At 38.1% G+C, this 287,130-nt stretch overlaps 18 protein-coding genes, 6 long non-coding RNA genes and 1 other non-coding gene across 42 annotated transcripts; 8 read left to right on the forward strand and 17 right to left on the reverse strand.

The window, feature by feature from the left end:
• Positions 1-15,109: 15,109 nt before the first annotated feature.
• LOC126606932 (uncharacterized) lies at positions 15,110-20,785 on the reverse strand. 7 transcript variants are annotated; one of them, XR_007617415.1, is made up of 8 exons: positions 20,666-20,785; positions 20,076-20,526; positions 19,254-19,551; positions 18,697-18,806; positions 17,052-17,107; positions 16,389-16,436; positions 15,777-15,868; positions 15,110-15,517 (listed from the first exon to the last, which is right to left on the reverse strand). It is a non-coding gene; the product is annotated as an uncharacterized LOC126606932 (long non-coding RNA). The 7 variants fall into 7 exon arrangements; XR_007617418.1 differs by adding an exon at positions 18,088-18,236 and having other exon boundaries at positions 16,389-17,107; XR_007617416.1 differs by adding an exon at positions 18,085-18,236 and having other exon boundaries at positions 16,389-17,107.
• Positions 20,786-25,843: 5,058 nt separating this feature from the next.
• Positions 25,844-26,923, reverse strand: LOC126606933 (uncharacterized). Its single transcript, XR_007617421.1, has 5 exons — positions 26,605-26,923; positions 26,429-26,518; positions 26,198-26,324; positions 26,025-26,084; positions 25,844-25,902 (listed from the first exon to the last, which is right to left on the reverse strand). It is a non-coding gene; the product is annotated as an uncharacterized LOC126606933 (long non-coding RNA).
• Positions 26,924-30,868: 3,945 nt separating this feature from the next.
• Positions 30,869-31,532, reverse strand: LOC126609133 (uncharacterized). The gene is made up of 2 exons (XM_050277135.1): positions 31,260-31,532; positions 30,869-31,150 (listed from the first exon to the last, which is right to left on the reverse strand). The coding sequence occupies exons 1-2, from the start codon at positions 31,530-31,532 to the stop codon at positions 30,869-30,871; spliced, it is 555 nt and encodes a 184-aa protein (XP_050133092.1).
• Positions 31,533-33,500: 1,968 nt separating this feature from the next.
• Positions 33,501-34,133, reverse strand: LOC126609134 (uncharacterized). The gene has a single exon (XM_050277136.1). It carries the CDS (start codon positions 34,131-34,133, stop codon positions 33,501-33,503), a length of 633 nt encoding a protein of 210 aa, XP_050133093.1.
• A 3,187-nt stretch (positions 34,134-37,320) lies between these two features.
• On the forward strand, positions 37,321-41,145 carry LOC126606915 (mitochondrial thiamine diphosphate carrier 2-like). The gene is made up of 8 exons (XM_050274314.1): positions 37,321-37,487; positions 37,667-37,831; positions 38,214-38,330; positions 38,489-38,600; positions 39,228-39,355; positions 39,695-39,847; positions 40,331-40,480; positions 40,664-41,145. Exons 2-8 carry the CDS (start codon positions 37,715-37,717, stop codon positions 40,880-40,882), a joined length of 996 nt encoding a protein of 331 aa, XP_050130271.1. The 5' UTR covers positions 37,321-37,487; positions 37,667-37,714; the 3' UTR covers positions 40,883-41,145.
• Positions 41,146-41,197: 52 nt separating this feature from the next.
• On the reverse strand, positions 41,198-42,536 carry LOC126606921 (uncharacterized). Its single transcript, XM_050274321.1, has 3 exons — positions 42,171-42,536; positions 41,919-42,058; positions 41,198-41,750 (listed from the first exon to the last, which is right to left on the reverse strand). Exons 1-3 carry the CDS (start codon positions 42,328-42,330, stop codon positions 41,463-41,465), a joined length of 588 nt encoding a protein of 195 aa, XP_050130278.1. The 5' UTR covers positions 42,331-42,536; the 3' UTR covers positions 41,198-41,462.
• A 1,232-nt stretch (positions 42,537-43,768) lies between these two features.
• LOC126606909 (uncharacterized) lies at positions 43,769-49,234 on the reverse strand. Its single transcript, XM_050274303.1, has 4 exons — positions 49,061-49,234; positions 48,805-48,857; positions 46,773-47,552; positions 43,769-46,029 (listed from the first exon to the last, which is right to left on the reverse strand). The coding sequence occupies exons 3-4, from the start codon at positions 47,550-47,552 to the stop codon at positions 44,272-44,274; spliced, it is 2,538 nt and encodes an 845-aa protein (XP_050130260.1). The 5' UTR covers positions 48,805-48,857; positions 49,061-49,234; the 3' UTR covers positions 43,769-44,271.
• Positions 49,235-65,078: 15,844 nt separating this feature from the next.
• On the forward strand, positions 65,079-73,285 carry LOC126606910 (cullin-1-like). 3 transcript variants are annotated; one of them, XM_050274304.1, is made up of 21 exons: positions 65,079-65,308; positions 65,427-65,496; positions 65,668-65,812; positions 65,917-66,016; positions 66,319-66,504; positions 66,773-66,820; positions 66,994-67,197; positions 67,294-67,371; positions 67,518-67,607; positions 69,671-69,751; positions 69,880-69,942; positions 70,574-70,609; positions 70,682-70,768; positions 70,854-71,003; positions 71,111-71,166; positions 71,294-71,414; positions 71,537-71,698; positions 71,803-71,946; positions 72,082-72,300; positions 72,396-72,563; positions 72,674-73,285. In XM_050274304.1, exons 3-21 carry the CDS (start codon positions 65,679-65,681, stop codon positions 72,773-72,775), a joined length of 2,229 nt encoding a protein of 742 aa, XP_050130261.1. In that variant the 5' UTR covers positions 65,079-65,308; positions 65,427-65,496; positions 65,668-65,678; the 3' UTR covers positions 72,776-73,285. The 3 variants fall into 3 exon arrangements, with proteins under 3 accessions (XP_050130261.1, XP_050130264.1, XP_050130263.1); XM_050274307.1 differs by lacking the exon at positions 67,518-67,607; XM_050274306.1 differs by lacking the exon at positions 65,427-65,496.
• Positions 73,286-103,723: 30,438 nt separating this feature from the next.
• Positions 103,724-195,597, forward strand: LOC126606541 (uncharacterized). Its single transcript, XR_007617239.1, has 2 exons — positions 103,724-103,868; positions 195,378-195,597. It is a non-coding gene; the product is annotated as an uncharacterized LOC126606541 (long non-coding RNA).
• On the reverse strand, positions 127,473-129,645 carry LOC126606539 (protein SRG1-like). The gene is made up of 4 exons (XM_050273935.1): positions 129,338-129,645; positions 128,848-129,095; positions 128,147-128,474; positions 127,473-127,955 (listed from the first exon to the last, which is right to left on the reverse strand). The coding sequence occupies exons 1-4, from the start codon at positions 129,593-129,595 to the stop codon at positions 127,692-127,694; spliced, it is 1,098 nt and encodes a 365-aa protein (XP_050129892.1). The 5' UTR covers positions 129,596-129,645; the 3' UTR covers positions 127,473-127,691.
• On the reverse strand, positions 136,200-146,735 carry LOC126606536 (cysteine-tryptophan domain-containing zinc finger protein 3-like). Of its 6 annotated transcripts, none has more exons than XM_050273924.1 (13): positions 146,193-146,735; positions 144,971-145,043; positions 144,749-144,873; positions 144,234-144,626; positions 142,849-144,140; positions 142,146-142,573; positions 140,173-142,055; positions 139,899-140,056; positions 139,524-139,684; positions 139,018-139,115; positions 137,736-138,572; positions 137,557-137,642; positions 136,200-136,400 (listed from the first exon to the last, which is right to left on the reverse strand). In XM_050273924.1, exons 1-11 carry the CDS (start codon positions 146,292-146,294, stop codon positions 138,354-138,356), a joined length of 4,932 nt encoding a protein of 1,643 aa, XP_050129881.1. In that variant the 5' UTR covers positions 146,295-146,735; the 3' UTR covers positions 136,200-136,400; positions 137,557-137,642; positions 137,736-138,353. The 6 variants fall into 6 exon arrangements, with proteins under 6 accessions (XP_050129881.1, XP_050129885.1, XP_050129883.1 ...); XM_050273928.1 differs by having other exon boundaries at positions 136,200-136,498; XM_050273926.1 differs by having other exon boundaries at positions 137,532-137,642.
• LOC126606538 (sucrose nonfermenting 4-like protein) lies at positions 159,878-166,781 on the forward strand. Of its 2 annotated transcripts, none has more exons than XM_050273934.1 (14): positions 159,878-160,063; positions 160,277-160,467; positions 160,609-160,696; positions 161,938-162,123; positions 162,533-162,667; positions 162,788-162,847; positions 163,258-163,347; positions 163,699-163,833; positions 164,521-164,665; positions 164,746-164,919; positions 165,205-165,268; positions 165,392-165,461; positions 165,777-165,891; positions 166,043-166,781. In XM_050273934.1, exons 2-14 carry the CDS (start codon positions 160,343-160,345, stop codon positions 166,132-166,134), a joined length of 1,479 nt encoding a protein of 492 aa, XP_050129891.1. In that variant the 5' UTR covers positions 159,878-160,063; positions 160,277-160,342; the 3' UTR covers positions 166,135-166,781. The 2 variants fall into 2 exon arrangements, with proteins under 2 accessions (XP_050129891.1, XP_050129890.1); XM_050273933.1 differs by having other exon boundaries at positions 159,879-160,063; positions 160,606-160,696.
• On the reverse strand, positions 167,359-178,562 carry LOC126606537 (protein ALWAYS EARLY 3). Of its 3 annotated transcripts, none has more exons than XM_050273932.1 (20): positions 178,278-178,562; positions 176,746-176,866; positions 176,027-176,125; positions 175,875-175,937; positions 175,239-175,316; positions 174,212-174,398; positions 173,334-173,596; positions 172,971-173,241; positions 172,479-172,553; positions 171,736-171,920; positions 171,562-171,618; positions 171,020-171,340; positions 170,750-170,928; positions 170,357-170,639; positions 169,715-169,957; positions 169,005-169,160; positions 168,718-168,861; positions 168,391-168,606; positions 167,976-168,257; positions 167,359-167,774 (listed from the first exon to the last, which is right to left on the reverse strand). In XM_050273932.1, the coding sequence occupies exons 2-20, from the start codon at positions 176,845-176,847 to the stop codon at positions 167,610-167,612; spliced, it is 3,369 nt and encodes a 1,122-aa protein (XP_050129889.1). In that variant the 5' UTR covers positions 176,848-176,866; positions 178,278-178,562; the 3' UTR covers positions 167,359-167,609. The 3 variants fall into 3 exon arrangements, with proteins under 3 accessions (XP_050129889.1, XP_050129886.1, XP_050129887.1); XM_050273929.1 differs by having other exon boundaries at positions 172,872-173,241; XM_050273930.1 differs by having other exon boundaries at positions 169,005-169,067; positions 172,872-173,241; positions 178,278-178,560.
• On the reverse strand, positions 182,728-184,204 carry LOC126606540 (uncharacterized). The gene is made up of 2 exons (XR_007617238.1): positions 184,088-184,204; positions 182,728-183,456 (listed from the first exon to the last, which is right to left on the reverse strand). It is a non-coding gene; the product is annotated as an uncharacterized LOC126606540 (long non-coding RNA).
• A 15,719-nt stretch (positions 195,598-211,316) lies between the features above and the next one.
• On the forward strand, positions 211,317-215,673 carry LOC126608393 (zinc finger CCCH domain-containing protein 34-like). The gene is made up of 7 exons (XM_050276269.1): positions 211,317-211,829; positions 211,990-212,132; positions 212,442-212,507; positions 212,711-212,830; positions 212,947-213,252; positions 213,327-213,644; positions 214,574-215,673. Exons 1-7 carry the CDS (start codon positions 211,742-211,744, stop codon positions 214,961-214,963), a joined length of 1,431 nt encoding a protein of 476 aa, XP_050132226.1. The 5' UTR covers positions 211,317-211,741; the 3' UTR covers positions 214,964-215,673.
• A 1,908-nt stretch (positions 215,674-217,581) lies between these two features.
• Positions 217,582-218,890, reverse strand: LOC126608654 (ethylene-responsive transcription factor ERF086-like). The gene has a single exon (XM_050276613.1). The coding sequence runs from the start codon at positions 218,791-218,793 to the stop codon at positions 217,783-217,785; it is 1,011 nt and encodes a 336-aa protein (XP_050132570.1). The 5' UTR covers positions 218,794-218,890; the 3' UTR covers positions 217,582-217,782.
• A 7,573-nt stretch (positions 218,891-226,463) lies between these two features.
• Positions 226,464-231,479, reverse strand: LOC126608090 (GTP-binding protein OBGC, chloroplastic). Its single transcript, XM_050275858.1, has 6 exons — positions 230,341-231,479; positions 229,514-229,787; positions 228,641-228,932; positions 228,010-228,160; positions 226,894-227,002; positions 226,464-226,738 (listed from the first exon to the last, which is right to left on the reverse strand). Exons 1-6 carry the CDS (start codon positions 231,381-231,383, stop codon positions 226,643-226,645), a joined length of 1,965 nt encoding a protein of 654 aa, XP_050131815.1. The 5' UTR covers positions 231,384-231,479; the 3' UTR covers positions 226,464-226,642.
• A 1,925-nt stretch (positions 231,480-233,404) lies between these two features.
• On the reverse strand, positions 233,405-234,419 carry LOC126608091 (uncharacterized). Its single transcript, XR_007617752.1, has 2 exons — positions 233,881-234,419; positions 233,405-233,776 (listed from the first exon to the last, which is right to left on the reverse strand). It is a non-coding gene; the product is annotated as an uncharacterized LOC126608091 (long non-coding RNA).
• A 3,933-nt stretch (positions 234,420-238,352) lies between these two features.
• Positions 238,353-240,863, reverse strand: LOC126606555 (probable receptor-like protein kinase At2g39360). The gene is made up of 7 exons (XM_050273954.1): positions 240,361-240,863; positions 239,927-240,141; positions 239,595-239,721; positions 239,422-239,493; positions 239,160-239,343; positions 238,945-239,077; positions 238,353-238,723 (listed from the first exon to the last, which is right to left on the reverse strand). Exons 1-7 carry the CDS (start codon positions 240,512-240,514, stop codon positions 238,478-238,480), a joined length of 1,131 nt encoding a protein of 376 aa, XP_050129911.1. The 5' UTR covers positions 240,515-240,863; the 3' UTR covers positions 238,353-238,477.
• Positions 240,864-246,316: 5,453 nt separating this feature from the next.
• LOC126606879 (probable serine/threonine-protein phosphatase 2A regulatory subunit B'' subunit TON2) lies at positions 246,317-259,266 on the forward strand. Its single transcript, XM_050274259.1, has 12 exons — positions 246,317-246,629; positions 247,325-247,416; positions 247,595-247,657; positions 247,752-247,850; positions 256,454-256,612; positions 256,700-256,771; positions 256,942-257,074; positions 257,222-257,286; positions 257,439-257,514; positions 257,878-257,979; positions 258,162-258,351; positions 258,788-259,266. The coding sequence occupies exons 1-12, from the start codon at positions 246,491-246,493 to the stop codon at positions 259,026-259,028; spliced, it is 1,431 nt and encodes a 476-aa protein (XP_050130216.1). The 5' UTR covers positions 246,317-246,490; the 3' UTR covers positions 259,029-259,266.
• Positions 253,449-271,052, reverse strand: LOC126606880 (uncharacterized). Its single transcript, XR_007617406.1, has 2 exons — positions 270,167-271,052; positions 253,449-254,018 (listed from the first exon to the last, which is right to left on the reverse strand). It is a non-coding gene; the product is annotated as an uncharacterized LOC126606880 (long non-coding RNA).
• LOC126609470 (small nucleolar RNA snoR104) lies at positions 258,551-258,674 on the forward strand. The gene has a single exon (XR_007618183.1). It is a non-coding gene; the product is annotated as a small nucleolar RNA snoR104 (small nucleolar RNA).
• LOC126606878 (anaphase-promoting complex subunit 7-like) lies at positions 259,725-275,279 on the forward strand. Its single transcript, XM_050274258.1, has 18 exons — positions 259,725-259,951; positions 260,055-260,123; positions 260,220-260,270; positions 260,558-260,692; positions 260,790-260,852; positions 261,407-261,522; positions 262,157-262,241; positions 262,435-262,494; positions 262,892-262,937; positions 263,777-263,850; positions 272,839-272,889; positions 273,192-273,392; positions 273,479-273,523; positions 273,641-273,734; positions 273,885-274,030; positions 274,112-274,341; positions 274,631-274,691; positions 274,822-275,279. The coding sequence occupies exons 1-18, from the start codon at positions 259,883-259,885 to the stop codon at positions 274,909-274,911; spliced, it is 1,686 nt and encodes a 561-aa protein (XP_050130215.1). The 5' UTR covers positions 259,725-259,882; the 3' UTR covers positions 274,912-275,279.
• Positions 275,280-275,454: 175 nt separating this feature from the next.
• Positions 275,455-280,731, reverse strand: LOC126606877 (acyl-CoA-binding domain-containing protein 6). Of its 2 annotated transcripts, none has more exons than XM_050274256.1 (17): positions 280,580-280,731; positions 280,360-280,444; positions 280,036-280,114; positions 279,791-279,943; positions 279,591-279,668; positions 279,353-279,457; positions 278,979-279,045; positions 278,828-278,889; positions 278,369-278,508; positions 278,073-278,199; positions 277,835-277,949; positions 277,595-277,683; positions 277,378-277,461; positions 276,939-277,289; positions 276,183-276,707; positions 276,021-276,080; positions 275,455-275,852 (listed from the first exon to the last, which is right to left on the reverse strand). In XM_050274256.1, exons 2-17 carry the CDS (start codon positions 280,395-280,397, stop codon positions 275,778-275,780), a joined length of 2,148 nt encoding a protein of 715 aa, XP_050130213.1. In that variant the 5' UTR covers positions 280,398-280,444; positions 280,580-280,731; the 3' UTR covers positions 275,455-275,777. The 2 variants fall into 2 exon arrangements, with proteins under 2 accessions (XP_050130213.1, XP_050130214.1); XM_050274257.1 differs by having other exon boundaries at positions 280,612-280,720.
• A 4,445-nt stretch (positions 280,732-285,176) lies between these two features.
• On the reverse strand, positions 285,177-285,901 carry LOC126608281 (monothiol glutaredoxin-S2-like). The gene has a single exon (XM_050276144.1). The coding sequence runs from the start codon at positions 285,714-285,716 to the stop codon at positions 285,408-285,410; it is 309 nt and encodes a 102-aa protein (XP_050132101.1). The 5' UTR covers positions 285,717-285,901; the 3' UTR covers positions 285,177-285,407.
• Positions 285,902-287,130: the final 1,229 nt, after the last annotated feature.

The raw sequence follows: 287,130 nt of genomic DNA on the forward strand, positions 1-287,130 counted from the left end.
CTTCTTCTTCTTTGCTGCGGCACTAGGTGTGGGTGAAGGTTTGAGTGATGAATTATATGAAAGAATGGTTGAAAGTATGAATAGTAGTGAATGGATCATCCTCAAGGCTGCGGCAAGGCTTAATATATATAGGGAAATAGAGTTAAAACCCTAATAGTTTTTTGGGACAGATTTGTACACCAAATCCTCAAAAAAAAAGGGTAATTAAATGTCAGAATCCAAGAGGAAAAGGGTAAGAAGGGTGCGGCAAGGAAAAGAAATGGTAAAGGTCTTTGCCTTGCACGGCAAGGGAAAAGGAAAGGGAAAGGTGGTGCGGCAACCTTCTTTGACTGGGATTGTCCTTCTACAACCATGTAATTAAGTGTCCTAATATATTTAGAGCTCCTCCTTGCAGCTGGAAATTAGGTGGTGAAGGATTAGGAAAGGATGTAGGACAAAATAAGGTAACTTGGTTCACATTCCTTCTTTATTGCTGGGCTCTTTGATTTCTTTTGTCTTGAATTTATTTCCTTCATTTCTTCAATACATTCCTAGCCTCTTTTGATCTTCAAATTCATCCATCCACCTTGCTCCATACATGTGCTATCCATTCCAAGCCCAAAAATGCTCCAAAATGCACTAAATTGCACTTTCTTGCTACTTTAGCCCTTTGGACCTACAAACACACAAAAATAGCTTAAAATACTAAAATAACTAGGAACTAACAACATAAATGCAAGAAAACAAGCTACCTAAGTTGCATAAATATGCTCCTATCAAATTCCCCCACACTTAGTTTTTGCTAGTCCTCGAGCAAAACAAAACAAACAAAACATAACCTAAACCTTCCAACATTCGCCTCAAGGATTTCCAATGAAACATGACACATTAAAAATCTCTACTCACTTAGATTTTAGCCATCCTTACCCTCGAGCACACACTTAATCATAGTCACCATTCACTAGCTCACATTTAATTAATTAAAACAACATTTTGAATGGAGTAACATGCCTTAGAGAATTCCCTCAATTCCTCACCGGATATACTCTCTATTTTCACATAGATTTTCTGACTATACTCCCTATACTAAGTATATGTGAGAAGATTGATGTAAACATGTAGACTAGTACTCACATATGTTTTAAACAAAGAAGGCAATTTCTGGAATTATTAATACATGTATATATTATCTCATGAACAGAATGCTACTACTTAGAAGCGAGAACCAGGGATTTCATATGCTCATACCAATTTCAAACTCCACAGATTGAACACACAACCATCAAGATTGAAGTCTAAGGGTTGTAACTAGGCTAGGGTATTGGCTAACAAAGAAAGGTTAAGGATAAACAAAGGTTCTTAAAGCGATAGTACGCAAAGTAATGAAATTGACACTTAGAATTCACTTTTGAATGCAAAAATCCACTTTAAACACAAAGGGAAGATTCACAAAACACTTAGGGCCAGATTCACACCTTTGGACCCTTTCTTCAACAACCAATACTTGTGAGTTCATTCTCACTTATTTAGAACTCTTTTCCTTTCTTTTTCTTTTCTATTTCACGATTTTTTTTTCTTTTTTTTTTCTTTTGGTTTTTTCTTCTTTCGTTGGAAATAACCTTCCCCCACACTTGTTTTCTACAATAATGTCGCTCAAAAGGAATTCCCTCTAAGTCATGCTCCACTATACTTTAAGAACAAGGGTATGGATAGTCTTATTCTAGGCTAGGTAGGGATAATATAGCTAACAAAGAAAATAGGCTAAATAAGGCTCAAAGGGGTTAAACCTATAAAACATATGCAAAGGATTACGGCTTTTTGGCTCTGGTGGTAACTACTAAACAACTTCATTTTGTTATATGTTATGCACTCAATTTTAAGCTTTGAATGAAACGGGCATGGGTTCTAGTATTTGGAACTATAATGATGAAAACGCATTCTAAGTAGCAACCAAAGAAATAATGAGATCATAACGACTTTATAAAACAAAAATCACAAATTAATAACTCTCCAAACAAAGTTTAGGCTCAAGTCTCTCATGGTTGTAGCGTTAGTTTGAGTTTCTTCCTTCAAGCATGTTACAAAAACTGATTTTTTTCTTTGTGATTACATGTGAATTCGTAAACGTCAACTATAACCAAGTATTAACCAAAAAACATATCAAACTTCCACCCATGTTTGTAACTTTCTTTAACAGTCATGTAATTAAAAACTAAATCCTCATCATTGTCTTGGAAGGTACCCTAAGACACAAACAAACACTCAAAAACGACTCTTTTTGGTTTTTTTTCAGAACTTTTTCGAATTTTTTGTCAAATTTTCGTATTTTTCTTTCAAAACACTTCAAGCACACTAAAAACACTTAAAACAGTGAAAAACAACTCTAGTGGTGCTAGGTGGTCATATCCCACGAAAATCAATGAAAAACACTTTGTTTACCCCCCCCTCCACACTTAAACCAAACAAACAAACAACAAACTAATCATGACAAACATGGCAAAATAAATGCAGTAAAGAGAAGGGTTTAGGAACGCAAATCTGGTTGTGGAGCGATTCCTAGGTCTTCCTTATTTGAATGCATGGGTTGCCTCCCAAGAAGCACTTGTTTTAACGTGTTCCAGCGGGACAATACCTTTCTTTAAGCTTCAGTGGAGCCCACGGCATGGAGTGGTATTTCCTCCACCACATGCTCCTTAAAAAGGTCGTATTAAGGCTTCAAACAGTGCCCGTTCACTTTGAATTCTTGGCCGGTCTTGAAACTTTGAATTTGGACTGCACCATAAGGAAAGACATTAGTAATAACAAAATGGCCAATCCATTTAGAATGTAACTTACCGGGAAACAACCGAAGGCGGGAATTGAAAAGTAACACTTTCTGCCCTATGGAGAATGTCTTGCTACGAATCATCTTGTCATGGAATGCCTTTGTCTTCTCTTTGTAAATGCGAGCATTCTCATAAGCCTCGTACCTAATCTCTTCAAGTTAATTCAATTGAAGCTTCCTATGAATTCCAGCCACATTTATGTCCATGTTGAATGTTTTGACAGCCCAATGCGCCTTGTGCTATAATTCCACGGGAAGAGGCACGGTTTGCCATAGATAAGCCGAAATGGGGACATTCCAATGAGTGTTTTGTAAGTCGTATGATATGCCCACAGTGCATCATCCAAACGCAAACTCCAATCTTTCCGAGTTGGTCCAACGGTCTTTTCCAAAATCTGCTTGATTGCTCTATTCGAAACCTCGGCTTAGCCACTTGTTTGGGGATGATAAGGCGTCGAAACCTTATGCGTGACATTATATTTCTTGAGCAGCGCCTCGATGGTTTGATTGCAAAAATGAGAACCTCCATCACTTATGAGCACTCGAGGCATCCCAAATCTGGAAAAGATGTTAGTTTTAACAAAATCTGCAACCACTTTGGAATCGTTATTACGAGTGGCTTTTGCTTCCACCCATTTCGACACATAATCAACCGCAAGCAAAATATAATTGAAACCATGTGAGGGAGGAAAATGACCTATGAAATCAATGCCCCAAACATCAAAAATTTTGACAGTGAGAATGGATGTTTGCGCTTTGACCTATGTTTCCTGTTCTTTGGCAACGATCACATGTTATGGAAAAAGTTCTAGCATCCTTAAATAGAGTAGGCCAATAAAATCCACATTCAAGAACCTTAAGTGTTGTCTTTTGGGTGCCAAAATGACCCCCACATGCATAAGTGTGACAGAAAGTTAAAATTGAATGAAATTCGGACTCATGCACACACCTACGTAGAATCTAATCAGGGCAATATTTCCACAAGTATGGGTCATCCCACACATAAAATCGTGCATCCTTTTTGCGTTTATCACGTTAGTGCTTGTTTAGGGTGCTTGAAACTTGTTTAGCAACTACACAATTCACCAAATCGGCATACCATGGCTCACTTACCTCAATGGACAGCAACTGCTCATCTGGAAATGTTTCTGGAATGGGTAAGGACTCATCGTCATGCACCAAACGGCTCAAGTGGTCAGCTACCAAGTTTTCGCTCCCTTTCTTATCCCTAATTTCTATATCGAACTCTTAGAGAAGAAGCATCCAGCGAATAAGCCTTGGTTTGGCTTCTTTCTTCAGAAGCAAATACTTCAAAGCTGCGTGATCAGAATAAACAATGACTTTAGTGACAAGTAAATAAGAATGAAACTTATCTAATGCAAACATAACAGCAATGAGTTCTTTTTCAGTGGTGAAGTAGTTCAATTGGGCATCATTCAAGGTCTGGGAGGCATAATAGATGACATGTGGCTGCTTACTCTTCCTTTGGCCTAAAACAACTCTAATTGCATAATATGAGGCATCACACATAAGCTCAAAAGGAAGGTTCCAATATGGTGGAGTTATGATAAGGGCCGAAGTGAGCAATTCCTTATGTTTGAAAGCTTTCTCACATCCCCGTTGAAGTCAAAGGGCACATCCTTTTGAAGGAGACGGCAAAGAGGTTGGGGTATTTTTGAAAAATCCTTGATGAACCGTCTATAGAATCCTGCATGTCCAAGAAAAGAACGAACCTCTCTCACCGAAGTGGGATAGGGTAAGTAGCGTACAAGATCTATTTTTGATTTATCAGCCTCAATTCCTTTTTCAAAAATTATGTGACCCAAAACTATGCTTTGTTTTACCATAAAATGACATTTTTCCCAATTTAAAACAAGGTTAGTTTCAATGCATCGTTTCAAGATTAAGGTGAGATTAGCCAAGAAATCATCAAACGAATCACCAAAAACACTAAAATCATCCATGAAGACTTCAATGATCTTTTCTACATAATCTAAAAAAATACTTACCATGCATCTTTGAAATGTGGCTGGTGCATTACATAAACCAAATGGCATTCAACGACAAGCAAACATACCAAATGGGCAAGTGAAAGTTGTCTTTTCTTAATCTTCCGGTGCTATGACAATCTGATTATAACCCGAATAACCATCAAGAAAACAATAAAATGCATGACCAGCTAACCTTTCAAGCATTTGATCAATGAACGGCAAAGGAAAGTGATCATTCCTTGTGGTGGTGTTGAGCTTCCTATAATCAATGCAAACTCTCCAACCGGTTTGGATACGGGTAGGCACAAGCTCATTCTTTTTGCTCTTCACCATAGTGACTCCGGATTTCTTTGGAACAACTTGGACCGGCGAAACCCAACGACTATCACAGATTTGATAGATCACTCCACAATCAAGTAGCTTGATAATCTCTTTTTTCATGACTTCCATCATTGGAAGGTTGAGTCGGCGTTGAGCCTTTCGAGATGGTTTAGCCTCATCCTCTAAAAGTATACGATGCATGCATGTGCTAGGGCTTATTCCCTTGATGTCGGCCTAGGTCCATCCAATGGCTGTTTTGTATTCCTTTAACACTCTCACCAACTTCTCTTCTTCTTGTACCGTGAGTGAGGAAGAGACTATGACATGCAAAGTCTTTTGGTCTCCCAAGAAAACATACTTCAAATGGCTTGGTAACGGTTTAAGTTCGAGGGAGGGTGCCTGAACTACTGAGGGTAGCAATTTATTAGTCGAAACTGAACTTGAAATTGGGATTAAAAGCTTACCATTTTGTTGTGGCAATGATTCTAAGGCAACCACCATCTCAACCACTTCTTCACTAGGGTGCATGACAAGGATGTCTTCATGTATGCCATGGGTGGGCACTGGTCCTGCTCCTTCGTTTTTGGGGCCCATTCCTTTCATAATGGTTATTTCAAAGGCATCGTAATTCAAATCTTCAAGGTATTGATGCGCCAATGAATCAATTACATCAATAGAAAAACAAGAATGATCATCACTAGGATACCTCATGGCTTCAGAAATATTGAAGTCAATAACATCGCCATCAAATTTCATTGTCAACGTCCCTTTGAACACATCGATCTTGGTGCGAGCTGTTTTCATGAATGGTCTTCCAAGTAGGATTGGCAATGGAGGAGAACGGTCCAAATCTTCCATTTCAAGCACATAGAAGTCAGCCGGAAAGATCAATTGATTAACCTACACCAAAACATCTTCCAAAACTCCTTTTGGATATGCATTAGAACGATCGACCAATTGGATAATAACACCATCATTTTTTAGCTCTCCTAAGTTCATAGATGAATAAACAGAATAGGGCGTGACATTAATGGATGCACCTAAGTCTAACATGGCATGTTCAAACCAAGTATTGCCAATAACACAAGGAATTGTAAAACTATCGGGATCTTTGCATTTAGGGGGCAGTTTTCATTGCAAGACGGCTGAAACATTTTCACTTACCCTTACCACCTCCTTGTTCAAAATCCTCTTCTTTGTTGTGCAAAGTTCTTTCAAGAATTTAGCATACTTCGAGACTTGTTTGATTGCATCCAGAAGCGGGATATTGACTTGTACCTTCCTAAACATCTCAAGGATGTCCTTGTCACTTTCTTCCTTCTTTGATTGCATAAATCTGCAAGGAAATGTACATTGGTTGGAATAGGGTTAGAAATAGTTGAATTCGAATCAACCTTACCCGAATTAGACGGATTAGGGGGTGTAGTGGCTGCGGTAAGGATTGCTCAATCCTTGTCGTGGCCTTGTCTTGTTCCTCCTCCTCAAATTGCAGTTTCGCGTCCTTCTTTTGGCTTGATTTGGATATTTGTGGCTTGGTTCCAACCTTTTTACCATTTCTCAAAGTGATGGCCTTTGGAGATTCAAATCTTCCCTTTGGGTTAACAACAGTTGAACTAGGCAATCTGTCTTGCTCTCTAAATTGGCCCATGAATTCCGCCATTTACCCCATATGCTTCTCCATTTCATCCACCTTTTTGGCTTGATTTTGCATTCCCTGCACCACAGTGGTTAATAATTGAACAATTTGATCATTATCCATGGACGAACCTAATTTTGGTTGGGCAGATTGTGGTTGGGGTTGTGTTGGTGCGTATGGCCTTGGAAACATCCCAGGGGGTGGTGGTCAAAATCCTCCTCGTTGTTGAGGTTGTTGAAACTCCCTCTGCTTCATATTTGGATGATCTCTCCAGCCCGGATTGTAAGTGTTAGAGTATGGATCATATTTGGACTGATTTTGGCCTTGAAACCCAATGACGTTGGCATTTTCCCATCCTCCATTCTCGATCAATTGAGGGCATTTTTCAGATTGGTGTCCTTGTATAGAGCACAAACCACAAATTGTATTTTCTTACACTTTGGGTCTTTCAATAACCTGTGACACAAGAAGAGTGAGATTAGCCAATTGAGATTGAATTTCAGATATTGTACTTACCTCATTCACATGTTGCTGCCGTAGGGGGTCTCTCTATCCAACGCCTTCATATTGTTGTGCATTCAAGGCTAAGTTGGCAATTAGGGTCTTGGCAGCAACGGGTGTTTTGTTAACTAAAGCTCTTCCCGCTGAGGTATTTAGCATTTGTCTTTCAATTGGAAGACGTCCTTTGTAGAAATATTGAAGGAGAAGCTCTTCTTTCATTTGATGTTAAGGACATAATGCAATGAGAGTCTTGAAACACTCATACTACGCCGGAAAGGATTCTCCTTGATTTTGTTGAATGCCACTAATCCTCTTCCTCAAAAGAATGACTCTTGACGTTGGAAAAAACTTCTCTAAGAATGCTCTCTTCATGCTTTCCCAAGAAGTGACGGTTCCAGGTGCCAATTCATACAACCAATCCTTAGCATTTTCCAAAAGAGAGAATGGAAAAGCTTTCATCTTCAATATGCTTCCATCGACGTTGACTGGGGTCATGCTTGAACAAATCACTTCGAATTCCTTCAAATGCTTGTTTGGATCTTCCATGGACAGCCCATGGTACTTTGGAATGTGATGCAACAAATTGGACTTCAACTCGAACTCTTTGGTCTTGCCTTGAGCTACCGTGGGATATTGAATGCATAAGGGCACGGCATTGTCCAATCCCAAAGTTGAAAGTTCCTTGATTGTTCGATTGTCCGCTGTCATGACTTGTGCTTCCTCTAATTCCTGAGTCGTGGCCTCTTCTTCCTCTTCTACTTTTTCTTTTTCAAGCTCGAGTTCAGGGTTAGGTGGGTTAGACTCTTGCTGATTCCTCTTCCTTCTCAAGTTCGTTCAAAATCGTCGTCAAAATCAAAGATATGCTCACAAACCGGTTAAGAACTTCAAGTCATAAACTAGTACCTAAAAACAAGAAAACAAAACAAAGTCAGAAACTAAAATAAAATACACAAAAAAGAAACAAAGAGGATTAGCAAAGTTGCTAATCCCCGGCAATGGCGCTAAAAATTTAATGTGATATAAACTAGTACTCAAATTAAACCTTCTTGTTGACAATTGTAGTAAAGATGTAAGTAAGGATCGTTCTAGGCCGGGGATTATGAGGGATTGCTAATCTACTTAAAACTAACTCAAAAACACAAAACTAGGCTTGAAAACACTTAACTAGACTCAAAGAACTTGAAACAAACTAAAGAGACTCAAAACAACACAAAATAAACAAACAGACTCAAACTAGGCACTAAAGGGTGATTTGGACGAAAATTGATTTTAACTTGACTCAAAACACTTAAAACACAAGTTTGGACAGATTCTTACTAATTTGACACAAAAAAGTAAAGGGGATTGGGTTTTTGACGAATTTAAAGTAAAGACAAGTAAGTTAAAGACTTAAACAAGTTTGCACGAAATTGGGGGGAAATATGGGTGATTGGCTAGCTAGAGGGTTCTTCTCAACACATGACACACTTGCATACAAATCGATTTTCAGTTGCTTTTCCAATAAACCATGAACCTCAACGCCCCAAATTAACCGTGAACAGCACTAATTAACCCTTAGATTTTCCTTAAGTCATTAAATTGGATGGATAACGCATCGGCAACCAAATTATTCTTCAATAGTTTCCTAAATGAACAACACAATAGAGATACAATCAAAGGTCATTAAGCTTTGTGAAAATCATAAACATTGACAAGGCATTCGTAACTATGAACAGCATGATACTCCTGCCAGGAATTTACTTAACACAATTGTGACTAGCAATCTCCACTACTTATGAATATAAGTTCATAAAAATTAGGTGAAACTCCCTTATATTCTAGCATCAAGTTCATGCATGCAAACTAAGTATGCATCCTTAATCAACAGACAAAAATAAGTTTTGAATCAACCAATTAAGAAAACTGCATTCACGATTTATGAAATCACAATTGGAAGTAATCAATTTATATTGCAAATATGTTCATGGCTTTGAATTTTACTCTAGGTAAAACGAGTTTAGCTCCTCATGTTCGGAAAACAAAGATAACTTAAATTAAACATTGGAAACCAAAGATGGATTACACCTAAAAACGTTCCAGCAATCCAAGCTTGAATAGCAAGCACGTCCAAGGGTTCTCCTTCTTCTTTGTGGCACAAGGTGTGGGTGAAGGTTTGAGTGATGAATTATATGAAAGAATGGCTGAAAGTATGAATAGTAGTGAATGGATCATCCTCAAGGCTACGGCAAGGCTTAACATATATAAGGAAAAAGAGTTAAAACCCTAATAATTTTTGCGGCAAGGCTTAATTTATTTCCTTCATTTCTTCAGCACATTCCTAGCCTCTTTTGATCATCAAATTCGTCTATCCACCTTGTTCCATACTTGTCTTATCCATTCTAAGCCCAAAATTGCTCCAAATTGCACTTTCTTGCTACTTTAGCCCTTTGGACCTACAAACACACGAAAATAGCTTAAAATACTAAAATAACTAGGAACTAACAACATAAATGCAAGAAAACAAGCTAACTAAGTCGCATAAATATGCTCATATCACGTGGTAGATGACCGAGTCTTTCAGAAACCCTTAGGCCATTGATCTTTGAGCTTATGTGGATAGGGTTCTCTTGACGTTACCTCAGGAGGTCTCGACAGTCGTGATAAACGGCTTTCGATCATTCCACTCCCTTTACTAGGAGGTGCCTCCCTTAACTTCTCTAATTTAGGTCGAAGTAGCTGGGTTAAGAGAAGTCTCATGTCAATCAACACATTGATGAGTAGCTCTTTTCTTATTACGAATATCCATGTTAAAGACCAATGACCCTCCATGTTGGGGGGTACCAAAGTGATGGTTGATGTCCACAAAGGTAATAGGCTCATGTGACTGAGTATGCCTAGCCTTTCTCGAAGAGCTTCTCATACTGCTCCTGGAGGATTTCATTCTTTATTGCTATCTTGTTGTTCTAAGCCTCCAGCTCCTCAACTTTAGCTTGAAGAGCGAACTTCTTTGATTCTTTCTTTCCCTGCCTCACAATATGCACAAGGGGAGTGTTGTTCTATGTGTTGTGACTTCCTTCACTCCCCATGTTGGAGAGGGATGCCTGATCGAATGAAAGTGTACGAACGATGGAAATCAGCTTGGCAAAGCTAAAGAAAGTAGGAATAAGTGTGCTTCCCACATACGGTACCAAATGTTGATGCACAAAATCAGTGAGGACTTTGGAACAACGTAAAGTGTCAAGTTTGTGACCTTTGCTCAGTTCCTCCGATCACCTAGTAAGGATAAGTATGCAAAGAGATAGAGAAAGGGAAGCAAACACAAGATGTATGTGGTTCACCTGGTTTGGCTACGTCCACGGAGTAGATGGGTTCTCATTAATATTGAAAGGTTTACACAATACATAGGTTCAAGCTCCTCATAAGTGAGTTCTAATGAGTAGTTTTGTACAAATGACATTAGGGATTCATTGGAGGAGAATGGTCTCATTTTATAGTTAAGGAGAGTCTTTAGCTTTATTCTGACATTGACACGTGTCGTGTTGTGATTGGTCTCTAACATGGACATGTGTCGCGCTGTGATTAGCCTCTGATGTTGACATATGTCATGTTGTGATTGGCCTCCTGATTGGAAGGAAACTCTTGTGGGTCCTTAACGGCATGACGTTGACCGGTGCTCAGTAGTTTCGGAATTGGTCAAGTATAGTACAAACAATCATAATATCCAATGCCAACCCTGCAAAATTTAGAGGCTCTAAGCTAGCCTTCGAAGTGGGGCCTTAGAGTTTGATGATCCCTGCCCATGACCCCCCCCTTTGTACATTGATGTGTATAAAACAAAATTACTAAATACATGAAAAAAAATCTATTTCTATATTACATCAAAAGAAGAAAGATGTACAAACATTACATATATATTACATGTCTCATGTTTTTAGACCAAATGTAATAATTAAGTTCGCATACTCTAATTTTTCAACCAATTCTTTTTTCAATTGCTTATGATTTTATTTTTTTGATATTTTAGAATTTGAATTGTAAAAATTTATACATACATACTATTGAGCTATTTTCACAAAGAAAATAAATAAACAGTCGTTAGAGAGAGAGAAAAAAAAAGGGTAAAGAGCTTAAAAAAAGGTCAAAATAAACAAAAGAAAAATAGCCCAAGTTCATTCTGAAAAGTGAGATTGGGCTGGCTCCTCTAAAGGTCTATACTTGTTTGCAATCAATTACATAAATGAGAATAAAAGATGATGGGATAAAATCACATTTTGAAACTTGAAGAAGTGGTTCGCTTCCAGAACAATCTCATAGTCCCACGTTTTCAAGTGGAGCAACGTAGTGGCTCTTCCAAACTGCTCCACTTCTTGAAATGGCAAGCAACTGCTCCATGTCTTCTCTCTATAAAAGGATGTGATCCAAACGCAGAGGGGTGACAGCAAAAGCATACAGAGGGGAGACAAAAAAACACTGCAAAAATTAAGAGACAACGGAGAAGAACAGACAGCAGAAATCTTGAGAGAGTTGGAGAGAAGTCAAAGAAGTGAAGTGCTATGGAAATTCAAGGAAACAAAGGCAAACAGAGAAGTGGATACACGGCAAAGGAAAGCAACAAAGCATTTAAAGGTATAAATCCATCCTTCTAAATCTTTCTTTGTTTGGTTTCTCTCAGTTTTGCAGGAAAAAAAAGAAGTAATTTGCTTCTGCAACCTTTCTCATTCCCCCGAAGCAAAAATGGAGGTGGTTGCCGTAAATTTATAAGTGGTCCAGACCACCCGATGGAGCTCGAGATGAAGCTCTATGGCCAGACGACCTAGCTCCTTGTCACTACCGTTAATCCAATGAATTTCTTCGGGGTAGTCTAAACTACCCCGTGAAGTTCCAATCAAATCCAAGAGCTCCGCTTCCCGCCGCTGTCGTCAATCCCATTAATTTCTTTGGTGTGATCTAAACCATCCTATGAAGTTCCAATCGAATCCAAGAGCTCCGCTCCCCACCACTGCCGTCAATCCCATGAATTTCTTCGAGGTGGTCTAAACCACCCAATGAAGTTCCAATCAAATCTAAGTGATCCATGCTCGCCATTGCCTCTGCCACCAACAACAGCTATGCAAGGACATTGCTCGAAGGTATGCAGCAAGTATACTTGACCAAATGACAAACGCAGCAAGAATATGGCTTCGAGATCAACCTCACTTGTAGAAGAAGGTGTTAATCTACTGTTCTCATGTACAAAATTAACATGGGATACAAGAGTTCCACCCAAAGCCTTTTGTGGCAAGAATTCAAAAGATAAGGAAAACAAATGGAGATTGCGAAGTCTGCAAAGGAAAGCTACAGTAGAGAAGAAGAGAAAGAAGTTTGTCTTCTAAACCATGCATATGGTCACTTAAAAAAATGGGTTGTTGTCTTCCATGCAAATTCAAAATAAATGGAAAGCTAAAATATGGTTTTCCTCTCCAAACACCACCACTTGAAGCCCTATTTAGGACTTAGAAAATTCGAAGTCTTCAAATAGAAGAAGAAAGAAGCTTGCTGCAAAACAAAACCTCTCTAAGTTAAGTGGGAATATTGCCCACGTGGAGAACAAAGAAAAGCCACGGCTCCCCATCTAAATTCACATGGGCTTTGTAAAGGTAGACTTTACGAATTAGAGCTGAGGACGAGCAACAAAAGGCAAGAGCCTAATAGCGTGATAGAGACATGTTTAGTCCAACCAATCCAAATAAAGGATTATGGAGATAACATCGACGACACCAAATCCGTGAATGTAAATTCCTCCAAATACCATGGATGTGAACCATCTCAAAGTACAAAACTTGATGGACTCACCACCTCAAATTGGTGAAACTCATGCCATGTATCAAATACCAAATGGCACAAAGCCGAAGAAAAGTCTCAAATGGCATGAAGCCATGTCAAAATTCAAATGGCACAAAGCCATGTCAAATCAAATGGCATAAAGCCGTTACAAATGGCACAAAGCCGCATATCGCTCAAATGGCTCAAAGTCCTATCCCGCATGAGCTAAAATTGCACAAGGCATCAAAAGCTCCAATGGCTCAAAGTCATCACCCGCACGAGCTGAAACTACACAAGGCATCAAACGCTCCAATGGCCCAAAGTCCTCGCCTGCAAAAGCCTAAACTGCACAAGGCATCAAATACTCTAATGGCTCAAAGTCCTCGCCTACACGAGCTAAAACAGCACAAGGCATCAACTGCTCAAATGGCTCAAAGTCCTCACCCACACAAGCTAAAATTGCACAAGGTATCAAAAGCTCCAAAGCTCAAAGTCCTCGCCCACACGAGCTAAAACTGCACAAGGCATCAAGCCCCAACAAATACATAAAGAGCTACGAGTGACTTGATCCCTCAACGAGGGTACGTAGGCAATATAAGGCTTGACCTAGGTGTAGTTGCAAAATCAAACACCCAAATCCCCAAGTTACGATTTATTCATATTAGAATCAAAGGGTTTTTCCTTTTAACGAATGATTGTAATTAATAGACGCATAGTCTAGAATGGGTCGAACTCAAATTATTAAAACCCTTTTTGGAAAAATGAATGAGGGTGAAATTATGTCGAGTGAATTATTTGTCTCACACACACACACACACACACACACATATATATATATATATATATATATACACACACATATATATATATAATATATATTTTTAACATACATACATATATATGTATACATACATAGATATATATACATATACATAGATATATATATATATATACATATATATACATATATATATATATGTTTTTTTTTTTAATTTGGGGTCCCTCCGAAGTGGGGGCCCTAGGCGGGTGCCTACTTCGCCTACCCTCAAGGGAGGCCTTGATAATATCTTGATAAAACTAACAATAATTCAAAATATTAAATCTTTCGATGAGGTTCAAGAAAGTTGAACTCGGAAATTTAAGTTCTTCAAACGAAAAGGGAAGATTCTTCCATGCTATGTAGTATTAAATGCTACAATAATAACGTATTTGCTTTCATTGGTACTCGTGTGTCGGATGCAATTTGGCATTCTAGGTTAGGTCATCCTTTCGAATCTATTTTAAAGTTTTTATTAGTAGCTAAGAATAAATTGCCAGTCTCTGGTGCTGTAATCTGTTATGTGTGTCATTGTGCCTTATGACAAGAGTTATAAGTTACCGTTTCTTTATCTAGTTTAGTGTCGTCTTTTTCATTGGAATTACATTTCTTTATCTAGTTAAGTGTCATCCGTTTCATTGGAATTAATTCACTCTAATGTATGGGCATCTCCATTTTATCTATTAATTGATTCAAATATTATGTTATTTTTATTGATGATTTCTCTTGTTATTCTTGGATTTTCCATTTACAATTGAAACCTGAAGTCTTTAATACATTTGTTTCATTTAAAAAGTTGGTGGAATAAATGTTCAGTCAAGAAATTAAATTTTATCAAACTTATGGTGGTGGGGAATATATCAATACTAATTTTTTTTTTTTAAATTCTGGATAATCATGACATACATCATTGTTTTACTTGTCCACATCATTTTGAACAAAATGGATACACTAAATGTAAACATAAACATTTGGTGGAGACTGGACTTACTCTTCTTGCTCATGCATCTATGCCTACATCGTTTTGGGTTGAGACTTTTCGTACGACTAATTATCTTATAAATAGGTTGCTTATACTAAGATTTTAAATCATGATTCTCCATATCACAAATTATTTTCGAAGTCTCCACAATATGATTTTCTCAAAAGTTTTTTGGTGTCCCTTTTCCCTATCGTTGTCCATACTAGAAAAAAAGCTCGCGCGTTGCTGCGGGAACCAACTGTTTCAGGCATAATCGGATGAATAAAACACATTTAAGTTGAATAAATTCAACACAATTATGAACAAATAGAGGATACATGAGTAAATGAAGTCGATAAGATAAGCAATTTTGCTTTTATGTACATTCAAGTGAGATAACATATAAACACATTGTACAATGAAACATCCACACTGGAATAGGGGATCCTTCAATGTTATGAAACATCCACGCTGATAGTAGAATCGGGGATCCTTCATTGTTATGAAACACATTGGAATTGAGGATCCTTGAATGTTATGAAACATCCACACCGATCTTAAAGCTACAAACGTAAGCACCGAACTCTGTAAAGGAATCATCTCTGATACAACATTTTCATATCTGCCTTCTCTCATCCCCTTCACATATATACTAAACCATTTTTTATGCACCACAAATTCGAGAAAGAATCAGCCCCCTAGCAATCTAACAAAGAGAGATTTATGTCAAAAGGAAAAAAGAAAAAGAGCTTTAAATGCGAGTTGTTTGGTGTGGTTTTCGTTTTCTCTTCTTTTACGGACTAAGCATACACCTATCCATCCATCTTCCCCTTGTGTATAAATCTATACACACACGTATCTATATACACACATATTTCAATATACACACGGACAACATTGAGTTCAATCCAAATCTATAGTTCTAACAATGTACTTAACACATCAGAAACATAAATCCAATGTACCTCCAACAGAGATTTGAACCATCTTTCGTGAGTCAGCATCGCTTTCCTTCGCCCTTTTTCACTTTTTAATCTCTGCAGATCCTAACTTTTATCTGGAAACATATAAAGACTACAAAATCACAACTCGCTCATTCTGGATCAACGTTTTACTCAAAAATCTCCATTTTAGACTTAGTATCGAGAAACAAAAAGTCTTATATGCAAAAGATAACTCATTCATCACAAAGCAACAATATATTTTGAGAAAGCTTAATAAAAACTTATATTAGCAAATCCGGTGATGAATGATGTGAAACTGAAGCTGTAATGAAAGCTTATTTTGAGAAAGAATGAAAAGCCGTCTCTCTACAACTCGAAACCAAAATTTAAGTGAATGGCCCAGTAACTAAGGTTATTGAACATGATTAACTATCCACAATATGACAACAATCCACAACCCTCAACCTTGTAACCTGAATCAGGCTGGTTTAACACATGCCAATAGAAAACCAAAATATCAGTGTTTGGGGAAGTTACCTTATTTGAAATACCACTAAAAACAGAGTATACTTTTAGGCAAATATTGTTTAAACACCCAAACATAATTCATGATATGTGCCAAAAAGAAAATACCTCTCGATTAGATTTCTTTCATTCATGAACTTTCTCCCTAACAAACTCCTGAGATAGAACCAAAAAAGAAAATAAGTCACAACTGATGCAAGTAGAGGGGAAGGAGGCAGAGAAAATTAGGAATTTATGGGTACACCACTATTGTTTTAGGTTCCCAACTTATAAGGATGCTAACTTCATCATATAGGACTACTGTTAAACGCATTTCTTTCCGAAATTAAATTAAGAAAAAAGTTCGACACTCACATGCCACAACATAATGTTACATAAAGTAATCTTACCATCACAACCAAATTGACACAAAACTTCTAACAGTCCTTTTGAAAGCGCAACTCAAGCGATTAATCAAATACTCATTTTCCGAAAAAGAAAAAACCCAACAAAAATATATAAAAAGTAAAAGTACCTAAGTTCCCAACAGTCCAATCCCTCAGAAAAATACAAACTTGCACATGTTTGAGTATAAGGACCATAAGGAAGAAGCAGGGGATGCAAATTTTTGAGAATGGGTCTAATAATACTCATCAAGTACAAATAATCAAAGTTAAAATGAGGTAATAAAGGCATAGAAAAAAGAAGAATATATTCTACAAATGAATGAAACAAAAGATGGTGACACTGGAATGGAAACACTTCAGGAGGCCAGAGGAAGAGGGACAATACTATAGCAAATAAATCGATAATACTTGTGCTCTCCTCTGTTCTTTCCCAAGTTGATCCTGCAAACAAAAGCACAGACAAAACTTAAAAAACGATGCCAATCGATGAAAGCTAAATTATCCCCATCCTGAATCTTTTATAAAACAAAGCAGTAAGAAAATTTCAACAATAAATATATCATACAAAAAACAAAACGATGAAATAAATTTCAACATAGGCTTGTTTCAGACATTAACATCTTACTTTGAAATTTCTCCCACGGAATGAGACTATAGTGTTCATTGACAGCCATTGTAGAGTAAACATTAGATGGACAACTCTTTGACTATGTCATTAAACAACTACAAAAGCTTACTTTCCATAAGCTTGTAACTTACAAATTCCAAACTACATTTATTATTTGTGTGTCCTCAGCTTTCATTCTATCATCACATTTACGATTGAAACATTAACCAAATCCAAATAAACAAACGCTCTCTCTCTCTTTGTGGCTTTCTTATTATAACACAAAAATATCTCTAATTAGAGCATGCCACACACCAACACATTGCTATTATAGAAGTATTTTTCTTAGTAGCAAGTATTATACTCTTATTTGGCCAAGAGGATATGAAATTGGTTGAGTATACTGTTCTAGCCATTTGGATCAATAAGCTCAAGTTTGTATTGTACAAAACCGGAAGTACTCAAACATGTGAAATCCAATCTTTCACTTTACAAATAAAATATGGGTAAATTAGCTCTGAAGAAACAGAAAGAAATAGAAGGCTTTAGAGTTGAGGTGCTGAAATATGGAGTTGAGGAAATGTTTTCTTCTTATTTTGAGGGAAGAAAAATGCAGCTCTGAATTTGGACCCATTTTCTTAACCGGTGGTTCCTATAACCCATAAATAATTTTAGTGTCATTCAAAATCACAAATACCCCAAATGAATTGAAAAACTGCAGAGATTAGTTTCATGAATACATAATGAAGCAGAAAGCCATAGTTAATCTATAAAGATGGTCTAGTTAATCTAAAAAGAGGCATACACATACTACCAATCCTCCAAATGTTCTCTGCACGATTTTCGGCTTTAAAACTAAGGTCGCAATTCAAGCCATGCCTGACATTGTCCCCATCAAGAATGTACAACAGCTTCCCCTGCGGTACAAACTCCCACTCAAAGCACACACCACAGTGCTCTTCCCTGAACAAACAAAATAAATTATACACAAGTAATGAGCAACTTTCTTTCAGCACATAGTCTAAGTTCATACTTAGCCTTTAGCATCGTTCAATCATATACCACCAGTATGTTATCCCACGTATGATTCTAATTTACATCTGTTCTTAAAAAAAAGTTATATACATAAATTTCAATACGTCTGCTTACAATTTTTAAAGGGATTAGTGGGGATAAGATTAGGGATACGCTTTAGACATCAACCCTTTCTTAATCCTTCAAGTGTAATCTAGTCCTTCATATTTAGCATGGCCTAAATGCTTAACAATCCGGGATAACTTGTATGGAAATGAACTGACAATAAAGGTGGGTTTTGTCTTTTGGGTGATCTCATGATGCAAGCATAAACTGGAGGATAGGTAGCTAAGATTATTTATGCTTCGTTCACATCTTAGTATCTATTTGTACAGTGCGAAGCTCTTACCTCAAAGTTTGCCTTATACGTGACAGCTTTCTCCATGTATGCACCATTGAAAGTAGAACCACTGAAATCAGATTCCCTCATATCCGCTCATGTTAAATTGGCTAGCTCTTCTGCATCAGTCAGTTTACATTGATGTGAAAATGCATATACTAATGACAAAATTAGTCTTGTTCTTTTCAAACCAAATACATTAGCTTTAGCAGGTCGTTCATTGTGGAGGGTAGCAGACAAATGCAACAAAGAAAAACTACAATTTGCGGAAGGAAAAAAAATAATAAAAACAAAAATTTTAAGGAAAAAAAAATTGGTTTTTTTTTTCTCATGTGAGGGACCATACCAGTATTTGATTCAACCAAGGGTTTTTCTCTAAGCTATAAGTTCGGACTTCCACTTTTCAACTGAGGATGAAATAACAGAGAAAACGCACAAAATAAAAGGCCTAATTCCAAATTATTTAAAGGAAAATAAAAAAACTAATTTGAATCAAACTGAAGAAAAAAAATTCAAATTAAGAAAATCCTAGTAAGTGGAAAAGGATAAGGTGAGTGATTATTTACCTTGAAAACTCACATAGTTTGGAATGGATCATCAACAATCTCTGGAGTCATCGAGTGGCAGCATTAGCTTCACATCCAACAGCAGGAAGTAGCTCTATATTCTTGTATAAAAGAATGTGCTCATCTGGGTTAGCAAGAGTGGGGCATTGAGTCTGCCAATCGAAAACCTTAACCTCCCACTCCCTGTAAGCTGCAGGTACAAAATTCTCGGGAAGTTTTATTGGGCACCCTTCCCTTGTAAAGTCTGCTCCATGGCCATCCCATTCACCGGACACATTCCTGGCAAATTCGAACCACACTCGAACACATAAAAGAGAAATTGAATTATAGCAGCACGTCAAATATATTAACTTAAAGATTCTAGACTTCAAATGGTTAACATAACAAATACAAATTTAACCATCATCTCTCTTATCCATTGCCTTTTATACTATAAATGAAACCGGATATTAAATAACTGACGTTTTAGATTGGCAGATTGCAATTTCTTTGGAAATTAGTCATAAAAGTTAATACATTTCATCACTCCATTTCTGACTTATCCTCTTATCAATTGTTGTGCACCCTAATCTAAAGAATGGAAATTTACCCGCCAAATATCAAACTGGATATCTAATAAGTGGAAATTTTCCATTGGATATCTAATAATTTCAATTACTCAATTTCTATACAACCCTAAATCCAAATACCGTATGTTGCTCCAAATATCAATTCAAAGATGCAAACTTTTTTACGCTACAACAACAACCATACAATTTTAATAAAACCCACAAAACCCAAGTAAATAAGCAGATTTTTGGTAAAAGTGCTTAAAATACTCACCGGAAGCAAAAGTGGAAATGGGATTGAAGCCATTGATGTGGTCCTCCTCCTGGAGCTGCAGCTTAACATCTGACACAACGGTGTTGCTGGAGGAAGAGGCAGCGCTCTGGACAATCCGACCTCTCTGGCGGCGGTTGTAAGGCAATTGGAATCTATAGGCCTCGGTTTATCCATTGATATTTTTTTTTTCATTGGATCTCCCATTTGGTCTCACTGTTGTTATATCCGTTTCTATTCTTCCTTGTCAATCAGGATCTGCACCCCTAAAAACCCACAAAGACAATAGAAATGGAACCCTTTGCATATCTTATGAAAATATCGTTGAGCCTTGAGGTGCCCTCGCAACCCTAAGGTATGGCGCAGTTGGAGTTTTTGACAACATGAGGAAATGTGTAACCCCCATAGGCCCAGCCACAATCAAAAAGTTTCTAAGATTGTTCCGCCTCTTCTCCTGTAAAAACATTGCGGATCTTTACTTCAGATTCTTACTTCTGATTTTCATCAGTTCTTCAAATCAATTAAAATTTAAACAAATCAAATATCATAAAGCATTGCAAAACATATTAAGACCGGAATGAATATTTGCATACCTTAAGCTTAAGGGCAGTGTAAGGAAGCATCAGTTTCTTCAAATCATCTTGAAGCTGATTCAGAGGACCAGGCAACTTGCGTCTGGAAAACACAAAGCCCCTTGGGATTTTATCCCACCGTTTTCGTTACCTAGGATCTATCTTGCAAAAGAACGGAGAAATAGATGGAGATCTCAACCATAGAATACAAGCTGGATGGATGAAGTGGAAGAGTGCATCCGACGTGTTGTGTAACCGCCGTATGCCACTGAAGCTCAAGGGAAAATTTTATAGGACGGCAATAAGGCCGGCGATGCTGTATGGCACAGAATGTTGGGCGGTGAAGCATCAACACGTACACAAAATGGGTGTAGCGGAGATGAGGATGCTTCGTTGGATGTGTGGGCACACGAGAAAGGATAAGATTAGGAATGAGGATATCCGGGGTAAAGTAGGAGTAGCCGAAATTGAAGGAAAGATGAGAGAAAATCGGTTACGGTGGTTTGGACATGTGCAAAGAATGCCTACTGACGCTCCGATTAGAAGATACGACTATAGGACAGAGGTTCACGGCCGAAGGGGTAGAGGAAGACCTAGGAAAACTTTGGAAGAGACCCTAAAAAAAGACTTAGAGTACTTGGATCTAACGAAGGACATGACACAGGACAGAACACAATGGCGTTCTAAGATTCATATAGCCGATCCCACTCAGTGACTTGGATTTTCCAAGTCTCCAACCGAGAAGTTTTCCTCACTCGGGAAATTAAGGGAACACTACCTCAACCTATATGCTCCACTCACAAAGCTTCAACATACAAGCTTCAACAAAAGAAAATTCAAAGAACTTAGCGAAGAAGGCTTTGGTGTATTTAACACAATACGTTGAAATGAAGGAAAGCTTATTTATTGATATCCCCGATAAGTTACAAATATGTACATATACTTGAGTCAAAATAAACAAACAAGAGGGAGCCTTCACAAAGGTTGCTTAGGAAAAGTCTCAGCAGTCGGTAGAGCCCCAGAAAGAGAAGGCACCGGAGGGGGATCATTCGGAGCCTCAATACTGGACAAAACCCTAGAAGGAGGAGGCATCAGAGGTTGATCATTTGGAGCTTCATTACGCGGTACAGCCCCAGAAGACGAATGCAATAAATGCCTTTGGAACAAACCCACAAATCTCTGATGATCAAGTAAAACCTGACCATCAGATTCCTTCATCTGGTCAAGCTTCCTCTTCATGTTTGTAGCATAGTCATGTGCGAGCCGGTGCAACTGTTTATTCTCATGCTTGAGCCCTCTAATCTCCTGTTTGAGACTCATCACTTCAGCCGCCAATGATTCAACTTGGCGGGTTCGAGCAAATAGGCGTTGGGCCATATTAGACACAGAACCTGCACACTGAACACTGAGAGCCAGAGAATCCTTAACAGCCAACTCATCAGACCGTTTGGAAAGTAGTCTGTTATCTTTGGGAGTGAGAAGGTTCCTGGCCACTACCACAGCGGTCATATCATTCTTCATCACGGAATCCCCAACGGTAAGAGGACCAGTAGGGGAGACGAAGGATGGGCGCCATATGTTGTCTGGAGAAGGCGGGGCTGCCTCTTCAACAAGGTTCAAGTCAAAACGACGGTCGGAGGGGCCAGACATTTTCAAAGGTGTTGAAGAGAGAAGAGGTCGGACAAATCAAGATCTTAGAAGTGCAAGAATGGAGCTTCTACTGGTGGATATTCAAGTGTGTTTTGGAACTTAATGTTAGCCCCTATAAAAATCTGCACTCGACGAAGCTTCAGAAATCGAAGAGGCGTCTGCTCAAAAATCGAAGAGGCGTTTGCTTTCTCAAAAGCTGGGCTGCTCAGAGACCACGAGGGTCGATCTCAGAAATCGAAGAGGCGTTTGCTTTCTCAAAAGCTGGGCTGCTCAAAGACCACGAAGGCCGATCTCAGAAATCGAAGAGGCTTGCTTTCTCAAAAGCTGGGCTGTTAAGAGACCATGAGAGCCGATCTCAGAAATCGAAGAGACACCTACTTTTCCAGCCTTGTCAGCACCTGTCACACGCACACTCAGCTTTGCGGAAATTATGGGCATTCTGTCGAAGATTTCTGGCGAAGTAGAAAGCACATGAATCGTACTGTTCAATCACCAACTTCCCATACGCAACAGTAACTCATGGGTACCACAGATAACTTTGCCAAAGTTCTCTGACAAAGTTGAGACACGTGAAGCTTGCAGCTCCCGCTACATCGCTCTGACCAAGAAGGGTAAAAGAATTGCAAAGAAACAACACTAACAAAGTTTAGACACATAAATTTTGAAGGTCTAGCTACCATATTATTACCCACAAGGGTAAAGGAACAGTACCACTGCTGGATAATTGGAAAGTCCCGGTGTGTCAACCTCTGTGCTTCGTGGCAAGGTAGACTAGCAAACATGCCAACCTTTACTCACATTCGAGAAAACACTCCTAACATGATTGCTTGCTCCAAAATCGAAGAGGCACCGCCTTCCGAATCTCGAGAGCCAGACTCCCAACATGATTACTTTCTCAAAAATCGAAGAGAGGGTAAAGGAACAGTACCACTGCTGGATAATTGGAAAGTCCCTGTGTGTCAACCTTTGTGCTTCGTGGCAAGGTAGACTAGCAAACATGCCCAACCTTTACTCACATTCGAGAAAACACTCCCAACAAGATTGCTTGCTCCAACATCGAAGAGGCACCACCCTCCGAATCTCGAGAGCCAGACTCCCAACATGATTACTTTCTCAAAAATCGAAGAGATGGTAAAGGAATAGTACCACTACTGGATAATTGGAAAGTCCCTGTGTGTCAACCTCTGTGCTTCGTGGCAAGGTAGACTAGCAAACATGCCCAACCTTTACTCACATTCGAGAAAACACTCCTAACAAGATTGCTTGCTCCAAAATCGAAGAGGCACCGCCCTCCGAATCTCGAGAGCCAGACTCCCAACATGATTACTTTCTCAAAAATCGAAGAGACACCGCTCTCCGAATCTCGAGAGCCAGATCCCCAGCAGGATTGCTTTCTCAAAAATCGAAGAGGCATCGTTCTCCGAATCTCGAGAGCCAGATCCCCGACAGGATTGCTTGTTCGAAAACCGAAGAGGCACCACTTTCCCAACTTCAAGAGCTGGATCTCCTTGGATAAAGCTTGTCTGTAATCTTCACACGCAACATCAGCTTTCCAGATACCACATACCACTTTTTCAAAGTGCTTTGACAGAGTTAAAACATGTGAAGCTGGCAGCTCCCACTACCGTGCTATGACCAAGCAGGGTAAAGGAATAGCATTATTACTTGATGTTAGGGAGACTCCTATATATGTCGACCTCCATCCCTAACGGACAGGCAGACCTGCAAAAATGTTCAACTCTTTCTCTTATCTGAGAGGGCACTCCCAACGAAGCCTTTCGAAATATTCAGCTTTCTTTCCCCCTGATAATACCTCTGTAAACAAGCTATACTAGAGCAAGAATATCTCATATCATCAAGGTTAAAAGCAAGAGTATCCCATATCATGTTTTTTCCCTGTCTTTTCCTTTGGCCTTGTTCTTACCTGCAAGACAAGGAGAAAAAGAGCAATCAGTCAGCACTTGGAATCAAGCTTCCAGCCAGGAACTGACTGCCTGGAACCCCTTACCTGATTACTTACCTGGCATTGCTCTCGAGTACTCATCTTCAACATCTTATGCTTCCAGGGAAGATACCGCATCTGCCTGAGGAACAGATAGGGCAAGTGAGAAGGATACAAGGAAGCATGTAGAGATAAGCGTAACAGCATACGTGCCAATACATCCACTACTCTGTCAAAAGCAAAAGTATCTCATATCAGCAGGGTCGAACGTACTCTAGATTTGATGGACTTGTTTTGACCCTCAAATTCTTCAGTCGGCCTTATACTCTGGAGGAAACCAGAAAACCCTCCAGCCCGGTTCAAGAATAAGCCTGTGGAAAGTTACTTCTTCAAAAGCAAAAGTATCCCATATCATCTCTTCTCATTTTTCTTCTCTTTATCCTTCATGCTGCCTGCAAGATAGGGAGAATGTGAACAATCAGCCGGAGCTCTGATTGCTTACCTTGTCTGTCACCTCTTTCAGCAGATCCCCTAGCCCGGCGACTTGGGGGACTTCTACTACATGGTTTGTATCGCGCTTGACCAAGCCTGAAACTACAAGCTTCAAGTGAAATTGATACATTACCTTGTGCATCTCCACCAGTTACAGATACCACCCCTGGATGGAGGAAGAGTACTTCCAGAGAAGATGTCACATCTACCTATGAGACAGATAAGGCAAGTCAAGACGATACCACACTCCGGTACTTAGAAGTTTCGTGGTTACGAGATCTTTCTCCCACAATATTTCCTAATGTCATTTGTACTAAATCATTCACTTGTACTCACTAAAGGAGAGCTTGAACCTATGTACTTGTGTAAACCCTTCACAATTAATGAGAACTCCTCTATTCCGTGGACGTAGCCAATCTGGGTGAACCACGTACATCTTGTGTTTGCTTTCCTATCTCTATCCATTTATATACTTATCCACACTAATGACCGGAGCAATCTAGCGAAGATCACAAAAAGTGACCGTTTTCACTACCTAGGATCTATCTTGCAAGAGAACGGAGAATTAGATGGAGATCTCAACCATAGAATACAAGCTGGATGGATGAAGTGTAAGAGTGCATCCGGCGTGTTGTGTGACCGTCGTAGGCCACTGAAGCTCAAGGGAAAATTTTATAGGACGGCAATAAGGCCAGCGATGTTGTATGGCACAGAATGTTGGGCGGTGAAGCATCAACACGTACACAAAATGGGTGTAGCGGAGATGAGGATGCTTCGTGGGATGTATGGGCACACGATAAAGGATAAGATTGGGAATGAGGATATCCGAGGTAAAGTAGGAGTAGCCAAAATTGAAGGAAATATGAGAGAAAATCGGTTCCGGTGGTTTGGACATGTGCACAGAAGGAGTAGGAGTACGGGACAGAGGTTCAGGGCCGAAGGGGTAGAGGAAGACCTAGGAAAACTTTGGAAGAGACCCTAAGAAAAGACTTGAGTACTTGGATCTAACGGAGGACATGACACAAAACCGAGCGCAATGGCGTTCTAGGATTCATATAGCCGACCCCACTTAGTGGGAAAAGGCTTTGTTGTTGTTGTTGTTGTTGTTGTTGTTGTTGATATGGTCCATATTAGCCTGCTTCTTCGTCGAAACCAACTTCACAAACACCTTCTTCTGTTTTCAAATTTTCAGAAACACAACAATCAACTACGTTTCCGAGATAATTAACAAAAAAAAAAACCTCTTTGATTCAGTTTTCTCAACAACCAAACAGAACCTAAAAATTTCAAGCTTACATTTTTTAAGTGAGCCATGATAGCGTTTGCAATTTCAGCTCCGTAACTTCGTGATTAATACTGCAAAAAATTAAAACAAAAAAAATTATACGCATTTAGAGTAAAGAGAGAGTGAATCTATGCTAGGGATTAGTCAGATAATTAAAACTAATTGAAAAATTAAACAAAATTACCTTTGGGCGTTTAGGGTTTTGGGGGAGCTCTGTCTCTGTGTGAGGTTTTAGACGTAGGAAGGTAATGACTGAACGCGCGAGGCAAATTAGGTTTGTTCATTAGGCGCATCCGAACCGTCTAATCATACTAAGGAAATCAAGATGCATCCAAAACACATACAGTCAAAATGGAATGCGCAGGGAGAAGCGGAAGAAGAAAAAGAAGATGGGGAGGGGTAGTCGATAGCTTACCCGACACTGGTCGTGGTGCGATTTCATCGTTGTGAGCTGTGAGAGATAATACGATGGTCACATCACGATTTTATCACCTGAAGGTCGACTCTTCCAAGTTGGAAAACAGAAAAATTAAAATTCAAGAACAATAAACTAACAGAAACAAATTACAGAAGAGGAAACAATCAAATTACCTCAACAAAAATCCATGATTAGGGAAGGTTTTTTTATTTGAGATGGAGGATGTTCGATCTGGGGATTTTAGGTGAGCAGATTGAAACTGAGGGAGAGAGAAAGAGAATGATGAAGAGAATGGGATCTGAGGGAGAGAGAAAGAGGGGAGGAAGAGAATGGTAAAGTGACGATCGCACCCTGCCTTTCCACGATCATCAACACGCGGGCATCATGATCAACGGCAGAGAGAGTCAGTGGTAGCCTCGTAAATAAAATGAAATTCGGCCCAAATGACTGTTCATTTGAATAGTGCCAATTTCAAAGCCATCTTTAGACTAAAGTAATAACTCTAACAAATTGCAATTTCGCTATAAAAAAATTGAGTCTTTTTAAAATACTCTTTAAATCACAAAGTTATCATAGTCTAGATCCGTCTATGAAAAAGTTATCACATTTTATGAAAATGTTTTCCATATCATGAATATATTTCTACTACTGCCTGCACTCCTCCAATTTCATCTACAAGTGACACCATAGATATAGGTCTTACCTTACTCTCTCCTAGCATAGTACAACCCACAGTTATCCCACAACGTTTTTCGATATACCGTCACACTCTACTTCACCACTTCAGCGAAATAATCCTCAACCACTAGTCTCATCACCAACCTTAATTATTTTCATCCTTGCCAACCCTATCTGCATCCCAGCCTACTATTTCCGCTTCACCTATATCATTACCCACCTCAATTTCAAACACAGTTTCCCCCATCTTCATCTACTGTAATGAAAAAGTTATGCTTTCATTTCATAAAGAGAATAAGATTACATCTTTGGTATATATATACTAGTGACTCACTTACTTGTGCTAACAACTAATTACATCTTTAACTAACTAATCATTTAGCCAATTACAAAAACTGTTATAACCACTTTGTAACAAACTCAACTTCCCTATAACAAACTCAATTGTTTACAATTTACACTTATTATCCCCCCCCCCTCAAACCTAACTAAGGTAACCAAAGAGAGAGTTTGGTACATATGTCTGCAACCTAATCCTGAGTGCAAACAAATAGAACAATCACTTGGTTTGTGAACACTTTTTCCTGATATAGTGGTAATCAATTTTCACTTGCTTAGTTCTTGCATGGAAAATTGGATTTCTAGGCAAGGAAATAGTAGAAATATTATCACACCAAAGTTGTGAGGGAAAAGGAAGAACAAGGCCAACATCAACCAAAAGCTTACAAATCCGTGTCAATTCTGCTGCAGTATTAGCAAGTCACCTATATTCAGCCTTGATGGAAGAACGAGCCATAATTGGTTGTTTCTTTGCACTCTAGCTTATAAGAGAGTCTTCCAAATAGACACAAAATCCACCAGTGGATCTTTGATCAATGCTACACCCTGCCCAATCTGCATCTGAGAAAACAGTGAGGGTGAGGGGCTTAGAACACTTAGGAAACCATAAACCAAAAGACAATGTGCCTTTGAGATATATGAGAATGCGCTTGACTGCCTGAAAATGAGACTGTCTTGGATTCTCCATGAACTGCCATACTAAATTCACTACAAATGATAAATCTGGCTTAGTCCCGGTTAAATAATGCAATCCACTAACCAATGACCTATATTCTTCAGGATTATCAAGCAGAGGAGACTCATGATCCAATTTGGTTGTACTAAGAGGTGTAACACAATGTTTGGAGCCTTCCATATAAGCTTTTGTGAGAAGGTCTAGGATGTAATTGTTCTGAGATATGAATATACCAAAGGATGATCTCTGGACTTCAATACCAAGAAAGTAATGAAGAGGGCCTAGATCCTTAACAGAAAATAAGACACTGACCTGAGAGATGATTTCTTAACAGAGTTGAGTATTGGGACCAGTGACAATGATGTCATCAACATACACCAATATGAAGACCAATGTTGGATCCTTCTTGACAAATAGAAAGTGATCATTTTGTGAACCTGAGAAACCAAGAGATTTTAAGGCAGTGGTGAACTTCTCATGCCAAGCCCTGGGGGCTTGCTTCAAACCATACAAGGACTTGTGTAAATGGCAAACATGATTAGGCTTAGTAGGATCTTCAAACCCAAGTGGTTGTATCATAAACACAGATTCAATTAAGTTGCCATGTAAAAAGGCATTACTCACATCAAGTTGATTGTGAAACCAATCAAACTTTGCAGCCAAAGTGAGAATAAGCCTAATAGTGACAGGCTTAGCAATTGGACTAAAGGTCTAAGTATAGTCCAAGCCTTGTTGCTGATGAAATCCTTTGGCAACAAGCCTGGCTTTGTACCTATCAATGGTACCATCAAGTTTGCATTTGATTCAAAGCACCTATTTTGCACCAACTAAATTTTGAGAAGAAGTGTTAGGGACCAGAGACCAAGTTCCAGTTTGAATGAGAGTATTAAATTATTTCTGCATTGTTTGTCTCCAATGAGGGTATTTGGACGCTTGAAGATAAGTGGATGGGGTATAATCGGGGGATATATCAAAATGGAGAAGATATTTGGTTGCTAGAAGAGCTTTAGGTTTAAAAATTGTAGACTTTGATCTGGTTTGCATAGCATGAGTGTTGAGAAATAATGAAGACTTAGCAATGGTACTAGGGATAGAGACAGGATTAGACTCTGGTATGGATGAGGATGTATGGATAGATGAGTGTGGGGGTAAAGATATAGGTGAAGGTGTAGAGGAAAAGGGATGAGATATAGTGGGAAAGGTTAGCAGTATGAATGGTATTATGATGCTGCAATGGATAAAAACTAAAACTGGACCTTGATTGTTGAAGAATATCTTTTTTAGCAAAGGGAAAAGTAGCTTCATAAAAAATCACATGTCTCGAAATGTATATTATACCAGTGAGAGGATCAAGACACTTGTAGCCTTTGTGGTTCAAACTATAACCTTAGAAGACACGTTCCTTGCTTTTGGGATCAAGTTTGGAAGTTGTGTAAAGCTTCAACCATGGGAAGCATATGCATCCAAATATTTTCAGAGATGTGTAATCTGGAGATCTATGAAATAATAATTCCCAATTAGATGATTTTATAGTTGTTGGCATCATGTTGATCAAATAGATTGTTGTGGCAAAAGCTTCAACCCGGTATGACTTAGGTACCTTGGATGCTGCTAAAAGAGTTCTAGCAGTTTCAACTAGATGCATATGCTTGCGCTCAGCACAACCATTATGTTCTAGTGTGTAAGGGCAGGTTAACTGATGTGAAATACCATGCAATTGAAGATAATTGATGAATTTGAGACTCAGAAATTCTCCACCAGAATTAGAGCTCAGAGTAACAATTTTGGAACTTAACAAATTTTCCACCAAAGCTTTGAATTGTACAAATGTATCAAAGACATCAGACTTGGATTTAATAGGAAAGAACCAAGTATATTTTGTATAGTCATCAACAAATATGATGTAATATCAATATCTATTGACAAAAGTGAATTGTGCAAGACCTCATACATCAGTGTGCAAAAGCTCAAGAAGCTTTCTTGATGTACAAGAAACAGAAGCAAAAGACAACTTTGAACATTTTCCTAAAGCACACAGATTTATTTAAAGAACTTAAAACTGGAATACAGGACTTAGATGCTAGCTTATTTAGTATTTTGAATGTAGGATGGCCTAATCGTTGATGCCAAGTATCCTATGAAGCTTAAGCATATGCTGCAAATGCCTGTTGATTTCTAGCAATAAGAGATGCATGAAATGGGTAGAATCCAGCTCTCGCATGACCTATACATAGCATTTTCTCTGAAGAAAGATCCTTCACAATGAAGTGAAAATGATACAAATGAATAGAACACCAATTATTAAGTATAAATTGGTTTGCAGAAATCAAATCTTGCTTAAGATGAGGAACATGCAAAACATTTTTTAGATCAAAGCAATGAGAAGCAGTATCAAGTTTAGATGAACCAGAGTTAAGTATAGGTAAACCTTTGCCATCTCCGATATACACTTGTTCAGGTCCATTGTATGCTTCAAGGTTTTGCAGATGATTGCAAGAGTTAGTCATGTAAGAACTAGCACCAGAATCAAGTAACCAAGTAGGAGTAATGGTTGCATTGTATGTAGTTTGAGAATTCTTGGTGCCAAAATGTGGATTCATGCGTTGAGGGCACTCTGTAGCTTCATGATCCATTTGGCGACAAATTTGGCAATAGGTCTTTCTGGTAGAATTGTTATATTGAGGACGAGAACCACGATTGTTTTGGTGATTACCTTGATTGCCTCAATTAAATCTTGGATTACCCTAAAAGCCTTGATAATTCCTCTGAGTATCACGGTTATTATAGTGCCCAAGGTTGGAAAAATTGCCGCGCTGTTGAGAACCATAGGAATTCAAGTTAGATCCACTCTGAGTAAAGAATGCATGTGAACCAAAATCACCAATCGGTGTGGGAAGAAGACCAACAAAAGAATTAAAGGTCTGAATTCGTGTCGACGAAAAGGCTTTCTTGCAAGTAGTTAACTTAAGCTCTTTGCTCAAAAGAAGACCATTAAGTTTATCAATAATGGTAGAACCAAGCCAAAACTGAATTGCATGATAAAAGATTCATACTCAGAGGGCAAACCACGTAAAATCACATAGATCAGCTCAGAGCATCAACAATTTCTTCAATTTGTTAAAGATAGATCGCAACCATAGAATCACCCTTCGTGATGTTACGAAGATAAGAACAAAGCTTGTGAATGTGTGATTGCGATGCAGTTGCGAGGCATGATTCCAATTTCGACCATAGCTCACGAGCCGAATTTACTCCAATAGTGTATGGAATAAGAGCATCTGAGAGTGTAGAACTAATCCAAATGAAAATGTTCTGATCATTCTTAAACCACGTAACATATTGAGGATTCAAAGTAGAAGTGTGATTACCAGACGAATCAAGAAGAAATTTCGGCAGAGCAGGCATCATGCCGTCAATGATACCGGTGAGATTGTACAGGTGAAAGATCAAAGCAAACAGAGCACTCCAGGTGAGATAGTTCGTTATTGTGAGCTTAATTGGAACCAGAGATCCAATATTCTAGATCGTAATCGACGAAATTGCTGAGGATGTTGAAGAATTAGGACAAGAAGTCATCGGAACAAGATGAATTGAAGAAGTATATTCAGAAGAAGTAGAACCATAAGTTGCCATGGCTGGATTTATAGGGTTTAAAGCTTCAAAAGTAAGCTGAGCGGGAAGCGGGAAAAAAGGATCGAAGGTTGTGAAACTCAGGCGAGAGATACCATAATGATAAAGTTATGCTTTCATTTCATAAAGAGAATAAGATTACATCTTTGGTATATATATACTAGTGACTCACTTACTTGTGCTAACAACTCATTACATCTTTAACTAACCAATCATTTAGCTAATTACAAAAACTTTTATAACCACTTTGTAACAAACTCAACTTCCCTAAAACAAACTCAATTGTTTACAATTTACCCTCATTATACTATCCTTTTAGGCTCCATTCAGACCCCTCCCTTTTCGAATATAGGGATTAATTCCCCTCACACAACTCAGGTGGCGCATCAACCTTCCCATACTATGATCACACGTGCCAAAGATGGGATTCCCAAGTATGCTTGTGTTGCTAATGTTCATGATAATTTTGTTGAACCTACATGTTTTAGTTAGGTAAATAAACATTCATCGTGGTGTCAGGCAATGGCTGAAGAATTTAATGCCCTACAACGGACAGGTACATGGACCCTTGTCTCGTCTCAACCTCATTTGAATAATCTTCCAAACAAATGGGTCTACAGGATTAAACGCATGTCTGATGATTCCATCGAATGCTTCAAAGCTTGACTGGTTGCAAATGGTTTCCATCAAACAAGATGGTATAGATTATAGGGAAACCTTTATTCCAATCATCACTCATTCTATTATTCAACTTTTTATTCTCTCAACTGCAATCCATTTTAATTGGCCTATTCACCAATTGGACGTTCAAAATGCATTTCTTCAGGGTCATTCGGCTGAAGAGGTCTATATGCGTCAACCATCAGGTTTTGTCGACCCATAATATCCCACACACATATGTAAACTTCGTTGTTCTCTCTATGGTCTCAAATAGCCAATCGTGCCTAGTTTCAATGTTTTTCTCATCACCTAGAAGATTTGGGTTTCATCGCATCGATCCACCGTAGATTATTCCTTTGTTTACCTTCTTTGACATCTTGGTGACATGAAATAACGTGGAGTTTATTGACATGAAATAATGCGGAGTTTATTGGTCTAGCACTCAAGCAGATTATCGTCAACTCGCTCACACATCTGCAGCATTGCCTTGGTTTCGAAACATATTATGTGACCTGCATATATATTTCTCTTGCACATCCATGATTGTGGTGGGATAATACAAGTGTCATTGCTGTAGCCTCAATTCCAGTTTATCAAGCTCGAATGAGTCATGTTTAAGTGGATTACCACTACATTCATGAAAAGGTCACTCGTAAAGAAATCGTCGTTCTATATGTGGCTTCAACTAATCAACAGCTTACTGATCTTCTTACAAGGGGCCTATCATTTTCATGTTTTGCCTCCTTAATTTCTAACTTTCCCATTCGCCTAAGGCCCGCTTAGCTTGCGAAGACGTGATAAGCCAAGTCAGATTACCCAATTTTAAACGTTGCTGCCTTCCCACTTTCCTCAACTGCAACACAGTTCGACTACAACTCAAACTCCTCATCAAATTAGGGTATGGTTTGGGGTTGAGGTGATTTTATAAAAAGATGGTATGAAAAAAAGCTGGGAAAGTTTTTGGTGTTTGGTAAACACCCCAAACCAGCTTTTTTTTCAAAGTTTCAGACGAAAAAATAGCTAAAAAGTGGAAGCTACAAAAAGCAACTTCAAAAAGTGGCTTATTTCAAAGTTTCTCCTGATTCTTCACACTTTCAAGAGAAAGAACAACGTCGCCACGTCCCAGTGACCCAACTCTAATTCGTTGATCAAGAATTGCAAATCAACGGCCTGATCGTCCATTTCTTCATCGCCGCATTTCTCCTCTTCTTCATTGCTTTCTCTGTCGCCATCTCTGCCTCTAGCTCTGTCATCAGAAATGGTGAATTTCTCAGCCTTAAACGTGAGGCTGGAGTGCACAATTTCAGAAACCCTAGTCCCGTAAGTTCCATTAAACCCTAATTTGGAGGTGGAGTGAGAGGAAGAGGAGAAAATGATGATTGGGGCGATCTGATTGGGGCCGAAGAGGGAGCGAGCATCGTCGTCATCGCTGGAGAAGAAATCGTCATCTAAGGTTCCGACGCGGGTGAGGTGAAGAAATGGGCGGTGTCGGAGGCAGAGAGAGATCGGAGATGGGGACTTGGCTGGAGATCTAGGAAAGCGGTGGTTGGTATTGCCGGCGCTAGCGAGGTCGAGGCAGGAGATGAGGGATTTTATAGAAGGGTCGCGGTCGACAAAGGAGGTGAGGAGGTGGGTTCTATTTTTTACGACCGTGCGAAATGAGAAGATAAGGAGGAAGGGGAAGACGAAGGTGAAAAGGTTGCCAGCGAACGACGTCATGGCTTGTCATAGCACATCTAGTATTATACCATTTTGGTCATTTCATACAATCACAGCTATTTTACATAAAAGTTTACCAAACACTATCATATTGCTTTTTTTTTTTTTTCAAAAGCACTTTTACAAAAAAAAATTACCAAACACTTTGCTGCTTTATTTCACAGCTATTTATTTCACAGCATAACAGAAGCAGCTTTTTTTCAAAGCACAGTAATACCAAACCAGTCCTAGGTCTATTAGTTCAAACTTCCTATTGTTATCACAAGTATTTATCCTTGTACTTATTGGAGATAGTTCTCCCTTGTGACTGAATCACTTATGTAACAGTTTATATTCAATACGTAGGCTCATTCATCGATTCATAAGTTGAGTTCATACATTCAAACACATTTCTTCTGCTGTGCATTGATATGTTTTATTGGTAACATGTTAAATAACCATCATACTCCCATCCCTCTCATGTTCCGTCTACTTGTTCCAAGCCATCCATTAATCTCTGAACTCCCTCCCACCATTTAATTGATTAGAAAAACATCCCTATAGCTGTAAATCTTTTAGAAAAGTACTTTAAAAACTCTTCATCTATTCACTAGTCAATCTTTCATTGATTTTCAATTGTGAAATATTTTGCACATTGTTAAGTCATTTGGATTTCTTATTTTTCTAAAGGGCATATTTTTGCACAAGTACCACCTGAACCTGCAAGCATGTGTGTTAAGAGCAAGTCCAGCAGGGGTGATGGCCCGATGGACCGGGGACCATTTAATTGCAATTGCCTCCCTCCCTTACTCCAGCCTATACGGGCGATTGGGCTCGGGGGAGGCCCAAGTGAGAGGGGAGGTGGGAATCCACAGCCCAAGAGCCTGAGACGAGTTGATGCAAGGCTAACGTCATGGTGACGTCGGCCACGTTATAAAATTAATAAAAAAATAAAAAATGTAAAAAATTAATAAAAAAAATCCGAACAAAATTAAAAAAAATTAAAAAAATTGATTTAATTTTTCTATAAATATGTTATCACTATCTTCCAACTTACACCACAATTTTATATTTTCTCAAATACTTTGGGTTGTAATTTCTTATTTAATTCCACGTGGTACAACGAGACCGATTAAAAATCCTATCCGAAATTACAAATAAAATTATTTTTATTATTTTTAAAAATAAAAAATACTAATATTTTATTGCCTATTGCCATAGCTATTCAGTTAAGGGAAATTACTGTTCATTAAAGGCAATTACTGTTCACTGGAGGCTATTCAATAGGAAGTTGCCCTAGGAGGTCTTGATACACTGGACTTGCTCTAATATCAACTGAATTTTCAATTTTTAACTTTTACCATTGGACTCTCTTAATTGTTGGAATTTACGACCTAAGTTATTTTATTTTTCTGTTAAAACATGTCATGTGCCCCTCACGTGGAGAGATATTTTTGTCAATTCACTCCCTAGGGCTCGTTGGAATCAATTTGTCCAAAGCCAAAAGGTTTTTTTTTTTTTTTTTTTTTTTATAGCGGCATTGGAGTCAAGTCATGAAGAGGAATGGAGAAGTTGATTTTGGAAAGGGTTGTTGAAGAATTGAAGTGAAAATTATGCAAAAATATAGTCTTTCATTTATATTGAGTTTTCAATTTTTTTTTGGTAGATCAGCAAGTGGGTGTGTGGTTCATCTTAATTTATTCAGATATTAATTTTTCAAACTCTTTATGAGGGAATTTCTGAATTGGGGCTATATAGCCCCCAATTTTAGAGCCCTACAAAGACATGTTTTAATAGCAAAATAGATGGAAAGTAATCTAGGTGGTAGATTCCAACAATTAAGAAAATTCATGTGGTAAAATATAAAAACTCAAAGTTCAAGTGATATTTATTGCACATGCTTACAAGTTCATATGGTACTTGCACAAAAAATAAATTATTGGATGTACAATATTTGTCTATAAAGTGACGTTATTAAAAATAAAACAACACATGAAAATCCCTCCCATTGACCCTTTGAACTCGTGATTTTTATTAGACTAATAAAACTAAAGTCATAAGATATCTATACTAATGAATAAAACACTCATTGTCAACTAAAAACTTATGAAATTACTAGTTTAATCCTCTAATTAAAACAGAACATGAATAAGAAATATGAGACATAAATGTAATTTCACAAAACCAAATTTTGTTGTTTTTTTTTCTTTTCAAAGTCTCATCTACATGTAATCCTAACATATCTCTAATTAAAAAAACAAAAAACCAAAAAAAGCTTCCCACTCCCACATTCTTTATCACTCTCTTCCTCTCTCCTTCTATTTCAAAAACAAAAGTAAAAAAATTTCTCACACACTTTGTGTGTGCCCATATGCTAGTACTATATAAATAGAAGACACGAGTGTTTTGAAATGCACCAACGACCGACCGAGTTAGCAAGAATTGAACCTAAATTGATGCCAATTTTAACACCTAGAACCTTAAAAGGAATTATGTAAGCAAGCAACAATGAGAGACTAAAAAGTAGGGAGACAAGTATTGTATCAAATTCACCTAAATGACTCTATCTCTAACATCTTATAGCATACTTATTGTAAGATTTTTTCTTTTCTTTATAAAAAAGAGAAATATTTAGTGGCTTTGTCACGGCAATCACTCTTTCAAATATCAAGAAAACTCACAGAGTCTTTTTAACTACTTCTAATTATCATCGTGTAATTCATCAACATCATTATATTAACTAAAACAAATTAATATTAACAAAACGTGGAACACATTCATGTCTTGGGCTATAGTGTCATGGCATGAGATTTGGGAAAAGGATCCTCACCGGATTCTTTTCCTAGAGATCCTAGTGATCTCATGATTTCACTCGTTCATCGTATATCGTACGATCAGTTTTCGTCAAGTACTATTCATACTTAATTTTAAATTTTGAAATGATTTCTGATCACACAATATACGATAAACGGATGAGATTACAGAATCCCTAATAACCCTAAGAAAATGATCCGACTAAGATGCTTTTCCATGAGATTTGGGTGATGATGTGACCTCATTCTACTTTACAGGACACAAAAGAAAAAGGAAAAAATTTAAAAAAAAATTATCTTCTATTCACAAAAAGGACCATTCCCACTATTGACGTACGGGAACATTTCCGTGAATTAAACAGCAGCGCTCCATTAACCCCGATTATCTAGGCTGCCCCACAATTAACGCCCCTTAAACGTTATTAAACGCCCCCCACCTCCTTCTTCTTCTTCTTCTTACAAGTCGCCGAAGCGGTCTTACTCAATCCAATAAGGCGGCAAAACCCCCCAATTCAATGGCGGCGCTTTCTCTCTCCTCCATTGTCCCACCTGCCCTCTCCAGGTCGGTTCCTCTCCCTCTCATTGCACTACCTTTCTGCTTTCTGCAAGTCGAATTTCCAGTATTTCACCGTTGGAGGAACCCTAATCGTCTGAACCCTTATCGGATTTTGCTAATCCGTTAATGTGATCGTCAATTTTTGATCTTTTGTTCTGAATTGAATTGAACGGCATCGTTTTCAGGTGATATATCTGCTTCAGCTTTGTTCGCGAGGGGGATTTCTTTTGGCAATGGAAGAGAAGGGGCAGCTCAAGCGAGCCGTCATTGATACAACGGCAGGTTTAATCGCCGGCGGAATATCGCGAACGGTTACTTCGCCGCTAGATGTTATTAAAATTAGATTCCAGGTTGGTGAAAGTTTTGAAATTTTTGCCTTTATCTTTATCTGTAATGGGGTTAGACTGCGAAATTTTATTGACATCGTGGTGAAGTTTGTAAGTTTTTGCAATTTCTGAGCTTTGCATTTTTTTCCAATGTAGAAAATTCATAACATTCTTACAGTACAGTACAAGTAATGATATGAATTGTTATTGTTTTCAAGTTTAATGGATTCCTACATGTATTGACTTGGTGTGAAATCGTGTTTGTTTTTGTTGTTGCGTAAATTTCGTGGGTTTTGAGAATGTTTATCGATTCGGTGTTTGGGTTTTATGCATGATGCTTATCTGCATATGCATCTTAAAGGCTGGTGGTGGAATGAAAAATCTTTGTATTTGTTTTGGTTGATAGGTTCAACTCGAGCCCACGACGTCATGGGCTTTGGTTCGAAGAAATTTGTCTGAACCATCAAAATATACTGGGATGTTTCAAGCAACAAGGGATATCTTCAGAGAGGAAGGCTTACGGGTACAGTGACACAATTTATGTTCACGGAGAATGTAAATTACTATTTAGTTTTTCTTGTGGCATTCTGTAGAAGCCATTTCTGGTGGTCTTTTATGGTTCAGTTTTGCAAGAACATTAAAATTTTCCCAAGATCTTATTATGAGAATTTCTTATGGCAGGGTTTTTGGCGTGGAAATGTCCCAGCTTTACTTATGGTTATGCCGTATACTGCGATACAATTTACGGTGTTACACAAGTTGAAAACATTTGCTGCTGGTTCTTCCAAAACAGGTACTTTGAGAATAGTCCTTATGTGCACTCTTTATTTCACTTGCGCGCTCATTTCAACAGGACTTGATACATTTAAGGGTATGACAACTCGGACCCTATATTTGTTTAAAACCCTTGGAAAATAGGCAAACACAGTTGGACACCTGCCTGCATCTGAAATCCATGTTTGTGTCCATGAAACATAGGTCTGAACTCTGAATTAAAAGTTGTATTATGTGGCTTCTTTTAAGTAAAGGTATAAATTGAATATGGTTTGATCTTCTGATTCTTCTTTCATTATTTGTAGCTCCAGTAGCTTTGGCGTAGGACATTTGACTTTGACTTCTTTATTTCTCTAAAATTCTCTTTCAAATTGGTTATCAAGACCTGAATTTGTGCTAAAGGAACTTGGGTTGTAAGCTGGATGTCAGATTGTAATGTCCATCTCTAATAAAAGTCTAGGTTTATTGCTCTGTTGTTTATTTGAATTTTGCAATGAGGATTTTGCTGATAGAGGTACCATGTTCAGTTTAAGTACTCTATATGTAATGTTTACGACTTTAGAGCTATGACCACTATGGATGTGTTTTTTTTTTTCTAATACCTCAAATTTCTTGTATGTCCTGATCATTGTTTGCTCTGATGCAGAGGATCACATTCATTTGAGCCCCTATTTGTCTTATGTCAGCGGAGCACTAGCGGGTTGTGCAGCTACTGTCGGCTCATATCCATTTGATCTTCTAAGAACCTTATTAGCTTCACAGGGCGAACCTAAGGTATAGGTACATGGGTTGACTTTTCGGTGTGGTGCGTGCGTGTGATTGTAAATTAACTTTCAAACTGTTCTGTGCCATGTATAGCTATACTAGTCTGAGGAGTAGGAATCAATGTTAGATCCATGTTATTCTTCATAAAATTCTTTAAAGTTACAAAAGTTATGCATCTGACAGCATAAGCTATCCTTTATGTAATCGGTAGCTTTGAAATGCTTAATATACTAATAAATTAATGTTGAATTTTATCAGGCCACCTTTAGAATTAGTTTCTGCATAAACACCAATTTGTGAAGAGTTCTTTGGCATAATAGAGCCTAATTGACATTGTTCTTCATTTAGGTGTATCCAAATATGAGGTCTGCGTTGGTTGAAATAGTTAAAAATCGTGGCTTTCGAGGGTTGTATGCTGGACTGTCGCCAACACTTGTTGAGATTATACCCTATGCAGGCTTGCAATTTGGTACCTATGACACGTTTAAGCGCTGGACCATGGTAAGCTTCTGGTTCTGCTCTATCATTTACTTTTTTTGTGTTTTTACCTAAATATTTGTATTTCTCTGTCTCATGATGGGATGATTTCCGTCAGTTTTGGAAATCAATATATAGTTGTTTTGGTTGAAAATATCTGTCATGTGGTCTCACAGGGAAATGAACCACATTGGCTAGTTTTGCAGGGGGCTTGTAGCTCAAGTAGTTTAGACCATTCACCCCTGCACTTGAGGTCCTAGGTTCAGTTTTCCCCTCCCCCACTCGCTTGTGTAAAAATAACCTGACATGTTTAGATATGTGAATTGAAATAATCAAAGAAAAGGGCCCACACCCAGCAAAGAGCAAGATCTTTTGTTGGAAGTGAATTGGATACAATTGTCCTTCCAATATATGTTTGTGTGTTGTAAGAAGGTTTTCTTGGATTGAGAAATGCAATTCATATCTGAAAAAAGTATGTGATCTCACATTTTATTGTGTCCATTTTAGGCGTGGAACTGGTACAGATCCTCTAATATAAACCCGCACGGTAGAGAAGATGGTCTCTCGAGCTTTCAGCTTTTCCTCTGTGGTATAGCAGCCGGGACATGTGCCAAACTTGTCTGTCATCCACTTGATGTGGTCAAGAAAAGATTCCAGGTAGATATTTAAACGTCCCGAGCTCCACTAGCATTACTGGAAATTTCAGTTCATCTGGACTCTAGTGTGTTATTTAACCATCTTTCCGCATGAATACAAGGGAAGAAAAATGTGAATGAAAATGCTTCCATGTCAATGCAATGATGGTTGGTCATACGAATCCTGTTTTCCCGCCCCTTGCAGGTTGAAGGACTACAGAGGCACCCAAGATATGGGAAACCAGTAGAGCACCGTGCTTATAGCAACATGTATGACGCCTTGCGAAGAATATTGCAGATGGAGGGCTGGGCTGGTCTCTATAAGGGAATAGTCCCATCAACCGTCAAAGCTGCACCTGCCGGTGCAGTGACATTTGTGGCATATGAATATACATCAGATTGGTTAGAGTCCAGATTGACTTGAATCTAACTGTTCCCTAATAGTTTCAAATATTATTTTTGCATGATGAGATTCTTTTGTCCTTGGAAACCTTAGAAAACCCTCGTCGAAGGAACCGAAAGGAGGGACCCTATTTTAGCCGCCCTTACAGGCCATAAGATTGTAACTAGACAGCAAAATGTTTGAAGATAGAAGTTGAGATTTAGAGCACCATAAATTTTTGTATCAGCATGTTTCAAATGAGATTATCGTCTCCTCTCTTGGAAAAAATCTGGTTACCGTATTTACATCCTCTACATATTTTTGTGGTCGAAGTACCGTTACGTTCGCACTCATATCTCGAAACAGAATGGACTTATAAATCCCATAACCACAACTAAACATGAATTTCTCCGACATGTTACAGATTCTCAGTTGTGTTGCAATCAAAATGCCTCAAACACTCGGTACAAAATTTCCGACATGTTACAGATTTCGGAAATGTATAAAATCTCCAAATCACAGGATTCACATTCAAACTTGTATGCGAGCCAACGTTATTCAACGAAAAATCCAATTAGTAGTGAAGGGGAGTATCGATAGAAGCTATCTATTTGTGCCTTCTTCAGCGATTGTTGTTCTGTTTGCCACTGCCATCCTCCGGAGGCAGTGCTACAAACTGCAAGATCCTCCGAACCTCAGCAACATCAACCCGGAACTTCTCAGCAATTTGGTCCGGCTCCATGCGGCCATTGTGATCCTCGGCCTTGCCCTGATGCAGCAGAATAATGTGGCGCAGCTGTGCCACATTCAGAGTTCCCGGCGGAGCAGGCCTCTCCTCATAACTCCCGGAATCTGGCTTCGTATCCCTCAGTTTAGGTAGAGGCCTCTTATACTTGTCCACCACATTTGCCTGTACAATGATCCCAAAATACACATTTACAACAGTACAATACAATGTCTTAAATTCAAACCGTGGCTAGCTAGTTTATTTGCTAAAAGTGCTTATGAGCGGAAGTGCTTTCTACGTTATTCCCAAACGGCGAAACGAAATGAAAAAACCAAACTTAAAAAAACTGACCTCGCCCATCTCAAATTTGCCTCCGGGCTTTGCTTTGATTCTACCCACCATTTGATTGAGCATGGCGTCGTAATTTGGATCTCGTTCTTCGAGCACATTTTCGACTGCTTCCGCGGCTCCTCCTGTTCCTGCACTGCCATCTGAAACCAACAAACCACATTCGAAACGACGCCGTAAATTAACTGAACTGAGCTGAGGAAAAATGTGCGAGAAAAGGCAATAGACAAAAGAAAGGCGGCAACTTTTATGTACCAGAATCAATAGCGCCGCCGGCCTTGGAGATCTCCGCCCGTTCGGGGGGAACCAGAGGAGGCCGCTTATCGACGACGACGGTCTTCGGTTTGGACGACGCCGTTTCGACGGTCGAAGAGGGTCGCGTTCTTCCAGCAGCTCGGCGCAGCGCCTGACCCATTGTGCCAGTCGTGCTTTCTATTTTCTAATTTTCCCCAAATCAACCAACAAATAAACTCCGTTAAATATGCAGATAGATTAAAATACAAAAAACCCTTTTCAATTTTTAGGGTTTGGTGGGAATATTGGAAGAGGAGGTGGGAGAGGAGGAACAAGAAGACGATGGGAGCACTACACAGTGGAGAGTGGCGCGTGTTGCTCTCGTGTCCTGTTGTCCTACACGAGATAGCAAATACCGATGGGGCCCATTTCCTTTACTTTTATTAATTTTAATTTATGAGAGTTTTTTTTTTTTTTTTGGTCAATTATGAGAGTTTTGTTTTAGAGTATACTGCCGATTTGCCCCCTGAACTATCACCCAACTTTCGATTTCCCCCCTGAACTTTTTAATTGGAAAATTAAGGACTTAAACTAATTTTTTTGGCCAATTTGCCCCCTGCTGTTAATTTTTCATTCATTCCATCCAAATTTTTGTTAAATGGAAGCATATGCACAACATGTGTGGGTAGTTCGGTCGCTTCATTCTTTAAAATAATTGAAAACCTTAGATTTCTAAAATATAAACCTATGCAAATATGTGTGATTCTATAGCTTTTGTATCTAAAGGTCTAGTGAAATGACACTTTTGTCCACAAATGAGAGTTACGTGGTTTGCACATGATAAGAGTTAACGTTAATTTGGATGAAATCTATGAAAAACTAACTGTAGGGGGGAAATTGGCCAAAAAAAATTAGTTTAAGTCCTTAATTTTCCAATTAAAAAGTTCAGGAGGGAAATTGAAAGTTGGGTGATAGTTCAGGGGGCAATTATGAGAGTTTTGTTTTATAAACACAAAGTGTGAGAGGAAATTTTTTATTTTTGTTTTTAAAATAGAAAGATAAAGAAAGAGAGAGAATGTGGGAGTAGGAAGTTTTTTTTTTTTTTTTTAACATGTAGGTGAGGTTTTGAAAAAAAAAAAATTGATTGTGTGAAATTACATTTCTGCCTTATATTTTTTATTTATGTTCTATTTTAATTAGAGGGTTGAACTGGTAATTTCATAGGATTTGATTGACAATGAGTGTTTTATTAATTAGTAGAGATTATCTGCTATGATAAGCATTAATTATAAGTTATAACTCTAAATTTTTTGTCGGAAAAATGATACAATACATAAAGTGTCATAATATAAGTGATTAATGACTTGTGCAGTTTAGGACGAGTACGTACATATACATAAATTCTTTCAGAAAACTTTAAATACTTAGTGGACGCTCTTTCTCTAGACTTTCAAATCATCAACATCGACCAAGATTGGATTGGATTGAATCGATCGTTTGGGCGGATTGGATTGAATCTTGAACACCCGTAGCTTTGATATCTAAATAGCAAGCAATCAAACTGTTCTAAGGAAACTTAAAGCTTAACTTACCTTTTGCTTTCGGCAGGCAACAAACAATGCTCAACACAAATCTCTTCAAATTTCGAAAATTTCAGATGTAAACCGATGAGAAACTGTCGACGCGAGTCTAAGAAATCGAACTACATTTGATCAGAACGCAACAACGGTCACCCTATAAGTTGGTCTTGCAACTCATAATTAAGGAAAGAAAAAAAAAACGACCACTTTTAAAGTAAATTGTACATACAAGAGAAAGTAAATGGTTTTATCAAATGCTGTTGAACTAAGACTGAAGGGGAGGAGGGTAACTTTTATCTCTCATCTTTGGTTTTCCGGGTATTTGCGCTGCTTTTGCTGATGTAATGGCCACAGGAAAGGACGCTGCTACTCCGAATTTCCAATGAAATTTGTATGTAACACCATGTACAATGCAGAAGAATGAAGAGACTTGCTGCCTTTGCTGTTTATCATGGGTTGGTTATAACCGCACGAGCCGGTCTCTGTTATATGCAGAAGCTCTTTGTTCAAGTTGTTTGTTAGATTTTCAGCACCTAACCGACTTACGAGACCATATCAAGTTCACTGTACCCGTCAGCGTTGTTATTGGGGATAGCACTCCTGGTTTCCTGCATACTGAAATCCGGGAGACTAGTATCAAAACTGTTGAGATCGCTCACCTTAGTACGAGCACGCCTGGATGGCCTTAATTTGGAGGTGTCTTGGGGAAATTCGTCCCTACTCTTCCGCTTCTGTTTTGTGTCTAAAAATCCATAAGCTAAAGATTCCAGTACCTTAGTGCTCAGTGGTCGGTTTCTTGTGCTCTGTCTCCGAGAGTTCATTGCAGGCTGCTGTTCAGAAGTTGCCCCACTTTCAGAGGGATTCACTGAATGGGAAGCAGCATCTGGTTCCTGGTGTGTTTGATCATCTTGTCTTTCTATCATTGTGAAAGGTTCATCAGTTTCAGCATCTAGAGGCGGGGGCATGTTCAAGTCAATCAACATAGGGCGCTGAGGATTCTCTTGGAATATTTCCACAGGCAAACTGTTGCCACAACGATTGCCTTCACCACTATCAACTGGGCTGGCTCCTCTAGGCGAAGTACTGGCGGATGATAACTTCTCTCCAGATGGTTCCACTTGAGAAGGAGTTTTCTCACCAAGTTCCGCATGGTCTCCAGACACATCTTGTTGTAACATGGGACCTTGCAAGAACTGGCTCCTGCTGGGGGTGATCTCTGTGCGACTACAAGCAGCTAACCGTCGACGTCTTTTTGAAACAGGGGCAAGATGATTTTCATTTTCAGAAACCATTTTCCGGCTTTTTTGGCACTTCATAGCTTTCCGGCGCTGCATGTCGTTGCATGTACCAATGTTCTCATTCTTGGGGAGATCTGCAGTCACAGTAGTCGAACCTTGACCAAAAGCTTGATGTTCCACCTCTGAAGTACCATATTTAAAATATTTGTCACCATTTCTACCCAAACGGATGGACTTCAAAACGTGGATCTCATCCCTCTGTGAACACAAGAAATTAGCAGAATTATATTTATCTGCTGAATCCTCAGAAGCATCCTCATCGTCATCTTCAGAATCACTTCTGGAGGCGGAGACATCCAATTCAAGTGGTAAGCTTCTCAGTTCCCTCACCTTGAATATTTTCCCATTAGACAGACTAGTATCCACAACCGTAAACTTCATGACATTTGTACTACTACGATTTGGAGTACGAGGCTGCAGATAACAGTGACGTTGCTGATTTGGGAAGTCTTGTTCGTCCAGCTTTGTTTCATCTGTCCACCCATTTTCTTTATTTGCTCCCATTTCAAGCTCAAGAAGCTCAGGGTCTGAAGCAACTTTATTCAGGACGTCACTTACCGAATCAAAGTAGTGGGATCCCTTCACCAGTTTCCTTCTTGAGAATTTCTTAATACCAGGGATAAGAAAGACCAATGAATTCCTGGAACCAGTGGAGAAACCCGGATAAGGCTGCTCAGAGTGCCACCCTCTTTCAAGCAAACGAGGCCAGACAGCTTCCCAAAAGAGATCGCTCGAGCGGGCTTTGCTTAGCCGGAAGCCCCCTGTTAGAAAGTTGACTATTTCTAGTGGCGTAAGGGTGGAGCATGCTTTGCCAGTTGGTATTTCTGGGCGAACGGGAGCAACCTGATTGGACTTTAAAGTCTCTGTGGCAATGCCTGTGAGATCTTTCTTTCCTGTACCAATTCCCACTGCCTTTACCAGTGCATTCAATCCAACTCTAGCCTTTAAAATGAATACATATTCTTCTAGTAAAATTTTTCCTTCCCCAAATGTCTTCGAGACCTGGAATTGGTCAAACAAATTAAAACATACCATATCCTGATACGAACAAATAAAGGGACAAACAATCATAGTAAAATCCAAGGTGTATCCCTTCTGTAAAACAACTGTTTATCTGCATTAACAGATTTCATTTTGAGTAGTCAACGTTATATGTTTCTGTTGTATAAAATCAGAAGGAAACAAGTGGCAGATAAAATGATGGATCCACATGCATTACATATTTGCACTTGCTTGTCTATCTTCATCAGAAAATAAACATTTGTCAGTATTTTCATATATAATTTGTCTATACAGTATCTGCATAAATCCATAATTTAAGCTAAAATACTACTAAATTTAATGAGTAGGAGGCGGTAATCTTTAGACATGGAACTAATTGCTAAAGTAATAAACACACAAATTCGATTTTACAAATCACTTCCACATGATTCAACTCTGCCAAAAAAAATAAACGGGTACACAAAAGGAAAGCAAAGTTACAGAAGGCATATAGGGACTTTGTGAGAACTATGTACAAAGAGTTAAACAATTAAAGGGATACTAATCTGTCTAAATTTTAGCAATCAAATAATAACTTGAAAAATGTTGGCAGAGAATCTACACAGAACCTGAATTAGAGTATTCAGGAAAGCAAATAACTAATTTAGCATACTTTTGTTTGTTTGTTTGCATATTGATGTGTGTACAGACAGGCTGATATAATTTTTATCCACATTATTGAAGTTTCGTAGAGATGTAATTACCTCAAGCAAAGAAGTTTGGCATTCTTCTGACACGTGAGGAAACAAACGAGAAAACAACTCATGTTGCCTTGGCCCAGTAAAAATTCTTTGCCCAAATATACATTTTCTGCTTCTCATTTTTTTGCATTCTTTCCATCTCTTGTATCTGTCAGACTTGTAAAATTTCCCATAGTAGAATGACAAAATATCACCCATTTGTTTGCTTCCGACAAACTTCTTCACCAGAACGAGGTTCCTCTCAAAGATATATAAACCAAGAAGAAAACTGGCTTCTTCCATGTCAATCCAATTGTCTCCTGCAGAACCAGGAACCGGACAGTACACTCCTCCAGGCTTTTGATGCATTTCAGCCTTCCTTTCTTGTTTCAATACTAGATTTTCTGACTCGCCAGATGTTTTCACATTATCGGACTTAGCATCCGTTGGATCAGCTTTGCACTTTACATTGTCACTTTCTGAATCAATCAAGGTCTCTCCGACATGTTCATATTTTTTGGTGTCCAATTCCTCGCTGATCCACATTACTGGTATAGGCAAACCCATTACTAAACCACAGGGACTACCGCCAGAAATTTCTGCATCAGTTGGGTTCTTTAAAAGCCGTATATAGTCAGAAACAGCTAGTAGACAGGGAATTTCAGCCTGGTACTCATCTCCAACTCTAGGACCTAGCTCAGGGTCACCAGAGACACCACATATATCAGAAGCTTCTGGAGAAAATGAATGCTCAGCTTCATCGTCATTGATATCCCCATGGCTATTTCCTTCAACTGAATCCATCTGTCATACAAGAAGGAGGGGGAGGGGGAACTGGTATTGTTAAATAGCCTTTCTGAGACAACAAAAGGATCAAGGTTCTTCCTTCTGTCCAACAGACAATTTAAAAGACATATACTTCATAAAAAATTTCGAAAATTATGAATGCTATATGCCAATTTGAAATCGTACATTGCTCCCCCGATCATATTTTTGATACCATTATAAGAACATGATAGCCAACTGAGAAAGATAGAAAATGAGGAATAGAACTGCATGCTAAAAAAATGCTTCTACTCTAACAAAATCCAGTCCAATTTTACATTTTCAAATACCCTTTCAAAATTTCAGACTAAATTTCTCATTTTGTTGAATCTGTTCAATGTTTCCAATCTAAAAGTTCATATTTACGGGATCGAAAGGAGCAACCAAGACACGACCGTTCGGTTATGAAGAAGTCCAAAACCAATTGAGCTGCTACTAATGCAGCAGGTTGGTCATAAACATGCCAAAGATAAAACATTTATTTTTATCCTAGCAGCAATACAGATTGAAGAACTCATGCAACTAGCAGCAATAAATCCTAGTTAATCATTAATTACAGAGAGAAAGAGAGAGGAATTTCCTCAGAACAAATTGATAAATACCAATTTCAAAATTTGAAGCAAACAAAATATTTTTTTTTTCTTGCATTTATTATATTAAAAAGTTTACTCATAAACCACAAATAATCATAAATATTTTTTTTTTTTTTTGTACCAATAATTTATTTTTTTAATAAAAAGGTACCAAAAAATAATAATAACCCAGCAATAATTTTTTCAAGCATAAACCAGAAGAAAGACAAGCAAACAGAGCGTTAAGTAGCAAGCCCGCAACAAAATAACCAATCCAGATCCCTTTTCGAACCCAGACTAAAATCGACGAAACTACAAAAAGGTATAAACTTTAAGATAATTATCTGAAAACCCATTAAGCACATTCATATCAAAACAACAAACAATCACGACCAAAACAAAAAAACACCAAAAAGTACTAAACTTTAATAAAAATAAATAATTACCCAACATAGAAAAAAACGACAGAAAGAACAGGAAAGCATTCCGGCAGGCAAAAACCACAGTCCCAGTGAAAATTCCAATACGATCCCATGAAATTCCACTTATTTACCAAACAATGACCCTCCAAAAACACAGAGAGAACTGCATTGAATCGTAAAACAAATAAAAACAGCAACCCAGAAAACGAAAGAATTGGTTTTTTAATATTTCCATACCTCCACGGAGAAGGAAACGATATTTGAAGCCGAACCCACGTGACAGAGCAAGCCTGAGAAAAATGGGTCTTGGAGTTTTAGCACCAATTTGCAAGCTTTGGATTAAAAATATATAAATAAAACAAAGCGTGAAGCGCACACACACTCTCTCACACAGAGAGCCTGTGCCTCTGAGTCTCTCTATTTTTAGAGAGAGAAAACTCACGCACGCTGTTGGACATGAAAACTAGAGAGAGAGAGAGAGAGAGGGTTGTACCTGGGTTTTATGGAAGCTAAGCTTTCATGACCACGAAGGCTGATTTCGAAGGAGGCCAAAACCAAAGAGAAAAATATTTGAGAAAGCAAAAGTCGTTGTGTACTTGGAGAGAGAAAATATTACGATTTTATAGAGAGAGATGGAGAGGTGGGAGAGAGAGGACCCGAGTGTTTTCTTTTGGTGTGTGAGAGAGAGAGAAGGGGAAGGGGGGGGGGGCTCTGGACCATATAAAGACGTACGAAAGCGATATCTCCACGCGCCACCATAGCGCGTGAGATACTAAATCCTGTAACATTTGACACGTGGCCCTTAAAGATTCCTGCTACAATAGACCGGACGAGATTTGTACACTATGGCCTGCGTTGGTGCAGAGAGATTTTTTAGGCCTCATTTGGTAGCCCGTATAAGAGATCGGATAGGATAGTTAATACAGTTCTGGGTGTTTGGTGCAATTTTGTACTAAATAGTACCCGTATTACTTATATTGGGTCCACACATTTATCCGGTGTATGCTCGTTTATTTATCCTTCCAAAAACCTTCGTATAATTAGTCGGTTCCATCCAGTCTTGCTCCATCGCTCACTCTCTTAGATCGTTCTACTAGGTCGCTGCCGTTGCCATCGCCAATCCTGGATTTTTCTTCCTTATTTTCTTCTCCTTCGTCTTCTCTCTCTCCTCAGACCCACTTCCAAAGCCATGGCTGAAAAAAGAACTAATTCTCAACAGGGTCTCTCTCAAAGAATCCCAAGTCGACTTGGTTAGAAAGAAAATCAAGATGTTGTATCTTCCTGTTCCTCTTTCACTCCACTGCCTTTGCCCTCCTCTTCAGTTCCTCGTCGTGGTACCCGCACAAGTTCGCATGTCGCCAGTCCTGGGAATTTTTTTGTTGTAGAACTTTTGTTCTGCGATTTGTAATTTGGGGATTTTTTTGTCAAAGTAATTTGGGAAATTTAGATTAGCATAGTTTTTGTTAACCATTTGTTGTCATAATGCTTTGTTAAAGGGTTGAAGGAAAGATTTCATAATGCTTTGGCAGAAGAAACCCAGGTGAAATAGGCTCCGGTAAAAGAGGTTCTGGAGCGGGTTCTGGGCATGGTGGAGTCGAGAAAGGACCGGACCTCGGTGTCGCTGGTGTGCAAGGGCATGGTGGAAGAACAGCCGAGTACCCGCTGCTAGAGGAGCTCCGGCTGAAGAGGATGAGAGCCTGGAGATGTTGGGTGTTTGTTCTGGTGGGTTCAAAGCTCTTTCGCTTGTCAGCTGTGATGGGTTCAGTACTGATGGAAATTGTTTTTCATAAAAATAATAACAATACGATTTATCCGGTATAATACCAAACACAGTATTAAATAGTCGGTCTTTAGTCTGATATTACACCAAACGCCCGACTAATTTAGTCAATACTATCCGGTGACTATTTATCCTATCCGACTGAAATAGTCAGTACAACACGAGCTGCCAAACGAGGCCTTAGTGTGTTTGGAGTACGAGGTCTCAACACGAAATTGAAATATCATGTCATTATACTACTTAGAGAAACTTAAAATAAAATAAAATTATTTAATTGTATGATGCAATGTGACGTTTTGTTTCGTGTTTCAGGTACATTGAAAATTTTCTAGTAGTTAAGAGGCGGGCCAATGGTGTGCTGCCACCTATGTGGAAGTTACGGAGGTTTATTACTAGTGGCTTGAACGACAAGTCGTAGTGATGTTATTACGAGCTAGATTGGCAAGCCATAGGTATCGTTGTATGGTGCGGTCCTACGCGCTCAGAGGCGCGTGTTAGTAAGTGAGGGTTGTTTTTGGGTGCATATATTTATAAAAGTTCTTTTATTTTCTGAAATAATCATTTGAAGGGATTTTCTTAAATATTTTTTGGGGTATTTCTCGATGAGGAAAGGCTAGACTTTCAGTTATCGTGGGGTTCGGTCGTCAACTGAGTCAAGCTATTATGGCTATCTCGGACATAAGCTCTTAAACACACTCAGTTCATAAATCCTAGCAAAAATGCTACACAATGTTGTCAATTAACAAAGGATAAGAGGTGATTAGCGGCTTAATAATATAAAGCATAACAAATCACTAACCGACAATGTAAATGGCTAGTTAGCGCCTAATAATATAACACATAACGCATCATTAATCGACAACGTAAACGGCAAAAACAGACTGTGTGAACGCAATAACTGACTATTTGGGCAAAGAACGTTATGTATGCGTCCAATTCTAGTCTCTTTTAACTTTTTTCTTTTTGTTTTTTATCTATTCACTTAAAATATGGAGGTTTTGTCGCGTATCATTTATGAAATTTGAATATGTAATCTGGTTTCTGGATTCGGTTTTATGACACTAAATAGTGCACTTCACGCGTTTACCGCCAAGATAAAATAAAAATGGTATATATGAGGTAATGTTTTCTTACTGGATAAGTGTTCTCTTTTGTGTTAGGTACATTCATCGCATTTCTAACAAACAATATCTCATATAATTTATGTTAAAATCTCACATCGGTAGCCAAATCATTTTCCATTTATGAAATTGAAGTTTTTCGGTGCAGAATGACAGTTGCCATTCGGTCAAATTAACAGTTAAGATAGATTTTACTCACTTTTAACTGCAGAAAAAAATGAAGGAAAATATATTCATGCTAACAGAAGTGATTTCTTTGTAAAGTTTTTACTTACCAAAATAATGATTTGGAGCTCTGTCTTAAATATTTTTTTTTTGAGGATTTTTTTCTCGTGAATACGGAAGGGCTCAACTTTCAATTGACGTGATGTTCGGTTTAGGGATAGGCAAATACCCATCGGTTATGAGTAACCGTGGTTATCTGCCCATTTAAATTTCACAATTACTGTTATGGGTAACCGTTTAAATAAATAAACGGTTATGGGTATAACCGTTTACCCGCGAAATTTAAATGGACGGTTATAAGTATTAACCGCGGTTATAAACGGGTAACCATTTACCCATTTATTTTATATATGTAAAATTAACACAAACCATGTTCCCTATCGAACAAAACTTAGATCAATGTTATTGACTATAGTGCATGATTTATATAGCTAATATAATATAACTTTTCTTAACCACTTTAAATTTCATGGTCCATTATATATATTATGTTAATATTTTACATTTCAAGTTAAATAACCCAAGAATACTGTCTATTAACAATTTTCGTAACCCAAGAATACTTAACAAATTTTATATTACCTTCATTGCTAACAATTAAAAATATTGTCTGTAAAATATTATTTCAATTTTTAGAATGGTATAAGGACTTAAAAAATTAAAATGCGGAAATGTATGATGAATGTACCTATAACGGTGTTTAATTGTTATAAAAAGAAAATTATGACAAATTTTTCTTTTTTAATTTTCAAGTTGTTAAAAAACACGTAGACGGGTGAAAAATGAGTAAATGGTAAAAAAGAAAGGATAAACGGGTTTAAAAATGATAAATGGGTAAACGGGTACTAAACGGTTACGGTTAAATGGGTACACGGTTATGGGTATGTTAACTGTTTATAAACGGTTATGGGTATGGGTATAACCGTTTAGACAATTACTTAACGGGTAAACGGTTATGCGGGTATGAGAATAAACGGTTATGACTAAATAACCGTAGTTACCCACCTGCCATAACCGTTGCCCATCCCTAGTTCGGTTATAAACTGAGAGACAAGCTATAAGTTTTTAAACATGGAGTTAGGTAAAGGGTTTTAATTTCAGCTTAGTTCATGAATCATACCACAAAATATTACACAGAGTTGTCAATTAACAAGGGAAATATTAGAGATGATTAGTGGACAAAGAATATAACACATAATGTACCACTAATCAACAACGTGAACGTAATAAATAGACTGTGCGAGCGTAATAACTGACTATCTGAGCAAGCAACGTTATGCAAACGTCTAATTTTGCTATATTTTAACTTTTTGTTTTTGTAAGATCCCACATCGCCCAGGAGAGTGATCCTTATATGTATATTCTCATTCCTACCTAGCAAGTAGCCTTTTGGGAGCTCACTGGTTTCGGGTTCCGTAGGAACTCCGAAGTTAAGCGAGTTTGCGCGAGAGTAATCTCAGGATGGGTGACCTACTGGGAAGTTCTCATCTGAGTTCTCAAAAACAAAACCGTGAGGGCGTGGTCGGGGCTCAAAGAAGACAATATCGTGCTACGGTGGAGTCGAGCCAAGGATGTGATGGGGGCCGGGGCAGGGATGTGACAGTTTTTGTTTTCTTATATGTTCACTTAAAATATAAAGGTTTTGTTGCGTATCATTTATGAAATTTGAATATGTAATCTGGTTTCTGGATTCGATTTTATGACACTGGATAGTGCAATTTATCGCTCATACAAGAAGTATAGATATATATATATATATATTTTTTTTTTTTTTAATGTATGAGGCATTGTTTTCTTACTAGATAGTTTGACATATTAGTTAGATTAATTCCGACTTCCACATTATGCATGGGGTTTTTTTTTTTAATCACAAATGGTTTCTAATGTACTGTGAAGTCATCAATTTGGTTTTTTAATCTTTCAAACTCATCAATTTCGTCCCACCCTTTATTAACTTTTTAATATTGTCATTGTCATCTAATTCTTTTAAGAATTCCTTTACACTATGGTTGGAAGGAAATAAACATAGAATTTTGACAAAAGTCAATTTTATAAATTGACATGCATTAATTCCTTAGTTTGGATTCATAAAAATAGAAATTTAAAATTTTTAAGTAAAAGTTTAAAAATAAGTGTCATTTCTAAATTTATATAAGTGAAAGTTTAAAAATAACAAATTTCGTATTCAAATTCCATTGTTTTTAGATTAGTCAAACAAGATTATTGACAAATTCTAAAAAATAAAATTCCATCATTTTAATTTTCATCATTTTAAAACTTTTTAGTATTTTTAAGTTTTTTTGGAATATTAATGTGCTGACATGTCATGTATTTGGGTCCTAGGCAACGGTATTTTGCCATGTGGATTGAGTTAAAAATTGTATATAAAATTGTTGGTTAAAAAGTAAATTAAAAAATCACCTGTCGTCTTCAGACTTCAGCAAACCCATTGTCGTCTCATCCACTCCGCCCACCATGGCCGTCGACCTCAAATCCCCACCAGTCCACCACCACCCACGGCGGCACAATTCAACTCATCTCTCTCTTCTTTTTTTGTCAATAACTCATCTCTCTCTCAATGATCAAAAGCTCTGAAATTTTTAGTCGGGGTATGGGTACTGGCACTGGGTAGGGCGATGTCGCCGATGAGAATTTGATCGGGAAAGACTCACTGCTCCATGACGACGACATTTTCAAGGTTAGCGCCGGAAGGGGGTGGTACTTGGGTGAATTATGTGAATTACTCGGGAGAGAAAGGGTGCAACGGTATGGAACGTGGTGGGTGGTAGTGGTGGGACTAGAGGTCGACGTCGACGGTGGGTGGAGTGGAGGGCTGCTGAAGTTTGAAGACGACAATTGAATTTTTTATTTACTAAATCTTGGTTTTTTTCCTTTTATTTTAAGGAAAACTAACCAAAAAGGCTTAAAAACATTAAGTTTTAACAAAAAACCATGTTACAAGTTTATTTAATGGTTAGTACAAAGTTTAATTTTAAATCAGCCCAATAAGAATGGCCCAAGCAATAACATTCCGCTTTTGCCCCTGACGGCAAGCTTTATCTCTCCCTCCCTATTTCGATCTCTCCGTCTAATATCTGCAAGCTGGATTTCGTCCTTAAGGTCCTGCCATGGCGTCTTTTGAACCTCTTCAATGCTCAGCTTCTACAAGCCTAGCCTCGACATACTCTCTTCCAGGAACTCTCTCCGGCATCTTCTGTACACGTGCGAGCACTCATTTCCGAACCCCGCCGCCACCATCCGCTTAGCAATCTCATGGAGGTTGTTGATGGTTCCAGAAGGAAGCGCATCGATCACGATGTCGTAGTCGTCGATCGGCTGAGCAGTAGGGATTTGGTGTTCCTCACCGTCCCCAATTACCTCATCCTCCTCTTCTTCTTCATCATCTCCCAAGTCAAATGACAACACGCCATTCTACTCGCCACGAAACACGCGATTGAGTTTTCGTGACTCGCCGCCGCGTTCGACCAAGGATCTGAACTCGTCCTCGAGCCGGAACATGGTCTGCCGCATAAGATAAAAGTTGTTTTCTAGGAATGATGACTTATGGTTTTTAGTTTGGTATTAGCATTTGTTGTTTGGACACAGGTACTGTTTGTGTGTGTTAGGTAGTGTATAATAACTTGAAGAAGGATAAAAATGGCTACTAGAAGTGGTTCGCTGGGAACTTGGCATCAGGCGGTGCTGCTAGTGCTTCATCTCTTCTTTTTGTACATTCTCGGGACTATGCAAGAACACGTTTGGCAAGTGATGCCAAGGCTGCCAAGAAGGGTGGTTGAAAGGCAGTTTAATGGTTTAGTTGTGTTGGAATTTTCGTGTATTGTGGGCTTTACTTTGGAATGTACGATTCTCTAAAACTTATGGTTTTAACTGGTGGCCTGCATGATAGCTTCTTTGCTAGCTTCTTGTTTTCTTGTTGGGATGGGGAGTTACGATTGGTGCTAGATTAGCTTCTTACCCCATTGACACAATGCGCCATGGATGATGATGACCTAAGGAGCAACAGTTAAATATAGTAGCTCTCTGGATGCATTTAAGCAAATTATAAAAAATGAGGGTGCTTAAGTCGCTGTTTAAACGGAACACTAGTACTATCACTGTTTCATAAACTAAACATTGACTATTTATCAAACGAACACAAGTACTATCACTGTTTCGTAAACTAAACACTGACTATTTCTGAAACGAAACACTAGTACTATCACTGTTTCGTAAACTAAACACTGACTATTTATCAAATGAACACTAGTACTATCACTGTTTCGTAAACTAAACACTGACTATTTATCAAACGAACACTAGTACTATCACTGTTTCGTAAACTAAGCACTGACTATTTCTTAAACGGAACACTAGTACTATCACTGTTTCGTACACTAAACACTGACTATTTATCAAACGAACACAAGTACTATTACTGTTTCGTAAACTAAACACTGACTATTTCTGAAACGGAACACTAGTACTATCACTGTTTCGTAAACTAAACACTGACTATTTCTTAAACGAAACACTAGTACTATCATTGTTTCGTAAACTAAACACTGACTATTTCTTAAACGGAACACAAGTACTATCACTGTTTCGTAAACTAAACGCTGACTATTTATCAAACGAACATAAGTACTATCACTGTTTCGTAAACTAAACACTGACTATTTCTGAAACGGAACACTAGTACTATCACTGTTTCGTAAACTAAACACTGACTATTTATCAAACGAACACTAGTACTATCACTGTTTCGTAAATTAAACACTGACTATTTCTTAAATGGAACATTGACTATTGATGATGAATGGCTAAGATCAAGCTTTTGACAGGCGATTTTCATCGAAACTGATCGTCATTGTTCATCGATCCATTGGAGTTTCGACTTGAAATATTCAAACAGTTTGATTCTTTCGTTTGGCTTAGAGTTCATCTGTATTATATTCCAAATTTGCATGCGATTCAATTTTTCAATTGTTCCTTTGGGTGGATCGAAGGGAAAAGGAAGAATCCAATTCCAAGAAAGAAGAGGCAAATTTAATTGCATGACTAAAATCATCTTTAGCTTGCTGTTTTCCATATGTAATAAATAAAGCAAATGGAGCATTGAATGGAAACAAAAAAAGTGCATAAGTTAAACTATAGTATCTACCCAACTTAATAGTAATGTAGTGTTGCATACTATCTCCTCTATTATTTTTAGAAAATAAAAGTCAGAAGATTTGAACACATTTTATGAATTAACAATTGCACTATGAGCAGATGGAACAAAACTGAAATCCCAGTAAATAAAATGCTGGTATTGATTATTTGATTACACTAAACCAACATTCAAATTGCAAATAAAACTATACATTTCATTGCATATGTGTTGTTCTAAATACTATTCATAAAACGTTTTTTCGAACAAAACACTCATAAATTGTTATACTGCAACATAACATCTCAAACGTTTGTACATAAATAATACCTAATCATTTAGCTAAGGGTGCATTATGAGTGACAAATATGTTAATTCCCGAAGCATCTTCCATGCTCTTTATACGTGTAAGCAAAAATTGCTCCTTTGATTGAAGTGGCGAACTACATTGCTTACAGGCAAACTAAAGACACCTTTTCGTTGTACTTTAGAATTTATTGTTTGTATCACGAACCTAAATTATTATAGAAATAGTATGTGTTCAGTTTAAGAAATAGTCAATATTCATTTTAATAAATAGTTAGTGTTCAATTTAAGAAATAGTGGTAGTACTGATGTTCAGTTCAAAAAATAGTCAGTGTTCAGTTTAAGAAATAGTTAGTGTTCCGTTTAAGAAATAGTGGCAGTACCATGTTCAGTTTAAGAAATAGTCGGTGTTCAGTTTAAGAAATAATGATAGTACCATCTTCAGTTTAAGAAATAATTGGTGTTTAGTTTAAGAAATAGTTAATATTTCATTTAAGAAATAGTCAGTGTTCTGTTTAAGAAATAGTATGTGTTTATTTAAGAAATAGTCAGTGTTTAATTTAAGAAATAGTTAATATTTCGTTTAAGAAATAGTGATAGTACCAGTGTTCATTTAAGAAATAGTCAGTATTTATTAAGAAATAGTTTGTGTTTATTTAAGAAATAGTCAGTGTTCAATTTATGAAATAGTCAGCGTTCAGTTTAATAAATAGTCAACTTTCAGTTTAAGAAAGAATGATAGTACTCATATTCAATTCGAGAAATAGGTAGTGTTTAGTTTAATACATAATGCTATTACCAATGTTCATTTGAATACATATTCAATATTCAATTGTATAAATAATTCACATTTGTAAGTTTACAACTCCTCCCTTTAAAAACCTGCCAACTTTCTCTGCATGCCCAATCTCTCTCCCGCTCAACCCTAAAGAAACCTAAAAGTTGGATTTTTATACTCTCTACATGTTTGCTTAAAGAGAAGCTGAAGGGAGACAAAAAACAGCAATTTTGGATCTACAAAAGCCATGTTCATCAAGTCATTGGCCTTCTTTTGATCTTCTTGGGCATCTCCGACTTACGCGACAATGTCCATCTGCATATCCTCCAAGTTCCTGCTTGGTCAATGATCCATTGGAATCTTTACAAAGAGCAATGAACATGTCTACACAAAGCACGAGGTTGCAATCAGCAATAGAATTACAGTAGTCTTAAAGTTTTCAATTATAATCACCACATTTATTTTGAGATAGAGAGTACATATTACATACTGAGCCTAGGACTTTAACAATGGCAAATTCTTGTATTGGGAATATATATCTAGAACACAATAATGAATCCGAAACTCAAGAATGAGAAGCGAAATCAAGACAAGGTAATGGCAATCAAGCCAAAGCCAAGACCAGATAATCATCTCACTCTAGAATGGAATCCTCATACTACACTTTAACTGCAGCATAAATAAGCCACATGTAGAAGAAAATCCATTTAAACAACAGAAAAAGAGGAATGGCAATGGAATGAAAGTTTAGATTTGAAAAGTACCCACCACATATGCGCTGGGTGGATGTCAAAAGAGAACCAGTTTTCAACTTGCTCATTGTCAGTGACTTCTTCCTCACTTTTCCTAATATCGAATAAAGTTCAGGACATATAGTCAGCAGAAGATCAGAGTTCACTGGGTGTTTCAATTGCTTTGCAGAAAATATACCTAATGAAGATGATGCAATTAAACACAAAAAAAAATACAAAAAATCAATCACCCATCTCCTCTCACTGAAAATCTGGTCGTCTCCTCCGCGAACCCCAATTCCACCACATCCACTGCACATTGGCATCTGAAAGAGACACACTCACCAAAAGGGGCCTGCCTTTCTTTCAAGTGGAAGCGGGAAACGTCGATGAGAACGGAGTGAATAAATAGCTTGACTGTGAGAGATCCACAACATATTGCAAATTCGAATCCTTCTCTCCTGCCATCGATCCTCCAGAGGGTCCTAATTTCTTCTTCCGCTGCTTTCCTGAGGGAGAAGTGAGCAAGAAGCGGAAGGCCTCGTCTTCCTCCATGGCTTCTGCCGCCGTTGCTTCTCCGGTGGTGAACATTAATGGCGTTGGAGGGATGATGAATTTTAGTAACTGCAACTTTGGCTAACGGGCCTGGGTTAGGCTCCGTTAGGGGCAATTTTGGAATAGTAATTGTTATGCGATTTGGGCTTTTTGTTGTGCCCGTGTGTTTTAGTTTTTGTAGGGCCTGAGATAAAAGTTTTGTGTCCTTACGATTAAAATTTAAGCCATTTTTATTAAATAATACTTTAGGGTGGTTTTTCATTAAAAAAAAGTTAGTCCAAGCCCTTTTCATTAAAGCTCCCTTTATTTTAATGCATTTATCAACTCAATCCACATGGCTAAATATCATTGGCGGTAAGACAATGAATAAGTAAAGGTAATGCTAATGAGATTAAATTTTAGATAAAGTTTTGAAAACTAAAGAACATGGAAGTTGATGATTGGTTTATTAGGGTTTAGTTTGCAAATTACTTAAATGATAATAAACGTGCTTATTTCTATTGATGACACGTTATTTAGTATGCAAATTTAATTTTTCTAGTATTACCCATAAGTAAATAGACAGAGGACGAAATTGGTGAATTAAAAATATGAAAGACCCGACTAATGACTTTACAATATGGTAGTTGGGACTTGGGGGTGGGGAATTCAAACTTAGTATAGAAATTTTGGGTTTGGTTTTTATAAACGGAATTGTTATTGGCACTCTAAATTTTTTATTTTGCGCTTCCCGTCGATGATAAGCTCGCGACCCCCCCCCCCCCCCCCGCGGGCGACGGTTGCAGGTATTTGGGTTGTGGTTTTGCAGGTAGTGGGTTGCGGGTTGTGGTTTTGCAGGTAGTGGGTTGCAGGTATTTGGGTTGCAGGGGTTTCTAAGAAAACTAGTGAAAAAAAAGCAGATAAGTGATTAAAGGTGGGGGCTTTGAGGTGGGAGAGGTGGAGGGGGATATGGGTTTTGGGAGAAGGAGACGCGTGGAGGCAGAGGGTGGCGGGGGAAGAGGCGGGAGATGGGTGGAATTCGAAGTTCAAACCCTAGAGAAGGAGAGGGAATGAAGGAATTGAAAAAAGGGTGTCAGGAAGTGTGTTGGGGTTGGTGTGGAGGAAGAAGAAGAGTGGGAGAGATGGGTAAGGGGGTGGGGGTGAGATGTGGGGTTGTGGGGAAGGGGATCTGGGTTCGGGTTTTCTGGTTTTTTTTTATTTTTTTTATTTTTTTTAAGGGTTAATATTATAATATTGTTAATGTATAATTTTTTTTTTTTTTGCCATGTGGCAGCCACATCAGCACAAATGTGGCAGCCACGTTAGCATTTAACAAACCATTAGATGGAAAATCTAACGGATGTGTTGTTTTGAAATAAAATAGTACGTGAGGTATGAAAGTGAAATGTTTTAAAGATGTTGTATGAGGTTGTAATAGACCTCAAACCTGAGGGGTTTCTATGTAATTTACTCTAAATTTTTTATAATCAGAAAGAAAAATATGCATGAGAGCATTGAGATGTGCAAAATAAAATTTTTAGAATGCAAATAATAGTTTTCTTTATAAATTAGAATTAAACTTATATAGTAAGATGAAAATTAATCCAATAAGAATTCAATTGTTGAGTCTTGAGTGTGATATGTAAGTCTCATGAGTTTGATTCCTATAAAATGGCAAGCTTTTTTCTATTAAACTCACACTACAATAACAACAACATTTTAGATTTCAAACTTAGACAACATGTTCCAGTGCTTCTAATACATGAGAACCAATTTACATAAACCACTATTATGGGTTATAATTTGTCATTCTTTATGTTCTATACATTCAAATTTCTTTTATAACAGACAATATCGTACATAATTTATGACAAAATCTGACATCAACAGCTGAATCACTTTCTCACCTATGAAGTTGAAGTCGTTTGGTTGCAAAACATTGTCGCCATGTCAAATTATAGTTGAGATAAGATTTTACCCGTTTTTAATTGCGGAACAAATAGGGAAAACAATATCTTCATGCTCTCAAAGTCCAATTTAGAGGGGTTTTTTTTTTTTTTTGTCAAATGATAGATTTGTTCGAGTCGACAGGGTTTGAAATCACGCCTTACTGTAAGAACAACACTCATTTTTATCGCTGTGGTAGAGAGCCACTTAGCTCTGAGAGAGTTTTTTGAGTTGGCCATTTTATAATTTTGTTGGCCTATCTTATTTGGGAGGAAATGACAAATATTACCAGAGCCTGGTTTTGTCAGCCAACTCAACTCAATCTAAGTCAAGGCACTGAAACAACGCTCTTCTTCTATATGAGCTTGCTCCTCCTGACCACTTTAAGTAACCGTCTCTGAAATCTTCCTATGCACAATTATTTTTTTTAAAGAGAGATATTTTATTCAGTGAATAAAAAGGCATACTATTATATTTATATTATGAAAAACTCGGTCCCAAATGAGATATTAAAAATATTATAATAAAGTATTATTAAATGTAAAATAATGAATAAACTTCAAGTACTCGTTTGAGCTTATCGAGAACTGTAAAATTACATAGATCAATAAAATCATTAACCCTTGTTTAAAATAGAACAAAAATATCAAATCATATATTGAGACATGAAGTTCGATGTCCATAGGTCTAATTGCATCATCTAATCACTGCCCCCCAATCCTATTATACCAATTGAAGTAGATTCAGCAAATCAAACAGCTCCACACTTCACATATAGATTCAAAAGAGATGTAGCATACCAAAACGAAAATTAAAATCAAGCAACTCTCCTATAGAGAGAAATCAAACTAGCAAACTCTCTTAAATAGAGAAATCAAAACCAAACTCCAAGACAATTCTTATAAATTATTAAACAGAAACCGCTCCATATCCTCTGGACATTCGAGAGCCATATTTGGCTAAACCCATAGTATCGTACTAGCTAAACCCGATATTGACACTCTATGACATCTTATATTGAACGTGATAATTGGATCTGAAACTTTGTTTTACTATGTGCATAAGTCAAAGGACGACGACTATCACATCGACAATTCTACACTAAACAAAGTAAACAAAAAAAAGTAGAGAGGGAAGAGACTAGAAATGATTGTTAAGATGATTGTCGCCGACTCCAAAACCAAATGTAAAGGCCATCGGCAAAGAGTTTTTCTTTGATTTTTGCTCTAGACGGCTATTGTGTACACAATTATTTAAAAACACAAGAAATTATGTAGTAACTTATTTATCAAAAATCAACTTAATTACAAACTAATGAACAATTTAACTTGACAGATAGAATGACATGTCATGCTAATTACGATACTAATATCCATGTATTTGTTTGATAACGTTCTGCACTATTGTCGGTGAAATATTTGATCAATTGCTATTTAATGACTTGCAGCTGTACATCAATTACTGTAAGACCGATTTATAAAATAAAATTCTACGCAGTTTCTTTAATAAACGATACTATCTACATTAAAGAGATGAAAGAATAAACTAAGTTTCACAATTGACTAGTAATAATGTAGTTCATATTCGCTTTTGATATTCGAACGTAAAACCTCTCACTTACAAATAAAAGTAAATATTACTAAATCGTAGTACTAAATAACTATCTTTGCATACGTGTTAGCATCACGGTTTTTCCAAAGGGTCAGTTTTTGAGGTTGGAGGAATCTGACGCACCGCCTCAGCCACAACCATCAAACTGGACATGGCCAGAAAGCCACCACGCCCTCCTCCCCGTTGCCACCAACCACCCACCCCACACCACCCAAGGACGTGCTCGACCACCATTTTTAGGCCTGCCAAAAGGAAAAGCCCATGTCAACCTCAAAACTGGAAGCCCATATGAAAAGCCCATAAATGCAATAAAATATAAAAAGAGAGGTAAAAACCCAAGAAATACACATCTTTTAAGCAGTTGCACGAATTTAGCGTGCCAATAACAGATAATGTGAACAAAATAAATTATTTAAAAACAAATAACATTACAAACGCGTCTAATTCTTTTCTTATTTTAAAATTTTAAAATAATAATTTAATCTAGAATTTTCACCTTTTAATTTTTATTTTATTTAAAAACTGAAAGTAATTAAAAAAATAGATTTAAATAGAATAAAATAAAATAGTTATCGAATAGCTCATAAAGTAAATTACCGAATTGTTTGACATATCAAAGTAGGTATTCTATATTGACTAGAATTATATTATATGTGTAGACATGTAGACTATCTATTTGAAAAAAGGTTGTAGGCTATTTGAGCTCGTTTGAGGTATTTCTTTTTTGTTACTTTGAACACTGAATTTCTAACTTAAACTTACTCATTATCCTACTCATCATTCTCTCTCACGAGAGATTTTGAGTGTGCTGAAAATACAATCCAGTATATTATGTGTAATAATATAATTTATTGGAAACTTAAAAAAAAAATTCTAACCAATTGTTTTGTTACACTTTGTGTACTGAACCGTGTTTCCGGCATACTGAATTTTTTTTCCTCCCCACCTCCCAAGATAACCCAATGACTTCGACTATTCAATCTTTTTGACGGTCAAAACCGAACCAAACTATTCATTACAATTTGAATGGGCCGATATGTTTTCTAATTTTGTTTAGTACAATGATAGCACTAGTAGGTTCAATACTTAATTGTTCAAGAAAATTGAAATTACTAAAAATCAAACTCGGATCAAAATATTAAAAATATTATTTTTTACCATTATAATAAAATGGTCATCTATTTGTCCTCTTTGATTATGAGAAATTCACCAAAAAAAAAAAGGAAAGTAGATGATAGACCGCAAAACTTTATCACCAACCCCAAAATTATAGGGATGGTTCGGGTCGGAATCCCGAACCGAAACATAAATCCCGAATCCTAAACGATCATTTTCGAGATGGGATTCCAAAACCCGAAACCAAACCAAACTTTCGGTATTCCCGAATTTCAGGATTCCCGAAGTTGTTTCGGTTTTTCGGTGCGGGATCGGGAATGAATGTGGTCAGCAAATATTAACCTAATTTAGAAAGATCGTATGAATGCATCCCCAAATTGAAAGTTCAAAACCCTAATTCACAATTTCAGAATCCAAATCCAAATCAAGGGACAATATTTTCGTGAATCGTGGTACCGTTCAGATCAAAGAAGTTTTGATTGGAGGTCACAATGGGAGATGGAGGTGGAACTGTGGAAGTCTGGATCCATAATATGGAGGAGTCATAGATGTGTGGTGGTCGATGACTTGACATCTAATGTGTTGAGTCCGTTAGGGAGGAGGAGGAGAGTAGAGAGTGCATAGACGATTCAAGAGATATGAGAGAGTGTTGAGTGTTAACAGAGCGGAGGAGGAAAAGAGAGAGTGCAGAGAGATTCAAGAGGTTTGTGTGAGACAGATAGCGTGCATACCTAATTTGAGCGATTAGAGAGAGAGTGAGCTTTCTACGGTTGAGATTTAATAAACCAAATCCAATGCTTATTTATGCTAATAAATATATATTATGTATCGGTTTGGGATTATCGAACATCTTGACAACTAGGTCCCAATTCCCATACCGAAATGTTCGGATTTTTTTGATATGGGTTACCAAACTTTTCGAGATTTTTCGGTTGGGTGGGGGGGGGGGTTTGTGAAATTTTCAGTCGGGCTCGGGTAATTCAAGATTTTTATTCAGCCCTACCCAAAAATGATAAAATAAAATAAAAACCCCCGCTACCCTATACGGAAAAAATAACCGAAATTACTGGATTCTTTTATTTTTTTTTCCATCAAAATAAATAAATAAATACTGAAAATGAGTTGATAGTAGTACACGCAGAAATTGAAAAGTGCTTTTTTTCCAGCAAAATAAATAAACAAATACTGAAATGAAATGATAGTAGTACTGTAGTACAAGCAGAAATCGAAAAGTGCTTCCATCTGAGATTTCAGATAGATTGCTTTAACCCCATACTCCTTTTTCACCGCTCGCTCTCTCTCTCTCTCTCTCTCTCGCTCTCTAAAGCTCTACTGGACTTTGTCGTCTTCGTCTGCTATCCTCCCCCTCTTCCAGCCCCCACTCTCTATTGCGCGCGCGCTATCTCTTTCTTCCTATTAGGGTTTCTCAGCTTCCCAGCTCAGGTGAATTTCGCTACTTACTTTCACACATCGCGATTCTTGATCTCTGTTCTGATCACCGATTGGTTTTACACCAGTTTCTTAAACTTATTACTGTCTCTTACGAACTGGTGCTTTTCAACATTGATTGGGGCTGTAATCTTGGTGAATTTTCGCATTTGGAGTTTGATTTCGGAGAGTTGAATCTTGAGGTTTGATTGATTGTTGTGAAATCGTGGGGAATTTCACTGTTTGGGGAATCTCGTATTCAATTCGCTGTCTAACAGAGCATTTAGGGTTTATTATTCTTTGGCTTTGAATTTGATTGAACTAGTTGATTTAGGGTTTCTGATGAGTCTTTGGTTTTTGCATTTGCGAATTAGACTCTGGCAGGATGAACGACCGTAAGACCATCGATTTAGAACAAGGATGGGAGATCATGCAGAAGGGGATCACAAAGCTGAAGAACATTCTAGAAGGGTTGCCTGAGCCGCAGTTCATCTCTGATGACTACATGTTGCTCTACACGTATTTCTTTCTAACTTTTAATCTTTATGATTGTCATTGGCTGTTGTATGCTCCAAAGATTAATGTTGCTGATTGTGTTTTGTTGTTCTTAATTTTATTCGCAGAACCATATACAATATGTGCACTCAAAAGCCACCACATGACTATTCACAGCAGCTCTATGACAAGTACAGGGAATCTTTTGAAGAGTACATTACTTCGACGGTGAGGAAGCATTTAGCTATTATTTATTTTTTCATTTTCCTAGTCCCAGTACTTACTGTGATTGTTTACAATGTCACAAACTGTTTTTTATTAAGCTAAAGTTAGAATCTTGATGCTCTCACTATCTAACATCGCCTATAGACCTATTAGAACTCAATGTACATTGATATGATATTCATTGTGGCATGTGTAGTCAGGGATAATTCAACGCTCCCCAATCCCCAAATTGTTGTTTGAGGATTTTTTTTTTGCTTACGAATGCTCTTTCTGATGCTGAGTTTAATTTTATATGCTTATGTCAGGTTTTGCCATCTTTGAGAGAGAAGCATGATGAGTTCATGTTGAGAGAGCTTGTGAAAAGGTGGACCAACCATAAAATTATGGTCAGGTGGCTCTCTCGTTTCTTTCATTATCTTGATCGCTACTTTATATCTCGGAGATCACTTCCACCCTTAAATGAAGTTGGACTTACTTGCTTCCGAGATCTCGTAAGTTGCGCTGGAACCCTTATGTGGCATCTTAAACCACGTTGTTTGAAGAATTCTTTTGATTGCGTCTTGAACCATAGCCCAAAGTGACTTCCATACCATTTTTACGTTTTTTTCATATACAATTGCTTCTCATCCCTCACCCGAACCGATTTCATGGTAGAATTTGTATGAAAATGTCTTCCATCATAATCCCTTCACATCTTCAGCTGATTTTTGTGAGTAACAAATTGTAATATGGTGGGCAATATATCATTGTGATTTTCAGGTCTACCAAGATTTGAAAGCAAAAGTAAGAGATGCTGTAATATCTCTGGTACGTTTCCGTTTTACCTGAACCACATGTTCTAGTATTTAAGTTGAAATAAATTTACTTGACGTTTTATGAAACAGATTGATCAAGAACGTGAAGGAGAGTAGATTGGTTGAGCTCTGTTGATGTTCTAGTATTTAAGTTGAAATAAATTTACTTGATGTTTTACGAAACAGATTGATCAAGAACGTGAAGGAGAGCAGATTGATCGAGCTCTGTTGAAGAATGTTCTGGATATATTTGTTGAGATTGGAATGGGACAAATGGATCACTATGAAAATGACTTTGAAGAAGACATGCTTAAAGGCACCGCTGCCTATTATTCTCGAAAAGCTTCCAACTGGATCTTAGAAGATTCTTGTCCAGATTATATGCTAAAAGTAAACTCCATTATGCTTGTCTTTGTTGTTTTAACTGTATATTATACACTTATATGACACAATTTCAATGAACATAATTTTTGTGTGAAATTCCAGGCAGAGGAATGTTTAAAACGGGAGAAAGATAGAGTTTCTCACTACTTGCACTCTAGTAGTGAGCCAAAGCTGCTTGAGGTGTGTATTTGATTATTTCTATGACTTTACCGTGTATGCATAGATATTCCTATGGAATGTAAGTCTAGGTAAGTTAAGTCGGGATGCAAATATCTGTAGAATTTGAAATCTGGCTGTTAATGTTGTTATTATTTTCTTAATTGTAGAAAGTTCAACATGAGCTGTTGTCTGTTTATGCAACACAATTACTTGAGAAAGAGCACTCGGGATGCCATGCATTGCTTCGAGATGACAAGGTACCTTCGGAGAATGTTAAAATCTACAATTTTGTCCATTGGATAGATGAAACGCATGAGGGAGTAAATGCGAAGCATAACCTTTGGCGGAAGTGCTCTAAGGGTGCGTTTGTTGCACCGCTGGACTAGCGTCATGGACTATGTTGGATTGGCTTAGATTGGACTATGTTGGACTGACTCAGTGAAGTGTTTGGTGCAATACCAGACTAAAAAGCAGGATAAGAAAAATAGTTATTATTTTAAGTAAAGAGTAGTGCATCTATCTGCAGAACCCATTCAGAAACAAACCAATTCATACAAATAAGAAAGCACACAAACATTTTTTCATAATTTTTCAACTTAGGTAAGATCGTCATCCTCAAGTTCCTTGGACTTCAACTTTTCCTTCACTCTCAGCAAAGGTTGTTTGCCATGGATCCAGTGGGGCCATGCTATCAAATTCCTTGACCAAATTCCTTGACCACGTCAATGAACTTTGCAGTGTCTTCCACATCAACTGAAGCGGCAATACACTTTATTAAAAGTTGGATGTATAATCCCTTGTACCTGAATAAGTAGGATCTAACTCAAATCACAACTCCCAAATTCAACAAATTCCAGAACTTCCAAATCACAAAACATAGAATTCCCAAATCACGAAACATAGAACTCCCAAATCACTCAAAAATTTAAATTCATAACTCAAAAATTAAAACCCAGAATCCTCCATTTCAAAAAACCCAAAATCAATTCAAAAACCTAGAACCAATCTAAAAACCCCCAGAATCCTGCACTTGAAAAAAACCCAAAATCCAATAAAAAAACTCAAAATCATCCATTTCAAAATGTCCAAAATCCAATTCAAAAAACCTAAAATCCTCCATGCCAATCGATCTTTGCAAATTGAAATGGCCATCTCTGCAAATCCAAAAAACCATTAATTAGAAGCAAAAATTGAGATGACAATTGAGTTGGAGAGAGAGAGAGATTACGTGGACAAAGAATCGGAGATGACGAAGACTCCGCGGGAGTGGTCGGAGATGAAGTGGACGCGGCGGGAGTGGGTGGAGATGACAAGTCGTCTTTGTTGTAGATGAAGCAGTCAAGCAGGGCTGGGATGCTAGAGAGAGAGGAGGTCTTAGCTCGACTGCGATATGAGAGAGAGGGGGTCTTAGCAGTCCCATGGTGTTCAAGGGCTCTAGCTAAAGATAGTTTAGCGAAGGCGTTAGTGTAGGCAAGTGAAATTTAGTCTCATTAACGTTAGTCTGTGTGTATAACAAACATGGGATTACACTAAAATTTAGTCTAGTCTAATCCAGTGAACCTTAGCAAAGGTAAACAAACGCACCCTAAAGTTCTTCGCCTAAGTAAGTTAGAGGTAGAGTACGTGGGAAGGGGGTCCAAGTGAGAGGGGTGAGGATTGGAGATCAAGAAGTACCAAAGAGCTATCTTGGATCTATCTTGCAAAAGAATGGAGAATTGGATGGAGCTCTCAACCATAAATACAAGATGGATGGATGAAACGGAAGAGTGCATTGTCTGTGTTATGCAACCGTTGTATGCCACTAAAACTCAAGGTGACAATAAAGCCAAAATGTTTTATGGCATGGAATGTTGGATGGTCGAGCATCTAACGCGTGCAAAAAATGAGTGTAGCTGAAATGGGAATGTTTCGTTTGATGTTTGGCAACACTAGAAAGGACATGATTAAGAATGAGGATATTCGAGGTAAAGTAGGAGTGGCCACAATTGAAGATAAAATGAGAGAAAATCGGTTAAGGTAGTTTGGGCGTTTGAAACGAAGGCCCACAGATGCTCCGGTTAGAAAATACGATTATGGGACAGAGGTTGAGGGTGAAAGGGGTAGAGGAAGACCTAGGAAGACTTGGAAAAAAACTTTACGAAAAAACATGGAGTACCTGGAGCTACCAGAAGACTTGACACGAAACCGAGTGCAATGGTGTTTTAGGATTCATACAGCCGACCCCGGGTGGGATAAGGCTGTGTTGTTGTTGTATAGAAGGAATTCTGAAAGAAAACTAGACGAATGTTGTATCTTATCATTTTTCTTTTCTCTGTTGAAGGTGGATGATCTGTCTAGAATGTTCAGGCTATTTTCTAAGATACCTCGGGGCTTGGATCCTGTTTCTCAAATATTCAAGCAGGTTAGCTGTCTTCCTTTATTTTTTCTGGGTTAAAGGTGATCTGGTATGTAGCATATTAGCGTATATATCTTTCCATTTCTGTTTTTTTTTATTATGCTTTTAATATTTCATGGTGTCCCGTGATGCAGCATGTTACTTCTGAAGGAACAGCCTTAGTCAAACAGGCAGAAGATGCAGCAAGCAACAAGAAGGTATATGCCTTGACCATCTCTATTATTTTGTACATTCATGGCTGCTGAGAAGGTTTTCTACTGAATACCGTCTACTGGTCAGACTTTGTTTGAAATTCTAAATTAGAGACTCCCATAGTCCCATGGGGGAAAATAATATAGCCATAGAAAGTAGATTCAAATGAAAGCCAAAATAGATTCAAATGAAAAACCAAACTCTTGCCATTTGGGGGGGAGGGGGGAGGGGGGGGGGGAATAATGTATCCTCTTGACCAAAATTTTAGATCTTTACAATCTTCATTAAATTTTTTTTTAACTTCTATTATTTATGGTAATTTAAAAAATTTCCTATCCACAAGGATTGGAAGCTCCATTGCACCATTAATAGATTCATTAAATCTGCATAGAGGGGATGATATGATATGATATGTTATATACTGTAAAGAAGAAAGGATTGCTCATATTTTTCCAAAGAGTGTCCTGTTTGTTGACTTTTCTTGTTTCCCATATCTAACTAGACAGCTGTTTGGTGATGTCAGTTTTGATTTATCAGTAGTCCCGTGATCACTTCCTTTGATTCAGATTGTTTGTTCATGTAATGGTATTCGACAAGTAATTATATGCGAACGCTGACTTTTTTGTTCCCCCACAGGCAGAGAAAAAGGATGTGGTTGGTTTGCAGGAACAGGTAATTTCATGAACATTGCACATGTGGAACTTTTGATTTGCTTGAGCGACAACTAATATGACTGCTTTTCAGGTTTTTGTTAGAAAAGTGATTGAGCTGCATGATAAGTACATAGCATACGTCAATGAATGTTTCCAAAACCATACTCTTTTCCACAAGGTTTGTATTTTAACAGGGCTTTAAGATTCTTATTGTTGCCACCAATTATTTCTGCATAACTGATAGTTTATTTGTGCATCTGTAGGCCCTAAAAGAGGCTTTTGAGATCTTTTGCAACAAGGGTGTTGCTGGAAGCTCTAGTGCGGAACTACTTGCCACTTTTTGTGATAACATTCTTAAGAAGGGTGGGAGTGAAAAGTTGAGCGATGAAGCCATTGAGGAGACACTTGAGAAGGTCTGAACTCTTGATGTACCATTCCATTTATTTACCTTCCATGGACATTTTACTTTTTTCTTACTCTGGTAGAAAAATTCAGTAAATAAAGGCCATTCAAACCGCAGGTGGTAAAGTTGCTGGCTTATATTAGTGACAAGGACCTGTTCGCTGAGTTCTATAGGTATCACTTTTATTGCTCAAACTGTTTGCTTTCAATCTAATGTATTTTAGGGAAAGGTTATAGATGATTATATATAGTTTAAAACTAGAAGGCATTACATTAACTATACTTGTTTAATTTCTGGCAGGAAAAAGCTTGCTCGACGTCTTCTTTTTGACAAGAGTGCTAATGATGACCATGAGCGATGTATTTTGACAAAACTGAAGCAACAATGTGGTGGTCAGTTTACCTCAAAGATGGAGGGAATGGTCAGTTGTTTTAAAAAATCCTTCAAGAAATGTTGCTTTTTAATGTTCTGTACTTGCATGCATTTCTGGGTTACTGCTGGAGATATGACTAAGAAAGTAAAAATGGTTTTTTTTTTTTGCAGGTTACTGATTTGACATTGGCCAAGGACAACCAAGTCGGCTTTGAGGAGTATCTGAAAAATAATCCACAGGCAAATCCTGGGATTGATTTGACAGTTACTGTGTTGACCACTGGCTTCTGGCCAAGCTACAAGTCTTTTGACCTCAACCTACCCCCAGAGATGGTATACAGATTCTGCTGAGAAAATCTAGTTTCAAAATTTACTATCTGCTGGGTTAAAAATCTTGGGGAAGTTTCTGACTTCTTTATTTTTCACTCTTGCTTTAGGTTAAGTGTGTAGAACTTTTCAGGGAATTCTATCAAACAAAGACAAAACACAGAAAACTTACGTGGATGTACTCACTGGGTACCTGTAACATCATTGGGAAATTTGAACCAAAAACCATAGAGCTTATTGTGACGACTTATCAGGTGATGTATTTAATATATTAATTGAACTTTCCTAATCTGTGATCTATTGTTCATATTTTTTGTCTAGCTTGTGAGATGCTGATCTATTAGAGATTTATTTATTTATAAGACTGATTTTTCTGTATCTTACTTTAGGCTTCAGCCCTGCTGCTATTCAATACCTCAGATAGACTGAGTTACTCGGAGATTATGACTCAGTTAAACTTGACTGATGATGATGTTGTCAGACTACTCCATTCCTTGTCATGTGCCAAGTATAAGATCCTTAATAAGGAACCAAACACAAAAACTATCTCTCCTACTGATTACTTTGAGTTCAACGCTAAGTTTACTGACAAAATGAGGAGGATCAAGGTACTTGGATCTTTAGGTGGTATCTTGTCTTTTTGTCTTCTAATTTTGTGTTCATGTGAGTGATCAGTCAACTTATCACTGTGATCATCATGCAGATTCCACTCCCACCGGTGGACGAGAAGAAGAAAGTAATTGAAGATGTTGACAAGGACAGACGGTATGCCATCGATGCATCAATTGTGCGTATTATGAAGAGCCGTAAAGTTTTGGGTCATCAGCAGTTGGTTATGGAGTGTGTAGAGCAGCTAGGTCGCATGTTCAAGGTTAGTGTAGTGCTTTTTTTTTTCTTCTCATTTTATACTATTTTAACCCCTTTTCCTTGGTTCTGAAAGAGTGGTGTTTGTTTCCCTCCCTCCATTGTCTCTTCTTTCAGCCCGACTTCAAAGCAATAAAAAAGAGGATCGAAGATCTAATCACAAGAGACTACTTAGAGCGGGACAAAGACAACCCTAATTTGTTTAGGTACTTGGCTTGATGTGGTGTAAGTTGATCGTCCTTCAAATGGCGTGGTATTAGCACAAGAAGTTGGGTCAAGCGGTGGACAAAGTGGCACAATCACTTGTAAATGCGATTGCACCAGTGACCAATAGTGATTGCTAAAAAAAGCACGAGCCGAGAATACTCTGTACATTTTGCCCTTGGAGCAAGGTATGGATGGCTAATATGGGTAGTGCACTCTTGCTGGGGAAATCTGTTATTGACTTCATAATATGGCCCCGGCGCCCCATGGGACCGTATTGCATCTTTCTTTGATTACTGCATTATCTTCCATCCCTTGACTATACCAATCCATCTTTGTTACCTGTTTCTTTGCTCCACTGGAAGGAGGCGTATTTTCGGCCCCAGCATGTCCACTTGAAATTGCATTTCGCCGATCAGGTATCAAATTTATCTGGTGGATGCTTTGTCTTGATTGCAAAACACATGGCTTGTGAACTCTGAATTTGTCTATATGATTGCAAGATGCTTATGCTCTTCTGCTTCATGATTTGTTTGGTCGATTTGTGTTATTACTTTCATAGCGATAACACACCGTTTTTGCTGGTGTCATGGGGAATTTCTGACCGTTGGTGGGAATGCACTTCAAATGCATTAACTGTCAGAAATTGGCCACGAAAGTAAGCGATTGATCGTAACATATCACTAAAAAGTTTGGTATATCAGCCCTGACATTGGGAGGTGGGAGTAGCTTTCGGTAAGATGTTTTGCGTTGCTGATTAAATAATGTTTAAAATTTGAGTGCTGTTTGTTACCGAGTTGATACGGAATCGAATCTTAATAGAATAAGCAGCTGTGGGATCAAAGTGATGATTAATTATCATTCCAATGCGAAGCAACGGATCAAGTCAACAGATTTCGGGTATACAAGTAATTACTCTTAATCACTTGAACTACAAATTTTATGCTCGTTTGCGTTTGTATACTAGAATGTGGGATTTCAATGGGGATTGCAAACAAAACTTTGCTTCAACTATAAGCATAAAATATGACAAATAATTGTTAATTTCTCTTTATTCTAACAAGAAAGGGGAAAGGGGAAAGGGAAAAAGTGAGATTTTCTAGTTGGTCTAGGTCGTCAAAATTATAATGGAACCAAAAAAACAAAAAAAGAAAAAAAAGGAAGGGTGTTATTTTTGTAGGAAGTTGAATTCAATAAATTGCCAAAAAGATAGAGCTATTCAGATATCTATTTTTTCTCTTACACACACCTTTGTTAATTTAGTCATTGATTTTTTTAATTTATTCGATACAACGGTTGAAAATTGAGAACGGTGTGTGATAAGTAAAAATAAATATAAATAGCAATACCCATGATCAAATGCAGAGAAAATGGTAACGGAATCGAAGTGATGGGAGCAAAATTAACGGTTCTTTCTTAATTCAATAAATAAAAGAAAATCCCAACTCAAAAAGTGCTCTCCCTACTCTCTCCTCATGAATGCCAAATTGGGGTCCCCCGTCACTACGAGCTTGGTTGTTTGGCATTTCCAACTCAATAAAGTTTGTCAAACTTTAGATTTTGGGACCCATTTGCTGAGATCACCACCAACTCTTGTACTTTATATTATATTTCTAACCAAACAAAGGGGAAAAGTAAAAGTAGGGTTTCCTTGTTCAAAGGATGCATACATAATAATGGACAAGGATTGTCTGCCCTCCTTGTTTCCGTGCCCTCCCATGTCCGCATGTTTGTGTGGTCACGGTTAAGTCACGTCAACATTTTATATTACTATTTATTTTTGTCTTATTATCCCTATAAAAATAACAATATAAAATGTTGACGTGGTTTAACCGTGACCACACAAAACAGGAGGGCATGGGAGGGCACGGGAACAAGGAGGGCAGACAATCCTTGTCCCATAATAATAGCCCTTCTTGGCCATTTTGAGGTTTTTTTAATAATTTTTTTGTCAAACGATAGATTTTATTAAATTAAATGTTAGATTAACCACCGACGAGATTTGAACTCACGCCGTTATGTAAGGGTTCGTATTGTCAAAAAAGTCCTAAGGATCCAGAGATCCAGATCCTTGAAATTTGATCAAATGACTACAATTATTATCACTTTTAGAAGGATTCGTATTGTCAAAAAAGTCATGAATGGCTTCAAGCTTTACTTTTGTTTTTTTGTTTTTTTTTTTGGCGTCTGCATGATTCTTCCCTTTTGTTAACATTTTTCAGAGGATATGATATTTACAAAGATACTTGAACATATGTTTTGTTAGAAAAATTAATTAAAGAATTCGAGTTATAGAAATTTTAGTTCTCCGATCAAAAGAGTAGGTGACTCAAGACTCTCGCTAAAGTAATTTTCCACGAGGGTAAATGCTTCCACAACAATGGAACTGGTCACTATGTGGTATTAAAAATTCATCATAAATACATATTGTCATCACATCCATATTAGTCGAGCTGAGTGGAGACATTAACATTATTGATCCAACTATGAAGAGTTTACCATATTATTTGGTGAAAATATTGACAGAGAATTTTGAATCCTTTGTGAATTACCCTTAATATTGAAAGTTGTTTTATGTTCTTCTGTCTCAAAACCATGTCTCACCTTTTGCTATGGTTGATAGTTGAACAAATTGCATCACCAAATCACTTGCTTTTTTTTAGTGAAATTAATATTCCAAGTTGCATAGGTCATGCTTGATTTGTTGGGACAAAGTTTCTCCCACACGTACGATAAAGTTGATGGATAATGCTATTCACACATCTTTTTTTTTTTTAAAATCTTCTATACATCATTGTTAATTTTTGTCTATTGATTTTCTGAAAATTAAGAGAGATGTTTGAGAGGTAAAAATGAGTATGAATAGCACCACCTAAAACTAATTAATTGCATCATATGTAGCTTCCTTTGCCCCAAGTAGGTATCTTGCTTTGTTGAACTTTTGCATTATTATTTTATTTTCGTGGTGAGCATGACAATATTTTTTTTTTTTGAAGGAAACAATAGAATTTCATTAATAACCAACCACTTACAAGGATGTCAAAGCCATCCACTTGCAAAGATGCTAGATGGGTACATAAGCTCTAGTGATCAATTTCTTGATCTGGACGTAATGAGCACAAATTACAAATAATTTTAAAACCTCTAAACGGCAATCACTCAAAACACACCATTACAATGAGGAGTCCCGAGATTGATATGACCCATAAGTGGCATACCAAGCATGAACCCTCACCAAAATCTACGCTAAACATCGAGGCTACAAAATCGCAACAGCGACACAAACCAATTGCCGAAGCAGCACAGAACAGTCATAAAAGCTAGACTAAAAAACAAAAGAGCATGCGACCAACACATGCATAGGGCGAATAAAATAAATCCGACATGTCCACAGTGGATACATAAGTGCAGCATTGGAAGAAGACAAAGGAGCAGGATCACGTGCAGAGATGACAGAGGCATGGGACGCCCACTACAGCCGGGGCGAAAACCAAGGCACCAAAGACCGTCGAAGCCGCTGTTCGTTGTGGGTTGTAGCAGAGGGAAGGGTAGCGACGACCGAGAAGGAAGGCAGAGGGCACTATCCCATCCAAGTCGCCATGCCACCAACCACACCCCCAAAAAACGAACCCAAATGAGACTGAAACGATAGTTCCAAGGGCAAAGCCCTTGAGGAGCCCAAAACACCGAGAGCAACGACTTGCACAACAATCCGTGAGCAACCATGTCGCCGGGAGCACCCAAAAAAACTCCACTGCGGACATAAACACTACAGATCCGAAAACCCATCACACCCCAGTGAGGGAGGGACACTACGAAACCCATATCCGGGCCGCCGCAACGCCAAACCCGGCAACCACTAACACCCACCAAAGTCACAAAATGGCAGAGCCATCTAAGGGAACCAGAGAACCTCTGGGATGACAATAGAAAACCTTGGGGGGGGGGGGGAGCAGGGAAGGATGGATGAAGGAGAGAAAAAGACGCGTGAGGGGGGGATGTTAGAATAATGCAACAGCTACACAATAAATCTAACAATATTTGAGAGAGATACTCGGAAAGATTTAGGAAGAGGAAGACTGGAAAAGATGAATTCGAAAGAAGAACACAAAGAGCATAACTATTGAACTTCTATGTTTGTATTCGCCTTATAGAGCATATGAGCTCAAAGGCACACTTAACCGATGGAGGAGAGAGAGAGAGACATAACCTCAATTCAATCTCAACCAACCATTACAACTTATCTTAAGATCAAGACACTTGTCAAATGATAAGCCCTATGAGACTTAATCAACACATCACATTTTTACACAATAACTCAGCATATGAGCTGAGACATAACAGACATAACACACATAACAACCTTGTAATGTTTTCTAATCAGCTCAACAACTTACATACTAACAGGGGAGGGGGAAGCAGGGAGAGAGGGACGAAGGAGAAAAATGCCGGGGGGGGGGGGGTAGGGTAATGGAAGAAAAAACTATAAAGGAAGCACGGGAGGGAAGAGGTGGGAGGAAGGCTGAGAGGGACATGGAGGGGAAAATGGTGAAAGAAAACAGAGGGGGGTGAAGGGCTAGGAGGAGAAGAAGGTGGGGCGGCCACCGACCCCCAGCCTTAGCCGGAAGCCGACGGCCAGGGGGGAACTCTGGTTTCTGAGGTTTCTAAAGTGGGCGAGAGAGTTGCAGTTAGAAGGGCCACACATTGAGATGAAGATAGGAAGGAAGGACAGTGAGGAGATCTATGCAAGTGTGTTGGAAGAGTTTTTTGAGCATGACAATATTAAAGCTCATAAAATGTAAGCTTTTTTTTCCTAATTTACATGCGCTTTAAACGTCTTAATGTCTCTAAAAAATGGATAAAATGAAGTCATTGTCATTGTTCTTGATTTACAGAATTGCGAAAATACTATGTGAGCAAAATTAACGGTTCTTTCTTAATTCAATAAATAAAAGAAAATCCCAACTCAAAAAGTGAAAGAGCACCAGAATTGGAGAAATGGCTCTCCCTACTCTCCTCATGAATGCCAAATTGGGGTCCCCCGTCACTACGAGCTTGGTTGTTTGGCATTTCCAACTCAATAAAGTTTGTCAAACTTTAGATTTTGGGACCCATTTGCTGAGATCACCACCAACTCTTGTACTTTATATTCTATTTCTAACCAAACAAAGGGGAAAAGTAAAAGTAAGGTTTCCTTGTTCAAAGGATGCATACATAATAATAGCCCTTTCGGGCCATTTTGAGGTTTTTTTAATAATTTTTTTCTCAAACGATAGATTTTAAGGAAAACTAATGAAAAATGTTTGAAAACTTTGAGTTTTAATGATAAGGACAAAATAAAGGGTAAAATGAATAGTACAAGGATTGACTTTTTAGTGTAAAAATGTGGTTTTTCGTTAAAGTGAACAGTACCAGGTGCTTTTCGTTAAAGTTCCCTAGATTTTATTAAATTAAATGTTAAATTAGTTACTGATGGTGTTTGAACTCACGCCGTCATGTAAGGGTTCGTATTGTCTAAAAAGTCCTAAGGATCCAGAGATCCAGACCCTTGAAATTTGATCAAATGACTACAATTATTATCACTTTTAGAAGGGTCTCCTGTTTGTAGTCGTTGGATCAAATTTCAAGAATCTGGATCTCCGTATCCTTTAGATTTGGTGGGGTGAGATCCGGCTGGGATCTCTGTCCTGCCCGTCACGACTTGGTTTTTAGTTAGTCGGAAGGATTCGTATTGTAAAAAAAGTCATGAATGGCTTCAAGCTTTTACTTTTGTTTTTGCGTCTGCATGATTCTTCCCTTTTGTTAACATTTTTTAGAGGATATGATATTTACAAAGATACTTGAACATATGTTTCGTTAGAAAAATTAATTAAAGAATTCGAATTATAGAAATTTTAGTTCTCCGATCAAAAGAGTAGATGACTCAAGATTCTTGCTAAGGTAATTTTCCACGAGGGTAAATGCATCCACAACAGTGGAACTGGTCACTATGTGGTATTAAAAACTCATCATAAATACATATTGTCATCACATCCATATTAGTCGAGCTGAGTGGAGACATTAACATTATTGATCCAACTACGAAGAGTTTACCATATTATTTGGTGAAAATATTGACAGAGAATTTGAATCCTTTGTGAATTACCCTTAATATTGAAAGTTGTTTTATGTTCTTCTGTCTCAAAACCATGTCTCACTTTTTGATATGATTAATTAGTTGAACAAATTGCATCACCAAATCACTTGCTTTTTTTTTAGTGAAATTAATATTCCAAGTTGCATAGGTCATGCTTGATTTGTTGGGACAAAGTTTCTTCCACTCATATGTTAAAGTTGATGAACAGTGCTATTTACACATCTTTTTATTTTTTATTTTATCTTACTATCATCCTTGTTAATTTTTGTCCATTGATTTTCTTGTGTGAGAGGTAAAAATGCGTTTTTGAATAGCACCACCTAAAACTAATTAATTGCATCATATGTAGCTTCCTTTGCCCCACTTGCTTTGTTGAACTTTTGCATTATTATTTTATTTTCGTGGTGAGCATGACAATATTATAGCTCATAAAATGTAACCTTTTTTTTCCTAGTTTACATGCGCTTTAAACGTCTTAATGTCATCTAAAAGATGGATAAAATGAAGTCATTGTTCTTGATTTATAGAATTGCGAAAATACTATGTGAACCAAAGTGAAAGCTCGCGCAAAGTACATAGACCGAGATTATAATTAATTTTGTTTTAGGAAAATTCTATTATACTTTGGTGTATCTTATACACCTTGTATCTCATTTCATCCTTGATAAAAAATTTAACAACTAAAAAATCCTGATATATAAAATATTTTGAAACATACTAAAAGATTCCCTCATTTAACTCAGCTCTCATGTATTACAGCTTCATCACTTTGTAGTCTTAGTTGTTGTTAGCACTCAATTGTCATTTCAGCTTAGTACTGAGTCACCAAGAAACTCATCACAACTTGCTCAGTGCTGCTTAATGCTGCTTCCTTCACGCCAATTATGTGAATAACAAAATATAACAGACATATTTGCATGATTTCAATGGTTCCCACCACTCAGAAAAAAAACTCTCTCTCTCTCTCTCTCTCTCTCTCTCTCTCCATTACCTTCAACAACGGAACAACGATGATTTTGTCCATCCTCCTGTTCGATTATAAAGAATTATTGTGGTTGGTATTGGGGTTGGATTCCTGCATATCATTACATAATTTTGTAGGCTGTTCTTTCTGTATTAAGAATCTTAGAGAGAGAGAGAGAGAGAGAGAGAGAGAGAGTAAAAACTGATATTTTTCTGTTAATTTGATATATGTTCTTGTTTACCTATGCTAAATGTGGAACAAAAAATACTCCCAAAAATTATAGAGGCGACATGTGGATTTTTGCTCAAGAAAGACAAGATTGCCCTAAATAAATGGGCATGCTCCTCAGATACTCTCACGCGCAGCTCACACCCTGAAGGTCCAACTAGCTGAATATGACTGCCACATCTCACCTGCCATTGGCAAGGAAAAGTCAAGGCATTAAAGATAAGAATTAATTACCCAAATCCTATCTTTAATACATTCCCAATTGACGAATGATCAAGTAAGTAATCTCAATTTAAATCAATTAGGAATAATTACTCAATTATCTCAAGATATTACTTCTAATTTAATATCTTGAGAATATTTCTCCATAAACATTGGTCAATAGGATGCCGCCAAGTGTAGGGTAAAACCCTAACACTATGGCTAGCCCTCTCCCCTATATAATCCCCATATTCTACAAAATTTCAGGAGCTTTTTGCTACCCCTAAAAAGCCCTAAACACTTTACTCTCTCAGAGAAACTGACTTAGGCATCGGAGATCCATTGGCCTAACCCCCCCACCTCGTGGGCACGTGAGGCTTATGTCCTTGATCAAAAGTGTTAATTGTTTTGCAGGTGCATTTTTGTCAAGACTGAAGACAGCGAAAATTTGCATTGACAAATTGGTGCCTTCATTGAAAGCTGATTCAAATACTTGAAGAGGCCTCTTGCATTTGTTTCTTGAATTTTCTGTTACGTTGAATTTCTCACATGTCGCATCAATTAATTTTTCCTAGAAAAGTTTCTTGATCAAGCCCTGGAGAAAGGATACAATGGTAGGAAATTCAGAAATCAAGACGAACGGAACCTCGTACATACAAGGATTTGGACTGGAGAGTGGAGACGAGGACATAGCCCCACGATGAGATCCTCAAGGCTCATCGCGACGGCAGGAGGGGCCCTACTGCAGTGGAGCCACATCACCACCATTATCGTGACCCAGCAGCCACGGCAAGGCCACACATGTCGCATCAATTAATTTTTCCTAGAAAAGTTTCTTGATCAAGCCCTGGAGAAAGGATACAATGGTAGGAAATTCAGAAATCAAGATGAACGGAACCTCGTACATACAAAGATTTGGACTGGAGAGTGGAGACGAGGACATAGCCCCACGATGAGATCCTCAAGGCTCATCGCGACGGCAGGAGGGGCCCTACTGCAGTGGAGCCACATCACCACCATTATCGTGACCCAGCAGCCACGGCAAGGCCACCAGGCCATGGCTTAAGCCCCCATATAGTTGCTCTTGCAGCACACAGACCATCACAAACCTGGGCAGGAAGCCCAAGTCCATGGAGCCGCGAGTCGAGCCCAGGAAGCCCAAGCTGCAGCAGGTCAAGCCACCAGCCAGACAGCCCCAGCTGCAGCAGCTGGAGCCCAGTTAGCAGCCCAATAAGCAATGGCCCAAGCCCAGCGCTGAGCCTTAGATGTAGCCCAGGCCTAATGCGATGAGCATACGCAGGCCCAACACTCAACGTAGACCCAATGCTAGCCGCCACAAGCGCAAGATGGGTAGAGAAGCATTCATTCCCAACTTGTCTCATGAGTTAGTGTGCATTCGAGGTTGGGTCACCACTCCGATGAGCACTTAAAGACATTCCAGGTGAAGTGTCCACATGAGGCTAGGCCTACAAAGAAATCTTCCTGCGAGGCACCAGAGTAGGCAGCCATATGGCGGACCGAGGAGAGCACGAGAACAGTCCATCTTAAGTTCCACTGGCAGCCTTCGTCAAGCGTGACGACAAGAAGTACTGAATGAACTACGTGCACCACAATTGCACATGCAGAAAAGCAACTTTGACCAGCAGGTCAACACTGGGGATAGCTGAAGGCTCCATTGCCCTACCAGGCGTAAATCTAGGAGGAAGTACAAAGGCTATTAGCAGAGCAGCTGCGCGGATTCCAACACATTGATATTACCGATGATGCCCTTTGTAGAGACATGTCTAACCTGAGCAGGTCACCATTTACAGACGAGATCAAGCAGATGGAGCCACCGCGAAAGTTCAGCCATCACATTTCACCTTGTTCAAAGAAGATGAAGATCAAAAGGTATCTGATGTACTACTGAAGCACCATGACCTTTTACGCCAACAACGACGCTTTCATGTGTAAGATCTTTGCCACGACACTCCAAGGCGAGGCACAAGACTGGTTCTACACCCTGCCACTGCACTCATTCTGAAACTTCAAAGAACTTTCCTTGGTTTTCACTAAGGAATATTCATCCTACCACTCGATAAAAAAGAAGTTTGGCCATCTCTTCAACATGAAGAAAGACTAAAATGAGTCATTCTGCACATACAACAAGAGGTTTAAGGTAGAGAAGGTGAAAATTGTTGAATGCGATGACAGCATTGCATGCTCAGCTTTCCGAAAGGGGCTCACAGCAAATCAGCCACATTTTGGAGAATTGATCATAGACGAGAACTTGACCCTGACAAACTCTTATGCTTTGGCAGAAAAACACTTTATCTAGGATGAGGCCAAGCGCTCCCATAAGTTAATTGAGCAGCTGCGCAAAGACATAGAGCTGACTTAGAAGAAAGTGAGCGATAAACCACTCAACGACAAAAACAAGCTATAAAGCAGACACAAGGACTGATCCTTAACGAAAGAAGGCACGACGCCCAAGACATACACCAAGTTCTCAGTCCCGATCAACCAAATCCTTCGCGACCTCAAGGACAAGCCATGGTTCAAGCCATCACCACCTATGAGAGGGGACATTTCCAAGATAGACCAGACAAAGTTCTACGCATTCCACAGAGATCCGGAGCACACAACCAACGATTGCACCACTTGGATGAAGTACCTTAAGAAGCTCGTGAAGGAAGGTAAGTGCGACTGATATGTAGACAGACCAGCTGTTCGACCAAGGTGAGAAGCATACACCGATGCCGAACCCCTAGCCAAGATAATCTGAATCAACGACATCTTTATCGAGTCTGAGCATCTAGGGGCCAGGAGCAATTCCAAGAAGAGGGATTCAGTCCGCGAGATCGGTCTTCCAGGTTCAAGCATTAGAAGTTATATCTGGACCAATTGTCAGCTTCATCGAACAAGATGCAGAGGGAGTAGACTTTCCTCACGACGATGCCTTAGTGATTTTTTTTCAACTGGCCCACGTCATCGTTGACAGGATTATGGTGGATAACGGAAGCTCAGTTAACATCCTGTAACTATCAGTCATCCAGAAGATGGGCTTGAAAAGCACGATCAAACGTAAAGCAGAGGTCTTGACCGGATTTACCTCAACTGTTATTGGCACCATCACGCTCGACGTAACCAGCCCACTGATTGTCTTATTGCAGAGCTTCATGATTGTCAACGACCCATCTCACCATAATGGGATATTAGGCCGACCCTAACTAGTGAAGATTGAAGCTGTGACCTTGATCAAGTATCAGAAAATTCGATTTCGCATCCCGGGATGAACAGTAGGAGATATCTTCAAATGTGACTAGGTCATGTCCCGGAGATGTACTGTACAAGTTCTCAAAGAGTCGAAGAAGAAGTATTTCACCCCAGCAGTAGCAGCTGAAGTGCAGAATGACGATTCTACCTCTACCAAATAGCAATTATAGCAAGCAGGTCAAAAAGATGGCGTCAAGGTCGACAATGCCTTGGTAGAGGAATCAGGATGGAAACCCGAAGAGAACGCTGAGAACATCATTCTTGACCCCCACCAGCAGGAGAAAACGGTTAGAATTGGCTCAAGTTTGAGCTTGACGGAGAAGGAAGAACTCATGGTTTTCCTTAAGGAAAATTGTGACGTCTTCACATGGTCACCCTCTGACATGCCCGGTATTGTTCCAGTAATAGCTTGCCACAAGCTGTACGTCTATCTCACTGCCAAACCTGTGATCCTGAATAGGCAATATTTCGTACTCGAGCTAGTAGTGATTGTCGAGGTGGAGATTGACAAGTTGCTGGAAGCCAGATTCATTGAGGAACTGGCGCACTCAGCACAGCTAGCCAACGTCGTGCTAGTGATGAAAAAAGACAAGGGCAAATGGAGAGTATACGTGGATTACACCGACCTCAACAAGACGTGCCCTAAAGATAACTACCCGGTTCCCCAAATCGACTTGCTTGTTGACTCAACATCTGGGAACTAGCTGCTCAACTTCTTGGATGTATACAGGCTACAATCAGATTGCCATGCACGAGCTTGACAAGAAGAAAACCCCATTCATGATCGAGCGAGGCACATACTGTTACAAGGTCATGCCTTTTGGCCTCAAGAATGAATGAGCAACCTACCAAAGGTTCATACACACGATGTTTGATGCGAAAATTAACTTAACACACAAATTAAACCCTCTTGTTGTCAATTGTAGTAAAGAATGTAAGTAGGGATCGTTCTAGGCCAGGGATTAGGAGGGATTGCTAAAACACTTGAAACTGAATTAAATATGTGAAAACAAACTTAAAAGAATGAAATTAAACTTACAAGACTCAAAACAAAGCCACAAGACTCAAAACAGATTATAGAGACTCAAAACTGCCTAAAAACAACTCCAAGGCAGTTTCTGCCACTAACACTAAGTTTTGACGAAAATTGATTTTATCTTGACTTAAAACACTTAAAAACACAATCTAAAACAAGTACTAACTAATATGACTTTAATAAAATAAAGGGAATTTGGTTTTGGACGAAAATAAGGAAAACAAAGCAAGAATAATTTAAACAGATTCTAAGACAAATTTAGGTGAATTGATGGGTGATGGGTTAAACTATGGATGATGGGCTAGCTAGAGGGTCTTTCTGCACAAATGACACACTTGCATATAAAACGATTTCCAGTTGCTTTTCAATAAACCATGAACCTCAACACCCCAGATTAATTAGGTACGCTTAAATTAATCCTCAGATTTTCCTAATTTCATTGAATTGGATGATTGCATACAACAACCCAAAGCATTCCCCACAAGTTCCCTACATGAATTGCATAATAGAGATACAAGCAAGAATCATTAAGTTCTATGAAAATCATAAGCATTGACGAAACACTTGTAACTATGAATTGCATGAAACTTATGCCAAGAATTTACTTAACACGGTTGTGACGAACAACCTTTACTACTTGTGAATATAAGTTCATAACGATTTGGTGAAACTCCCTTATATCCTAGCATCATATTTATGCATGGAAATTAAGCGTGCACTCTCAACCAACATACACAAATCAGTTTTAATTCAAATGGATAAGTAAATTGAATTCACAACTTATGAATCACAACTGAAAGTAATCAAATCATATTGCAAGCATGAACATGGTTTCGAATTCCCCCCTAGCTAAGGGGGGTTTAGTTTCTCATACTTACATAGCAAAGATAAACAAATTTAGACATCAAAACAAAAGAAAGAAAACACCTAAAAACGCTCCAACAATCCAACTTGAATGGCAAGCACGTCCAAGGGTCCTCCTTCTTCTCTTTGTTGCGGCACAAGGTGTGGTTTGATGGATGAGTGGTAAATTATGGTGGTGGATGGATATAGGTGAGTTATGGTGAAGGGTGGATGGGTGGATTGTGTTCTCCTTGGTTTTCTTCCCCAAATTATGGTGAAGGGTGGATGTATTTATAGGCTAGGGAGAGGAGTGTATGGAGTTGTAATGAGTGGATGTAATGGGTGTAGTGGGTGAGTGTTGTGGTAATGAGTAGTGTTTGGTAATAAGTGGATGTAATGGGTGTAGTGGGTGGATGTTTGGTAATGAGTGAATGTAATGGGTGTAGTGGATGAGTGTTTGGTAATGAGTGGATGTAATGGGTGTAGTGGATGGATGTTTGGAGTTGTAGGTCAACACACTTGCACACACACATGCTGATTTCTAGCCTTCAAATCTTCAAAAACGTCCATCCTCATGTCTCCATGCTTGCACTTTCCAATCTTGGCTCAAAAATGTTCTAAAATGCTCTAAAATGCACTTTCTTGCCAACTTTGTTATTATGACCTACAAACACACGAAAATAGCTTAAAATACATAATTAACTAAGAAATAACAACACAAATGCACAAGAACAAGCTAACTAAGTCGCATAAATATGCTCCTATCAAATTCCCCCACACTTAGCTTTTGCTAGTCCTCGAGCAAAACAAAAGAAACAAAATGAAACAAAACAAACAAAACATAACCTAACCTTCCAACATTTGCCTCAGGGATTTTCAATGAAACATGACATGCCAAAGATCACCACTTACATAGAATTAAGCATTCCTTACCCTCGAGCATACTTAATCATAGTCACCATTCACTAGCTCACATTTAATCAATTAAAACAGCATTTTGAATATAGTAACATGCCTTAGAGAATTTCCTCAATTCCTTACTAGATACACTCTTATTTTCACACAAGAATTTCTGACTACACTCTCTATACTAGATATATATGAGAAGATTGATGTAAACATGAAAACTAGTACTCACATATGTTTTTCAACAAAGAAGCAATTTCTGGAATTATTAATTCATGTATATATATGTTTTCATGAATGGAATGCTACTACTTAGATGCGAGAACCAGTGACCATATGCTCATATCAATTTCAAACTCCACAAATTGAAACACACAACACTCGAGATTGAAGTCAAGGGTTGTAACAGGGCTTGGGGGTAATGGCTAACAAAGAAAGGATAGGAATAACAAACGTTCTTAAAGCGATAGCAAGCAAAGTAATGGAATCGACACTTGGAATTTACTTTAGAATGCAAAAATCAACATTTAAACACAAAGGGAAGATTCATGCAACACTTAGGGTCGAATTCAATGCTTTGGACCCTTTCTTCAACAAACAACACTTTAGAGCTTTTTCTCATAAAATTTTCAACTTTTTTCACAACTTTTCTTCTTTTCGTTCTATTTTCCACGAATTTTTCTTTTTCTTTTCCTTTTCTACCCGTGCCTTATTAAGGACTTTGGCACACACACACACACACACACACAAGAATCACTTCCCCCACACTTGTTTTTCTGCAAAAGTTCAACAAAAGGAATTCCTTCTAAATTATGTTTTACTATGCTTCAAGAACAAGGGTATGGATGGTCCTAATCTAGGCTAGGTGAGGATAGTGTGGGTAACAAAGAACATAGGCAACACAAGGCTCAACGGGGTTAAACTTAAACACATAATGAACAGGATAGACTTTTTGGCTCTTGGCTCACTAAACAACTTCATCTTGAATATGTGTTATGCAAATCAACAACATGCTTTGAATGAAATAGGCATGAGTTCTAGCATTTGGAACTAAATGATGAAACGCCTTCTAAGTAGCAACTAAGCAAAGAATAATGAGATCATGCAACGACTTTAGAAAACAAAAAAAAATTGCACAGATTAATAACTCTCCAAATAAACGTTTAGGCCCAAGTCTCTCAAGGATGTAACGTTAGTTTGAGTTCCTTTTTTCAAGCATGTTACAAAAAAAACTGATTTTTCCTTTTATGATTGCATGTGAATTCATAAATTATAACCATAACCAAGCATACACCAAAGAGTAAATCAAATTTTCATCCATGTTTATAACTCTCTTTAACAGTCATGTAATTAAAAACCAAATCCTCATCATTGTGTTGGAAGGTACCCTAAGACACAAATAAACATACAAAAACAACTCTTTTTGGGTTTTTCAAAACAAATTTTCAAATTTTTAAGAGATTTTCGGATTTTTATGTTAAAACACACTGAAACACTCCAAAACAGCTTAAAAACACTTAAAACAACAAGGAACAACACTAGAAGTAATGGGTGATAAACTTCTACGAATTTCATGCAAAACAATGGTTACCCCCCCACACTTAAATCAAACATTGTCCTCAATGTTTCAAGCATAAACTCACACCAAAAAAAAAAAAAAAAACAAGCAAACAAACAAACAATGAATAAACATGACAAATATGGCAAAGTAAAAACTAGACAGAGTAGAGTTTAAGAACGCAAATCTGGTTTTGGAAAAAGATGATCTTGTTGTCTTTCCACATCTTGATCTCGAACTGGTTTGGAATTCTGAGCGAGGAATGTGAGAGTTCCTTGGTTTCAAATCAGACTCCTTCTGTTGGGTTGATTTGATTGTGCACTCTGCATTCTTCTCTGCTTGTTTCTTCTGCACGACAGGCAGACACGAGGTAGAGGTGTTGGTCTGTTTCTTTCTTCAATCTTTCCAAGTGCCCTCACTTCCCTTATCTGTTCCCCAGGCAGATGTGGTAGACGAAGAGGAAGCATAAAATGATGAAGATGAGTACTCGAGAGCAAGGTTAGGTAAGCAATCAGGAAGGGGTTCAGGTAGTCGGTTCCAGATAGAAAAATTGATACCAAGTGCTGGCTGATTGCTCTCTTTCTCCTTGTCCTAAAACAACGACAAGGAGAAGGACAGGGAGAAAGCATGATATGAGATACTCTTGCTTTCAACCTTCATGATATGAAATACTTTTGCTTTGGATGGGTTGTTTGCAGAGGTACCCCAAGGAATAAGGAACACTGGGTAACTCGAGAGGGTTTGTTGGAAAGGCATTCTCGGAGAAGAAGAAGGGTTATGTATGTCTGCCTTGCAATGAAGGGTGAAGGGTAACATTTATAGGAATTAATAACCGGTACTATTCTTTCACTCTTGTCAGCAACTTATGGATGATTTAATAGTAAACTTCACGTGCTTTCTACTTCATAAGAGATATTCGACAGATTACCCGTAATTTTCGTAAAGCTGACTATGCATGTGACAGGCGCTGACACATTTGGAAAAACAAGTGCCTCTTCGATATCTGGAAATGGCGCTTCGACAAACTACCCGTGATTTCTGCAAATCTGACTCTGCATGTGACAAATGTTGACACGTCTGGAAAAGCGCTTCGACAAACTGCCCGTGATTTTCGCAAAGCTGACTATGCATGTGACAGATGTTGACACGTCTCAAAAAGCAGATGATTGGAATCGGCGCTTCGACAACTGCTTGTGATTTCTGCAAAGCTTACTCTGCATGTGACAGATGCTGACACGTCTGGAAAAGCAGATGCCTCTCCGATATCTGGAATTGCCTCTTTGATCTCTGAAATCCCGTCGAGTGCAGAGGTTGCATGTGACAAGTGCGGACAAATCTGGAAAAGAAGATTGGCCGTGGTTTCTAAGCAAGCCCAGCTTTTGAAAAAGCTAGCGCCTCTTTGATTTTTGAGTTGGCCTCTTCGATTTCTAAGCTCGCCTCTTTGATCTCTGAAATCCCATCGAGTGCTGATTTTTATAGAGGTACGCAGGATGTTCAAAGCACACTTGAATTTTTACCTGTAGAAACTCCCTTCTAGCACTTCTACGATCTTGACTTGTCCGACTTCTTCTTTCTTTAAGACCTCTGAAAATGTCTGGCCCATTCGACCGTCGTTTTGACTTGAACCTTGGTGAAGAGGTAGTCCCGCCTTATCCAGACAACATATGGCGCCCATCCTTCATATCCCCTACTGGTCCCCTTACAGTTGGGGATTCAGTGATGAAGAATGATATGACAGCTGCGGTTGTGGCAAGGAACCTTGTCACTCCCAAAGATAACAGACTACTTGCCAAACGGTCTGATGAGTTGGCTGTTAAGGATTCTCTAGCTCTCAGTGTGCAGTGCGCGGGTTCCGTGTCTAATATGGCCCAACGCCTATTTGCCCGAACCCGTCAAGTTGAATCATTGGCAGCTGAAGTGATGAGTCTCAAGCAGGAGATTAGAGGGCTCAAACATAAGAATAAACAGTTGCACAGGCTCGCACATAACTATGCTACAAACATGAAGAGGAAGATTGACCAGATACAGGAATCTGATGGTCAGATTTTACTTGATCATCAGAGGTTTGTGGGTTTGTTCCAACAGCATTTGCCTTCATCTTCTGGGGCTGTACCGTGTAATGAAGCTCCAAATGATCAACCTCTGATGCCTTCTCCTTCTGGGGCTCCGCCGACTGCTGAGGCTTCGCCGACTACTGAGACTTTTCCTAAGCAGCCTTTGTGAAGGCTCTCTCTTGTATTTATCTGCTTAATGTTCCTTTCTTTTTTATGAATGTAAAAATACCTTGCATAACTGTCAGTGTTTCAAAAATAAACCCACACTAAAAACAATTAAACAAGCAACAAATAAACATGACAATCATGGCAAAATAAAACTACAGAAAAGGGAAGGTTTTTAGAAATGCAAAACTGATTGTGGAGCAATTCAAAAATCTTCCTTATTTGAATACATGGGTTGCCTCCCAATAAGCGCTTGCTTTAACGTCTTGTAGCCAGACGATACCTCCAGTCACACTCCTCTAGGTCCCATGGCATGGAAGTGATCTTCGAATGGAAGGTGATACTTGAAGTGATCGGGCAATGGTGTAAATTCTAGTGTGGGTGCCTGAATCATCAAAATTAGCAAGTTAGTGGAAAACGTATGTAAAATTGGAGAATATGACTTACTTGCTTTGTCCGACAAGAACTCAATGACAAACACCACTTCTTTGAAAGTTTCAGGGATATTGGACTTGGCCAGATTGAATGTGATGGTTGGGACTTGTCCCCGTGTCATAAAATTCAACTTCTTTAGGAATGGTTGTCTCAATCACATCCTCTTTGATGCACTCTACATCTTCTCCAGCCACTACTTTCTCTTGAATCATTCTTCTTGGTGTACAAAGTCCTTTGAACATTTCAACACAATCTGGAACTTGATTTGTTGCACCAAGAAGTGGAATATCATTTTGCACCTTTAGGAAGGCTTCCACGATGTTTTTTTTTACTCTCTTCTTTCTTGGGAATAAAAAACCTGCGAGGAAAAGGGACGTTCGGAGGAATAACATTAGAATGAAATGAAATTGGGACGTCCTTACTTGTGGTGGGTGGTTTAGAGGGCTTAGGGGGCTGCGGCAAGGGTTGTTCTACCCTTTCTGTGTGTATGTCTTCTTCCTCCTCCTCAATCAGCAGCTCCTCATCCACTTCTAGGCTATGTTTGGATGTTTTTAGGTTAGCTCCAACCTCCATAGCACTTCCCAAAGTGATAGCATCATGGATTTCAAAATCTTCCTTCGAATTTTCAATAGTTAAGTTGGGGAGTTCACTTTGCTCTTGAATTTGTGCCATGAACTCCATAATCTACCCAGTTTGCTTCTCCAATTCACCCGTCTTCTTGGCTTGATTTTGCATTTCTTTGTTTTGATTTTCTACTTCCTGGTTCAAAGAGGTGAGTAACTTATTAAACATATCATTATCCAAAGACGTACCTGAATTGAATTGGGCAGATTGTTGTGGTGGCTGTGATAGTTCATATGGCCAGTGATAGAACTCCTCCGATGGCGGCAAATATTCTTCTTGTTGTGAGCCCTGCACCAAAGAGTTTAATTCATTAAGAATTTGATTGTAATCTATTGACGAATCTGAGTTTGATTGGGCATATTGTTTATGAGGTTGTAGTGGCTGCATAGGTCTTGAATAGAACTCCTCATATGGTTGCCAATATGCTTCGTGTTGAACTTGTTGAGCTTCCCACCATATAGAGTTTGAATGATCACTCCAATCTCTTTGTGGACATTGATTGGCTTGATATCCTTGCTTATAAGACGCACCAAACGTAGGGACACTTTGCATTGTGGTCCTTTCGGCATACTGCGACAATTGAGAAGTAAGATTTGCCAATTGAGCTTGAATGCTAGCAAAATCCATGTCCTACTTCTTTAGTATCTTAAATCAAAGAAAGAGAACTAAATCAAATATCAAAAATTAAAATAAACAAAACAAAACCAAATAAGAAACTAAAAACAAAAGACACGAAAAGAAACAAAGTCAGTAACTAAAACAAAAGACACGAAAAAGAAATAAAAAGAAACAACGGGGGATTAGCAAAGTTACTAATCCCTGGCAACGGCGCCAAAATTTGATGCGAAAATTAACTTAACACACAAATTAAACCCTCTTGTCGTAAATTGTAGTAAAGAATGTAAGTAGGGATCGTTCTAGGCCGGGGATTGGGAGGGATTGCTAAAACACTTGAAACTGACTTAAATATGTGAAAACAAACTTAAAAGAATGAAATTAAACTTACAAGACTCAAAACAAAGCCACAAGACTCAAAACAGATTATAGAGACTCAAAACTGCCTAAAAACAACTCCAAGGCAGTTTCTGCCACTAACACTAAGTTTTGACGAAAATTGATTTTATCTTGACTTAAAACACTTAAAAACACAATCTAAAACAAGTACTAACTAATATGACTTTAATAAAATAAAGGGAATTTGGTTTTGGACGAAAATAAGGAAAACAAAGCAAGAATAATTTAAACAGATTCTAAGACAAATTTAGGTGAATTGATGGGTGATGGGTTAAACTATGGATGATGGGCTAGCTAGAGGGTCTTTCTCCACACATGACACACTTGCATATAAAACGATTTCCAGTTGCTTTTCAATAAACCATGAACCTCAACACCCCAGATTAATTAGGTACGCTTAAATTAATCATCAGATTTTCCTAATTTCATTGAATTGGATGATTGCATACAACAACCCAAAGCATTCCCCACAAGTTCCCTACATGAATTGCATAATAGAGATACAAGCAAGAATCATTAAGTTCTATGAAAATCATAAGCATTGACGAAACACTTGTAACTATGAATTGCATGAAACTTATGCCAAGAATTTACTTACCACAGTTGTGACGAACAACCTTTACTACTTGTGAATATAAGTTCATAACGATTTGGTGAAACTCCCCTATATCCTAGCATCATATTTATGCATGGAAATTAAGCGTGCACTCTCAACCAACATACACAAATCAGTTTTAATTCAAATGGATAAGTAAATTGAATTCACAACTTATGAATCATAACTGAAAGTAATCAAATCATATTGCAAGCATGAACATGGTTTCGAATTCCCCCTAGCTAAGGGGGCTTTATTTTCTCATACTTACAAAGCAAAGATAAACAAATTTAAACATTGAAAACAAAAGAAAGAAAACACCTAAAAACGCTCCAACAATCCAACTTGAATGGCAAGCACGTCCAAGGGTCCTCCTTCTTCTCTTTGTTGCGGCACAAGGTGTGGTTTGATGGATGAGTGGTAAATTATGGTGGTGGATGGATATAGGTGAGTTATGGTGAAGGGTGGATGGGTGGATTGTGTTCTCCTTGGTTTTCTTCCCCAAATTATGGTGAAGGGTGGATGTATTTATAGGCTAGGGAGATGAGTGTATGGAGTTGTAATGAGTGGATGTAATGGGTATAGTGGGTGAATGTTGTGGTAATGAGTAGTGTTTGGTAATAAGTGGATGTAATGGGTGTAGTGGATGGATATTTGGAGTTGTAAGTCAACACACTTGCATACACACATGCTGATTTCTAGCCTTCAAATCTTCAAAAACGTCCATCCTCATGTCTCCATGCTTGCACTATCCAATCTTGGTTAAAAAATGCTCTAAAATGCTCCAAAATGCACTTTCTTGCCAACTTTATTATTATGACCTACAAACACACGAAAATAGCTTAAAATACATAATTAACTAAGAAATAACAACAGAAATGCACAAGAACAAGCTAACTAAGTCGCATAAATATGCTCCTATTAATGTTCAAGAAGCAGATCAAAGTAACCATGGAAGTCTACTTCGACGACATTATGGTGAAAGGCAAACAGCGGTCAGACCACATAAGCAACTTGGCAGAGACTTTTGACATCATTCGAGAGTACAAAATGAAGCTCAACCCAGCCAAATGCACTTTTGGTGTCTCTTTTGGCTGATTCTTAGGGTACCCTGTAACCCAGCAAGGAATCGAGGCTCATCCAAGGCAGATCAAAGTAATCCTGAATATGAAGTCTTCCACAACTCTGAAGGAGATCAAAAGTCTGACCGGACGAGCAACTGTACTCAATCGTTTCCTCTCGCGATCCATCAATCGATGCAAGCCCTTCTTCAAGGCAATTAAAAGGGTGTAGAAGGACAAATGGGATGACGAGTGCGAGAAAGCATTTCAGGACCTGAAAATACCTGACATCACCTCCACTACTATCTAAGTCGGAAATAGTGGAGAACCTGTACATCTATCTGGCAATATAAAAAATAGTAATGAGCTCAATGATAGGAGCATATTTATGTGACTGAGTTAGCTTGTTCTCATGCATTTATGTTGTTATTTCTTAGTTAATTATATATTTTAAGTTATTTTCGTGTGTTTGTAGGTCCATAGGCCTTATGAAGCAATAAGATGCATTTTGGTGCATTTTGGAGCAGTTTTGGGCTTGGAATGAATAGCACATGCATGGAGCAAGGTGGATGGACGAAATTGAAGACTAAAGAGGCTAGGAATGTGTTAAAGAGAAAGAAGAATTAATGTAAAAAGGACAAAGAGCTCAGCCACAAAGGGGTGTCACTCCACCATTCACCTTTCCATCATTGTGGTGCACCACCATTGCACTCCCTTTGGATTCCTATGCCATGCATCATCATCCATGTTCCCTCCGTTGACTCATTTGTTGCATCATTCCACCTCCCTTTCCTTTCTCTACCATGTGCACAATCATTCATGTTCCCTAGCTGCAACACCACTCCATTTTACCCCCATGCTTTGCATCATCACTTCACTTTCACCTTTGAATCATTTCAAACACCACTCATTGCACTCAATTGCTACACCATTCCTTGTTCCCTCCATCATTTCAGATTTCATGCATCATTGCACTCAATTGCTACACCACTCCATGTTCCCTTCCATTGCCATGCACTTTCTCTATAAAAGGAAGTGTGTGTAACATAAATTGGGTTCATACTTTGTTAGATCATTCACCCCCATTTCAACATAACCTTCATCCAAACACATCCATTCATCTTCACATCCATTCCTCCATACAAACATACCTTCAAACACTTACCAACACCTTGTGCTGTAGCAAATGAAGGGAAGGAAAGTGCTTGGACGTGCTTGCTGTCCAACTTGGATCGTTGGAGCGTTTAGGTGTTTTCTTTCTTTTGTTTCTAATGTTTAAATTCATTTCCTTTCATTTTGTTGTAAATATGAGTGGCTAAACCCCTTTTAGCTAGGGGTGATTTCAAAGCCATGATTATGTGTGCAATATAATTTGATAAATTCCAGTTATGAACTCTTGAATTGTGAATGCAATTGGCTTAACTATTTGATTGATAACTTATTTGCATTTGTTAATTAAGGGTCGACACTTAATTGGCATGTATAAATCCGTTGCTAGAATATAAGGAAGTTTCACATAATCGTTACAAACTTATATTCACATGTAGTGAAGGTCGCTTATAAACGATCGCGTTAAGTTCAATTCCTAGCATGAGTGACATGATGTCATAGTTGCAAGTGCTTTGTCAATGCTTATGATTTTCATTAAACGTAATGATCTTTGATTGTATCTCTATTATGATGTCATGTAGGGAACCTTAGAAGAATGTTTTGGGTTGTCGAATGATGTCATCCAATCCAATAAAACAAGGAAAATCTGAGAGTTAACTAGTGCTGTCACGGTTAATTTGGAGCATTGTCGTTCATAATTCAATGAAGTAGTAACTGGAAATCGAGTTGTTTGCATACATATCATGTGTGGAGAAAAAGCCTCTAGCTATCCCATCCATCATCTTATTTCTCAAATTTGTTTTATAATCTGTCTAGTTTTTCATACTTGTTTGTTTGTTTCAACTTTGTCCAAAACTCAATCCCCCTTTACTTTAGAGTGTCTAATTAGTTAGAATCTGTTTTAATTTGTGTTTTTAAATGTTTTGATTCAAGTAAAAGTCAATTTTCGTCCAAAGTCATTCCTAGTGTCTAGTTTAAGTTTATTTAGTTATTTTAAGCTGTTTTGAGTATTTTAAGTTTGCTTTGAGTCTTGTGAGTCTTTTTAAGTATTTTTAAGTTTAGTTTTATGTTTTTGAGTCAGTTTAGAGGTTATTAGTAAGCCCTCCTAATCCCCAGTCCAGAACGATCTCTACTTATACTTATACTACAGTTGTCAAAAGAGGGTTAAATTAGTGTGTTAAGTTAATTTTCGCATCAAGTTTTTGGCGCCGTTGCCGGGGATTAGCAACTTTGCTAATCCATTGTTATTTCTTTTTGTTTATTTTCATGTGTTTTTGTTCCTAGTTGATGACTTGTTTTCTTGTTTTAGGTGGTTTATGACTCGAAGTTCTCAACCTGTTCATAAGCACATCCTTGACTTTGACGACGATTTTGAACGAACTTTGAGATGAGCAAGGAATCAACAAGAACCCCAACCATCTCAACCGGCTCAGATTTTTGAAGAAGTATAAGACATGGCAGCGGACAATTGAACAATCAAGGAGCTTTCTGCTTCGGGATTGGACAATGCCGCACCACTTTGCATTCAATACCCCGTGGCTGCCCAAGGAAAGACCGATGAATTCGAATTAAAGTCCAGTTTATTGCACCATATTCCTAAGTTCCATGGGTTGTCCATGGAAGATCCTAATAAACATTTGAAGGAGTTCGAGGTTGTTTGTTCAAGCATGACCCCTGTGAATGTTGATGGGAGCATTTTGAAAATGAAGGCTTTTCCCTTTTCTTTCTTGGAAAAGGCTAAAGATTGGTTGTATGAACTAGCCCCCGAAACTGTCACATCATGGGAGAGTATGAAACGGGCATTTTTGGAGAAGTTTTTCCCAACTTCTCGAGTCATTCTACTACGCAAAAGGATTAGTGGCATTCAGCAAAACCAAGGTGAATCCCTTCCCACTTACTATGAACGTTTTAAAACCCTTGTTGCTTCATGTCCACAGCATCAAATGAAGGAGGAGCTTCTTCTTCAATATTTCTACGAAGGGCTTCTACCAATTGAACGCCAAATGCTAGACACCTTAGCAGGAGGAGCTTTGGTGGACAAAACACCCATGGCTGTCAATACCTTAATTGCTAACCGAGCATTGAATGCTCAACAATATGAAGGCGTTGGTCAAATAGACATCCTACAGCAGCAACATGTTAATGAGGTAAGTGTTATTTCCGAACTTAAAAATCAAATGGCTAATCTTACTACACTTCTTTCACAGGTGGTTGAAATACCAAAGGTACAAAGTGTAGCTGTTTGTGGCGTGTGCTTAATGCAAGGACATCTCACGGATAAGTGCCCTCAATTGATCGAGAATGAAGGGTGGGAATCTGCCAATGCCGTGGGTTTTCAAGGCCACAATCAGTAACATAATGACCCCTACTCCAACACTTACAATCCAGGGTGGAGAGATCATCCAAATTTCAAATGGAGAGAACCACAACAATCTGCCCAACAAGGAGGATTTTGGCCACAAACCCCTGGGATGTATCAAAGGCCATATGTACCCACTCAAGTCCAACCACAATCTACCCAAACCAATTCAAGTACATCCATGGATAATGATCAAATTGTTCAATTACTAACTTCTTTAGTGCAGGGGCAAAAAAAAAAAAAAAACAATGCTCAATCAAGCTAAGGAGGTGGATGAATTGAAGAAACAAATGGGCCAAATGACGGAGTTCATGGGACAAATCAAAGAGCAAGGCAAACTGCCTAGCACAACCATTATGAATCCAAGGGGATGATTTGAATCCATAAAGGCCATTACCTTGAGAAGTGGAAAAGAAGTTGGAACGGACCCCCAACCATCAAAATCTGGCCAAACGGAGGACGAGAAGCTGCAACAAGAGGAGGATGTCTAACACACACCCACGACAAGGAAGGAAACAACCTTGTCATGCACTCCTACACTCCTTAATCCATCCAATATGTCCACCACAGGTAAGAAAGGTTCCAATTCAGTTAATTCTAACGGTATTCCACCAAATGCACCTTTCCTTCGCAGATTCATGCAAACACAGAATGAAGAAAGTGAAAAAGACATCCTTGAAACATTCAAAAAAGTACAAGTCAATATTCCACTCTTAGATGCCATCAAACAAATCCTGAAGTACGCTAAGTTTTTTAAGAAGCTTTGCACAACAAGGAACCAGATTCGGGAGAAAGAGGTGGTACATGTGAATGAGAATGTCTCTGCAACGTTGCAAAGGAAGCTGCCACCTAAATGCAAAGATGCAGGTAGTTTCACTATCCCTTGTGTTATTGGAAATACGAGGTTTGAACATGCTATGCTAGATCTAGGTGCATCAATTAATGTCATGCCATATTTTGTTTATGCATTTATGAATCTAGGAGAGCTTAAACATGATGGTGTTGTTATTCAACTAGCCAATCGATTTAATGCCTACCCGAAAGGAGTTTTGGAGGATGTTTTGGTGCAGGTAGACCATTTGATTTTTCCTGCAGATTTCTATGTGCTTGACATGGAGGATGCAGCCCACTCTCTACCACCATCAATCTTACTTGGATGACCTTTCATGAAAACAGCTCAAACTAAGATTGATGTGGCCAATGGAGCATTAACAATGGCATTTGGTGGTGATATGATTCACTTTAAAATTCCTGAATCTAATGTGAATCTTACTGATGTTCGTTCTTGTTTTTCCATTGATGTAGTTGAAAACATAGGACAAGAACCTTCAGCACCAACCAAGAAAGATGAATTTCCAACCACCAACGAAGAGGAAATTGGAGTGGAGCACAAAGAACACACCACTAACCTCCAAATGCATAATCTGGCCGAAAGCACATTTGGAAAATCTATTGACAGTGTTGCCACTTCATTGCAACACATTGGTAAACCACCTATTCCAATTTCGATTCCCATTTCAACTAATATGCTGTTACCTTGTATGGTGCAGGTCCCTAATCGAATCCAAGCTAGTGGGAATGATTACATTGACTTAAGGATGCTCAACGCCCCAATCGGGAAGGATTACTATCCCCTTCCATTCATAGAGCCAATGTATGAGTATTTTGAGGAGCATGCCGTAGAGGACATACCCTTCCATGCCGTGGGCCCTATTCAAGCTTAAATGGAGGTATCGTCCGGCGGAAAGACATTAAAGCAAGCGCTTCTTGGGAGGCAACCCATGTATTTAAATAAGGAAGATCTTTGAATTGCTCCACGATTAGTTTTGCGTTCCTAAAAACCTTCCCTTTTCTGCATTTTTATTTTGCCATGATTGTCATTTTTATTTGTTGCTTGTTTAATTGTTTTTTGTGTGGGTTTATTTTTGAAACATTGACAGATATGCAAGGTACTTTTACATTAAAATTTGTGGAAAATGAACAGGAGGCAGAAAAATACAAGAGAAAGCCTTCACAAAGGCTGCTTAGGAGAAGTCTCAGTAGTCGGCGGAGCCTCAGCAGTCGGCGGAGCCACATAAGGAGGAGGTATCGGAGGCTGATCATTTGGAGCTTCACTACACGGTACAACCCTAGAAGACGAAGGCAAATGCTGTTGGAACAAACCCACAAACCTCTGATGATCAAGTAAAATCTGACCATCAGATTCCTGCATCTGGTCAATCTTCCTTTTCATGTTTGTAGCATAGTTGTGTGCAAGCATGTGCAACTGTTTATTCTCATGCTTGAGCCTTCTAATCTCCTGTTTAAGACTCATCACTTCAGCTGCCAATGATTCAACTTGACGGGTTCGAGCAAATAGACGTTGGGCCATATTGGACACAGAACTTGCACACTGCACACTGAGAGCTAGAGAATCTTTAACAGCCAACTCATCAGATCGTTTGGAAAGTAGTCTGTTATCTTTGGGAGTGACAAGGTTCCGGGCCACCACCGCAGCGGTCATATCATTTTTCATCACCGAATCCCCAACGGTAAGAGGACCAGTATGGATATGAAGGATGGGCGACATATGTTGTCTGGAGAAGGCATGGATGCCTCTTCACCAAGGTTCAAGTCAAAATGACGGTCGGAGGGGCCAGACATTTTCAAAGGTGTTGAAGAAAAAAGAGGTCGAACAAATCGAGATCTTAGAAGTGCAATGAAGGGAGTTTCTATAGGCAAAAATTCAAGTGTGCTTTGAAACGAACTGCGCGCCTCTATAAAAATCAGCACTCGACGAGATTTCAGGGATTGAAAAGGCGAGCTCAGAAATCGAAGAGGCCAATTCAAAAATCGAAGATGCGCTAGCTTTCTCAAAAGCTGGGCTTGCTCAGAAACCATGGGCCAATCTTTTTTTCCAGATTTGTCCGCACTTGTCACATGCAACCTCTGCACTCGACGAAGCTCAGAACTCGAAGAGGCGAGCTCAGAACTCGAAGTGGCAAGCTCAGAAATCGGAGAGGCACTTGCTTTTCCAGACGTGTCAGCGCCTGTCACATGCACACTCAGCCTTGCAAAAATTACAGGCAATCTGTCGAAGATTTCTTGTGAAGTAGAAGGCACGTAAAGTTTACTATTAAATCATCCAACGGTTGCCGACAAGAGTGAAAGAATAGTACCGGTTATTAATTCCTATAAATGTCAACCTTCACCCTCCATTGCAAGGCAGACATACATAACCTTTCTTCATCTCCAAGAATGCCTTCCTAACGAAGCCTCTTGAGTCACTCAGTGTTCCTTATTCCTTGGGGTACCTCTGTAAACAACTCATCCAAAGGAAAAGTATTTCATATCATGAAGGTTGAAAGCAAGAGTATCTCATATCATGCTTTCTCCCTGTCCTTCTCCTTGTCGTTATTTTCATCTGCGGGACAAGGAGAAAGAGAGCAATCAGCCAGCACTTGGTATCAATCTTCCGATTTAGAACCGACTGCCTGCAACCCCTTTCTGATTGCTTACCTAGCCTTGCTCTCGAGTACTCATCTTCAACATCTTATGCTTCCTCTTCGTCTACCACATCTGCCTGGGGAACAGATAAGGGAAATGAAAATGATATCTCGAAACATGTGGAGACAATGTGCTAATTCATCCTCAGCTAAGGACAAGGAGAAAGAAAGCAAATGGTGGGCACTTAGAAAGATTGAAGAAAGAAACAGACCATCACCTCCACCTCGTGTCTGCCTGCTGTGCAGAAGAAACAAGCAGAGAAGAGTGCAGACTGCACAATCAAATCAACCCAGCAGAAGGAGTCTGATTTGAAACCAAGGAACTCTGATGTTCCTCGATCAAAATTCCAAACCAGTTCGAGATTAAAGCTATGGAAAGTCAACAAGATCATCTATCTCCAAAACCAGATTTGCGTTCTTAAACTCTACTTTGTCTGGTTTTTACTTTGCCATACTTGTCATGTTTATTCGTTGTTTGTTTGTTTGCTTGTTTTTGTGTGAGTTTATGCTTGAAACATTGAGGACAATGTTTGATTTAAGTGTGGGGGGGGGGGGTAACCAAGTTGCTTTGCATGAAATTCGTAGGAGTTTATCACCCATTACTTCTAGTGTTGTTCCTTGCTGTTTTAAAGTGTTTTAAAGCTGTTTTGGAGTGTTTTAGTGTGTTTTGACATAAAAATCCAAAAATCTCATAAAAATTTGAAAAATAGTTTTGAAAAACCCAAAAATAGTTGTTTTTGTGTGTTTATTTGTGTCTTAGGGTACCTTCCAACACAATGATGAGGATTTGGTTTTTAATTACATGACCGTTAAAGAGAGTTATAAACATGGATGAAAATTTGATTTACTCTTTGGTGTATGCTTGGTTGTGGTTATAATTTATGAATTCGCATGCAATCATAAAGGAAAAATTAGTTTTTGTAACATGCTTGAAGGAAGGAACTCAAATGAACGCTACAACCTTGTGAGACTTAAGCCTAAACGTTTATTTGGAGAGTTAATAATCTGTGCATCATTGTTTTCTAAAGTCGTTGCATGATCTCATTATTCTTTGCTTGGTTGCTACTTAGAAGGCGTTTCATCATTTAGTTCCAAATGCTAGAACTCATGCCTATTTCATTCAAAGCATGCTATTGATTTGCATAACACATATTCAAGATGAAGTTGTGTAGTGACCACCAAAGCAAAATTGCCATACCCCTATTTCATTATGTGTTTAAGTTTAACCCCGTTGAGCCTTGTTAAGCCTATGTTCTTTGTTAATCCACACTATCCTTATCTAGCCTAGTTTTAGGACCATCCATACCCTTGTTCTTAAAGCATAGTAAAGCATGACTTAAAATGAACTCCTTTTTTATCAATGTATTGCAGAAAGCAAATGTGGGGGAAGTGATTCTTGTGTATGTGTGTGTGTGTGCCAAAGTCCTTAATAAGGCACGGATAGAAAAGAAAAAAAAAGAGTGAAAAGAAAAAAGTTTGTTAAAAAAGGATTCAAAACATTGAATTCGGCCCTAAGTGTTGCATGAATCTTCCCCTTTGCATTTAAAAGTTGATTCTGCATTCTAAAGTGATTTCCAAGTGTCTATTTCATTGCTTTGCTTGCTATCGCTTTAATAACGTTTGTTATCCCTATCCTTTCTTTGTTAGCCATTACCCCCAAGCCCTGTTACAACCCTTGACTTCAATCTTGAGTGTTGTGTGTTTCAATTTGTGGAGTTCGAAATTGGTATGAGCATATGGTGTCACTGGTTCTCGCATCTAAATAGTAGCATTCCATTCATGAGATCATATCTAAACATGCTTAATAACTCCAGAAAATTGCTTTCTTTGTTATAACATATGTGAGTCCTGGTCTTTCGTGTTTACATCAATCTTCTCACATATACTAGTGTAGGGTGTGTAGTCAGAAAATGTGTGTGAAAATAGGGAGTATCTTGTAAGAAATTGAGCAAATTCTCTAAGGCATGTTACTACATTCAAAACATCGTTTTAATTGGTTAATTGGGAACTAGTAAGTGGCGACTGTGATTAAGTATGTGCTCAAGTGTAAAGATGACCAAAATATGTGGGAATGATGATTTTTAACATGTCATATTTCATTAAAAATCCCTGAGGCAAATGTTGGAAGGTCTAGGTTGTGTTTTGTTTATTTCGTTTGTTTTGTTTTGCTCGAGGACCAGCAAAAGCTAAGTGTGGGGGAATTTGATAGGAGCATATTTATGCGACTGAGTTAGCTTGTTCTCATGCATTTATGTTGTTATTTCTTAGTTACTTATGTATTTTAAGCTATTTTCGTGTGTTTGTAGGTCCATAGGCCTTATGAAGCAATAAGATGCATTTTGGTGCATTTTGGAGCAGTTTTGGGCTTGGAATGAATAGCACATGCATAGAGCAAGGTGGATGGATGAAATTGAAGACTAAAGAGGCTAGGAATGTGTTAAAGAGAAAGAAGAATTAATGTAAAAATGACAAAGAGCTCAGCCACAAAGGGGTGTCACTTCACCATTCACCTTTCCATCATTGCCATGCACCACTATTGCACTCCCTTTGGATTCCTATGCCGTGCATCATCATCCATGTTCCCTCCATTGACTCATTTGTTGCATCATTTTGCCTCCCTTTCCTTTCTCTACCATGTGCACAATCATTCATGTTCCCTAGCTGCAACACCACTCCATTTTACCCCCATGCTTTGCATCATCACTTCACTTTCACCTTTGAATCATTTCAAACACCACTCATTGCACTCAATTGCTACACCATTCCTTGTTCCCTCCATCATTTCATATTTCATGCATCATTGCACTTAATTTCTACACCACTCCATGTTCCCCTCCATTGCCATGCATTTCCTCTATAAAAAGAAGTGTGTGTAATATAAATTGGGTTCATACTTTGTTAGATCATTCACTCCCATTTTAACATAACCTTCATCCAAACACATCCATTCATCTTCACATCCATTCCTCCATACAAACAAACCTTCAAACACTCACCAACACCTTGTGCTGTAGCAAAGGAAGGGAAGGAAAGTGCTTGGACGTGCTTGCTGTCCAACTTGGATCGTTGGAGCGTTTAGGTGTTTTCTTTCTTTTTTTTCTAATGTTTAAATTCATTTCCTTTTGTTTTGTTGTAAATATGAGTGGCTAAACCCCTCTTGGCTAGGGTTGATTTCAAAGCCATGATTATGTGTGCAATATAATTTGATAAATTCCAGTTATGAACTCTTGAATTGTGAATGCAATTGGCTTAACTATTTGATTGATAACTTATTTGTATTTGTTAATTAAGGGTCGACACTTAATTGGCATGCATAAATCCGTTGCTAGAATACAAGGAAGTTTCACATAATCGTTACAAACTTATATTCACATGTAGTGAAGGTCGCTTATAAACGATCGCGTTAAGTTTAATTCCTAGCATGAGTGACATGATGTCATAGTTGCAAGTGCTTTGTCAATGCTTATGATTTTCATTAAACGTAATGATCTTTGATTGTATCTCTATTATGATGTCATGTAGGGAACTTTAGAAGAAGGTTTTGGGTTGTCGAATGATGTCATCCAATCCAATAAAACAAGGAAAATATGAGAGTTAACTAGTGATGTCACGGTTAATTTGGAGCATTGTCGTTCATAATTCAATGAAGTAGTAACTGGAAATCGAGTTGTTTGCATACATATCATGTGTGGAGAAAAAGCCTCTAGCTATCCCATCCATCATCTTATTTCTCAAATTTGTTTTACAATCTGTCTAGTTTTTCATACTTGTTTGTTTGTTTCAACTTTGTCCAAAACTCAATCCCCCTTTACTTTAAAGTGTCTAATTAGTTAGAATCTGTTTTAATTTGTTTTTTTAAATGTTTTGATTCAAGTAAAAGTCAATTTTCGTCCAAAGTCATTCCTAGTGTCTAGTTTAAGTTTATTTAGTTGTTTTAAGCTGTTTTGAGTATTTTAAGTTTGCTTTGAGTCTTGTGAGTCTTGTTAAGTATTTTTAAGTTTAGTTTTATGTTTTTGAGTCAGTTTAGAGGTTATTAGCAAGCCCTCCTAATCCCCGGTCCAGAACGATCCCTACTTATACTTATACTACAGTTGTCAAAAGAGGGTTAAATTTGTGTGTTAAGTTAATTTTCGCATCACTCAACCCTCATATGAGAAGAGCTGGGGGCCCAACTGCCTATATTCTATACATCCAAAGCTCTCCTTGATATTGAAACTAGATACCCGAAGATTGAAAAGCTAATTTTAGCGCTAGTTGTTGCAGCTTGGAAGCTCAGACTTTACTTTCAAGGGTATCCGGTCATCGTCATGACCCAGTACCCACTACGATCAGTTTTGCATAGTCCAGATGCTTCTCAATGAGTAATAAAGTGAGCGTTGGAACTTGGCCAATACAACTTAGCATACCAACCCCGCACGATAATAAAGGCCTATGCATTGGCAAACTTCGTAACATAATTCACCCTAACCTGAAGTACGCAGCAACTCAGTTCAAAAGTGCCCCAGAATCAGTTAAGCACGTCGTAGTTGCACCAGCCCTACCTGCATGAGATTTCTGGCGTTTGCACGTTGATAGATCATCTAACTACCAAGGATCGGGAACAGGCCTAGTTCTTATTACCTCGGATGGTTTGATACTCGAGTAGGCGATCACTCTAAGCTTCAAGGCGTCAAACAATGAAGCAGAGTATGAAGCCTAATAGCAGGTCTCCGATTAGCGAGAAACCTCGCGGTGAAGAAGCTTGCGATCTATTCTGATTCTCAGCTGATCACTAACCAAGCCTCAGGGAAGTACGTAGCAAAGCATCCAAGGATGGCCAGATACCTCAAGAAGGTATGAGAGCGGTTATCGACGTTCCAAGCGTACACACTCACTCAAGTTCTATGAGCAGAGAATGCCCACGCAGATACACTAACAGGCCTAGGCTCTGCTTTAAACCATTAGCTCAAGCGTTCCATCCTAATCGAGTATTTGGAGAATTTGAGCATAGATGAGGAACCAGCAGTCGAGGTGGCACAGATCAACACAACTCCGAGTTGGCAAGATCCCATCATTAACTACTTAGTCAATGGAACGCTCCCTGCAGATAAACTGGAGTTCAGAAAGCTCCAAATGAAGACAACATGCTACTATATGTGGAACAACATGCTCATTTGAAGATCCTTTTTAGGGCCACATATCTACTGCCTATCGTGTAATAACCCGTTGTGATTAATATTACAGATTTAGGAATGAAATGGTATTTTGGTAATTTCATTGAGATTGAGTTAGATATTTTGAATGGGTTACTTTTGGTCTTAATTGGTGCACCACGTGGGGCCCACCCTTTGGTTTTTTTCCTTCAGCCCAAGGACTTCATCCTCTCTCTTCCCTCATCCTAGTGACAACTCTCAGACCACTTTCTCTCATTCTTTCACCTTTTTCATTTTCTCACTCTCGCTCTCGTCTTTCCCCTTATCTGGAAGGCAGAGCTAGCAAACACTAGCACCACCATTGTTGGAGCAACGAGCACCACCACCACTAATGTTGGCTAGCCACAAGCACTACCATGACTTCCTTTCCCTCACTCTGTACCTCTTCCTCTCTTCCTTCTTCCACGGTAAACACCGAGATGGTACAATGGCAAAGTTCGATGAGTCCTACCTTTTCCGACTAAGTAAGGCTTGAAAAACCATCAACCCTTCTTCCTTTTCAACATTCTGGTAGGTTTTGAAGACTATAGGCTGGTTTTGTGGACTTTTGCGACAGAAAACACTTCGGTGAAGCTTTTCAGATTTTGGCTAGAACCTATGGGTTTCATACCATTTTTCTGGCTAACTCCGGCCACTTCTCGAACTCTCATTGGTACGAATCTCTTCCTTGTTCCTTGGGCTTCATTTTGGTATATTGCATGATAGGTTTTAGGTAGGTTTTGGGGTTGAATGAAGCTGGAAAGGGTTCGACTTCCTTCTTCCTTAAAATGGCCAAACCCTGCCTGGAAACGGGTCAAACCCGACTCGAAAACACTAGACTGGCCCAACTTGTTGGGATATAGGACCCGAACACTCAAACCCATTTTTGTGACCCACTGAACCAAACCCAAACCTAGTTGCCCAGGCTCAACCTTGCGACCCAAAACCTCTAGCCCAACCTAAAACCAAGAACCCTGGCCAGAGCATGGGTGTGCATAGTGCCTGTCTTGGCCGGTACGTGGAGCACACGCGTTCCACAGGAGGTACTATGATCCGTCATCGTCCACGGTGACGCTGGTGACTTTTCCAGCGACCCAACTCTGCACGTGGCCGTTCGAGCCGCCGTTGGGCGCGTAAGGGTACCCGTGGTCCCCCCATATGTTTTCGACGTCCTGAATATGTTTATGATGTCCGTTTTCTGAAATTCAATTGTTACAATATAGTTTTATTAATTGGACCCTTTATGTGCTTAGGTACATTTGTTTATAGTATTTCCGTCTTTGCTAATTTGCACGGTTCTTCGACAACGGAGTATTTGTGAGTGGACCCCTTCCAAAAGTCATGATTTTATTATTAGAAATGCATACATGAAAGCATGATTTTATGACTACATGTTATGAAACGTTTATGAGTAAATTGGATTTACACTTTATGAAAATCATGCTTTATCGAATTGACGTTCATTGAAGTTGATAGGATTAAAAGCACACCACAAAGTAGCACACAAATATCCTATTGATTTTCCTTATTAAAGCTAAGATTTGTCAATTGTAGCATATGAAAATAAGGGTCTTTCCCGCAAAAGATTGTTTTATCTAACTACTTAAAATGTCACAAAAACTGGTTGCTGTCCCTACTGACCAGCCACCGAAAAATAATTGTTAGACTGACTTACACTAATCTAAAGTCTACGAAATTTTATAAGAAAACACTAGACACATAGAGCTACACTTCTACAAAGTTTTGGGATTTTTGGAGTTAATTTGCTATTTAAATTAAATCGAACAAAAACAGGACAGAAACAGATATTAAGTAGCTCACAAATTAAGAAAAACGAGTTAGGGGTATTGCTATCCACCACCAAATAATCATGCAAACATGTTATGTTTCATTCAAATTCCTTTTATTTCCGGATGAAGATGCTCAAGTTGGCTCAATGTTAGAACTCAACCTATTACTCTTTCTTACGTAGTATGTTAAGAGAATGGCGTTTTCAACTTAACTTAGTCCCTAGCATGCAATCTAGAATGGCGTGTTCATAGATTTAACAAGTAGAAATCATTAAGAACGAAAAGAGTTTGAGTCATCACAAGGCATCGTAAGCACTGGCGTTGTCTTACTTATCCTAGAAATTGATTCACATGTTAATCGCAATTAACAAGTACTACTCTAGAATATATGTAGGTCCTCATTCGACAAGGGCAGACACACACATATTCATAGCATTAGAATCCTAGATATGCTTACTACGTATGCATCCATAGAAAACAAATAAAGAATTCATCAATGAGACAAGTAGTGAACCAATTTTCATCCATTCATAAAAGTAATTCAATGAAATGTCATAACAAAATTGCAATCATATTCGGGGCTTCAAAACAGCCCCTAACTACTAAAAATTTAGTTACACACAATCCTTAAGTTAAAACAAAAGATAGACATAAGTTTGAGAAGATAGAACCGAGAGAAATCGACCGAGGCCTCCTCTCCCCTTCCTTCCTTCCCCAATGCTGCTTTTAAACCCATTCTTGCTGCATCATTTTCTTCTCCTTAACTCACCCACTAATAGCCATTTAGTGATGACAATAAGTGAGAGGAAATGTGGTAAAACAATTGTAACACTTTAGGTAGCCTTTATGCCAATTACTCCCTCTTAATCCTCATTTTTAATTCCATTTCCTCTTATATTTGAATATGTGTCAGCTGACTTGTTCTTGGCCGCATCAGTTTTGGCTGCTAGATTTATTGGGTTTATTGCTTTCATTGCAGTTACAAACTGCTCAGTGTCTTGGAAACCTTTCAGTGTTAAAACGGCCATAACTTCTTCTAGACAAATGATATTAACAATCCGCGAAATGCTCCAGAAAATAGACATCTGTAGCTTTCCAAGAATATAAGGCTCATTCTCTAATTCATTCTGAGCTATTCGCAACTTGCTTCCAAATTCAGCTGATCTGCACAGGCAGTTTTGACATGTTACTAAAAATCCTACTTGTGCTATTTTTCTTTTATTTGCTTGACAAATCCCACAAAACACAAAAACAAGTAAATAGCTAAAAAATATAAGAAACTAACTAAGAAAAGACAAGTGAATTTGATGTAAAATATATATAAATATGAGCTTATCAGAAGTATTTATGATTATATATATTTATGAACATGGTTTATGATGATGATTTGAACTAGAACGCTCCTATGATTTATGATATGATGTTTGAACTATTGACCTCCGTGAGATATATACATATATTTTGGAAAAACTATGTTCATGATTTTTCTGTTCTTACTTAGTGGTTATCCATACTATGTGCCTACGGGCGATTGATACTTATATTAGCTTCGGCCGGGCGTAGGTTGGTTGCTTCCTCTGGGCATAGGTTGGTGGCTTCAGCCGGAATATATTTATATGATTAAGTTCGATTATGATACCACTACCGAGCACACTATATATGATATTTGTTTTATGAGGTTTTATGGCAGGCTAGAATTTTCAAACGAGTTTTCTAAATCAGGGGGTTAGTACATTAAAGATTAACTATTTTAGTATTGTATTACTTATATATCAACTTGGTCCACTCATGTTTTGTTTTGCGCCCCTCAGAACTTAGAATTGAGGTGTACAATCCTGGAGTCAAGGCACTCCCACATCGGCATCTTTGAGTCCTCTCATGTAGGATCCGTCCCTTTGTTCATTCAACCTTATATTATTCCTTTTTAGTGTCTCGGATTAGTTGTATACTTTGAACACATTCCGCAATTGCATATTCATTATAGTTAAATTTACAAGTTCTATATATGTTAGTTATTTCTTTCTTGTTCTCATGCATTCTAATATGGCTTTGTCATCTTCGGGTGTTGACCAGCATGTGCCTACCTTGGTATTTTGGAGGGTATCAGGGTCGAGCGTGTCAATTTGGTATCAAAGCATGGTTTGTTCAGAGCATATTTAAGATCTTCTGTTACTGTAGTATTGTGTCGGTCATGACATCATTTGGATGTCACGACTTCTAGATTTTGTGTTATTCGGCGTAGTTGTGCAAACCTTCCTCTGTTTGAATTGTCACTTTTTGGTTGAAATACAAGAATTCATGTCAGGATTGTACCTCATCGATGATGAAATGGATTGTTGGACGACTTTCAACATCGGACCGATACTCTGCAACATGCGTTCCTTAAGAATTACGGGTAAAGTCAATTTTACATTGACGTGGCCTGAATTTAGAAATCTCAGTAAGAGGAAGTCTGGTTAAAACCAGCTGAAGATCCGAGATGGCAATGCCATTCTGCAACATGCGTTACCTAGGAATTGCGAGCAGAGTCGGATCTTCATATAAGCATTTGGAATCGGAAAGATTTTAATGGTATGAGTTGGTTAAGACCAATTGGAGAATCGGAACGGTGATGCGACTCTGCGACATGCTTTCCCTAAGAATAGTGGGCATAGTCATATCTACATAGGAGTGTGGTGAAAAGGAAAATCTAAGTGGTTTAAGTTTGGAGATCTAAAAACGGTGATGTTACTCTGCGACATGCGTTCCCTAAGAATGGCGGGCATAGTCATATCTTCATGGAAATTATTCGAAACATGCAAAGTGCATGTTGGAGAAGGCGAGTAAGCAATAGTCATCACGAAGTTAGTACGTGTTAGTTAGTGGGATCAAATCAATGTCCTCTGACTTGTTCCCACTGAGGAAATTTGTGTGGATCCTTAGAACAATTCTTGACGATTGTTCTATCGATAATCTTCTTGCTTACTCCAACAATGAGGTTAGGTTCACTAATCATCGATTGTTAGCTGTACGTCAAATTCTTCAAACGTTGTTTTTGTTTGGTGTATATACTTTTCTTAGGAGTTTCTTTGGTAACAGACGTTATTCTCAACAATTTCCAAATAGGGTTGCAACCGTTGGAAATTGAAAATCCTCACAAGATGTTGTGAAACACAAAATGTCATTGGTCTTGTCAAATCCTATCAGCAGTTCTTAACTATTCTTTGAGCTTAGACCTATTTCCTTTTTGGCTAAGAAACCAATCAACTTTATTTCGATGCGGACGGTGAACGAAGTTTCTAACAATGAGATATTGTCTCATTTGATCGTAGTTCTTACACTTTTCGAATTCTGCAAAGGTACATTATTAAATGTTTAGCTGCACACTGATGCAGGAGGATCGAGTCATGTGTGTGCCTCTTGACAATTAGAACCGCATGATGTGAACCATCATTTCCTTGACCTAAAGCTGGTAACGATCTTCCTTGCTCTAAAATTTGGTGACGTTTTCTTTACAGAGAGAAATGTTGCATCCTTTTTTATCGAAGAAGTTGTTGTGTGTTTTCACACAGAAATGGCTGAGTCGGACACAGAAGATGTGACAACCCGTCCATACTTTTACAATTTTATTAATTTTAAATGAGTGAATTGACGAAAATGCCCTAGAGGCGAGGGTATCAACTTTCGTTGACCAGCTTATAATCAGACTTACAAAATGTTCTTTTAGCATATCCCTGTAGTACTCAACAATACGAATGTGTGGGGGTAAGCAAAATCAAAACTGGAGTTACGATAAGGGTTTTACAGAACTATAAATATGAAAAGTACTTTTGTAAAGATTACTATTTATTATTTCATATATTTCTCATAATTATTATATTATTATTTTAAAATTATTTTGTGAGAAATGAGGGAAGGGAAGGTAATGGACGGAGGAAAGAAAGGAGAAAGCAGAGGGGGATGCTGCCCAATCAGAAATAAGAGAAAGAGAGAGTGACCAACCTAAGAGGAGAGAGGTGTAGAGCACCCAAACGTGACTCGTGCACCCACACACCAAACTCGATTTCGACCCGGATGGTTTTTTGGTGATTCTCATCCATTTTTCAGGCGATTTTCACCCATTCACCACCACCAAACCTTATCACCACATCCCAACATCGATTTCTAGCTTAAATCGATACAAATTGATTGAGATTTCACGAAGAAATACCCCGTGGGTGCCGCGGAAACCCTTGCCCAAGATCCACCAATTATGAAACGTTTTCCTTCAGTTACCACCACCATTAGACTCCCCTTGAGGCTTAGAACAAAGCCCAAACAACTATAGGGGCGGCGGAGCACCGTAGATGATGGATCGAAGCCACCCATTTCAAGGGTTTCTAGCAAGTTCGAGAAAAATTGGAGCTTTTTCCGACCGAATTGGACTTCAGCCCAAGTATGAAAGTTATTATTCTCATTGGGATCTTCATTCCTGTAAAATTTGGCAATTTTTAGAGTTGTTAGATTTTCCGGCTAGTCGGGGCGGCCTATCGCCGCGTGGCCAGTGGGCTGACGCTGCTTTTTAAAGTTAAATTTGATTTTCTGATTTCAATTTGATAACCGTATGTTATAATTCGATAGTTTGAACTAGTACAGAATACTACGCCACTTGACCATTTTATGATTCGACGATCCGATCGTTGGATCGTCACCAAACTTTAATACGTTATAGTAAGTAATATTTGAAGACAATAAGAACATACAGATTTGGAATCCGACATACGAATTTTCCCAAATTGGATTTCTAAGTTTGTAAAATCAAATGTCGATTGCCACTTGATTTCATGATTGGCGGAGATTTGACCGTTGGATCTCGACGAAATTTTAGTATGTTATTATAGAAGCATAGTGTGGACTTTGGGAAGTTACGAATCGGAAATCCATGAGCGGATATTCCAAATTGACTTGTATAGGGTTGTGGACCCTCCTTAGCGTATTTTGATGCCCTGATTCCAAATTCGCACTCCGTTTTCTCAAATTTAATTGTTTTAGTGGATTTTTACTAATGGGTCCTAATATTATGCTTAGGTGCAATTATTATTGGTGACTTCGACTATTCTAGTTTGAATGGGTTCGACTCGACAACATGATATGTGAGTGGGTCTTTTCTTTTATATAGTATATACATATTTGTTAGTTTCCATTTATACATTGGAAAAAGAATTTACTACGTATGCCTAGTTTAGACTAATGCTTATAAGAATTAGCGAAATAATGGAAAATTACGAAGTTATCATAAATCCTACGGATGCACAGGTATGCGTACCTTTATGGGATTCTAATTATGGCCATGTTTAATATTTTATCTATTAGTTTTATGTCGATGTGAATTATCAGATCAATGTGGCATGGCTATATTTAGGTTATTTGCTCATTATTTGCTGCATCGATGTTGGTACTTGCTCGAGCCAGGGCCAGTCTTTCATGTGTATGTGCATATCGCACCGTATGCTCATTTTGGATCCATTGTAAGTGCCAGTCCTATTGTACAGGTTGAAATATGCAACTCCGACTCATATGTGCTGCACATAGCGCCAGTCTTCACATGATTGTAATACCAGAGCGTATATTATTATTAAACCAAGTCCTAATCATGTTAGAATATCTCTGCATGATTTTGTGTGTCAACATGTGTCGATGAGCACCCGATATGATATTTTCCTTATGTGAGATTTTGTGATTATGGATGTCATGCCTTTTTTTACGAGATATTGTGCCATAATGAATTCTTGAGATTTTGCAGGTTATGGTAAGTATTTTCTTACTATGTGTAGTATGTATATTTTGGAAACTATACTTGTTTTACAGTGAGGGGTTATTATGTTTTTGAAAAGGTTTTAACAAAGATTTGTTTCTAGGTCCACTCACCCTTATTGTTTGCCCCTCCATGTTTTATTGCTGAACTTACATGTCGACAAGGATTCTTGGCAAATCTTGGTGTAGACGATTACCTTCGATAGTATAATTCTCACCCAGGTGTCGGCCAGCATAGCTCGATTCAGAGTTCAGGTGGACATTCCGGGTGGGGGTGTGTCAGAAGAGGTGGATAGAACTCATCGGTGAGTTGATTGCACATTTGAGTGCCATCATGGTTAGGCAACTGTCGTAGCTGATGCTTTTAGTCAAAAATCCCATGGATAATTTACCTTCATCCGAGCTATCCATGTCCCACTAGCGTTTTCACTTCGAAGAATTAGCTTTAAGTTAGCATCCAACCCACGGTGAACATTGTCAGTTAACATTTCAGCGTATGTTATGCATGCTTGTAGTACTAAATGGTACCACGGTGTTCGTCCACTTTAGTACTTGTATTGTATGAATGGTTTATTGCTAAATATGTGAGGAAATATCTAATTTACTGATAGGTGAAAGCTGTGAGATGGAAGCCATTAGGCTTATCTCAATCTTCTTCGATTCCTGTTTGGAGGTGAGAAGAAATTTCCATGGTTATCCTTTTTGAGTTGTCAGGGACCATTTGGGGATGCGAACAGAAGCAGACGAGTGTCACCATAGATTTCCTGTACAACCCACCTTGTACTCGTGAAGACTATGATGACGTTTCGATATTTGTGGTCAACTTACTTGTTGTATTATCTACCAGTCCGTGGGTACTATACTTTCAACCAGTTGGAAAAAAATTTCATTATAGACTTCGTTAGACCGACGTCTCGATTACCACTGATTTCGACCATAATCTCAGTTTCACCTCATGGTACTAGAGAGCATTCTAGTCAACTTTGGGTTCGTGTTTACCCTAAAACACTTCGTATCATTTCCAAACCAAAGAGACTATTCAAGAGAACCACTCAAATCCAAAACTTTTAGCCGAAACCATCAGTCATTCAATCACCCATTAATACCTTATTAAGCGAGTCATTACCATTGGTGGTTAAATATCCCTAAGATTATCGTTGTAACAAGTTGTTGTGAATTTTGAAATGGGAAAAAGTTTGAGTTCCCGTCTATCAGATTACTTTTGACTACCACTTGAGTCGAGTCCCCACTCAACCATCTCGACTTGCCACCACAAAATCAAGCTAGCTACTCCCACGTGTTCTTACATCAAAGTTAGCTTTCACTCCTGTCATCATATACTTTAGATTTGTTGGACTTGTTTTTACCTTTAAATTCTTGAATGTTCTTTTAGCCTTCTCAGCATAGCCTTTTGTTGAATTCGAGAGAAATTTTCTCAATGAATCTGCTCACTTAGGCTTTGTGAATCACATTGTTTTGGTTTTTGGTGTATCGTCACTTTTGTACCACATCATGATGCACGTTTCACTTCTAAGTTTTGTGAAGTTTTCGTGAAAGCCTTGAGTACTAAGTTGTTTGTCCTGTATCTCATTTTTAATTGCAGACTATTAGATAGTCTGAACGAACTATATAGATCTTGAAAGACGTGTTGCGTTCCTTTGATTTATGGTTTCTGAATGATTAGATTTTGCATCGATCTCTTTTGGAGTAGTTACGACGATAGTTCTTTTATTTCTAATTTGAGTATGGCACTATTTGAGACTTGGTTTGATTGATTCTGTTGGCAGCACTGGTTGGATAGTGGAGTTTTGCGAATTGGTTTTTGGATGTTTGATTTATTTTTGTTATGAGAAACTGTGTGCTTTTGTTATTGTCAACTTGGTGTTGGACAAATGGTAATGTTTACACCTTTAGGAAATTACTACTTGTTTATCAACTCAACAATGTGTTGTTGACATCGCGGGCGGCCGACTGTAATATCGATGACTTATTCTTTGGGTTCGTTAAGCAAATGGGCAGGTAGACCAATATACGATAGTTGTTACTATTTAGTTATTGTTGGGGCTCGACCCAAAGACACACACACTTGTCTTCGGAGTATGTGACGTTATGAATGCTTAGGTGAGACCCACTTTCATTTTCAATTTTGATTTTCAGTACAAGTATTTTGTTTTACCTTATATTAGTTATACATTGTATTTTTGACATTACAAATGTTTGGTTGAGTCATTTCCATTTTCACTGTTAAGTTCAGTACGAGTTTTTTGACCTCTATGTTAGTACATATCTATTTTGATGTTATCGTATTATATGTACATACTTTTGACCTTATGTTATTATATATTTTTGACATTATATCTTTATAAAGTATGTTTCTACTTTTATACTGATGGGGGAAGAAGGTATGAGCTTGGAGGCATCAAAGAGAAACCATTGCAACCCGCTCACGACGGTGTGGCATATTCTCTTTGATGCAATCGCTCTGACTTGATTTCTTTATATATATATATATTCTTCTTCCTATCTTCGAGTCTTGAGTATAACAAGTTATTTCAAATTTCGGGACAAAATTTTCTTAACGGGGGTAGATTGTAACAACCAGTCCCGATTAATATTATGGATTTAGGAACGGAAGGGTATTTTGGTAATTTCATTGGGATTGGGCTAGATATTTTGAATGGGTTGCTTTTGGTCTTAATTAGTGAGCCACGTGGGGCCCACCCGTTGGTTTTATCCCCCGGCCCAATGACTTCATCTTCTCTTCCCTCCTCCCCGTGACAACTCTCAGACCATTCTTTCTCATTCTCTCACCTTTCTCATTTTCTCACTCTCGCTCTTGTATTTCCTTCTCTAGAAGGCAGAGCTAGCAAACACTAGCACCACCATTGCCGAAGTGGCAAGCACCACCACCACCAACGTTAGCTAGCCACAAGCACTATCATGACCTCATCTCTATCACTTTATACCTCTTCCTCCCTTCCTTTTTCCATGGCAAGCACCGAGAGGGTGCAATGGCAAACTTCGGCGAGTCCTACCTTTTTCGACTAGGTCAGGCTTGAAAACCCATCAACCCTTCTTCCTTTTCAATGTCTTGGTAGGTTTTAAAGACTATAGGTTGGTTTTGTGGACTTCTGTGACAAAAAACACTTCGGTGGAGATTTTCCCAGATTTCAACGAGAACCTGTTAGTTTCATACCGTTTTTTTGGCCAACTTCAGCCACTTCTCGGACTCTCATTGGTACAAATCTCTTCCTTGTTCCTTGGGCTTCATTTTGTATATTGCATGATAGGTTTTAGGTAGGTTTTGGGGTTGAACAGAGCTGGAAAGACTCCGGCTTCCTTCTTCCTCAAAACGGCTAACTCAGCCTGGAAACGGGTCAAACCTGACTCAAAACACTAGACCGGCCTAACTCGTTGGGCTATGGGACCCAAACACTCAAACCCATTTTCGTGACCCATTGAACCAAACCTAAACCTAGTTGCCCAGGCCCAACCTTGTAGCCCAAAACCCATGGCCTAACCGAGAACCCTGGCCAGCTCGTGGGCGCGCGTAAGTGCCTGTCTTGGCTGGCACATTGAGCACAAGTGCCTTCACCGGAGGTACTGTGCTCTGTCGCTATCCATGGTGGCGCCGACGACCCCACTAGGCGTGTGGCAGTGCATGGTCGTTCGGGCGACGAGTGAAGGCGTGTGCGGCGGTGCGTGGGGGTACCCACGGTCCCCCTTTATGTTTTTCGATGTCTTGAATCCGTTTATGATGTCCGTTTTCTAACATTCAATCATTACACTAAAGTTTTTTATTAATTTGACCCTTTATGTGCTTAGGTGCATTTGTTTATGGCATTTCCGTCTTCGCTAGTTTGCACGGCTTTTCAAAGATAGAGTATCTGTAAGTCCCCTTCCAAAATGCATGATTTTATTATTAGAAATCCATACATGAAACATGATTTTATGACTACATGTTATGAAGCGTTTATGAGTAAATTGGATTTACGCTTTATGAAATATCATGCTTTATCGGATTGACGTTCTTTGAAGTATTTATGATTATATATACTTATGAACATGGTTTATGATGATGATTTGAGCTAGAATGCTCCTATGATTTATGATACGATGTTTGAGCTATTGAGCTCCGTTGAGATATACACATATTGTGGAAAGACTATGTTCATAATTTTTCTGTGTTTACTTAGTGGTTATCCATACTATGTGCCTACGGGTGATTGATACTTATATCAGCTTTAGCTGGGCGTAGGTTGGTAGCTTCGGCTAGAAGATATTTATATTAGCTTTGGCCAGGTGTAGGTTGGTGGCTTCAGCCGGAAGATACTTATATATGGCTTCAGCCGGGCATAGGTTGGTGGCTTGAGCCGAAATATATTTATATGATTGAGTTCTATTATGATACCACTACCGAGCACACTATATATGATATTCGTTTTATGAGGTTTTATGGCATGCTAGGGTTTTCGGAAAACCTATTAAATATTACATTAGACGAGTTTTCTAAACCTGGGGGTTAGTACGTTAAAGATTATCTATTTTAGTATTACTTATATATTAACTTGGTCCACTCATGTTTTGTTTTGTGCCCTCTTAGGACTTGGAATCTAGGCGTACAATCTCAGCGTCAGCGCGCTCCTGCATCAGCATCTTCGAGTCTTCTCGGTGTAAGACCTATCCCTTTGTTCATTCAACCTTATATTATTCCTTTTTAGTGTCTCAGATTAGTTGTATGCTCTAAATACGTCCCACAATTGCATATTCATTATAGTTAAATTTACAAGTTTTATTTATATTAGTTATTTCTTTCTTGTTATCATGCATTCTAATATGGCTTCGTCATCTTCGGGTGTCGGCCAGCACGTGCCTATCTTGGTATTTGGTGGATATCAAGGTCGGACGTGTCATATCGCCTCCCGACGACTTGAAGATTCTTAGTCGATCCACGAAGCTCTTAACGCTAGCTACTACTGGCTAACCATGCATCAAGATGCCAATAAGTGTGTACAAATGGGTGACAGCTGCCAGTACTTCAAGCCAGCGAATTCCACCCGCAGACGAGCCCTTGCCTATTAATGCAGTGTGTGATAGGACATAAAGCGTTTCATATAAGTCGAAGCCGATGACAGAGGCATGATGATCGTAGCAACTGACTACTTTACAAAATGAGTCAAAGCCAAACCTATGACTACAACCACCCAGACGGACATAGAGTACTTCATATGGTAGAACATCATTTGCCACTTCGGTATCTCTCACTCCGTCATCATAGACAATGGTCTACAGTTCGTGGGAAGAAGTTTGGCGAGGTTCTTCGAAAAATATGGCATCATGCATCACATGTCCACGCCTCGGTATCTGCAAGGTAACGGGCATGCCGAGGCATCTAACAAGATCATCATCGACTGTTTCAAGAAGTCCCTCTTAGAAAAGAAGGGCAAGTTGCCAGATGACCTCCCTGTTCTGTGGGCGTATCACACCACCAAGAGGCGAGCAACCAGCGAAACTCCATTCTCCTTAGCGTATGGCTCTGAGGTAATCATTCATCCCAACATCATGGTGCCAAGCATCAACATTGTACTGCCGAATTTTGAGCAGAACGAGAATGAGATGGCCATAAACTTAGACTTGGCAGATGAGGAGTGCAAAAAGGTAATCACTCGCATTGTGGCTTATTAGCAGCATCTCATTTCCAGCTATAACAAAAGGGCGAAGATCCAGAAATTCCAGCCAGGAGACTTAGACCTCAGAAAAGCCTTCATCACCGCCCACCGGGAAGACTCCAAAAAATGGCTCATATCTAGAAAGGTTCATACAAAATCAGCTGAGTAGGCAAAAGGGGCAACTACTCCCTCACCACTATAAGTGACAAAAAGATCGAAAAACAGTGGAATGCCTACAACCTGAGAAAGTACTACGTGTGACCTCTCATCATTCTTTAGACCCTGTTCAAGACAAATAAAGTTTGAAGACTCAAGCAGCTCGACGAACAAGACCTCGCATGCCGAGGATTATCAGTTGTTATGCCATTACTGTTTACAAGCAAAGTTAATACATTTCTCTATTTTCAATGAAAATTGAAGGAATTATTCACAAGCCTATGCCGAATGCATAAACAAACTGAACCTCTATGTGACAGCAAAAAACGCCTCTACCCTTGCAGACATGGCGTGTGCTCTCCAATAAGGAGAAGGTAAACTAATCCGGAATATCCAGACATGGATGGGTTGTACGACTACTCAGTTTCTCCTGAATGCAACGACTACCTGAGCCAAATGACTCCCAAAATTGGCCACAATAGTCCTTCTCCTAGAATAGACTTAGCCGACTGAATGATTCAATTATGCAGGATCCCGAGTCTCTAACTAGAAGAGACGTTAACTGCATGATTCTTGCCAATGAAAAAATTTGTGTGACTAGATGGTTCGTCCTTGACGTGCAAGTCTTTATGAACGTAGCTTGGTTTTAAAGTGTTGCAATTCAAGTTAAGCGACGTGCGAAATCAAGTTATAACTTGGAAGGAAATGGCCTATGAGGTGAAATTCTGCCTACACCTTACACCTAAAATGCCTCCAAAAGCTAGGGACGACGCCTGAAATGGTCTCACGGGTCATCTACTTATGTAAGTAGGCAGCCCCAGGCAATCAGTAAGCCGAGACTTACACCTGCTATGACTACGCAACCTGTCTGCTTATTTAAAAACAGCACTTTCGGCCGACGGTTTACGATTTAAGTTTTGAAGGCACTAAAGTCAAGGTATAACTATAACAGCTATGAAGATTTCCTCTACTTTCTACGAGAAGCATATGTCCAGCCATCGGCTCTATAAGTTAAAAACTTCGCAGCACACCCCGGGAAGGCCAAGGCTTGTGCAGCCGCTAAAGCCGAGGTATGACTATAGCAGCTACGCGGATTTCCTCTTCTTTCTACTAGAAGCATATGTCCGACCATCAGCTCTATAAGTTAAAAACTTTGCAACAAGCCCCGGGAGGGCCAAGGCTCGTGCATCCATTAAAGCCAAGATTCATGACAATAACAGCTATGCGAACTCGCCAGCTTCCTTCGGAGGCTGAGAGTTCGACCGCCGACTCTATAAGTTAGAAATCTCTCATTTTTTTTCTCTTACAGGTAAAGCTCATTGAGCCTCAAAGCTAAAGCTAAAACCTAAGTGATGACGTGGGATCAATTGCTTCATTGAAGCAGCTTACTCAACCACATGTCCTATGGTAAAGTTTTGCAAAAGATATGGCGAAATAAAAGGATGAATTAAAGCAAGGAAAGTTGTTTATTAAATTTCTAAGCAAAAAGACTATTCATTGGCAGCTTGCACAACTACTGGTCCTTCGACTACCACACTTTTAGCAGTCATTTCGCTCTGAGCAGCCAAAGCTTCCATCAGCTCATCCTTCGCCATCCATGCTTGGACTGCTTGACCCCTAACTGCTCCACCAAAGGCAACCTCAAACGAGAAATCAAGTAGATCAACTAAAGAAATAGAGGAAAGTCTCGAAGTCATTCTTGGAAAACTCATAATCCGATGGCCTACCCTAAAGGTGGTCTATATAGCTAAGCTTGTAGGAATCAGCCTAATAAGAAGCAAATCCTACTTCGTGACTAGCTTTTTCGTTCTTCAGCTGCATATTTTCCTCAATAAGCCCAGTGTAAGCACCCTGCAGCTCATCCAGTTCCTTTTTCAGGTTTTCGCTAGCATACTGCGCACCTTGCAGATCCACTTCCTTGGACTCTAGCTTACTGGCAACATCCTTGAGACGAGACGCTTTAACATGCATAAAGACAAGCTTCTCTTCCTTGGCAAAACAAGCAAATCGTAACTCCGAATTGACAAGTTCAAGGTCCTTGACCACCAATGCAAAACAATTGACTTCCTTCTCTGCAGCTTCCAACATCACTTGAATCGCACTAAACTTAGCCTTCAAATGGGCGATCTCTTGGTGAGCGGTCTCCAGTTACACAGAAGTGGGGGTAGAGATATCAGACCCCTTCAAAACGGCAAGCAAAGAGGACCTCTTCGAGTAGGCAGAACGTTTCGTAAAAGAGTTTTAGCGGACGAAAACTTTCCTAACACTATCAACGAACTTGGTGTATGCATCAACATCCTCAAGCAAGTTAACCTTGAGCAGCGCACAAACCTTGAGAAACTCTCCAGCCTTAGACTCGGTGGATTTCTCATAACTACCAATGCGAGCAGATTTCCCTTTCTCAGCAGACGAATCAATCACAACAAAATGAGGAACAGGCTTAGGCGTCACCTTAGCAGTAGAATCCACCTTCCTGCTCTTCATAGCGTTGAGCCTCTTAGAATCCGAACTGGACTTAGCTCTCAATGCGTGCTTCAACACAAACCCAGACATCGGAGGCACCATCGAACCTTTCACTGGGCAATCTTTTCAGTAATGGACGTGGCTACCTTTGGAGCAACAGGTTTCACAGGATTAGACTCAACGATTTTTTTCATCCTCTTGGGAGAAGTAAGATCGATGACAAGCTTCTCAGCAGCAGACGAGCCTCCGCGAGCAACAGAAAAAGTCATTGGTTTCTTCTCAGTTGAAGGCTCATAAGCAGGTGAGGAAGATCTTTTTTTTCCACCCTTGTTGACAGCAGACTCTACAACAGCGATCGGATGAGCAAATGCCTCATCCTTTATCTGCTTTATCTTTTCTTTTGGAGGCAGCTCACCTCTTTTAACGAATAGGGATGAGTAGCCAGCGCCACTCCCGGTACTCAATAGGAATGCCTAAGGCGATGTGCACTTTCTTCATATCCGTCAAAGTTCTTGGAGTTGAGCCAAATTCGGAATCTACACAAAGTAAGAAGGACGATCAGTAAACTGAAGTCATGGAGCAGCTCAACAAAAATTCAAGCAGGCCAAGAATAAAGCAGTTCACTTACCACTGATAAAGGCAGTCGGAACACGCAGCTTAAGAGATGAGTCAAACTCTCACTTTCCCCTAACCTCCAAGGTGTCTCTTGCCCACTCATGATCACCTTTGTAGGAAACATCAAGCAGTCTATGACGAGACCTCAGCTGCCCCACACCTTCTTTATAGCCAATTTCGAATAAGTATGAGAACTCATTTATGGTCAAGCCAAGATAAAAAAACCTGCACAAGTTCGAGAACCCCACAATCGCATGAACTGCATTCGGTGAACACTGAGCAGACGCACATTTCATTGAGCAGATCACCTCCTGGAAAAGACGCGACATGGGAAAAGTAAATCCCAACATGAAGTAATACAGATGGAATAGGATAACCCTTTTCCTAGCAGTGGCATCCTCGCCGCATGGTTCATGTGACGCGAACCCTTGATGGATTCTCATGCTTGTACAACTCAAGAAAATCCCGAAATAGCTCATCGAAATTGATCTTGACATGTGTGCCTTGAAGTAGCCCACCTTACCGAAAAAACCACCTTGAAGGTACAAAGGTGGAGGATATTCGTCACTTTTGCAATCAAATGAACACATTTCAAAATATCTGCAAAAAGTACGAAGAAAAATATTTAGAATGCAGCTCGCGAGAATGAGAAAAAAAAAGGACTACAGAGCCCAACGCCCTAGCGCCAGGCTCCATGGCCCAAACCTGGCTCTTTCTCTCTCTCGCGCCCAGTGCACCACAGCCGGTCCAATAGCTTCTCGACCCAGTCCACCTGCGAGGGGGTGTGAATGCCCCATGCCTCTCTCCCTCTTCTCTAAGCTCCAGCAGGCCCAAGCCCAGCTCCACACCCCTACACCCTTGGCCCATGCTAAGCCGAGTTCTTGGCCGTTCCTCGCACCGCACCACCACCAGCCCCATGGCATCCTTGCCACGTTAGTCATGCCTCATTGGCCCTCGCCGAGCCAATTTTTCAAGTCCCAAGACTCCAAAAAAAATTCAAGAATAAGAAAATTCAAATTTTTCTTACCTTGGTGCGGCACAAAGAAAAAGAACAACAATGAGAGACGACTCTTTGCAAGGGCAAGAGAAGAAGAAAGCTAGGGGATGGGGAAGAAAATTTTCCTCTGGCTTCTCTCTTCCTTTTTAGAATGATGATTGTTCTCCAAATTTATTTAATCCCCTGCTTAAGGCATAATTAAATAGGTATTGGGGGCAATTGGTTTCCTTTTCTTAGAAGAAGTCTATCTCCAAATCAAGAAAGGAGATCAAGTTCAAATTGGGAAACAACTTTACAAGCCTATGCAGCTTAGGATTTCTACACCTACTGCCTTTTTCCTACATGTAGCTCAGCAGGTGTAGGGGCATTTGTGGAACAAAAAATAATCCCAAAAATTCTAGAGGCGACACGTGGACTTTTGCTCAAGTAAGACAAGATTGCCCTCAATAAATGGGCAGGCTCCTCAAATACTCCCACACACAGCTCACACCCCTGAAGGTCCCAGCAACTAAATACAACTGCCCAAAGCTCACCTGCCTTTGGCAAGGAAAAGTCAAAGCATTAAAGATAAGGATTAATTACCCAAATCCTATTTTTAATACATTCTCAATTGACGAATGACTCCAACCAAGTAAGTACTCGCAATTTAAATCAATTAGGGATAATTACTCCATTATCTCAAGATATTATTTCCTATTTAATATCTTGAGAATATTTCTCCATAAACATTGACCAATAGGATGCCGCCATGTGTAGGATAAAACCCTAACACTATGGCCGACCCTCTCCCCTATATATATATATATATATACACACACACACACACACCCCATATTCTACCAAATTTCAAGAGCTTTTTGCTACCCCTAAAAAGCCCTAAATACTTTCCTCTCTTAGAGAAATTGACTTGGGCATCAAAGATCCATTGGCCTAACCCCTCCCCCCCACCTTGTGGGCGCGTGAGGCTTAGGACCTTGATCAAATGTGTTAATTGTTTTGCAGGTGCATTTTCGTCAAGACTGAAGACGGCGGAAATTTGCATCGACACCGAATATACAAACACAATTTGATAAGAAAAAAGCTTCTAAACACACAGACTCCACAAGATTCCATTGATTGGAGAGATTGTACAAATGAGTTACGTATGAACAGTGCAGCCCAATACACTACTACAAAAGAGCCTTATTGTGTCGGTGGGTGGTGTTGCTTTTATACAATACAGTGGCAGATAAGACATTCCGACACCCACTTAATATGGTATCGAAGTTACCGTCGGTTATAACCGACATAAACTGTTAATGTCGCTTATAACCGACATAACGTTAGCATCGGTTAAACGACAATTGATGTCAATTCTAGTCAACACTAATCATAGTTTTTAAATATTTTCAAAGACAGTGTCGGTTGTAGCCGACATAGGTTTTAATTTTTATTACAAATTTTGAAACCCGATGTCGGTTGCAACCGACATAATGTTAGCATCGGTTAAAAGAAATATTTTCAAAGCCGATGTCGGTTGTAGCCGACATAGGTTTTAATTTTTAAAAATATTTTGAATTAAAAACCTGCAAATTCTGCAAGCAGCAAACTAAATCAGCCGTGTCTGCCTTATCTTTCAAATGCATCTCTACATCTTCCTGTCAAAGTAATCCACGGTCAAAGAATGCAGGATTGAAAAGACCAAAAATTATACAAAGCATGCAACTAAAAGCAGCTAAAAGTTTCACCCAAACATATAAATTTCTGATCTAGATATTTCATATTAGATGAATCCTAGATAAACGTCACTTAGCAACCGTTATTAGAAGAAACCAACAAAGCCAAAATAACCCTGAATTCATGCTAAAACAAACCCAAAATAACACTGATTCTGAATTTTCGACTTACGATGTGAAATCAACAAAGAGAAAGAAGAAAGCAAGAAACAAAGAAAGAGAGGCTAGGCTGCCTTACCATGCAAGGGTCAAGCTCAAAGAAGTCAGCAGTGTAAGCCTTCCTCTGGCTTTCCCACGCTTCTCTTCTCTGGCTTATTCCCGACCAATTCCAACAGCAAGCACCGCCATTGTTAACTCTCACAAATTACAGACAAACATACACAGAAACAATACGAGGTTGCAAGAAACGGGAAATGAACGGTACCGATTCCGATGTAATGGCCGATTTGAGCATCGTCCCACTTCTCGGCGTCGACTCCTCCGCCGCAGTACAATTCGCACACCTTCAAAATGCCCCTTCAAAATGCAGATATTGATATTTCTAGGGCGGAGTTAGACCATGGCGTAAGGGTGGACGAAGATTCTGGTGAGTGCAGCTTTTGCAAACTCATGGAGTCGGTGGTGAGTGGACGGCATTGGTGAGATAATTTGAAATATTAGGCGGGAAATTTCCTGCTTGTTTTGCATGAGGAAATGGATGGAGAAGACGTAAGTGTTAGACTTAGTGTCGGTTTTAACCGATCCTATCATGTTTTAATTTGACACAAGTTTCATTAAACCGACGCTACATGAATTTCAAAATGTGTGTCAGAAGTTGATGTCAGATCAGACTGACACCAACATTAATTTAAACCGAAGCTGTGATTTTCAATAGAGATTGTCAGAAGTTGATTGGTTCATTTAACTCGACGTGACTATCAATAAAGTGTGTCAGGTTGGCGTCGGTTTTAACCGACACCATGTACTTTTAATTCAACGTCAGTCAATCAATGTCGGTTTAAACCATGCCAACTAATTACCCATATTTAAACGCCTCTCTTTCCCATTTGATCCGTGCTTTCATTTCTCCCTGAATTTCAGTCTTTCTTCTCCTTCCCCATTTCATCCCTACGTCCCTTTCTTCCTCATTTTCAGTTTTTCCTCTTCTCCTTCCCCATTTGCTATGGATCCCCATTTTGAAGATCAACATTCTGAGGAATTCCAATTCGAAGAGGAAGAGCTCAAAGGTGGTTCATTTTTAAATTATTATGATTATTAATTTTAGTTTCTGTTTTGTATTCTAACTAGTTTTATGCTGAAATTGAAAATTTATTTTTGTTTCTTGGTTCTTAATTGTTTTTTCTGTATTTTTAATGATCAACTCAACGGAGACGCGGACCCTCAATTCCAAATTGGAAAGAATAGCCTTGTTCATTTGATTCGTTTGGAAAATGCATTAGTGATAATTCTAGTGCGTTTTCTAAACATGTAGCGGCAGAGGTTAGAGATTACAAAAATATTCCAATGGTGGTATACTGGAATAAAGAAAAAACAAAGGCAAATGTTTCATGATTTATTTTATTATACCTTGAAATTTGTCTAATAAATTCTTTTATTTTTCAGGAGATTGCGGAAAAAAATAAGCATAATTGGCAATTGAAAACTATGACCCACACATCCGGTTCAAAATCTTTTGCAAGAGTTCAGGAAGAATTTGTATGAGTTGTACATTTTTAAGAATTGTAGTTAATTTTAAATTTAATATATAGTCGGTAGAAATTTTATTTTTAATATGAAGTTTGCTTAAAATTGTTTGTTTTTTTCATTGACATATGGTGGGAATTATTTTTATATAATTTTTTATATTATTATTAATTAAAAACTAACGTAGGGTTTTTTATTATTATTAATATATTTGGTGTCGCTTATGGACGACATCATAATAATTATTTTATGTATCTAGATGTTATTTAATGTCGGTTAGGACCGACAATAGGTTTGATATTTTAATTCTTTAATTGTTGCTCGGTTAGGACCGCCATCATGTCAAAATTCAACATCGCTTCTAACTGATATAAGTTTAGATGTCAATTTTAACCGACGTTATTGTTCTTTTTATTTTATATTACTTTGCTTCTTAGTGGCAGATTAAGGGGACTAACCGACGTCAATACCCTTTTCGTGACGCTAGTAACGGTGTCAATTCTCCTATCCGACATTGCACGATTTGATGTCGGATTTTTACCAAAAATCCAACAATAATTGAGATTTCTTGTCGATTTTTCCACCGCCAGTGATAGCCTGTAGTGATAATTTAATATCCCCTTGGCATGCATATGACAATTCATGCAGTACGTTCGATAACATGTCGGTACATTATATTATTAATATATTATCAATAACATTCCATTGTGTTATTTCGACAGTCTACCATTTAGTAACGAACGAGCGTCTTGTCCAGAGAATAAATTGCTTGATCACCACCTAGTTTGGTCTGAAACACATACGTGCTACAATGGAATAGTAGAGGTTTGGGAGAATCTAATGATGGTTTGGGAACTAAAAAGGGGTCTTGTCAAGTAGTTTGAGATTTGGTTCGAATCCTGGCAAACTCCAAGGTTTTCTTGCCTTGCAACTTGTTTGTTACATAGCGTTTACTGTACTCTCCATGATTGTATCTTCTATACTTGCATGGGTTGTTTTCATCCACCAATTCTGCCATTGGGCCAACCTCTATCTCATAGCTAGGAGCATAAAATGTCACAATTGAAAGCCTGTCTTTCTCCTTGTGAGTCACTGCTCTATGCTCCACACTCTTGTATTTCCCATTTGTAAGAACCTGCATTTCATTTTTATGTTAGTAAAATAATCACACACCAAATACCACTTTTAATAATCAATATCGAAAATTAGGTGAGATTAACTCATCAGTCAGAAAGTGCAATCACCCACCCTCAATCTCAAAAAAGAGCTTTCTGCCCGTCCCTATATTAGGAAAGATTTTCTTATGCTACCAATATTTTTACTCACTTCGATGGTGTCTCCAATGTTGATGACAAGTGCATTTGGAATGGGCTTAACAGGGACCCATCTGTCATCTTTGAGGATTTGAAGTCCCACCGAGTTGCCCTTCCCTTGCTGCAAAACTGTGAGGGCACTTCCATCTGAGTGTGGACTTAGTCCCAAAACTAGGTCAGGTCTTGGACAGGGAGGGTAGTAGTTCATCCTTAGGGCTTGCACAGCCTCCCCAAACATATTTTCAAACACATCACCATTCAAGCCAAGGCTCATGGCTATGTATTTCAGCAGATTCTGGCACAGTTTCCTCACTTCCGTTGAATAGACCTCTACACTTTCACTTGAGTGAGGGAAAAAAAATAAGGAAAAGGTTTAGACTTTAGACTTTAATAATTATAAAAAGAAATTACTTGGGACTTTAGACTTTAATAATAATAAAAAGAAATTACTTGGTTTTTCCGAAGAAATTAGAACATTTGACACATGAACATAAATTTTGTGTTGAGGTACTCACCCCAATAAAGTCATCTTGCACTCTAATTTTATAAAAGCAAATTTTGTATGTTAAAGGAGTGCATGAAAACTTTTTCAAGTGTCAATAATAGTTTCCTTGTGTTTTCAATGAGTTTTTGTACATATATCAAAACGTGACTTGCATGGAAACAGTATGCCAATAAAAAACTATATATTTTGAAGCATGGAAGAAACTTTACCTAAAATTTTCTGGGTTTGTTGGCCATAACATGGGGCTTCTTATAAAGTTTGGTACAACCCCAAGAGCAAACATGTTGCACCAGTCTAATTTCTGGTCTTCTGATAACACAAAAGCCTGGCCATATCCCTGAACAGTCCCGGGAGCCAGTGCATACTTCTTCTTCTCTTCCAAAGGCAGCATGAAAAATTCCTTGGCCACCTTCTCTATGCTCTCAAGTATACTCAGATCAATCCCATGATTAACCACCTGCCATATAATAGTCACCTCGATCGGACCAATCATTAGCTTCTATGGCTTGCTATGTTTTTTTTATACAAGCGATATTTCTACATTACTCCATCTAAATCACGGAAAGGGAGTTTGGGAGGTTCGAACTTGGGTGCAAAGAGGAGTGCACACTGCTATAACCAACTTGGCTAAACCCAAGTCTACTTTACCATGTTATTCATACAAGTAAAAAGAAAAGGAGAGTTTTGTGGAAATTTTACCTGGAAAAAGCCCCAGTTCTCAGAGGCATGTGCAAGTTGGGAAATCTCAGTTTTGATTTCTTCTTTGGTTCCTTTTACAAGCTTTGAGAAATTGATGGTGGGAATGTCAGTGGAGCATGGCATGGGAGTGGCAAGAGTTGGCCTCTCAGTCATGTCCCTCACAAATCTCTCAGGAATAATGGAAGGCTTGGATTTTCTGAGTTCTTGGACATCATCGATGTGACCAACCCTGATAGGGTGAATGGGTTCTGGGGCCATTTGGGTAGGAAGCACAATTTGGAGGTAAAAAAAAAAGCAAATTGTATAGATTTGGTTAGATTCTATTTGGTAGCTCAAATTGTAGAAGCCTATATTTATAGGGAGAGAAGCAATGAGGTTAGGCACATTGTTAGGTCTTGTAATTTTATATTACTATTGTTGTTACATCAAATATTGGGTGTATGAGCTTGTGGGGGCCTAGATTTATGCACTTTCTAAAACCAAGTCATACATGTATCCCCTTGGACTAAGGAACAATCAAATTATTGGCGAATATTGCCTTTGGTAAATTTTTCGGTGGGCTTGTTACACTGCTAAATATTGATGCTCTTGATTTTACTCTTCGATAACACGTGTCTACTTATAACAATGCATTCATTTATTCTACCATATTATAATTTTGTAAAATATTAATCATATTAGTTATAATGCATGAATTGATAACATCACGTGACTATATCATTCATTTATATATTTTTGGGAACTTTAACGAAAAGCACCTGTTACTGTTCACTTTAACGAAAAACCACATTTTTACACTAAAAAATCAATCCTAATACTATTCACTTTACCTTTTATTTTGTCCTTATCATCAAAACTCAAACTTTTCAAGTCCTTTTCATTAGTTTTCTTTATATTTTTTTGGTATGAACATGTGATGCAATAAATTGTTGTTTTTGCAAGTGAAAGGAGTTCCAACAGTGTGGTGTGGTGGTAGTCCATGCAAATTGTCTGTTGTGGCAGATTTATTGGGTGGTGGTAGTAGGGGCCATTCTAAGTGCTATTCAGATGCCTTCATTTTTGCAGACCAGATCCAGTGTTCTCATCATGTCATTGTTACCTGATGCAGAACAAATGGTCAGATGGATTGAAGAGGAAATGAAGACAAAAGGGTGCAGTGGAAATTTGTAGATTTGGCTTCATCTTGACATATGATGGATTTTAGCCAATGTTTTAAAAGGCGAAGGTGTGGGCGAGGTGTTTCATGGATAGGCCCGTCTAGGTGAAAACCTGAAAGCATGAGGCGAAGCCTTACGAAACCTAATTTTTTTAATATATATATACATTTATTATATAATATACATATAAAATATAATACTTTGTAAAAATATTTATATCATTCGAAAGAGCACAAGTCAACAAGTTTAATCAAGCAATCAAATTAATCTAACCATCAAACAAATGGAATCAGACACCTAGTCTTAAGCGCTATTAATATGTATATGAGAGTTTTGAGTAATATTAGGATGAAATATGTAGTCTTAAAACAGAGGAATAAGATAATGTGACGTTTCTTTTAAGTAAAGAATATATAACAATAAAAAACAATAAAAATAAAACATGTTTACTTTTTTTCTTTTGTTGGGATGTTATGAGGATATACATAAAAAAATGCTTATCTATAAATAATAAAAACAAAAAGAAACAAAAGATGCTTATCTATCCATCTAAAAAATAATATAAAAATAAAAATGAATAAAAAAAAGATAGTGGGGTAATAAATGTAGCAAAGTGGGTTTATTTAAATTTTAAAAAGAAAGCAATTATTTTAAAGAGAGTTTTAACGAAAAATCCACAGTACTGTTCATTTTAACGAAAAACCATATTTTTACACTAAAAAGTCAAATTTGGTACTACTCACTATACTCTTTATTTTGTCCTTATCGTTAAAACTCAAAGTTTTCAAGCCCTTTTCATTAGTTTTCCTTATTTTTTTAAAACCAAAATTCAGGAGACCGTCTGTCTTCTTCATCTTCTTCGGCTCTGCAACTCATCTTATTTGCTGGTCATGGTTTTGGGGTTTTTATTTATTTTTTTTTTAAAAGCAAAAAATGGAAGAAAAAAAACACATGGATGCCTTGAGGCACGCCTTTGCCGCCTAGGCGAGCTCAGACAACGCCTTACGCCGACTCTTGGAAAACAGAGGCGGCAAGCCACCTACCCAACCTTCGAGGCCACCTAGGCGCGCCCTGAGGTGAGTCTTTTAAAACATTGATTTTAGCCAACCAAGTCGTTTCAACCTCCAAAACAATGTTTAATTTTCATAATAGAAATCAAACCTTTGAGTTGCCGTCTGATTAATATCGAATTAATAACTACTGAGTTGTTTAAGGAGTTGTAATCAGTTTATTTAAAGTCTTTGGCTATTTCAACAATTCAGAATTAATCAAATAACTTTTTGGGTTTTCTCTCACACTATGTTTGGATAAAGGAAATAAACTTGGAATTTTGGTAAATGTCACGATTTATAAATTGACTTGCACAAATTCCCTTGTTTGGATTCATAAACATAGAAATTTAGAATTTCCACATTGAAAAAAAAAATTGGAATTTGAAACCTCCAATTCCCAAGTTCAAATTCTATGTAAATAGGTATCATTTCCCAATTTCTATGATTAAGAGTTTAAAAATAACAAATTCCGTATTCAATTTCATTGTTCTTTTAGGTTAACCAAACAAGAAAATTTATAAATTCTAGAAAATAAAATCTTGTCATTTTAATTTCTGTCATTTTAAAATTCCTTAGTAATCTTAAATTTCTTCATCCAAACATAGTGTCAATCTCTGGTGGATTCCAAAAAAATTTGTTACATTTGTAATCCTTATATGCTCGTGCTACGTCACCACCCTTGCCATCCTCCAGTCACCATACCTCAACACCACTCATTTTTGCACCCTTTACTTTCTGCGCACTTTGCCGTTTTGTTTAGTGATTGGATTAAATGATAAAATAAAATAAATTCAACAGATAAATTTAAAAGAGAAGTGCTTGAGCTGAAAGGGAGTGCAAAAATCAGAAACGCTCCCCTTATATTAACTACGAAGAGTAACCTACGCGGTTGGTTAAAAATTTGTTGAACGTAAAGAAAATATTTAGACACAAAACCGTAATTAGGGATTGGATTTCAGTTTAGAGATTTTCAGTCTCTGAATGTAGTGCCCAAGATGAAGTCCAAAAACACAATGAATGAACTATGAACTAGAACTAGACCCCCACACACACCAATCTTGATGTCTTTTTGGAGGAAACTCTACCCCATAAAATTGTTTCACTCCATGCCGACACTTGTCACAAGTTTCATTTGTATATATACACACACTTGATTTCATCATTCCATGTATGACCGAATCAGCGGCACACCCTGTCATGCAATAATATATTCTGTAAACATTTACAATATATGCATATATTTTGTTCTAAAGTTAAAACTGACGATATAATTTCTTTGAAAAAGACTACCAATTAGCCTTTTATAGTTTTATATATGATAATTGTCTACATTTAATTGAGGAAGTAGGATTCAGGTTTGACTAACACGGATATAAAATTGAATATATTTGTAACGAGTGTGATATATGGTGCTAAATATCATAGGGTTTTGAGTTTTACTCATACATTATGGGTTCGAAACTATTTCTTAGAATAATCCGAGGAAGATGATGAGGAATAAGCATAAGGTCAACAGAGATATTCCAAAGCAAATAGTAGAGTGAATAGTAATATATAGTCATTGAGATTGGGAGATGGTAGTGCATGATTCTTTGATTGTTTCTTTCTAAAAACATAGAAGACTTGGGCACCATCAATCTCAATTTATATTTGATTAATCTTGTTGTTTGCGCAAGCAATATCAAGTTCTCAACTGACTAAATATCAAGCCAATTTTTCAAGGGGTAGAAAGCATTGTGCACCCGTGCATATGCATATATGTATTGATGCTAGGGCCGGCTTAGGGTACTTGGAGTAGCGGCCACCTAGCCTTTTCTGTGGGCCCTTAATTTTTTTTATTTCATTTTATGTGCATATAAATTAATGTTAGAAATCTTGTAAATGTTCAAATAAAAAATTTATAGACCTTAAGTCTTTATCTAAATATAATATCTCATTGGATTGAGCGGTTGAGCTTAACATTTGTAAAGTTGAATTATTTTATATAATTAATTGAATAAAAAACCAACAAACATGTTTTGAATGTGATAGGTGGAATGTCAAGTGACTCAAACCTATTCTTATTGATTTAAAAAAAAAAATTGTTACTTCTTTTGTCGCACTCTTCAGATTGCCAGACATCAAACCCTAAACAACTAAACCCTTCGGCCCTTGTCGCATTCTCAAGACCGGCCCAGATTGATGCACTAATTTTTAAGAGCTAGAAAGCATTGTGCACCGGTGCCTATGTGCACTGCAGAATTTTCCATTAGCCAAAGGCAAGTTAAAGTTTTAATTGCTTTCAATGTCACCACTACTTGGTTTGCTTTTCATTGATTCACTCAAAGTCAAAGAGTAAACAACAGATTGTATTTCAATGTTTAACTTATGATTTAGAATTTAATTGTTTAATATAACTAACTAATTTATACTAATCTAGGCACAATCAAAGTAGATAGTTGACTCTTAAGTAACAGAATTTAATTGTTTAATTAACCGCTTTTCATCAAAATACCATCACCTTAGCGAACCCATTTTATGTAGATTTCTCCTCATTTTCAATTGAATTATTATACCTTTTTTTTATTTTCACGTAAATAATGTCATGGATATCATCGATTTAAATTATATTTTGTAAATCATATGACGTGATTGTTGATGATTAGATTATTACTTAAGTAATGATTAATGTGTTTATTACCTATTGGTGACACATTACATTGTTTGCAAATATGGTCAAATATTTAATCTGTTTAGCATTACTTTTTATTTTATATAGTTTATCAGTTTCAAAGAAATAATGATATAGTAAAACAGATACACATTATTACTGTTACCAAACTAAAACTTAGTATTTTGAGGTCAAAATTTAAATTCTTTACTATAAAGTATAAGGGAGGAAATTATTCTAAAACCATAAAAGAAAGGTAGAAATTATAATTGTACGAAACGTCGACGTTTCACCGCCTAAAACCTTTCCCGCCAAAATAAACCGTCGAACTTTCATCTCATTCAACAGCTCCGGCGCTGTAAAGGTTCCGGCTCCGCAGACTCACAGCATTCCGCCACCATAAAATCCGGTTATTTATATGACACTTTGACGGTTTCACCACCAACCATATCATCAACTGTTATGTCAGGCTCCGAAGAATTAGCTTTGCAAGCCGGCCGTTGGATGAAATGCCTGAATCAAACGTTGTGTCCTTGGACCTCGCTCCGGTTACGTCGACACGGGTCAGCCCGGAATGGCTCTCTGGCTCTTTTGGAAGATGCCCGAGTGTACGGTTCTGCCCAACGAGTTCACTTTCGCGAGTGTGATTAATGAGTGTTCGATCCTTGCTCATCTCAGAACTGGGAAAAGAGTTCATGGGCCTGTTGAACTTTTGTGTTTTCGATCTAACCTTGTTGTTTTCTCTTAGCTGGTTGATATGTAGGGGAAGTGCAAGAATGTCGATAATGCTCAGCGGGTTTTTGATTCGATGGGCTGTAGCCTGTAGGAATGTTGTTTCTTGGACTTCAATTATCAATTGCTTACTCATTGATCGGAGAGTGGGAGAATGCTCATGGTCTTAGGTCAGAAATGAGGCGTACGGGAGTGCAAAAAGAACCCGGGTGCAACCGGGTTGAGGTCAAGGACTCAACTTATGTATTCTACGCAGGAGATGTATCATCATGTGCGCGAGGGAGCGAGGTGTTGGCTTTGTTGAGGAAGTTGGAAGGTAAGATGAAACAAAGAGGAAGGTCTTTGTGGATGTGGAGGAGTAGGCCAAGGAGGAAATTGTAGGTTTGCACAGTGAGGGATTTGCGTTGGTAACCAAACTAAAAGGATTGTCAAGAAGCTTTCAAGCTCATTGGTGCCTGAGATTGTTGAGTGGGAGTTTCTTGTTAGAGACGTTAATATATTTCATCACTTTAAAAATGGTTCCTGCATTTGTAGGGTTTTTTTGGTGATTAGCGTTTCGATTTGTCTTTATATCCTTAATAATCGTAATGGTATTAGGATGCTTAATATTTGATCCCCGAAAGGCAGTCTTTCTCTATGCACGACATCCCGTCTTTATTAACGCATTGAGGAAACTTCGCTTCTCAATTTTTCGTCAAATTTGATCTCATTTATTGACATTGTTGCTTAAATTTTAGTTGCTTAAACTTTAGTATCTAGTCTCAGATCTAAAATTTGACACCAAAGTCGGCTCAAAAATAGGCATCATTCCCCTGTAGTAGGCGGCATATGGATAGAAGCCTTCCACTTAAAACCTAAATAATAAATTTTTTTTCAGGACGTTCTGAACGGAGAATTTCTTTTGGACGTCCAGAACAGAGAATTTCTTTCTTATAAAGGACATGAAAAACCCATGAATTCTCAAAGAGTAACAAAGATGTCAAACCCTTGCATTGCCTTAAACAAACGGCGTTTTCCATCTATTAGTTCGGATCAAATTTCTGCCACATTTACAAGTAGCCATCTTTGCAGTATCAGTCTTAAAATGTTGACCATATTTCACCTTCTAGTGCCGGAAAATCTTCAAACACGGATAATCTCCTACTCAGGCAGTCCATGAGACAGCAGTTTAACCATACGGGGTCGAAACCTCGAGAAAATCTTCAAGAAACAAAATAAGGTCCAGAACTCGAAAGAATTAAAATGATGATTAGAACAGATAACTCCGATGATAAAAAAATGCCGATAACTATTATTACTGTTATCGTTATTGTTCATGTATGATACATGGTGCGAAAATCATGGAGACAACAGTGAAAGGATTATTCAATGTTGGAATAAAAAGAAAAACAAGAGAAGAGAATAGTAAATACATTATGTAAACAACCAGCACCTGTTGCTGCCAGCGACCGAAGTCAGCCCCCATTCTTCTCCTGCATAAACCAAGATCCCACTTTGTGAATTGAAACCCGATAGAGTAACCTGCTTCGAGAAAACCTGCATCCTAAGGCAAACATCCAGCTTTGACATCCTAAAAGAACAAAACTTAATAATAATAATTAAAATCTTAAAACGGATATCTATCGTTTCAAGGCAAAAATCAAATCAAGAAAAAGCTCGCCCATCTGGCACGACTGATGTACTACACCCACATCACAGAAGAAAAACCGTTATCTTACTACGTCTAAAAATAACAGAAAGAACTATTTGTATATTAGCTGACAGAAAAAGGCAACTGAGAGAGGGAGACCACCACCACGATGGTATCACGGGAGAGTGGTTACTGAAAGTGGAGTACACAGGTATAAACACCCTCAAGCATCGCTGCATCTAGAAAACTTTATCCTTAAACAAATAAAACCGAAACTCAGGCATTTAAAACTGTTGTGCACTGAAGTTCAATGTAAAGCAGCCATATCAGTTACCAACAAGGATAAGATCCACAATTTTGCGAAACATAATAGGTAGACCCTCATTCGCTCGGTATAGATCGAATGTTGATAACTCAACAATCAATGGCGACATTTATAAATACAAGCTTGTAAAACAATGAATGACAACACATGGCATACAATTGAAAGTACCATGAAAAGTTGAAAACCAATCAAGCTTAGTGCTGGGGAAACAATGAGCACGTGCACTCGGTTGATGCAATAAGCAAAGGTCTGACCAACACCAGGACCATTTGAACTGAAACTACAGTCATTGGTTCATGAACCACATCATTAAATATTTATTACTGAGAATATAACAGCAAGTGCATGCTTAACAAAAACCAAAAACAAAAAGATTCTAATTACTCTTCAGCAACCAACTCCAACCGAGAAGAAAGAACCCTCGTAACTTTTTTAAAATCTAAATATAGAAGTTTACTCTTAAATATCAGCGTATCACAAGTACATAGCATGAATTGCGAGAAAATTTTCATATGCCACATCAAAGCATCACGAGTAATTGATGCAGACGTAAACTGATACATCCCACCACATACAAGGCAAAATTTATTATTAGAAAACACATGAATAATATGGGGTAATTCTTGGAGTAGGATAATGTTTGTAAACCTTTTTTTTTTACACTTAAACTCACATGCAGCGGTGGTCCTAGTATGTACTCCAGTAGGTCACAAGTCTGAACTTCTCAGGGGTTGCTCAACCAAAGTTCTTTGATTTCACCTACACCTACACCAACATAAAAAAGTTTACAAAACACATTACTCAAAGGACGACTTCATTGTTGCCATTACAGTGAAGAAAAATATTACATACCTGAAGATTCAATTTGTATTTCAGTCCCCTGCACAATCAACGTATACAAAAGCTTAAGCTTTTTTTGCTACAAGTATAAAGGGAACCTTGGCCAAGAATTTGGTTTCCATTCCATCAAAATTCTGAAAAACAGTAACAAAACAGAAAAATGCTTGATAGAGCAATTGACCGATCACCACTAGTATTCAACCTTCTCAAAATGGTTGCCTAAGAATATCTTCCAATCCCTATAGATATTTTTTTCTTAAACCTCAAGCACCAAATCACAGGAGCCAAAAAAAAAAAAAAATATATATATATATACTATTACATTATCTCTGAGCTATGCTCCCGAACAACTAAATTATTTTCCCAACCCATTAAAACTTATGGCTGAGCATGATGTGCCCTTATCGGCGTCAAAAATAGACTTAACTTGCGAAAAAATATATTATAAAATTTGGTAATCAATCTCACTTTGTACACATGTACAGAAGAGATATGAACTGTCAGTAACCTGCCTTCTTTGCAGATTATCAAGTGAAGGTCCAGGTAGGCATCCTTTCTCCTTTTTTTTTTCCTGATGCCTGCCTGCTTAAGAGAGAAACCATGAAAACGTTCAATATATACAGGGTTGACTTAATCTCTAGCACCACCAAATTTGGATCGACTTATGGCCTCCATTGCAAGCTTAACCAGATGGATGAGCTCCTCTAAATCTTGGAAGCTGAAATCAATGACCCTCCTAATATAATAAATACAATCATTCTTATGTGCATCAGCCAGTGTCGCGCAAGCAGTTGCAAAAGCATTCTGGGATTTCCTTGAGGCTTCCATTGCAAAATTTACATCCAGTGTCTGCAAAATAATACATACTCATCTTACCCTCTTGTAGCACGCTGGTAACTGTAAAACCATTACTACACAATTAAATCTGTGCGAAAATATCTTACTGATCCTACACAAGACGAGATGACCTATGAATTTATAATCCAACTAAATATTTTAATCACAAGTCATTCAAGATGCTTGTAGAAAGAAAAATAGGCTTGCTTGGAAGCTTTCATACAATATATTTTTTTCTTTTCCTTTTCGCTGAAACTCCAATAACAATTGGCTAATCTATGCAAAATCTGGTGGCTGGAAATTCCAATTCAGCTTCCTAACTTTTTTATCCACTATATATCCATGATTCATAGTTCTGAATCTGTGGTCCTGAATAAGTGCGTATCGAATCACCTCGAAAGAACACTTCTTAGCAAAAATTTATATCAAGACCGAGTGCAAGACTAAATCAACTTACAAAGTCAAGCAGCCTGACAAAACTAGAGCGGTTACGAGCAGCAGCAACTTGGTTGTTCAAGTTATCTAAATCTGATGCAGAAGATGATGGAGACTCACCTGAACAGTGAAGAGTTTAAAGACAAAAAAAAAAAAAAAAAAAAAGTTGAGTTGTTTGATATTCCTTTTCTCAGTGAAAAGATAAGAACACCCAGATTTCTACCTTCTGCTGTTTTTTATCAACAGAAGCAGTCTGTACATATTTATCACAAATGACAGATAGATAATGTAGATATTTCATTATTAGTTATGATAAGTATGGTTCTGCAAATAACAGTAAAGACAGTATCAAGGCTTGACATTTTCAACTAAATATATTTACCACATGATTGTTTAGTAACATAAATGTTCAAACTAGAATAAATAATCTACAACTTCAAATGGCAAGCATTTCCTAATGTAAGAACAAAACTGAAACTTGACATGCAATCCAAAGATTATCACATAAATCATTCATAATCTCCCTACCTTGAGGAGCCATATTGAGAGTAGCTTGCAACTCATGCCGATCCCTGTTTGTACTAGAATGTTTACAGTAAACCACCCTCATGTATGCCACCTCCATGCATTTATAGGCCAAGGCAGCAGAAGCTACTTCTTTGCGGCTTTCATATTCATGGGCACATAATCTGTGAATTCAAAAGGTTCAGCACAGAGCCAAACACCAGGCTATAGGAACACAGAAACAAAAGCTTCAAAACTTATAGGACATTACATATTTTATAAAATTAAAAGGGACCATCTCTGCATGCTAGTAATAGCTAATTGAATCTATTGGCTGAGACATAAGTCATCAGGATGAGAAACAACTATTTCTCTTAAAACTTAGAGCATCTAACTTACTCGCAAAGTTTAGCTGTAGTACTGTACACTTGCAACGTAGTCATATCTCCATGTTTGCCATTCTCACTACTGCAACTTTCTAAAAGCACGGCTCCTTGGAGAAAGTTCAGGGCAGCTTGGAAGTAAGCCTCACTACTTTCAAAATCAAACCCAGAGTTCTAAAACATAGTAGAACCGCAGTATGAGTTAAGAGCACAAAAAAAAAAAAAAAAAAACAAATTTGTATCAATTCTGTACTAAAGATTTGCTAAAAAGTCAAATGAGAACAGGAAACCTTAAGATAATCAGCATAGTCTCTAAGCCTCTTGGCCTCTTTCAAGGTATTAGTAGCAGTCTGGGCAGAGGAGTTTCTCACAGGACTTGGCGCACCATCTCTTTGTTGATCAGGCTTGCAATTAACTCCATTCTTGTTAGCAGCAGTCCCAGCCTGCTTTAGTGACGTTGTCATATCACCATTGACAGTGGTATCGACAGGAAGCCCTTGAAACACTACTTCTCTCTCAGACCCTGCAATAGGTGGGGAGCAAAGAGATGGTGTTTCTTCTTTCCTTTCACCTCGGCAATGTAAAAACAATTGTGATTTCCCACTTCTTGACTCATATTGCATCTGACCATCCTCATGTTTCTGAATCAGGTTTTGTTGCAGTGCACTATTCCTATTAGGGCTCTGCGTAGAACTAAACTTCACATCTGATGCATCATAGTCCTTTCGTTTTGGTTGAGTTTCCACTCCACTGTCACTTGACCCATGTCCTGCATTATCCCCCCTACTAATATGATAGTTTTCATCCTTGAGCTTGACCCACTTAGTGCTACACTTTTCAGGAAGATCGTGTCTAACATTATTCCCTTTTCCATGAACATAATTGGGTTCAATCTCAGATTCATATCTTTGACCCTTCTTCGAGCAATCATTCACTGGATCAGAAGCCTTCATCCTGTTCCTATCCAAATTAGAAGTGCCACTTCTAACAATGTCCTTAGACTGCAAACAGGAACCCTTGCCAGATTTTTGCACACAAACAGGATCTCCAGTGTGATCCTTGTTCTCTCTATCATCATCATGAGAATGATTCATGCCATGCTGATTTTTGAGGCACCGACCGTTTTCCAAACCATCATTATTACCACTAAGCAAATGGCTATTCCAAACTTCAGAAGAAGGTTTGGCGGTGACATTGAGTTCACCATTGGCATCTCCATCCTGGTAGCCTACCGATGAAAATATACTGGCATCTCCATTATTTGTTAAAGGGAAACCACCATAAGCAGAATCATCTTTCCCTAAAGCATCTCCCCTTGCTGAAGTAAGCCTGTCTTCATTGGAGGTCCTCAAAGGAGATGAAGAAACTGATTCCACAGGTGAGCCTTTTACTTCTTCAAAGTTAACTCTAGTTTTATGAGAACCTGAAACCTTTGAAGAGCTTGAAGTGGCAGCCAAAGAAACATGCCCGGATCCCGAATCCCTTCCCAATGAATTTACACCAATGAATGTTTGTTGAGATGCATTCTTTTTACTATGTTTCTTGGGTTGCTGGTCTTTTACAATACTCCTATCCTTTTCCGCAACATGAATTGAATTAACTTTTGTTCCTGACATAACAATATTGGCCGCTCTGATTTTTCTATTTGGTCTATCATCTCCATTACCAGTACTGGACTCTTTACCATTAGACTTCAAAATCCTGGACCTCTTCTCCTTCCGATATCCGCTTTCACTACTTTCCTCCTTGGTATATAACTTCCCTTCATGCCCAAAATTTTGAAATGTCTCCACATTATTCTGAGTATCCTGCCATTCTCTCATCTTTCTTTTCTTTGTGGAACCATCTCTACTGCCTGTTCTCAAGTCCAAAGCCCCCCCATGCAATGAGACCTGAATTTGGTCTTTCAATTTCTTTGCAGAAACTTGTAATTTGTCCTTGGCTGCATCCTTAGTGCCTTCAGAATGACAGAGGTCATTGTATTTAACATCCTGACCACGTGCCTGGGTTAGCAAACCAGTACTTGAACCGAAACAAACCATCCCAATGTCAACATTAGAATTTGTGTTCTTATCAGCATGCCACATATCTCCTCTCTTCAATTTCTTAGAAGTTCCAAATGTATGCTGATCATCCTCCTCCTTGTTTTTCAATCTTACTGCCCTGGCATTATCTGCAGATATAGAACAACCCAAATAAATACAGGCACTGGTTACCTAGTTTTGCATGTGTTATGGCAGTAGGAAAGGGAATAACCACATACCTTCACTTGTTTGCTTCTCCTTCTGCTTAGGTATGGTTTTTTCAATTTTCAAGTTTTGCAGCTTGCTCGTATGTCGAGAACTAGATTTCTTTATCACATTTGATTCTAAAGGAGGCTGGTTTATGTCATTGGAGCTTATACTTTTCACAGCTACTTGCAGGTGGTTCTTTGTAGAGTTCAAGAGACTACTTCCATTACTTGCATTTGGTATTTCCTTTAAACCATGTTTCTTCTTCCCTTGATTAGACATGGCATGAGAACTGAGGTTCTGATCAAGATGTAGGACATCAACCGCAGGTACTGCAGATGCTGTTCCATTAGCATGAGTCAGCAGCTTATTTATTCCTTCTGAAGATGGCATCTGGTATAATGTTTGGAGTGCTTTGGTTGTTTCCTCCTCACTGATGTCACATAGATTCATCCCAGGCCTACACACAAAAAAATAAATAAATAAATTTAAAAAAAAAATTCAATGCCACAGTGAAAAGGCAGCAAAACAAGCATGCATAGACTCATGTGATTAGTTAAATATCTACACATACACAGGCAGGAATGGATACATGCAAGCGCGCAAGAGAGTGTGTGTGTGTGTGTGCGCGAGAGGGAGAGAGAGGGAGAGGGAGAGAGAGAGAGGAGTGAAAAAAAAAAGAAGAAAAGATAAGCAAATATTATTGTCAAACCCAATAGTAAGAAGGAAGCTTACAGCCAATTAAGCATGCTACACAACCACTTCTCAGGAAGTTGCTCCGGCTTAGTGCCTAAGGGTAGAAGCCGCCACTTCTGACAACTATCACAGCACACCCAATGTTCTTCTATAATTACAGGAGCTGCAGCCGCTGGTACAAGCTCCGAAGCAAGTCCATTTTCCTTTGTTTGTTGGCACAGAACGGGAACATCTTTTGACAGTAACTGATTATCGGACTTTTTGCCGCTCCATTTTTCCTTTGGTTTATCCAAACATGCCCTCAGTTTTACATCAATATCAGCAGCAGGTCTTTCTGCTATGTCCATTTTATCCCTTTGTTCCAATCTTTTGTCCCCCACTGAGACTCTTTGATTATCTCTGACCTTACCATTTTGCGACTTCGACTTCTGAACTTTTATATCAGATTGAGGAACACCATGACCTCCGCTCAATTTATCTTTTGGAGCCACACCCATTTCAAACTCCAGGTGTTCCTTTGTTGAAATACTAGGTGACTTTTCCTTGCTTTGATTTTCCTTTGACTTAGCCTTGCCCTCAGAAGATAGCTTTGGCCTCTTGCCACACACATTAGTTTTTGCTTGTTCACGTGATGTACCTTCCTTACCAGCATTGTGTTTGTGCAAGTCTTGCTCTTCCTTGCATTTGGATACATCAGAATCATCTTTTGAGGCTGAAATCTTGTAATCCTTGCACTTGACATCATCCCTGAGATCAACTGGAATATCCTTCTGTTCCCAGACCCTTTCCACTGAACCATACCTAGAACTCTGCTTCTCATTCTTGACACCACCCTGATTAGATATCAACTCCAATGGCTCTTCCTTCACTAATTCAGAGGAAGATAATTTTCCTTTCACCTCATTCTCATTCGCCTCCCTAGAAGCTTCAGGTGTCCTACTAATCACTTTCAAACAATTACCAACAAATACTGCATTGGACAAAGGCGTGGCTTTCAAGTCATTGAGCACAAGCTCCTTGTCTTCTCGGCTCCCAGTTTCTGATTTCTTTTTCATAATAATTTTCATGTTATTCTTGATACCATTCTCAAGCTTCAACGCTACCGGACTTTCACCCTTCCTGGATGCTTTAATTCTTGTCTCCTTCGACACTTTGCTGTTGCCCTCTGTGGAAACAGAGTCCATCACAGACAAAGATGAATGCTCTTGATGGCCCTTTGATGAAGATACTTGTTTTTGTTGATAAAGCTTTCTCTTTCTTACTAAGAAAAGCAAACTGTCATGAAGTGGTGATATCAATGCATCTCCAGGAACAGGAAAGGAAGTCATAACCTGTCACAAAACATAAACAACGCCCATCAATGCAACAGATCATTTTAGGTCCATCTACAGCAATAGAAACTGCAATAAAACATCTGGGCTTACCTGAATAATGTTAGTGGGAGAGTTATCCACAATCACTTGAGATGGAGGTTTCATTGCCCTACTTTCCTCAGGGCTGTTCTCCAAAGATAAAGATGGAGAGCCAAGTCCAAGATCACTATATATTGCTACATTCTTCTGAGCCGTGTTATCAGGGTTCATTTTGATTCGAACCTTCAGTGTCCTTTGATCAGTTGGATTCCCCTGTCTGTTTGAGGTTTCATCTTTCACAGAACACCTCTCAGCTACTTGAGTTGGAGGCAAGCACAAATTCCGTTTAACTGAAATGTCTCCAGGGAGGACCCTTGAATTATGTGACAATTGAGCAGTGTTAGCAATTCCAAGCCTCACATTTGGGGGTGCATTTGAAGAAGCTTTCAGATTCTGAGGGTCACCCTGTATGTTAACATAACCCGCGAATGCTCAACTAACATAGAACTTTCCAATCTGAGAAGATCTCAGCCATACATAAATCCTCCCTACCAAATAACAAATAAGAAGAATTTTTATCCATATACCTCTGTTAAACATTTAGGAGATCTTGATGTGTTGTAGTTTATCTGCGGGGTCTTTGGATGAGACAAAATGGATGGAGACCTTTCATAAGATGGTAAAAAAGTTCCATACCCACCATATTTTGCCCCTGAGAAAACGATAAAGTCCATCCACCTGATGAGCCATTAAATTTACAAGTACAAATATGAAGCACTCTGTCTACTACTTTCATGGATGTCACTTACCCAAAGTCTCAACAGAATTCCCAGCCTCAAAATCCTTCATGAAATGGCCCAAAGCATTCTGAATTCTCTCATCCTTGAAAAAATAAAAAAAGATAGTGTCATTACAAACATTTTTTTATATATGTGTCATTACATACATAAGACCAGAAAAAAAAAAGAATAATAACCAAAATGTCTGTACAGAAACATAAAGGGCTATTACAGAATGTTACAGAAGAAGCGAATTGTGTAAACTTGTCATGGGATACTGTTACCTAAAACCAGCTTAGCCCATCATAGGTTTTGTTCACGTAAATGGCAATCAATAATGCTGAGTCTTGAGACTATCTTGGAATTTTTTTCACGAACAGTATTTCTGATAGCCAAGACGACAGAAACGAGGAAGTGGAAACTAAATGTTATTTAACATTACTTGTTCATAGACAACCATTTGGCCTACCAAACTCAACCACTCAGCATTTGGAAATTTATAGGGGGGGTTAAATGTTTTGTTCTCTTGGACACTGAACAAACGAGTATTGAGTTCAAATTCACTAATGCTTTCCTTGGATCAACAACCATACAATCATAAATAATCTATAAAGCATCATAATTGAAAGAAAAGAGAATTTATGCTCATTTAAAAAATCTTGATACTATAAATCAGAGTAAATCAATGGTACCTACGAATAACTGCAAGAATTCACTACAATAAGGCTGTTGCATAATCAATTATCAGCAATCAGCCATGAATGTACTTCTTCTATACTTGAACCAGAAAATAATCTACATTGTCTCTAAAGCCAGCCGAAAACACCCAGAAACTTCACTGGCAGTTTCCAAAGCTTTTGCATATTGCGTTGGAATACTGCACAACTTAAAGCGAAAAAATTTAAGACTCCTAATTATTGCGTTGCGTTTTACTATCCAAGGGATAAAAAGTTTCTACTTCACCCTGCTAAACAGTTGTCTGCAAGTCCAAAGTTCATGTTCCAACTCAATTTCCTTACTTTCTTATATTTTCTCGGAAACCAAGCAAGCAGTTACAAATTACAATCCACCATTGTAATTCAACATACACATACATCAAAAACAACATGGAAACTCAGCCTTAAGAACAAATTCAACACACTATTATCTTCTTAAGATGTTCATATATTGTTTATCAACTCCAAAGCTTTCAACCAAAATTCTAATGAGAAATTCGAACACGAATGAATCAATGAGACAAAGATGCCCTTACAATGTAAGAGAGATCGTTGTCCGGGTCAAGGTTTTCCTCGTCATCATCCTTGTAATAGCAAGGAGCCTCGCCTTCTTCAAGCTCAGTATTATTCATCTCCATCACCACAAACCTTACAAAACCCTAACCCTAACCCTACCTCTAACCCCAAAACCCCAACCTTTTCACCCCTTCACGCACCGACCTTCCCTAAAGTCCAGCATCAGTCCAATCCCCAAAATACCCTCTCCGACCCACCAAAGCTCTCGCAAAACCCAGAACCCGATTCTCCGATAACCGATTTTTCACAGTAGGAATTTCAAAACCCCCGAATGGAAGAAAATCCCCAAAAATATCAAATAAAAATTCACTGAATTCATATTATGTTAAAGCTCCTCCGGTGGAACTCGCAGATCATCGGGTTCCGGGATCAACGGCGGAGATTGGGCGGGGCCGATCAGTGCAGAGTATTGATTGGCTGCAACGGGTTTCCACGGCGGAGCAATCGTGTTGATTGATTTTATTTTCCGTACACTGTCTTCTTCTCTTCGTTGGTGTACCAATTTTATTTATTTTATTTATTGATTTTATTTGTGTTTTTCGAGAATTTTAACGAAACATTTTTTGAATAGTTCATTTTTAACGAAAATAACATTTTTACTTTAAAAATCATTACGGGTACTATTCACCTACAATTGGATTAAAATCCAAAGTTTTCAAATTCGTTAGTTTTTCTTATTTTATTACTCTTTTTCTATTGTTTTTAGTTTTATTTTGTTTTTAATTTTGATTTGTTTCTCTTTTCGGTTTACGATTTATTATTTAAATAATTTTTTCATGTATAATTTTAGCGCGTGAAAGAATTGGGGTGCGTGCCAAATTGACGAGAGCTTTAAATTCTGGGAAGTCAGAGGGACATGTTTATGATGAAACAGCGTCGTTTGCCACGTGTTTTGAGTTGGGTAGATGTGCTGCTGCAGACTTTGTTGTGCGGAATGTGGACCTTGGTTTTGTTTTTGTTTGGAAAGGACAAGGATTGTCTGCCCTCTCGTGGCCTCTTGTTTTGTATGATCACGGTTAAGCCAAGTCAATATTTTATATTGTGTTTTTTTATATAGATAATAAGACAAAAATGAATAGTAATATAAAATGTTACCGTGACTTAACCGTGACCACACAAATAGGAGGGCACCGGAAGTGGGAGGCAGACAATCCTTGTCTGTTTGGAAATGTTGGATACAGATGATACGTAGTACAAAATAACAAAGTCAAATATAACTTTCTTTTAACCACGTTTAGTGGTTAGAGACAAATTCTAAGTTGATATTTCACACAACACATTCTAAGTACAATTTTTTGCATAGTGAATTGCTTGATGATGGCCAAATTAGAAAGAGGTTGAAATACTTCTGTGAGTTTTTCCAACCTTTGAAAGATGGAATGTCGTGGTGAAGCCACCAAATAGTAGCCTTTTGTAACATCCACCATCGCCCAGGGGAGTGGATCTTGTAAGCCTTATATGTATACTTTCATCTCTTCCTAGCACGAGACATTTTGGAAGCTCACTGGCTTTGGGTTCCATCGGAACTCCGAAGTTAAGTGAGTTCGCACGAGAGTAATCCCAGGATGGATGACCCACTGAGAAGTTCTCATGTGAATTCCCAGAAACAAAACCGTGAGGGCGTGGTCGGGGCCCAAAGCGAACAATATCGTGCTACGGTGGAGTCGAACCCGGGATGTGGTAGAAGCCCGGGCCGGGATGTGACACCTTTTATGAAGAAAAAATATATATAGTTGACCGTCAAGTAATGACATGGAAAATATATTGTAACATATATGTTTTGAGGGTCATTTATATTAATTAAAGAAATTGACGGTTCATTGTGAGGATGTTTCTTGTTACTATAACTCTTTATTAATTTGAGGCATATGAATGGCTATATAGTCTCCAAATCGACCGAATCCATATGTAGAAGAGTTTAAACAATGATAAAGATAATGAATGGTTTTGATTATAATATTATGGTAAAATGATTCCACATTAGGGGAAGGACCTTCCCTTTACTATGAATGAGTAAACTATTATCCTTGATGAAATTTGCCAACCTTAACATGCTTATCCTTTAATTGCTTAACTAATTAATTAATTAATGCCTCGTTCATCTTTGACATTGCTCACTCAAATTGTGCATAAGAAACCACAAAAGTACTACAAGATTAAACCTTAATCCTCCATTTGGTCATCATGCAAGGCTGCAACCAAGTTACAACATCGTCCCCCATTCTATGTTGGCATGAGTCATAAGTTTAGGTGCAATAGGAATGTATTTATGTTTCCTAATTTGGTTATAAATTCTCTTCAATATTCCTTGTATCGCAAGATGAAGTAGTATATATTACCTTCTAAGGAGAAGAATAAGATAGAAAAGAATATTTGAAACCTTAGAACTACTTTTATCTTGGCATCAAAGCAGGTTTCGCCCTTTCTCTTTCTCTTTGACTCTAGCTGCTAATCTCTAAAAACCCAAAATAATTTACAGCGTGATCTTGAAGTAAGAGAACCACTCACTGGAAAAACCCTATAAACCTAAATCACCAAAAACTCAAAGGCAGTGCTTACCCCACTAAAAGAAGGAAAAGAAAACCTAGAAATCTAAATCTTAGCGTCTCAAAGCAAGAGACACTGCTCATCACACTGAAAGAAGAAGGCAAAGATTGAAACTCAAAATCATAATTTTATCTTGGTGCTGACATTAGAGATTCTTGTTGGCTTCAAAATCAATTTGCAAAAAAAAAAAAAAAAAAGCAAAAAATCAAGGTGTGATCTCAAGACAAGAGAGTCACACGTGACCTAAATCCTACCAATCCACCAAGTCGTTGTTTTTAATAGATGAACAACGAATGATTGCAGAGGTTGGGCAAGAAAAACATGTTGAAGCAGGAACTGGGCTTGCGGCACTTACCTCATTTATGCAAGAGTCTTGGCATGCTACGTCTAGCATTCACCATTCAATTGAGCAGCAGGCGTGCATGCAGCCTAAACCGCTGAACATAAAGGAAATCATAACGTTGGCAGACTCGGTAAAGGCTCACCGAGCCTACCAGCGGAAGACCATAAAAAAGAGACCAGAATCTAGCCAGTCTTGGCCCACAACTATCTCTTTTAAACTTGATTGTTTCTCAAGATCAATCTGATGATCCAGGTAACATGGGAACAACCTTAGTTGCATCTGTTGATCTTGATACAGTTTGGATCATTGACTTTGAAGCCATTGATCATATGACTTATGATCGTACTTTATTTAACTCAATAACACCACCACCACGATATAGTATTGTCACTGTTAATGGAGGTATTGCCCCGGTTACAGGGGCAGGTTCGATAACACTTATTCATACTCTCTCATTACATAACTGTTTACTTGTTCCCACACTCTCAAGCCATTTGTTATCTGTGGGATAGGTCGCCGAGTAATTAGACTGTGTTGTGCAAATATTTTTGTCTTTCTATTTACTTCAAGATATCCGGACTCGTGTGATCATTGGTTGTGGTACTAAAAAGGGGGGTTGTACTATGTTGACAATGTTGCACAGGGTCGTGTTCATCAAGTTCAAGGTCGTAATAGTGGGAAGTTGAAGACTAGTAAATTGTGGCATTGTTGACTTGGTCATGCTTCTTTTGGATATTTACGGAAATTACTTCCATCATTGTTTAAAGATATCTCATATTCTTTTCTACAATGCAATATTTGCACATTAGCTAAAAGCCATTGTGCTTCGTATTCTCCAAGTTATAATAAACAAACAGTTCCTTTTGAGTTAGTTCATTCTGATATGTGGGGACCCTCTCCGGTTACTACTCAGCATGAAGTGCATTGGTTTGTAACATTTGTTGATAAATACACCATAATGACTTAGTTGTACCTTAAAAAAACAAAAGTGATGTGGGTAGCATCTTCAAAAAGTTTTATCACATGGTCTATACTTAATATTCAATCCTTGTTAAAGTGCTTCGATCAGACAACGGTGGTGAGTATCTTAATCAGGATCTTTCTAATTTCTTTACGAAAAAGGGCATTCTTCGTGAAACTACGTGTACTCAAACCCCACAGCAAAATGGAGTTGCCGAACAAAAAAATCAGCACATCCTTGAGATTACCCATGCTCTTCTTATTGGTAGTTGTGCACCCCGGACATATTGAGCTGATGCAGTCACTTATGTTATTTATCTCATGAATTGAATGCCATCGCATGTTCTCTCTTTTAGAACATCATTGGCCGTGCTTGCAGATCATGTTTTGCTTTGTTCCACTTTTTATCTCGAACCCCAGGTTTTTGGTTATGTGGCATATGTCCATCTTCACAAAAATTAAAGAAGCAAGCTTGATCCCTGTGCAGTGCAATGTGTGTTCCTTGGCTTTAATCCTCAACAAAAAAGGTATTGATGTTATCATCCATCTACTCAACATACGTACGTCACTATGGATGTTACATTCTTTGAAGACGAATTGTTTTTTCCTCCCAGCCATACTCCTAAGGGGAAGACAAACCTTAATTGACGATTATGGCAGGTTCGGTATAGTGAAGATTACCTCTGCAGATTCTTCTGCTAGCCCAAGTGGGCTGCCTAATCAAGATAGTAACAGCAGCAACATCCTTGCTGCACTGAAAGAAACCCGAGATGGAACATCAAGAGACAAAAACCCAAATGGCTTAGAGCGTGACAGCCCAAGTGGGCCATGCAATCCATGTTATTTCTTAAACCGTGACAACCCAAGTAGGCTATGTGATTTCTCAAATATTGATAGCCCAGTTGGGCGGGATCAGTCAATAGCAACCATCCCAAGTCCTTAAGCGTCTGGGGTACTTAATGTCGACTCAAATGGGCCAGACTTGATATTAGCAACCGTAGGTCTAAGTGATGGGTGTCTAGAATTAAGTGGACAAATGTGTAGCTCCATTGAAGTAAAACACGTCAATCTCAACTTTTCTTATACTCTTCAAGGACACGTTCATGATCCAAAGGGTATCCCTGGGGTAAGTTCTCACTCAGATATTGTGAAAACATCTTATGTGTTGCCTCATCGACAAAATCGAGGAAAACCACTGATAGGTACTCTCCAGAAGGAAATGTGCAATACCCCATTGCAAATTATGTATCCACTCATCGACTCTCACCGAAATACTATGCACTTGTTCGGCAAATGGAAACTATCAAAATACCTACCAGAGTGGAAAAAGCCTTGAAATATCCGAAATGAACAGAAGAAATACAAATTGAGATGGAAGCATTACAAAAAAATAATAATAATAATGCATGGAGTGTGGTTACGCTTCCCAAGGGGAAGAAATCAGTGGGGTGCAAATGGTTGTTAACTATAAAACATAAGGCTGATGGAACAATTGATCGATACAAGGCAAAGTTAGTGGCCAAAGGGTTTACCCAAACCTTTGGGGTAGACTACCAGGAAACGTTTACTCCCATGGCGAAAATGAATACCATTAGAGTTTTATTATCTCTTGCTACCAATCTTGACTGGTCTTTAAGACAATTTGATTTAAAAAATGCATTTTTGCATAAAGATTTAGAGTAAGAGTTGTACATGGATTTTGCACCAAGATATGGCACTGCAAACTCCAGTGGGAAAGTGTGTAGACTTAGGAAGACATTGTATGGTCTTAAACAATCACCCAAAGCATGGTTTGGGCGGTTCACCCAGGCAATGAAAAAGTACGGGTAACAATAGGGTAACTCAGATCATACTTTGTTCATCAAACACAAAGATGGCAAAGTAACCTTGCTCATTATATATGTGGATGATATTATTATCACTTGTGATGATACAATGAAAATTGAACGATTACAGAGATACTTATCTTCCGAGTTTTAGGGGATTTAAATACTTCATAGGGATTGAAGTTGCTAGGTCTCAAGAAGGAATATACTTGTCATAACAGAAATATATATTGGATCTTTTGTCTGAAACTGGTATGCTAAGGTGTAAACCTGACATGCCCGACCCTGATATTCTCCCAAACACCAAGGTAGGCACGTGTTGGTCAACACTCGAAGGTGACGAAGCCATATTAGAATGCATGAGAACAAGAAATAATTAAGACTTACAAATTTAAATATAATGAGTATGCATTTAAGGAACGTGTTCATAGCATACAACTAATCTAGAAGACTAAAAAGAAAATAATGTAAAATTGAATGAACAAATGAGTGGGTCCTACAACGAGAGGACTCGAAGATACTGATGCGGAAGTGCCTTGACGTCAAGATTGTACGCCTCGATTCTAAATCCTAAAGGGGCATAAAACAAACATGAGTGGATTAAGTTGATATATATATATATATATATATATATATATATTGTTGATGCACAAAACCGGAGGCCTTGGAACAACGTAAATCCGATTGTGAATCTGCAAGAGATGTAAAGAACACAAGATGTATCGTGGTTCACCCCAATGTTTGGGCTATGTCCACACTGATTATTGTATTTCTCTGAGAAGATTGTGAGGAGAGAGCCTTTGTAATGTGAGAATGAGGCTCTCTGAATGTGAGGGAGTTTGGGGATCTCAGGCCTAAGAATTGGACTCCCCTAATTAGGAGAGTGTGAAGTCCTTTTATAAAATAAGAGCTCATCACTTATTACATATTTGTCCATTCATCTATTACATAATTACATTTTAGTCCCCCGAGTATTTATACTAAATCTAAATACGGAGGCCCTAAGTATGGTATAAACAGTAGTCCTCCAAGTCTTCAGTCAAGATAGTCTTTTGGCTGGAGACTTGAAATTCAGTCCATGTGTGGGCCGAAGTAACTAGATGTCGTCTTGAACTGATACTTGATATGAGGCGGTGTTCAAAGTGAAATGATGCTCAATTAGAAGTAGCACATGTTGCGAGGCTGCTCGGCTTGTAGCTTATGTTGCCTTGGTTGGCTCGGCTTGTGGCGTTGAAGGTGAGGGAGTCCCTTTTATAAAATACGGGCTCGCTCCTCAATACATAAATGATGGGCTAGAGTTGATGCTCGCGGCGAGACGGTTGCTCAGTAGGCGACGATGCTCTCTAATGATGGTGAGGGAGTCCCTTTTATAGAATAAGAGCTCGCTCCTCAATACATAAATGATGGGTAAAGTTGACACTTGTGGCGAGGCGGTTGCTCAGCTGGTGGTGATACTCTCTGATGAAAGTGAGGGAATCTCTTTTATAAAATAAGGGCTCGCTCCTCAATACATAAATGATGGCTAGAGTTGACACTCGTGGCGAGGCGGTTGCTCAGCTGGTGGCGATACTCTCTAATGGAAGTGAGGGAGTCCCTTTTATAAAATAAGGGTTCGCTCATTAATACATAAATAATGGGCTAAGTCCCCCAAGTATTTTTATGAGGCCCAGTTGAGGCCCAATTTATGGTACATAATGTAGTTCCCCAAGTCTTCGGTCAATAGAGTCTGTTAGCTGGAGACTTTAAATTGAATCCATGTTTTGGCCGAAGTGACGGTTGTTCGGAGGCGGTATTTGTATACCCTGCACTGTAGCTTTGTAGGTGAAGCTTTGCAAGTGAAGCTTTTGAAGCTGGAGCTTTGTAAATGAAGCTTTTGAAGCTGGAGCTTTGTAAATGAAGCTTTTGAAGCTAGAGCTCTCGAAGTTGGAGTTTTGTAAATGAAGCTTTCGAAACTGATTGACATAAGTGATGCTCATGAATGTTTTATGTTCATTGACATGAGTGATGCTCATGAATGTTGACATGAGTGATGCTCATGAATGTTTATGTATGATTAACATGAGTGATGCTTATGAATGTTGATGTATGATGAACATGAGTGATGCTCATGTATAATTTTGGAGTACTGGACATACTTTTGATCACCTGGTTGGTGATAATAGCAGCAGGTTGCCGAATAATTTTGGAGTACTGGGCGTACTTTTGATCACCTGGTTGGTGGTAATAGCGGCAGGCAGCCGAATAATTTTTTGTAGTACTGGACGTACTTTTGATCACCTGGTTGGTGATAATAACGGCAGGGTGCCGAATAATTTTTGAGTATTGGGCGTACTTTTAATCACCTGGTTGATGATAATAGCGGCAGGCTGCCGAATAATTTTTTGTAGTACTGGACGTACTTTTGATCACCTGGTTGGTGATAATATAGGGTCTGACTCTTTTGAGCATATGGGCCTTTGCCCTCCACATAATATTCCAGCCCATTATTTTGGGCTTGCCCTTTTTTATTTATTTATTTTTATTTTTATTATTACCCTCTGATGGGGTTTATACAGATGTCTCCGAAAGATAAGAAAAATAAATCACATCATTCAAAAACAAGAAAAGTAAATCACATCATTCTGGTGATGTGTTTATTCCTTGCTTTTGCAGTGTCCCCATGTGCTCTCGTAGAGAAAAGCCTCACTTTTGCTTTCTGCTTTTTCTCGGAATGATCTGCTTTGCTTTCGCTTTTGTTTCCCATTGCGCCTTTCTCTTTCGCTTTTATGCCGCAGTTCATTTGATTGCTTTTCTTTCTACTTTTCTCTCTGGTTTCTTTTCTTTTCTCTTTTCTTTTCTGCTTTACACGGCGAGCAGCTCCCGCACTTAGATCTGCAACTTGGTGGCGATGAAACCAGACGAATGGGTTGGACACTCTTACTCTGAATTGTGGCTGACAATTTGGTCGCTGTGGCCTTAATGGGTTGGACGTTCTTACTCTGAACTGTGGCTGACAGTTTGATCGTTGTGGCCTTAATGGGTTAGACGCTTCTGGCTCTGCATATTTGTAAAAAAGATGACCTGCTTGGGATGGAAGTGCCAAAAATGGATGATTGCACCTTGGGATAGTTTAGATTGCGGCTAAACCCAACGCTTGACACCTTGAAAGAGGCGGCGGCGGAAGCGGCGAGGTCGGCGTGGGAAGCTTCGATCAATGGAGATTAGACGGTAGATCTGAGCAGAAAAGAAGCCACCATTTCTAATCGGTTCAGAGCTCTCATACTCTCTCTTTGTCCGAAACAAATGGAATGAAAAAACCTTGAAACTCTTTCTCTCTCTTTCTCAGAACATTAAAACAAGCAGGGGCCTGGACAACCCCTGGCAACTCCAGAATCCAACGGAGCTCTTTGGCCAGAGACTCGAAGGCCGATTCTCTGTCTCATTCGGAATAAGCTGCGATGGTTTGGAGGGCCGCCCTTTTGGCAGTGAAAGTGGTCGCTGTTGATTGAAATTGAGGGCTGACGATGACCCAAATGAGATATTTGAAGATGCGGTGGTGGGATTGATAGAGGCGGAGGAGTTGTGGGGGAGAAGAGAGACAGTGCTGCTACAGTTTCTGCTAAGCAACACCTGATGCTGTGGATTCATTTCAATGGCTTGTTGCTGTGTCTCTGTGTGTGGGTGTTGGGTTGTTTGGTTCCTGAGTTTTCTTTGCAGATTCACGACGGATGTGAAAAAATGAAAGAGAACCGACACAACTTTTCGTATCGTTTCTCACAAATGGCGCCAACTGTTGATGGACAAAATTGAAGGCCTTGGAACAACGTAAATCCGACCGTGAATCTGCAAGAGATGTAAAGAACACAAGATGTATCGTGGTTCACCCCAATGTTTGGGCTACGTCCACACTGATTATTGTATTTCTCTGAGAATATTGTGAGGGAGAGAGCCTCTGTAATGTGAGAATAAGGCTCTCTGAATGTGAGGGCATGAGGTTTGTAAGGGTGAGGAGGCCCTTTTATAGAATAAGGGCTTCTCCCCTTTTTACATATTTGCCCCTCCATTTATTACATAATTACATTTGAGTTCCCCGAGTATTTATACGAGATCTAAATACAGAGACCCTCAGTATGGTGCAAACATATATATATATATTGATGGCTTCGGGCTGAGAGATACTGATATTGATATCACTATTTAGAAAGGTTTTATGAGATATGTTTCATGAAAGATTTTATGGCATACTAGGATTTTTGGAAAACCTATTACATATTATGCTATTAGTTTTCATAAAACTTTGGGGGTTAGTACGTTGAATAACTGTTTTATTAGATGTTACTGGTAAGGGAATGCCTCGTAGCTCAGGTCGTAATCCTCGTTCCTATGTCCTGACATCATTGTAATTTCACCTTCCGCTTATATTCTGAAATAGATATATGCTCTGAACATGTCATGCATTATCTTTGTGAATTCATTTTTGGCAGTTGAATATTATTTATTATATTAGTTTTCGAACAAAATTTATATGCATATTTTCCATGTTCTCATCATTTGCATTAATTAAATGGCTTTCGTCACCATCGGGTGTCAGCCAACACGTGACCCTCTCGATGTCCCACGGACACCGGGATCGGGGCGTGTTAAAACCAGTGGATACACCTATTGTGCAGAATCATCACCTTGCAATCTACCAGGATCAAGTCTTGACAAATAAGGAAAGATACCAAAGGTTAGTGGGACAGTTGATTTACCTATTGCTCACAAGGCCATATATTGCTTACGCAGTAAGTGTGGTGAGTCAGTTTATGGATGCACCTAGTAAGGATCACATGGCGGCGATAATGTGAATATTGAGTTACTTGAAGGGAACTCTGGGGAAATGACTAATGTACAGAAAACATGGACATATAGAAGTGAAAGGATATACGGATGCAAACTGTGCTGGAAATATTATTGATCGGCGATTCACTTCAGGCTACTTTACTTTTGTAGCTGGTAACCTTGTAACTTGGAGAAGTAAGAAGCATAATGTGGTTGCGAGGTCTTCGGCAGAGGCTGAGTACAGAGGAATGGCACATGGTATTTATGAGCTTTTGTGGCTTCAGATTTTGCTTAATGAGATAGGATTTAAGCCTAAAAGGCCTATGATGTTGTATAGTGATAATCAAGCAGTGCGAGAGATAGTAAACAATCTCATGCAGCATGATAGGACCAAGCATGTTGAGGTGGATAGGCATTACATAAAAGAGAAACTAAATATTAAGTTGGTTGACATTCCTTTTGTAAAGATAGATGAACAATTGACAAATATTTTGACACATGCAGTCTCAGCTAGAAGGTTTCAGGATTCACTTGACAAGTTGGGCCTAAGAGATATCTATGCTCCAACTTGAGGGGGAATGTTGACGTGAGTCAGAGGTTTAGGTGGAATAGAAATGTATTTATGTTTCCTAGTTTGGTTATAATTCTCCTTAATATTCCTTGTATCACAAGGTGAAGTAGTATGTGTGTGTGTATATATAAATATATATATTACCTCCTAAGGAGAAGAATAAAATAGAAAATAATATTTGAAACCCTAGAACTACTTCTATCTTTCTATACTCTGAAAATTTTAAACATAGAATTGTAGAGTGTATTTCTCAACTTCTATGTTTTTCACGATACTTACTATCTTAAATTCTGCACCCTACACGAGAAAAACAGTTAGAGAAAACAAAGACTTGGACAACCTCAACATAGGAATGAGATAAAAGTATAAGTCAGTAAACTTAACAAACTAAAGTAACTAATATTGTCGCCAGTAATTCACCCATGTCGCGATTGCAACCTCCCAATAATCCCAGGATATACATCAAGGCACATAATCTATTAGACGAAAGGAAATTGCAAAACGTAATGATTCATACACCAGATGAAGAACAACTCGACATGACACAAAGACTTGCACAACCAGAACAAAACAGAAGACAACTAGAAAGATAGAACGATTGATTACTAAGATGAAAGATCATTTAAGCATGCTACACAACCACTTCTTTGGGAGTTGCTCCAGATAGTACTGATAGGTAGTAGCTGCCATTCTGAACAACTATCACAGCACACCCAATTTTCTTCCATAACAAAAGGAGTTGCAGCTGCGGGTATGATCTCTAAAGAAAGTTTGTTTTTCTTTGTTTGTTCGGAAGAGGAACATCTTTCGACACGAGAAGATTATCAATCTTTTGACAGTAACAAAAGTGTCGCTATTAAATACACAAGACCAGAAAATATGAACAATAACCAACATGTTAGAAGTTCACAGAAACATAAAGGGGTAGAAAAGAGTTACAGATGAAATCCCAGTTTTAACCTTCTTTCTTACCTAAAAGCAGCTAAAGCCCATCATAGGTTTTGTACACATACTGGTAACCAATAATGCTAAATCTTGAGATTACCTTGGAATTTTATTTTCCGCGAACGGTGCTAGACAACAGAGACGAGGAAGTGAAAACTAAATGTTATTTAACATTGTTCAGAGACAAACATTTGACCTACTAAATTCAACTCAGCATTTGAAAATATGTAGGGGTAACTATTTTGTTTTCTTGGATACTGATGTTGTTGCATATTCTAACCAAAATAATATATATGTTTTTTCTAATTTTTTACTTCTAATACCAAACACATATTTCAACCACAAATTCAAATAAATTTGAGTTTCCATTACTAGATCTACAAGATTTGTGACTGGATGATAGAAAGTGTGCATATAAATATAAATCAAAAGATAGAAAGGCTTATCAAGACCAAAGTGTAGATTTTAAACTAAAACTAAAATGTACATAATGCATAATATACTGGAAATGAATGGAGAAAAATAATGTAGGGGAGAAAAGTGATAAAACAACAAAGGAGGGGGAGAGAAGTGAAGAAAAATATTGGGATTATGCACATGGTTTTCTTGGAAAAATGTCTTATTTATATTAAAATAATAATAAAACAATAATTTATATTAAAAGCGGTTCGGTCCGGTTCTTTATGTTCTTAATATTTCCAAACTAGAATCGAGACCGTTTGAAACGGTTCGGTTCGGTTTTTGTTCCGGTTTTGACTTTTTTGGTCAATGCGGGTTTTTACGTTTTTTTTGTCACAGTTCGATTCGATTTTCCGGTTTGATGGTTTTTATACCCACCCCTAATCATACCATATGACGTGATTAAAATAAAAAAATAAAAAACTTGAACAACATCTCACGTAGTCCAAAACTTTCCTACAGTTTTAGCAATTACATTATATCACCTTATTAACTTGCATGTCATTGTTAATTATCCAAAGTCGTGGTAATTTACAGAGCCTCTTGTGTGCATTTTTGCTCACCACTTTCAAATTGTGGTAATACTCATTATCCTATTTATCATCGTTGAATGAATTTAAACTTTGAAATTTGTGTGCATGCACTATATAAATATCAAAATTTTAGATCATCTACTATACTAATCTATACTATTATCAAGAGAACCCTCATTGTCAACTTTTTGCCACTTTTTTTTCCCTATTTTGCCCTCACTTTTGATACGCAATACTTACATAAGGAGGGTAAAATAGTAATTTTGTATATTTTGAGAAAATGACAATCATATCTCTATTTTTCTTATTTTACCCTCACTTTTGATACACAATATTTACATAAGAAGAACAAAATAGTAATTATATAATATTAAGATAAAATATGCACCTATTAAAAGAAATTATCACACCATTATTTTTTCATACTCTTTAATAAAAAACAAAAAATAAAAAATAAAATGAAATTGTTCACACGTGCACTATGTGCTCATAATGAATAATCTAATGAATCATTTGGTGAGAAAAAATATTTTCGAGCTCTTTGGTAGCAGTTCCTTTGCTCTGTAAATTTTTTTAAGAAAAATAAAATTTATAAAAAATAAAATAAAAATAAAGGAAAAAACATATGGTTTTATGATTTTTTTTAAACATCACTATCAGAGTTCTCTGTCTTCTAGGGTTCGAAAATTAGATTCGATCGTGTAGCAACCCCTTCCTCGATTTTCTCACCCAATTTTTTAAATTTCCATCTTAATTATTTCCGCTAGGGTTTCCATTCCCCCAATTTAATTTCACTTGCCTTTTTCATCGATTTCCCGAGATGGAGGGCGTTTCGCTGTTGTAATTGGTAGATTTTCTCTTTTCTGCCCCCAATTTCCATGTGCTTAGGGTTTTTGCGGTTTATTTTAGCTTCCGGAAGTAAAATCTCCATTAAATTATTAAGTTTTTGTTGGGTTTCTCTGGGATTGTGTTGAATCAGCTCAAATTTTGTTTCTTTTGGTTTGATTTTGGGATTTTTACCGTAATTTGGTTGAATTTTTGTTTTTGCGGTAAATGAAAGGAGCGGGCATGTCGTAGGGAGTTTGTATTGCTTGGAGGGTTGAAATTTGTGTAAATTTGGGGGCAAATGTTTGCTACCAACATGGATTCGGCGCGGGATGTTGGTGGAGCACCGAGCACGGTGTTGATCCCAATGCGTTTTGTGTGGCCTTATGGGGGCAGAAGTGTGTTTCTCAGTGGTTCATTTGCCCGGTGAGACTCTGAGTTTTCAGTCTCGAATTTTGTTTATATATAAATGGAATTTAATTCCATCTGAGTTTTAGGCTGCTTTGTTTGATTAAATTGAGTAATTTAGTTGTGTGTTTCTAAAATGGTATGTTCTTTCTGCAGCAGATGGTCTGAACTTATTCCTATGACGCCAGTTGAGGGTTGCCCCACCGTGTTTCAAGCTATTTACAGCGTAACCCCTGGATACCACCAAGTAAGTTTTTTGTGTTGGAATTAAAGCATTTGAATAGGTGTTGTTGCATAAATTCATGTGCTTTCACCTTTGAGTGGGAATATGAGCAGTAGCAGTCATGCACCGTTGATTCGGTGACCATAGATGATGGATTCATTGAGAAAGCTTGTAATGAATCATATCAATCTTGACATTTAAAGGAGCAAAGTTGAGAAATTTGAATGCAGGCCGTGGAAAAAGGTGTAATGTAGTTGAGTTTTGTTAATAATTGATTGTAATGTAGGTGAATTTAATTAGTAGAATCAAGTCATAGTCTTCATGCACTCAAACTTGGTATTGATGAGAAGAAATATGAAGGGTTAATATCAGGTATTACCATTATGAAATTTCGTTTGAATTATACTATATTAATGCAGTACTGTAAGGTTAAAGAAGATTATTTTAGTTTGAATATCCTTTTGTAAGTGGAATATTTTTGTGGCCCACCGTAGTTGATTTAAAGCGCTCAGTGATTATAGTCTTAGGATGATGAACTAATTATATGGTATATAAGAACTAAGAGTTTGGTGACCTGTTCACTTTATGAAAATATGAACTTATGGAAAACAAAATGGTTGTAAATGAGCCTTGGCGCAAGTTGCATTGGATGGGTGGGGTGAGACTGTGAGGGTAGACACCCAAGGTTCAAATCTCCATGTGAAAAAGCTGAGTTGTTTGAGGCAGTGAAGTTTGTATTGTCTTGTTTTGCATCTTTCTTGACGTATTCCTCATGGGATTTCTGTTTATGAATATATTTAAATTTTCCATGTGGCGATATTATGTGAACTTACAGTTTGGAAATCCATATTGGATGCTTGATTAAGCTGAATTAGTAGTAATATATCAAGTAATAGAGTCAGTGCTGAGAAATTTGAGTGTAGGAGGTGATGTGGTGGTTGATATGAATTCTGGATAATTGGCTTGGCTCACAGATGTATAGAGGAATATTAATAATAATCTATGGATATCACATACTTACTATTTTTTTTTTTCCTTTCGAAAATGAGATGTTCACCTCAAGTGGATCACCAGTTTGGAACTTTATTTGTTGAAGTGATCAAATGTGTGTATTTTTATCTAGCCTGCATGCAGTTTGATTTTAGAATGCTAGTACTGGGGTATTCTCTGTTCACATTGATAGGACGGGGTGTTCAGTGTTCATGTGGATAGGACTTTATACACTATCATCAAAGTCTTACTAGCATGTGTTTCTCATACTACAGTACAAGTTTTTTGTTGATGGCGAATGGCGACATGATGAGCACCAACCTTTCGTGAGTGGTGAATATGGGTTAGTGAACACCATTCTCTTGGCTACAGATCCTAATCTCTTTCATCCGAATGTAACCCCAGAGATAACTTCTGGACCTAATTATATGGAAGAGGATAATGAGGCCTTTAGGCGTTTGGTAAGAGTCATTCATTCCTTATTATTTAAGATTCTGTAGTTTTTTTCCCTGGGGCGGCATTTAAGATCATATGATTGCTACCTCGAAATTGAATGCTCTTTCTATTAACCTTTCCTATATGATTTTACTGAAATTAGGGGTGCTTCAACATTATCCCATCCATGCGATTTGTTTGTATTTGAGTAATTAGGTTGCTCATGGAATTTATGCACTGCTGAACTTTGCACATTTTGAACCTTGCAGAGTCCAATGGGCTACGCATGGTCCGAGTCACCTTTTTTTCCCAAAAAATATTCTTTCTTGCATTTTAATACTCATTTAATGCTCCTATAAGCTGTATTTTCTTTCAATTATTTTTTCTCCAATGAGTTATTAGTAAGAGTGGATTGTGATCTGTTTTGTACCACAGGTCCGGATTACAGATGGTACTTTAACCGATGTACTACCAAGGATATCAGAGGTTGATTTGCAGAGCTCTCGTCATCGTATTTCTGTCTTCCTGTCTACACACACCACATATGAACTACTCCCCGAGTCAGGCAAGGTTTGGATGCTTTGTCATTGGCCTTCCTTTATGCATTCCACATTTGTTCGTCTATATGAATTTGATGTACTATGCATTAGGCCCATTTTTCTCTTTTTTTTAATCACATCAAGTTTACAGGTTGTTGCCTTGGATGTTGATTTACCTGTAAAGAAAGCGTTTCATATATTGCATGAGCAGGTATGTACAAAGAAAAGACGTTTGTCGTTGTCGGTTGAATCATGCTCTGCGTATTTGATTTTTGGAAGAGGAAATAAATACATTCTAGCTTGATGGCATTATTATCATTTTTAATAGGGCATTGTGGAAGTTCTAAAGTAACTCATATTAAGTTCCATGTCATAACCGGAGGATCCCCCTAGATATCTTGATGGGTCCCTTTGTTCACATGATTACACCCTTTATGTAATTGTTTCAATTGACATTTTCACATTATTTTTATAAATTCAATTCAACTAAGGAATTTATCTAAGCTTTGCTAGTTGTCAAAATTTGCACGGTAACTTGCTTTTATTTTTTTGTTTGGCATGCTTGCTTGATGCTGATAATGAGCCAGCATGTGCACCCTTCTGAGCCATTTTTTTTTTCAGGGAATCCCTTTGGCGCCTCTTTGGGACTTCAGCAATGGACGTTTTGTTGGAGTTATTAGCGCATTGGATTTTATTTTAATATTGAGAGAGGTATGTTTGAATCTGAAATGATTTTTTTTCGCTCTGGTGAGTTCTTTAAGATGCAGTTATCTCTTTGTTATTTTGAATTCTTGGATAGTAATTTGATGCCAAAAGCTCAAATATATTAGTTTGAGATTTCCAATCTCCTGTTTGTTTTTACTTTGTTCTTCAATAACGTATACATTCTTAGGAAATTGTGAATCAGACATTTGTTAAAGTTTTATCAGCTTATTTTATTGACCAAGTACTTGTTATGTAGAATTTTGCTATTAGTTTTGTGCAATGCACGTACCCGCATTTGACTATTTGAGTGATGTATGTTAATTTCTTAAAGTAGCTAACTTACCGTTTATCTTTTAGCTTGGAAACCATGGATCTAATTTGACAGAGGAAGAGCTTGAAACACATACTATAGCTGCATGGAAAGAGGGAAAAGCATATCTAAATGGACAGGTTAATGGACATGGGAGAGCAGTGCCCAGACAGTTAGTCCATGTGAGTGCTTTATGTCACTGTTTGAATTTCTGTCTTGTAAATGCAATATGGACCATTGATCAGGTGGATTTTATTTTTAACTTCAATTTGTGTCGCTAGATTCAAAATTTGACAACATAACATGGCAGGTATCTGGCAAAAGAACATAACCTGTTATACAAAAATATATGCATCTTGCATATAATATTCATAACGTTTTATCCTAGGGATTCATGCAATAAGGTTTTTATGTGTCTGCGCTTGATTTGGAATTATTTTGAAATCTTATTTAAAAGACACAAGACGGAACTTATGATTTCATGCCTTGGAGAATTGCTTCATGAGTGCACAAGCACACAGAAGCAGCCCTCCTTGTGAAGCTGTTGCAGACTCTTCTGTTGCATACAATGTGAACTCATTAATGATCATTAGAAAGGATTCAAAGGATTGTCACTATTCAAATCAGTAATAGTTTGTCTCCAAAGTTCCAAACAAGTAAAACAAATATCAAAGTTGAAACTTGAATGCTATGGTAGTATGACAGGAACAAATGGGCTGTCACACGTGCAACCACTGTCATAGTCCTCGTTAGCATAAATGCGAATGTTCATATGGAGATATAATCTGTCTTGCATGACCATATGATAGTTTTTGTATCATGATTAGGTTAATAATTTTGCTTTGACTGGTTCATTATCGATTTTTCAGGCTGGACCATATGATAATATGAAAGATGTTGTTTTGAAAATTTTGCAAAATGGTTTTGCTACGGTTCCAATTATCCATTCATCTTCAGAAGATGGCTCATTTCCACAGCTATTACATCTTGCTTCACTGTCTGGTATTTTAAAATGTAAGCTCTTTGGAAACTTCTTGTATAATACCGTAGGTTCAGTTCGTAGTTGGTACTACTACTGATAAATGTATTTGCAGGTGTTTGCAGGTACTTTAGGCATTCATCTAGCTCATTACCCATACTTCAAGCACCAATATGTGCACTTAATGTGGGTACTTGGGTTCCAGAAATTGGAGAGTCGAATCGTCGGCCATTAGCAATGTTGAGACCAAGTGCTTCGCTTAGTGCAGCACTTAACTTGCTAGTTCAAGGTTAGTCTTGTGGTTTGAACTATAGTGGGATGCCATGTCCGATAGATGGTACACACATCCATGCATTGCATTGACATCTGGCAGGCCTGCTATTTTAGGAAGTGGAGTCAAGTTATCTGAACTAATCTTGTGTTTAAGGATTTGTTACGATTAATTTTTGGGTTATACATCAACGCACAGGATGGATGACTTTATATTATAACACCAAAATTTTGGAGTGTGCAAATATTTTAGACGTATATCCCATCATGCTAACTCAAATGCATTTTTGTGTTTGCTTTGCAGCTCAAGTAAGTTCAATACCTATAGTTGATGATACTAACTCTTTACTGGATATATATTGTCGAAGGTAGTTGTAATTCTATTTGTGTATAATTACTGCTGTTGTCGTCATTGATTGAAATAAATGATCAGTTGTTTTTTATTTTAACGAACCATTACTAATATTTTTCCATTCACATTTTCTATACAGTGACATAACAGCTTTGGCTAAAGATAGAGCATATGCTCATATTAATCTCAATGAAATGAGTATTCAACGGGTAAATGATGTAATCCGTGAACATAGTTGTTTTTCGGTTTCCATACAGATATACTTGTACTTTCTTTTGTGCATCTTAAATATCTTATGGAATCACGGTTTTTCAGATGCACTAGAGACAGAATTCCAATCATTTATTTTGTGGATCGGGAGATTTAGGGGCCTTATGATTTTGAGAATTATAAGTTGTGGTTTAGTTAGGTGGCTCTTCTTTCAGTTTTAAGGATTTTTTTTTTCTTTGGACGGTCCAGGGTGTTTTTGTCTTTTGGAGAATCTTCAAGGGATGTAGTCTTAGTTCTTATCTTTGGTTTTGTAGGCATTGCAGTTGGGGCAAGACTCATTCTCTCCCTATGAACCAAGAGGTCAAAGATGTCAGATGTGTTTGCGCAGTGATTCTCTGCATAAAGTGATGGAGCGATTGGCCAATCCAGGTATATTTGCTTTATTCGCTTTCTTATAAAGAAGCGTTACAGACTTAATGTTAAGCTGCTGTTGGGTAAAGTTGCAGAGCTATGATCGTATGGAGAAACGATATGTCCAGCTAATCTTCCCGCTTAACTTCCCTCAAATCTTGGATTTCAGGTGTTAGACGACTTGTGATTGTAGAAGCTGGCAGTAAGCGGGTTGAAGGCATTGTTTCACTAAGTGACGTTTTCAAGTTCTTGCTCGGTTAGCTCCTAAAGGCAATGGATGAAAAAGTTAGAAGGGGTTTGGCTCTGTGGTCCTGGACTCCAAGCATGTGTTGAGGGGCAACATCTCCTCCAACCCCAACTGTTCATTAGAGAGAATCCAGTACCTTACACGGTGACTTGATCTCGTATCATTCAATGTACAATTGGATTGGCTTCTTTGCTTTGCCTGGTTTTTTTTTAGGATTTTAGGCTGAAGAAAGAGGCCTGTAAATAGGAATTCATTTCCTCAGAAATTTGTCTGTCTTCCCCCTCCCTTATTATTTATACATTGTGATGCTGATGTAGATGCGATGTTACTGAATAGCGGGGTTCGTTTTAGTTTTATTTTATGTCGAAATTAGGGGGACTCAAGAGGGAACAAAATGATGGGGGGGGTGGAGGAATACTGAACAATTGAAGTTATTGGGTGCTATGCTTACTTGTAGTAGGTGACATGTAATTGGCTTTTTTTCGGCCTCGTTGGTATCTTCGTCGTGTGGTTTGATCCCTAAACGTATTGTAAGTAGCAGCCAAATGGAGAACTCAATGAAGAGAACCATGTTACGCTGTGTATTTGTTACAACGAAATCTTTTGTAAAATTAAAATTGGATTCTCTAAATTCACCCAAAGTTTGGTGGAATTTGAATCATTTGATGCCAACTTTCTTTTAAGATAATGCGGTTCAAATTCATCTTTGGTGAAAATTAAACCTAAAACCTCTCATTTACAAGTGAAGAATAATATCATTAGACTGGTGGTAGAGTGCGACGAAATTTGAATTTCAGGAATGATTTGAGGCTAAATTGTGAGGTCCATGGGGCCAATGAATCAAGCTTACCCATTCCCAAACATAGTCTAGGGTTTACATGTTCTTTTGGGGTACAATGAAAATGGAAAAGTCAGGTTTGTAGGAAATCTAAATTGTTTTTAATATTAGTTTTTCTTTTGGAATAAAGAATACGTTGAATCAGACTGAAAAAGATTAGATTAAGTATCAAATTACTTATCAAATCTAAATCTAAATTCGATTCCCCTATCCCGTAATTTAGATTAAGATCAAGACTAAGATTTTGCTCGAATCAGAGTGAAAAAAGAAAAGAAGAAATGAAGGGAGGGGTAAACCTTTGGTGGCTAACCAAGCGACATTTTTCTGTGAATAATTTGGACCACGTGCAAAAGATGAGTTTCAATTTACCCTACAGGGAGAGGAGAGTCTGGACCGGAGATGCAGCGGAAAGGAAATACCGTAAGATTTAGTTAACTTTGCCTTTCGTTTTACAATGCCAAAAGCTAAATAAAATGCAGAGATTTTGTTCAACATTTTATATCATTATATACATACAAAAATGCTTCAAGATACACCTCTACGCACATTTGATTCTGGCGATGGTTGAGAGGGGGATATATATATATATAGAGGGGCCAAAAAAGATGCACAAAATATGCAGAACACGTACATTTTGGGTGTGAAGGGGAACTATGTAGGCACCAACGCCAGTATCTGGTTCCTAATAATGCCCATGCACTTCTGTATTTCTCCGTAAACCGAAAGGTTCTGCGGACAAAGTGGCTGCAAACTAGTCACGGCTTCGTCTAATACCTGGGCGACTTCAGACGGTGGAAACTGTCGCGCTGTACATGTCTGCATTTCATGTGGCAAAAACCAAAAGCTAAGGTCATAAACAGATAAATCCCACATTGTATAATGTAAATTGTTAAATGTTAGTTATATCCACAAACAATTTGATTGCTTAAAAGCAAATGGGAAATTTTATATGCTCGAGAGAAGCGGATCAAGAAAAATCAGCAGCAACAGGAAAGTATGCAATGTATACTCAATTACCTGAATCATCAAAAACGCTGCTACACAATTTACAATAAGGTCTGTAAGGGCTTTTTCTTCATTTCGCTTCGATACGTTATTTGACTTAGGATCAGCTGAACAACTCGTTTCCATTGGTTTTGATGTACAGGCAGTTGGCTGATCTTGAGAAACCCGAACTGGATCAACAGGGGTAGTAGAAGGTCCCAGCACGCCAGCATCATCAGAAAGCCGATTACTAACAAAGTCTATAATCTCCTCCATCCTATCAAGGTTATCTTCCTTCCTCAATGATGAAATTGCCTGAAATAGTAATTAAGATGAAATTGTTGCCAGAGTGCCAACGGACATTTACTCGCTGCAATTTAACTTCTGGTTGAATAACAGCAGCTCACTGAGAGCACCAGGACAAAGAATCAAAGAGCACCATCCATACCTGCATAGCTGCATCAACCATTTTGCGGGCTTTTGCTCTTGAACTTTCAACAATATCAAACACATGACCTGCCGATTCTTGGGCATGACAAGAATAACCAGAAGGGCTTGAATGGCCACCAGGGTCGCTTATATTTTCCATGGGCTTCACCAAGCTAACTGCGGGACTCCCTCTATATGTGTTGCGCTGTCTTAAGCAACAAAGAGCAGAAGAAACCTGCGCATGAAAGGCTATCAGCTTGCTTCATCGTTGCATTGTTGCAATCAAATACCAAATGATAAACGGAAAGGAATGAAGTTACAAATGGGGACGATTGGATACTGATACCTGATCATTGACTTGACTCAACTGTAAGAGCACTGCAGCATATTCCTTTTTAAAAGACTCAGAATCCCTGATGAAGTTGTCTCCATCTCTATGGTTTTCCACCACCTCATCATTCATGTGCCTCAACTCAGATACCACAGCATCCTACAAGTTTCAAAATTATCAACTCAATTCTAAAATACCCAACATTGACAGCAGTTGAACATGTAAAGTCACTTTTCTCCAAATATAACACATTTTTCCAATGGTTAACACCTAAGATGGATATAAGATATTCAGCACCACACCTTTTTGTCAAGTGCACGAGTCAACTCAAATATAGCTCGTATATCAGCTTCCTTTGCTTGGATCTGCACAGGAAATGAAAGCTGAGAATTTGCCACTTGTGCAGCAGCAGTTTCACATGGCCCACCTTTAGCTTGTACAAAATTTGATGATTTCCCCTAGCCACACTTTCAACTTTAGATAATAGCATATAATTATTTTGCACTATAAAGTTTTCTACACATAAAGATACAGCCTTAATATAAGCTCATTGGTTTAAGCAGTCAACATACACAAATGACCAACGGTAACAATGTCCTAAAAAGAATGAAAAAGTGCAAAGCTTGCTCTGTGTATACCAATACAACTCCAACAGGACAATAATACATGGCACTGCACAGCAATAGGATTCCAAGTAACATGAGCCGCAGACCGGTAACAATAATGGCAGATATTCTGTTTCAGCCTCAATGAAATCTAATAGATTAGCAGTGTTAGTGGAGAAAAAAGAAGTGCACTCATTGTTGTGTCATTAAGACATTGATATGCTTAGACGAATGCTCATCTTATAAAAGGGGCACTTTCAAGGTCCTGAATATATCAGATACTCCAAGAAGATCCTTAAATATTTAATAACAAAAAAGGGGCACAGACAAAATACAAAAATAAGATGTACAAGCCAGAATGCAAAAATAAAGACCACATGTTTTGGCAGCTGCAACTCACAACTAACCTCTGTCTGCTTTGATGATTTGTTGATATGATGAGGCGATGGCTGCATATAACAGGGAACAGTGCTCTCCACATGGTCACTAGAGGCAACCTTATACCCTTCAGTCTTTCCTTCTTTAAGGCGTTCATTAATCTTGAGCTCCTTTAGGTTCTCAATATATTTGTTGACATTGACATTGACATTGTGCTTTGTGAAAGAAGCAGGTAAATTCTCCACTGGATTTAAAGGCATGCAATCAATATCCTGTCATGAAATACATTACAACATACCATTAAAAAGGAACGGGAACCGAAAAGGTGTAAGTTATCATACACATCACATTCAAGACATCACTCAATCATATAAATATGTGTGGGAGTGCTGGCAACCTTCTCACTTCTACACATGCTACGTGTATTCCACTAGCACACAAAACTAATATTTATTTACTTTTTGGTTGACAAACTAAAATTTTAATTATACGAACAAAGGAATAAAAGTAGTGGGATTTTAATATAATTAAAAATTTTGTTTTGAGTGATAGTGGAGTATACATGGCATGAGGAGAAGTGAAAAGATTGAAATGAGAAGGTAAGTGAGAAGGTTGCTAACATTTCTCAAATATGTAATATTTCCAAAAATTATGTGAGGGGAACTAATTACCATAATATGTTCAACACCTAGTTCAGGCTGATCAAACTGAACACGACATCTACTATGGTCGACGGTTAGTACAATTCCGTTGTGAATCTCTCTAGTCCTGGGATGAAAAGCAATGACATGCTGTCCTACTGATAAAGGCCGAGCTAAGTCAGTTGGAAGCCCTTCCCTTGTACCAGCATTAAGTTCAGCATAATGCGTTCTAACAGATTCTCGGTACTGATTAAGCTTCTCCTTTTCTTCCTTCAGAAACTGCTCAGAAAATCTCCGTGGTCTGCCAAGGGAACTGCATCAACAAGTGAGACAAAAATTTAGCACAACTTTATAAAAATTTCTCCAAAAGTTGCCCCTTAAAAAGAAAAGTTCCAATCAAAGGGGAAGATCAGGGACATTTACCTCCGTATTACACCCCATTCAACACGAGTTAATCTTGGAACATGACCTAATCCAACATGATTCAAGTACTCCACAAACTCCCTTTTAGCAAACCATGGGTAATCAATTGCACTATAAAACCATTCAAAAGCACACCATCTTTGCACTTGATACCGAGACAAGCAATTAGAAAGTCTTTCCTGAAAATGTAAACGTAGACCAATAAATGAAACAAAATAGAACATAAAAAAAAAACCAAAGGTGGCGATATAAATGATACCACATCTTTACCTTAATATTTATTTCTCTGTTACGAAATGAAGGAACCCGTTTATCAGGCTGTTCATCTAAAATACCCTCAGTAGACTCCTTCTCTATTGATGGTTTGTGCCTGTCCAGCTTCAATTTAATACTATCTCTTGCAGGTAAGTTGGCCTGGTTTGCAGATGGTACTCCTAAAGTTGATAATCCTGAATTATTCTCCTCCCTTTCATGATCAGTAGAAGAAGATGCATTCTGTAGAGGATTCACCGATTTCCCTTGCTTTGGGTGTGTAATATAATGAGAAGACCGTTTACCTTTATTCATCGACTTATTCACCTCAACTGTAGCCTGAAATCAAGGATAAATACCAAAAGTTAGGAGAAATTATAGGCACATGAAAGTTAAGAAAAATTAACTCGTGTTGTAACTACCATAAGAAAGGACATGATAAAATGGAAATTATATTTTTGATCTAAAAAGTGTTACTAAACTTCCAAAATAGCAATATAAGAAGAAAAAAGGGGGGGGGGGGGGGAGAGAGAGAGAGTAAGGAAGTAAAGACAGCGCACCTCAATCCTTTGATTGTCGCTCCAACGATAGTCTGTTTGAGTTGCGTCATTATATACCTGCAATTAATGTCACAAATGTTCATCAATTTATGCCCTAACCAGATGGACCATATTAAGCATCCCGAGTAAAGAAAAACTGAGCTAATTTGTAGGGGAAGTGATGCTTGTCCTTACTTTAAATGGCAACAATTGCTTTCTTTTTTGCAGTCCGGTGTTAGACTGGTGACCTCCCTCTTTAAGTTTGCCCGGTTTAGATGTTTTCAAAGCATTGTGTTCAACCCCAGGAATTGAGTGAATCCCCTTTGTTTTAGACTTGTTAGCAACATAGCTATCTTCTTCCCTGACATGTGCAGAAGACTCTAGACACAGAACCAACAAAAAATAAATGTCGAGTCAAATACAATTGGTTAACAGTTTAAGAGGATCTATAAAGTAACTGCAACAACTTTAAATCAGCCTGTGTAACTGATTTTGTAACCCTTGAGACATCTGAAAGCATATTTAAGAACAAACTGTCACAAAAGATCCCTCAAACTATTGATAAGGAGTAAAGATAAAACAAAGACAAACAGAATGTTAACCTTATTCAAGCATGAAAAGTCTAATTCTAATTAAGATCTACATGAACTACAAAGAAACACTTTTTATTTTATTTTCATAAAAGCGAGAAGAAGAAAGATTTATGGTAAGTTAACAATTCAAAAACATTGTATTTGATCAAAGCCCTTGATAAGGTACCAGGTAAGCTAATAAGAAGTTTTAAATTCTGAAATTGAATGCTAGCATTAGGAGAAAATGAATAACACGAACTGCACATTTATAAATTAAATACATAAAGAAGGAAATGATAAGAGATAAAACCCAATGTTCCTAGCAGAAGAGGGTAAAAGTTACTTTTCAAAACACAAATGTGTCACCTGTATCAGCAGTTTCGGGCATCATCAAGGATAGATCTGCCAGAGTTTGTAGTGCATCAAAGGGAGTGCTTTCATCTGCATGGAGAAAGAGTTGGAATGAATATTATCTAGACATGCTTCAACTGTTTCGAAGACAGAGCAATCAAATCCAAGGTGATATTGAAAACCACACACAAAAACAAAAGCCAAATCTGACAGAGTTCAATGAGAATTGCAAGAAACTAGCAACACAAAACAAACCCAACTCAACTATACCTGTCCTATACATCAAAAGTACGTAGCTCAAATTTTCAAAGAAAACAGGTTGTACAGTAGTATACATAAACATCAGTTATAGAGGGAAGGAGACGTTAAAGGGGGGAGGGAGCCGGACTTAAATGTTTTCTAAAATACCTTCTGCAATCAGAGCATATTTACTTTTGTTTCTTTGTTCCTTGTAAAAGGATCTTGCACTTTTTGCAACTTTAGTTTCAAGTTTTCCCTTGATAGTACCTCGCTTCTGTCCTTCCTCTGTTCCGCTACCGGCCTCTTTAATGTCTTCAAAATGATTGCTTTTATTTTCAACCTTTTGCTTCTTTACAGAGTATCTCTTCCCCCTCCGTTGGAAGTCCAGAGTATCAGTACCTTCTGTACCCACTGCATACTTTTTACTTCTGTCAAAGTCTTCATTGTCAGCTTCTGTGCTTCCTAAGCTCAATTCATGTCCACCCTCATCCATTTCACTAGCACGGAGCCTGGTTGTAGTCATTTCCGATTCAGCACCCTATATGTCACAAACGACCATGAATACTAAACTATTATCATGAAAGAACTGTTAGGAAAGCAGTTAAACTTTCTTTTAAATAATAATCTTACCATCATTTCACCATTCCTAACAGTTGGTGGTGTACCTTTGGCTTTTCTCTTAGATTTCCAAGAAACCAATGGAGAATCACCTCTATGTGAGGCCTCAGTCAATGCCAATGCTATCTCATTAGCAACATCATCATTTTTAGTGTCTACACTGGGTTTTAAACCTCGCCTGGCTGGTGAAACATAATTTCTACTGTCATCTTTATCACTAGAATATGCTACAGGGACTCGAGGAGTCCTTTTTTTAACAGCATGAGGCCTAATTCCTGAAGCAGATTAAACAAAACATGAATGGCATTAACATCTTTGAAGCCAATATTTACAGAATAAAAAAGACAGAGAACTCTGAAGAGAACCAAGAAGAAAAGAAGAGACAGAGGGAGGGAGAGAAGAAAAGCAAGGAGTGGAATGACTGCAAGAAAAGAAGTTCAAATTTATCCCTGTAATCTCAATTCACAAAAAAATTTGTCTTGCATCACAGTAGGCCCTATCTATAGAGGTAATCCTGACATAATAAAATAATAATAATTAAACCCTGATAATTCCCAAAACCTTATTTTAATAAATAAATTAAAAACTAATTATATAAACCTAGTTTCTACCTTTGCTCCTACACTTATTATTCCATCCACCACCACCAATTTCTCTTTACAGAAGCAAAGGGCAAACATACACAAACAAGAAACCACATTTGACTCAAAGTTGCACTATATTTAAATATGAAAATATGACATGAACAGCATAAAAGGCAGCAGCAAAACTTCTTCAGTACAAAGCAGCAAATGAGTAAAAGAAAACCACCCGCCACCCCCCTCCTTAAAGGAAAAACAAAGAAACAAAAATGCAAATTATACACATACGGAGATCATATCATTTCCCACCTGAGCGCCTATTGTTCAACAGTGACAAGCAGTCGTTACTTGATGCCATTGGAGGGGATTGTGAAGAATCTGGAATATGTCCAAATCTTTTTGAGACCTCAGTCTGAAATTTTACCCTTTCATGCTTTTGAGGTTTCCAAGGAGTTACTACACCCTCAATGCTTTCTTGTTCACTGTCACTTCCTCCCTGCAAGGCCAAAGTCCTCTATATGACTTCCATATGGATGATTCTCAAAACACTAGCCGAATTTATTTCAACAGTACAAGATTATTAAACTCATTTATGCAATAATACACATGCACATGGTCACCATAAATGGAGGGAAATGATTTTCACACCCCTCTCCATTTCTGGGCTTTGGACTGAATAAATCAGAAGAGAATCAAAGGACATAAATTAAAAGGGGTGTGCAGAAGGTGAAAAGGCATGTGTGGAAATCATTTCCCTAAACGGATTGAAAAATCGGCAAATATTACATATCATGTCAATGACAAGTAACTCAGACCAAAAAAAAGACAGACAAAAATAACTTATAATCGTGAATGAGCGGTAATTAGCATTTATTTTAAGTGTGAATAAGAAACAAACTTTTGCTCACATGCTAGTTACTGCTTAGCATGTAAACAGATAATTAAGTGTGTTGAGCAGTAACTAGCATGTAAGCAAAAGATTAATTATGTTTCCAACACGGTTAAAGAAGGAACTTCATTACTGTTTCCTTTAGCAATAAACCAATGCCAGGTTTTTATTATTCCTTAGGAAAATTTGCGTTACGAGCTGAGAAACCCTTCATAGACCAATGCACTATGGCCACTTTCCTTTTATTTCCTAAAAACGTCCTTATTCTTTCTCCCTACTTGAGTTAGCTACATTTTATCTTCTCCTTATGAATTTCATGACAAAATGTACAGTTTCCTTTCTCCAAGTAGAGTTTGTAGATATACTAAAACAGCCAAACTGGAACACTACCAGAGGTTAAGTGCATATAGTAATCTGAAAACTCGGTTAAATTTTTAATTAATTTACCAGTAGAGAGTAGTGGTCAGTCATCATTGCTGTCAGACCAATAACAGAAGCAACACCTTCAGGAAGAGATAAATAGGCCTGAAAATATAGCAAAATCTTGAGTGACATGCTACAAATAAAGCTTATCATTAAAACATAAAAAGCATACACATTTATTTTCTGCAGGATAAAAACAAAGTTTTGTCAAGATTATGGCATCAACATAGTTTGTAAAACTATAACCACAAAATATAAATGTGTTGACTCACAATATGCATATTCAAATTCTATTATCTACTTTCATAGTAGCTTGAAAAAAAGAATCAAGCAACGAAACTTCATCGAGCATTAACTGAATTCTGTTCAACTAATTTGCACATAACCAGATTTTTCTTTTACTTAAAAAAAAGTATCTAATTTGTAGAGCTCAACAAACAAAAATGGTGTCAAATCTTATTTCCTGATGCAAAAATAAGTCATAATATAAAATTTAATTTTTTTTCTCAAATTACTGAAAACTCCAAGAAATGCTGGACTTGCCGCAACACCAAAAACAGTTAATGAGGCCATGACTAAAACAATTTTTTTGGACACAACTTGATCTATATGGATCCAGATAGAGCATACAAGATAAATTGCACAATATCCCACACATACCTTATTCATTGTGTAAAGGGCCTCTACCATTTCTACAGATCGGTGGCGTACTACAGCAGCCACCTAAAAGACAAATTAGAAGTAAATTAGTGAGCTGACTGGGGATCCAAACATGTTATTCATGTGAAGAGTATCATAAAATTGGTACTAGCCTTCTTCCAATCTTTTCCATATTTACGATATGCTTCATAAAAATGTTTTAGCTCTTCCTTGCTCCATTGAGGCCCTAACATGTCCGACAACTTTCTCTTCTGCACATGAGAGGACAGGCAAAAAGTATCAAAAAATAGTTAAACAACTACTACATTTAAATAGTTCTAAAACTACATTAGACAATCAAGGTCATTACTGTTTGAGAGCTGCATAAACATAACAAGAAGTAAACCAACATTGATCACATAACTTCTTAGTCCTGGAGTGGCAAAGCAAAGTTGTTACTTCAGAAAAAGGAGGAAGAAAATCAAGAATTCTTTTAGTTTCCATTGACAAAGTTATACAATGGTAAATGGGGTTTTCCAAAAAACAAAAGAAAATTATTAAAAGCTAAGCTAAACAGAATTATAACACATAAGGAAAGAAGTTGGATCCAGAAATCAACGTTCAATAACCATGTGAAGCAATACAGTACTTATAAGAACAAAGTTCATAACTAGCTAACTAATATAACTGAAATGGTCCCATCTCCCTCCCCCCAACTAACACAGACCCCTCAAACAAAAACAAAAACAAAAACAAAAAAACAAAAAAAAAGGAAACGAAGTACTAATTAGGATCTGTTATTCTGTATTCGAAAAGGAAAAAGAATTTCGAAAAGATAATTGACTAAAAACATTTCAGATGATAACATCCACAAAACAAAGTCAGGACTTACTTTCTGCCCACTTGTGTTAGCATGCTCTCCATGCTTAGAAGAAGCCTCATTATTATAAGAAAACCGCTTGCTCACACTCTTTGATTTTCTTGTTGGGGGCATGGCTAACTTCCTTAGTTACCTGAAACAAACGAAGAAGAAAGCATAAGCCCGCTAAGTCATAATCAAAAAGCAAGGTTATACAGTGATTCATAGCAACACCAACTGCATCAAATCAAATCATCCTACAAAAGTTTAAGATTGCCCTATCATCAAAACTCTTTGTTACTTTGATGACAAATTACAGGCTACTAGGTGGCTACAGTGGGATGGGTAGAGAGCTGTTGTGAACACATCCCTTTTAGATATCTACCACAAAACCTCTGATTCGTAGTGGGTATAAATTACACTGTTCTAAAAATCCCCACCTAGCACTGCCTAGCGCCTGGCCACCACCCCGATAAATGCCTAGGCATTTGAAAATTAAGAAAGGGCGCCTAGAACTACTGAGGCACCCGTCTAGACCGCCTAGGCACCCGCCTAGCCCGTCCAGACCCGCTTAGGTTGCGACTCACTTAGACAGAAAATAGATAACTTTCATTTTGTATTTTTTTTTTTTCAATAAATTGTAATAGACTTGTCGAATACTAATGAACACACATTATATGCTTGTTCCCATGTTTTCATTATGTTCCAATAGCTCATAATAGATATGTCATTCTATTTTGTAGTTTATGATGAAATCATATATATTTTAAGCATAAACATATACTTATTTACACGAAATATAATACAACAACAACAAAGCCTTTTCCCACTGAGTGGGGTCGGACATGAAATATAATAGATTTAATTAAATCCGCCTAGGCGCTAGGCCCTAGCCTGTCGCCCGACTAGCGCCTAGCGTCTTTTAGAATCTTAAATTATGATAATTGATATCCAGTGCATGATGGGTAAATGTATTTTTCCCGTATAAAGTCCCACAAAGCAAAAGGAAAGAGATTAATAATCCTAAGAACGAAAACTAAGATTCAGAATTTTACTCTCATATAATAAAACTATACTTGTCAATTTTCCCGCCAATTTTACTGAAATTTTTTGAGATGCAATCTTAGATCTCAATTGTGGAGCTCAAAGCTAAGGTTTTCCTAAACCAGATAAACTTGGCATCAGGGTTGGATCTCCGAGAATCAAACAGGAAACAACAGAAAATCGACTTTCTAACACAAAAAATTTCAGATTCTAGGCTTCCCTTACTTAATCAATTTCAAAATTATCCTAAAACAATAAAATCCACCAAAAAACTGAGCCAAAACATAGCAATTTAGTGAGCTGAGCAAAAATTTCCACTAAAAGTTAAAATGATAAAAATGAAGAAGTAAATTCTAGAAAAATTGGGATTTCTTTTGCTGCAGGCAGTTTTCTCGGAAACCCAGCATCGAACGAAACCCTAAAGCTAGTAATGCGTTACCAATACACCATTTGCAATTCGAAATTTTGATAACCCTAAAATAAAGGAAAATTCAAAAAATAAAAGGGAAAAGGAAATTCACCTCTGGAGGAGAGTTTGCAGACCGATTGGAGCGCGTCTAGATTCTGAGAGATGGAGTGAGGGAGCAATTGAGCAGCAGCACTGCAAGTAAGAAAGGGAAGAAGAAGAAGAAATTGGGGATACAGCCGAAGCCGCGAAACTTTAAAACACTGTTAGTAGAGAATTTTGTTGCTATTTTCATGTTTTGCCTTTGTCTCTGCGAATTTCTGCACGTGTCGTCATTTATTATTGTTTTTTTTTAGGAATTTAATAAATTATTTTCAGTTCATAAAAAACGCTTTTGGAAACATCAACAAAGCTTTCTCACCATCACTATTAGCGGTGGGTTCAAAAAATCGAAAACTGAAAAAAATCGAAAACCAAACCGAACCGAACCGAATTTTTTTTGTTCGGCTCGGTTTTAGTGATCTAGAAACCGAACCAAACCGAATTAATTAAATTAATTTTTTTATTTAATTATTTGTTTTGGGTATTATTTTCTAAACCCAATTTGTAATTTAAAATGTGCTAAACCCAATGTGTTGCCAAACTTTAAGCTCAAAATATTAAAAAAAAGCCTATAAAAACTCTAAACCCTAACTTATTATTTCTCCTCCATATAAGGTTCCGGAACCAAACCTCCTCCTGAAGTACCTACATCCATCTCCATAGCACTATCTACTTTTGGCCCAGCTTTCTTTTCCAAATCTACTCTCATATAACATGTAACAGAATCCATAAACACTTATTTCGGGTTGATTACTTGAGTAATTTGTGATGGAAAAGAATTCAACACACACTAAATAAATCCACCTACGCATTACTTTTACTAATCAAGTTGTCAACATACAGTTACAAGCAAACAACCTTGATCTTTGAACAACATCATACAATTTAACTTTTCTAAGTCATTTGTACAATTTTTGTGTTGTGAGGTTGTTAGTTTGGACTTTGGGAGACTTGATTGATGATTTTAGTTCAACTTTAAATGTTTATTGTCTTTGATTCTAGTTAAAATGTTTATGTTATGATTGTATTGGAGATGTTAAAATTTTAAATTTCAATGTTTTTCATTTTTTGAAAAAAAAAAAACAAAACAAAAAACCGAAACCGAACCGAAATCGAACCGGAAAAAGCCGACCCGAAAAAAACCGAAAAAAAAAATGAACCAAACCGAACTGAACCGAAATTTCAGTTTGGTTTCGGTTTTGGCAAAAAACCGAACCGATTTAAACCGAACCCACCCCTAATCACTATGTGGAGTTGTATTAATTCTAGAACTCAATTGTCCGCGGTTGCATCAGTTTCAAGTATTTAATGTTTTTTCTAAGGTCTCTTTTTAAGTCTTTCGAAAAAAAATTCTACTCTTTTTGTCCTGAAATTCTGTCTCAAAATTGCATTTTTTTAATCAAAGCATGAGGTTAAAAATCAAGTGTTTTTTTTGTTTTTGAAAAAAAAAACACTTGTTATGTGATTGCGAGGCCAAAATCGCTTTTGAAGAAGCATATCCAAGCAGATTAGTGTCATTCAAGAACAATTAGAAAATGAGAACTAAAATTAAAAAATAGGCTGTGTGTCTGATTAAAGTTTGAATAAGAAAAATTTCTATGAAAATTAGATTAATTAAAGTATCGTGTTATCATGAACCGAAAAGTTAAAAAAGAAAAAGTCCCTGTACTACTAAAACTGCAAGATAAGATTTTTTTTTTTTTTTTTTTTTTTTTGTGGAAACTGCAAGATAAGATTTTTGGCTAATTTACTTGGCCTAATTAATTCTCATTCTATCAAGATAAAATGTTTGAGTAGCTTGGAAAGCAAACAAATTTAATAATTTGACTGGAATCAATTCCATTGACTCGAGTGAATAGAAATACGAGAGAAAGTGGTATTTTCATTTCATCTAACCGAAGAGTCTCGTAGTTGATATAGTTAATTAAAAAGGAAAACTAATGAAAAGGGCTTGAAAACTTTGAGTTTTAATGATAAGGACAAAATAAAGGGTAAAGTGAATAGTACCAGGATTGACTTTTTAGTGTAAAAATGTGGTTTTTCGTTAAAGTGAACAGTACCTTGTGCTTTTCGTTAAAGTTCCCTAATTAAAAACATTCACTCTTGCATTTAAAGTACTAAATCCAAATCTTTTCTCGGCTAATATATTGCTCGCATTAGAAAAAGTTTTTTTGAGTGACAGATGTATTCAATTGAGATTTTGAGTGATTTTAAATCTTTTTATAAATTTGGGGTATTCAATTAGTATTTTAAGTGATTTTCTGAAATTCAACGTGTATTCAATCAAGATTGTAAGATAGTTTATTCAAATCCTGAGAAATCCGGGCGCATTGAATTAGGGTTTTAAAGAAGTTTATAACATTTTAGGTGTCTTCAATTATAAATTTGTTTTAAAGAGTTTTAAAAAATTGAGGAATTTGAGGGAATTGAAGAGATTTGGTAGTGTATTTTAAGCATTCACATATCTCACATCTCCACCACCTGAGATTTCGAGGGCATTGGACTCCATCAATTAAACTCCATCAAAATCCATAGATTTATAAATCCAATAAAATCCATTAGAATCTCTGAATACACATCATATTAAGATTAAAGAATACAACACTGAAATTCAAAAACATAAAAATAAACAACCGCAATTTCAATCTCCACTCCACGAGAGATTTTTCAGTGTGACCAGCACACAAAGTGGTGTACCACATGTCACTATGCAAATGATGGGATATGTGTATTAAAAAGTTAATAACTTCAAAAATAAAATTTTTCACCACTTACATAAAAACATGTGGTGTACTACTTGTATTCCCGTCATAATAAAAAAATTCTTCGACAAAGCTTTGAATTCTCTAATGTCTTCCTCTTTCTTTCTCTCGGCTATGTATATGCATTAGATCTGGAGAGTCGTTCCTCCTTTACATGTTTATGCCGCTTACTCCCTATTTATACTCCTCTTTTCCATATTTGGGCCTAACTACTTCACTATTTGGACTTAGTAGCACTGGCCCACTTTCGACTATTGGCACAAGCCCAACACAGCTCCCGTAATTCTCCTCGCCGGATCTTCGAGTCGTCACGTATTTTTATCGTAAAGTTCATGTTTTTATCACAATTATGTACTCGTTTGGAAGTGCTTTTAAAATGACTAAAAGCACTTTTGGTGAAATTGTTTTTGGAACTAATCTTTAGTAAAAAAGTAAGTGATCCTCAAAAAGCACTTAAAGTGCTTCCAATTATGTGTTTCTTGCATGAAACACTTAAAATCCCTATACAGCTATCACGATAAACCAACACAAACAGGAGTCTCATGGAAAACTGTCACAAAGATAGTGTAACGATCCGAAAATTTATATTCGGAAGCAAATACTAAGATAGGCCCAAAATTTATTTCAGAAGATAATCACCAAATTCCTTTTCTTAGACAATTTCCAAGAAAAGATTAAATCTTCGTTATTTTATTATGGCTGCATCTAACCTCGTTAGATTGCCTACATACCCTACGAAGGGATCAAGCCATTCGTAGTTCACAAATTCAATATCTAACTCATTTCTGAAAATCATTCAAGTGACTAACAATCACTAACTAGGTTCAAATAGGTGGATCATATAAAATGCATATCATTCAAGTGACTGGCCACGCGCCGCCGCGCGTAGCTGTTTTCGACGAACGAAAACCCAATTTTCTAACTCCAAAAATTACCAATTTTACAGGGTTGTAGAACTCAACAAGGGGAAGAACTTTTATACCTGGGCCAAAGCCTAGTTCGGCCGGGAAGTGGCCATAAAATGCCTCGAACCGCCGGAACCCTCGGTTTGGGTAGTTGATGATTCGCCACCAAAACGCACTCCGCCACCTCATCCAAGGCTTGAGCCTTGCTTCTGGGGTTGAGAAGAGTCCTTTGGTGGTGGTCATCGACGACAATCGTTGTCGGATTCACCAAAAAAAGAACAAAGCCGTCGGGACACCTGTGAGTTTTGTGGCTTCGATTTGTGAATTTGGGCTTGAAACCTAGAATTCTAATACCACATGGATGTTGGGTTCGATGAGAGCTTTCCATAGACACCGGAATCACCTCAATTGGATGTCGGACAGAAGAGTTAGAGCCAGGTCAAGGAACCGGGTTGGATCGAGTTGTACGGATCCAAAAAGATCGAGTGCTCCCTCACCTCCCTCCTTTCTCTCCTTTATTCCCTTGCCCATTCGTCCTCTCCCCCTCATTTTCTCTCCCATATCCCTCATTTCCCTTCTCTCTCTTGCTGCCACCTGGCAGTTTCCACCCATTTTATTTATTTATTTCCAACAACAAAAACGTTTCTAATTTCTTAACTCTGTTTCATGAACGGTTTTCGCCTACGCACTCATAGGATCGAACTCTATCCAGATATGTCAAGAAATACAATAAAATATACGAGGATAAAATATGTCCTCGTAAAATTACGTTTAGTCAACTAGGGGCATTTTCCACTTATCGATAAATTTTTCTATATTTTCATATATTTTAAATTTTCTAGGGCATTACAGATAGTAGATGCGACAGTCCTAAAACCGATACCCTGACATAAAGCTATCGACAACGAAACCACATAAATCGCATAACACAAACATATCACAACAACTACACAAAATCTACTAATCCCTCTCAAAATGCTACAGAACAAATACTTAAAACTTAACTAAAGACGATGACGTGTCCACAAGGAAGACACGAGTATAAACGTAGTAGGAGGCGTGGGTTGCAGGACCACATAGGTGTGTGGGTAGCAAGGACAACAAAGGCTTGGTTGCAAATCCTATGATATGATAGAGCCACCATGGACATCGTTGTCTCCACCACCAAGAGCCTAGAGTAACCTGCATAAAATCTTTAGCACTAAAAGCTACCAAGGGTTTCCGCCTACTGGGAAAAAGATAAGATCTGTAAACACCAAGGCCACATGGATCGCAACATAGCAAATTGAAACAGTAATCCACATATTGAATCAACGATTTAGGCAAGTGTGCATCAAATTTCCAACGACAATGGCAAAGGTCATAATTAAGAGGCCATGTTCTTCACCGTAACAACGTTGTAGCCAGCCAGCACCACAAACCCAAAACTAAAGGATCGAGTTGAAACTTCCAAAAGATGTGCCTCAACATACCCAATCCAACCAATAGAAAGCCTCAATGGCTTCAGTTATGCAAATCAAACCACCTGCAACAGTAAGATGTGGATGTTTCAAACCAACACGCTTAATAATGTAGGACAAACAAAATTAGGCCGTTATCGATAAGAAGGATAATAGCCTGATTCCACCCAACTAGAGAGAGGTGTTGAGACATGGATAGAGGAATAAGAAACGAGATAAAAGGAGGGGAATCAGCGAGAAGGGAAGAAAGGAGGGAAAATAGAAGGTTGAAGGTGAGGGAGGACAAAAAGAAAGGAGGAAAGGGGTTGTTGCTAGCCCCAAGCTTGAGCAAGGGGCAGACGGCTGTGAAGCTTCTAGATTTAGGGTTTTTTTTTTTTGTAAGTCGGATACAAATGACAACCCTTGGTAGAAAAAAATTGAGAAAAATCAACCATGTTAGATGTAAAATGACACCAATGTTTGTGAAAATTATAAAGAAAACAAAATCAAAATACAAAAAGTTGGAGGCCTGTTGGTAATATACCATTCATCCAAACAACAAGAAGAAAATTAGATACTAAATAAATAAAATGAGAAGGAGAATTAAATCAACAATACCATTCAGACAACCTAACAATACTCAAAATGAGACTTTACATAAACTACATATAATACATAAATATGATTAAAAACTACTAAAGTTTTGTGCTATCTTACTGTTATCGTTTAGTAAACCAATGATTCGATGTAACGACTTTGATTCATAATCTGAACGAGAAGGATGCTTCGATGTTTCATAACTCTTTATAGAAAACAAGAAGAGGAACATCAAATATGAGATTTTGAATGATTGGCACCTCGAACATCATAACCAATTTATAGTACGAGTGTATGTACGCTCTCCTTCGAAGGTTCCCACTAAACTACATTACACGTGGCAGCCTTTGACTGGTTACTTCATGTGTCAAATGCACAATGATTGGTCACAAGGGCACATAGCCACGTCATACTTGCTGACTAGAAAAATGATAGGGCAAGAATTATACTATGTGTGTTTGTGTGAAATATGTCAAGAAATGATGCCGTAAATAGATGAACAACGATTTTTTCGTTAGTTAATTAGTAGAAAAAGATGAAAATTTTAAAAACTAGTAAGTCAATAATAGCGAACAAAAGGATGTACCATTAGCTAAGCTAATAAGTCAGTCACAATACCGTCTAACGTAGGGGTGGGCACGGTGCGGTTCTACCCTTAAACTGGAACTGAAATCGAAAAATATCAACGGTTCGGTTCGGTGCAGTTTCGTATAAATTTATTACTAGAACCGTACGGTTCAGTCTACACTGGTTCCAATTCAATTCTTGCCGGTTTAGAGTTCCGAATACTAAATTATTTGAACACCAAATCATTATGCATTTCACATACATCTTCTAAAACGATTTTATAAAGTTGCATACAACATAAATCCTTTTTAATGTAAATGTCCTTGGCAGTGGCACCAAGTTAACAAAAAGAGACAATTAAAAGAAATATGCATTGGTCAGTCAGTTAACAAAAAAAATCAAGAACTTAAGCAGCATCAGTCTCTTGATATTGGCAACAGCAGCAAGCAAAATCATTTGAGGGTGGGTGAGCCCTAATTGGGATGGATTCACTACTTTACAACTTTGTGAAATTAATTTTTTAACCTATTATACCATGACACGTGTGTATATATATAATTCATTCATTTATTCATTATTAATAAAATGGTTTGGTTTTGTTCCGACCGGTTCTTGTTCCTTCGAAACCAAAACCAAAATTGGTTTGAACTGGTCCGGTTCGGTTTTTGACTCAAAGTTGACTTTTTTTATCAACGCAGTTTTTTTCGGTTTTTTTTTTCATACAGTTCGATGCAATTTTATGATTTGACAGTTTTTATGCCCACCCTTAATCTAACTTACAATACAAGTATATGCGATCGAGTATAACATTATGCATGCAAATTACTAATATGTGTGCGGTCTAACGCGCAAATGTGCTTTATCTCCTGGCTTGGGTATATTTTTCGCTCCACAATTTTGCTCGACTTTTTATTTTTTATACTTTTATTACGTTACCTACTCTGCGGGTAGGTAACAAATCATTGAATATTTAAGTGAAATAAAAGGGCCAATAAATATTACCTAATACAACTTTCCATATAAAATTCAACGTAGATGGTATTTAATAACCAATTAGGTATAAAATCGAGCCAGGATTTTATTCGTTTTATTCTATTTTTAAAAAGAATCAAGATACGATAAAAATACAAAGCATGAACGTTTCATATTAAAGCTTGTTTGGCAAGATCATCAAGTTGTGTATGAACATGCTAAGTTCATCGTATTTGTGCACCAAATTTGAATTCCAAATGAAATGACGTGATCATTAGTTTTTTTTTTTTAAATATAATGACCTTGGTTCTTAAATTATCTAAAATCAAATAGTTTTTTTGTTTTCCCAAAAGAAAAAAAAATTGATTTGAGCAACCAAATAATCGAACCCACAAAACCACCACGGTTCAATGTGTCACGGTGTTGACTTACCTCGTCATCAACAACAACAATCAAGTCTTATCTCACTAAATGGATTGGTTGTATGAATCTCAAAACACCACTGAGCTCAGTTTTGCGCTAAGCCTTACCTCATCATGCTACGAAAATAACCACTTCGAGTCTTCAAGCATTTTAACCAACTTAGATTATAATACATCAATAGTACATTCGAGAGCGATGAATTTGGGTTAAACCACACAAGAACTTAAACCTAAGAGTTCATGCTTACAAATAACTCTCAAGCCCAACCATCTGTAAATATCAGAACCTTGTATTCCTTGGAGGAGAAGGATTTCTTCCCTCCCTTATTACTACAAATAAAGGCACTGCGTAGGGGGAATAACACATCCTCTACACAACCCTACAAACACATATCTCTCTCTCTTTCTCTCTATATTTTCTCTGTGCTGCCAACCCCCTCTCCCTTGTCAGATAAATATAAACTACAACATGTTATCAGCACGCTCCTACTGCTACGCTTATGAATCTGATGTGGAAGTTTTTTCTGCATCAAACCAGTCCATCAATATTATCACGCGATCATGTTCTTTCAAAACAACGATTTTTATCTTGATATTTTTGCAGCCCTGGTAGCATGAACATTTACCATAATGCATAACCAAACTTTACGTTTTTCAAATTTTAGATTCTACATAAATTGTGTATGCATTATATCCATAATTGTTGAATTATGTGAATTTGATATTGCCATGAATTGCATCAATTATATGTCCATGCATTAAATTGTTTAATTGAATATGCATTGAATTAATCTGGAAATTGAACAAAAAAAAATTTAGGGTTTGCCGAATAAAAAACCCGAGCTCACGCGAGCCTTCTTGAGCCGCGATGCATCGGAGCAAAACCCCTAATGCTTCATTTGAGAAGGCGACGCCGTTTTGGCATCAAACTGATGCGAAATATATAAGCACACAAATTAAACCCTCTTTTTATCAATTGTAGTAAAGTATGTAAGTAGGGATCATTCTAGGCCGGGGATTAGGAGGGATTGCTAAATCACTTGGAAACTGACTTGAAAACGTAAAAACAAAGTTTAAAACACTAACTAGACTCAAAGAATGCAAAACTATACTTTAAAACACTAAAACAAACCAAAAGACTCAAAACAGCCCCTAAACACTCAAAACTACCTTAAACACACAATCTGGGCAGTTTTGGGACTCTAACACAAACTTGGACGAATTTTGGTTTTCTAATGAACTAAAACACTTAAAAACATAATCTAAGACAAGTTCTAATTAATATGACTCAAAGAAATAAGATGGGGTTGATTTTGGACGAAAATAATTAAATTAAGACAAGAACAAAGTAAACAAATTCTTAGACAAATTTAAGTGAATCAAAACAGATTGTAAAATGAATTTGAATGAAACTTATGGATGGAAGGCTAGCTAGGAGGTTCTTCTCCACACATGTCACACTTGCATACAAAACGATTTCCAGTTGCTTTTCGATAAGCTATGAATACTCAACGCCCCAAATTAACCGTGAATTGCACTAATTAACCCTCAGTTTTTCCACAAGTTATTGGGTTGGATGATTGCATACGACAACCCAAAACATTCCCTACAAGTTCCCTACATGAATTGCATAATAGAGATACAAGCAAGAATCATTAAGTTCTATGAAAAACATAAGCATTGACGAGGCACTCGTTACTATGATTTGCATGAAACTTATGCCAAGAATTTACTTAACGTGATTGTGACTAGCAACCTTCACTACTTGTGAATATAAGTTCATAACGATTAGGTGAAACTCCCTTATATTCTAGCGTTAAATTCATGCATGAAAATTAAGCGTGCACTCTCAACCAACATACACAAATCAATTTTTTATACGATCGGATAAGTAAATTGAATTCACAACTTATGAATCACAACTGGATGTAATCAAATCATATTGCAAGTATGAACATGGTTTTGAATCACCCCCTAACTAAGAGGGGTTTAGTTCCTCATACTCACAAAGCAAAGATCCATAAAATTAGACATTAAAATCAAAGGAAAGAAAACACCTAAAATGCTCCAACTTGGGTAGCAAGTGCATCCAAGAATTCTCCTTTGCTTGCTTGCGGCAGATTGCTTTGTGGACGGATTTTTGGGTAGTTTTATGATGTAGAATGGATGGGGAATGGTATGGAAAGGTTTAGGGTAAGTGTGGAGGAGTGTTTGAGGGTTGGAGGGTGGTGGAGAACTAGGCAAAGAGGGTGGAAGAAGGTGGAGTGCCTGTTATGTTTTCTAGGCACTAGAATGGTGTTTTTGGGGTGTTTTGCTACCTAGGGTGAGTATGGACGAATTTCTGTGATGAATGGTGAATATGAGAGTGTGAACCCTTTGCCAAGGGGTGTAAACATGTATATATAGGCCCCAAAAACCTTAGAGAATCAGGTTAGGCTAGGGAGAATGCACGGCAAAGAGTGTATGTGGTGTGCAATGGTCTAAGGGTGAAAATGAAGTGATGATGCAAAGTGTGAAGGGTAAAATGGAGTGGTCTTGTAGCTAGGGGGCATGAATGATTGTGTACATTGCATAGAGATGGAAAGGGAGGTGAAAATGTGTCAATAAATGGGTCAAAGGTGCAGCAACATGTGGTACACAAGGCATGGGATTCCAAATGTGAATGATGGAGCATCAATTGATGCATGTTATGGTTGTGAAAGTTGTATAAAATTTTGTGGGTGAAGGGAATAAGAGGTATCAAGCAATTAAGTGTAATAATTAAATGAATTGAAGCATGAAATCAGAAATTATGTAGGGGACAAGAGTGATCAAGCATGGCATGGGAATCCAAAGGGAATTCTATGTTGTTTTGCATGGCAATGAAGGCAAGTTGGGGTGACAAATTTTTGGGCTGAGTTCTTCATCTTTTGGACCATAATTCTTCACATTCTTGGCCTCTTTAGTTCTCAAATTCGTCCATCCACTTTGGCCCAAATATGTGACATGCATTCCAAGCTCCATTTTGCTCCAAAATGCTCCAAAATGCATCTTCTTGCCTACTTTGTCCATAAAATCTGAAAACACACGAAAATGACTTTAAACATTAAAATAACTAAGGAAACACAACATAAATGCACAAGAACAAGCCAACTAAGTTGCATAAATATGCTCCTATCACAAACCCAGCCGCCGCCTGCAGTCGGCCACCACCTCCCATTGTCTCTCTGGGACATCACGACCTGCAGTCTTGTTTTGGGACCCAACCATTGTCGGAGACGATTGGTATTTTTTCGTTTTGAATCTCACACCCAGTGCCGCTGTGGTGTTTTGGGTTTTTTGACTCGAGCCTTAGTGGGTCTCGAACCCTCGGGCCTACATCGCACAACACCCTTTTGGGCTTACTAGTTGCATTTACTGCCACGACCCAAATCCAAACAGCCTATTAGACTAATCTAGACTCGCGGCCAGTGAATAACACCAGCCTAAGTGGGCTTTAGTGTCCCCCCATGCTCCGCGTTGCACCAGATCCCAACCTAGGCGCTGGTGTATCTATGTCCGCATTGCACCAGATCCCAGCCCACGTGCTAGTGTATCTGTGTACGCATCACACCATATTCGAGCCTTTCACGGGCCTCTATTTTTTTGGGCTTACGCTTGCAGTCCATTTATTTTGTGATGCTGGGCTTACCTGCATGCTAGGCCTGAGCCCAACCTAGCCCAAATTTTTGGGCGTAGACCACGACACCAATTTGCTTAACACACCCATGGGTTTTTTGCCCTTATTTTTGGGCCCCGAGCTTAATTGTTTAATTTTTTAGACAATTTGGGTTTTAAAATTTTTCGCCCACACTTTAATTTTGGCCCCAAGTCTAAATAATTAAATCAATTATAATTCTAAACATGAAGATCTATTTCCATATTTATTGTTGCATATTTCTGTATATATATTTGTGTTTGTCTACAAGAACATCTGAACATGAAGTTCATAATTCTTTCGAAACCTGAAGTTTCTAGAAACATGCCTTATTTGAAAACCTGAAGTTTTCCTTAAAAACATCACCCATGAAAACTCGAAGTTTTTCATGTAAATTTAAACCAATAAATGTCTATTAGAACTTGAATGTTCTACTCTTATGTGAATGAATTGATTTTTTCTCCATTACACTAACCACATTCTTGTCCATTTTTTTTTTGTGAAAGGGACATGTTGAATTTGAACAAACTCGACTTCACCACTTTAGAAGTCACTGGAGGAAACTCTCATGTGTGTCCAAAATGTGAAGCTCCACCTCACTGTAAAGAATTTGCGTCCCACCATTGAAGATAAGATGGACAACCCGGTTAGTAAAGCTAAGAAAGTCACTGCCATGATCTTCATCTGAAGACATACTCATGATGCATTGTAAACCGAGTACCTTGCTGAGGAAGATCCACGAGTGTTTTGGGTCGCTTTGGATGATCGCTTTGATCATCAAAATGACATTTTATAGCCTGAAGCAAGAAAAGACTGGCAGCATCTGCGCTTCCAAGATTTTAAGTTTGTGAATGAATATAATTATGAAGTTTATTAAATCCAATCACTTCTCAAGTTCTGCAACGAGAACTTAACCGAAGATGATCTCTTGGAGAAAACCTATTTGACCTTCTCTACTACCAATATTGTCCCGTATCAATAATATAGGGCTCAAAAGTTTACTAAATTTTCGGATTTGATCTCTATTTTACTTCTCGCTGAAAAGCAGAATCAGTTGTTGATGAAGAATTATCAAGCTCTACTTACTGGGGTGACTCTTGTGCCTGAAGCACATTATAGCACAAACCAACGCCCAAAACGCCAATATAGGCGTGGTAAGGGCGGCCAAAAGCCACCCCGTCAAGGTGAACAGAACCAAAGCCAATATAAGGGAGGAAACCGAGCCCAAAAGCTCCCTAACCCTACTTCCAGGGCCCTAAACTTCAAGAATAAGGGCAAAGCACCTGAAACCATGGATGCGGACATGTGTTACCGTTGTGGTTCAAATGACCATTGGTCCTGTGTTTGTCGTGCCCCCCAGAAGGTTATAGCTGAATATCATTCTTGTCCTAAAAAGTTTGAATCGAACTTTGTGCAAGTAGATGAACAGGGAGTACCAAGATGGAGGTTTCTGACTTTCAGGAGGATACCACCCCTATGGAAGATTAGAATCTTAGACATAAACTATTTTTAGTTGTTTTTTGGAACAATGGGGCCAAATTCCACCTAGTGGTCGAACCCTTCCTTTGTTTTTGGTTTAATTTTGCACAATTTTCCTTTATGTTTGGATTATTTATTGGTGATTTGTTTTTTGGATATTAAGTTATTTTAATTACCATCCTTGAATACTTAAATGATTTTGAATGGATATTTGCTTTTAGAACTTTTATGCATGTGACCGATTTAAATTAATTTGTATTTCAAGGTATAACTAGTGGGAAAGTTAGTTATCTGGTAATTAGTGCAACCACACACACCATTTTGCGTGAACGCATCTATTTCACTAACTTCATACCTAAGAATGCATCTCTGACAACCCTCTCATGACCATCCAACCTAATTGAAAGATACGGTAAGGCACATATAATGTTGTCCAATGGTACAATCTTGACCATTGATGAGGCACTTTACTCTCCACGTTTCGGAAGAAAGTTGTTGAGTTTCAAAGACATTAGAGATAATAATTATCACGCTGAAACATATTTAGAAAACGGAGTGGAATTTATGTGCATAACTTCCTATGAATATGGCCATAAGCGTATTCTAGAGAAGATGAAGCATATCCCGAGTGGACTATATACTATAACCATACGCCCTGTAGAGAGCCACAATGTGGCCGGCCTTACCTTTGGGACCGCGCACGAAATTACACTTTGGCATAATCGTTTGGGACACCTTGGACGAATAGTGATGCGCCATATCCTCAAATCTTCGCATGGACATCCATTAACCCAAAGTTTAGGTTCAATTCAAGGAATCACATGTCAAACCTGCTCAAATAGGAAAACTTATTATTAAGCCTTTTAATGACAAGATTCGTTCGAATCCTCCTATTTTTTCTACAAAGGATTCAGGGGGACATTTGTGGACCGATTCACCCTCACTGTAGACCATTTAGATATTTTATGATTTTGGTTGACGCTTCCACGCGTTGGTCACACGTGTACTTGTTATCCACAAGGAAAACTACATTATCCAAATTGTTGGATTAGGTTATCAAGCTTAGGGATCACCACCTTGATTATCTGATCAAATATATTCGATTGGATAATGATGGAGAATTTACATCTAAAACTTTTGATGACTATTGTATGTCGGTTGGGGTTAAAGTTGAACATCCAGTACCCCATGTTCACACCCAGAACGGCCTGGCAAAGGCATTCATTAAGCACTTACAAATGATTGCTCGATCATTGGTCATACATACTAAGCTCTCGATCGCTGCTTGGGGCCATGCAATATTGCACGCAGTCATTTTGGTCCGCCTGAGACCGGTTGTGACCCAACCATATAGCGCCCTTCAGTTGGTTACCGGATACGAACCCGACATATCGCATTTGCGCGTTTTTTGTTATGCAGTCTAAGTGTCGATTTCGCCGCCCTTACGTACAAAAATAGGGCCTCATTAAATGATGGGAATCTATGTCGGATATAATTCTCCGTCGATCATTCATTACTTAGAACCTTTGGTAAGCGATTTGTTTACCACTTGTTTTGTGGATTGTCACTTCTATGAGACAGTCTTCCTGTCATTAGGGGGAGATAAGAACATCAACGTTCTTGAAGAACGATGCGAATTATCGTGGACAACTCCTACTTTATCTCATTTAGATCCTTGCACCGCTCAGTCTGAAACTGAAATGCATCGCATATTAGATCTTCATAGCGTAGCTTAGAGCATGCCATATGCTTTTATCGATCTAGCACGAGTGACAATATCACATATTCCAACTAAGAATATGTCTGCAAAGACAGATGTACTAAATGTATGACAGACTTCCTTCCTAGAGGCTCGGGACGCCATTTTGGCCGATCCACGTACATTAGCGCCTAGCCAATCATCTACACATAAGCGTGGCAGACCACTTGGTTCAAAGGATTCACACCCCCAGCAGAGGAAACCCATGACACAGGCCCTTGAAAAGCCTATCATGAATTCAACTGTCATCTACTCACTATATCCAACTCATGAGAAAATTCTAGATTACAGAAACATTCATGAAGAGACGAATCTACCTCCCGAGAATCATGATATTTCAGTCCATTATGCTAGCTTGGATGATGTTTAGTGTAGAAATGAGATGATCGTCGACGATGCATTAACATATGCAGTAACTACTGAGATCATGTTGAGCAATGACATTGAACCCCGTCCTGTTGATGAATGTCGACGTAGAACTGATTGGTCAAACTGGAAATAAGCAATCCAAGTCAAACTCGATTCACTTGCGAAATGTAAGGTGTTTGGATATGTAGCTCATACTTCTCCACATGTGAAGCTCGTTGGCTACAAGTGGGTTTTCGTTCGGAAGCGTAATGAGAATAACGAAATTGTGTGTTACAAAGCTAGTCTTGTTGCGCAAGGCTTTTCACAACACATCGGGATTGACTATGATTAAATTTATTAATCTGTTATGGATGTGATTACTTTTCGATACCTTATCAGTTTGGTAGTTTCTGAAAAACTGAGTATGCAGCTGATGGACGTAGTAATTGCGTATCTCTATGGGGATATTGATACGAAAATTTATATGAAAGTTCCCGAATGACTTACATTGAATGGATCAAATATTTCCAAACCCCGGAACACGCTCTCAATTCGGCTAAGACGTTCACTCTACGGTTTGAAGCAATCCGGAAGATTACGGTATAACCGTATAAGTGAGTATTTGATTAGTCAAAGATATGTGAACAATGAACAATGCCCTTATGTGTTCATTAAGAAGTTATATTCCGATTTTGCGATTATTGCAGTTTATGTCGATGACATGAACCTCATCGGAACTCCTAAAGAGCTATAGAGAACAGCCGCGCACCTGAATTCAAAATTTAAGATGAAAGATCTAGGAAAGACCTAATAATGTCTCGGTCTCAAGATAAAGCATCGTTCGAATGGAATCTTAATACATCAATCGAAATACACCTAAAAGGCGTTGCGCCGCTTTAATGAGGATAAAACAAAGCCTTCGAGTACTCCAATGGTTGTTCAATCACTTGATGCAAAACGAGATCTCTTACATCCAAAAGAGGATAATGAAGAGATTTTGGAGCCTGAAGTTCCTAATCTAAGTGCGATAGGCGCTTTATTGTACTTAACTCAATGCACTAGACCCAACATCTCTTTCGATGTTAATCTTTTGGCAAGATACAATAATACACCAACACGCAGACACTAAGACTAGTGTTAAAGACATATTTCACTACCTTAAGGGTACCACAAATCTAGGCTTGTTCTATCCTACAGATCCTCGAGTGATGCCGCACCTCCTTATCTCGAGTCGATTCTCGCCTTGTTGGTTATGTCGACGCATGATACTTATCTTATCCATACAAGGCGTGTTCTCAAACAGGTTATGTCTTTACCATTGGAGGCACCACAATCTCTTGGAGGTCAACTAAACAGACCTTAGTTGCCACTTCATCTAACCATGCTGAAATTCTCGCCTTATGATAGGAGCATATTTATGCGACTTAGTTAGCTTGTTTCTTGGCATTTATGTTGTTAGTTCATAGTTATTTTAGTATTTTAAGTTATTTTCGTGTGTTTGTAGGTCTAAAGGGTTAATGTGGCAAAGAAGTGCATTTTGGAGCATTTTTGGGCATGGAATGGATAACATATGCTTGGAGCAAAAGGAATGGACGAAATTTGAAGTTTGTGCATCATCCTTTCCCTATAAATAACCATTTTAGCACACTCATTTCACCCAACACATTCACCTACCACTACATCAACTCAGTTCACCCAACACATCCACTCATTACAACCACCCAACACATTCACCTACCACTACATCCACTCATTTCACCCAACACATCCATTCATCTACCACTACATCCACTCATTTCACCCAACACATCCACTCATTACAACCACCCAACACATTCACCTACCACTACATCCACTCATTTCAACCACCCAACACATTCACCTACCACTACATCCACTCATTACCACTACCCACTACATCATCTCCCTAGCCTATAAATACATCCATCCACCCTTCACCATGGAGGGGGATGAATCCAAAACACACACACACATCATCTACACAATTCTCCACTCTTTGCCGCATTCAACACAACCTTCATCCAAACACATCCATTCATCTTCACATCCATTCCTCCATACAAACAAACCTTCAAACACTCACCAACACCTTGTGCCGTAGCAAACGAAGGGAAGGAAAGTGCTTGGACATGTTAGCTGTCCAACTTGGATTGTTGGAGCGTTTAGGTGTTTTCTTTCTTTTGTTTCTAATGTTTAAATTCATTTCCTTTCGTTTTGTTGTAAATATGAGTGGTTAAACCCCTCTTGGCTAGGGGTGATTTCAAAGCCATGATTATGTGTGCAATATAATTTGATAAATTCCAGTTATGAACTCTTGAATCGTGAATGTAATTGGCTTAACTATTTGATTGATAATTTATTTGTATTTGTTAATTAAGGGTCGACACTTAATTGGCATGCATAAATCCGTTGCTAGAATATAAGGAAGTTTCACATAATCGTTACAAACTTATATTCACATGTAGTGAAGGTCGCTTATAAACGATCGCGTTAAGTTCAATTCCTAGCATGAGTGACATGATGTCATAGTTGCAAGTGTTTTGTCAATGCTTATGATTTTCATTAAATGTAATGATTTTTTATTGTATCTCTATTATGATGTCATGTAGGGAACCTTTAAAGAATGTTTTGGGTTGTCGAATGATGTCATCCAATCCAATAAAACAAGGAAAATCTGAGAGTTAACTAGTGATGTCACGGTTAATTTGGAGCATTGTCATTCATAATTCAATGAAATAGTAACTGGAAATCGAGTTATTTGCATACATGTCATGTCTAGAGAAAAAGCCTCTAGCTATCCCATCCATCATCTTATTTCTCAAATTTATTTTACAATCTGTCTAATTTTTCATACTTGTTTGTTTGTTTCAACTTCATCCAAATCAAAACCCCCCTTTTAGTTTCTTGTTTCAAAGTGTTTCAAATCTATTTTAGTTTGTGTTTTTAAGTGTTTTGATTCAATTAAAAGTCAATTTTCATCTAAAGTCATTCCTAGTGTCTAGTTTAAGTTTATTTGGTTGTTTTAAATTGTTTTGAGTATTTTAAGTTCGCTTTGAGTCTTTTTAGTTTGTATTGCATCTTTTGAGTCTAGTTTGGTGTTTTAAACTTAATTTTATGTTTTTAAGTCAGTTTAGAGGTTATTAGCAAGCCCTCCTAATCCCCGGTCTAGAACAATCCCTACTTGTACTTATACTACAATTGTCAAAAGAGGGTTAAATTTATGTGTTAAGTTAATTTTCGCATCACCTTACATGAAACAACTTGGGAATGCTTCTGGCCGGGGGTAGTTGTGGGCCATATTCGAAGCTCCGACAATCTTTACCCCATCGTTGAAGTCCAGACAACGATCTATGAAGATAACGTAGCATGCATCGAACAACTCAAGAAGGTTACATCAAAAGAGACAACACCAAGCACATTGCGCCGAAGTTCTTCTTCTCACATCAATAGCAAGAACATCAAAAGATTGAAGTCACGCAAATTCGTTCACAAGACAATCTGGTCAACCTCTTCACCAAATCACTACCAAAGGCAACGTTTCAAAAGCTTGTTCAAGGAATTGGTATGCATAAACTTTCTGAGTTGTAACATTGTTAGTTCTCTTTGGAATTATGTCAAACTTAGGGGGAGTATCCTGAAGTATACTTGCTTGATCTTATTGTACTCATTTTCCCTACGATTATAAGCATTTTTCCCACTGGGTTTTTGCTACCTAACGAGGTTTTGACGAGGCACCCATCTTGGGTTGATCATATCCCTGATGACTTCCCGTAGACGTTTCATTTGACTTTGCATTATTCACGCATTTTTCCTTAGACTATGGATTTTGTCCCTACTCGGGTTTTTACCATAGCTATAGGGTTTTTTGTGAGACTTAGTTCCTTATGAAAGTTCCTACCTTATTTGAGAATAGCGTGTTTCCAAAATTAGTGCCGACGAGTCGACTTCCTCAACTCTACATGATGCCAAATCTACTTGAGTATTTGCACACTCAAGGGGGAATGTTATAAACTTCTTATTTAAGTATGATTGTGTAAATTCTAGATTAGATTTGATTCTAGTTATTCTTTCCTATTAGGACTTGTATTCCTTGGAGGAGAAGGGTTTCTTTTCTCCCTTATTACTATAAATAAAGGCACTGCGTATGAGGAATAACACATCATCTACACAACCCTACAAACACATCTCTCTTTCTATATTTTCTATGTGTCGCCAGCCCCTCTCCCCTGTCAGATAAATATAGGCCAAACACTATATAAATTTTTTTACTAAAGTATCACGAAGAGATCTTGAATCTTAAAGTACCAATACAATTTATGATCCCAACTAAGCACTAGAGCAACATTTTTAGGTGGCAAAATATTCATTTGATCCCAAAAGTTACAAGCTTATGTTAAATCGTTGATTCAATCAGTAATTTTTGTCACACCCCGATCCCAACATACACCTAGAATCGACACGTGACGTCACCAAAATTTGTATCTCAAACTTATTTCGCCTCCAGAATATGGCAAATTACAACTCCATAATCAAATTTCGCAGTGATTTTTCGTATATCTTATGGATGCATCTAACCTCATCGTTAGACTGCATACGTACCCTCAATAGGGGTTAAGCCATTCGTAGTTCATCATACATTACACTCGAACAATTATCACATCATTCACTTTATCTTCAGCGTGATACATCCATAGCATGTAACATATCAAATAACCAATGAAGCACACTATTAATCTCAAGCTACCTTGATCAACTAAAATAATCATAATATTAACAATCATATTCAACGTCATTCCACAATCCCGTCAGTTAAACAATTCATGAATTAAAGATGCATGATCTTAGCATTTAACTACGTTAATAAAACGATGAGATAACATATAATTTTATGAATCTAATTAAAGAACTCTATATAATTCCCTAATTGGATTATAAGTAATAAACATAGTAAATCTAATTTATATTCACAAGGTCTAGTGTGGATAATTCTCGTTCGCTCAAATCTAGGGTTCTAGACTAACCTTATGGAAATAAGCAAGAGTAAGGATTCCAGACCACTCAACGGAATCCAAAATATCAAGCGGTTTCTCGTAATCTACGCAAATCTGTCACATGTAAAATCAATGCCTACATCATGGAAATGGTACATTGAGCCAATCAAACACTTAGATAAACTGCGAGGCTCGAGTGAGTGACAATAATATAAGTATGTGATATTTAGTAAAAACAAACCATCAATCGCAATCTATAAACATCGAATATAGAATTATGCTTTATGAAATCATAATCAAGTCGCTGCAAACTTCGAATGAGTCACCCAAACATCCAACGGCTTTTCTAATTCAAATCACAAGACTCTCAAAACCATCATTCATATGTACATAAAAAAACTAGGGCTAGAGGGACGCAGTTCGGCCGAAGCCTACATAAGTAACCAAATAGGAAGTGGCCCCCTAAAACGGATTAACCAAGCAGAGTCACCCCTGAGAAAGTAACCAAGTAGACAGTGACCCCCTAACGCAAATTAACCAAGCAGAGTCACTCCTACAGCTGTTAGGAAGTGATCACCCAACGCGGATTAACCAAGCATGATCACTCCTAAGCATACATGGCCATAAGGATCACCCAACGCGGATTAACCAAGCGCGATCCATATATAGTATGGTTCCCCAATGCGGATTAACCAAGCAAAGTCACTCCTACAGCTGTTAGGAAGTGATCACCCAATGCAGATTAACCAAGCATGATCACTCCTAAGCATACATGGCCATAAGGATCGCCAAACGCGAATTAACCAAGCGAGATCCATATATAGTATGGTCCCCCAACACGGATTGATCAAGCAGTACCATCCATGTACCACTGCTACATGGTGCAGTTAGATCAACACACAAACCACTTACCCTTATCTCATCCGCTATGATTTACATCGTAATCACTTGCACTATCAACTTTTCATGACCATTAACTATCTTATCATACAAGCATAAAAGTTCTACATGATACTTTTCATACGATTCTGGGTTCACATCGTCATAAAAACAATCATACACATCATACACATCATATTTCATAAACGTTTCCAAGATATAGTCAAATCACAATTAATAAACATAGATCGATGCTAAAAATAAAAATAACAATTCAATAGAAAGCACATTTAATAAACAAGTATAACTTAATATGGTGCCACTAATACAGATATCGAGACACACGTCAACTGGGAACGACACGTCATCGTGATGAGCCAATTAAGCTTCATCAAGCCTTAAAAACAAACTAGAGATAAACGACACTCTAGAGTAGAGCACGTTGACTAGGACGTCAACCGTCGATAAGGTAGGTCCATTAAGGTCAACAATCTAAGGTTATTCAATCCGGTAGATCCGCACATCAGATTTCCGATCCGTAAGTTCTCAAAGGTCCAACAACTGATAACTAGGGTGATCACAAAATTGTACGACGATCCAACGATCGGATTGTCGTCAATCACACAAACAAGTGGTGGTCCAATTTGATCACCGCACCAAACAATTGAATTTCGGGAAACCGAGCTAGACATAGGTTCATAGGATCACTAAAAGGTATTTGGTACTTAGACAACACTCGTGGATGGTCCCACACACCGCCACACGTGGTGGTAGCCAAAGTGGAGGGTTTAGAAAACTTGAATTTTCAACATTAACTAAATGAGCTCAAATTTACGTGGTAGTTATAGCTCAACAAGGGAAACACTTTTTACAACTAGGTCAACGATAAATTATAACCGGAAACCGTCCAAATTCACCGAAGAAACCCGAATTTCTAGGGTTCTAAACACCCAACTCTAAAATGAATACAAAAGCACGAACCAAGCATACCAACTAGAAGATTATGAAGAGTAGATGAAGTTTCATACCTCACTTGAAGGAAATGATTGCCAGAATCACCGGAAAAATTATAAAACCACCTAAAAAGTCGTGGCTTTGTGGCTGCAAACTGCAAAGATGGAAAAGAAAATGGGAAGTCTAACACTACAGAGATGTAGGGCTCGTCAAGAGCTTTCCATGGACACCAAGATCACCCAAAATAGAGCTCGGACGGAGGAGATACAAGCGGGTCAAGTTACTGGGTTAACGGGTCCAATCTCCCCCCAAAACGAGTTAGAATCAGACCCCCCCTCTTTTTTTTTTTTTTTTGGAAACCTTCCCCCCTTTAATTTGATTGGTCGTTTTCCTTCTAGATGATTGGTCTCCTTATTTTTGCTTAAATCTGATTAGGCTTCTTCCTTATGGAAGTTTAATTGATTTAAAATCTATAGTTTAGTAAAACAACTTCAAATGTCCGTAACTATACCGTTAGAATCGGGACTTGCAAACGGCTTTCGCCTACACATTCGTGGTTTCAAGATCTATTCGAAAAAATAAATTGTGACCTTGAAAGGTCTACAGATTTTAAATAATTAATTTCCAAACTTCAAACTTCGTAACTAGTTTAATTAAAATCTAAATTCAAACAATTTAAAATAAATTCTAGAGAAATAATATAAAATCTCAATAATACAAATACGTAGATTATAACAGTGAAATCCAGGAACGGGATTTCACAACTTTGGACTCTCCAAGATGACAATTTAGTGTTCATATGATTAATCAGGCTCTTTCTGCCCTCTAATGCTTCAAGGAAGCTTATAACTTTATCAAAGACGAAAGAATTTTTAATGTGCTAAGAAGGAAGAACATGTTTCGGTACACTACATACTAAAATAAAATGATGGAATACTTCAAAAAAATTCAAACAATTATTTTATGACATTTGATATATCTAACAATGTTCCCGCTACTTTGAAAAAAATCTCCATAAATTGGCTCATTCGTCTTGTATTTAAACTTGGGTAGGGGAATATCCGAATATGATTCGATACTAAACAATTATGGTCACTTTTACAAATTCACTCTCGTCACGTCAAATAAAAAATGAAATAAATTATTGATAGATACTTTAGTATTATATGTAAATTGAAATAAAATACAATTTTTCAAAAGAAAACATAATTTAGTATTTAGATGTAACTTGTCGGTGACGAACACCTTTTTCCATTTATGGTAACAAAATGAAGCCCACTAATGGAAAGCTAGATATTTGTTGACAGCCCAATATTGCCATAGATCAGTAAATGCCCACCACAAATTCACAACAAAGTCCAAACTCCAAAGCCTTTGGACCAACAAAAACTTACACAAAAAATTTAGGGAAATTTTATTTAAACTCATGTATCCTCTTTCTACACCCAACTTAAATTTTAAATGTTAATTGTCTATTTTACCATATTACATAATTACTATTAAACAGTGTTCTAAAAATCGGCCTAGGCGGCCGCCTAGGCATTGGGCGGAGAGGTGCCGCTCCGATTAGGTGCCAATCGGTGGAGAAAAGCGGGGATGTGTTAGGCGCCCGTCTAGGTGTTCCTAGGTGCTCCTAGGCGGCCTAGGCGGTGTCTAGGCGGTGGTGCTAGGCGGTCTTGTCACTGTGTTGCCTTCTTTCGAGCTCGCAGTCGTCGTTTTCTCATTGCCTTCCACCTTCAGTTGCACCCGGACCTCAGATCTCCAACAAAATTCGACAATGAGGGAGTGAAAGAGAGAGAGGGAATGAGAAAAAGACGATTTTCCACGAAGAGGGATGGGGGAGAAAAACGATTTGCTGCGAAGAGGGATGGGGGGAGAAAGATAGCGCTGCAGAGAGAAATCAGCAGTCTGTGCAGATGAGATAGAGAGAAAGGTGGGGGTGCGTGCGGCTTTGTTCTCTAGGGTTAGTAGGTTTTTTATTAATTAAAAGTTTATGGACTTTGCTTCAAGATTTGTAGCAGGCCCACTTTTAAACATTTAAACAAAATAAGACCCAATAATAATTATGGTCTTAAAAAAACTCTAAAATTTTATACAATACTTATATTTTATAACAAATATTTATTTTGTATGTTTTGTATTTTATTTTTTTCAACAAGTATGATTTTTGTGTGTATAAAAATGGACTTATTTATATATTATATTATAAATTTATTTAAAAAGTACATATCCGCCTAAGCCGCCTAGGCTCCCACCTAGACTCCGCCTAGCCGCCTAGGCGCTAGGCGTCAGCCCGCCGCCCGACTAGCGCCTAACGTTTTTTAGAACCTTCCTATTAAGTACCAAATAAAATTAATAATAAAACTCAAATTTATCAATAAACCTACACACTATAATTAAACACTAGCATCATTCTATGTTATTGATAGATAGTGATTTTGAAGTTTTAAATCCTCCAATTAAGGTATGACTCGATTTATGAATATTTTATTTGTTTGATTTAACTTTTTTTCGGAGTTTACAAGATGAGTATTTGGGTTTCAATTTTTTTTCCATCAATCCCGCATAGCACCCTTTGTTAAACTTGCTGCAACAATAAATTGTTGCAGACTCTCTCCCGGTGTCTGTCTGCACCCCAAAACGAAAACACCCTCCAATACAATTTCTGATGATGATGCTGCTAATACATGTATGGTTGCTGTTGTCCTGTGTCCACATGCCGTCCAATACGATTTACATTCACCCGTGCATGCATATAATGTTGCTGATGGTACATGTATGGCTGCTGTCCTATGTCCACATGCCCTCCAATACGATTTACATTCACCCGTGCATGCATATAATGCATACAACACGAGCCCAAATGTTGCAACCAAATCTGATGGAAATTACCAACTAGCTATTGTTATTTGAAATACTGTATACATGCAATATTTTACTTAAACGTGAACAAACTCACTTTTTATTCTTCCCTCTGGTGTTTCTAGTTAGCCTACATGAAATTTAATTAGCAGGTAGCTCAGATCAATGCTTGAAGACACTGATTTAGGAAATGAGTTGTCCACAATCACTTCGGATAAAGAATTAAATAGCTAACAAATCCACCTACTAAACCTTGCATGATACCCTTTCAAAAGCTAAAATCATTGGATGGCTGCACAATGTCATTAATAGAGTTAAGAGTCAAATGGGTGTAAAGATAAATTTGCATATTGAATTAGGTTTGTAAGGGTATTTTAGATAGTAAATTTGGGTTTAAAGATATTTTGATAGTTTAGTTAAAAATCAAATGAGTGCAAAAAGTAAGTTAGGTGTAGAAAAATGTTACATGGGTTTAAATAAAATTTCTCAAAATTTTGTTTATAAAAAAGAAAAGAAAAATCATTAGCACACAAAGCTCGCCCACATTTAAGGTTTTTTTTAAGTAAACGATATTATCTATAGTAAGTGAGACAGAGTAATTTAGTTTCACAATAAACTAGTTATAATGTGGTTCAAATTTACCTTTTGCAAAAATCAAACCTAGAATCTCTCACTTACAAGTGAAGAAAAATATCACTAAGTCGTAGTACTAAGTGGCTCACCGACATTTGAGTTGATAAGATACGATTGCTACAGTCACTGGCGGAGGCACCATGAGACTAGGGATAGCCGAGGCCTATCCTGACTTTTGTGCATTTGGAAATTATGCATCTTTCATTTGCTTGAAGCCCTGCTTTTCAAATTCCAAACATAACCCCATCGGTCCATTTCACAATTGAATTAAATATTTTATCTATCTCCCTAATACAAATTAATAGCATTTAAAATCAAAGCAACAATTCACCTTTCTTTGAAGAGTAATAGTTCAGTTTTAGTCATAAAAATTAAGAAACAGTCCTCTTTTACAATGCAGCCAGACTCCAAAACTATTCCCCTTTCTTTTTGAAATCTCATACATTTTATCATCCAAATCCGAAATGTCGTCAACAAATAAGTCTCAAATTTCTTTAATTCTCTATTGTTTCCTCTCTATTCTACACTTACAAGAGAGTTAAGATCGTTCGTAAAATTTTTGTGAATGAAATATTATCGATGCATATATATTTTGGAATTTTAATTACCTTTGATGCATCGTTTTTTAAGAACCTTTGTAAGAGGCCCATCCTCACAAAAAATCTTGGCTCCGCCACTGGCTACAGTTCAAATCAGAGCCATTGCCACCAAATCTTAAAACGTGCCACTCGTGGCCAAATCTTGTCCAAGTCAAACAAACCCACTTTCCCACCTGGTAACCGCCCCGTCCGGTTCCTTCTCCTCCCAATCGCTCCCTCTGGCAACCGGGTGCACCCGGTCACAGATTTCACCTGCTTGTACTGAAGAACTTTGCATTTATGGACTTCTGACGTACTTTGCATTTAAGCATCACTCAGTCTTTCTAGTTTTCCACTAAACCAGACTCTGACATGACGACAGATCCCAGCTGTACATTTCACGGCAAGGGAGCTAATCCGTTGATTCTATCTGATTAATCGCCTCTCAGACGACCTAAGGTATCATTTGGTATGCAAACGAGATTGGACAGGACGGAACGGAATGGAACAGGACGGGACAGGATAGGACGGGACGGAACAAAGAAGGAGCAAAGATGCCCTCGGATGGAAACAAAGAGGAAGAAGAAGGAGATGGAGAGATTATAATTTTGTGTTCCACGGATGTGGAACGAGTCGTTCCAGGGGAGTGAGGAGGAACGAAAATTCACCCAAAATTTGTTCCTTGGAACAACGCGTTCCACCCGTTTTAGGCGCACCAAACGTGGAACGGAACGCCTCGTCCCACTTCGTTCCATCCCGTCCTACGTACTAAACGGTACCTAAGGGATGGTGGAGTTCAAACTGAATAAAGATCGAGCACCACATGCTGTAACAGAGCGTGAATAGCACGCTGAGCAACTTAGACAAACAAAACTGAAAAGAGAGGCTCGGGTTTCCAGGCAATTCATTGTGTGTCCGTACATGGCGTACGGATTCGTTGACGTTTCTGCTGACGCACACTCTGTGTGAGATGGCGCACACTCTGTGTGAGAGCGTGGTTTTCGATGCATTTAAGATCTCAGTGAGGTTTTAATGCATTGGTGTGGTTGGTTCATACATAAATATTTTGGTCAACCGCAATTTACTACTTTGAAATTTTTTGGTTTTCAACATTTGGTGCATCATGTTTTTTTCGTTCTAGAGTCATACCTAAAATCATAATTCTACAATATTTTCATACATTCATTAAATTTTTTGTTAAGACCTCTGTTAACTGATGATATGGCACCCACATAAACAATGACTAAATGTCACGTGGATATTAAAAATTTAAAAATTTTAAAAAAAAAATTAAAACATTAAAAATGAAAAATAAAAACTAATAAAAATTAAAAATGAAAAAAAAAAAATGGGCCTATTCTTACCCACCCCCGCACCCAACCAACCATCCCTCCCTTCTTGTTCTCTCCTCTGCACCGACCCACTTAACCCTTCCTCCTTTCTCTCTCCATGGTCGCTGCCCACCCTACCCGAGCATCACCCACCAACCGTCTTGATTCACAGCCAAACCCGTATCCGGATTCACCACATCCGCCTCCGCCATCGTCATCACTCCCGGCCTTACTTTCAGCCTCGCCTGCTCCATCACTGGTAGTTTGTTCCATTCTGGCTTCCATGCGCATGACAACACGATTTGTCTTGGTCATCTCGTACCCGTGACCCACCACAAACCCTAGGTTTCATCTCTGCAAAGTATATACCTTGTTCTCTACAAAAAAAAAAAATTGGAGAAGAAGCAAATCTTTGTCCATCTGTGTTAGGAATCGAAATTGAAAAAACAAATTGAATTTGTATAAAATTGAAGAAATCATATTTGGATTTTGGTTTAGTGGGAGTAGAATCGGGCGACTGTGCGGTTGACTTCGATGAGGGCTGGTGGTTTCAAGAGGGAGTTGCAGATCTGGGAGTTGTGAAGGGAGTGAGAGCCAAGAAGGAAGCTCTTATTCGATATGGCTGAGTTTGTGTTGGGCGGGCGCATAGGAAAAAAGAGAGAAGGGAGGGAGGGCTGGGTGGGAGCGGGGTTGGGTAGAATAGGCCCCATATTTAATAATAATAATAATAATAATAATTTTAAATTCTTAATTTTTAAATTTAATTTTTTTTAATTTTTTAATATCCACGTGGCACTTAGTCATTGTTCATGCGGGCACCACATCATCAGTTAACGGAGATTTTAACATAAAATTTAACGGATGTATGAAAGTGTCCAACTTTAGGTACCATTTTGGGACGAAAAAAATTAATGTACTAAATGTTGAAAATCAATAAATTTCAAAATAGTAAACTGAAATTAATCCTAAATATTTACTTGGGTTGCAATTTTTTGTACCAAATTTCATTAGCTTACAAAAAAAGAGCGTAAACGACTGTTTTCTAGTGATAAGCATGTACTTTTGCAATTATTATATTTTAAATATGTCATTTCAACTAATTTGACAAGAATGTTTTTTTTGTTAATGAAGATTTTATTAAAAGTGGATAGCAGCAACAATTTAAGGAAGACACTTATGTTTAATCCTTGCTAAATTGACATAATGTATTATGTGAGCATGACGTCAATATAGTAAAATTAAATTATCATTATCTGTACTCTTATAAATTATATTTTTCACTTCTTTGAGCGTATAAGTAAATGCAAGTGGATAGTAAAAAATGCCACCAAATATGTTGGTTTCTAAAGTTTTGCAAGACGATTCAATTGGTGTTGCTTTATAACTTAATATTCTCACCTTTCAAACTTGATGCCACTAAAAGACGTACCTAAACCTCATGATGCATGCAAGAGTGCAACATTGTGTCCGTATTAAAGTGTTACACTGTATGCGTGCAAGGTGTGTTGAATCAAGGCATAGCGTTTCACGCCCGCAACTTGCCCAATTACTTTTTTGTTATGTTTGTTTTTGTAAGAGTCTCCACTATAACTACCATGCTTAGTCCCTAATAGGGATGGGCAACGGTTATGATGGGTGGATAACCACGGTTATTTATCCATAACCATTCATTTTCATACCTGTATAACCGTTTACATGTTAGGTAATTGTCTAAACGATTATACCCATACCCATAACCGTTTATAAACGGCTTACCATACTCATAACCGTGTACCCATTTAACCGTAACCGTTTAATACCCGTTTATCAATTTATCATTTTTAAACCCGTTTATCCGTCTACGTGTTTTTTTTAACAACTTGAAAATTAAAAAAGAAAAATTTGTCATAATTTTTTTTTTCTAACAATTAAACACCGATTCATCATACATTTCCACATTTTAATTTTTTAAGTCCTTATACCATTCCAATAATTGAAATAATAATTTACAGACGATATTTTTAACTATTAGCAATGAAGGTAATATTAAATTTGCTAAGTATTATTTGGTTACGAAAACTATTAAAAGACAGTATTCTTGGGTTATTTAACTCGGAATGTAAAATATTAACATAATATATATCATGGACCATGAAATTTAAAGTGGTTAAGGAAAACTATATTAGCTATAGAAATCATGCACTATAGTCAATAACATTGATCTAAGTTTTGTCCGATAGGGAACATGATTTGTGTTAATTTTACATATATAAAATAAATCGGTAAATGGTTACCCGTTTAAAACTGCGGTTAATACACATAACCATCCATTTAAATTTTGCAGGTAAACGGTTATACCCATAACCGTTTATTTATCTAAACGGTTACCTATAACCATAACTGTGAAATTTAAATGGGCAGGTAAACGCGGTTATTCATAATCGATAGGTATTTTTGCCCATCCCTAGTCCCTAGTCACATTTTTAATCACTTTTACATTTTGTCATTTAAATAATATTTTACAAAAACAAAATTTGTAGTGATTATCTTTTGTTATCCAACATTCATTGGAGGTGAAGAATGGACTCACGATTCGGCTATCATTTCACGTTTACATGGGCTTCTGTTTGAGCTATTTTCACACTTTCTTGCTTTATTTTATTGTATTTTTGTTAGAAAATTGTTACGGTACTCCAAAAATCTTTTTGTGCACTTCAAATTTTATCTATTTAGAAAAAAAAATACTCTTACGAAGACTCGAAGAGCGTGCAATTATATTTTTTAGTACCAAAATTAATTCCCTTTTGGTATATCAGTTTTAATGTTATCCATGTTATTTTCTTACTAGGTTTTAATATATAAGCTCCTTAAAACTTACTGATAAAAAAATACTTACCGTTCGAAGGAAAAGAAGCTCATTGAACCAACTGTTATTGCATTAGATTGTTATTACACATTATTTGAAATTTTTTCTCTCTAATTTGAATTTTAATTCTTTATATATATTATCAAGAGGTCTAAAACACAACAAGTAGGGGTGGACATTATAGTGGATCAATCCACCAACCTAACCTAAATATGTTGAGTTGCGTTGGGTTCTAAACTTGAAGAAATAATCTTCCAGTAAAAAGCCAACCACTCCATTTAATAGAAGAGCTGCGTTGGATTAGAATGGTATTATCGGATTGAAATCGACCAAATCGGTTAACAGTTCTTAAACATACATGTATATCATATTATCTCATAGACATTAACTTGTATGTTTAGACTTGATTCGAAGGATGAAATTATGATGAATTTCAATATTAAGTAACATTTAGTGATTCTACAACACCAAATTTACATAATTTAGGCCTAGAATAACACAACCCTTGAATATTTGTCATGCATACTCACATTAACTTGTAGATCCCTGCACAATCTAACCCACCTAAATATGGTTTGGATGGGTTAGTTTGTTACTTAGGTGACAATGCGTTAACTTGCAACAAATGCAAATCCTAACCTTTGAATATAAGTCACTCATTCTGACATTAGACATGAGAAAAAAAAAAAAAAAATAGGCCCAATCCATAGAGCTTGCACAAATTAACCTGCCTAAAAAAGGTTTTTTTTTTTTTTTTTTTTTTTAACAAACAATATTATTTACACTAAGGGGGATTGGGGGAGGGGCGAGCTTAGCCTCACAATAGGCTAGCAATAATGTGGTTCAAATTCGCATTTGACGGGAATCGAACCTAAAACCTCTCACTTACAAGTGAAGAGGAATACCACTAGACCGTAATACTAAGTGGCTGCCTAAAAAAAGTTTTGGTAGGTTGGTTTGTTCATTTACTTAGGTGAAAAATGTGTTTCCACAATGTCATCTGAACTTTGAATATCTGTAATTCATACTCATATTAGATATAAGATAAAAAAACAATTAGACCCGATCAATCGAACTTGCCCAACCCAACCCACCTAGAAATGATTCGGGTGTATAAATTTGTCCATTTACTTAAGTTACAATGTGTTTTAACAACACCAACCTGAATCTTTTGGGTTGGCCAACAGGTTGGAGTCCAACCCGAGCCAAATCACCTAATGCCCATTGGTAAAATGAAGACAATTTGCACTCTTATTAAACTAAGATGATATTTTACATGGATATAATGTCAACACAAAAATGTTCACGAATTGTTAGCATTGCTTAGGCTCTCTTAAAAACTAGTTGAGAGAGATTGATACATACAATGAATATTTTAGCAGACGACAATAACATTTCTTATCAAACTGTTACGACGTATTTTCTATGCATATATTCAAGTGATAAAACTCAACTTGTAAGTTTATATCATTAAACTATTTTACATATTGCAAGAATGTCATGTCATTCTATATAAAGTGAGATTATATAAAAATATGCATTTTATTTGATAATTGATCACAACTTTTTATTTCCCTACTTAAAAATATAGCATGTTTGACAAATTTAAGGTTAGATCCTTGATCCCTCTGTCAATGCCCTTGAAGTTTATGACAGAACCTCAACTTTCTTCACAATATCACGTTGGACAGACAACAAAATCATGTGTCTCAACATAATATTTTACAAACTTCCATTTTTTACTTTAATTTATATGATGGTAGTGCTATTCACACATTCTTTTTTACTTTACACATACCTATATTAATTTTCTTAAATTTATTCGATTTGTAATAAAAAATTGAAAATGATAAGTGAGAAATAAAAAGTGCCTGTGGAGATGACACCACCCCATGTATAATTTCTATTCCTATTGCCTTTGCATGTACTTTGCAGTTCACCTGCAGAGGATTAGTTTAATCACATCATTACATGTCTGTGGTCATACTTTTTATAAAATCTTGCGGCAAAAGGACAACTCTGTGTCTGTCATCTTCCCACAGTTGCATGGACCTCTTTTAGTCACATGTCAAATTCCAGGGACATTACAGTCATTTGACACTCCATTACCCCTAAAACTGTCATGGGCTACCTGTACCTGCTATGGGCAGTGCTAAAAACTCACACCAGTTCCTTCTTTTTGGCTTGTGGTATATTTTTTATTATTTATTTAATATATACTAGCAATTGTACACACAATATGCATGTGTTTATTATTTTTTTTAAAACAAAGTTTACAAAGAGAGAAAATATAAAATGATTGCTAAAACCTCTTTTAGCGACTGTTTTTAGATAATTATTTTGTCACTAAAAATTTATTATATTAGAGAAAAACGTGATATGGAAAATTTATTATTTTGTTTTTAATTTATTAATTGCATATAATTTTTATTTTGGTTATTTTTTTTTAATTTTGTTGTTAGTTTTGCCGATAGAGTTAATTTTCTCAATTTTTTTATTTGATAAAGAGAGCTTTGTCAATAAAAACTTTTTTTTTTCAATAAATTATTTAGATAAACAAAACTAAATGCAGTATACATACTATGTGTGTGATTTAAAATTTTTAAAAAGAATTAAATTTAATTTATGTAAAAAAATTAGTGGATTGGGGAAGTTAAAAAAAGTGGAAGGAAAAGTAGACGCGGGTGCAAATGAGAGAGAGAGAGTGAGTTTAGTGTATTGATTAAGCGACATGGTTAAATTTGTTTGTTCGAATTACTTTAATGACCACTTTTTATCTTTTCTAATATTTTCTTTAGTTATGTATAAAAGAGTATAATATTATTTTCATTAGTTTTTTGTTAACAAACTTGGTTATATTAATTTGTAGTTTAGATAATTAATTTAAAGAAAAAAGGAAAAAAAAAATAATGGAGGGTAATACCGTAATGTTGTTGTATATTTGGCGCGTATGTAAACCACGAAAGGAATCAGACTCAGAGGAGAGAGAGAGAGAGAGAGTGATTAAATAAATAAAAAAGAAAATGAAACCTCTCAAAATTAAGGAGAGAAAAGTAAGAGAACAAAACCGAAAAACGCTTTGAAAACATATAGAGAGAGTACTCAAAACCATAACCAAAACTTTAAACTGGAGGAGGAGAGAGAGAGAGAGAGAGAGAGGAGGGAGAAACACACATACAGTGTTTTTGTGTGTGTGAGGAGAGAGAGAGAGAGGGGGGGAGAGAGAGAGAGAGAGAGAGAGAGAGAGAGAGAGAGGAGCCCTGAAAATCCAAGCCCTTTTCAGAATTCCATCTCTCTGATAACCCCATTTGATCATAATCTCTCATTCTCCCTGTACAGAGAGAGATTCAGGAGAGAGAGGGGAGAGAAAGAGAGGAGAGAGAAAGAGAGAGAGAGATTGTGGAAAAAGTAGAGATATTTAAGTGAAGAATCGAAGTGATTTCAGTGTGACCGTACAATGGAGCGGTACGGTCGGACCGCAGAAGGGTCACAGTCCGATCCGTCGCGGGAGTGGAACATTCCGGGACCCGAAACAGGGCTGGAAGGTGTGACTCTTCTCTCCCCAATACACTCTGCATTTCAATTTCGTTCGAATTCGGATTCGATTTCGGGTTTCGGGTAATGCGATTTGGTGGGTTTTGGGGCGAATGCGGCTCCGTTTTTCCGAATTGGGTATTGATCCTTTCGTTTTGTGTGATAATGCAGAGCCCATGTGGCAGTTGGGGCTCGGACCCGGGGAATCGTACCCGGAGCGACCCGACGAGGCCGATTGCAGTTACTACTTGAGGACTGGGATTTGTGGGTACGGCTCTCGGTGTCGGTACAATCATCCCCGTGATCGCAGTGTGGTAATTTTATTGAATTGCCCTTTTTTACTGCTTTAATTGGTTGATTTGGGGCTTAATTGGATGGTGATTGATTGATTGATTACCAGTGTGGTGCTTTCGTTTTTGGGGTCGAATTTGTTTTGATCTTGTGTGTTAGTAGAGATATTGTGGGTTTCGTCTGTAGGTATTAAGCAATTTGATTAGTGGGATTGTTCTGAATTTGTTGAATTTCAAGTCGTTGTGGAGAAAATTTTAACTTTTTATATTAACGGTTAATGCTGATATGATTTCCTGTTTACTAGTTAAGTTTGAGCGGTACATATTTCTCAGGTTATCGGAGCGGCAAGAACTGGAGGATTAGAGTACCCTGAGCGAGCGGGCCAGCCGGTGTGCCAGGTACTTAACTTTTTTTCGAGTTTAGGCCAAAATGTTGCCTTGGCATAGTATACATTTACAGGATTCCAGCAGATCACATATTCAGCTTCCGGTCTCATGTGTTCTGCATAGAGTAACATCCTCTATTGACAATTGCATGCTTTGCTGTCCTGAAAATTTGTGAATCCCCTTTGTTTGATTGCTCTGTGATTCTTTGATGGCAGTATTATATGAGGACAGGGACTTGCAAATTCGGCGCTTCGTGTAAGTACCATCATCCTAAGCAGGGAGGAAGCTCTGATAGCCCTGTTTCATTAAACTATTATGGATATCCATTGCGGCCGGTCTGTAATTCTCAAATTTGAACTTCTATTTCTTCAACTCGTTGTCATATTATAGATCCCATTTCATAATTGTGAGGTAAAGTATTGTAATCATGGATATTTTGCAAATAAAACAGGGCGAAAGAGAGTGTTCCTACTATGTGAAAACTGGCCAGTGTAAGTTTGGTGCAACTTGTAAATTCCATCATCCACTGCCGGCTGGCATACAGCTTCCAGTGCCGTCACCAGTACCTCAAGTTTCACCTGTACCTGCTACACACACATTGTATCAAAATGTGCAATCTCCATCTGTTTCATCACAACAGTATGGAGTAGTATTTGCAAGGCCTCCTTTAATACCGGGGTCATATGTTCCAAACCCCTATGGTCAAGTGCTGCTTTCCCAGGGCACAATTCCTTTCTCAGGTTGGAATCCATATCAGGTAAATAACATTTCCTGCTCCATTATCTTTTAAGTTACATGAATTTCCCTTAAGCTGTTAGTCATGTGGTGTAGGCACTTGCAAGCCAATTGCCCTCTCCGAGTACTCAACCTGGTGTTGGTGCTAGGACACTTTATACCCAACTATCTCCTTCAGCGCCTGCATTTACCGGAATGTATCAACCGATGCCTTTAGCTTCCTCTCTTGGTCTTCCAACTACTAGCCAGAAGGAGCAATTATTTCCAGAAAGACCTGGTCAACCAGAATGCCAGTATTATATGAGAACAGGGGATTGTAAATTTGGTTCCTCATGTAGATATCATCATCCACCAGAAGTTGTTCAATCAAAAACAACTGTTCTCCTTAGCTCCAGTGGTCTTCCTTCACGCCCGGTGAGCCGCCCTTACAAATCCTTTTCAGCATGATGCTTTTAATAGGCATGATCCATGAGCTTGTTTACACAACAACACTCAATCTTTGTGGGAAATATGTGCTGAAATGAGTTGCTGCTGATAGATGGTAATTATTTGGTTTGAAATTATGTAAGTTAGGGCTATCTGGATCATGATGATTTTTGGACCCAGGGTCCATTTTAGGAAGCCTCACTTAGGGTTGGTTTGGTATTGCTGTGCTTTGAAAAAAAGCTGCTGTGAAAATAAGCGGCTGTGCTGTGAGAATAAGCGGCTGTGAAATAAATCAGCAGAGTGTTTGGTAAACTTTTTTGTAAAAGTGCTTTTGGAAAAAAAAGCAGTCAAATAGTGAGTCTTTTCATTAAAGAAGCACTGTAGCTCCGTGTGCTTTGAAAAAAAGCCATTTTTCCAAAGCTGCAAATAGCAGCTTCAGCTTTTTCCTTTGATTTCAGCTTATTCTCACAGCAGCTTCCAAAATAAGCCCTTTTTTTTCAGTTTACCAAACACCTAAAACCCTCACAGCTTTTTTTCATGGGTGCTTTTTTTTTAAGCACCTCACTCCCAAACTAGGTCTTAATTTTGCATCCCTTTCGGTGTTTTTTTTTTTTTTTTTTTTGGCCCTTGCATTTATGCTTTTTTTGTTGTTACTTCTAGGTGATATTGTCTGTAAAGTCTGGTAGTCTGCATTTTTACTAGTTGAGCGTATTATACTACTTATTATGTTGGTTGTCACGATTTTTATTTTTATTAGTTAACATGCTGGCCTTCTTTCTTAGGATGAAGTGCTATGTTAAGTTTGCTTGCTTGTACGTTTTTGTACTGTGAATGCCTTCTTGGTAAGTTATACACTTTTCTGCTAATGCATACTTATTTTTGTCCTCTGTGAATTTGAAATTCTATGTGGTAATCAGGGTGCTCCACTTTGCACTCACTATCAACAACGTGGAGCATGCAAGTTTGGATCCGCATGCAAATTCGACCACCCAATTGGAACACTCAGTTACAGCCCATCAGCGTCTTCTCTTGCTGATATGCCAGTTGCACCCTACCCAGTGGGATCATCAATTGGTACACTAGCCCCGTCATCCTCATCCTCGGAGTTGCGAGCTGAGCTTAGTTCAAGCTCTGGAAAGGACTTAGTTTCAGGCAGAATGTCTTCGTCACTGAGCACTTCGAGTTTATCAGTAGGTTCAACTGTTTCTAAGAGTGGTGTTACCCCTGTGGGTGTCCAACAGTCTTCTCAGGGTTCCGGTCCTTCGAGTGGCAGTGGCAACAGTACAGAGTCTCATAGTTCAAGCTAAGAAAATGTCAAGCAATTTTTCATTCTTCCTTTTTGATCAACTTTCTCCCAAAGCATCATTTTTACCTTTTTCAAGTCCTCCAACAGAGGCTTCATATCTCACTTCCTTAGCATACATCAGTCATGTTCATCTCTGTGTTTATATCATCTTTATACGGCCATCCCTTTTTATCTCGAATAAGCCATGGCCGACCTCCAAAAGTTTAGCAAACCCCATATAGCCTTCCCACCTCTCTCTTCAATAACCTTGAAAGAATTTGCAGTTCCTTGAGGCAAATCCGTGTCCAGATCTTCAATTTTGGAGTGTTATCCTCATTTGTGCTCAATCCTTTTTCAGAATGAAAACAATAGTTCCAGGCGTTCTTGCCTTTCCAATGACCGTGCATTCGTGTCTATCCTTTTCTGAATTTTCCTTTTCTAAACCAGGGAACGAGCTTTCAGTTAAAAACTTGGGAGTTTGAATTCATGTTCCCCCACTTTTTGTCCAAGGTCTATTTTCGAAAACAGAAGCAAATTAAAGACCGAAAGAAGGAAGGCATCACAGTGCTTGCTACTTTATTTGGGATCTTCAGATACATAGTTATATTCTGTTGTGTCAATTGAAATGCTTGACCATGGTTTTTATGTTATGAAATACAAAATATATGAAGAAGCACTCTTTGACTCTGTAATAATCTTTCTCTTCCATTATTTCATTGAGCGAGGAGAAAATCATCTTTGTTACTTTCCTTTACACTGCTTACATACATGCATACATATATGCATGCATTGATACTGTGAAATGACCTAGATTGCATGTGCGTCAGACCAGTTGGTAAGTGAAGTGTGTTCGTCCCTTTGTGTTTAGGTTCAAATACGTCCTCTCTATGTTAGGGCTGGATTGGTACTGTTGTGCTTTGAAAAAAAACTGTTTATGCTGTGAAAATAAGCAGCTGTGAAATAAAGCAGCAGAGTATTTGGTGAACTTTTTTGTAAAAGTGCTTTTGAAAAAAAAAAGCAGTATTATAGTGTTTGATAAACTTTTATGTAAAACAGATATGAAAAAAGCTGGTTTTTCAAAGTTGGGTTTTGCAGCTTTGTGTTTTTTGCTTTTTTTTCATCCAAAACTGTGAAAAAAAAACTGAAGCTGAATGATTACCAAATATAAAAAAGCTCTCAGTTTTTTTTTATAGTCACTTTTTTCAGAATCACCTCAGTACTAAACCACTTAGAGTAGCTTAATATATGTATTGTCTTGTCACTTCCCTTTTCTTGCGGGTACTTGTTGGCAACTCTTTCTGATTGATTATATGGCAGCATGGCCCTTAGATGAACCTTGTTAGAAAGTTGGAAATCCTTTTTCACCCATTTTATTCTTGAAACTAATATAAACTATGAGAAAAATGATTTGAACTCAAGTCTTCGGTGCATAAGAGGGGATGCATTCGCTTTAGCCAACGTGATTCTGTCCACGTCTGCATATGACAACAAAAATCATTGTATGCAAAACTTGGTCCAATTTGGTTCATCAAAGAGTACAAGTTTTGCCTTTAAATTTCTTCCATCCTAAATATGGATTGAAGTTAAAACTGATGGGATGTGCGGTAGTATAGGGAACTTTATGGCTTTGGTCATGTCTTCACACTCCTCCCAAAGATTTTTCACAAGTACCATATGATTGAGCACAAGATATTCCCAAGGAAAAAAGATATCATTGACATGGGGTTTATTTATAGGATAGTATTATTTGCACACTAATTTTTAATTATCTCCTACACACATTTGTTTATTTTTGTCATTAATCTTCTTTTATTCATGTGATATGACGGCCAAAATTTGAGAAGAGTGTAGGAAAAGTAAAAGCACTGCCTTATTTATATATGCAGGAATTTCCCATAATACCCCAGTCTCCCTTCCAAGAAAATGCACAATTACATGGCCAAAAAGCTAAATAATGAGACACATTTTCCAGTCTAATTTATTTGACGGAGTGACCGACAAAGAGACAAGAGGAATCCAGGTTTGAAGGCAATGAACTGTGTTGGGCAAAATTAATGGATCTCCTTACATTACCTTCCAAACCAGTAGTGCTTGATGACCATCCTTGTAAAGAAAAACAAAGGGACAAAAAAGCACTAAAATTAAGTGCTTATGTATCCAACTTTAATCTTGGAGCAGACAAGAACTCTTGGAATATATTTAGGAGCCTTGTATGTTACCTTTACTTTCATAAATTTAGGAGAATATATAGATTTATTCCCTATGGTCACCTTATAAAGTAAGTTGTTGATTGTTGACCGTTAATTATTGTAACCCGTCACTTTTTAATACGAGCGATAATAAAAGAAATAAGATCAACCAGATAAATGTTTGAGTGAATGATATTAACTATTTAATCTACAAGCTTGTTGAAGAGTACCCATATGAACTACAACTTTGCATAGCATACAAACTAGAAAGCATAACAAAAAGCTAGAACCGTTGTTGTGAAAGCACTAATACTTTGCACTTGTGTGGCTGAGAAGCTTAGTGGTCCATGTCTCTTTTTGCATCCAAATTATGTTGCATGCATCTTTTTGTTAGGCTACGTTGTCAGTTAAAGGTCGGGCAGATAGCCGTAAAGATAGACACATAATGCAGTTATTATATTATGCAATAAAGCCATTAAAGTGCTAGCTAATATCATCAAATATTGGTACAAAAATATATATGTGACGAAAGACGTAGAAATTACCATGAAAGAGAAAGGGTTGCAAGAAAAGCTCAAGACACAAGAAAAATAAGTGCGTGCGCATGATTAATTGATAATTTCCATTGGTGCACGTACGCACCAGAAGTTAATCAAACGAGTGAGTGGCCAAACTCAATGACTGCATCACCAATAGCAGGAACTGATGGAGAGCAAGAGAATGAAGAAGAAGATCCATAAGCACTTGACTTTTCGACGATCGGATACAACGCTCCCATGCATCCATCTTCAATCATCATAGGATTGAACTCCCATGGCTGCTGGTTATCCCAGAATCCATGACTGAATCCATCAAAGCAAGGAATCTGATGATCTCCATTGTTGTTATTAGAAGCTGCTTGCACATTCGTAACATCTAGAGGAAATGTAGCAATAGTGGAGTTATTAGGGTTTGCGAAGCTACAATTTTGATCAATTTTCAAAGCTTTTGAGTTTGTGTAATTTGTGGGGTGGTGATTATCCGAAGGAGGCCTTAGGCAACTATCAGGAACAATGCAGGCCAAATAGCCCGAGTTAGAATTACTCGAATCGCCAGAGAAAAAGAAACCCTCATGATCCTCATCATGTGCTGATGATGATGACCTAATATTATTAGGGTTTTGAAATTGGATTTGATCAGACTGAAAAACGTTAGAATGATGAGGTGGACTGTTTTGATTGGTGAGTTGTTGTTTAGCAGTCTGAGTAGTGAAAAACTGTGATTGCTGTGGTAAAAGGGTTTGGACATCAAAGGGTGAGAGGAGAGATTGGAAAGTTGTGTTGTCAGAGTAAATGAAGTTGGTTCTTGCTTGTGAGCCTTTCATGGAGAGGGCAGCTCTGTCATAAGCAAAAGCTGCTTCTTGAGCAGTGTCAAATGTGCCAAGCCAGTGCCTTTCTTTAGTGCTAGGGTCTCTGATTTCAGCTGCATATCTCCCCCAAGGCCTTCTCCTCACACCAAGAAACCTCCCTGGCTCGGCCTGCTTTCGCCTTCCTCTTCTCTCGCCGGATTGAGAGGACGGAGGAGGTGTGCTTCTCTGCAGCACAGCAGCAAAACCCACCTGTGCCTGACCTTGCTCAAAAGCTTTGAAGGGTTTTTCTAGGGTTTTGGAGGTAGACATTGACATGGGACAGAAAATAATAAGAAGTTCTAGAGAAAATGTGAGTGAGTGCAGAAGGATATGAGAAGTGAAGGTTTTGGTTTTGGTTTCTGGATTTTGGATGGTGAAGTATTGGAAGTTGTGAGAAGGGTTTTAAAGACTATGATTTATAATCAGGATGAGAGATAATTTAGTGTAAGTAAAGATATACGTGACATATATTTATTGAACAAATAATGCGTTTTTTAAACACTTGACAAGTGTTTATTAGATGAGAATTAAGACTATGTTTTAGTTATAATATAGAATGTTATGGAGATAAGGAGAAAAGGGGGGGGGGGGCAAGGAAAAGGACATTGCAGATGTCATTCTGTGGAAGACCATCCTTTCCTTTCCACCTACTTTTTTTAAATCTTTCTTTTTCTGATTTCTATTTAATCCTGCATCTCTTCAACTGCAAATAATAATAAGCTAGCACTTGTAGGTGAAAAATAATGTGTAGATTCCCAGTAGTACTTGTCAAAAACTCGAAATGGAGGTCTGTAACTGCTCTAGGGTTTTTTATTTTCTAGCTACAGTCACTTTCTTCCAAGTTCCAATAAAACCCTAGAATATAAATTCTCTATCTATATGTAACTTGCAATTCCATATGAAAATGGTTTGGAAATATACTAACTCATAACACTCTTAAGTTTCAAAGATGTTACTGTTGTGGCTTACATAAGTTTCAAAGATGTTATTGTTGTGGCTTATTTTAATTGACAGGGAGAGAGGGGGCCGGTGGCACAGAGAGAAAATAGAGATATATATGTGTTTGTAGGGTTGTGTAGATGATGTGTTATTTTCCTATGCAGTATCTTTATTTGTAGTAATAAGGGAGGGAATAATCATTCTCCTCCAAGGAATACAAGTTCTAATAGGGTAGAATAACTAGAATAAAATATAATCTAAGATTTACACAATCACACTTAAATACAAAGTTTATAACAGTTATTATTTTATGAGGTAATTATTACATCATGTCTATGTAACTATTGGGATTTGTTTGTTTTATGAATTTAGGGTTTTGAATCTTAATGTGATCTACACACGTGTGGATCTACCGTCTAATCTAGATGAAATTTGACAAGTAAACTTTATGCTTAATCTTGAAAGCTCCATGAACCATTATAATACTAGAACTTATGTTGTAGAACGTCAATGTTTGAGGACTAAGAAGGGACTTGAATTGCCATGCTACGGTCTGGTGATATTCCTCTTCACTTGGAAGTGAGAGGTCTTAGGTTCGAATCTCGTAGATGGCAAATTCGATACCAAATTAGGTTGCCCATTATGTGGTTTAGCTGAACTCCCCCTCCCCCTAGTGTAAAAATATTAATGTACTAAAAAAAAAAAAGGACTTGAATCAATGATGCTTTTTATTTTATTTTATTTCAAAATTTATATTATTATTAAGAGAAATGAGAGAGTTTGACACTATTACAAGAATTGAGGGTAGGGGGAGTTTCGAACTCGGGATGCATGGGTGAAAACCCAACACCCTATGCACTAGGATATTGGACCGCATGCAGAATCAATAATGATGATTGATGACTGGTAGATTAGAAAAAAATAATGTTCTTATCTCATATAAATGGAATCATAAAATGAAAATTTTCTAGATACATAACAAAATATGAGTTGTCTGAACGAAAAAAATGCTACTTTTTACACGTAAGGAGCTAAGTATTTCTAATAAAAAAAAAATCTTCAAAATTTAGATCAATCCTACATATATAAAACCAGCTGAAAAGGAAAACAACTGCGTGGTTTTTTAGTACCTACTCCAAGAAATGAATTCATAATGTACCAACAAAAATGATCTCCAATATTCACATGTAAATCCGCATTTTGTGCAACCAAATTCTTTGTAACAATTCGCATTTTCAAACGGAGCAGTTAAGATTTTTCTCAACTAAATCGAAATTATCAGAGAACAAAACATATTTTATTGAGTTTTTGTGGTCTGCATCTTGGAAATAACCAACCCCACACCAGGACAGAAACAATAGGCTCCCTCGTAAGGAAGGGCCCATCGCTCAAAGTTTTATGCTTGTTTTGTTTTGTTGGTCTATATATGCTTCACCATATAGGATGTTATTTTTTAATTTGTTTTCGTTCGTAGCAGTAGAAAACTAGTAAGAATATGAAATATGCAGAGTGAAATCATGCAGTGTCCACTGACCATATATTTCGTTTGATTTTTTTTATTATTAATTGGGAGCGGCAATTGGAACTTAAAATTTCTTCTAACATTGGAAGAGAATTACTGCTAGATGACCTAGTTGTTTCGTTAATATTCAAGCTTGTTCAGTAATAGAAGATGTTTAAAGTCCTGAGAATCTCCAAATTAAGTTGTCTTAACTCTTTTTTTTTTCACCCTCCGGAGTTCTGCACTTGGTCACGTATTTTCTATAAATCTGGAGTAGCTAGATATGTCCCGTCAAGAATCAAGTACAGTAACATAAGTTAATTTGACTAACAACATAAACATTAATATAGTAACATAAATTTGGCCAGAAAACATTATTTTTATGTTTTGTTAACTTCTTACTTACTAGAAGTTTGATTTTATATCCTGAATTGTAAGATTAAATAGTTTCAAATGGTTGATTTTCGCCACTATTGATTATCTAACTTTTAATCTAGTATCCAATGCTGAAGAGATTTTAAGCCTAAATCACCCCAGCTATCAAGCACATTATTAAATTTAAGTCATAAACAAAACCTTAATGGTAAATTTGGGGACAAATTAAGGACTAATTCATGCAGCAAGCAAACGTTCGACATTCCATATTTACTATAAGTTACTCACAAATACCCTTTTAAGTAACATCCTTCAAGTAAAATATATCAAGGTTGGATTTAAACATTGGTCATCGTTTCCAAACTCCGAAAGTAATAAAAAAGGGCTAGGTCAAAAGGCAATCAAGAGCTTAAAAAAAAAAACACTTGCAAAGCAAGGTGGAGTAAACTGCCCAAACAAAAGTTACAAGTGGAGTGGGGCAAGTGTATTAACACATTTGATTATTTAGCAACCCCAGTAGGAAAAGTAATCTTTAAACCCTTTGATTAATTAAACCTCACATTGCCAAAACGGCATGGGGAATGGCATAAACTAATCACAATACCAAATGGGTCAACCTACTTTCAGTTCATTTAGCATTTCCAAATGTTGCAATGCTTTGCCACTGGTCACTGTCATGGTCTATTGTGTTTGTGTAATGAACCTAACAAATATAAATAAAGAAAACTAACTAAAAGTCCAAAAAAACTTCATTTTGAATGAAAAACTCTTTTTAAAGGTATAGTGAATAGTATCAGGGAAATGTATAAATGTGGTTTTTCGTTAAAAGTGAATAGTATCATGAGTGTTTTGTTAAAACTCCCATATAAATAATGATAAAACATGTAAAATGCTGTTTTTCCTTACATGCAAATCGTAGTCTTATACATTAACTTATTAAAATAATAAATAAGAAATTATGCAATTAGTAATTTATGTGTGATTATGAATAATTCTTCACATATAAGCAACCAAATGTTTTCTTATCGAAAAAGAGAAAAAAGGACAAATTATCAATAGTGTATCAAATATGGAGAGAGGGGGTTACAACTTACAAGGGAAAATACTAAATAGTATGATTAATTACAAAAAATTGGTTCTTTTAAGAATGAGATGGACTCAATTGGAATCTATGACCCTTGACTCCTCCACTAAGAATTTGAAGAAACCCAATAAGATAGGATTGCTTCATGAAACCCCATCTTAATAAATTGTGGAAAATGAAGGATTTTTATGAATTTAACATTAGAAGAGCAGAAAGGTTTGGTCTTTGGTCGTTAGTCAAGCCCCATCTCAAAAAAGTGTTGAGCTAGTTGGAAAGGATGGAGTGTATAAATTAACATGACTAAGTACTTATTAGATTTGCTTAAAACGGATTTACTTATTAGACTTGACCAAAAAAGATTTTAAAAAAATTGCTTAAAATGGATAACAATTTTGTATTTAATATTGACAAAAAAAAAAGAAAGAAAAAAGAGATGTGGTAGGGGCCTCTCTGTGAGACTGTCCATTCCCTTGTTCCAAGTTTTTCTTTGACAAGTGTCTGGTTTTTAGTCAAATGAGAATTTTGCACATTCCCCCAAAACAAGCACATCATACTTTTCATTAGGGTTAAAGGTTCCCCCCGGGATTTTGGGAAAATTATAGATGTGTCTTTGTTTTTAGGACTTGGACTTTGACATGAGTGAGTGAGAGAGTGAGAGAGAGAGAGAGAGAGAGAGTTTTTTGAGGTTTTGTAGCTTTGATATTGGTGGTGGTCTTTATATTAATTCAAGAAAGTTTTTTTTTTTGCACTTTGATTGGAAATGTCCCAATCCCATTGTTAGATTTTAGCCTTTCGTGGTTCAGCTACTTTCTACTTTCCGATAAAATGCAACACGCTCGTGTCTTTCCACTACGATGCAGTCAAATTATGTATATGATAATAATAATATATAATAAGCTATTTATTTTTCATTTATGTTTTCGATAATACTTCAATCTATCTAATCAAAGATAACATAAACTTGTTCACTTACTTAAGATTAATACATTTTTATTGTAGAAAACTTCTTAGTCCAAATGGTTCATTTCTTAATCATCGCTTAAATGAGATTGTTCACTCATTCGTATGTATTTAAAACTTGATAGTTTTGAAAACAATTTTGATTATAATAATCTTTAAACAATGATTAACAAAGTGAACAATTTCAATTATGTAATATGTACGATGAAAATACGTTCATCTTACGCTTGATGAGGAGGGTGTAAGTTTGTCCTTATCTTGTTTGTTTTGGTTTTTTGAAATTATTTTTTGTTGAGAATACTACATACTATATTAGTGGCTTTATAGCTTGTGGGTGAAATGCTATTTGCCTGCCTAAATGATCATTGTGTTAATTTGCCATAGAGTGATTGGGCGACGTGTGATTGGTTCCTATAAAAATAAAACCCTAGTGTTAGTGTGGTAGACCACTCCACGCTTTCATGGCCTTGATGGCATCTGTCTCTTTGGTATTGATAATTTGATATACTAAATTAACGAATGAATACTTAGTGATACCATCAAATAACACAACTCCTATGTAATACCAAGTTAAATTACTTTTTAGTTGATTACTACTTGACACAAACTAACATAAACCATGACTAACCAACCCCATACTAAACATGTCAAGTTAGTATTAATCTTTGTTTAATGATACTAAACAAAGATGCTCTGGTTTTGATTTAGCCCAAGTAACTCCTTTGTCTTGAATACATAAAGAAAATGGAATAATATTCTCCAATTATTGTTACACATGCATTATATGAAGGCTTATTTTTAGAATTCGATTTTAATCTCATTTTACTCTCTGTAACTCAAAAGTCATAATTTTACTCATTGAAACTCGAAATACGCTTCACTTTGCCCTCTGGAACTCGATTTTGATCGCAATTTGCCCCTGAAACTTGAAAATCGTCTCTATAAAACTCAAAATTTGCTCCACATTGCCTTAGATCTGTTAATTTCTTATGTGGGTTTGATTTGGATGAGCCAAGCTAATCAATTTATTTTTTATTTTTTTAGCTCTTCAATTTCTTTTAAACTTAATAATCTCTTATTTTATAATCAAATTTATTACACATGTGATATAGTCTTATTAGGTGTTGGGTCTCACATATGTTTTAGGAGGTGACCAATAAGTTTTAGAGAGAAGTAAAGTTGTGATTTTTGAGTTACATATGGCAAAGTGAGATTAAAATAGAATTCTAAGGGGGCGTAGCTGAAAATAAGCCTTATATGAATGCTTGAGAGATTAAAGGATTATTTTAATAGTTTTTCCCATGATAGATTTGAGGAATATTTTATGGTGCTCCGACGTAAAAGATATTCTGAGTTTTATAACCGTTAAATTTGTTCAACTATACAAAACTCCATATCTAATGATTAAAAACCATGGTCCGAACACCGTAGAATTTTTGGAGATTTGGTTTAGAAACAGAAACCTAGTTTGGTTCACAAGATACAACACAGTGTAGAGATCTGCTAGTGTGCTAGGGAGTACGGATTACTGTTTGAAGTAGAGGTCTGCTACTCCTGCCACGTGACACTGTAGTGTAGAGTGCACAAGCTGCAATGCCATAGCCAACGAGAGAGGATTCTCGCCGGATCCTCTTTGTGAGGATCCAGATGATTCTTTTATTTTGTCATTTCATCGTACATTGTATGTTTAGAAATCATTTTAAATTATATTATTTAAAATTGAACATAAGTAGTACCTGACGAAAACTGACCACACAATGTATAATAAATGAACATGAATAAAGAATCTTCGGAATCCTCACAAAGAGAAGCGAGGATCGTATCTCATAGACAACAGGGACTACGTGATCAATATATTGATCATCCACTGTATTGATAAAGTTGGAAACTTGGCGACCTCTCAATGCGTTTTCTGGTGTCACGATGACGTTGCAGAGAAGAAGATCTTGGCTGTACAAATGTCAGTGCCGACGTGGTACGTAAATCACGGAACATCCAACAGCGGTAAGATGATGAAGATACGAGGTTGGGGAACGGGAATGAACGAAGCAGGCAGCTCAGTACATCTTCCATTCTTCTTCTTCTTGATGCAGAGGGAGGGGGAGAGAGAGAGAGAGAGAGAGAGAGAACAGTAAAAGCGAATCTTTAGAGAGAGAGAGAGAGAGAGGGAGTGGTCAAAGATTGTATAAAAGGACGGTTGGATCGTGAGATTGGACGGCTAGAAAGGTTCTGTTGTCGTTGCCTTGGGGAACAAACCACGATATTTGCTCTCCAAGTCCCAAACCCTCAACCCCTACCCATGCAGAAACTAGAAACTCAAACTAAAACTGAACCGAACCAAAAATATACAGTAAAAAGCTGAAGTAAACAGTATGTTATTAGATTCTAATTTCTTAGAACTATGAGAAATGGTGAAATTTAACAAATGGTGAACTACGAATGACTTGAACTCGTTTTGGATTACGTAAGCAGTCTAATACAAAAGTTTGATACAACCATAAAATAAGAAAAAAAGGATACTATACCGTTGTTGAACCGCTGTTTTGTTTTTGGCCATGTCTCGGAGGCGAGACATGATAGCTGAACAGGTACAAAGGTATGTTTTGGTGTCAAGTGTCGATTTTGAATGTATTTCAGAATCAAGGCATAACTACTGAATAATGATACATTAACTACAAGGGGATTCCTTTTTCCTTGTAAATCTGAATTGGCAATTGGCAATAGTTATATTGTTTTTAGTAGCTAGATTGCTTTCCTGTTTAGTTTAGACATCCTATTTGAGCTTCCTTCTACTCTTCGTACACAGAGAAAGAAGCTTCACATCATTGGAAGATCAATCGGTAGTTATGACACAGTGCAAGCAGTTAAACCGACCTTTTAAGCCCTAAGGACATGGTTAAGAACATTGCACTACATTGCGGTGGGCTCGTACAAGGGTATCCCTCGAATAAGCTTATCTGAGGGATCCCTCAATGAACCTCCCTTTGTGTGCGTTCATCGTGTGGGATGCAAGTTTATGTGTGAATGAGCGGGCCTTTGCACTTGAGCATGCTTATAGGTGTGCGAATGTGTGAATATTACCAGAAATGAAAGGATAACTAAAATTTTCTATAAATACATCAAAGCCTGTTTCATTCTTTCAACAGATGTTACTGAATTTCATGAGTTGTGTCAAGATCGTATATGGAGAAGAGAAACAAATTGCAAGAGCTGATACCTTTCTATTTCTATCGGTTAGCAGTGAAATAACACACGAGACCACGAGCTCACTTCCATTGAGGCCACTTGGTTGTTTCTGTAGATCCTTTCCTAAAACTTGAAAAACTGGAATTATCTGCAGCATCGTGCCATACCATTTCCATCTGAAGGAAGCAAATGAGAATATGTTGTCATTGGAAATTATATTTTTTTTTTTGAGAAGAGTCATTGGAAATTATATTACAAGAAACAACGCTACAAGTTTTAAGTTGGACACTTCAATAAAGTAACAAAGTAATAACAGAGCAAAGAAACATACATCTCCAACAATCACCGTGTCGCCTTCTTTCACACCAAGTTTTGTAAGAGATTTGTTCACGCCACAAGCATCCAGAACATGCTGGAACCTTCTCCCAGAATCCACATATCTGTTCAAAAACATTCATTACAAATTTTCCGTGAGGATTGGAACAGCAAAAACAAGATGCAAATTACATCAAATAGCAACACTGAGGCATCGTAATCAATTTTGGAGAACATTGAATTGTGAATGATCTGACTACAGATTATAAACGTAAGTTGATGAGCACTATATGTTCCGTGTGACGGTGTGAGACAAAAGAAAACCAATTTATACTAAAACAAGGGTGCTATTTAGAGCCATGTTAAAAACATGATTTTATTAAACCCATTGAACAATGGACTAGCTGTCCCTTAGAAACAATACAGCAATAAGAACAAACAGCTAACTATCATACAGAAAACATTGCATGAAATAATTCACACCAGAACTTAAAAGACAGCTCTCCAATATGAAAAAATAGAGGAAAAGGGAGTTTCCTGAAACTCAAAAAGAGACTCGAGGCCCCTCACTTCACCTCCCCAATCCCCTCCCCTCTCCCCTCCCCTCTTTTCCCCTTACCCCCTTCTTTATATCTAAAGACATTTTGTGCACGTGAGCTATTCAAATTCAGGAAATCCTTATCTTTGAGTAGTACATTAGTACTGCATTAGCACAAAGCAATTGAAGAAGAACGAGGTGGCTGTTGATCTGATCTTCATTAATTCATCAATCCATATTCATTATGTATTTCCTAACAAACTACATCATAAAAAGAGGTGCTTGTTGCTTCACTCTATTTACTTGTGCAATTGTCAGACTCACACCACTGATCACTCCCCCCTTATCATGGTCTATTCTTTTAAGAAGAAAGAGAAAATGAAGCGAAAAGACTTCTATTAGTCAAAATTTCATGATATTGAATCCACAATGCAGGTCACCCATTACAATGCAACTTTTGGAGTTTGAACTTTCCACTATAACCAACAGATAACGAAACAAATTTGATATCATAACAGATCAGACTTGTGATATCAAGAAAGCATAATATGAAAAACTATAACAATGACATTATTACAACAGTTTCTAACCTACCTCCAATTTGTCATTTGAACAAAGCGTTGCAACCCAGATCCCACAACATGCCAAGTATTGCTACTGCTGTCATGAGTGATCTCAAACTCATTAATAGATGCAGTTTGCTGCTTACGCACCATCTCGGCTACATGATTCAAATTGACCGGGTCTTCCATATCAAAACAAAAGAGACTTGTCAACACAGTGAATGAGTAACATATGGAGTTAAAGCTTATTTATCCTATAAATACAAGCAGGTATGGATGTTAAACCTTAGTCAGCTGAAAAAATACTTATAAGCTGCACTGCTTTTCTCTTTCTTTCCCCTTTTCGTCTGTTATTACACATACAGAATTTTGTTTCTTAAAATAATGCGAGACCATTTACATTCATCTAGTCATGCCATTTCTCTTCCGTTTTCAATAAATTCCAGTGTCGCTTAAATCTCTATAGTAAAGCTTACTTCCAAATTAAACAGTGACATCTCTATTTGATAGCCCGTCATCAAATAATCTTCATAACATGTATAATTTAAACAACCCTATAGTCTGTGTGATAATGTGAGAATAAAACAAAATCCACAAGATAATATGAGTATGCATTTAGTTAAGAAACCTTTTTAATATAGAAAAAATTAAAGTAAACTGACCTGGGAACTCCTCCTCGGCCACTTTATTTTCTCGTAGAAGCTCATAAGCAGCACAGCTCACTTCATGAGTACCCTCTCTTTTCACTGCACTCATGCAAAAAACACGAATCCCACGAGATTCTAAATTTTCTTTGAATGATGACCAGTTTTCATATGCATCTGGAAGGTCCATTTTGTTAAACGCAACTACATAAGGCTTTTCAGCAATTTCAGGGCTAAACAGTTCCAACTCCAGACGTACTGCATCAAACTCAAATTCTGGCTGTTGTGATGAGCCATCTACGACATGTATCTGACATTTCCAGAATGATGGATATCTTATCAATAACGATGGTTTTGATAAAGAATAAAACAAAACATTTTTAAATTAAATAAGGGAACTATTATTAGCACTCCAAAATTCTCATTGTGCACTCCAAACATTCTATATGTAGAAAGAAAAATACACTTGTGAGGAGAGCGCAATGAGATTTTTGGAGTGCCAATAACAATTCCTTTAAATAAGAAAATTTGAAACAGTGATTACTAAACAGAGAACAAAAGGGAGCTTTCATTTTCCTCAGCCACAGAACGAAGTAGACTTAACATTCATCGGAGATGTAAATTTAGCCTCATAATTTTGCATATATTCTATCATGTAAACGAAGGACACAATGGATGATACCAGAAATTGATTAAAATGACCACCAGAAAAGACCGTATAATTTGGTTGAAAGAGAATTCATGCTGTGTTTCCACAGGGTAATATGCGAAGATGAGCTAATGACAATTAAGATGATAAAAAATATATCAAGCTATTTTAATCTTCGAGCATCCAAAATAATTTGTAACAAAGTTCCAAATAACTTGAGAGATGATGGTCAAAGCCTATACCAGGGCAGAACACCTCTCAGTGTGCCGTAGGAACTCATGGCCCAAACCGAAACCGCGGTGTGCTCCTTCAAGTAAACCTGGCAGATCTGCTACTACCATTGTAGAATCATAGTCAAACGAAACCACACCCAGATTAGGAAGTAAAGTTGTGAAGGGGTAATTTGCTATTGTTGGCTGAGCAGCACTTATCACACTCAAAAGTGTGCTTTTCCCTGCATTTGGGGCGCCCACTATTCCAATATCTGCAACCAGCTTTAGTTCCAGCTCCAACCACCTGATCAATAATACCAGCATTTATTCATACTGTTCAAAAATGGTCACACAAAGACTGCAAGTATCCCTAATTTTGAGATCGCTGGGACCAAGGAAAGGCCATTGATTGTAAGATATCAGACAACATAGACCAATTTTAAGAATTATTTTAACTAAGCTAATCTCAACTGTTTGATATACTGCCTAGCTTTCAAGATCGAATCTGCAAATCGAGCTAAGAGAAACACTACAAGTCTACAATAGGGTCTCCTTTTACAGCGACATAAGATCTCCTGGAAAGCACCTAGCTTCTAATTGCACCAATATTTGGGTCACACTATCAATTTCAAACTGCTTCGGCGCATATCATCTTCTACTGCCAGAACGAAGTCTCAAATCAATCATTCAAAAGTTTTTACCATTGTTTTAATTTTGAATGACTACAGACTAACAAAACAATTCCATCTACCACAAATCATCCAAACAATAATAAAGAATCAATGATAACAACAACAGCACGCAAGTTAAAGCAATTCAGATTGATTGACAAGAGACTCGAAGAGGGGTAAACTCACATCTCGGGACCCTCTGCACCATTCTCAGCAATCCTGGGGACCTTATTTGTCCCGGATTTAAACGAAGCGTTTCCTCTCCCGCCTCTCCCTCCAGGCAACAACAATGCACGCTGGCCCGGATGCAACAACTCCAGAAGCACCTCATCCTTCCCCGCCTCTCGGACAACAGTCCCGGGCGCCACCTTAATCACTACGTCCTCTCCCTTAGCCCCATTCTGAGACTGCCCTCTTCCATGATCACCTCTCCCTGCCCGAAAATGCACGCTGTTCCGAAACGGCAGAAGTGAATTCATCGACCCATCCACCTCCATATACACATTCCCACCTCGCCCTCCGTCTCCGCCTGAAGGTCCCCCCAAAGGCACGAACTTTTCCCGCCGCATTGCAACCACGCCGTTCCCTCCGTCCCCTGCCTTGGCAAAGATTTTGGCGCGGTCGAAACACCGCATTACCGCTGGCACTCCCTTCTCCTTCACTTCCACTTCCTCCAATTCACTCTCATTACCGGAGAAATTCACAGCTTTGCCCTCCTTAAACCCTGGGAACTCACCGTCGTCGTTTTGATAAACATTTTCCAGTTCGTCGTCAATTTCACCATCACTGTCATCCTCCTCCTCCTCCTCCTCATCCAGTTCAGAATCGTAATTCCCATCAAAGACCTCAAATTTCCCAGAATTCATCCCTAACTTATTATCCGTGCCACTTTCTTCCTCCTCCTCTTCGTCGCTGCTTAAATAATCAATCTCCTTCTCAACCACCAATGCGACATTTGACTCAGAGAGCTTCACCTCAGACGAGAACTCCAACGACGCCGCATCGAGAGACGGGAGAGAGAAATCCTCTCTGGGAGGCAGGCGAGTGTAGGTGGTGGCCTCGACGCCGACTGAGGACAACTGCTTCGCGCCGGTTCGACCCTTCAGCCTAACGTTAGGGTTAGGGTTAGGCCTCGGAGTTACCTGCTTCTTATTCGGAGGCTTGCGAGTCTGTGGGACCCTCGGGCGAGCCATGGCGCTCGGGCAGAAGCTTATGGATATGGTCGCCATTTTCAGGCGCGGCAAACTGAAACGAAACTCCTCAGTCCTGATTTTGTTCAGCTCAACTGGAAACAGCCTGGTGTGTTGGCATGCCACGTATCCCGTTCTGGATTACGTCTTCGAAACGCAGCGTTTTGTTCATACGCTTTTATTCTTTTCCCTTTCCTTTGCACCCTTGTCAGGCCATCTCTGGCAGTGCTGCTGTGGACCCATGTTCTTGAATTATTTGGATTATAAGTATGGGACGCTGGAGTAGCAGTGTATTTGTGTTATGCAAGTTATTTTTTTAGAACAAAAGTTATACTCTAGCGAGCAAGGGATTATATACTAGCTAGTTGGCACGGTTGGCTACAAGTAGGTCTCAAGCATAAGACAACGAGCACAAATGGTGAACACTCCAAAACACTTTAGTTAAAGCATCCCCAGTGAGGGGCTCTATATGGGGCTGAAAAAATGGTAGATGTAATCCGTTTTTGAGCTCTGAAAAATGTTTGGGGTTTTATAAAAGAATATCTCCTAATGAGGAGGCATTTCTTTTGGACTCTATATGGAGCTATATAGATTTATTTAAAGTAAATTGTAACTATGGTCCCTTAACTTTGACTCAATTGGAGCAATGGTCCCTCAACTAAAAATTCATTACCATTGGTCATTCAACTGATCAAAATATGCAGCTATGGTCTCTCAACTAAAAATTCATTACCATTGGTCCTTCAACTTTAATTTAACTAGAGAAATAGTCCCTTAACTTTAACCCAATTGTAGTAATGTTCATTCCAACATAACTCATTTTGACAAAAATTTTGATGTAGTTGACGAAAATGACCATAATTACACACTTTGATGAGTTGGGAGACCCTAATTATATAAATGGTTATTCCAACATAACTTATTTTGACAAAATTTTAACGAAATTGATGAAAATGACTATAGCTACACATTTTGATAAGTTGAGGGACCAATAGTAATGAATTTTTAGTTAAGGGACCATTGCTCCAATTTGATTAAAATTGAGGGACCATTGCTACAATTTACTCATTTATTTATGTAGTCATGTGATTATGCAGTGATTTTTATTTTTTATTTTTAACTTTTCTTAAGTTGATTGACACACCCCAACCAGAGTCAAGGCATGCTGGTCGACACCCGAAGGTGACGTAACCAAAAAGGAAGGTGATGCATAAGAAAAATGTGGATAAATTTAAACCCAAGCAAACATTTATTTAATCTAAGGTAAAGAGTGCGCAGTAGTGGGAAGAACCCATAAAATACAAATGTTCAGAGCATAGATGACAATACGACAAAAGTAGTGCAATCGAAACTAGTTAAGGTACTTAATACACAACCGAGAAAAAGCCCTTACATTTATCTATGGAAATTTCAGAATACACTGGAGATTCCTCGTATGCCACAACGAGTTCAACTATCTAAGTCCTAGTGGGGTGAAAAACAGAAGGGTGAGTGGGCAAAAACAAAGGTTTATAAAACACATTTATTTCTGAACTTACTAACCCCTCGCCGTAAAACATGTATAGTTTCCAGAAAATCATACTACATATAAGTATGAAATTAACTATAAACCAACAATAAATCCATAAATACATCAACCATATTATCTCAACAGCAACATAAGTAAAACCAGGTGCTCATCAATCTATGCTAACACACGAGTTCATGTAGAGGGAATCTGACATGAATAGGACTGAGTGTAATCATAATATACGCTCTAGTACTACAATCACGTGAAGACTAGTGCTAGGTGCATCACATACGAGTCGGAGTTGCCTATTGCAACATGTACGACAGGATTGCCACCTACGATGGATCCAAAGTGAGTGTGCGGTATGATGTGAACATACACATGAAGCCTGGCCCTGGCCCGGGCGAGTACAACACCTGTGTAGGCATGCATGATGAGCAAGTATAATATTATGAACATGCCAATGACAATATGTAAATCTCAACAATATAATGACATTTTTAAAATTAAATAAAACATGGCATGATAGGCGTAAAATTAATCAAAACACTTGTGGAAACTATAAAACTTTATATATTATATTTATAAACAAATGCCCACTCACTAATACGTCAATGGATTGTAGCCTCCTAGCCTTGTTTGTCCTCGTACCTCCTCGGAGTAAGTCTCACATATATGTGAAATAACTTTACTAATTAATTAATTAGTACATACACTAAAAGGCTAGAAAAATCCCCCTTAGTTTTGCTCAAACAAAAGGTTTAAATATACGAAAATAGTCTACTCGACGTCACGGACTCGTACACGTCAAGCACGCACCGCTCGGAGGCCGAACACACCCTCACGCGCCGCCACGCACTGCCAGGTCGTGGCCACTCCGCCGCTGTTTAGTTCGCCAGTTTTTGGAAAAATTCGCCAGATTCTGAAGAAAAAAAATTTAAAACTTCATATCTTCTTCATTTCTCAACCATTTTTTATGTACTCTATATGGAAATGAAGCTTATGAAGAGTAGAACAAATTTATACCTTTCAAAAGTCCAAAAAGTGGACGGAAATGGACTGAAAAAGCCTCGAAACTCTCAATCCTATTTTCGTCGTCTCAAACCCGTGTGTTCTCACATTGGCTCCACTTCAAACCTAGGCTAGTGGCCACAGGGAGTTGCCTAGATGTCTCCAAACCTTCCAAAACCGTGCAACTCGAACGGAAAGTCGTCGAAAAAATCTACACCCGAGTCGGAGCTTCGAGTTGCTCCGAGTTAGACAGTCAAAACTCAACTACTTTAAGATCGGCTCGTACGGATGGACTCGTGAGGATGAGGGGAGCACGATGATGGTGATTTGAGGGTCGATCTGTGAGGTTTGATGATGAATCTTTGTTGTTGCAGAGACAAGGGAGACTTGGGTGAGGGAGAGAAGAAGAAGAAGAAGAAGAGAGAGAGAAAGAGAGAGAAAAAGAGAGAGAGAGAGAGAGAGAGAGAGAGGGAAGTGTTTTGATTGGACAGAAATAAGAGATTATCTGATTGGGTGAGGGGAAAAGAGGAGAAAAGTTGATTGGTTGGTGAAGGAGAATAGGGCACGAGACATAATTTAAAAAGAAGAGGTGATAAGATTTGTACAATTTGAAATCACACGAAATCTAACGTGCCTTATCAAAAATAGTATTCTAACACTAAATTATTAGTACACACATGTACAAATCTACCAGTTGTTAACGCACTTTAACTAAACGTAACTTCTTCGTTACAAATCTGATTCGGGTCTAACTCGCCCTCATGCATTCGTAACAACGAGTACTAATTAATTACGATATCGAGAAAAATAATTTAAAAGCCGAATAACTACGTCCAAGTCAATTCCACTTTTTCCAAAAAGGGCATAAACGTCATTTTACATCCTCGGGGAGAAAATTACATGGAAAATTAGGGATGGGTCGTCACATTGATTTTTGGACTTGTTATCTTAATTTTTTTTAATAAATTCTCTTATCTCAATCTCAGGCGTTGAAAGATACAAACTCCCACTTCGCCCTCTGAAATAATTTGATTTTCACGTACAACACAACAATTTACCTAGCATCAATTGGTAAATTAGTATCATACAATTTACAATTTTGATTTTTTTTTTAATTTCATCCACCAATATGACCATGAACGTTAAATCAATTTGAAATTTCTAATTCTTATGAAATTTAAAACAATCATTAATTAGCCAAATTGCAAGAAAAATATGTAAGAAATAAAGAAATAAAAAAATAAAATAAAAGGAGAGAATAAGTTTATTCGCAAGTAGAGGGAGAGTGATGAAATTTTGCTCACATGGGTTGTTACTTTTTTTGTGGGACTCACTGCTTTTTGGGGCTAGATGTAGCCCAATTTTATGCTACTCAAGAAAGGAAGTTGCTTGCCCAAGTAGTTGATCTAATCCCATTTTCCAGCTCATTGGGGATGCAATTTCTGACTAATTAAGGCTTGAAATGTAGTAGCCTTATGAAGGATAAAGCCCCTATTGGAGATGCTCTTACAAACTCCTTGCAATTGTTATTTTAACAAATGCAATTGTATCTTAATACATTAAAAATGTTTAATCGTATCTTCAATAATTAGTTTTAACATAGGAAAAATGCTAGAGAGACCATATTTTTGCATCACATTCATGTATCATCTAATGTACTATGATAAAGAAAAGAGTATTGCTACTCTTACCATATTTTTCATACCACATTTGTGGTTGTACCACCTCTCTAATAGAGGTAGGGCTCACCAACACATGTGGATCTCATATCTGTTAGAGAAATGGTACAAATGTGGTATGGAAAATGGGATTGAGATCCACTCCGAATCTCTGTGTTCGAAGCCTGCAGATGAGAGATCCAAACCCCTCAATTTCAATCCTACGGCCATCGTTCGTCTATCCCACTGACCCACTTCACAAAAACTCAAGAACTTGAACAGCCTAAATCTCTTTCTTTCTCTTGATCGGTTTAGATCTCTTGGTTTGCAGGCTCGGAATACAGAGATTTGGAGTGAATCTCTTTCCTAAAAAATGTGATAAGAATTGCATTTTTGCAAAGAAAATACTCTCTAACAACTAGAATTTATTCTTGTAATATCAACTCTTCCCTTAATTTTAGAGTGCATTGTACCTTCCCACCTTTAAGTAACGGTGAGCAATATTATCATAATAACAGTGAGCATTATTATTATCTTATGTTCGAATCTTGTGGATGGCGGACTTGATATCAGATTAGGTTGTCTATTGTGTGGCTTAACTGAACTCTCCCTTCCCTTAGTATAAAAATATCGATGTACTAAAAAAAAAAATTTAAATTCACTCACCAAGTGACAATTAAACGATGATACTCCTCACCACATCTTACTTTTTGCTCATTCACTTTCTCACTCCTACACCCTAATTCTCTTTCCTTCTTACTATAACTCCATAGCCCATAGTAATATCACACCCATGTGTGTAAAGTCGTGGTTGAAATGATAAAAAGGAAGGGAATTTTTGGTAGGGCAAACCCAAAATCTTGATGGACCCTTTTTGTCCTAATTATGGAGGGAGGTAGGGGACTTTGTGGGTCGTGGGAGCTAAGGAATCTGTGGTGCTGTGTTTGGCTTCATATGAGTTTGTCATACATTCACTCAGTGACCAGTCCCAAATAGAGAAAATATGCACAAATTTGTGACTTATTGGACGATGAAGTCGTCGGTAAACGCATATAGGCACATTAATTGTAGTTATGATGAGTGGTAGGGAGCTCATGAAAAACAATAGTACTTGTAAGTGAATGCCTACCTAGTTGTTTACTCTTCTTTTATGTGCTCCACCGTTTTAGTGGGTTCATCTGAGTGAGATGTAGGGTTATGTTTATATGTTTTGTTTGCGTCATGTCATTTCGTGTTTGTGTAAATGTAAAAGAAATAGTTAATTTTAAATTGATTCAGTAATGGGTGTTTAGATTCAAGCTCAAATAGTTACTGACGTTGATGGTAAACGAGTTTTGTATTGAGAACGAAAAATATAAACCTTAATAAACCTAACACGTGGATACAAGATATGTAGTCAAGTCATTGCCTTTTTTTTACTAGTTTACAATTCGTATTTAGAAGTATTTCGTTTTCGTGTTAGGTTAACAATCATTTCATATTTTCTAAACTTATGTCAATTTTGGAGCCTTATTGTCTAGTCGTGTCAAAACCCTAGTGAAATGTGAATGATTCCAAAGGTTGTTGGACAATGTTTTGAAACGGGTACCTAATGGGGATCGCCAATGCTACATATTATGTAAGGTTTAGTAAAATTGTACAATTGGTGTCCTTAGAATAGTACGTGTTTTGTGATCTTCTTGAATTCAAGTTTGCTCAACAGAATCCCACCAGGACCAACTTGATGTTTGTAAGTTATGAGACAAGTACGGCTCTGAGTACCAAGTATAGCCAGTATGTATCAACTTTATGTCGCTTGTATATTATTGGTGTCTGTAGTTTTAGGTCTAACTAACCTACCTTCAAATGAATTTAAATTGCGGAGAAGAGAAGTCAAACTTAAGTGTATAAAAGGAATTACATCCGTTCTAACCAATGTGACTACAAACACATCTATTTGTCTAGCTTAACTTTAAGCTAAAGAAATATACAAGTCCTACTGTTGAAACTCAAGTTTTTTTATGTGTTACGAACAAAGTGGAGAGTCATTGTATCATACAACAATGTATAATATATGTGGGACCATGATTTTTCAAGGGTCGGAGTAAGGTGGATCGGAATACGCCTACCTCAGAAGTCCAACCATGAACTCAATAGTCTCCATTGCGGAGTTGACTAAATGGATCAATGATGCCACCATCATTCTATTCCGAAATCAGTGGGTGAAGTTCGTCGACTTCGCTGAGATAGACCATGCTTGTTGTGCAAGATTCGGGAACATAATCGAGCAACGAATCAGCATGTTTCTTATAATCTTGGAGTCCTTACAATCTAAAGATTGCGTGCGCCACAGGTAATCACACTCATAAGAGGTACAACATCCACTTACTAGATATTCTCTATGATTCTCCCAATTTAATAAGGATTCTACCGATTTAATAAGTTCTACTATCCTAAATGGTCATCTCCTCGACTGGTATAAATACACCCTTATAGGGTTCACCTCTGGTAATACAATCTCTGCATACTTATACTCTTGTCCACTGCTTGAGTCTCAATATTGCTTACTAACTTAACCATTGGTCGAAGAGCCTTTGACCGGCACACCCTCGGTCTTTGGCTTGCTCACGGTTGTATGTTCTTTTACAGGTTAATGAGTTTGGGCATCTCCACCACTCATGGTGGCGCACAAATTTGGTTCAACAATAGTGTCTTTCTGGATCATGTTTACCGATTAAATTTACTAAATTTCTTAAACGTATATTCGACCGTGAAATTCAATAATGTTAGTAAAGGATTAAAAAATGCATGTTTTGTGACACAAACAACACTGGTACACTAGTACATGAGTTACCCTTACGAATATAACATTGAGATTACTAATTAAACTTGTTTTTGTTGATGTGTGATTAAGCTTAAGCTTTGCCCAAGCTAACATACACCAACAATTTGTGCAAATATCTTCACATATATATTCAAGTGAATAGTACACTCCCAAGAGTGATTGTATCAGTTCCCTCACCCATGACTGTTGTCATTGCCATTTCTTTCTCTTGAATTCTTTCTAGCTCCGCCACAACCATCTCCATCTTCGGCCGCCTTTTTGCCGGAAAACTCATGCATTGCAGTGTCAGCCTGATCAAGTCCCTCATTCCCTCCGCGGTGAAGCTTCCAGCTAGCCTGCGGTCCACTAGGTTATTCGAACTCAGCCGCGATTCCACCTTCACAAAGTTCAAAATGTGATTCAGAAGACAAACAGTAGCCTTTAACTAGCATACGTATAGAGACATTGCAAAATTATGTGACCGCGTCTCTTAGAGAGCGGAGATTCACTCACACAGGTGAGTCTACGTTTAAAAGGGATGTGATCAACAATGTAGTTGATAAATAGGGTGCAAATAGTTTTATTTAATCGATGATTAGAGTGGTTGCTTGTTCATACCCATTGAAATAAGCTTTCATTTGATCCCAATGAGCCAATGTGCACGGCCTCCTGTCCAGTTAGAAGCTCCAAAGCGAAAACCCCGAAGCTGTACACATCACTCATTTCAGAGGTAACCCCGGATGCTCCAGCCCTATCACATGCATTGTTAGCTTCTGAATATGAATGAAAGCGCCAAAACGAAAACCGAGTTCAATCAGAAGACATCGAATTACTCTGGATCTTCGAAAAAATTGACACTAGACGTGCTAGAAGGACCTGCTTCTTCTATCTTCTCTAGCAGTTTTGAGATTCCTGCATCTGCAACCTTAGCAATGAAGTTCTCATCAACCAACACATTGGCTGTTTTGAAGTTTTTATGTACTATGGGAGGCTTTAGGCCATGCAAGTGGGATAAACCTGCAAATTAGATACTTAAAAACTTCAACCATGGTTCTTAATTTCTTCGTTTCTTATGGAGTTCCCATTTGATCTTACCTCTCGCGGCGCCTAGAGCTATTGATAGCCTTTGCTTAAACTCAAGTTTAGTTGATGGCTCTGGTCTAGTATCTGCCACAAATTGAATAGCATCTGAAAAATGCTTATAAAACCAGTACTATGCACGCTCACGCGCACACATATGATCAGTGAAATTAGGTAAAAATAATTACCATATAGGTGACTAGAGATGCTGCCATTTGGTAAATACTCATAAACCAGTACTTGATATCCACTTTCCTGGCAGTAACCTAGAATTGTAACTAAATGTCGATGACGAATCTCCGACAAATATGTCACCTGTTGCAACATAATAACCTGTCACTTCCTCATGAAATTCTATAAGATTAAGCTCATAAATAGTTTTTCGCTTATGAACCCCCGACACCACCTTCATTTTCCGCTTAGCAAACGATTCATTAAGCAACTATATGTATACGAGATGCATTATGTAATGCTCATAAACATAGAGCAATAGACTTCTTATTTTTTCATGATCGGTTACCTCTGAGACAAAATCGTGTCTAGGAGCACCAGGCCGCCTTTTGATAGCCACAACAGTCCCATCACGCAGCAATCCTTTATAAACCAGGCCAAAGCTTCCATATCCCAGCAGATTGCTTTCATCAAAATGCTTGGTTGCCTGGTCTAACTCCTCCAATGTGAAGACCCTCGGCCCCTGTCGTGCCCCCGAGCTGGGCCCACCCCTGTTCCATTCCACTGACAATGTTGGGGCGCAAGGTATCAGAGTTGTTAACAACACTACAGCCATCAATTGACCAATGTAGCATAATTTTCTTTCGAAAAATGCAATATTCAGAACTACTCTAATCAACGGGAGGGGGGATTCAAATTTGGGTGCAAAGAGGCCAACACGCTGCCCGGCTAACTAACATACATTACAGTTCATGTAAAAATAGAAGACAAGAGGAGTTTTACCTAATGCAGATGGATCTGAGGAGCCTGTTTCAGAGGTCCTGTTCGAAAAACTCTTGCAATGAGCCCTGCAGAACCACACAAATGCGATGACGATTGCGAGCAAGGCAAGTGCCCCAGCAGCACCTCCAACAACAGCAGCAGATGGCTTTGGCATTTCAGCAAGTTGGAATCAAGCAACCAGCCATAGATGTGGCAATACAATAACTTATAGGACTTGCATATTATACTTTTACAGCCTTTGGCACCAGAAAAATGGAAATTTGAATATATATTGCTGTTGGTGGGGTTTTACTGCAGACGAAGAGCTGAGAAATGCTAACTGGCTGATCTCAAGAATCTACTTAGAAAACAAGAACTTTGGGAAGAATCAATGCTGCTAAAATCTAAACAAACAGATCAGAAAGACAACTCATTTGCTTCTTTTTTTTTTTTTTTAAAGTTGTGCCCCACTTTGTTTCAGCATCTCATCACAATGACGTTGGAGAAAACCCATCACTGAAGAACATCTTGGTCCTTTCAAAACCCCCCTCCCATCCCCCACCCCAACTTTTCTCTATTTAAGTTGGGGTAGTGTTTTTTACGCTCTCGTTTTCATCTTCTACATTTCTCCTTTTGTTTTATACGACGGTGAGAGAATGAAAGTGCGGAAATCACTTTGCTTAAATGTGATGAGGTAAAGGGGTGATTTATGAGACCAAGTAGGAAAAAAAAAACATAAAGCAGAAATTATTATTACCCTTCTCTTACTGATGTTACACTTGATGTTGGCTTATATTTGGCATTGCTGATTACAACAGAACAAAAATTATTGGGTGCTCCAAATTACCTGGTACTATGGATTTATTATCTAGTAAATTCTAATTTTTTTCTAAAACCAAAGATCTAACGGTTAAAATACGCAGAGTATCCAGTCACTGTAAATTTCAAAAGTAATGAAAAGTTAGAAAAATGATGCATGGCAAAGACTTTTGTCAAGTAAAAGAGGCGACAACCTATGAACACTTTATGCAGATATCAGTGAATGTAAAGGGAAATGACTGAGCTTAAAATCCAACAAAAAAACAGGAAGTAAAAAAAAAAATTGAAAAATCTTTATGGGGATAGTTGCTGGTTGTTACCAACTGTAAAATACTTTCGATTTTTACTATGAAAATGTGGACGTGTGTGAGAGTGGCTTTAAATTGTTGGACAGTGGAAGACATAACAATTAATTGAAGGGGATCAAATTCAAGAATTTTGTAACATGCTCCCGAGTATCCTATACATTTAACTATTAGCCGTCAAATAGTAGGTATCACATTCTTAACCAAGAATCTAACGACCAAAAATCTCAACCTATAAGTATCCGGAGCATACTAGAATTTTTTCAAATTCAATAGAAAGAAAACAAAGTAGTTATATCGATCAATCACTCACTTCCTTGAATTCACTCCCATGATCTTCCTTTTTGCCTCTTTTTCTGTCATCTGATCTGGAAAGAGAGGGAGGGCAGTTCCTGCATTTGTATAAAGAGGAAGACCTCTCTCTTCCTCCAGATGGGGTCATTTGACAGCTGATCCAACAGCACATTATATATCTCACTGCAAGTTCTGCAGCAGGAAAAACAAAATATGATATCAAGTTTCCACAGTATATATGTCCTTAGTATTTTATTGCTACACAAAAACACACACACACATATATATATATATAATGAATATATATACATATATATCCTATAATTTCTGCTTTGGAAAAAGGGAATGGGGTAGTCTTAAAATTTCTTACCCTTGCCTGCTTTTGTGAATATTTATATTTCGAGCAATTTGGTTGAACTGTACGAATTGTTGGTGGGGAAGGCCACTGAGCTGTAAGTCTCTTTCCATTTTATTAATTCAGTTTGTTTGTTTTTCTGAAACTTTTGTTTGTGTTGTTGGTTTGGCTGGAAAGGGAGGGGAGGGATTGGAAAGAGGGTTGTCATGTTGTGCAGCTCTACAAGAGGTCCATATCACAGTCTAATAATAAGGGTTTTGTAGGGAAGGCTGGATTTTCTCAAATTTGGCTTCTTGTTTGGATCTGGTGTCTGAGACTCTAATCACTGAAAAATCTTCAAGTACATTTCGGGGTATTCTATACTTGAAGTTTTCAATTGTTGGATCTTAAGTTAAAGATATAATAATTAAGATTTAACCGTTAAAAGCTCTGAAATATAGAATACTCCAAAGCATCATAGAAATTTTCACATTGTTTTCTTTAGTAACTTCATGTGCTTTAACTCCTATATTTCTAGGTAATTCGTTGTGAGTTTAGAAATTTTTACTTCCGTGGCAAGATGTCGCAAACTATTTTGGCTTGTCTTTTTAAACATTTTGTCAAATATCTTGCTCTCATAACTTACATGCTTAAGAAAAACATCAAATGAACATTGGATAATAATTTCGTGTGTAGCAACAGTAGGGTGGGAGGATTGCATGCGCATACCCTAAACCCTAAGTGGATCCATCATAGTAATAAGTATCTACGAACTTAAAAAAGAAGGTAATCACATTGTTACACACGGGTTTACGAACCTATTGTGTATTTTTCTCTCGTCACGTGACTTGTACACCAAAGTTTTACTCCTTGGCCTGTTGCTTAAACTGCTGCTAGGTATTGGGTCAAGGGTAGTCAAAGTGGTACCATAAAAGCCAGATCATATATGCCATGTATGCTTGGGAGGACTGAAATCAAGAAAATGTGTGTGTGGGCAGGGTGGGGCGGGGGGACCATCCATTTTGGTAGGGAGGAATAACCTTGCAGTCCTGCACTTGATTCATGACCAGTGAAATCTGACTGCTGATGGAGGACTGTGAGCAAAGAATCTATTGCACATTTTGAGCCTTCTTTCTTCTTCTTTCCTTTTCTCATAAATCAATATATATGCATCATATCTTGAAAAGCATCTGACATGTTATGTTACTATATGGAAAATTAAAAGTGATCTCCGTATGAACTTATTATCCTGTTACATTATGCAAAGATTTCAGTACTGACTTGAAAAATTACAATAAAATATTTAATAATAAAATATATAAGATACTACTTTGTATCAAAAAGAGAAGAACTTGCATGGAATAATGGAAATAAAAAGATTATGATTGAATCGGAATATGTACTTCTAGTAGTTGATTTTACATGCACAAGTAATACTAAATTGTCGTGCCCTTAGTTCTCATAAAATTTTATAAAATAAAAAATAAAAAAATCTCGTGCCCTTATGCATTAAAGTTGGTTTTGTGAAATTTGTCATGTTTATCGTGAAATTTTTTTTGTTGCTGATGATTTGACTTGTTTTGATTTGTCATGTAGTTTGAGTCCAGTCTTTCTTAAGCAAGCTACTCATTATTGTCGACGGCTGTTAATTGCGAGTATAGTTGAGTCTCGTGATATTCTTATATAATACTTCTTTTTCTTTCAAACTTATGCCCCGTTACAAAGAAGAACTTGTTTAGGGGCATTCAGAGTCCAACGTGTCATGCCTAGCAAAGCTCTCCTAACAATATGGGATCTATGTTCTCATATATTTTGGTTTGATCTGATTCACATTAGTTTCGCTTGGTGTGAAAATTGTTCTGCACATCTTTAAAGTTGACACGATGCAACTTTGACAAACCCCACTTGGTACGTTTAATATCCAATTGTTACATTACTCGATTAGACTTTGCTTTTTCCCATGTGAAACTACACACAGCAAACAACAACAACAATTCTTCGGCCCCGCAAGGGTTTGTGAGTCCGCAATCACAATGTCAATGTGAACCAGCCACGGTCTCGATGTGGAGTTTTTGGAGAAAGAAATGTCGTTTCAATTTTATCTCTAATTGGACAAGAAATACATAATTTTATCCGATTATTTTCAGCATGTTTCACAAGTTATGTATAAGAGTTTGAATCTGGCCCAAAAATAGGATAGGGGTCAAGACGCAGTCGGGCGCTCGCAGCTAACTCAAATGTCGTTCAAACCGTGTAAAATGGTTACTTAGAGATTATGGGTATACCTTGATGCTGGTGGTGCGAGTAATCAAGTTTCTCCTAACCACACATGAATAATCATGAGTAATCATTTCATGATGAATTCAAAACTCACCACACGAGTAATCATTTCATGATTAATTCATAAATTATTGGGATGAGTTAGATTTTACTGCACTCATTATGTCGTTTTATCAACATTGGATGAAGCCCACATACTATATTTGTGTAAATATAAAAATTTAAAAATAAGAAAAATATGAAAGAGAAAGAAATTGGAGAGAAATGTGAGGGAGAGGGGAAAGTAGAAGGGGACAATTTTACTTCCAGGGAAATTTTATTTAAATCTATTTAATCTCTTTTTACACTTAATTTAAATTTTAAATATTAATTGTCTATTTTACCCTATTACATAATTAAATACAAAATGAAATTAATAATAAAAATCAAATTTATCAATAGATCCACATACTATAACTAAACTCTAGCATCACTTTTTGTTTATCCTACGTTCATTCCGACTAAAACCCTAATAGCTCTGATAGAGAAAAACAAGCTTTTCTATTGATGGATGATGATTTTGAAGTTTTTAATCCTCCAACTAAGGTATGACTCGATTTATGGATATTTTGTTTGTTTGCCTTTTTTTGGATTAAATTTCATACTTTTTATATTATATTGTATTTGTTTCTCTATGTTGTCTGTATACGCCCCAGACCACTAGTGCAATGACTTTTGATTATTACTGCAAAGACATAAAACTTAATTCTTGGTGCGAATAAAGATTGCTCAACCTTAACCACGAACTAGCAAGTGGCATGTCTTGCACCTTTTTTATTCGAAATAGCTCCAATTTGTTTATTAACATAGTAGCAAAACACACAGCCCTATGTCATTTCAAAGTTTCTTAAAAAGTACACGAAAATGCTCGATTTAAAAATTATTGAACTGGAGCTTGCATAACATTCTCTTGGCAAATTCAAGTCTATGGAAAGATCTCTTGGATCCCAAGTCCATGGATGGGTTGTGGTAGCAGAAATAAAAAAAACAGCCATGGAAATGCTAGTCCTATACGGTAGATGCAATTATAGGGGGGCAAATGACGCCTCTTTGAAAGAAAAAAACATTCAATTAGATATGTTATTTTATAAAGAAAATGTGTGTAAAGATAATTTTATATTTTGAATTGGATTTGAGAGGGTAATTTAGGTAATACATTTGGGTTTAAAAAGATATTAATTCTTTAATAAAAAATAATATGGGTGAAAAGAGTAAGTTGAATGTAGAAAGATGTTAGACGGGTTTAAATAAAATTTCCCTTACTTTTATTTTTATTTTGAAATTAGAGATTTTTATGATGGGTGGGGTGGGAGAAAATAAAAAATAATTTTTGTACGAAATTACTTTAATATTTATAATTTTTTTATTAGATTTTTTTTAATTATGCATGCAATGGTACAATAGTATTTTCTTTAATTTTTTTATTAAAAAAAGTGTTCTATTAATTTTTTTGACAAACGCATTTGTCGTTAAGAACTCGTTTAGAAGTACTTTTAAAATAACTAAAATTTTTTTAGAGAACTTTTTGAGTTCCAAAAGCACTTCAAGTGCTTTTTGCAAGAAGTACTTGAAGTGTTTTTTTGGAAGAAGCACCTGTGCTTCATCCAGAAAATACTTTAAGTGTTTTTTTTCAGAATTTGCTTGTATTTTTACTAAGGATTGATTCTAAAAATATTTTAATCAAATATGTTTTTAGTTATTTTAAAAGTACATCCAAATGAACTCTAAATTGTTAATCAGTCGATAACGGGCTTGAATTAATCCTACTCTGCATTTATAATCATACATAATTTCAATATGAATTTATTCTAATTTATAAATAATAAATATTGATAATACATGATTTGGACAAAACTTTTGCCAAAAAGTGACCCCTCTAATCAAATTAATTCATCACAAAAAAAAAAAAAAGTTAAAAAAACAAAAAGAAACCCAAAGGCTCCTGCTCTATATCGCCACTTCCCCGGGTAGATCGGAGCTCAAAGCTCAAAGCTAAGATTTTTATATATGCCCGTGGCAGCTAGGGCTTTGTTCAGCGACTCTAACCGTGCGCGGGCTCCGGCTTGGTCCTAGTTCAGCAATGTACAGTGGGTCCAGCGACGGCGAAGGCCATGAGGCCGCGCAGAGGAAGATCCCTCCCGCCTCCTCCATGCTCTGGGTCCGCAATCTCCGCCGCTTCATCGGATCCGGCGCCGGACTCGGATCCGAAGCCCTCATGGGTATTTCCATGCTAATCCTTCCAAGTGTCGAATTTTAAATTTTGGAATTAGGGTTTAGATTAAAACCATGTGTTACACATTTGGGATTTTGGGTGCAGTCAGTAATTCTATGTTTTCCCTCTTTGTTTTAGGAATCATCAACTGTTATTAAGCTGTTTGCGTAGTGATTAGAACTTCCTTAAGAACTAATGAATCAAGTGATAGCGAGATAAGCTCGTCGAAACAGAACAAATATGAAGGAAAAGCTCTCTTAAAGTTTCAATTTTTTTGAAGTTTGAGGGCTTGTGTCAATCTATCGCAATTGTACGAATGGTTGTATTTAGGTATGCATTATACATTCAACTGAGCCCATGAGTCATGGGTGCCAGCAAATTTCGAAGAGTTCGGCTTGGTTTTCTCTCATTGGTCTGTAATATGAAAGTGTGAGGCACCTGTTCATTGAGTACTTTAGCCCCTTCCCCAAGTTTTTAGTAGATAATGGGTCGCTGTAATTTGCTTTTATGAGCACATCTATGAGTGTGCACGCTCGAGATAGAAACCAAGTTTTTAGTTTCTACCTTGCCAGTTGCTATTTAAATTGCTGAGACATGCACTGATGAAACTGAGGTGGATTTAGTTCATACATATCTGTCTCCATGCCGATATTCTCTGCCTGAGATTTAATCAAGTGTTTTGTATTATTTTATTCTGTGTAGAGCTTGAAACAAAAAGAATCTTGCTTGATATTTTCAAAGAGAAGCAACAAAAAAGTGCTGAAGCTGGCACAATCCCAAGTTTCTACAAGAAGGCATGTAGTAGGGTTTTTGTTGTATTTCAATGATTCTGTTCATGGTTGGGAATCTGAGGAGGAAGGCACTAATTTATGATGGAAAATTCGTAATCTTTAATACATTTTTGTTTTGACCCTTCTGGTGTGCTCTTTCCTTGGTCCTTTTTGACTTTGCGCTGTCTTTCCATTTTTACAGAAACCTGAAGAAGGATCTATTAGTCAGAGGGTCCAGAGGCTGGCAAAATATCGTTTTTTAAAGGTAATCATCTGGATTTTCATTCCTGATGATTATTGTTTTATTATGTTACCTAAGCATCTGACTTTATTGGTGGCATTTACCTTTGTTTTTGCAGAAGCAATCAGATCTTTTGCTAAATGCGGATGATCTAGATGCTATGTGGGTTTGCTTAAGGGAAAATTGTGTGATTGATGATGCAACTGGTGCAGAAAAGGTCTGTGGTAACTGAAACATTTTAATCTGCTTTAAACCTTTGCCATATAACTCCGCCTATGTCTTACATGGCCGGTCCCAAGCCCGGATAAAGGAGGAGGGGGAGGGCGTCAGGTAGTCGACAGCCGGCACTCCATGATCACGTCGAATCCTTATGAAAATGAATCCAGAACAAAATCGCGCTAAAGCTAGGGCGTCACCCGTAAGTGGCGCGCTGTGTGGCCCGAGCACAGTGATAAGTGAGCAAGGGTCGCTGTATCTCCATCGGCACCCGGATGCAGTGTTAAATGAGCAAGGGGGCCATAGAAACTTCTTTTCGAACGACTCCACTCAAAGTTGTTTGGGAGCATATGCTCCTATCAACTTTACCCGGGACACACAAAAGAAGTACTTTGATCCTATTAGACGGGGGAGGGTGAAGAATCTAGGACAGAAGGGTAGAGTTCAAGAGAGCAAAATGCGTTTAGGAACGTGGAATATAGGAACCTTAACGGGAAAATCTATGGAAGTAGTGGAAGTTATGGTGAGGAGAAGGATAAATATTATGTGCCTACAAGAAACTAAGTGGGTTGGTAGTAAGGCAAAGGATCTAGAAAACTCAGGGTTTAAACTTTGGTATTCGGGCACAAATAGAACGAGAAACGGTGTTGGCATCATCGTGGACAAGACCTTGGTACAAGATGTTGTAGATATCAAGAGGGTAGGAGATAGAATCATGGCAATCAAGATTGTAATAGGACAAGAACTTATCAATGTGATTAGTGCGTACGCACCTCAAGTAGGGTTGGATACGAGTTCGAAGGAGAAATTTTGGGAAGATCTTGGAGACTTGGTGCAAGGAATTGCTCAGACGGAGAAGTTATTTATAGGAGGAGATTTAAATGGACACGTGGGCAGGGAGACAGGCAACTATGGAGGTTTTCATGGTGGCCATGGTTTTGGGGAGAGAAACGAGGATGGGGAAGCTATCTTGGATTTTGCAATGGCATATGATCTCTTCTTAGCCAACACCTTCTTTAAGAAGAGAGAAGAACATGTGATCACCTACAAGAGTGGGTCGTCAAAAACACAAATAGATTTTCTTCTAATGAGGAAAGGGGATCGTATAACTTGTAAGGATTGCAAAGTTATACCAGGAGAGAGCGTGGCTAATCAACATCGCTTGTTGGTGATGGATGTACATATCAAAAGAGTAAGACAAAAGAACAAGACTTGGAAGTGCCCAAGAACTAGATGGTGGAATCTAAAAGAAGAAAAACAAGCCATTTTCAAAGAGAAGGTAATCACCCAATGTGTGTGGGATAGAGAGGGGGAAGCTAGCCAAATGTGGGATTCCATGGCTAGTTGTATCCGAAAAGTAGCAAAAGAGGTATTAGGAGAGTCCAAGGGCTTTGCCCCACACCAAAAGGAATCTTGGTGGTGGAATGAGGAGGTACAAACAAAGGTGAAGGCTAAGAAGGAATGTTGTAAAGCCTTATACAAGGAGAGGACCGATGAAAATGGTGAAAGGTATAGAAAAGCGAAGCAAGAGGCGAAGAAAGCTGTCAGAGAAGCTAAGTTAGCGGCTTACGACGATATGTATAAACGACTAGATACCAAAGAAGGAGAGTTGGATATCTATAAACTAGCTAGAGCAAGGGAAAAGAAGACAAGGGACCTAAACCAAGTGAGGTGCATCAAGGATGAGGATGGAAAGGTTCTTGCTACAGAGAACGCGGTTAAAGACAGATGGAGAGGTTATTTTCATAATCTTTTCAATGAAGGACATGAAAGGAGTGCTTCTTTAGGGGAGTTGAGTAACTCAGAAGAGTGTAGAAACTACTCCTTTTATCGTCGAATCCGGAAGGAAGAAGTGGTTGTAGCTTTGAAGAAGATGAAGCATAGAAAAGCAATAGGCCCAGACGATATACCAATCGAAGTGTGGAAAGTTTTGGGAGAGACAGGTATAACATGGCTCACTGACCTTTTCAATAGGATTTTGAAAACGAAGAAGATGCCAAATGAGTGGCGAACGAGCACTTTGGTGCCTATCTACAAGAATAAGGGCGACGTACAAAATTGCATGAACTATAGGGGTATTAAGCTAATGAGTCATACAATGAAGCTCTGGGAGAGAGTCATTGAGCATAGATTGAGGCAAGAGACACGGGTTTCGGACAACCAATTCGGGTTCATGCCAGGGCGCTCAACCATGGAGGCAATCTATCTCTTACGAAGATTGATGGAAAGATATAGAGATGGGAAAAAGGATTTACACATGGTCTTTATAGATTTGGAAAAAGCGTATGATAGGGTCCCAAGAGACATTCTTTGGAGGATTTTAGAGAAGAAAGGAGTACGAGTAGCATATATCCAAGCTATAAAGGATATGTATGAAGGAGCAAAGACTGCCGTAAGAACTCATGAAGGACAAACCGAAAGCTTTCCCATAACTGTAGGATTACATCAAGGCTCATCCTTAAGTCCTTACCTTTTTGCGTTGGTAATGGATGAGTTAACAAGACATATTCAAGATGATATTCCTTGGTGTATGCTTTTCGCAGACGATATAGTGTTGATAGATGAAACTCAGGAAGGGGTAAATGCAAAGCTTAACCTTTGGAGAGAAGTGTTGGAATCTAAAGGTCTTCGCCTAAGCCGATCAAAGACAGAATATATGGAGTGCAAGTTCAGTGCAAATGGAGGCCAAAACGAGTTAGGGGTGAGGATCGGAGATCAAGAAATACCAAAGAGCGACCGTTTTCGTTACCTAGGATCTATCTTGCAAAAGAACGGAGAATTAGATGGAGATCTCAACCATAGAATACAAGCTGGATGGATGAAGTGGAAGAGTGCATCCGGCGTGTTGTGTGACCGCCGTATGCCACTGAAGCTCAAGGGAAAATTTTATAGGACGGCAATAAGGCCGGCGATGCTGTATGGCACAGAATGTTGGGCGGTGAAACATCAACACGTACACAAAATGGGTGTAGCGGAGATGAGGATGCTTCGTTGGATGTGTGGGCACACGAGAAAGGATAAGATTAGGAATGAGGATATCCGGGGTAAATTAGGAGTAGCCGAAATTGAAGGAAAGATGAGAGAAAATCGGTTACGGTGGTTTGGACATGTGCAAAGAAGGCCTACTGACGCTCCGATTAGAAGATGCGACTATGGGACAGAGGTTCAGGGCCGAAGGGGTAGAGGAAGACCTAGGAAAACTTTGGAAGAGACTCTAAGAAAAGACTTAGAGTACTTGGATCTAACGAAGGACATGACACAGGATCGAGCACAATGGCGTTCTAAGATTCATATAGCCGATCCCACTCAGTGACTTGGATTTTCCAAGTCTCCAACCAAGAAGTTTTCCTCACTCGGGAAATTAAGGGAACACTACCCCAACCTACATGCTCCACTCAGAAAGCTTCAACATACAAGCTTCAACAAAAGAAAATTCAAAGAACTTAGCGAAGAAGGCTTTGGTGTATTTAACACAATACGTTGAAATGAAGGAAAGCTTATTTATTGATATCCCCGATAAGCTACAAATATGTACATATACATGAGTCAAAATAAACACACAAGAGGGAGCCTTCACAAAGGTTGCTTAGGAGAAGTCTCAGCAGTCGGTAGAGCCCCAGAAAGAGAAGGCACCGGAGGGGGATCATTTGGAGCCTCAGTACTGGACAGAACCCTAGGAGGAGGAGGCATCAGAGGTTGATCATTTGGAGCTTCATTACGCGGTACAGTTCCAGAAGACGAAGGCAATAAATGCCTTTGGAACAAACCCACAAATCTCTGATGATCAAGTAAAACCTGACCATCAGTTTCCTTCATCTGGTCAAGCTTCCTCTTCATGTTTGTAGCATAGTCATGTGCGAGCCGGTGCAACTGTTTATTCTCATGCTTGAGCCCTCTAATCTCCTGTTTGAGACTCATCACTTCAGCCGCCAATGATTCAACTTGGCGGGTTCGAGCAAATAGGCGTTGGGCCATATTAGACACAGAACCTGCACACTGAACACTGAGAGCCAGCGAATCCTTAACAGCTAACTCATCAGACCGTTTGGAAAGTAGTCTGTTATCTTTGGGAGTGAGAAGGTTCCTGGCCACCACCGCAGTGGTCATATCATTCTTCATCACGGAATCCCCAACGGTAAGAGGACCAGTTTGGGAGACGAAGGATGGGCGCCATATGTTGTCTGGAGAAGGCGGGGTTGCCTCTTCAACAAGGTTCAAGTCAAAACGACGGTCGGAGGGGCCAGACATTTTCAAAGGTGTTGAAGAGAGAAGAGGTCGGACAAATCAAGATATTAGAAGTGCAAGAATGAAGCTTCTACTGGTGGAGATTCAAGTGTGCTTTGGAACTTAATGCCAGCCTCTATAAAAATCTGCACTCGACGGAGCTTCAGAAATCAAAGAGGCGCCTGCTCAGAAATCGAAGAGGCGTTTGCTTTCTCAAAAGTTGGGCTGCTTAGAGATCACGAGGGTTGATCTCAGAAATCGAAGAGCCGTTTGCTTTCTCAAAAGTTGGGCTGCTCAAAGACCACGAAGGCCGATCTCAGAAATCGAAGAGGCGCTCGCTTTCTCAAAAGCTGGGCTCCCTAGAGACCACGAGGGCCGATCTCAGAAATCGAAGAGGCACCTACTTTTCCAGCCTTGTCAGCACCTGTCACACGCACACTCAGCTTTGCGGAAATTATGGGCATTCTGTCAAAGACTTCTGGGGAAGTAGAAAACACATGAATCTTACTGTTCAATCACCCACTTCCCACACGCAACAATAGCTCATGGGTACCACAGATAACTTTGCCAAAGTTCTCTGCCAAAGTTGAGCACGTGAAGCTTGCAGCTCCCACTACATCGCTCTGACCAAGAAGGGTAAAAGAATAGCAAAGAAACAGCACTAACAAAGTTTAGACCCATAAATTTTGAAGGTCTAGCTACCATATTATTACCCACAAGGGTAAAGGAACAGTACCACTGCTGGATAATTGGAAAGTCCATGTATGTCAACCTCTGTGCTTCGTGGCAAGGTAGACTAGCAAACATGCCCAACCTTTACTCACATTCGAGAAAACACTCCCAATAAGATTGCTTGCTCCAAAATCGAAGAGGCACCGTCCTCCGAATCTAAAGAGCCAGACTCCTAACATGACTACTTTCTTAAAAATCGAAGAGCGGGTAAAGGAACAGTACCATTGCTGGATAATTGGAAAGTCCCTGTGTGTCAACCTCTGTGCTTCGTGGCAAGGTAGACTAGCAAACATGCCCAACCTTTACTCACATTCGAGAAAACACTCCCAACAAGATTGCTTGCTCCAAAATCGAAGAGGCACCACCCTCCGAATCTCAAGAGCCACTCTCCCAACATGATTACTTTCTCAAAAATCGAAGAGACACTGCTCCCCGAATCTCGAGAGCCAGACCCCCAGCATGATTGCTTTCTCAAAAATCGGTGAGGCACCGTTCTCCGAATCAATCGAAGAGGCGCTCGCTTTCTCAAAAGCTGGGCTGCTCAGAGACCACGAGGGCCGATCTCAGAAATCGAAGAGGCACCTACTTTTCTAGCCTTGTCAGCACCTGTCACACGCACACTCAGCTTTGCAGAAATTATGGGCATTTTGTCGAAGACTTCTGGTGAAGTAGAAAGCACATGAATCTTACTGTTCAATCACCCACTTCCCACACGCAACAATAACTCATGGGTACCACAGATCACTTTGCCAAAGTTCTCTGCCAAAGTTGAGCACGTGAAGCTTGCAGCTCCCACTACATCGCTCTGACCAAGAAAGGTAAAAGAATAGCAAAGAAACAGCACTAACAAAGTTTAGACACATAAATTTTGAAGGTCTAGCTACCATATTATTACCCACAAGGGTAAAGGAACAGTACCACTGCTGGATAATTGGAAAGTCCCTGTGTGTCAACCTCTGTGCTTCGTGGCAAGGTAGACTAGCAAACATGCCCAACCTTTACTCACATTCGAGAAAACAGTCCCAACAAGATTGCTTGCTCCAAAATCGAAGAGGCACCGTCTTCCGAATCTCGAGAGCCAGACTCCCAACATGACTACTTTCTCAAAATCGAAGAGAGGGTAAAGGAACAGTACCATTGCTGGATAATTGGAAAGTCCCTGTGTGTCAACCTTTGTGCTTCGTGGCAAGGTAGACTAGCAAACATGTCCAACCTTTACTCACATTCGAGACAACACTCCCAACAAGATTGCTTGCTCCAAAATCGAAGAGGCACCGCCTTCCGAATCTCGAGAGCCAGACTCCCAACATGATTACTTCCTCAAAAATCGAAGAGACACTGCTCTCCGAATCTCGAGAGTCAGACCCCCAGCATGATTGCTTTCTCAAAAATCGAAGAGGCATCGTTCTCCGAATCTCGAGAGCCAGATACCACAGACCACTTTTTCAAAGTGCTCTGACAGAGTTAAAACATGTGAAACTGGCAGCTCCCACTACCGTGCTATGACCAAGCAGGGTAAAGGAATAGCATTACTACTTGTTGTTAGGGAGACTCCTATATATGTCGACCTCCATCCCCAACGGACAGGCAGACCTGCAAAAATGCTCAACCCTTCATCATATCTGAGAGGGCACTCCCAACAAAGCCTTTCGAAATATTCAGCTTTCTTTCCCCCCGATAATACCTCTGCAAACAAGCTATACTAGAGCAAGAATATCTCATATCATCAGGGTTAAAAGCAAGAGTATCTCATATCATGCTTTTTCCCTGTTTTTTCTTTTGGCCTTGTTTTTACCTGCAAGACAAGGAGAAAGAGAGCAATCAGTCAGTACTTGGAATCAAGCTTCCAGCCAGGAATTGACTGCCTGGAACCCCTTACCTGATTACTTACCTGGCATTGCTCTCGAGTACTCATCTTCATCATCTTATGTTTCCAGGGAAGATTCCGCATCTGCTTGAGGAACAGATAGGGCAAGTGCGAAGGATACAAGGAAGCATGTGGAGACAAGCGTAACAGCACACGTGCCGATACATCCATTACTTTGTCAAAAGCAAAAGTATCCCATATCAGCAGGGTGGAACGTACTCTAGATTTGATGGACTTGTTTTGACCCTCAAATTCTTCAGTCGGCCTTATACTCTGGAGGAAACCAGAAAACCCTCCAGCTCAGTTCAAGAATAAGCCTGTGGAAAGTTACTTCTTCAAAAGCAAAAGTATCTCATATCATCTCTTCTCATTTTTCTTCTCTTTATCCTTCATGCTGCTGCAAGATGGGGAGAAGGTGAACAATCAGTCGGAGCTCTGATTGCTTACCTTGTCTGTCACCTCTTTCAGCAGACCCCCTAGCTCGGCGACTTGGGGGACTCCTACTACATGGTTTGTATCGCGCTTGACCAAGCCTGAAACTACAAGTAAGCTTCAAGTGAAATTGATACATTACCTTGTGCATCTCCACCAGTTAAAGATACCACCCCTGGATGGAGGAAGAGTACTTCCAGAGAAGATGCCACATCTACCTATGAGACAGATAAGGCAAGTCAAGACGACACCACACTCCGATACTTAGAAGTTTCGTGATTACGAGATCATTATCCCACAATATTTCCTAATGTCATTTGTACTAAATCATTCACTCGTACTCACTAAAGGAGAGCTTGAACCTATGTACTTGTGTAAACCCTTCACAATTAATGAGAACTCTTCTATTCCGTGGGCGTAGCCAATCTGGGTGAACCACGTACATCTTGTGTTTGCTTTCCTATCTCTATCCATTTATATACTTATCCACACTAATGACCGGAGCAATCTAGCGAAGATCACAAAAAGCGACCGTTTTCGTTACCTAGGATCTATCTTGCAAGAGAACGGAGAATTAGATGGAGATCTCAACCATAGAATACGAGCTGGATGGAAAGAGTGCATCCGGCGTGTTGTGTGACCGTCGTAGGCCACTGAAGCTCAAGGGAAAATTTTATAGGACGGCAATAAGGCCAGCGATGTTGTATGGCAGAGAATGTTGGGTGGTGAAGCATCAACACGTACACAAAATGGGTGTAGCGGAGATGAGGATGCTTCGTGGGATGTGTGGGCACACGAGAAAGGATAAGATTGGGAATGAGGATATCCGAGGTAAAGTAGGAGTAGCCGAAATTGTAGGAAAGATGAGAGAAAATCGGCTCTGGTGATTTGGACATGTGCAAAGAAGGCCGACTGACGCTCCGGTTCGAAGATGTGACTACGGGACAGAGGTTCAGGGCCGAAGGGGTAGAGGAAGACTTAGGAAAACTTTGGAAGAGACTCTAAGAAAAGACTTAGAGTACTTGGATCTAACGGAGGGCATGACACAAAACCGAGCGCAATGGCGTTCTAGGATTCATATAGCCGACCCCACTTAGTGGGAAAAGGCTTTGTTGTTGTTGTTGTTGTTGTAAACCTTTGCCATATGTTATAAATATCTCTTATGGGTTTCACACTAACATTTTGATGTTGTATCAAAATCTTTGAAGAATAGTATTACGGCATCTCATCTACTTCCATTACATTATTATCTGCACTTCAATTTATAGCTTTGAATAATTATAAATTTTTTATTGCGTAGTTAGGTATCTAACTAATGCTAATAAGTTCCCTGATTTATCATCGTGTAGATGAACTATGAAGACTTTTGCCACATTGCCTCTGTATGTACGGAGCAGATAGGGCCTAAATGTCGTCGCTTTTTCAGCCCTTCAAATTTCATGAAATTTGAGAAAGATGAACAAGGAAGAATTGCCATTCTGCCCTTTTACCTTTATGTGATGAGAACGGTGGGTATAATTGATAATTAATTCCACCAGGCTTTTTCTTGCATCCTTTTGAAGAATTGAAATTATGCATTATATGACTACTTCCAGGTTTCACTTACTCAAGCTAGAATTGACATGAGCGAACTTGACGAGGATTCTGATGGTTTTCTTCAGCCTCATGTATGAACTTGTTGCAAATTTTCAGCATCTAAGTGTTATATAACTTATATTTGAATTTTGAGACGTGTACTTTAGCTACCTCATTTTTCTGTATGATATTTGATAAATCAATGATGCATTATCTTTTGCCATCTTTTCTTATAATTGTAATGATTTTGTTCTTTCTTCAGGAAATGGAGGCCTATATACGAGGCCTTATACCTAATCTAGCGCAATTACGGGACATGCCTTCAGGCTTTGTTAATATGTATTGCCGCATAGCTGCACAGAAGTTCTTCTTCTTTTGTGACCCTCATAGACGAGGTATGCCAAAGTTGCAAAATATAAAATGCAAGCCTCTCCACTCATTGCCAATTGGTTTTGGGTTGGATGCTTTAACTTTAGAAAAAACCAGATTTAAAATTCTTTATTTAATTGTTGAAAAAAATTAAATTAAATTTGTTCACACAGGAAAAGCCTGCATAAAGAAGGTGTTATTGAGTAATTGTCTCCAGGAACTAATGGAACTGCACCAGGTAGGCTGTGAAAGAATTTGTGAAAAACTTGCTATGTTATAAATTGCTCATCTTTATTAGGTATATATTCTGCAGAGTAATTAATTATGTCAATAAAACATCCAGTAAATTCTGATCTTCTGCTAACTGTATGTCCTGAACTTTATTATTAGGAAACTGAGGAAGAAGTCACTGACAATGAGCAAGCTGAAAACTGGTTCTCCTTGACATCCGCCCAGCGCATATGCGGTGGGTACTTTTCACATCTATACTTTCATTCCATGTCTCCGGGTTCCCTTGTCATTCCTTTTTTGCTATGGGCTGTCCTCTACATGTGGCATGTTTGTGCTGCTGTTAAACTGTATTATGAGTTCAATTGTATTATGAGGCTTCCATTCTAGAGTGAGGTGATTATCTGCAGTCTTGGCTTTGGCTTGATTGCCATTACCTTGTCTTGATTTCGCTTCATATTCTTGAGTCTCGAAGTCAATTAAGTCCTAGGATTAGTATGTAATCTGTACTCTCAATCTCAAGATAAATGCAATTATTATATTTGAAAACTTTAACTCTACTGTAATTCTGTTGGTGATTGCAACCACGTGCTTTCTGTAGACATGTTCATTGCTCTTGATAAAGATTCGAGTGGATCATTGAGCAAGCAGGAACTTCGAGAATATGCAGATGGGACATTGACTGAAATTATCATTGAAAGAGGTATGCCTAGAAAATTTGAATCCATTGTTTGTACTGCGTACATTCATTTACTTAAAAATGCTAAGAAATCAGTATGGAATTCTATTTCTGAGGATGCCCCCATCTGATATGTTATCATACATTTTGTATTTACCTTTTTAGACTCGTTTATTCATGCTTTGCATTTGATATGCCCTCAACAGTGTTTGACGAGCATGTACGGCGTGGAAAAAGTGGCGGAAGTTCTAGGGAAATGGACTTCGATAGTTTTCTGGACTTTGTCCTGGCCTTAGAAAACAAAGACACTCCAGAGGGGTTAACATATTTATTTCGATGTCTTGATCTTCAGGGAAGGGGTTACCTTACAACAGCTGATATACACTCTCTTTTCAGGTAAATATCCTTCTGTTTATGACTTGTTTGTGGGAGACTTATCAGAAACCCAAAAGAAAAGGAAAACTTTATTTGGTGGTAGAACTTACTGTTGTCAAATTTTGTTCTGTTCTTTGCTTGGCTGCTCGTGCAAAACGTGAGTATTGCCTTTTCGCAATGTTCTGTAACACCAAACAGAGCCAAATATGGAAGTAAAGAAGAGGAGCATCCGAAAGCTGGGATGTTACCTGATACAAACTTCCTACAGAAAAACCTCTCTAGTATTTTCCTGCTTGCAGTACTTGAGCAATACATCTGCAAGTCTCAGATTATCAGAGACATGAACATCACTAATGAACTCAACGAACTATAAGATTTCAGTGTCCTTTGCTTCAGCACTGATTCCTTACTATGTTTTGTCAGTCAAAATATCTTATTTTGTGGTTTTATGAAACAGGGATGTACATCAGAAATGGATTGAGGGCGGAAACTATGAACTGTGTATTGAGGATGTAAGGGACGAAATATGGGACATGGTTAAACCAGCCGATCCACTGCGGATTACCTTGGCTGATTTACTAGCTTGCAAACAAGGCGGCACTGTTGCGAGCATGCTCATTGATGTGCGCGGTTTCTGGGCGCATGACAATAGAGAAAATCTGCTCCAAGAAGAAGAGGAACCAGAAGAAGAATCGTAAATACACTCCGCGGACTCAAAAGTTTGCCCCCGGCTTTACTAACAAATTTAGAGGTTTTTTCGTTCTTTTGTTTTTTTTTCTTGTTTTCGAGCTTTGTGTGTAACGAAATGAATTGCTTTGAATTGTGTAAGTCAATGTGAGATGTAAAATAACAAGTATAGCAAATTGTTGATTGGAATGCTCAGACTAAATGTGAGATCATAGACGCAAGTTCAATATAAATTTTTCTGACTTTAAAGCCTGAGGGTACATTCGGCGTTTCGTTGCTTGCCATGGTGCAAGTTATAAAAATGTCATGTTGCCTAGTGTCGAGAGATGACCAAATTGCCAAAAATAGAGCGAGATTTTTATGTTCCCTTTTTTTTTATTATTGTTTTTCTTTAAAGAGGAGAACAATTGGTAACAAGTCATAGTTATTCGTTATTTTCGAGTCCGGAGAGGTTGTGAGGAATTTCCATATTTTGTTGTTTATCAGAGAGCCGTAGTTTTCACTCTTACCGCTGAGCTATTTGTTGTGGTTCAAGAATTTTAATGTTGGGTTCTCAATCAAGATAATCATTAAATAATCACTAAATAGACGAGAGTAACACTCATGGAACACTCGTTTTGACATGCATGTAACATTTTGGTTTAATAACGCAATATAACATATAAAAACTTACTAAAAACAACATTGTATTATTATTAGATCGAAATGGAACAGTGGGTTCCATCGAGCAAGTCGTTCTCACAATTTGGCACGGTGCTTGTTGAGAGCGGGTTTAGCTTCCGTTCAGAGACACTGACGCCTATTGGTCCATAAATCAGCATCGGAAGCAAAATCTTTCAAATTTCACCCACTTTCGCTCCCAGAAATGGAGGTCCCCAAGGATCAAATCGCCACTCTCATGGAGCACGGCCTCTACAACTCAGCTCAGATGCTCGTAATCTCTCTCCTCCCTCCTCCACCTCCTCCTACAATTTCAAATTTTGTCTGCAGTTTCTTAACTTTCCGCCGACTGAAATGTTGTTTATGTGTGGGATTAGGGTTGTTTTCTTGTTTCCTCACCGGCCGCCAGTGCCGAAATCAATCCGCACCTTAAAGCTGAAAGCTTGGTCAGAATCTTCAACTCCATGAGTTCACTTACTCTCTCTCTCTCTCTCTCTCTCTTTTAATTTCTTGTTAATTAAATTGTTAATTTTTGCTTGCAGGTGCTTCTTGGCGATTCGTTGTATCGCGAAAGAGAGTTTCGCAGAGCAATTGTAAGAAAAATCACACATTTTCCAGTAATTTCGTATTGTAACGTACAAAGTAGTGATCTTGCACAAATGTAGTGGACTTAACACTCTTAGTGATTGCAACAAAATTGGAAGGAATGTGTAATTTTTTACTGAGTGAGCTTAACCTTAGGTGAAAATGCCCATTCGATACTTTCTTGTGTTAAAAATCGTATCTACCTACTTCGGATTTCTTTACTGTATGATTATTATGCTGTCATGTTATTGATTTTCGCATGCTTCTTTATATTTGTTTTCTTTTTCGTTGACAGCATACGTACAAGCAAGCATTGCAGCTTTGCAAGATGATTTCCAAGACAAATGCACCAGCTACTAGAAGCTCATTGTCATCAACTAGGTCGTCTTCTCCAAATTTGTTTAACATTTCAGGAATTAATGAGAATGAGGTAGGCCGCTTACATTTTTCAAATACTTATTTCTGTTTCAGCTTATACCAAAGCATAATAGTGGTTCTTTTTTGTTTGGTGCTATTCTACACGACAGGTGAAGTTCAAAATCGCATCCAGTTACTTTGTGCTCGGTGAGAATGGAACAGCCCTTTCTGAGGTACAGACATCCATGCCCTAATGTTTATGGGCTGGGAAAAATTTCATATTATCTGCGTTAATATTAGGGTAATGCTAGGGAGACCAAAATTTTAAACCAAATTTGCAAACCAAATGATGTGTCACCAATTACAAATAAGCACGTTAATCAACGCTTAAGTAATAGTCCAATCATTAACAACCACATCATTTGGTTTAAAAAATTTGGTCTCCCTAGCATTATGCTTAATATTAAGGTCTGAGTATAAAGATCCTGATAAGTCTGTGTTAATTTTGTTGGTTTTACTTGCTTCCTTATCTTTCTTTTTATCTTTTTTTCTATCTATTTCACCTGTAGCCCTATATATATTGTTAAGTTGTGAGCATAGTTTCACTACAGCTGGGTACGTTGGGACTAATTACTATATAAGCACAGGGCACCCTTTCTTTGCAAGCTGGTTTTGCAAGAAGAAAATCTACCCATGGGTTTCTCATCAATATCAATATGCACTTATATTTCTTATGTCACTTTTGGAATATTCTTACTGGGGTCTAATGCACCTTTAAACTTTACAGATGGACAACATTCCAAGCAAATCCAGAAACTTGCCAATGAATCTGTTGATGGGAAAGCTTTATCGGTTTTCTAAACAGAATCGTTCTGCCGTTTCTTGTTTCAAAGAATGTCTAAGGTTTGTCAATCAAATTGTGATTCTCATGTTTCAGTTTGTAATTTTATGTATGCAGATATTTTGAGTCTTATACTTCTTTGGTTAATAAAATTTTGTGATCATTATGCTGCACTAATATTCTGAATCTCAAGAATTAGGAGTTCTTTGTTTCTCTGGAGTCAGCAATATCATGTTCCGGTGGACATTCATTTTTAAGACTTGGATACTGTAGTTGAAGTAATTAAAGGGTGGGAAGGTTGGGGTCAAAGGTCAAAGGCTGTGATCAATTGCAAGATTATAGGTGTTTTGTTTTGCAGACCCTTTAGATCCCTTGTTCTATGCTTTCCTTTCCTGGTAGCTCCTGTATTATTAAAGAAGGTTGCACCATAAATTACTTTAGAAAAAAGTCGATGACCAAGACATTCATATGGATATAAAAGTCTTTGGATTTCCTTCTTCTGCTCCCCTTAAGTTTAATTGGGCCATATTGCATCCATCTCCACTTGTCTTTATTCTCATGGAGATTATTCTCTATGAATTCCTTTCCTGTTGCAGTGTGTTCAAACTTCAAATGTGTTAATGCTTTCTGGTCTGCTAGCAATCTTTACTTCGTCTAGTTATATTCATGCTGCTTCATTTTTGGCGCTTTTGACAGGCATTGCCCTTATGTCATGGAGGCTATTGTTGCTTTAGCAGAATTAGGAGTCGCTGCCAAAGACATTATTTCCTTGATTCCTCAGGTTTTTCCTGTACAGTTTTTTCATAGTGAAGCTGTCTTTGTCTTATGCTGTTTGTAGAAAAACAAAGTTAGAGGGGCCATATGAGACATGGCTCATGTGGCTATTGTTATCTGGTTACCTATGGAGTGAAGCTTTATAATTAGATGTCCATCCCAATGTTTCTTCAATTTAGTTTCTTGACTCTCAATTTCAGACTCCAAACAGAAGCGGGAGGGCTCCATTTGATCATTTTGACTCAAGTCGTTGGCTGCATGTAAGTAACAATGGGGAAAGCAGAGGTCGTTTATCATTAGCTATCATTTGATCTATATTTATTTATTTATACTATATGTGTATATGGCTTCATATCCACATTCAACCGTGACACTCATCGTGACAAATATTGTAAGGTTGTTTGGACAGACTTATATGTCAAGAAGAGAGTAGTTACTATAGCACCTAGTGATGAAGATTTTTGTTAGTCAGCCTATGTAGTTGGTTTGTTATGCAATAGAAAGAATACACGTGCATTTTGCAATTTAGCTTGCACAATTTTGTTCTTTCACAACTGAGCAGTTCTAGGGATAGGATCTACATAATGGAAAGAGGATTGAAAGGAGGTAAGCCCAATTATTCCAACAAAGTTGTTACATTTGTTTTTCTCTGTGCAGCGCTACGTTGAGGCTCAGTGTTGCGTTGCTTTAAATGATTACAGAGGTAATGGGAATATTTTCTTCGGTACTCTTTGGCCTCATTTGATAGAGAGGATTGGCTTGGATAGGACTATTCACTATATTAAAGGGATTTTATAAGAAGAAATGAATGACAAATTCCTTATTTTGTCCAAGTTGAAGGTTACTCATGAAGAATAGTTGTTCCTTTTAATCCTACCATTTTTGTGGGGATTAGTAGGAATATTTTTTCTTCATGAGTAGCCTTCAACTTGGACAAAATAAGGAATTTGTCATCCATTTCTTCCTTTAAAATGTCTTCAATATAGTGAATAGTCCTACCCAATCCAATCCTCTCTATCAACGAGGCCTTTGGGTTTTTATCTTTATGTGTGTTCGTGGAAACTTAAAAAGTATTCTGTCATGATAAGGCTTGCTTCATCGTCGACACTGCATGCATTAGAGGTCTTTTCTATATATTGATTTAGTACGTGGCCTATATGCAGTCACACTTTGTTTTGTAAAATTTGTACAACTAATAGATGGTCATCATATTGTTCTGTCAACAACTCAGTGATTGTATAAAATTTCTGTGCAAAAGCCCAGTTTCTTTCAGGCAAAGAAGTAAAGAGGAACTTTGCATAGATAAAGATGGGGATTATTATGGTTAAAGTCTTGGTGGTATATAGATTAGCTGTATTACTTCTAGAATCTAATGGATGATGCCCTATAAGGAAGTAGAAGGTTGTTAGAAATAGATATTTGTGGCAGTTCTCATTGATTTTATTTCATAACTATTCTCAATCCTAGATGTAGTTTCATTATGCTATTAGTTTGAAATTCTGCTTGCATTGACAGTCTATGTATTTAACTTTGGCATTGCAGGTGGTCTGGAACTCTTTACGGATCTATTACAACGTTTTCCTAATAATTTACACCTGTTACTTGAAGTTGCAAAGGTTAGAAATAATTGTTTGTCAGGTTATTGCGCTTTTTTTGCTATGATAATAATGGTATAATGTTGTCTACCGATTTTGCTTGATAATAAGCAAATATATGCATGCACTGATTGCTGAATGAAACTATGCTTACGATGGGAGGAGTAGGTTTCTGACCACTAAATCTCATCTATATGTACCACGAGTTTGTAGGTTGCTTGTTTGCTTCTTGTAAGTTTCTCATTCCTACTAGATCTTTGCAGTTGCTCTCTATTAGGTATGATTTGACAAAGAATGAATGGCCCTAATACCAACCACAAAAATGCCCACCTCACTACTCAAAGATAAAAGATGATTACAGTTTCATCCTTCTATAAAATTATCTATGAAAATCTTGCTGCTAATTTTTGTCGTGTTATGGGTATAAGTTACTTAACTCCGCCTATGTCTTACATGGCCGGTCCCAAGCCCGGATAAAGGAGGAGGGGGAGGGCGTCAGGTAGTCGACAGCCGGCACTCCATGATCACGTCGAATCCTTATGAAAATGAATCCAGAACAAAATCGCGCTAAAGCTAGGGCGTCACCCGTAAGTGGCGCGCTGTGTGGCCCGAGCACAGTGATAAGTGAGCAAGGGTCGCTGTATCTCCATCGGCACCCGGATGCAGTGTTAAATGAGCAAGGGGGCCATAGAAACTTCTTTTCGAACGACTCCACTCAAAGTTGTTTGGGAGCATATGCTCCTATCAACTTTACCCGGGACACACAAAAGAAGTACTTTGATCCTATTAGACGGGGGAGGGTGAAGAAGCTAGGACAGAAGGGTAGAGTTCAAGAGAGCAAAATGCGTTTAGGAACGTGGAATATAGGAACCTTAACGGGAAAATCTATGGAAGTAGTGGAAGTTATGGTGAGGAGAAGGATAAATATTATGTGCCTACAAGAAACTAAGTGGGTTGGTAGTAAGGCAAAGGATCTAGAAAACTCAGGGTTTAAACTTTGGTATTCGGGCACAAATAGAACGAGAAACGGTGTTGGCATCATCGTGGACAAGACCTTGGTACAAGATGTTGTAGATGTCAAGAGGGTAGGAGATAGAATCATGGCAATCAAGATTGTAATAGGACAAGAACTTATCAATGTGATTAGTGCGTACGCACCTCAAGTAGGGTTGGATACGAGTTCGAAGGAGAAATTTTGGGAAGATCTTGGAGACTTGGTGCAAGGAATTGCTCAGACGGAGAAGTTATTTATAGGAGGAGATTTAAATGGACACGTGGGCAGGGAGACAGGCAACTATGGAGGTTTTCATGGTGGCCATGGTTTTGGGGAGAGAAACGAGGATGGGGAAGCTATCTTGGATTTTGCAATGGCATATGATCTCTTCTTAGCCAACACCTTCTTTAAGAAGAGAGAAGAACATGTGATCACCTACAAGAGTGGGTCGTCAAAAACACAAATAGATTTTCTTCTAATGAGGAAAGGGGATCGTATAACTTGTAAGGATTGCAAAGTTATACCAGGAGAGAGCGTGGCTAATCAACATCGCTTGTTGGTGATGGATGTACATATCAAAAGAGTAAGACAAAAGAACAAGACTTGGAAGTGCCCAAGAACTAGATGGTGGAATCTAAAAGAAGAAAAACAAGTCATTTTCAAAGAGAAGGTAATCACCCAATGTGTGTGGGATAGAGAGGGGGAAGCTAGCCAAATGTGGGATTCCATGGCTAGTTGTATCCGAAAAGTAGCAAAAGAGGTATTAGGAGAGTCCAAGGGCTTTGCCCCACACCAAAAGGAATCTTGGTGGTGGAATGAGGAGGTACAAATAAAGGTGAAGGCTAAGAAGGAATGTTGTAAAGCCTTATACAAGGAGAGGACCGATGAAAATGGTGAAAGGTATAGAAAAGCGAAGCAAGAGGCGAAGAAAGCTGTCAGAGAAGCTAAGTTAGCGGCTTACGACGATATGTATAAACGACTAGATACCAAAGAAGGAGAGTTGGATATCTATAAACTAGCTAGAGCAAGGGAAAAGAAGACAAGGGACCTAAACCAAGTGAGGTGCATCAAGGATGAGGATGGAAAGGTTCTTGCTACAGAGAACGCGGTTAAAGACAGATGGAGAGGTTATTTTCATAATCTTTTCAATGAAGGACATGAAAGGAGTGCTTCTTTAGGGGAGTTGAGTAACTCAGAAGAGTGTAGAAACTACTCCTTTTATCGTCGAATCCGGAAGGAAGAAGTGGTTGTAGCTTTGAAGAAGATGAAGCATAGAAAAGCAATAGGCCCAGACGATATACCAATCGAAGTGTGGAAAGTTTTGGGAGAGACAGGTATAACATGGCTCACTGACCTTTTCAATAGGATTTTGAAAACGAAGAAGATGCCAAATGAGTGGCGAACGAGCACTTTGGTGCCTATCTTCAAGAATAAGGGCGACGTACAAAATTGCATGAACTATAGGGGTATTAAGCTAATGAGTCATACAATGAAGCTCTGGGAGAGAGTCATTGAGCATAGATTGAGGCAAGAGACACGGGTTTCGGACAACCAATTCGGGTTCATGCCAGGGCGCTCAACCATGGAGGCAATCTATCTCTTACGAAGATTGATGGAAAGATATAGAGATGGGAAAAAGGATTTACACATGGTCTTTATAGATTTGGAAAAAGCGTATGATAGGGTCCCAAGAGACATTCTTTGGAGGATTTTAGAGAAGAAAGGAGTACGAGTAGCATATATCCAAGCTATAAAGGATATGTATGAAGGAGCAAAGACTGCCGTAAGAACTCATGAAGGACAAACCGAAAGCTTTCCCATAACTGTAGGATTACATCAAGGCTCATCCTTAAGTCCTTACCTTTTTGCGTTGGTAATGGATGAGTTAACAGGACATATTCAAGATGATATTCCTTGGTGTATGCTTTTCGCAGACGATATAGTGTTGATAGATGAAACTCAGGAAGGGGTAAATGCAAAGCTTAACCTTTGGAGAGAAGTGTTGGAATCTAAAGGTCTTCGCCTAAGCTGATCAAAGACAGAATATATGGAGTGCAAGTTCAGTGCAAATGGAGGCCAAAACGAGTTAGGGGTGAGGATCGGAGATCAAGAAATACCAAAGAGCGACCGTTTTCGTTACCTAGGATCTATCTTGCAAAAGAACGGAGAATTAGATGGAGATCTCAACCATAGAATACAAGCTGGATGGATGAAGTGGAAGAGTGCATCCGGCGTGTTGTGTGACCGCCGTATGCCACTGAAGCTCAAGGGAAAATTTTATAGGACGGCAATAAGGCCGGCGATGCTGTATGGCACAGAATGTTGGGCGGTGAAACATCAACACGTACACAAAATGGGTGTAGCGGAGATGAGGATGCTTCGTTGGATGTGTGGGCACACGAGAAAGGATAAGATTAGGAATGAGGATATCCGGGGTAAAGTAGGAGTAGCCGAAATTGAAGGAAAGATGAGAGAAAATCGGTTACGGTGGTTTGGACATGTGCAAAGAAGGCCTACTGACGCTCCGATTAGAAGATGCGACTATGGGACAGAGGTTCAGGGCCGAAGGGGTAGAGGAAGACCTAGGAAAACTTTGGAAGAGACTCTAAGAAAAGACTTAAGAGTACTTGGATCTAACGAAGGACATGACACAGGATCGAGCACAATGGCGTTCTAAGATTCATATAGCCGATCCCACTCAGTGACTTGGATTTTCCAAGTCTCCAACCAAGAAGTTTTCCTCACTCGGGAAATTAAGGGAACACTACCCCAACCTACATGCTCCACTCAGAAAGCTTCAACATACAAGCTTCAACAAAAGAAAATTCAAAGAACTTAGCGAAGAAGGCTTTGGTGTATTTAACACAATACGTTGAAATGAAGGAAAGCTTATTTATTGATATCCCCGATAAGCTACAAATATGTACATATACATGAGTCAAAATAAACACACAAGAGGGAGCCTTCACAAAGGTTGCTTAGGAGAAGTCTCAGCAGTCGGTAGAGCCCCAGAAAGAGAAGGCACCGGAGGGGGATCATTTGGAGCCTCAGTACTGGACAGAACCCTAGAAGGAGGAGGCATCAGAGGTTGATCATTTGGAGCTTCATTACGCGGTACAGCCCCAGAAGACGAAGGCAATAAATGCCTTTGGAACAAACCCACAAATCTCTGATGATCAAGTAAAACCTGACCATCAGTTTCCTTCATCTGGTCAAGCTTCCTCTTCATGTTTGTAGCATAGTCATGTGCGAGCCGGTGCAACTGTTTATTCTCATGCTTGAGCCCTCTAATCTCCTGTTTGAGACTCATCACTTCAGCCGCCAATGATTCAACTTGGCGGGTTCGAGCAAATAGGCGTTGGGCCATATTAGACACAGAACCTGCACACTGAACACTGAGAGCCAGCGAATCCTTAACAGCTAACTCATCAGACCGTTTGGAAAGTAGTCTGTTATCTTTGGGAGTGAGAAGGTTCCTGGCCACCACCGCAGCAGTCATATCATTCTTCATCACGGAATCCCCAACGGTAAGAGGACCAGTTGGGAGACGAAGGATGGGCGCCATATGTTGTCTGGAGAAGGCGGGGCTGCCTCTTCAACAAGGTTCAAGTCAAAACGACGGTCGGAGGGGCCAGACATTTTCAAAGGTGTTGAAGAGAGAAGAGGTCGGACAAATCAAGATCTTAGAAGTGCAAGAATGAAGCTTCTACTGGTGGAGATTCAAGTGTGCTTTGGAACTTAATGCCAGCCTCTATAAAAATCTGCACTCGACGGAGCTTCAGAAATCAAAGAGGCGCCTGCTCAGAAATCGAAGAGGCGTTTGCTTTCTCAAAAGTTGGGCTGCTTAGAGATCACGAGGGTTGATCTCAGAAATCGAAGAGCCGTTTGCTTTCTCAAAAGTTGGGCTGCTCAAAGACCACGAAGGCCGATCTCAGAAATCGAAGAGGCGCTCGCTTTCTCAAAAGCTGGGCTCCCTAGAGACCACGAGGGCCGATCTCAGAAATCGAAGAGGCACCTACTTTTCCAGCCTTGTCAGCACCTGTCACACGCACACTCAGCTTTGCGGAAATTATGGGCATTCTGTCAAAGACTTCTGGGGAAGTAGAAAACACATGAATCTTACTGTTCAATCACCCACTTCCCACACGCAACAATAGCTCATGGGTACCACAGATAACTTTGCCAAAGTTCTCTGCCAAAGTTGAGCACGTGAAGCTTGCAGCTCCCACTACATCGCTCTGACCAAGAAGGGTAAAAGAATAGCAAAGAAACAGCACTAACAAAGTTTAGACCCATAAATTTTGAAGGTATAGCTACCATATTATTACCCACAAGGGTAAAGGAACAGTACCACTGCTGGATAATTGGAAAGTCCATGTATGTCAACCTCTGTGCTTCGTGGCAAGGTAGACTAGCAAACATGCCCAACCTTTACTCACATTCGAGAAAACACTCCCAATAAGATTGCTTGCTCCAAAATCGAAGAGGCACCGTCCTCCGAATCTAAAGAGCCAGACTCCCAACATGACTACTTTCTTAAAAATCGAAGAGAGGGTAAAGGAACAGTACCATTGCTGGATAATTGGAAAGTCCCTGTGTGTCAACCTCTGTGCTTCGTGGCAAGGTAGACTAGCAAACATGCCCAACCTTTACTCACATTCGAGAAAACACTCCCAACAAGATTGCTTGCTCCAAAATCGAAGAGGCACCGCCCTCCGAATCTCGAGAGCCACTCTCCCAACATGATTACTTTCTCAAAAATCGAAGAGACACTGCTCCCCGAATCTCGAGAGCCAGACCCCCAGCATGATTGCTTTCTCAAAAATCGGTGAGGCACCGTTCTCCGAATCAATCGAAGAGGCGCTCGCTTTCTCAAAAGCTGGGCTGCTCAGAGACCACGAGGGCCGATCTCAGAAATCGAAGAGGCATCTACTTTTCTAGCCTTGTCAGCACCTGTCACACGCACACTCAGCTTTGCAGAAATTATGGGCATTCTGTCGAAGACTTCTGGTGAAGTAGAAAGCACATGAATCTTACTGTTCAATCACCCACTTCCCACACGCAACAATAACTCATGGGTACCACAGATCACTTTGCCAAAGTTCTCTGCCAAAGTTGAGCACGTGAAGCTTGCAGCTCCCACTACATCGCTCTGACCAAGAAAGGTAAAAGAATAGCAAAGAAACAGCACTAACAAAGTTTAGACACATAAATTTTGAAGGTCTAGCTACCATATTATTACCCACAAGGGTAAAGGAACAGTACCACTGCTGGATAATTGGAAAGTCCCTGTGTGTCAACCTCTGTGCTTCGTGGCAAGGTAGACTAGCAAACATGCCCAACCTTTACTCACATTCGAGAAAACAGTCCCAACAAGATTGCTTGCTCCAAAATCGAAGAGGCACCGTCCTCCGAATCTCGAGAGCCAGACTCCCAACATGACTACTTTCTCAAAATCGAAGAGAGGGTAAAGGAACAGTACCATTGCTGGATAATTGGAAAGTCCCTGTGTGTCAACCTTTGTGCTTCGTGGCAAGGTAGACTAGCAAACATGTCCAACCTTTACTCACATTCAAGACAACACTCCCAACAAGATTGCTTGCTCCAAAATCGAAGAGGCACCGCCTTCCGAATCTCGAGAGCCAGACTCCCAACATGATTACTTCCTCAAAATCGAAGAGACACTGCTCTCCGAATCTCGAGAGTCAGACCCCCAGCATGATTGCTTTCTCAAAAATCGAAGAGGCATCGTTCTCCGAATCTCGAGAGCCAGATACCACAGACCACTTTTTCAAAGTGCTCTGACAGAGTTAAAACATGTGAAACTGGCAGCTCCCACTACCGTGCTATGACCAAGCAGGGTAAAGGAATAGCATTACTACTTGTTGTTAGGGAGACTCCTATATATGTCGACCTCCATCCCCAACGGACAGGCAGACCTGCAAAAATGCTCAACCCTTCATCATATCTGAGAGGGCACTCCCAACAAAGCCTTTCGAAATATTCAGCTTTCTTTCCCCCCGATAATACCTCTGCAAACAAGCTATACTAGAGCAAGAATATCTCATATCATCAGGGTTAAAAGCAAGAGTATCCCATATCATGCTTTTTCCCTGTTTTTTCTTTTGGCCTTGTTTTTACCTGCAAGACAAGGAGAAAGAGAGCAATCAGTCAGCACTTGGAATCAAGCTTCCAGCCAGGAACTGACTGCCTGGAACCCCTTACCTGATTACTTACCTGGCATTGCTCTCGAGTACTCATCTTCATCATCTTATGTTTCCAGGGAAGATTCCGCATCTGCTTGAGGAACAGATAGGGCAAGTGCGAAGGATACAAGGAAGCATGTGGAGACAAGCGTAACAGCACACGTGCCGATACATCCATTACTCTGTCAAAAGCAAAAGTATCCCATATCAGCAGGGTGGAACGTACTCTAGATTTGATGGACTTGTTTTGACCCTCAAATTCTTCAGTCGGCCTTATACTCTGGAGGAAACCAGAAAACCCTCCAGCTCAGTTCAAGAATAAGCCTGTGGAAAGTTACTTCTTCAAAAGCAAAAGTATCTCATATCATCTCTTCTCATTTTTCTTCTCTTTATCCTTCATGCTGCTGCAAGATGGGGAGAAGGTGAACAATCAGTCGGAGCTCTGATTGCTTACCTTGTCTGTCACCTCTTTCAGCAGACCCCCTAGCTCGGCGACTTGGGGGACTCCTACTACATGGTTTGTATCGCGCTTGACCAAGCCTGAAACTACAAGTAAGCTTCAAGTGAAATTGATACATTACCTTGTGCATCTCCACCAGTTAAAGATACCACCCCTGGATGGAGGAAGAGTACTTCCAGAGAAGATGCCACATCTACCTATGAGACAGATAAGGCAAGTCAAGACGACACCACACTCCGATACTTAGAAGTTTCGTGATTACGAGATCATTCTCCCACAATATTTCCTAATGTCATTTGTACTAAATCATTCACTCGTACTCACTAAAGGAGAGCTTGAACCTATGTACTTGTGTAAACCCTTCACAATTAATTAGAACTCTTCTATTCCGTGGACGTAGCCAATCTGGGTGAACCACGTACATCTTGTGTTTGCTTTCCTATCTCTATCCATTTATATACTTATCCACACTAATGACCGGAGCAATCTAGCGAAGATCACAAAAAGCGACCGTTTTCGTTACCTATGATCTATCTTGCAAGAGAACGGAGAATTAGATGGAGATCTCAACCATAGAATACGAGCTGGATGGAAAGAGTGCATCCGGCGTGTTGTGTGACCGTCGTAGGCCACTGAAGCTCAAGGAAAAATTTTATAGGACGGCAATAAGGCCAGCGATGTTGTATGGCAGAGAATGTTGGGTGGTGAAGCATCAACACGTACACAAAATGGGTGTAGCGGAGATGAGGATGCTTCGTGGGATGTGTGGGCACACGAGAAAGGATAAGATTGGGAATGAGGATATCCGAGGTAAAGTAGGAGTAGCCGAAATTGTAGGAAAGATGAGAGAAAATCGGCTCTGGTGATTTGGACATGTGCAAAGAAGGCCGACTGACGCTCCGGTTCGAAGATGTGACTACGGGACAGAGGTTCAGGGCCGAAGGGGTAGAGGAAGACCTAGGAAAACTTTGGAAGAGACTCTAAGAAAAGACTTAGAGTACTTGGATCTAACGGAGGGCATGACACAAAACCGAGCGCAATGGCGTTCTAGGATTCATATAGCCGACCCCACTTAGTGGGAAAAGGCTTTGTTGTTGTTGTTGTTGTATGGGTATAAGTTACTTACAAAATTGCAATTAACCAAGTATGTGTTTTTATTTTTCCCAAATACAGTCTTTTGGCCTTATTAAGAATGAAATACCACAAATTTATGCTGAATGAATGCAAAGAGCGCTTTCATTCCGATTACTTGGGTTAAATTTCTAATAACAGACTTAAATGTTGACCTATGATGTTTCTAAAAAGTTTTTGATTTCTGCTTTTGTATATGTAAAAACTTGCTTGGGAAGGTTGAAGCTATTATTGGGAAAAACGATGAGGCTATATTGAATTTTGAAAAGGTAATTTCTGGTCATCATGGTGATGCATGTGTTCATCTCTCTCTCTCTCTCTCTCTCACACACACGCGCGCACACACACAGAGACCTGCACATGCCGATGAGCATTCTTGTGCACATGCCTTTAAATGAATGCTCGTCATGCAAATACAAATTCACATGTTGATGCTTCTACTCTCTCTCTCTCTCTCTCACACACACAACACACAGACGCACATGCCCATGAGCATGCTTGCGCATATGCCCTTAAATGATTGCATGTCATGCAATACGAACTCACATCTTGATGCTTCTATTCTTTGCAGGCTCGATCAATTGATCCATATGTTGTAACATATATGGATGAGTACGCAATGCTTCTAAAGACAAAGTCTGATTTTTCTAAGCTCAATAAATTAGTGCATGATTTGCTGATTGCTGATTCTACAAGGCCAGAAGTATTTGTGGCCTTATCTGTTCTTTGGGAAAGGAAAGATGAGAGAGGATCTTTATCCTATGTTGAGAAGGTCTGTTCGTCAAAATTGAGTAAGTTTGCTGTTTTTTAATTAATTAATTATTTTATATCTCATAAGTTCCTTATTTTTTGCATCAGAGTATACGAATCGATGAGAGGCACATACCAGGTTATATAATGAAGGTACCGATGTGATCTTTGTATTTAATAAGCTGCAGCATCTATGCTATAAAATATCACCTTATCTTTCTTCTTACCCTGTTCTCAATGAGGAAAATATGAAGTGTTCCAAGCTTTCAGGGTAACCTGTTGTTATCAATGAAGCGAGCAGAAGCAGCTGTAGTTGCCTTCAGGGCAGCTCAAGAGTTGAGACCTGATATTCGTTCATATCAAGGTGGGACATGTAAAGGAAAATACTCATGTGCATGTCATGCATCTTATGTCCTCATTGATTTATTCATGTTCGATTCAACAATTTTGCAAAAGAGAGAAATATGAAGTAATTGCAGAAGCTTAATGATTGGGAGCTCGATTATGATTTCAGGTTTGGTTCATTCATATTTAGCTCTCTCTAAAATCAAAGAGGCTTTATATGCTTCCAGGGAGGCTATGAAGGCTATGCCTCAATCTGCGAAGGCTCTAAAATTAGTAGGGGATGTACATGCGAGTAACCCTGGTGGTAGGGAGAAGGTAAACCCACAACATATTATTTCAGCATGATTTCAGAAGTCAAGTTGACGTACTTATGAATTCAACCTAATCTTGAAACAGGCGAAAAAGTTCTATGAGTCAGCCCTTAGGCTGGAACCTGGTTACCTTGGAGCTGCATTAGCTCTAGCTGAGCTCCATGTTAATGAAGGCCGCAATGGGGATGCTGTGTCACTGCTAGAGCGATATCTGAAGGACTGGGCAGATGACTCACTGCATGTAAAACTTGCTCAAGTATTTGCTGCAACAAATATGCTCCAAGAGTCATTGTCGCATTATCAAGCTGCGTTGAGGTTAAGTGTTATTTTTGGATATCAATAATCACTTTCTCACTGTTAGGACTTAAAAGCGCGCATTCTCATTGATTATTTGCTTGGGTGTGTTTGTGTATGGTGTGGAAATTTTAGGGATCCCATTAATAGCAATTTAAGGTAGTCGTCCTGAAATAATTAAGGTCATTTAAGAAATTAAATTCCAACTATTGATGGCATGGGATTATAACACACTTTTGATCTGTTGTGCAATGCTCTATGATCATATGACTATAAAGTGCTTAATTTTTTCTTCTGACATGGATTGCAGGATAAACCAACAGAATGAAGCTGCGAAAAAAGGTTTGGAGCGCTTAGAGAAACAGATGAAGGTCTGTCGTCTTGTTTATACAGCTTAAATGAGTGATTGGGCGTTTGGTTTACATTGTTTAGTATAATGATTTGCTTAACCACGATGAGGCAATTCAGGAAGATGTAGTCTAAAAGTTGTCCTTTCTGTAGGGGGTGGATCCAGATGCACCTGAAGAAGATGATGAAGAAAATGAGGTCGATGATGCTGATGGAGACCAAGAAGAGACCGAGCTTCTTTAAATTATGCTAACCATGAGTATTTGTAAAGCTTCCGTGACGAGACTCTAGTTGCAAAGAATGCCATCATTGGAAGTAGAGTGGGGGGGGGGTTTCCATGTCACAACAGGCCACCAACGGAGTTTTTGTATTGATATGGAGGGCGTAAGGTCTCGCAGAATAGATTGGGAGCAGGAGAGGATATTTACCAGTTGCTGCGTAGTTACGATCGTTGCGACCAGGGCAATCCTCCTAATGGTGGTAACCCTGTAATCTCCAATTTTTTGTTGTGTCATATAGTGTATTTCATTGTGATCTCTCTCATGTTTCAATACAACTTGTATAAAGTGTTCATATTCTCGCCCCGTTGCAATAACTGGATTTCGATGTTCTTTCGAACCTTTGTGCATACAGCCGCCCTAGTTCAGGGTCGTCTGTATGGCCAAATTTACCTGTAACGGCTTTCTTATCGTTGTACCGGTGTAATTTTTCGTCTTTGCATAATTGTGGCATCTATCAAGTTGATTTTGTCAAAGAACAGACACTAGCTTCAGTAGTCATGAGACATCAGAATCAACGTTTTCTTCACGTGAACATGGAAAAGCCCACATATGTTACATATCGAGTTATACACATACATTTTAAGGTTCAGACCAAAAACGAAAACTACATGTTACGGTGACAGATGGGTTCACTTCTGTACGTCGTAGAACAAGTAGGACTCTCAACGGCGAGCTCCTCAAGGTGTGCAACTGGTCTCATAACCAAGCAAAAGCGTTGCGGAATATGGTTTAGGGTTCGGTGCCATTGGAGGGCAGTTGGGATTTGTTTAACAGCTCCCCGCTCTCCGTTGGCAAGATGTTTTAAGTCCATTCTTTGTTTTCTTCAAACTAGAAAGGTTTCCGAGGTGTCGGTGCTCGGTTCTCCATAGATTGCAATCTCTGTTTCAGGTGGAAAACTTCAACCTGCATAGCGACATGAAGAGTATGTCGATGGTGGCCAACAAAATAAAGAACTAAACCTTTGATGCAGAGATTTTTGTAAAGTTTAGAGGCAAGTTAATTCAAAGAACAGCTACGATAAAAGATGTTATAAGAGTTTCTGTAACGCACTAGTCTGCGAAAAATGCATACCTGTAGTTGGAATGCCCTTGCTCGTTCTCCTGCAAGGACTCCTCTAGTTGAATGGAGCTCCTGTTGATCACCCGATATGGCTTTCAGGCATAAATCACTTAACGTAACAACAGATAACTTGGTTTTTAAACAAGAACATTAAGGTACGAAGTTTCACAGTACCTTCTGGGTATCATCCAAAACCGCCTTGAGGAAAGCCACATCATGCTCAAGCCTGACGTTGTCAGAATGAACAATATTTGAGAGGTTGTTAGCCTCTTCTTGCGCTATCTCTACACCCGCAACCTTTTCCTTCAGAAATTCCATCTCCTTCGCAGTGTCTGACAATTTTCTCTCCATCTCCTGTCTGCTCTTGAGGGCCGAGGATAAATTTTTCTCAGCAGCTTCCTGGCTGGCCATCACAGTAGCTAACTTTCCTTCTAAAATTCCATTCTTTCTTATTAGTGCGGCCATCTTCGATTCATAGTAGTGGTACATACTTGAAGCAGTTGATAGGGCTCCTAGTTTACTATCATTTTCTGGGAACACGGCATCGTTGTTATCCATTGAAAGGTTTCCAGTTCCATGAAGGTGAGGATTTGAATTTTCAAAATCATATCCAGATAGTATCTCCTCCGAAAAGAGTCTGCCTCCATATATGTTAGTCTGGACTCCTGAATCAGATTGACTGGTTTTCTTTTCAATTGGCTGAAATTAATGCAACAGTAAGTCATTAGATCATCAAAAACGGTGTACGTTTATCGAAGAATGACTGCATAGGGAAACAGATTTTTCTTGCTATTGTATGTACAACTGAACTCAAAAGTTTTTTTTTATTTTTCTAAATCATGCAAGTTCCATCTGAGAATTCAAATCGGGTAAAGATGATAACATAAGTCAGGTAGTGATCATTAATTAAGAAAAACTTCTGCAGCTTACCTGCGAGAAAGAACTTTCATCTTCTGAACTTTTTGCCACCTTAACAGTCGTGTTGAATTCTTCTTCATTGTGGAATTGTTTCCTAAGTGAAACGTTGCCAGAAACAGGATTCGGATCAACAAGCAAGGACTCTGACAAAGATTTTCTTCCAGAACCATGTTGTTCAATTGCAGATGCAAGATTTTGTCTGGTAACCGAATTAACCGAGCGTTGGGAAGAAGCATTACTTAGTTGAGAAGCCAAGCCTGTGGATGATGCGCGTTTCTCAGGCAGCAAAGTTCCAGGGCCTTTGCTGGGAAAAGATCGACGACTTATGGATGATTCATTCTTTTCCATGGTCAGTACTTCAACCTGTAACAAAAAAAAGTTTAGGTAATGAGCTAAAGTTTTATGAGAAATCAACTAAAGTCTAAAAACAGAAAGATGAGTTTCCAATAACCTGATTCGTTGGTTCCTTTCTGCATCCCCCAAAAGAAACAAGAAAATCCTTTTCTTTGTGTTGCACGAGCTCTAGGCTGAAACCCTGAGAATATAACATAAGAACAGTGTTTAAAGCACCAGCCAGAAAATTATTTCTTCGCTACATTATTTTAGAGGAAAAGAAGAAATCAACACCAATGAAAATTATGCTACAGGTAAAAATCACCGCTGCACACCTTATTGGCGGTGATTGAAGAAGGAGGCGATGCAATGGCCACTGACCACTCAAGTTTCAAGATATCAAAGATCAGAGTCTCAGCATGTCCTGGAACGATTAGGATAAGTCAATATAAGATTTGCATCCCTTTTCAATGTTTCAAGCGCTGAGTTAAGGAAAAATGAAAATCATGCATATAATATGTCAGTACATAAACAGAGAGAAAACTTCAAGCATGTCATTCAATTATGAGGCATACGTTTTTTCCTGCTTCCACCCCCAACAATATACCATTTGGTTCCACATAGGACCCCACAGCAACCAGCCCTAGGAGATGGATGGAAACCTCGTTTCTTTATTCTTGACCACTCCATCTGAGAGAAAATCCGATCAGCGTGTCAAAGGTAAACTTTACATTCTCATCCATGAAGAGATGAAATATTGGCTACTTAATCAGGAAGTTTATAAGATGCAAGAATGGGAGAGAATTCACTCACAGTTTCAAAGTCCATTGAATACAAATCATTCAAAGTCTTGGATTTTGATGTGCCTCCAAATATAAAAAGAGTTTTATCATCATAAAGAGCTGCTACGTGGTTGGACCTTGCAGATGGTCCTGTACCGCTGCACATATATCAATTATATATCAAAGTTGAGACAAAATCTGTGTCTACCAAAATAAGAAAGGAGAAGGGTTCATTAGCAACCATGTGCAACGTAATATTTGTTACAGATAGTTCGATCAAAGAACAATATCATTGAATTTCACACAACTTAAGAAAATCCCACTCACGTGCAATGAAGGGGTAACCATGTCAACGACTTCAGATCAAACATATGCAAATCGTTCAATTTCCTCCTTTTAGCATCTTCACCTCCAAATAGGATTAATGTAGAGCTTGCCCTGACTACAGTGTGACCAGTGCGAGCAACCTTCCATGCATGAGATATGTGGGTGGGTTAAATTATCACTCCATTTAACTATCATTAGTTGAGTAATTCACAATTCCTCAGCAAGACAATAATTTAGAGATACGGTACTAAAGGGTATATAATTTTAACAAAGTAGTAATTAGTTACACCTACTGGTTCAATATAATTTTAAATATGTAGTATTTAAAATTATGCTGAAGATAAAAAACAATGAAAAAGGCTCAAGCAGTCGTGTTATAACTTTTCAAGTGTAAGGCCTAAGAAAAAATTATACTAAAGCTGAAGAAATGTTTGTGCATTGAAGAAAGAGATAATGTACCGGTATATCGCCCTTTGCTTCCATATGAGACCAGCATTCTGTCTCTGTATCAAATGCCCAAACTGCACAAATGAATGAAACATTGGACAATTTCATACAAGCACAAGCAAAAAAGTGATGTTTTCATGAAGCTTCAAAGACAAACTTTAACCTGAAATTTTGTCGCTCCCCGGTTCAGTTTTTCCTCCAATGAGGAGTGCCTTTTTCCCCCAAGACACCTAGACAGGAGAAATGACGGAGAAAAATTCAAAATATCAAGCAAGACATTATTGTTGATTCCAATTTATGATATGCTAACCTTCTTATAGTCCACATATACAGAAACAATCAACCTTTCCATGGTATTTTTTCTCAATGTTGCTCGGAAACTAGGTCCTAGGAAATGGTTTTTTTATATCTAATGTGTTTCGCGAGTTTATTCAAATTTTTGTATTGCATAGGGAAGGAACTATACACTTGTTCATGATAACAAAGGAAATGCAAACAAACAAGACAACAAGGTTTGGTACATATATATGATTGTACCAGTTTGTGGCCCTTGCATGCAGGGATCTTTAATGGCAGACTGCTCGGTGACAAGTAAAGCTTTGACGAAGCTGTGGTCCACGTAAAACTATCAAAATTAAGCACCTGACATTTGCAAACACCACTATCAAATTAATTATCAAACAAATCCCAAAGATTCCTACTCCAAGCTTCAACCAAATTTCCTGCTCATACCCCTTGAAATGTAAATTTACGTGATAAACACACATTATCCTACCTGTACATCATCTAGCAATTCATTCCCAGATTCACCACCAACAACTATCATCTTGTTCCCAATTACAGCAGCAGCATGCTGTTCAGGAAAATTAAAAAAAAATATAAATCTTTTGCTTTCGGCAACACCATCAACACGCATGAACCAAATCAATGTACCATATGAAACAATCACAAGAAAAAGCATTAATAACATTGTACATTGAAGCGGGGCGTAGGCTGGTCCCCAGAAATCAACAACACCATCCAATTCTCAGAGCTCCCAGTGGCGGAATTACTAATCTCGGGCACAGCAGATAGACACTGGCTATCGAGCTCATCGGAATTACTAGTTGCCGGCACATCACATTCATTCTGAAAAATGTAAACAACCTTTATCGTACTAGGGATTCATTACACCGAAAACAACATACACGCATTACAAAGCTTAAAAAAAAAAGCCTTACATTGGAGCTGTTATTTCGTTTCGGGTGTCTTATGGGGCTTCTAGTTCCCTGAGCAGAATCTGAAAGCTGGACTTTCAACCTGAACACAGTAAATACCAAATTTATATCAAAATCTGAATCTTTAAACATAATTAACACCACAATTTCAAATGTAAAAACCTACACGTTATTTACCGACTGCCCCAATGATTAAAAGGTTAAAACTAAAAATTAAAAATTAAAAATTTCAAATTTTTACAAAAAGGGGAAAACAAAAAGAAGAAAAAAGTTAGTTCAAAGAAAGTAGAAATAAAGCAAAAGGAGAATAAGAACAAAAGCTCTCACCGTCCAAGCTTCATGCGCCTGCGAGAAAAACCGAACATCTTCGTCAAACAACCACCTCAGCAGCAGGAACAAACCTCTTCCTTCCCTAAACAAGCCAAAAAAAACCATCATCGGACTCGCCAAAAAATCGAACAAAATCCTAAATTTCAAAAGGGAAGCTACATTAATCTTCGAGTAAACAAATGAAGTTCTCAATAAAACAAAATAATTAGAGTTTTACTTTAGTGTCGCTGTGAGCAAGTGGTTGCTTGCCTTCTGTTTGGTTGCCGAGAAAGTTAAGGAAAATGGGGGAGAGAAAATCCCGAATCACGAGCGGGTGAGTTTAACTGAGTGAGTGAGCTGGAGGCAGGGCCTGGTAGGCTGGTACTGTAACTATACAGACCAGAGGTTAAGGTGCGTACGTTAGCATCTTGGCGCAGGTTGTCCTGTAGTGCATCATTGGAATTTCCTTTTGTTTTTTTTACTGAAAGATAAAAATCCTTGCAATTATTTTCAAGATTGTCACTGTAGAAAATATAAATTAAAATATAGTTTTATTCTTCGTACATCCCTTTTTACCTTCCAACATCTTATTTTTCAAACACCTTTAATTAAATTTGCATATTTCTCTAAATGCTTATAATAAATTTATAATAATATTTTAAAATTATTTGTACTTAAAAATAATTAAAAATTTGACACAACTTCTTTATTTGAGCATCATTGGGAAAATGGAAAAAACGTAGTGGATGAATGACGAGAGAAATGGAAGAACGAACTCCGAGAGAGAGAGAGTTGGGTGGTGGCTGCAACAACACTTTTCCATTTATTTTTTATCTTATTTTTAAAAGGGAATTTTAACGAAAAGCATCTGATACTGTTCACTTTAACGAAAAACCACATTTTTACACTAAAAAGTCAATCATGGTACTATTCACTTTACTCTTTATTTTGTCCTTATCATTAAAACTCAAAGTTTTCAAGTCCTTTTCATTAGTTTTCCTTTTTTAAAATGTTAGGAATTATTTTTTAAAATTTAATTAGGTATTTTGCTAACTTTAACAATAAACAGGATGGTTATTTAAAAAAAAAAAAATTGTGGATGTCCATACAAATTAGGAAATTAATTACATATTTTTTTCTGTTTGTGTGAAGTGTGGTGTGGATGACCGTTGGGTGGGGGAGTGAGAGTTGAGAGAGCGCGGTTAAATATTCGAGAGAGAGATTTATTGTATGCGACAGTGGGTCCCTGGGGTTGTCTTGGGACTTGCAAATTTCAGCTCAAAAGATCAAATCTCTGTTTACGTCCACGTTTCGATTCGTAGAGTGTTGTATGGTTTTGATATTCTCGAGTATAAAAAGGTTAGTTCATGTTAATGATGCGATTTAGTAATTAATCTTTTTTTTTTCTTTTTTTTTATTATTATTTTGTTAATTAGTTTTGGTGACGATAAATAAGAGAATGAATAATTTTGACTACTCAAACACGGGTAGGAATTTCTACTTAGAACTCTTGGTATTCGAATCACAAAACTTTTTGCTTATGATCATAACTGTTTATGTTATGAATCACTTTATAAAGATTATCTCGGCAAGAAATGAATTAAAACTAAGGTCGTCTAGTCAATTTATTGTAGCAAATACATAGACGATCCGTAATACTTTTACCAATTCCGTTTATATGTTTTTATATGACTAAACGACCTTAGTTTCAATTGATTTTTTGCAAATGTGATCTTAATAGAGTGACTTATAATATAAACGACTTTGATCATAAACAAGAAGTTCTATAAATCAGCAACGAATGGTTTTGAGTAGAAACTCCTACTCACCAAGTGTTGTTCTGAGTGAATACACTACTGTGATCAAATTAGTTTAGTTTGAGTATGCACGAGTACAAGTGGCAAATCAACTCATTGAATTGTTAACGGGTACCATTAATTAAGAACCATTTAATTTGATTTTACCTTACACTATCATAACCAGTACTAATCTCATCTCTATATCTTAGTGATATTAAATTATACGGGTCTTAATGGTACCCACTAACAACCTAATGAGTTGCTTTGCCTACTTTATGACTGTGTTAGTTTTGTGTCTATATATTAAATACTAGCATATGTCCCACACTTTGTGTGCTAAAATATTTTTTGTTTTTGTTTTAAAATGGGAAGGAGAGAGAGAGAAAAAGAGCAACGTGGATTTGGAGAGAGAAATTTTATTCTTATTTTTTTGAATTAGAGAATGTTAAAATCACTTTTTGGTGAGACTTAAAAAAAACTATAAAACTTAGTTTGTGTGAAATTTATTTTTTTTGGTTGAAAAGAAACATTCATTAAGTGGAAAAAGTTACAGGCCATATCCAAACAGAAAGCAAAAATAACCCAAAGCAAACTGGGGGGAATCAAATACATAAAGCCCAGCTTAATAAGCAAACTAACGAAAATTAAAACCCTAATCCCTAATTTCCAAACATAGGCTACCGCTGCCGCTGGTATCACGAACGTCTTGCTAGTAGCCACCAAAGCAGCAATATTAGAGAAAGCAATCGAGTGGTCAATTCGATCAAGACATCATAACAGAAAACCAGCAACTAAAAGTACACTACAACCAGAATTTGTCACTAAAGACACCAAACCGAGAAATAGTCACTAGATCAGAAACACCATGACAAATCCCTTCAAATATATACAAACATAGTAGCATGGATAGAAGGTGAGGCTAAGGAGTATGTAAAATACCCTTACTTTGGCCAAAACCACAGAACACTTGGCCTCGAGGGGATCCCGGCATGCTAGTTAGGGGAGAGAAGTGAGCAAGGGAGAGGGATATGGCATCCATTTTCGATTCGGCGCAGCACCCAGGATAGGGTGCGGGTAGATTATGAAGAGTTAGAAAGGAAAGGTGGGGGGAGATGAAGTTCTGGGTTTGCAAAGGGACGCCCGAAAAAGAGGGAGGGTGGAGAAAGAGCGATGATCGCCAAAGAAAGGGCATGAAGCCCGAAACTGAGACAAGCTCAAGGAAAGGAGGAGACCAAGCTCAAAAACTGAGACAAATCTTTTATTCATTTATTTTTCTTTGACATTAATAAACGAAAATTAAAAAAGAAGCAGTAGACATCAGCACAATGGATATCAATAATCTGTCACTTTATGGGCAGAGTAATATTTCTTGAAAGCCCTAGGCAGATAGACATGCAACAAGAACCCAGATAAATTGAAGCACCAAAACCCCATATTAGCAATAGCAAAGCCCTCTCCCAGTTGGCAGAGAGGAGAACGACAACGGTGACGGCGTTGAGCTACCAGAAGTTGCAGAAACAGGGAGATGTTGGTTACAGATCAATGGAGTTCTACTCCTTTCTTGTTTGGATGCTTATAGGGTTCTTCCGGCTTGTTAATTTTATTTTTAACTTCTTTCTAGATTTTAAGCTATTTCAGTTACTTTTATCCACATAAACATCTATGTCATTTAATGAATCAATAAGGACTCTTGGATGTTATGTAATCTACGGGTTTAAAAAAGTGCAAAAATATTTGTCAAAATGTTTGTCCATTAATGGTATCCCTATATATGTAAAAAAGACGAGCTATCCGCCACCAATTTTGCTTAAAACCAGACCGACAAAACGTGGGGACCTAAACTTCCAATACACACTCCACTACTCTACCCCAAACAAAAGAGTGAAATGCCTTGATTTGCATGTTGAGATCAAGTGTATCAAACTTTGGAATTGCTCCAAAACCAAACACATATATTCTTTGCCTTATCTATTAACTACCTAAGACAGTGACAATTATTCATTAGCTTCCGTTAGGCCCATTTCACAGGTTGTTTTTTTCCTTTAGATAGCAAAACCGTCACTTAGCACTATCATCTAGTAATATTATACTCTACTTATAACAGTAAGTTTTAAATGCCACTAACTAGTGATATTATGAGTAACGAATTGTGTGTGTTACAGTACAAACTTCATCTCTAGTGTATAAAATATGTCGTCGTATTAAAATAATAATAAGAAATATAGCATGAGGGCTGAGGGCTAGAGGAACCCAAACTATCCAATGATCTTCCCAGTTCAAAAAAGTAAAATAAAATAAAATAAAAAACTATATCCCCCAGAAGAGTAGGAAGAGAACTCAATTCCCAATTCAATTGAGCCGAGAAATCTGCTGTAATTGCCTCCCTACAAAGTTATCTTGACATATGATACATTTCATGCTTCACGTATATATATCCAATTTATAGGGGCAATTATAATCATTTCGTTTTCAGTTTTTAGAAAAATGAAAACTAAAAACTATTTTCTTGAGTTTTCAAAATTGATCTTGAGCTTTTAGTTTTTGGTTTTCAGTTCTTATTTATTTTTAGCTAAAAACTAAAACTAGCTACTAAACAAGATTTCGGTTTTCCTAAAAGTGAAAACCAAAAACCAAAAACCAAAAACCAAAAACTAATTATTATCAAACGACCCATTACTAATCACCTCTCATGTAAAACTACCTTGCAGAGATAGATATTTCACGTGAATGTGAGTTCATAGGAAGTTTGATGAATGATATTAATTAGTCTAAATATTCTTTTTATCCATTTATAATTATTGTTGTTGTTGTTACAATGAAAGGGAATTATTGTTGTTGTGATCTGGTTCTAGGATATTGGCCTTTGCAGAGGGGATTATAACGAGGCTAAATATCCATATGCTTGCATTATTATAACAAATTCTGCTAGTGTTAACCGTTGATTTTGATTGTCCTTAATCCTAATTAACTTAAATCACAACTTAAGCTCGATCTTACATGAACATTGAAATTACATTGTATAAGTAGGCACCAAGATTAGAAAAAGTAAGATTTTATTACTATAATAATTAACCAGAACCAGAAACATAGCGTCTTACAAAAAAGCTAGAGTACATAATAAGTTAATAACCTTATTATATGATATTATCTATATATATATATATATATATTTATTCCGACTCCGATACTTGTTTAGTTAATATCTCAAGCATGCATAATTAGGAATCTTAATAGCTTCTGTTATGCAAGTTAATTAGCCAGAATTAATCAAACCCATAATGCTCCGACACGCTTAAGCATGGGGATTAAGGAGCGCTTAAGATGAAGACTCATGACCTCATTGGCTCCACCAACAAGTTCACCACCAATGAACACAGCAGGCACAGTAGGGTTGCATCCAAGCCTAGAGAGAGCTTGCTCTATCTCTCTCCCTCTTTGCATCTGATCAAGCTCATACACTGCTGGGTTCACCCCAAAGTCACAAAGCAGGGTTTTGATCGAGTGCGACATGCAGCACGAGCTCTTGCTGAAGATCACCACTGGTCTCTCTGAAGCCATATTTGTCACCGCATCCATCGCTGATTGAAATGTAGCTAGCAGTACTCTTCAAAAATGTAAGAAGATTAGGGTTTAGGAGAGCAAATGAGAATTGAAGTGAAAGGTGTGTCAAAAAGATTGGGAAGTTGGGAAAAGGGTAAGGAGAGCAATGCGAATAGTTGAGAGGATTGAGGTTTGATGTTGTGAGTATTTGGGGAAGGATGGAAGGCTTTATATAGGGACATGGGAGACTAGTGGATTGGCATTGTTTGCTTTAATAATTCGATGGTGAAGGAAAAACGAGAATTCCAATAGATATTTAAGCCATCCCATCCAAATGCTGCACACTGTAGCTTTATTAGAGCATGAAAGTTGCATGCACAAAAATTAACCGAATCTTTTTGCATACGGAAATTATAGAGACGTGTCCTTTGTACGGCTTCACCTTCATATCTTGTTCTATGATATGCTATTGTCTAAACGGGTACCTTGCTGTATTCTCCTTTTTTTTTTTTTTTTAATAATTTATTACTCTTGTGCTAGCTAGATTGCTTATTTACATGTTTGTTTAGTGTTTCTTTTATATGACGGTAACACCAAGTCACATATTAATATGAGAACACACTCATTTCCGTTTGTTCTACATTTTCTGCACATAGGAAGGGCTATGGTACTCGGCGAGTTGATGATAAACGGCTCACTACAAGAAAGGGTTTATTGTATTTGATCTGCCGTATCTATCCTTAAGCATCTGCTGAGTTGGAGAAACTAGTTGGTTTTATCCATTTGGGACCTCCTTTTTCGTATTTGGATTCGCATCCAATTCATGAAAAGGATACAGAAAGCCAAGTGAAATGAGAAAATACATGTCCCCAAGAATTATACATATGCAATGTTCAAACCTGTCAAAAACTACTTACAACTCAAAAATTGATCAAGTACTGATGCATAATTAGGTTCCCACAAGAAGCCTAGCTAATACAAATTGGTTTCATTCCATTCCAAAAATGTCAAAACAAATTTGCGACCTAACGAAAATTTTAATTAACTAATCAGTCTCCTCTCACTTTCGACCGACGATGATACACAGCGGGGTACGTCCTAAATCCAAAAACTGCCGTACATGGAGTGAGATGACAAATCGATATGCAATGAGGTCCTGCCGTGGTCCCAAATGTTATCCCCTATGTATCTTTCCATGTCAAAGTGATGTAGTTTGTTGCTTTTTGTTATTCTATAACTGGAAAAATACATGTATTTAATTTTCTTGTCTATGTTCCTGGAACTTACTAATATCTAGTCTGGACCGCCCATGCATAAACCATGTTTTTGAAAGGTCGATCGAGATGTTGATATATTGTCCATCAGTCATCTCTAGAAGAATGAATCCCATCAAATGGAAAGCTCCTTCACTTTCTTTTGATCGATTTTCCATCACCACTTCGAATCCTGG

Source organism: Malus sylvestris, chromosome 16 (genome assembly GCF_916048215.2).
Source record: "Malus sylvestris chromosome 16, drMalSylv7.2, whole genome shotgun sequence".
NCBI classification, from domain to species: domain Eukaryota; kingdom Viridiplantae; phylum Streptophyta; class Magnoliopsida; order Rosales; family Rosaceae; genus Malus; species Malus sylvestris.

Bases quoted from the DNA above. Each gene is read 5' to 3' on its own strand.
- LOC126609133 (XM_050277135.1), bottom strand. From the start codon at position 31,532: ATGATGCCTGCTCTGCCGAAATTTCTTCTTGATTCGTCTGGTAATCAC. The intron at 31,151-31,259 runs GTTGCGATCTAT...CATGCAATTCAG, and splicing joins TCACGAAGGGTGATTCTATG to TTTTGGCTTGGTTCTACCAT.
- LOC126609134 (XM_050277136.1), bottom strand. From the start codon at position 34,133: ATGACGTCGTTCGCTGGCAACCTTTTCACCTTCGTCTTCCCCTTCCTC.
- LOC126606915 (XM_050274314.1), top strand. From the start codon at position 37,715: ATGGAAGAGAAGGGGCAGCTCAAGCGAGCCGTCATTGATACAACGGCA. The intron at 39,356-39,694 runs GTATAGGTACAT...TTCTTCATTTAG, and splicing joins CTTCACAGGGCGAACCTAAG to GTGTATCCAAATATGAGGTC. The intron at 40,481-40,663 runs GTAGATATTTAA...CGCCCCTTGCAG, and splicing joins TGGTCAAGAAAAGATTCCAG to GTTGAAGGACTACAGAGGCA.
- LOC126606921 (XM_050274321.1), bottom strand. From the start codon at position 42,330: ATGGGTCAGGCGCTGCGCCGAGCTGCTGGAAGAACGCGACCCTCTTCG. The intron at 42,059-42,170 runs GTACATAAAAGT...TGTTGGTTTCAG, and splicing joins CGGCGGCGCTATTGATTCTG to ATGGCAGTGCAGGAACAGGA. The intron at 41,751-41,918 runs GTCAGTTTTTTT...ATCATTGTACAG, and splicing joins GCAAATTTGAGATGGGCGAG to GCAAATGTGGTGGACAAGTA.
- LOC126606909 (XM_050274303.1), bottom strand. From the start codon at position 47,552: ATGGATTCAGTTGAAGGAAATAGCCATGGGGATATCAATGACGATGAA. The intron at 46,030-46,772 runs GTAATTACATCT...GACCAATTCCAG, and splicing joins GCCAAACTTCTTTGCTTGAG to GTCTCGAAGACATTTGGGGA.
- LOC126606910 (XM_050274304.1), top strand. From the start codon at position 65,679: ATGAACGACCGTAAGACCATCGATTTAGAACAAGGATGGGAGATCATG. The intron at 69,943-70,573 runs GTATATGCCTTG...GTTCCCCCACAG, and splicing joins ATGCAGCAAGCAACAAGAAG to GCAGAGAAAAAGGATGTGGT. The intron at 71,167-71,293 runs GTATCACTTTTA...AATTTCTGGCAG, and splicing joins CTGTTCGCTGAGTTCTATAG to GAAAAAGCTTGCTCGACGTC.
- LOC126606539 (XM_050273935.1), bottom strand. From the start codon at position 129,595: ATGGCCCCAGAACCCATTCACCCTATCAGGGTTGGTCACATCGATGAT. The intron at 129,096-129,337 runs GTAAAATTTCCA...ATTATATGGCAG, and splicing joins AGAACTGGGGCTTTTTCCAG to GTGGTTAATCATGGGATTGA. The intron at 127,956-128,146 runs GTGAGTAAAAAT...AATGAAATGCAG, and splicing joins ACATTGGAGACACCATCGAA to GTTCTTACAAATGGGAAATA.
- LOC126606536 (XM_050273924.1), bottom strand. From the start codon at position 146,294: ATGGAGATGAATAATACTGAGCTTGAAGAAGGCGAGGCTCCTTGCTAT. The intron at 144,627-144,748 runs GTATATGGATAA...GTTAACATACAG, and splicing joins CTCCTAAATGTTTAACAGAG to GGTGACCCTCAGAATCTGAA. The intron at 144,141-144,233 runs GTAAGCCCAGAT...GTTTTGTGACAG, and splicing joins CTCCCACTAACATTATTCAG to GTTATGACTTCCTTTCCTGT.
- LOC126606538 (XM_050273933.1), top strand. From the start codon at position 160,343: ATGTTTGCTACCAACATGGATTCGGCGCGGGATGTTGGTGGAGCACCG. The intron at 162,848-163,257 runs GTATGTACAAAG...TTTTTTTTTCAG, and splicing joins TTCATATATTGCATGAGCAG to GGAATCCCTTTGGCGCCTCT. The intron at 164,920-165,204 runs GTTAGTCTTGTG...TTTGCTTTGCAG, and splicing joins ACTTAACTTGCTAGTTCAAG to CTCAAGTAAGTTCAATACCT.
- LOC126606537 (XM_050273929.1), bottom strand. From the start codon at position 176,847: ATGCCCCCAACAAGAAAATCAAAGAGTGTGAGCAAGCGGTTTTCTTAT. The intron at 175,317-175,874 runs GTATGTGTGGGA...CTATATTTTCAG, and splicing joins CCCTTTACACAATGAATAAG to GCCTATTTATCTCTTCCTGA. The intron at 169,958-170,356 runs GTAATTAGTTCC...ATTTCATGACAG, and splicing joins TAGGTGTTGAACATATTATG to GATATTGATTGCATGCCTTT.
- LOC126608393 (XM_050276269.1), top strand. From the start codon at position 211,742: ATGGAGCGGTACGGTCGGACCGCAGAAGGGTCACAGTCCGATCCGTCG. The intron at 212,133-212,441 runs GTAATTTTATTG...CATATTTCTCAG, and splicing joins ATCCCCGTGATCGCAGTGTG to GTTATCGGAGCGGCAAGAAC. The intron at 212,831-212,946 runs GTCTGTAATTCT...CAAATAAAACAG, and splicing joins ATGGATATCCATTGCGGCCG to GGCGAAAGAGAGTGTTCCTA.
- LOC126608654 (XM_050276613.1), bottom strand. From the start codon at position 218,793: ATGTCAATGTCTACCTCCAAAACCCTAGAAAAACCCTTCAAAGCTTTT.
- LOC126608090 (XM_050275858.1), bottom strand. From the start codon at position 231,383: ATGGCGACCATATCCATAAGCTTCTGCCCGAGCGCCATGGCTCGCCCG. The intron at 229,788-230,340 runs GTGAGTTTACCC...ATTATTGATCAG, and splicing joins GGTGCAGAGGGTCCCGAGAT to GTGGTTGGAGCTGGAACTAA. The intron at 228,161-228,640 runs GTCAGTTTACTT...TTGATATGGAAG, and splicing joins GGCCGAGGAGGAGTTCCCAG to ACCCGGTCAATTTGAATCAT.
- LOC126606555 (XM_050273954.1), bottom strand. From the start codon at position 240,514: ATGCCAAAGCCATCTGCTGCTGTTGTTGGAGGTGCTGCTGGGGCACTT. The intron at 239,494-239,594 runs GTAATTATTTTT...AATTTGTGGCAG, and splicing joins CATCTCTAGTCACCTATATG to ATACTAGACCAGAGCCATCA. The intron at 239,344-239,421 runs GTAAGATCAAAT...TCTAATTTGCAG, and splicing joins AGCTCTAGGCGCCGCGAGAG to GTTTATCCCACTTGCATGGC.
- LOC126606879 (XM_050274259.1), top strand. From the start codon at position 246,491: ATGTACAGTGGGTCCAGCGACGGCGAAGGCCATGAGGCCGCGCAGAGG. The intron at 247,658-247,751 runs GTAATCATCTGG...TTGTTTTTGCAG, and splicing joins CAAAATATCGTTTTTTAAAG to AAGCAATCAGATCTTTTGCT. The intron at 256,772-256,941 runs GTATGAACTTGT...TTCTTTCTTCAG, and splicing joins ATGGTTTTCTTCAGCCTCAT to GAAATGGAGGCCTATATACG.
- LOC126606878 (XM_050274258.1), top strand. From the start codon at position 259,883: ATGGAGGTCCCCAAGGATCAAATCGCCACTCTCATGGAGCACGGCCTC. The intron at 260,124-260,219 runs GTCAGAATCTTC...TTTTGCTTGCAG, and splicing joins ACCTTAAAGCTGAAAGCTTG to GTGCTTCTTGGCGATTCGTT. The intron at 263,851-272,838 runs GTTAGAAATAAT...TTGCTTGGGAAG, and splicing joins TGTTACTTGAAGTTGCAAAG to GTTGAAGCTATTATTGGGAA.
- LOC126606877 (XM_050274256.1), bottom strand. From the start codon at position 280,397: ATGTTCGGTTTTTCTCGCAGGCGCATGAAGCTTGGACG. The intron at 279,458-279,590 runs GTAGGATAATGT...TGCAAATGTCAG, and splicing joins AATTGCTAGATGATGTACAG to GTGCTTAATTTTGATAGTTT. The intron at 277,950-278,072 runs GTGAGTGAATTC...ATTTTCTCTCAG, and splicing joins ATTCAATGGACTTTGAAACT to ATGGAGTGGTCAAGAATAAA.
- LOC126608281 (XM_050276144.1), bottom strand. From the start codon at position 285,716: ATGGATGCGGTGACAAATATGGCTTCAGAGAGACCAGTGGTGATCTTC.